This window comes from Dermacentor albipictus, chromosome 10 (assembly GCF_038994185.2).
Source record: "Dermacentor albipictus isolate Rhodes 1998 colony chromosome 10, USDA_Dalb.pri_finalv2, whole genome shotgun sequence".
NCBI lineage: Eukaryota > Metazoa > Arthropoda > Arachnida > Ixodida > Ixodidae > Dermacentor > Dermacentor albipictus.
In genome coordinates, this window is record NC_091830.1 from 54,882,447 (window position 1) to 55,134,516 (window position 252,070).

The 252,070-nt window shown below is 43.8% G+C and overlaps 8 protein-coding genes and 1 long non-coding RNA gene across 16 annotated transcripts; 5 read left to right on the top strand and 4 right to left on the bottom strand.

Moving 5' to 3' along the window:
- Nucleotides 1-10,998: 10,998 nt before the first annotated feature.
- LOC135907669 (clotting factor B-like) lies at nucleotides 10,999-36,189 on the top strand. Its single transcript, XM_065439370.2, has 8 exons — nucleotides 10,999-11,262; nucleotides 12,209-12,236; nucleotides 13,681-13,754; nucleotides 17,400-17,518; nucleotides 18,531-18,669; nucleotides 20,163-20,268; nucleotides 32,032-32,183; nucleotides 35,749-36,189. Exons 1-8 carry the CDS (start codon nucleotides 11,131-11,133, stop codon nucleotides 35,953-35,955), a joined length of 957 nt encoding a protein of 318 aa, XP_065295442.2. The 5' UTR covers nucleotides 10,999-11,130; the 3' UTR covers nucleotides 35,956-36,189.
- Nucleotides 36,190-57,967: 21,778 nt separating this feature from the next.
- LOC135907668 (mast cell protease 4-like) lies at nucleotides 57,968-84,473 on the top strand. The gene is made up of 8 exons (XM_065439369.2): nucleotides 57,968-58,127; nucleotides 61,017-61,044; nucleotides 61,138-61,211; nucleotides 64,482-64,582; nucleotides 71,701-71,839; nucleotides 73,840-73,957; nucleotides 80,413-80,567; nucleotides 84,222-84,473. The coding sequence occupies exons 1-8, from the start codon at nucleotides 58,050-58,052 to the stop codon at nucleotides 84,387-84,389; spliced, it is 861 nt and encodes a 286-aa protein (XP_065295441.2). The 5' UTR covers nucleotides 57,968-58,049; the 3' UTR covers nucleotides 84,390-84,473.
- A 124-nt stretch (nucleotides 84,474-84,597) lies between these two features.
- Nucleotides 84,598-177,592, bottom strand: LOC135907614 (uncharacterized). The gene is made up of 4 exons (XR_011509224.1): nucleotides 177,453-177,592; nucleotides 127,376-127,483; nucleotides 88,121-88,184; nucleotides 84,598-85,180 (listed from the first exon to the last, which is right to left on the bottom strand). It is a non-coding gene; the product is annotated as an uncharacterized lncRNA (long non-coding RNA).
- On the top strand, nucleotides 101,631-131,149 carry LOC135907613 (mast cell protease 4-like). Its single transcript, XM_065439293.2, has 8 exons — nucleotides 101,631-101,787; nucleotides 103,826-103,850; nucleotides 103,943-104,016; nucleotides 114,951-115,054; nucleotides 116,336-116,474; nucleotides 124,916-125,033; nucleotides 128,107-128,261; nucleotides 130,859-131,149. Exons 1-8 carry the CDS (start codon nucleotides 101,710-101,712, stop codon nucleotides 131,069-131,071), a joined length of 906 nt encoding a protein of 301 aa, XP_065295365.2. The 5' UTR covers nucleotides 101,631-101,709; the 3' UTR covers nucleotides 131,072-131,149.
- Nucleotides 133,091-165,063, top strand: LOC135907611 (clotting factor G beta subunit-like). Of its 2 annotated transcripts, XM_065439290.2 has the most exons (8): nucleotides 133,091-133,341; nucleotides 140,368-140,392; nucleotides 140,487-140,560; nucleotides 148,108-148,220; nucleotides 148,887-149,028; nucleotides 154,015-154,132; nucleotides 159,554-159,705; nucleotides 164,827-165,063. In XM_065439290.2, the coding sequence occupies exons 1-8, from the start codon at nucleotides 133,243-133,245 to the stop codon at nucleotides 165,016-165,018; spliced, it is 915 nt and encodes a 304-aa protein (XP_065295362.2). In that variant the 5' UTR covers nucleotides 133,091-133,242; the 3' UTR covers nucleotides 165,019-165,063. The 2 variants fall into 2 exon arrangements, with proteins under 2 accessions (XP_065295362.2, XP_065295363.2); XM_065439291.2 differs by lacking the exon at nucleotides 159,554-159,705.
- On the top strand, nucleotides 169,411-180,865 carry LOC135907612 (chymotrypsin-like elastase family member 2A). 3 transcript variants are annotated; one of them, XR_010566070.2, is made up of 9 exons: nucleotides 169,411-169,672; nucleotides 170,730-170,748; nucleotides 171,774-171,801; nucleotides 171,903-171,976; nucleotides 173,662-173,762; nucleotides 176,172-176,310; nucleotides 177,517-177,634; nucleotides 179,829-179,974; nucleotides 180,586-180,865. XR_010566070.2 is itself a non-coding variant. In XM_065439292.2 (8 exons), exons 1-8 carry the CDS (start codon nucleotides 169,592-169,594, stop codon nucleotides 180,808-180,810), a joined length of 912 nt encoding a protein of 303 aa, XP_065295364.2. In that variant the 5' UTR covers nucleotides 169,411-169,591; the 3' UTR covers nucleotides 180,811-180,865. The 3 variants fall into 3 exon arrangements, 1 of the variants encoding a protein (XP_065295364.2); XR_010566071.2 differs by lacking the exon at nucleotides 169,411-169,672 and adding an exon at nucleotides 169,939-169,953; XM_065439292.2 differs by lacking the exon at nucleotides 170,730-170,748.
- Nucleotides 180,866-185,583: 4,718 nt separating this feature from the next.
- On the bottom strand, nucleotides 185,584-201,539 carry LOC135907610 (chymotrypsin-1-like). 4 transcript variants are annotated; one of them, XM_065439288.2, is made up of 9 exons: nucleotides 201,314-201,539; nucleotides 199,001-199,095; nucleotides 198,106-198,133; nucleotides 197,950-198,023; nucleotides 196,770-196,873; nucleotides 192,974-193,118; nucleotides 191,829-191,946; nucleotides 190,808-190,956; nucleotides 185,584-187,229 (listed from the first exon to the last, which is right to left on the bottom strand). In XM_065439288.2, exons 2-9 carry the CDS (start codon nucleotides 199,076-199,078, stop codon nucleotides 186,987-186,989), a joined length of 939 nt encoding a protein of 312 aa, XP_065295360.1. In that variant the 5' UTR covers nucleotides 199,079-199,095; nucleotides 201,314-201,539; the 3' UTR covers nucleotides 185,584-186,986. The 4 variants fall into 4 exon arrangements, with proteins under 4 accessions (XP_065295360.1, XP_065295359.1, XP_065295358.1 ...); XM_065439287.2 differs by having other exon boundaries at nucleotides 199,001-199,230; XM_065439286.1 differs by lacking the exon at nucleotides 201,314-201,539 and having other exon boundaries at nucleotides 199,001-199,525.
- Nucleotides 201,540-205,218: 3,679 nt separating this feature from the next.
- LOC135907667 (serine proteinase stubble-like) lies at nucleotides 205,219-222,052 on the bottom strand. Of its 2 annotated transcripts, XM_065439367.2 has the most exons (8): nucleotides 221,748-221,923; nucleotides 220,339-220,366; nucleotides 219,241-219,314; nucleotides 218,105-218,220; nucleotides 216,624-216,768; nucleotides 208,041-208,155; nucleotides 207,194-207,342; nucleotides 205,219-205,420 (listed from the first exon to the last, which is right to left on the bottom strand). In XM_065439367.2, the coding sequence occupies exons 1-8, from the start codon at nucleotides 221,793-221,795 to the stop codon at nucleotides 205,235-205,237; spliced, it is 861 nt and encodes a 286-aa protein (XP_065295439.1). In that variant the 5' UTR covers nucleotides 221,796-221,923; the 3' UTR covers nucleotides 205,219-205,234. The 2 variants fall into 2 exon arrangements, with proteins under 2 accessions (XP_065295439.1, XP_065295440.1); XM_065439368.2 differs by lacking the exons at nucleotides 216,624-216,768; nucleotides 218,105-218,220 and having other exon boundaries at nucleotides 221,748-222,052.
- A 7,002-nt stretch (nucleotides 222,053-229,054) lies between these two features.
- Nucleotides 229,055-242,697, bottom strand: LOC135907609 (venom peptide isomerase heavy chain-like). The gene is made up of 8 exons (XM_065439285.2): nucleotides 242,539-242,697; nucleotides 237,498-237,525; nucleotides 235,130-235,209; nucleotides 234,216-234,331; nucleotides 233,009-233,162; nucleotides 231,830-231,932; nucleotides 229,952-230,103; nucleotides 229,055-229,399 (listed from the first exon to the last, which is right to left on the bottom strand). The coding sequence occupies exons 1-8, from the start codon at nucleotides 242,605-242,607 to the stop codon at nucleotides 229,181-229,183; spliced, it is 921 nt and encodes a 306-aa protein (XP_065295357.1). The 5' UTR covers nucleotides 242,608-242,697; the 3' UTR covers nucleotides 229,055-229,180.
- Between the last annotated feature and the right edge of the window lie 9,373 nt (nucleotides 242,698-252,070).

The window sequence follows — 252,070 nt, forward strand, 5'->3', positions numbered from 1 at the left end:
AACATTTAGATGTGGTTCCAGATACACACTACATATTGTGATTGTTTTAAAATCAAGGACGGTGACTGCTACTGCTTCATATTTCGTTTGAAGCCTGATTTCATGAGTAGCAGCACCATTTTTTACTATTATCGCGACACCTCCTGAGAGCCTACTCGCTTGCTCTCTATCACAACGAAATACTTTGTAGTTCTTTAAAATGTTCTTATGTTGTGGTCCTAAGTTAGTCTCTTGTAAACATAAAGCCACAGGAAAAAATGAGTTTAGGATATCTTTTATGTCGCTGTAGTTTTTAATGAGTCCACGACAATTCCAATGTACTAGGAACGCCATGTTTAATTATTTTTTAGGGGTGTGGCTATAAAAAGTTAGGTTCCTCGTCTTTGAGGACCCGTTATTGGAGTTCTTTCTTTTTTCTTTTTTTCAAGGGAGTTGTGCCTCCGCCGTTGCGGGGGTGGATCGGAAGTTGTCTCCATGGCCTCTCCTGAGGCACTGGAGCTCCGCGACACAGCGGGTGTGCGTGTATCAGGCCTCTCCCGTTGGGGAGAAACCTTCGGGCCGCCGACTTGAGGGCCGGCGGGCTCTGTTTGGTAGGTGGCAGGACAGCTTGTGCTGTCTCTGCCTGGGGCGTGGGTGGCTCTGCCGGAGGCTCGGTAACCGTGGCCTCAGCAGGTGCCGAAGGTTGGTGTGGCGCTACGCCCCGTCGCACCACATCAGCGAAGTTGTTTCTTCCATTGAAAGAGAATGTGTTTGTTAGTGTGATGCGCCTTCTTGCTTCTTTGAATGAAATGTTTTCTTTGGTTTTCAACGTGATGATTTCTTTTTCTTTTTTCCAGGACGGGCACGCCCTGGGGTACGCGGCATGTTCTCCTTCACAGTTTACGCAATGCGCTGCGCCGTCACAGTTTTCAGAAGCATGTTCTTTAGAAGCACATTTTGCACAAGTTCTGCGGCCCCGACAACTCTGTGAGCCATGGCCGAACCTCTGACAATTGAAGCATCTGCGGGGGTTGGGAATGTAGTGCCTTACAGGTATTTTTAAGTAGCCGACTTCTATTTGTTCAGGCAGTGTGTTGCTGTTGAACGTGAGGATCAGGTATTTTGTGTTGATTTCTTTTTTGTCCTTCCGGATTTTGATCCGGTGGACGTCTATGACATCTTGGTCGGTGAGCCCTTCAAGCATTTCTTGTTCTGTCAAGTGAACGAAGTCGATTTCTGATATTACACCGCGGACAGTGTTGAGGCATCTGTGGGATGTAATGGAGACAGGGGTGTCCCCAATGGACGCGAGGTTTGACAGTTTTGTGTGTTGCACACTGTCACGAAGTTCAAGCAGCAAATCGCCACTAGACATTTTTGAAAGCTTGTAGCCAGGGCCGAGGGCTTCTGTCAAGGACTTGGATACTATGAATGGGGACAAGATTCTTGCTGGCTTTTCTTGTACTTCGCTATGTATTACATGATACTTTGGGAAGGTAACTTTCCTTTTCTGGAAAAATTCACTTGCTTCGGTCCGCCCTCTTTTATAAGAGGGGCGATCATTTTGGAGGAAAGGAGGAGCCATAGGAAAAAAATGTGTTGTTCAGCCACGGTGCCAGCCACCCACCATGGAGCCCAACGAGGGGACGCGACAGGAACATGCGAAGAAGTCCAGCACACGCCAGCTGTACATCGAGACTATAACCTAATACGACATAACCAAGGTAGGTTAGCCCCACAAGGTTAACCCTTGCCACCTACGAAAAATTGAAGTGAATAGAAGATACAAGGAGACAGGACAGGTGTGAAAGAAGAGGGTAAAGAAAAAGCGTGTGGAGGAAGAAGACAGGAAAAGGTGACTGCCGATTTCCCCCGGGTGGGTCAGTCCGGGGGTGCCGTCTATGTAAAGCAGAGGCCAAAGGGGTGTGTTGCCTCCGCCGGGGGGCCTTAAAGGTCCTAACACCCAGCATCGGCTCAACCCCCAGGATCCCCTTTTCCCCAGACACGGCTAAGCCGCGTACGGCTACACGCGGGAGGGTCCAACCCTCATGTGCTCGGGTCCGTGGTGTCGCAACACACCAAACGCCTGCTTACGCAGACGCCCCTGCGGGGTAAGCGTCCGTTGGAGAATATTGAATTGAATAGAATTTATTGATAGGAAAGACAGAGAGGTTGATCTGAGCTAGTGCGCTCTGGTTAGTATGAATGAATGTGTGTTGTTTAGTGGCGCAAGGGCCAGGTATGGCCAAAGAGCGCCATGACTGATAATGTTGTGTTAAGCGCTGATTTGTGAGTGGCGATGGTGGAATGTAACATGGCTGTAAAGTGGCCTAAAATCAATCAGTGACATGGAAGCGTAAAATAGGATATAGCATAAAATTATGATAGTGATACATGTAGTGGTCTCTGGATATAGTACGCGTGATAAGTGATCAAGAGCTAAAATGCGAGAATATGTAAATAGCACTAATGCCTCCGGGGGCCTTTGAGTACAAAGGCTGAGAGGCAGGTGCTTTCTTTTATTGCACCTACCGCAGCAGAAACCTCTGTTAGAGGCTGTGCTACGGATTTCCTGGGGCTATAATATGGAAACTATCTACATCTTTTAAAAATCTAAACAGGGATTCATGTTTGAAGAAAGGTTCTATGCCTACAATCATTTGAGGATGGAGTGGAATTTGTTGCCGGTGAGGTAATGGAAAATGCTTTTTCCTATTTGCATCTAATTCTCTGCATTGCATCAGGATGTGAAGCACGGTAAGTGGCTCACCACACTTATCACACATGGGTGGATCACCACCTGACAAGAGGTATGCGTGTGTACTGTATGTATGTCCTATTCTAAGTCTGCAAAGTATTACTTCCGTGTGGCGGTTCTTTGATACCGGCGGCCAGTTGCCAAGATATGGCTTGATAACATGGAGTTTATTTTCTGTTTCTTTATCCCACAACCGCTGCCAGAAAGCCCTGAGCGCTTTCCTTATGGAGGGCTTAAGGTCCATTACAGGGACAGTCATGGAAATGTCTGCAGCGTTCGCGTTGATGGATGTGGCTAGCTGGTCAGCCAACACGTTTCCTTCAATCTCGCGGTGCCCCGGCACCCAGCATACCACGATTTGCTGCTTGGAAGCATAGGTGGTTAGTAATGCTGAGTAAAGAGATACAATGATAGGGTTTTTATATTTTTTGACAGTTTTCAAAGCGTTTACAACGCTCAATGAATCTGTGTATATAATTGCCTTTGGGATATTACTTTCTTTAATGTGTTTAACGGCAGCCAATATGGCGTAGGCCTCTGCTGTAAAGATACTTGTGCTCGTGTGCAGAACACCGGTATCCGAAAAGGATGGACCGACTGCTGCGTAAGATACGCCAGAATTACACTTTGATGCGTCTGTAAAGAATTCAGGACATGAGTATTTGTGTTGTAATTCCAGGAAGTACATTCGTATATGCGCGAGAGGAGCGCGTTTTGTAACAGCTATGAAGGATATATCACACTCTATTGGTTGCCACTGCCACGGTGGGGGCCGTATAGCAGGGGACATAGGATGGTATTCAAGCAGGGGAAAACTTGTTTCTTCAGCCATGTCTCTAACACGCATGGAGAAAGGCTGTGCCACTCTGGGCCGGTTGCGGAAAAGTTGGCAACTGGACAAATTGTTTACGGTGTAATACGCGGGATGCTGACTGTTTCCGTTCACTCTAAGAAAATACATGAAGGACGAGTATGTTCTCTGCAGTTGAAGTGACCATTCATCCGATTCAACGTACAGACTTTCCACTGGGCTTGTTCTAAAGGCACCTGTGGACAGGCGAATTCCTAAGTGGTGGACAGGGTCCAGCATCTTTAGAGCAGTTGGAGTAGCCGACTGGTAGACTATGGCTCCGTAGTCTAGTCGTGTGCGTGTGAGGCTTTTATACAAATTCATGAGACATTTTCTATCACTGCCCCAGGTTGTGCGTGAGAGAACCTTTAAGATATTTATTGTTTTCATGCATTTGTTTTTAAGATACTTTATGTGCTGTATAAAAGTTAATTTCGCGTCTAAAATTATGCCTAGAAATTTATGTTCCCTGTTTACAGGCAGACGCTCATCATGCAACACAATTTCAGGATCAGGGTGCAGGCCTCTTTTTCTAGAGAAAACAACACAGGTGCTTTTTTGTGGGTTCAGTCTGAACCCGTTTTCATCAGCCCATTTGGAGACCTTGTTAAGGCCAAGCTGGACCTGTCGCTCACAGATTGCGAGAGAACTTGATTGAAATCCTATCTGCACATCGTCAACATATGTTGAATAAAAGATGTTATGTGGTATGTGTAGACGGAGAGAATTCATTTTTACTATAAAGAGCGTGCAGCTGAGCACCCCGCCCTGCGGCACTCCAGTCTCCTGTACGAATTTCCGTGACAAAACATTGCCCACACGAACACGGAATGTCCGATTTGATAAATAACTTTCGATTACATTGAACATATTTCCGTGGATACCTAAGTGTGAGAGGTCTCTCAATATCCCGAACCGCCACGTAGTATCATAAGCTTTCTCCATATCAAGGAATACAGATAAGAAAAACTGCTTATGGACAAAAGCTTCACGGATACGTGCCTCTATGCGTATAAGATGGTCACTGGTAGATCGACCCTCCCGAAACCCGCACTGGTATGGATCGAGCAAATTGTTTGATTCGAGGAAGTGCAGTAGGCGACAGTTAATCATTTTTTCGAAAACTTTGCAGAGGCAACTCGTTAGTGCTATGGGTCTGTAGCTTGACACAGAGGAAGGATCCTTTCCTTGCTTTAGAATTGGGATTACAATAGCCTCCTTCCAAACAGAGGGGATCTCGCCTGAAAACCATATAATGTTGTAAAGGTAAAGGAGGAGGGTTTTTTGTGTTTCGGAGGGTAGTTGTTTCAACATTTCATATATTATGCGGTCTGAACCTGGGGCGGATGTATTACAACAGTTCAGTGCTGCCTGCAGTTCTGCTATGGAGAATGGTTCGTTGTACGCCACACTTTTAGCACATTTTCTTTGTAACTTTTGCTGTTCTATTCGCGTTTTGTTCTTTAGGAATGTTTCGGTGTAGTGTGAGGAGCTGGATATGTGTTCAAAGTGTGTGCCAAGAAAGTTGGCTTGATCTTCCAGGCTTTCTCCGTGACTATTTACTAAAGGCAGGGAATACGTTTGTTGTCCATTAACCTTTTTCACTCTATTCCATACTTTTGTCTCATCTGTGTACGAGTTGATGCTTGATATAAACTTCGCCCAACTCTCTCGTCTTGCTTGCCGGCGCGTTCTCCTTGCCTGGGATTTTACATGTTTAAAGTTTTCCAGGTTTTCAGCTGTAGGAGAATCGCGAAATATCGCCCACGCTTTGTTCTGGTTCCTCCGTGCTTGCCTGCATGCATCGTTCCACCAGGGAACACGCCGCTTGGAACCCACGCCGCTCGTTTGTGTAATACATTTACAGGCGGCATCCAGTATAAAAGCTGTAAAATATGCAACAGCATCATCTATGGTTATACCAGACATCTCAGTCCACGTCATGTAAGTAAGAGTTCGGTACCGTTCCCAATCGGCTGAGTCAATCTTCCACCGAGGGACCAGCGGGGGAAGTTGATCTTGTTTCGGCGTGGTTAGGATTATTGGGAAGTGGTCACTCCCATACGGGTTGTTAAGCACATTCCATTTAAAATAGGGTAAAAGCGTCGGCGATAAAATGCTAAGATCTATGGCAGAGTATGACTTGTTTGACAGGTTAAAATATGTGGGCTCCTTCGTGTTCAAGAGACATGTTCCAGAGGAAAAAAGCACCTGTTCAATGACGCGACCTCGCGCATCACAACGTGAATCGCCCCACAAAGTACTGTGTGCATTAAAATCACCAAGAATAAAATAGGGGTCCGGGAGCTCATCTATTAATGACTCTAAGTCGCGTCTGTGAAGGTGATGATGTGGTGGTATATACAGAGAACAGATTGTAATGAGTTTATTTAAAAGTATGGCTCGAACGGCCACGGCCTCAAGGGCCGTTTGGAGCTTTAGATGCTGACACGCTACACTTTTGTCAGCAATAATAGATACACCGCCAGATGCTGCGACAGCATCCTCGCGGTCTTTGCGAAACGTAACGTGCTTTCGGAGAAAGTTTGTGTGTGTAGATTTTAAGTGTGTCTCCTGTAAACACAGCACTTTTGGATTGTGTTTATGGATAAGTTCTTGAACATCATCAAGATTCCTAAGTAGACCTCTGACATTCCATTGAATGATTTGTGTATCCATATTTTAAATTTAATTGGTGCTGTGTTTACGGAAACAGAAGGGATGTCTTAGATTACAGAGCCTTTCGAGGCCCTGTAACCGGGGTTTTGCTCTTTTTGAAGCGTTCGAGGGAACCTCGCCGCTCCTTAGGCGCCTGGGGCGCCTTGAGGTTAGGTGTAGTGTCCATTGCCTCTTGTGAGGCGCCGGACACCTGCTCTTGCGAGCGAGAAGTTTCCCGAGAGGGTCCCGCCTTGGAGGGCAAGACCCCTGGGCCCACCAGCCCGGAGGTCGATGGGGCTCCCTGGGAGATTTGGCTGCGCCGGCCATTGCCAGCACTGGGAGGGACCTGGGAGGTTGAGGCAGCCTCTGCTGCGCCCACCTTCGGGGTCGATGGCCCCTTTTCCTCGGTTGGCGGAGCAGCGCTAGCTGCAACCACCGTGGGGGCAGATGGCGCAACTGCCGACTCACTGCGTGTGGGTCGGACAGTCGCCGGAGGCCGTTGTGACGCTGCCCCCTGGCGCGCCACTTCGGCAAAGCTTTTCTTTGGCAGGTATGCAACCCGCCTGCGTGCCTCCTTGAATGATATATTCTCTTTTACTTTTATAGTTACTATTTCTTTTTCCTTCTTCCAGGAGGGGCACGACCGCGAGTACGCGGCGTGATCCCCGTCACAGTTTACACAGTGGAAAGCATTCTCACAAGCTTCAGAGGAGTGTTCGTGCGCACTGCATTTCGCACAAGTTTGGCGGCCTCGGCAGCTCTGCGAACTGTGGCCAAAACGCTGGCACTTGAAACATCGGAGGGGATTTGGCACGTATGGTCTTACACGGAGCTTGATGTACCCGGCCTCGATTGACTCGGGCAAAACACTTGAATTGAAGGTGAGTATTAAGTGTTTGGTCGCTAGTTCTTTACCATCTCGCCTTATCTTAATTCTTTTGACATTTGTAACATTCTGTTCGCTGAAGCCCTCCAAGAGCTCAGCCTCAGTGAGCTCCAGCAAATCATCGTCCGAGACAACGCCGCGGGAGGTATTCATCGTGCGGTGCGGGGTTTCTACTACTTGGGTCTCCCCAAATGATACTAGCTGTGGCAGCTTCTCAAATTGCTTCTGGTCGCGGAGCTCCAAGAGGAGGTCACCGCTAGCCATCCTCGACACCTTATATCCTGGGCCAAAAACTTCGGTAAGAGACTTAGATACAAGGAACGGGGAGATTGTTCGCACTTGCTTAGCTGGTTTTTCTGCGTGGATCACATGATAACGGGGAAAATTGTGGACTTGGCGTCCGAAAAACTGAAAAACTTCTTCGGTGCGCCCTCGTTTGTGAGGGCGATCAGGTAGTTGAGGAAAAGCATGTTCCATAAGTAATGTTGGGTTTTCGGCCGCGATGCCGACCACCCACCATGGAGCCCAACAGGGGGACGTGACAGAAGTTGCTGCTAGAGAAACCCTGCCAACGCCAGCCGTACATCGCTGCTATAACCAAATACAGCATAGCCAAGGCTGGCTAGCTACACAAGGTTAACCCTTGCCGCCGGGAAACTAGGAAGTGAGGAGAAGTGATGAGAAGACAGGAAAGATGAAAAAGGCGAGAGAGAAAGACGAAGATTGGAGAGGAGGACAGGAAAAGGCGACTGCCGATTTCCCCCGGGTGGGTCAGTCCGGGGGTGCCGTCTACGTGAAGCCGAGGCCAAAGGGGTGTGTTGCCGCCGCCGAGGGGCCGTAACGGTCCAAACACCCGGCATTGGCTCAACCCCCAGGATCCCCTTTTCCCCGGACACGGCTAAGCCGCGCACGGCTACACGCGGGAGGGTCCAACCCTCGTGTGCTCGGGTACGTGGTGTCGCAACACACCAAACGCCTGCTTGCGCAGACGCCCCTGCGGGGGCGCTCTGGTTAGTGTCCCCAAAAATACAGCATCCCTACAATCTAAGAAACATCGATCTGTGGTCTAGGCACGTGGACAGAGTCGATCGTTTGTTGGACACGGCACAAAGCAGCCCCTCGAACTAAAGCAAAGATTAAAAGGGAGTGTTTCCGGACATAATTTCAAGAAAAAGATTTTTATATCATGAGGAACGCCAATTTCCAGACCCCTTAAGTACATCCTCATAAGGTCAGCTGATATAAGGTGCGCGACACAAAGCATCTGGAAAAATTGAGCCCACAAGTGCCGCAGAAGTTACTTTTCGACTCGCACTGAACATGTACTCTAGGTTGAAGGTAACTTTTAAGAAAAGAAATGTGTCAACTAATTCATCGAGAAAGTCCCAAGGAGCCTTTGATCATCTAAGCCACACCAGCGCTCGCTAGCATTCCGTGGAAAAATGCCCCATAATCACGTGATAGTGCGCAAGGAGACACGCGATGTCATATGCGCGCCGCTTAGCGTCGATGCGCGTAGCTTTTGAATTGAAGATGCATATTAATACACCAGGTAGAATGCCATGTAGCAGCTTCACAGGTATCGGTATAAGGCAGGCTGAGAATGTGAATGTTCAAGGAAGAAAAAGGAACTTAAGGAGATGTATAGAAGAATGCTAGAAAAAATATAGTATTTCAATGAATAAATCAAACTGGCTAGGAACTATGTCACCGCCGCGTTTCCAAGGGGATGTCAATAAATATACATCGACATTACCATCTGATCGTGCCAGGTGCCATGAGATCTGAGACGCGTGCCGCATAGCGTCTACATGCGCACCTTTGACATTGCAGTTATATTATTACACCAGGAGGCACGTCATGTAGTAGTTGCATAGATAGCGGTAAAGGTAGACTGCTAAGTCTTGAGGAAGAATATTATGGAGATGCATAAATATTACAGTCAAGAGTAATGTGTATGGCATACGTGAATAATTAGAGAAGGTTAAGCGAATGTATTTCATCGTTCTGTTTCCCAAGGAATGCCATTTAATCATTGCCGTTAACATCGTAGCGGGCCATTTGACACGCGATGTGACATGCGCACCACTAGCGTCGATACGCACACGCTATGCATTGCAGTTCCGTTATGGTCCACCAGGTGTCCCGCCACGTAGCATTCACAAGTGGCAGTTACATGCAGCATTTGCATGCTGCGCGTGGCTGAGCCTGGTTAATTCAAGCAGGCTAGGCGGCTATCTGTCACCACCTCGTTTTGAAAGGTATGCTTCTATGCTTATAAATTCATCATCCTCATCATCATCATCGTCGTCGTCATCATCATCATCATCATCATCATCATCGTCATAAACAGGAACGTACCCTGCTACGCGTCAATGGATGGGAGATTTGCGCCGCGCAGTCTGAATACCCGTGTTTACCCTTCATTACAATTTATGGCGCCTCCTCGCACGGTACAAACCGCTGCTGAAGAAGCCAATCGTGGAGCTACACGAACGGCGGCAACCAGGCAGCATTGGGCTCAGCAGACAGCTTTGCGGAGAGCAGAACAAACCATCGCGCAAACTGCGGCTAGCCGTCGACGCCGGCGGGGCAGTTCGCATACTGCTGCTGAAAACGACGTGACGAGACTTTGCCGCGAATACCCGGTAGTGCGTGTACCGCACGGTACTGTGACTCTTTTGGAACCCGCATTGACATTTTAATAACAAGCACTGCTTGCGCCGGTAATTTCTTAATGCGAAACTAACATCTTTCTCAGCAACGTTTCTGAAGCTTCAAAGTATAGATGCAGAGGTATAGTTGTAGTTCCGGTAACTGTTATATATAAAGGAACCATCCTTATGTAAGACAACTCATACAATCATCACGTACGTTCTCACGAAAGGTTTGTGCAGACAATGCCAAATTTAATTCGTCACCAAATACCTCAGTGACACGATCGAACACTGCTTTAGTTGGCTGCCGCTTATACCACCTAAAGCAGCCGTCCAGCTATTCTTCATCACGCCAAGGATGTTTAGCATTTCGGAAGGACTGCGTACGTTCAATTTTGTATGTACTGGTTGCCGTGGTCGTCATTTCCATGGAATGCAGGTTCTCAAAATGTCACACAATATCGCTTAAATTGCATGGCGATGTTGTTACCAGGATGTATAAATATACTTCACGCACTCTTCTCTGCCAGTTTACAGACTTGAGAATACAGAAACGAAGTGATATAGGCGAAACAAAACGAAATTTCATTGTGCTAAACAAGGTCCCTTAAAATTTGCAACATTTAATTTTTTGGCGTAAATAATTGTTAACGAGAACTCAGATGTGTTTTGTGAGAACAAATGCTTAAATACAAAACACGGTTTTAAATAAGTAAGCGTAGCAAAATGTCCAGCTAGATATAGCCAACAAGGAAGTAAAGTGGCTGTTGTGAAAAAAAAATTCTTTCCAATTTCCCTTCATTTGAGTGCGAGAAAAATGTCACCTGTCGTAATATCTCGCCGACTTGAATCAGCTGACGGAGGCCGTATGCAATAGTGGCTACTTCTATATGTGAAATCCTTTCTTATTGTGGTTACTTGATTTTGATTTTCTTGCGTGTTGTAATAAAGCCACGGTAACTAGATTTGGAGAAAAGCGTTCGCAGAAAGAAATCTCGAGTGAGATGAGTTGCTTTATCAAAGCGCACAGGCTAACTACTCTTGTATTGACTACCTTTCTATATCCTGACACCAGTAGTCGTTACGAAAGGCACGTCGCATTTAAATTACCTCTCCCTTGGTATGAACAGCGCTAGTCGTAAATAACTCGCAGAAGTCGTGACACTGGTAGGCATATAAAGATTCTCAAACCACGTGGTGCACGTTTTTCCGTCTTCTCCTAAGCGTGAATGAACACTCTTTAGGCACTGTGCTACGCTGCTCGAACGGCAATCTAACATACACTATGCACTATGGACACCTTGAAAGCAAGAATTCGTTTTAAGGGTGCGCCTACCGTGCCATGGCGTCCCACAAAACATTCATCTTGCAGTCGTGCATGTTGACGGATATGTCGAGCTGTGCAACTTCTTTGAGTGGACGTTTATTGATGCTCCTTAATGCTGCTTTTATTTGCGGTTACCTAATTTACTCGGTAAGTATTCGATGGCATCTAGCACTTTCAGTTCGTTTCCTGTCTTTGGAAAATGAAACAACTTCTATTGGTAATATTTCATTTGTGCTAACTTGCTACCGAATAATTTGCGAATTGACCAATACAGCGCAAGTGTACATAGTTTGTGGATAGCCGGGAAATTATGTGGTTTGTTTAGAGCCTCTATGGTTTGCCAATTTGCCACGCATTATCCTACACGTTGTGGAGGCTCTAAAATCGCCTAGAATAAGTTCTACAACTTTTGACGCAACATGTTGGAAGCAACCATTTGACGTGTATGCTTAGATGTACGGGGGGTCTGTTTGTTTATGTTTTTAGAATGTCTGGAGACGCTGAATACACTTGGAATCGTCCCATGTACTTTGTATGTGGAACTACCGGATAGCTTGACAACTGTATATCTCTAAGCAATACTAAGATAGTTTGTGCCATTTTGAAAATAATTTACAAACTCAGCAATATTTATCACGCAAATTGGTGCTGCCTTGTGAGAATCGCAAAATTAGGTGTCGGCTTGCATGTAGGTGCTGCTGCTTCGAGCATTCGAACATTGAACATGGGACGGCAGAGGTACATACTGCTGTGTATATCAAAAACTTGTCTGGCCGGAAGATTTGCGGATGTAAACATGCTAAGGCTGGTAGCTAACTCAGTTTGTGTAAATTTGTGGTGGAACAAACACGCCGGTAATAAGGACATTAAGACTGTTTGTTCCACTATGAATTCTCGAAGATATATTTTTGCAAGACGTGCAAGCACTGTACATGTTATATGGTGTTATTATTTAAATACATTAAAGAAGCATAACACTTTCAAAGAATTTTCATGTAGCACATCTCTGTTGTAGTTAGGTTGGGTGGCCGTTTTGGAACGCTTTGAATGTTATTGATGAAAAAAAAATGTAATTGTGTTCCTGGGCGTGCAGGTTTCTGCGGATACCATCAATGTCAATGGTGAGTTTGTCTGGACCTGTATATTACGGGCACTAAAATTTTATTACAGATATGCAAAAGAACTAAAGGTGCCTAAAATTGTGCCCCTAATTTCTCCTATAGGGTAACGAGTACCAGCCATCTTCTTATGGGAATAATAAACGAATAAATTATGGGGTTTTACGTGCCAAAGCCCCGTTATGATTATGATGTACGCCTTATTGGGGGACTTCGGATTATTTCTGACCACCTGGGGTTCTTTAACGTGCGCCTAAATCTATGCACACGGTTGCTTATTAGAATACGTGTCGGCGACGAAAAATGAAAGTGCGAGGCCTACCACTAAGCTCAATCGTTATTATCTGTTGCCACATACAGAAACGATGAGTTCCTCGTAAAGTTCTGTTTTATTTGAAATGAAAAAGTGAAAACATTCTCAGGGATCGAATTTGAAGAAATAGTTTCTTTGTTCCAATGTGGGTACTCTCTTCATTTTTGTTTGCGTACCAGATAATATAAATAATAATTCAAATCCTCACGTTGACGTGCCAGCCCCATTGCAAGTACACCTTCAATAAGTTCGACGTTGCCGGTGCGTAGGAGGTGTCTCTGTGTAGCTCCCAAAGCTGCAATCATGAAAGTGCGAACTCGAACTGCAATTCTGGAGTCGTTAATTGTTGTTTTCTTCTGCGCACACAAAACACAGTATCATTATTGCCCTTGCTTCGTAGAATTACGCAAGCATACTATCTGATGTCAGAATTATTTAATATCGAGTCCTATTTCACTGACAGTGATGTTTGCCAAAATATTGTCATGCGCTTAATTCTCTTGCCTTCCACCCGATATATCTGCTACGCATCGCTCAGTATTCTAGGTGAATTATTGTGTGAACCATTGTACTTTCGTCATAATATAAAATTTGTTCACGTAGTCGATGACGCGATGTATTTCAACATCTTTCCTGCGGAAAAAAAAATTATTGCAGCATGCTAATAGGGCCGATAAAACTGTGAAATATGGCTGTCCTTTAATCTAGATGACTTATTCGTACCACGATTGGGCTCGCTAAGAATGATTTTATGCTGTTTCTCGCGTTGTGTTACTCGGATTTCATGACTTGCTCATGGTCCATCTTCTACACAGTCTGTAGAGTGGGCTTGCACAGCGAACACTTTCACTCTACAGAGAAATGACCCGTATAACGAAGGACTAATTCTGTCTCGGTTCTATTGCGAGTTGCGTGGTGTGCGACCTCTACAACGAAGTACTCGATATAACGAATGATTACGGTGGCCTCAAACACTTCCGTAAAGATGCGTTCAAAACATTTGTGTAGACAATTTTCGGTCTAAAATTTTGGAGGGAATCGAAGCCAAATGACGCATTAAAAATAAAAGAAAATTTTCAGTTATCGCTTATTTTTTAATCATTTTTATGGCGTCACATGCTGCATTTGTTTCAGGTTGTGGGCACTTCGACCAGAAAAAAAGGGCGTCGCCAGGGAGGAACGTGAACAGGTTTTCCCAACCATGGATCGTGGGAGTATCTTTCATTTTCGTATGCTACACAACCGAAATGTTTATGGGCACTTACATGCAGATGAGGAGAAATAATGAGCTTAACTTTTTTTTGCTTAGGCGCGCAGGAATATAGACGTCTACATGGCGACAACAATGAAAAAATGAGTAGACGAATCAACCACGGGAAAGCACAAACTGATGCTCAAGTGGAAGCTCAAGTGCGTGTTGCCCGTTAGCTAAACGTTGAACGCATGCCGGAGCAGCTTAACCTGAATGTGGTGTCGCCATTACAACCACCCGAGTCTCGTCGCATGCCCATTGTTCCTTCATGGAAATATTACGAATTTTATGAACGCATCTCGTACGTGCGTTTAACCAGAAAAATGCTTTGTGCTGCTGCCCGGTAGGACCGACACTTTTACACACCGTAGCGACAAGTAAGGGCCGTCTTTTTTGAGAAACACAAAAAAAAACTCGACAAGTAACGGCCGTATTTTTTGAGGAAAACGAAAAAAAAAGAATTCCGGAGAACCAGTAGTTGCCTAGGTGGTCCCTCATTTCTCAATGACTGACTATTATTAAGGCAAGTCGTGTAGATTTCGACATCTCTGATAAATAGGATTGTTAATATTAATAAACTGGCATTTGCCGTAGTACATGTAAACAGAATAAAAATGTGCTCAGTATACGTCTCCATGCTCGTGGTCGCATAAAATTTTGCTTAACAAAACGAGGCTTCGAACGATGCATGCATGAAAACAAGAGTGAGAGGAAATTCCTTTCGATCATGTTTCTTGATTGCATGCCCAAGACTTTTTAAGAAAATATCCAGACGATGAAAAAACCAGCCTGCAGACAATGATACCAAGATAAAGCGAAGGAAGGAGTGAAGGAAGAGAGCTTTTCACACTTATTACACATGTTTGCAAGATTTGGCTTGCTGACCCATTCCAATTGAAATCATAAAATGTTCACGACTTTGGATTCGCCCTTAGCAACAATGTAAATGTACTGCAGGATATTTTTTTAATGTTCACTTAAGCTTCCGTATTTGATAAGAGCATGGCGAAGCTACAGTACCTTGATTTTTTGTTTTGCGGGAAGCATTACGATGGGCTTCACTAGCACATAACAAATACACTAATTGAATAATACAGTGTAGCAAATATTTTAGAAGCACAAACGTTCTGAAATATATTATATACCGTGCACCACGTGTTGAGGTGAAGACAACAGGGAAAGCATAGGGGCAGTTGCTTGTTTGTTTATTTCAGATGTAGAAATTATGAATAAAGGAAACTGGAAGAGCAGAAACAACCGGCCGCAGGTGGGATACGGACGCGGGCTTTTGCAACACATGTGCATTGCTCTAACCGATTGAGTTACGGGGGCGATGTGTTCCCGAGAAATTTCTTGGGTAGCTATGTATGTGTGCTAGAGTCAAGCCTTGGAGCGTTAGCCAGTGCCACTACTGGCGGTCTAAGTGGCGGATGAAGGACATCCTTTCTGCCTCAAGGAATTACGTGGTACGTGTGCATTGGAGAAGGCAAGTGACGCATAAAGCCTCGAGTACTTCCTGACGAATCTTAAACCTTTTGAGAAATATTAAGAAAAAACTAATTTGTTGGCGCTCCAAAATTCACAGTGGACTTATTTATTAAATTTGAAACTGATTACTCGGTTTTTTACAGGGTCAGATTTTGCCGTGTGTAACACCGTCGCAGGACCGTCGAATTAGATCATCATGGTGTTTGTTACATACAGCTACAGCTTAGTGCGCGAATGTTCTTGCACGCTAATCAAATTTGGAATTACGATGTTCATCACCACATATAGGATAGCGACTACATGCCTGTGTCAGACCACTGTAGACCTCTACAGATTAAATTCATCCAGAACAGTTGCTGCAGGAGTCTTCATGAACAATACTTTCATTTACTACATCGTACCCTGAGTCTCAAAAATGTTCCAAAAAAGGAGCATTTAAAAAATAATTGCCAGCGTGCTGCAGGTCAAGATTTCTTCATAGAACAGCTGCAACGCGCTCACAGCCTGAAACGTGCTTAAAGTTACTGACATACGCCTTTGTGTCACACAGAGTAAAGCAATCACTCTGCTGAAACGTCCCGTATGTAATTCTAAAAATTCCGTATACGGTATGCAGAATTCTAATAGGATCTACAGTGGAACGCTTTTATAATGAAGCCTTCGGGACCTCTGAAATCGTTCTTTTTTACAGGCCACCTCGTTTTTAAATATCAGGCACTTTACCGCTTCCGATAGAGCAGAATAAGCATGTCTTGCTAAAAAAACATTTCTTACAATATTGAAATGGGCCTCTCGTTGCTCGAAGGTTGTTCCTGAAGCTCGAGCCTTGAAGACCAGTGTCTTCCGGTGCGCAGGGCCAAGCTATATGCTCAGGCCCATAGCATGCTGGACTGGCGACGACGCCCACCTCGCGCGATTAAACCGGCAGGCCAGTTCTACATGAAACATTCATTGCTCCTCCTCCTACTACTATATTCAGAGAATACACAGTGAAAGAATCGCTAATCCTCTTCGGCACCCTTCCTCCAGCGAAATTCGAGATGTTGTCAACGATATGTCATTGAGGTTCGTGCATGCTTCGCGTCATAGTCCGATAACGATGCAAGTACAGCTGTAGACTGTCGAATGTGGCTATTACCACAACTGTCATTTAATTTGATTCCCATTTCAGGCACCCTATCACTGGTGCCCTGTCAGGCTTCCACTCTTTCCCGTCTTTGTTGGTTTCGGCGACATCGTTAGTGGTCAGTTCCGAGCGACTAACGACATCATCGACCTCCACGCATTCGTAAGCAGTCGCAACCGCTGGTGTGCTGCAGCACGTGGGGTATGAGTTGAGTGATTCTTGGATCTGAGCGGCAGGATTACAATACTCGGTATGATAAGTGTTATAGCGGGTGGCAGAGTGACGGAGACGATCCAAGAGCACGTACCGCACTGTTTTATTTCAGCGACAGCGAACTAGATATATAGGCTGCTTGCCTATGACGTAACATAAAAAGAACGAATCATGTCTGACACGTGTGGCACAGCACTTCATATCAATAAGCACACTTTTTTAGCCCTTCGGTAGGTTTAGCGTTGATCGCACCTCAGTGGTGGCTGCGGAGGGCCAGGGCTGCACCAGTAGCTGAATACATTGTAAAAGAACAAATTTTGTCTCGGAAACGCTTCAACTGCCCTGTTGTACAGGCAAATTGGTTGTAGTAGTCTTCACTGTATAGGCTTTTACAATACATAAGAAAGATGAGCAGTCGGCTGGGACACGCGGGATTCTTCTTTGTGCACGTATTTTCGTCGTGGTGGCGTTTGTTGTAGAAGCGTTCGACTGCTATAAATTTCACATAGATCAGGTGTGATTTACCGAACTGAACGCAAAGCATAAAAACGTTATAAAATGCATGTGGAACATTTCAGCAGACATGAGCATCCATTATAAGTATCAGCTTACCAAATTTAGGTTATTTACTTATACCTGTCGTTGGAATGTGATAGGTCGTGTTTTAAAGACGTTTATGGTAATGTACATATATTACATGTATTACGCATGACTTCCTTTTACGACGAGAACCATTGTACAAATGCAGTGTCTTAATAACTCACATTCGCCCAGGTGTACATACTTGCTCACTTCAATCCGAGGCAAGGTCAAACGGAAGGAAGTTTTGAGTGTGCGGGTAGCATCATATCACCTAGATTTGTACTCACTTCAGCTCATTGCCTCACGAATGGGTAAGCACTCCTTGAGCATCTATATTTAGGAAGTTTTGCTTTAGCGTTTTGCTTAAGAATTCTTTGCTTTGTTCTCATACTTGCACTTTGGGTTGTTGCTTGCCTGTATGTTGTTCACCGCCATACAAGACAGTCAAGATTGGATGCTCCCAAATTAATCCTAATGCGTCAGTTTTGAAGTGCACTAGCGCATCATAGCCTGTGTGGCTCTTTGACGATTGATTTTTTTAGAAATAAACAGTTGCTTTCTTGGAATGCAAGAACAGTTTTACCGTAAATTTTATGCAGTAGTCGTCCACAGCAAGTGGGTACGTTAATGAGAGAACATTTCACACAGCGACATTTTCGCGCCCTCTACACAACCTCGAGTCCGGTTTTAAGCTGTTTCTTGCACGGCTCACTGGCATTTTATCTCACTTTTGTAGAGGCACCTTGCCTTGTCTTCAAAATGTTTGATGGAATTGCGACGACTTGTTGTAACAGCAGGCCGTCGTTTCGTATTTGCGTTTCCTTCTTGGAAATGGTAAACTTTTTAGACCCATTTTAGCTTTTTGTACCCGCCGTGGTTGCTTAGTGGCTATGCTCGCATAGTGGCTAAGCACGAAGTCGCGAGATTGAATCCCGGCCACGGCGGCCACATTTCGATGGCGGCGTAATTTGAAAACACCCGTTCACTTCGATTTAGGTGCACGTTAAAGAACTCCAGGTGGTCCAAATTTACGGAGTCTCCCACTATGGCGTGCCTTATAATCAGAAATTGGTTTTGTCACGTAAAACCCAATAATTTAATTTTTAATTAGCTTTTTGGGATGCATGGTGTGGGACTTGTAGTATCCCGGAGATTGGGGACTCACATACCGTTGTATGAATACCAGACAGATAGTCCAAAGTAGGTACAGGTAGGCAGTCGTTGCAGTAGCACTTAAAAAATTCAAAGGCAAACACATCTTGAGTACTTGTGCTTATGTAAGGATGTGAATAAAGCAACGTATGTCTGATTATTTCATTTCAGGAAATGTACTCCGACCCTAGTGCAAGTATATTACAACTCTACAGTGGTTAAGAGAGGTCCTTATGTAGCAGCCAAAGACGTTTTCTACCATCCGGACAATGACAGCGTTTATTGGGCTAATGACATTGCCTTGCTTAGGGTAAGATATTACCTCTAATGCATACGTTTAACATAATACCATTGTTTCGCCGAAACACGAAGGACTGATTGCGATAGCAAATTATTAGATAGCTATGCAAACAATATATATATATATGTGTGTGTGTGTGTGTGGGCGTGTGTGTGTGTGTGTGTGTGTAGCTACATGAATAGTGGTTCTATCTGCCATGTGAACTTGTAAACAATCCCTTACCAACTAAATGAAAAATTATATAATATGTAAGCGTGAATGAACAAGGGCGTAGAAACAAAAAGACAAACAGAGACGGCGCTGTCTTTTGTTTTGTCTTTCACAGTATTACTACTGTGTTCTTCAACGTCGCCCCCACGTGACAATATACAAGTTGTTCATTGGGAAATTTGCGAATGAATTGGAGTAGTTCCACTGCACTGTTTTATGTCGCCGAATTATGGTCATAATATATACAAGCTGAGTGTACATAGAGAGTGTACTAAGCACTCACGCACATCAGGTCCACCACTGAATCATGTCTACTAAAACATTGTATATTGACTTAGTGAAAGGCTAATAAGTACGCTTCTTCCCGGTTCCAGCCAACGATGTAATTTTAGACCAGCCAAGTACCTGTTTCCTCAAATTGCATATACTTTACCACCTATAAAGAGCGAAAGTTTTTATGAAGCCACTATATTATCTGTTCACGCTTGCTTACAGAGGAGACAGGAGCAGCTGTGTAACTCGTGGGTTTGCCCTTGTGGTTCCAGGTGTTCCAGGTTCCACTTTAAAACTGCATGTTGCACTTTAGCAGACCTTCACTGCATCCTAACAGTCGAATAGCGCCAACCAATACCAAATTATTACAACCAATACGAATGAACTGCTACTCAGATAATTGTGGAGCAAGCTTTATCGAAGTCTTGGAGCTGTTGTGATTTATTGAGATGACTGGCTCGAAGCCTCGCGCATTATCGATGGTCTGATAGCTTCAATTGAGCATGTTTGTTCACTAGCACAAGCGATTTTTTGAACTGTTTGTTGCTAGGGAGAAAGTAGAGTTCAAAACATTGCCTGATAATATTTGGCCATATATGAGAAATTACAACGCATTTTTGATACACACTGTACACTTTGCTCGGGAACACACTCCTGCCAAGAGATAAGTGTATGTGCGCTGACTGATTGGAGTTCTTGTTACTAGTGGTTTATTGGCTCTTATTCCTTGCAGGCATTTCAGTTACTGCATAGCGTTTTGGGTAGAGACCTCTTCCTTTTGCGCCTCTTATAGAACACCATAACAGAGTAAAGAGCTAAAAAATGAGCACGTACTCAGCTTAGACCGCGAGGCGTTGTTCTACCGGCAGCCGGAAGTTTAAGACTGAGCCCTCAATGAAAGTAAGCGGCGTGCAAACACCGGCTGCTGAACTCACAATTTGTCCGCCAAAATAAATGCCGTTTTCTTTATTTCGTATTTACTTTTATTGGTCCTTTAAAATCGTTTTCTTTCCGTACAGCTGGAACAACCTCTTCGCTTTGACCGCTATGTTATGCCTGTCTGTCTGGGTGGAAATGGAGCAGTACACGATGAAGTGGCATTACCCCAATGGGGACGTATGGAAGGTAAGCGATAAAAATTCATTTCGGCTGTTTAATACCATTTACGTTTGAAAACACACACAAAAAGCTTTAGGATAAAGTGTGCCCCCCTTACGCGATATTCGCGCATTTTAGTGTCACATCATTTACCTCCTAGATTCTCTTTGCCTTGTCAGTCCATCCATTCCGTTGCACTGGCGACGGCCTTGGCGCCTGGTCATGAATTATAAGTTGATGTGACGTGGGGCCCTAAAAATAGTCGCTCCAAAGTGCGTAAAATCTATGTGTACTAAGATTATGTCGATGACAAAGGACGTGCACTATGAGCATTCAAATCTATTGCGAAAGAATGATACGATATATAAGTTATGTAAGACTCTAAGAATGGCAAGATCACTACTGCCTCGTTAGAGCCCTCTAAACACAAGTGCCTGGAGCCATGTGCTATGTAAAAAGTTATCAGAGGGGCATCCTCTGGAAAGAGGATGCACTACAAATGTAATGAATTTATAGGATGTAGGATAACTTCATTCAAAAAACGAAGGACTGCTTTAGCGGTAAAGAGTGGTTCTTGGCCAAGAAACATAGCCGGGTGAATATGGGAAAGAATATCGGTATGCAAGAGGAACGTTTCTCTCAGCTTCGGCCTGCCGGTACTTAAGGATGACGTGAAGGACGGTCAGCCTTTCACCACATCTATCACTGGTTTATGATGATGATTATTTGGCTTTTATAGCGGCAAGGCTAGGGAAGGCCAAAGTGCGCCAGACAATGCTTTAATGTAGTGGAGTTTGTGGTCAAAGTCAGAGTGTATATGTGCATGACTATATAGAGGCGTGAAATCATTCACTGTGGAGTGCGTAAAATATTTGTTTAGGTAAAATTATGACAATGATATATAGGGTGTACAGTGACAGCTTGGTCCAAAATAAAATGTATGCTGTGAAGAGATGGTATGCAAAAATGTGTGGTTGTCAGTAGCTATTGCCTCATCGGGGCCTTTCGGGACTAAAGCCCTGGAGGCGTGTACTATACAAAACGCTAATATCGCAACAGCGGCTTCACAAGAGATCCCGCCTTACGAACTTTTGGGGCTGATGACATGCAACAAGCGGACTTCATTGAAAAAATCTAGTATTGCTTTCATGCTGAATAGCGGTTCATTACCCAAAAACATTGTTGGATGAAGAGGGATAGATTGTGTGTACGCTAGAGAAAAGTGTTTATTTCCTTTGACCATTTACTTCCGGCACTCTAGTAGGGCGTCGATGACAGTCAACCTCCCGCTACATTTAGCACGGATGGCAGGTTTAGCATGGATGGGAGGAGCGCACAAGCAGTTGTGCGCTCCGTACGTTTGTCCTATTCTCAACCGCGTTAAAAGGACATCGGTTGCCCGTGATTTTGATGTTGATGGCCAAGCACCTAATTTAGGTTTTATTAGGTCGAGCTTCTTAGAGGTTTCAGCATCCCAAAGGTATTGCCAATAGCTTCTCAGTTTTCTTCGCCGGAAAGGTTTCAGGTGTATATCTGTGACAGCTATAGGAGCGTTGTGAGGTTTCGTTACTCTAGATGTAGCGAGTTCATCGGCAAGCACGTTCCCCTGAATGCTTTTGTGGCCTGGAATACAGCATATTACGATACGTTGTTCAGCAGTATAAACAGTGCACAAAAGTGAGTAGAGTTCTGTTACTACAGAATTTCTCTACTTTTGTGGCGACATTAAAGCCTTGGCTACGCTTAGTGTGTCTGTAAATATAATATCCTTCTTTAATTTTATACGCATAACCTGATTTACAGCCGATAATAATGCATAGGCCTCCGCCGTAAAGATGCTCGTTAGTGGGCGCAGAATGTCTGATTCCGAAAAAGATGGTGCAAGTGCTGCCAAGGACACGCCCGCATGCAACTTTGATCAATCCGTGTAAAATTGCACGCATGAGTATTTCGCTTGCAGTTATACAAAGTGCACTCTAATCTGTTCCTGTGGAGCGCGCTTCGAGACTTGTACAAATGACGTTTCACATGCTACATTTACGCAATGCCACAGCGCTAATGGCCTTGCTGGGGTCTTCAGAGAGTGTTCTAAAAGGGGGGTACCGATTTATTCACTAAGCCTCCTCACACGCAGCGAGAAGTGTTCTCTGAATTTTGGGCGATCATGAAACAGTGTAGCGCACGTCTTGTCATTTGCAGTTGCGTAACAAGGATGCTCAGGATTCGGACGCACTTTGAGCAAATACGTAAAACTAGAGTACGGCCTTTGCAGGTTTAGTGACCACTCATTTGACTCCATGTACAGACTTGGTACAGGGCTTTTCCTGAAAGCACCTGTAGCCAGGCGGATCCCTAAATGATTGACGACATCCAGTATCTTTAACGCACTCGGTGTGGCAGAGTGATCGACTACAGCACCATAATCCAAACGGGATAGTATGAGGGTCTTGTAGAGGTGGATGAGGCACTTCCTACCACTACCCCATATTGTATGCGACAAGACTTCAAGAAGATTCATTGTTTTTAAGCATTTATTCCTAATATAGTTCTTGTCAGAGATGAAGGATAGCTTCGAATCAAGTATGACACTAAAAATTTGTGCTCTGTGTGCAGAGGGATGCGCTGTCCATCGAGTTCAATATCAACATCTGGGACTACACATCTCTTTCTTGTAAAAATGACTCAGGAGCTTTTTTGCGGATTTACCTTGAACCCATTTTCACTTGCGCATTCCGACACCCTGTTCAGGCCAAGCTGAACTTGTCGCTAACAAATTGCGAGATTGCATGATTTAAAACCTATTTGCATGTCATCAACCTATTCCGAATAGAACATGGTACGAGGATTTGATGTATGTAAAGAATTTATTATTACGATGAAAAGAGTGCAGCTTAGTACGCCACTCTATGGGACCCCCGTTTCTCGCAGAAATGGCCTAGAGCAAGCATGTCCAACTCTAACACGGAATACACGCTTTGACAAATAGCTTGTTATAACGACAAGCATGTTTACGCGAATGCCCATGTCCGACAAATCTCGCAATATCCCAGAGCGCACGTTGTGTCGTACGCCTTTTCCATATCGCGAAATATGGACAAGTACTGCTTGTGTATAAAGGCATGACGGATGTGTGGCTCTATGCGTACTAGATGGTCACCTGTAGAGCAACCTTTCCTGAAGCCACACTGATAAGGGTCAAGCATTTTGTTAGATTCGAGGAAATATAACAAACGCCGATTTATCATTTTCTCAAATAACTTGCAAAGACCACTTGTTAGTGCTATTGGACGATTACTTTTTACAGAGGATCGATAGTTACCTTGTTTTAATATCGGGATTAAAATAGCTTCTCTCCATGTGGAGGGCAGGTTACCAAAAGCCCAACTGCTGATAAAAAGTGCGAGAAGTGTTATTTGTGTATCTCTGTGTAAGTTTTGGATCATGTCATATACACGCCTATCCGCGCCGGATGCTGAGCTCTGACATGCGTTTAAAGAATATTTCCGCTCGGTAACGCTGAAGGAATGGTTATAGGCTTCATTCGGTCTGCATTTGTGATCTAATGTCCTACGTTCCGCTATTTCTTTATATCTAAGGAACGGCCTAGAATAGTTAATTGAGCTAGAGACACCCTTGAAGTGCTCCCTAAGTGCATCTGCCGGCTCCTTGAAGGTATTCCCTTGATCATCGACCAAGGGTCATGGCTGGGTCTGCTATCCGTTAAGCCTTCTAAGTGCATTCCAAGCTTTTCTTTTGCCTCTTGTGTGTAGGAATTTATGCTTGAAATAAATTTCTCCCCAGCTCGTTCTCCTTGCCTGTCACCTTGTCAGCCTTCCCTGAGATTTCATGCGTTTAAATTTTACGAAATTTTCTGCAGTTAGCGTTCGACGCACTGTATTCGATACCTTGTTTTGCTTCTTCCGTGCCTGTCTGCAATCTTCAGTGCACCATGCAACTCATCGTTTACATGAATGACCATTTGTTTGAGGGACGCATTTTCTGCTGCGCGGATAATAAAAGCTGTAAAATACTGCACTGCGTCATTTATAGTAATATCATTGATAAAATCTTGTGTTAAATTAGTTGATTCAGTAAACTGGTTTCAATCAGCTGTTTCTAGATTCCATCGAGGCATTTGTGGTGGACGGTCCTCTTGCTCTGCTATAGCTTGAGTAATATATGAAAATGGTCACTCCCTATTGTATTTTTGATTACCTCGCATTTGAAGTAAAGAAATAACGAAGCGGAGCCAATAGCCAGATCAATAGATGAGTACGAGTTATGCGTGAAGTTAAAATATGTAGGTCCTTTCTTATTAAAGAGCCCTGCACCGGAGCTTACAAGAAAATTTTCGATGAGTCGCCCTCGAATGTCGCGCCGGGCGTGTCCCCAGAGACTGTTGCGGGAATTCGAATCACCTACAATTATGTATGGTTCAGGAAGCTGATCCGCTAGGCAATAGAAATCTGTTTTTTGGGCTGTCGATTACATGAAATGTACAACCAGCAGATTGTAACTAACTTCTTGAAAATGATTGCTTGTGCAGCGACTGCCCCAAGATGCGCCCGAAGTTCAAATAAGCGACATACTACACTCTTATCAACTACGATGGCTACACCACCAGATGAAGCATTAGCATCGTCACGATCTTTCCGAAAAATAGTGTATTGTCGGAGACAATTTGTCTCTGTGCGCTTGAAGTGCGGCTCTTGAACACACAGCTCTTTCGGATTGTACCTATGGAGCAGTTATTTGATATCGTCAAGGTTATGAAGAAATCCTCTAATGTTCCGTTGTAGTATCTGTGTTTGCATTATGAGATAAGGTTTAGGTCACGGGGCCTTTTACAGGAGCCGTGACACGACGTTTGTCTTTTCTGGAGTGGTCGACAGACTCGCGCTGCTCCTTAGGTGCTGAATGCGCCGTCATGATCGGTGTTACATCCATCGCTTCCTGCGAGGTGTTGGACACGCACTCTTCGCTTCATCTCAATGGACGATACCCTTGAGGCCACCAGCCCGGAGGTCGACGGCCCCTTGTTGGACGGCAGAGCAGCGCTGGCTGCAGCCGCCAAGGGAGCAGATGACGTCACTGCCGGCTCACTCAGTGTGGGCCGGACCGGCGCCAGGGGCCGTTGTGGCGCTGCCCCCTGACGCGCCACTTTGGCAACACTCACTTTAGGAAGGCAGGGGCAGGACACCCGCCTGCGTGCTTCGTTCAATGAGATGTTTTCTTTTACTTTTAGAGTGACAATTTCTTTTTCTTTTTTCCGTGATTGGCACAACCGTGAGTACGCGGCCGGCTAGCCGTCACAGTTCACACGGTGGAAAGAGTTTTCACACGATTCAGCGAGGTGCTCGTGAGCACTGAATTTTGCACAAGTTTGGCGGCTGCGGCAGTTGCGTGAGCTGTGGCCCAATCAATGACATTTAAAACATCTCAGCCGGTTTGGGACATATGGTCTGACCCGGATCTTCAAATATCCTGTCTCAATACTCTCAGGGAGCCCACTTGAACCAAAGTGAGAATTAGACGTTTTGGCATAATCTCTTTTCCATCGCGCCTTAACAGAATTTTAACATTGATTACGTCTAGATCACTCCAGACTTCTAATAGTTATACGTCTCTAAGCTCCATCAGATCATCATCACAAACTACACCACGGGTGGTGTTCATCGTGTGGTGCGGAGTCACTGCCACATCTCCAAATGACACTAGGTTATGCATTTTCTCGTGCCGCTTTTTGTCGTGGAGTACCAAAAGGAGATCACCGTTAGCCATCTTTGATGCTCTATAGCCTGGTCCAAGTGCCTGAGTTAGAGACTTCGAAACAACGAATATTGATATTGTTCGTGCTTTTTTTCTTGTTTTTCAGAGGAGATGACATGAAATCGCGGAAAGGTTTCGTTTTGGCATAAAAAAATTCAAAGATTTCTTCGGTGCACACCCTCGTCAGGGAGCGATCAGGTAGTGAAGGGAAGGAAATAGTCATAAGTGAGTGTATTTTTCGGCAATAACGCCAGCTACCGGCCATGGAGCCCTACAGGGAGTCGCTGCAGGGCCTGTAGGAAAAGGGCTTACAAACGACAGCTGTACGCTAACACTATAACCAAATATAATATAACCTAGGTTGGCGACTCACACAAGGTTAACCCTTGCTGCCAGGAAGATCGAAAGTAATAAAGAAATAAGTAGGAGATAGGAAAGGTATAAAGTCCAGAGAGAAAGACGAGGATTTGAGAGGAGGATAGGAAAAGGCAGCTACCGACTTCCCCCGGGTGGGTCAGTCCGGGGGTGCCGTCTACGTAAAGCCGAGGCTGAGAGGGTGTGTTGCCGCCACCGAGGGGCCTTAAGGGTCCAAACGCCCGGCATTGGCTCAACCCCCAGGATCCCTTTTCCCTGGACATGGCTAAGCCACGCATAGTTAGACGCGGAAAGGTCCAATGCTCGTGTGCTCGGGCACGTGGTGTCGCCCAGCACCAAACGCCTGCTGACGCAGACGCCCCTGCGGGGCTTTATTATCGCTGTCCTCTCAAGAATCTATTTGTCCGGACAGCGCTCGTGCGTAGGTATAGGATTGCACAAAAGCTAAGCTGCAGCGAACTGGCATACATAGGACGGCATTTCGACCCACAGAGCTGAACGACCCGCACCGGCCGAATGTTTAAAACGGCGCCCGCCATTTAAAACCCAAGCCCATCATGGGCTCCTGGCTACATCATGGGGCCGGGCCCTAACCGGCACCTGCACGAACGGGTGCGGCCGGCGCCCGCTGCACGAACACTGTGCGTATGCCTTGAAAAGGTAACTCTTTATGTAGTATATCAAAGTTCAATAAAATAAAGCTGCAGTGAGAATAAAACAGTGCATATGTTTTTTCTTAAGGCTACAATGCAGCTCACATGAGGAAGCGCAGAGAAGCAAACGTTCGGTTAGAAGTAATTCAAATGTTACTTTAGTTGAAGCGTCAGTTCACACATTTGTACAAACGGCTTCTGATTAAAAATTTTTTCTTCTAGCAATAAATGTTGAATAATATTTTCTGTGAACCGCAAGTAAAAGCAGCTGCCTTCCTGTTTCTTAATTTTACGCTTCACATTTTTCCATCCATCGCTAACTACGCGGTATTGGTCTTCCTCTCAAGCTGCTGTTTAACCTCCAAATTCCTGCCCCATGATTGAGCGCAGGTAGAAGGCTTTATTTGCACACTTTTTTTTTCAAGGGTAGCGTCAAGTTGCAGTAACAATTTCTCAATACCTCTCACATATGAACCTACCCTTAAAAATGCTACTGGGGTTTAACCTGTCAAGACCATGATATGATTATGAGGCATGTCGCAGCGGAGGACTCCGGGTTGATTTAGACCACCTCGCGTTTTTAACGTACACCCAATGCTGGTTCGCCCAACGTTCGCACAACGTTCGCCCAACAAAATTCAACTACCGCCGCTGGGATTTGATCTCGTCCCCTTGGGCTTTGCAGCACTATGCCAAAGCCACTACGCCACCACGGAGGACCAGTTCTTTTTTTTATTCTTCTGCAAAATTCTATTTTAGAATAACAGAACCCTGTGTGTAAGTCACTTAGATAAACGCGCTCTTCCACGTGTTCTAGAAGCTGTGTGTCGAACATGAATTCTAGTCATCTTGTCAGGCTAATAAAAATAACTTCGTCTTGCGCGTATTAACCGTCAAATGTACTCTTACACTTTCTTAGCTAAGGTCCTCAGTAGCGTGTTCCAATTCATCCCAGGCGCTGGTGAACAAGAAAATGTCATTGGCAAACGGTTGGTTGCTGAAATCCTTGCTGTTAGTCTTGACTCTCCGTGTAATAGGTTTGCTACAACACACACACACACACACACACACACACACACACGCACCCAAACACACACATATATATATTAGCTTTAGTATTGCTCTTCAACATGCGTGTTCAATATATCCGTGTCTTAATGAAACCATCGGAAAAGAGGTTTCTTTCACATCATTATTCAGCTTTCATAACCCTACATATTGCTGGGTGACTTCAAGGCTCACAACACCCTTTGGGAAGACCAATACAGTGATTCAAGAAGTAGAGAGAGCGATACAAAATGTCTTACTCCTCCTGCATGGCTATTTAGAATACACATGATCTCTTATGTTGTCCCTAACGCAACGTGAACGTGTCCTACTCAAATAAATTGTAGCAGAGTGTATGTAACCAGACCGGTAATGCTAACCGAAGGAAGGGCACAAAAGGACCTTTTGTTATTGCCGATTTAAGAGCTGCTTTGAAAGTTTATGCAAGCTTTGCTCCAGGAGTGACAGAATTATGTACGACATTATTGAGACCTTGGGCATCAAAGTACAAATTACAGTCCTCGCGCTTTTCAGGAATAGTTGGGCTGCCATATGCTTCGCACCCACATGGTAAGACGCTGTTGTGTTCTCATATTTCATGCATGAAAATACCAATGTGAGGTGCAAGATTTGCCCTATATAGAAATAACAAGGTGCCTATGCTGCACATAAAAATATGATACATCGTAGTCTTCCATAGCTTCTTAAGTCAAACGAATTGTTTCATCACTATCAGTGTGCTTTTAAAAAGGGTTGTCAACAATCGACTATCTCGTACACGTTGAGGTGAATATTTATCACGTGTTGGACAACGAACACTTGTAGTCCTTTGTATTGCTTAATATGGAACTCGTGAATGACCCTAGGCGGGGATACAAAATTCTACGAGATCTATGAGGAATAAGCATCCGTGGAAACATAGTGAAGGTAATACAAAGCTACTTGTCGAAACATCAATTTTGTGCCAGAATGGGTATTGCCTTTTCTGCGCTATTTGTCCAGGAATCTGAGGTACATCAAGGCGGAGTACTTAGCTGTACCATTATTATTACTGAAATGAATAATTTTTGTTCATGTTATGTCTAAAAGATACGTAGATGACGTGCAGACAGGATTCTAATGATGAGACATTGCAGTATTCGAGCGACAACTTAAGCTTGGCCTCAACAAAATGTCAAGAAGGCTTGTTGAGAACGGATTTCAGCTAAATCCCAGGATACGTTCCTGCGTGCTTCTTACAAATATAAGAGGGCTGTTTCCGGAGCCCACTACTGAACTCCATGGACAGTGGTTGGCTGTGAATACGGAGCACATAATTTTAGGTATCACAGACGACTCCAAATTACGATTCGTTCCCCTCAGCTGAGGAATGAATGCCCAAAAACAGTGTTCAATATGAAAAGTCTCTCGCAAACAACATTCGTACTCACAAATAGTGCCTCGTGAACATGCACGAATGCCCTGTGCGATCACGTTTCCACTACGGTGCCATAGTATATCGAGCTACTGCACCAAATGCTCTCAAGATGCTAGACTCTGTTAACCGCCTATTATCCGCGTCACGACAGGTGGCCTCAGGACCAGTCCGATATCAACCCTACATGCAGGATCAAATCAATGGTCACTCCATCTATAAAAGGCCAACTGGAGTTTCAGATACTTCGGGAAAGTAAGTTAGAAGACTGAGCATCCGTGCTGCTCTACCATAAGGGATACGACATTACCCACCCTATTTCACAACCCACCTTCAATGAGAGAGCCTTTTTCACTGCGTGTGGGGAAAGTGAGTGAAGAAATCTGTGTCCCACTGCTCTTACATTGACTACTAGCGTAACTACGGCTTTTACCGCCGTGCATATGGCAGACCGCAGAATGCGATGCGTCGTCTCTTGAAGCGAAAAAGCATACCTCAGAGTTTTGCATGCGTAGGCACTTCCAAGTAAGCGTTTCCTGAATTTCGTACGAATGGATTAAAGTTTTACAGTGGAGTGTGTTACGCATCGCTCGGTCTATCATTATCGAAGCCCGATATTGTGCACGTGAAATAAAAACGCATTTCGACAGATGCCTATGCAGTATTTATGGCTGTAAAGCCCATTACGGCAACTGAAGCTACTAAAAGCTCTCAACTTTACACACTTGTTGAGTATAGAAAAAGCTTTTATGCATCTAGAAAATGTAAAAGAAACTATAGTCCATGATCTGCTTTCGTTCATCTGCAGTACGTGTGCATCTAACCAGCATGTCGCAATTAGAGATGTAAATGGTGCAAACAAACACTGAAAGATTCAGGGAAAAAACAGGTTTTATACGTCTTTTTCAACGATATCAAATTGAAAAAAGATAGATAAAGATACGGCTTTGCCGTAGACTACTTCTGTTGGAGTGCGACTCCTTTGAACATAACTAAAAGTTTGGTCAAAAGAAGGCGATTAGGAGTCAGTGAAGCATCTGTATCGTTCCACGCGGTGCCAAGGAATGCGGTTGAACGAACCCTTTGACCCCCTCGCCTGTCGGCTACAACACCTTCTCCTTTCTTGTGCGGCATGGGAAAGAAGAAAAATCTGAGTTTGAAAACGTGCACATCAAGTTACGAAACAACGTCGCAGGGGATCACGTGCAACAATTTTTGTACGTGCACATGAACCTCAATGCCCAAAAAGTTGCGTTCGCTCCGCAGTGAAGTGTTAACGCGTCAAGAGGATAATAATCAGACCTAGTGCATTAAAAATGTCGGTCCTGACTCTTTGACGCAAAATCAATGCCTAGACATGAAATCGTGCCTCGAGTGGGAAAATGACAGCTCTGCTGGGACTTTTGGTATGCGATAGTGTAACAATTCTATTCAGTGTTACAGAAATAAATTTGTGGTGTTGTTCATAGCTGTGTGCGCAATCGTCTTTTTTATTTTTCGTATTTTCCTGAAGAAAACATGAAAGAAAGCACTTTATAAGGCCCTCAAAATGTCAAAAAATTTGCACCACTAGTCGTAATATGTCGGGTGCGCGGGCATAGAAACATCGTGGGTAATTTGCTTCCTAACAAAACAACGATATATTAAACACCGAATACCATTAGTTCATCCATAGCCACTCCAACGGCAGAGTTCAAGCTTTTCTTATGGCAAAAAAAATATGAATTCTTGGAGATTCATGCGTAACACTGAAACCTTCCATAATCACCATGTGACTACTCCGCAATAATAAATTTGCCATGAATAACAAAAGTGTGACCAATTGATTCGTTCTTATATCGAAGAGAAGGACACACATACTGCACCAATTCCTATTTGTTGACTGGCCGCTAACAGCTCGTCTTTCCTAGAGGTGGCAAGAGGCTGACCATCCTGCACGTTTAGCTGTAGTGATGGGAAGCAGAAGCCTAATAAAAGAGCGCTTAGCTCTAGCTTATTAACACCATATTCCGCTCCACCCAGCAAAGTATGTACGCGAAGAACAATTGTCTGAGACCGAAGCAGTTCTCAGTTTCTTCAGTGCTGTTCTGCTACTGGATATCAGCCTAAGATATTCAAATCACATCTTTTTAAGAGGGCGCCGATGCAGTAGGGGTGTTTCGCAGAGCACCTGTCTCCCGGCTCTTGCCTTCAGGGGAAATAGGGCGGCGGTACCACTACTGTAATTTACACATTTCTCTACCAAATAATTCGGTAACTTATCCTGTGCTACTATAACACAGATATGTTGTCATTCTCTATCATTATTACCTCTACATTTCACGCACTTGAGAGCGTCAAGCTTTAAGATCTGTTTGCAGCCATATTATATCTACTATTAGCAGTAAGGTTTTCCATTGACAACTAATGACAACTTGCAAGGCGCTTTTTGGCCATCCCTTGCCGTTACGCCCATAAACCCCAAACTTCTCCTAGCGGCCTGACCAATAGGCTGGGGAACTGAGAAAAAAATGATCTACAACTTACTTTCAGATGAAGACTCGCCTAAGATGCTGTACTACACTACTGCGAAAATTGCGCACTTCAAGGAATGCAAGAAAAGTTTGGCAATTCCGAACGTCAAAGCAGCCAATTGGAGACGTATGCTACTCTGTACACAATCAGGTGGAAAAATCATTACTGAGGTAAGTAAGCTAAAAAATAAGAAATGTTTCGTCGACCTCTGTGCGGTGTAAAATGCGCTTGGGTATCATTAAGACGTATGAACCATGTGGATACCATATGGTTTGTTGCAATTATAAGAGCCAGACTGTTGGTTCGTACAGTTTTGTTGCTAATGCGGTTAGGGTCTTCGAAAATATGGCGGACTAGCTCAAGCTGAGAGTTGAGAATAATAACTACTTCAAGTTTGAGGTTAAGCTGTTGATGTCCTCAAGATTTTTCATGCGCTTCGTACTGTGCAAACACAAAATATTTACCCCTTACACGGCGAGTCTCATAAAACTGCATACATTGAAGAAATTAAAGTACGCTAGTCCAGAACTACTTATAAACGACTCCAACACGTCATCATAATTCGACGGCAAGTAAAAGCAATACAATATGGTAAACTGGTTTGATTATTGTGGCCTACGAAGAGTAAAATATTAGTCAACTCAATAGTTCGAATTCACAGGTGTGGACATTTAGATAAATAAGTACTATAACATGTGCTTTGCTCATAGCGTTATCAATTTCAATATTGCATTTTTTTATTTACTGTTGCTTGAGTTATAACGCTGCGTCATGCTCCTTTTTGCGGACATTTTTGTTATTCTTTGTTTTAAAGTTTTTTTCATTGTTTCGCTTGAATACGCATTTCTTGCACTGTTTTAGACATACATGACGTGTCACTTACAACGCAAATATACGAAATGGGCAGCATTGTTTGGGAACGTTCGTGTTTTCCTGTAGGAGTAACTTCCTTAACAATACATAAAGGCATTAAAACGGGTGCCGGCACAGCAGCCGATTTATGAGAAAAGTACAGCTCGGGGGCTGTTATCTAAACACGTTTAAGAAGGCGAAATTGTTTGCCGTTGACCAGTGCCAGTCGCACTTTGCTACTCCAAGGGGCGTGGCATCTTTCGAGCGAACATTTGAACCATACATTGCAGTGTGGTGAACGCGGTTCAAATCATGCATCTGGGAGATAACAGAGGTGCGACGTAATGCCAACGCATTTCTCTCGCACGTACCGCTAGATCGGCGCTGAAATTTTATAATGTACTGCGGTCATCTCTCAGAAAGGGAACATGCGAGCACGTGGCGAATAGCCTCATCGAGCCCTTGTTTGTCGGCGCAGCGGCTACATGCCAAAGCAAACTGAAAGAGTCGGTGCGTTCTTCATAGAGTCTGCACTCCTCCTTTTGCGTTTCCCTCTCGCTGTGTTGACACTGTTTACGAGCGGAGAAAAAAAGAGCTTCATATAACGGTCATACTCATGGTTTGCGCCGGGTGCTTACAAAGCCCCGATACAGCCCAATGTGTCCATCATAAATTCTAATGAAATTGACCTACTTTACTGCTGTGCCACAACAAAGATGAGGATAACCATTCCTTACCGCGATTCAGTAGGAAAAAGAAACTTCGCCCTTCTGTCCTTTTCGCATCTTGGCGAGGAACAACACAACGAGTTGTCGACGAGGTTATTTGGCAGGCGCTCGCGAGTTACTTTTCATAAATATGACGACAGCCTCTAAGTGTGGAATGAAAAGAGGAAAAACAAAGGCACGGAGCTCCTGACTATTAAAACGCGTGGGTGCGCAAGTTACAGAGATCCGCGAAAAAATAACTTGACTAAGAAAGCGGAATTTTCTTACATCAACATTTCTTAGCCAGCTCGCGTGCTTTGATGCTATCTGTTTTGCGCTGACACACATTTTGAAATCCTCTGCAAACTTGTCGAAACAGCCATGCTTCTGATATAATAACACTCCGTAATTGACGCGCGGTGCGAAACTATAAATTTTTAGTGGTAAGGAAACGAATTTTCGCAATTGATATTGCTTTTTGAAATTGAATTATTGCTGCAGCTAAACTTCTGTTGCATAATTTCAGAGCTTAATATTTTGGCTCTGCTGCCAAACAGTATGGCCGCTTGCTATCGTGTTTACTAAAAGAGCGACAATTTGTATACAAGGTGCAGCTATGCATGGGGCCCATTAGCTCAAACGCCCTCCTCTGTAAAAGCAAAAAAAGGGGGGGGAAGCTGAGTAGAGTACGAGACAAGGAAGCTGACAAATGTAGTTTTTGTATTTTGTTACTGCTTAAGTGATATCTGCATACTTTTTTTCTTGATGCAGTGAAATTTCCGTATAGTAAGATTATCATTTTTGTGAGTTCAGCTATGGATATAGCACATATTTTTGTGCAGAGCACCATCTCCAAGTCGGTATGTGTCCGCAAGGAAGGAAGTCGCGCAAGCAATGTAGGATAACAAACAGAGAGGAAAGTCAAGGGATTCTGGCTGCAAACCGCGAGATAGCATGCGAGCACCGTCTGTTGTGTGCTAGTTAGGTTTCACGATCAGTCCGTCGTGAGGGAATCACTGCGATGACGTACAGCGAGTTGCGAAGTGAGAGCACTAAGCGCCGTTGTCCCTTTCTTTGGGTGCATACCGGCCTGTGGTATTGACCGTTCGTGTACAGGGCCACTCAGGTGCTGCTTAATCACTGCTTAGTGCTCCCACATACCAACATGGCTGCTTCCTCACTGCCATCTCTTGCTATCACAGTTCACCACTGCCCATCCTGATGCACCTTTTACACTTCCCAGATCTACGCATTGCAGAAAAGAAAATACACGCTGAACCATGCAGTTGATAATCAGACCTTTGCTTTTTTTCTTTTTTCTTCGGTGGGGGAGGGGGCGGTGCTTTCCTGTTTACTGCCTTCACTATTGAACCTATGGGGTCGGCAGAGGCAGGCCAGGTAGTGGAGGAGCAGTTAGTTGGAAAGCCGGCCTGTTTTTTATTTTCGATTGCCTGATGTGACCCGTACGATGTCGTAATAAAACAAGAAAAGACATACCCAGATAGTTGCGATACCTAAACTCTCAAAGGATATAGATAAGGTGATACAATAACATGTCTTCACATTTTTATCGATTCACTTCCCAGCTAAATCAATGCTTGTTAAGTCTCAGAAACGTGACGATACACAATAAAAGTCTTAGCGCAATGAATGGCCAACAAACCACACCGGCTTATGTTTTGACGGTCATTTTGTATGCCTTTCACGCAATAAACATTCTGCATAAAGTTATTCTTCCATTACTATGTTGGAAACTGCTTTCGAATAATGGCAGCGTCCGCTTGTGTCTGTGCCTCTTACGAGGCAACATGTGACCGTGTTGCATGCATTGCTGATATGATGCATCGGTGCTTAGTGACGGACACTCTTTGTAGCATCGTACACGTTAGAATTGGAGCATGAGCATGGGGAACAGCATTAGGATTGAGGAAAGAAGCTACACGGGCGCTGCCTTGTGCTGCGTTCTCACACTGCTTGCAATACTATGACCTGTGGTTACTTTCGACTTGTGTATGCGGCCTAAACAGAACGTCTTTTATGAGATGCCGTTGCTGCGCTTTTATAAAATTTGTACTATGTCTGGTGATGCAAGCAAAAATGAATCGTTTGCTTTGTTTTGATAATAATTTCCGGGAAGTGCAATTACCTTCTCTTATAATGGCCGTTTATCTCACAGGGCTTGTCTGGAGGACCCCTCACTCTCATCTCACAAAATAGACCAGCCACCCAAGTAGGAGTTGGCTCGTACACTTTCTGCAGAAAGGATTTCAGGCCGAGCGCTCACACGCGGGTAGCGCCGTACATACCATGGATAAAGAAAGTGCTCAACCGCTGTGCGTCGTGGGAGCGCCGTAGAAGTTCCAGTGGTAGACCACACGCCTAGAATGATGGGCATACGGAGTCGTATGAACCGGATGAACCGGAAATACGTTGATGTGAAAAGTATTGGCTTGTTGTTATCTTTGTCAATGAAACGATGTTATTGGAAAAATGAGGTGAATGTTTTCCTTCCTAAGTAGATACGTATTGTCTAAAGAATTGTTGGGTCTGGTGGGGCTTTAGCGGAAATTGTAGCGCAGGTCCAAAGATGCACAGTAAACGACCTACGAGAAATCGATTCCCTCGTTCGTTTGTCTCTGTGAGTGTATCTGCTGTACATTTTTTACTGCATTGATGATTGTGTAACTTTGAAGCATTTGGGGAGATTTACGCACAAAAATCAGGGTGTAATAAGGAAGCATGCCGTAGTTGGGCCATCTCAAAATAATTTAGACCACCTCGAGCAATTTAACGCGCTCATAAAAGTAAGTACACGAGAATTTTGCGCATTCCGCGTCCGTCAGAATGCAACCGCCGCAGCCGGGATCAAGGTCGCAGCATAGATCTCCGCAGCACACCGCTGAGCTATAACCACAAGTTCGCGTGATTGGTTCGTCAGTTCGTTCGATGAATGCAGCCCTGTTTTAGTAGTCAGAAAGGCAACTGTGTTTGATGAGATGATTTCATGGCGATATACGCAAGAGTTAGTCAATTTTTTTAACCAACATAGTTTGGCATAATTTATTTTACTCTATATAACGTCTTTGCATTTTGATTCACATATTGAGGAAGGGATTAGCCTTACTTGTGACAGCCACTTATAAAAAAGTCCTAATCAGGGGCATTGTTTTTAGCGTAGATATTGAAGAAAAAGAGGACTTTGGGGCAGTATAATTTACTTTTATTATAAAAGTTCTTCTTACAAGCAGTTACAAGTCAGTGTGCAGCTTCTATTGTTTCTAGTTACACAGCTGCTCCTACGGAAATGTTTTCTTCCCGATAAATGATCAAAATTTTGCATCAGAAAGTCGAGAACGTAGACGTCTTTACAAAGGGATGGCTTCAGAAATATATGCACGCAATACTGACGTACGTATTGAATAACAGCTAGAGATCCAAATCAGGTACACAACCTGAAAAGCCTTCAGGTTCGTATATTGCGCTTTATTGCCGTTCTACGTAACCTAAATGCATGGGTCATTCAGAAGGGTTTCAGGAAACAACGTCTATCAATATACCACTGCAGGTCGATACTGAAGAGATCAATGTATAGTAACATTATAAAAATTATGGTCGCCGTAAATATATGAGGGATTGAAGAGTCTGCAGCTATAACATTACGACTGTTCAAGTGATTTAGAAATTGTCAATGTACTAAATCATTAAATAATTAATATATGTCTTTCTTAAGGAATGTATTTACGAAAATTACCGGTCGGCATTAATGATGTGTGAATCCTGTGACGAAAAATAAATTTCACACTAGTAACTTCTCATCAGTGACGTTAAAAGTGAAGCCCAGCTTCTCGTTTCTTTTTACCACTTTTGGTCACCGTATGTAGAGAGGATGAGTGACGTATATCGGGCATAAAATCACAGAAGCTGTTGCAGCGAGGACATCCTGGAATGCTTTCATGTAATATTTTTATGCCGTGTGCGTATGCAGAAATTTGTCTTGGTTAGTAAGAACGAAAGTGCAGTATACATATTCTGCAGAGCAGGGACATGTTATGGCTATGAAGATAGATGATCTGTGCTAATAATATGTGCATCCGCCCAGTTTTTATAGTATGTGCGCCATAATTTGCATATCTTGGTCTGATTGCAGTAGACAATCAGGATTCAGTAGACATAACAAGATTCGTCCAGTTTAGCGCAGATGGGATGAGGGACATTGTTTATTCAGTGCATGCACTCGGAGGCACCAATCGGGAAGGCAGTTGTAAAGGCGTCGTAATTTACATCATTCTGAAAGAAGCCTGCAGCCGTCGCTCTAAATGACTTCGGAACCTGAAAAAAAAGCTCTACTAGGTTTGTTTTGTGTTCCTGACGTTTGTGCGATGCCTAGCGTTTGTCATTGGCCTTAACGAGCCAAGTATGCGTTTATTTCTTTACATTTATTACCGGCTTAAAAACCAGGATGACTTTTTCAGAGTGAATGGCGTGCACACATGAAGTGTAACAATGAGCGTTTACCAATTGCAACTCAATGTGTCATTGTGCATATCTATTATTTTTGTGTGTGTGTGCCAGGCCTGGGACCATCAACTCAAAAGCAGCCAAACAACTTTTCTTTGGTAATTTTTAGTGCATAGCGCGTAAATAAGTCTGCTTGTTTAACGTACTTCTTTCGCTTTGCTCTTACCATGTCCTCTGCGTTTGGACTGAGGAGAGCGGCCCATCAACGCACTATTTGAACTCTCTCCAATGAAACCGCGGTGGTCTGGGACAAGTGCTGCATCTGGTATACATACTGGCATGTTTGCCGTCAACGAACGACCAGCATTATTTTCAGTTTTTTTAGCCCAGGGTATTGTCACAAATGTTGATGACACATACACGCAGACGGTGGTCAAAGAGTGAAGAAACTGTAGAGAGGAGTTCCCAATTGTAGTAAAAACAAGATGTATATGCAACCCCCAAAATACGCATAATGTTAGTAAAAGATTGCGCATTTGCATGAAATCACGGAATAACAGAAAACGTATATTTTAATGACAAAAATACTTGTCCAAACAGTAATTGGTGGCATATGAAGCGAAATGTTTGCAGAAGTCAGCTCTCAGCGTGTAAAAGTCAAAATATACTTAGTCACGCGGTAAATATAATAAAAATGTGGCTGAAGACAGTAGTAAATTCGCCACAGTCTAAACATTTTTACACATTTACGAATGAATGAAAGGTTTTCGGTTATCCCATAGCAGCCTCCCCCCCCCCCCGTTTAAATGTCAGATGAAATCGTTCGCGGGTACCATTGATGGTGCCCTAATTGTTTGCCGACATTCTCTCGCACGTGAAAACGATGATAGCTCGTACAGACGACACCAAAACTGCATTCAATAAGCATTCAAAGCTGCGCCTTTCAGATTTTCCTCACGGATATTTCTGTGCGTCAAAGGCCATCATAATTATTACACATTTTCAACCACAATTTTTCTCATCGCACTTTTACTTACAGCTCAATTGTCATACTCTATATAATTCTTGAAAGCCATGATGGTAGCGGTGTTGGGCACAAGACAAGCGAAGACAATTAAATGTGTAATTTTTTTATATTCCAAATTATGTTCTAGGTTGCTAGAAAGGGATCGGGTGGACGTGAAGTAAGCACACTCACTGTTACTTATTTAAGGGAACGTAACGTTACCACAGACAGATTTATCTACTAGTGACTGAAATGAATGATTATTTAGGTTTCTAAACTGACAAAACACCGTTAGAATGAGCAGCGAAGATGAGTGTGATTTGTAGCTCTTACGTGCAATAATGCAAATGGCCTCATTTGAGGTACGCCACCACGTACCCGAGCACACGAGGGTTGGACCCTCCCGCGTGTAGCCGTGCGCGGCTTAGCCGTGTCTGGGGAAAGGGGGATCCTGGGGGTTGAGCCGATGCTGGGTGTTTGGACCTTTAAGGCCCCCCGGCGGAGGCAACACACCCCTTTGGCCTCTGCTTCACATAGACGGCACCTCCAGACTGACCCACCTGGAGGACATCGGCAGTCGCCTTTTCCTGTCTCTCCCTCCTCAAATCTTCGTCTTTATCTCTCACTTTTTGACCTTTCCTGTCTCCTTCTCTCTTCTTTTTACTTCCTTTCTCCTGGCGGCAAAGGTTAACCCTGTGTGGCTATCCAACCTTGGGTACACCATATTCGGTTATAGTGACGGCGTACGACTGGCGTCGTGCAGACTTGTATGCAAGCTCTGCCGCGTCCCCTCGTTGGGCTCCGTGGTGGGCGGTCGGCGCTGTTGCCGAACATATACAATTTTTCATGGAAACCTCTTTCCCTTCCCTTGCTGATCGCCCTCAGAAACGAGGGCGCGCCGAAGATGTCTTCAAGTTTTTTGGACGTCAAATCCAGAATTTTCCCCGCTTTCACGTTATTCATGCTGAAAAGCCAAAGTAGCCCGAAATATTTCACCATTCCTTGTTTCAAAATCCCTGACTGATGCTTTTGGTCCAGGATACAAGGTGTCGAGGATGGCAAGCGGCGACCTCCTCTTGGAGCTCCGCGATCTAAAACAATACCAGAAACTACCGCAACTAGTGTCATTTGGCGAGACCCCCATAACAGTAACCCCTCACCGTACAATGAACACCACCCGTGGTGTTGTGTCAGATGAAGATTTACTTGAGCTGACTGAAGCGGAACTCCTGGAGGGCTTCAGCGAACAAAATGTGATCAACGTCAGAAGAATAAAGATGAGGCGTGATGGTAAAGAGATTCAGACGAGGCACCTAATAATTACTTTTGGATCAAGTATCTTGCCCGAGTCAATCGAGGCCGGGTACATCAAACTCCGTGTTAGGCCTTACGTGCCCAATCCACTCCGATGTTTCAAATGTGAGCGCTTCGGCCACAGCTCGCAGAGCTGCCGCGGCCGCCAAACTTGTGCTAAATGCAGTGCCACAGAACACACCACTGAAACTTGTGAGAACGCTCTCCACTGTGTAAACTGTGATGGGGAGCACGCCGCGTACTCGCGGTCGTGCCCATCCTGGAAGAAGGAAAAAGAAATTGTAACCATAAAAGTAAAAGATAATATATCGTTCAAAGAGGCACGAAGGCGGGTAGCATACCTGCCAAAGAAAAGCTTTGCCGAAGTGGCGCGTCAGAGGGCAGCGTCACAACGGCCTCCGGTGGCTGTCCGACCCACAAGCAGTGAGTCGGCAGTCACGCCATCTGCCCCCGCGGCGGTTGCAGCTAGCGCTGCTCCGTCTACCCAGCAGACGGGGCCACCGACCCCGAAGGTGAGCGCAGCCGAGGCTGCCCCACTCTCCCCGGCCCCTTCCAGCGCTGGCAACAGCCGGCGCAGCCAAATTCCTCAGGGAGCCCCATCGACCTCCGCGCTGGTGGGCGCTGGGGTCTTGCCCTCCAAGGCGGGACTCTCTCTGAAAACTTCTCGCTCGCAAGAGCACGTGTCCGGCGCCTCACAAGAGGCAATGGACACAACACCTATCCTCAAGGCGCACCTAGCGCCTAAGGAGCGACGAGGCTCCCTCGAACGCTCCAGGAAGGGCAAAACTCCCGTTACAGGGCCTCGAAAGGCTCTGTAATTTAATCATTGTAATTTCCATAATCACTACTTCTCTTTCTGTACACACAGCACCTACTGACCTCCAATATGGATACACAAATAATTCAATGGAATGTCAGAGGTCTTCTCAGAAACCTTGATGATGTGCAGGAACTTATACAAAAACACAACCCAAAAGTGCTGTGTTTACAGGAAACACATTTAAAAAACAAACACACAAACTTTCTTCGACAGTATCTAACTTTTCGCAAAGATCGCGATGATGCCGTCGCATCATCGGGCGGTGTTGTCATAGTCACTCATAGAAGTATAGCTTGCCAACCTTTACAGCTACAAACGCCCCTTGAAGCAGTGGCGGTTCGAGCTGTCCTACTAAACAAACTCATCACTATTTGCTCGCTTTACATACCCCCGCATTACCAACTAAACAAACATGAATTTCAGTCCTTGATAGATCAATTGCCAGAGCCCTATGTTGTTCTTGGCGATCTCAATGCGCACAGCAGCCTGTGGGGAGACTCTCGTATCGATGCGCGAGGCCGTCTCGTTGAACAGTTCCTTTTTTCGTCCGGTGCGTGCCTACTAAATAAGAAAGAACCCACATATTACTCTCTTGCAAACAGAACCTTTTCGTCAATAGATCTTAGTATAGTTTCCGCGTCTATACTACTCGAACTCGAATGGGAAGTTACCAACAACCTTTACGGAAGCGACCACTTCCCTATACTGCTAAAAACACATAAAGAAAAAGAATGTCTACCACAGGCTCCTAGGTGGAAGATCGATACAGCCGACTGGGAGAAGTTCCGAAACTTAACTAGCATCTCATGGAATGACATGTCTTGTTTAGGAATTGATGCTGCTGTGCAGTATCTCACAGCCTTCATTATAGATATTGCATCTAAATGCATATCAGAAATAAATGGCTTGGCATACAAACGGCGTGTCCCGTGGTGGAACGACGATTGTAGGATCGCTCGTAAAAAACAGAACAAAGCGTGGGGGTTGCTACGAGCGTCTCCCACTGCGGAGAATCTTATTAACTTTAAGAAAATAAAGTCCCAGGGCAGGAGAACCCGCCGACAGGCTAGAAGAGAAAGTTGGGAGAAGTTTTTATCGAGTATAAATTCCTATACAGATGAGGCCAAAGTCTGGAACAAGGTAATTAGGATAAGAGGGCGACAAACATATTCACTACCTCTAGTAAACACACAAGGCGATACACTAAAAGACCAGGCAGACTCACTTGGGGAGCACTTTGAGCGAGTGTCGAGCTCAACGCACTATTCCCAATCCTTTCTTAAACATAAAGAAATAGTAGAGCGTAAGGCAATCATATGAAAGTCTAGGCAGAATGAACCGTTTAATCGGCCTTTCGGTATTGCCGAGTTGAGAGCTGCCTTGAACACATGTAAAAGCACTGCCCCGGGACCAGACAGAGTCATGTATGACATGATCAGACACCTACATACTGACGCACAAGTTACACTTCTTACACTATACAATACTATTTGGGCTTCGGGATACCTCCCATCCACATGGAAAGAAGCGATTGTGGTTCCTGTTCTAAAGCAGGGAAAAGACCCTTCCTTGGCGGCAAGTTACCGTCCGATAGCTCTAACTAATTGTCTGTGTAAGCTTTTTGAAAAAATGATTAATCGCAGGCTTATACATTTCCTTGAGCTCAACAATATACTCGATCCTTATCAGTGTGGATTCCGAGAAGGGCGGTCCACAACCGATCATCTTGTGCGCATGGAAGGAAATATCCGTGATGCCTATATACATAAACAGTTTTTTCTATCGATATTCCTCGATATGGAGAAGGCATATGACACGGCATGGCGTTACGGGATCTTGCGAGACCTGTCGGAAATTGGCATCCGTGGAAATATGCTGAACACAATTGAAAGCTATTTGTCAAACCGTACCTTCCGGGTAAAAGTCGGCAATGAACTCTCACGTCCCTTTACGCAGGAAACTGGTGTTCCCCAGGGAGGCGTGCTCAGCTGCACTCTCTTTATCGTCAAGATGAACACGCTACGTGCTTCACTACCACCTGCCATTTTTTACTCCGTATACGTAGACGATATACAAATAGGCTTCAAATCCTGCAACCTCACAGTATGCGAAAGACAGGTACAGCAGGGCTTGAACAAGGTTTCCAAGTGGGCAGACGAAAACGGATTTAAGGTCAACCCCCATAAAAGTTCTTGTGTTCTCTTCACAAGAAAGAGAGGCCTGCTCCCAGATCCTTGTGTAGAACTGGGCGGACAACAAATTCCTGTCAGCAAAGAACACAAATTCCTTGGTGTTATTCTTGACTCTAGGCTCACTTTCATTCCTCACATAAAACATCTTAAAGAAAAATGTCTAAAAACAATGAACCTACTTAAAATCCTATCCCACACATCATGGGGTAGCGACAGGAAGTGCCTGTTGAATCTTTACAGGAGCCTAGTTCGGTCATGAATAGACTATGGAGCCGCAGTATATCACTCTGCTGCCCCGAGCGCGCTAAAGATGTTAGACCCCGTACACCATCTGGGAATCCGTCTGGCCACTGGCGCATTTAGAACAAGCCCTGTTGAAAGTCTGTATGTTGAGTCCGATGAGTGGTCACTCCATTTTCGGAGAACTTACATCAGCTTCAACTATTTTCTGAAAGTGAGCTCTAATAAGGAACATCCGTGTTTCACAACCGTTAACGACTTGACATGTGAATCACTTTTTCATAACAGACCCTCTGTGAGACTTCCTTTCTCACTGCGTGCAAGGGAACTTAGCAGGGAAATGGATGTCCCAGTTCTCGAACAACGCCTAATGCCTCCAGCTAAGCTAGTACCGCCCTGGGAGTGGCAGCTGATAGAGTGTGACACATCCTTTGTACAGGTCACAAAACATGCGCCAGAGACACATATCAAAATGCACTTCTTGGAGCTCCAGTACAAGTACTCGTGCACAGAGTTTTATACAGACGCTTCTAAGTCGCATGCCGGGGTGTCATACGCAGCCATTGGCCCATCCTTCTCGGAATCCGGTGTACTGCACCCTGAAACAAGCATATTTACGGCTGAGGCCCATGCACTATTGTCGGCTGTGAAACATATCAGAAAATCAAATATTCAAAAAACAATTTTATTTACAGACTCCTTAAGCGTCGTAAAAGCCTTGAAGTCGCACTGTAAACACAGAAACCCCGTAATTACTGAGCTCTATTCCGTCCTCTGTAGAGAATATATGTCTAACCAGCATGTCATTATATGCTGGGTGCCTGGACATACGGGCATCGAGGGTAACGTTCTAGCAGACCAGATGGCCACATCAATTTCATTGCATACAGTCAGTCCTACTGCTTCGGTGCCTGTCACGGACCTGAAGCCTTTTCTAAGAAGGAAACTGAGAAACCACTGGCAACGTAAGTGGGACGCAGAAGTAAATAACAAACTGCACGTGATAAAGCCACAATTAGGTTTCTGGCCTCCTGTAACAAAATCCCGCAGGACAGATGTCCTATTCTGCCGTCTTAGAATAGGACACACTTTTGGAACACATAACTTCTTACTCACGGGAAACGAGCCTCCAACCTGTGGTAGGTGCGGGGAGAGGCTGACCGTCCTCCACGTCCTACTGGAGTGTCGGGAAGCCGAACCTGAAAGAAAAAAACATTTTCTCTTAGCGTACAGGCACCGCATCCCCCTTCATCCTGCTATGTTACTTGGTCCAGAACCACTCTTTGACACCAACGCCGTCTTAGGTTTTTTGAAAGATGTTGTGTTGCATGTTATTAGCCCCATACGCTCGTAGCGCTTCCTCGCTCCAGAGGATGCCGCTGCGATAATTATTTTAAATAACACGTGCCTCTAGGCCCTTGTGGTTCAAGGGCTCTGGCGAGGCTGTAGTGCTGTAAGCAATTTAACGTCTCGCATATTTTAAACAATGCACCATTCTTTTACGATGGATTTTAATCTTCACAGTCTTCGTCATTAATCATCGCCATAATTTTATAGCACGTAGATTTTACGCACTTTACAGCGACTATTTTTTAGGCCACTTTACAGCCAAGTCACATCTTCCATAATACCTCGTTAACACTACCATTCGTCATGGCGCTCTTTGGCCAAACCTGGCCCTTGCGCCATAAAACACTACACATCATCATCATCATTTGAGGTAGGTTTCAGTGCGACTAAACTTGCGGAATGTGTGTTCCCACATAATGCTATACAATGATTTATGTACGTGTGAATGAAAGCCTGGTAAAGACAGACGCGTGCTTTCGCATAAGAAAAAACTCAGTTGCACCATTAGGACAAAGATATGAATGCGACAGTAAAATGCTTCAATATTACACGAAGTGTAAGGGCCGTAACTGCAATGGCAGTAAGTCATAATGATGTTGATTATTGTGATGACTTACTCTCATGGCCGTTGTAGGTGCTGACGCAATGTGATTTCTACCTAGTGCTCTGAATGTCAACGTGATGAAATTCAGAAAAGCGCGGGTAAACGACAAGAATAACTATGACTATAGTGGCTCTCGTAACTATGACTGTCGTAGCTATGACTTTTTGGGGTGCAAAAACTCACCTCCAGCTGCTCGTGGTACTCCTTACCACCCTGCACTAAAATGCTTGACTCAGAGACGAGGTTTTCTCGTACCGGACATCAAGTACAGTGCTGCAACGAAGGTGGAAAAAGTGGGCCTATGGGGCTGCCTATCCCCTGGCCCGAAATGGGTTGGCCCGGAAAAGACAAACAAAACAAAATGAAGAAAGCGACCGCCCAGCGGTATTCGCACCAAACCCGGAGGCATAAGGTATGAGGCACGAGCGTGTTATGCAAATGAGGCAGACAGATCGCACTGTAGGCTCAGTTGATCTGGTCGCAGATTCGGCATCAAACGTATGTACAACTTGTAGCCATACATTTCAGAAAAAAAGGGGGCTGCAGCAAGATTGCAGAATAATGAAGCACACAAAACCTAGTGCTAGTGCGAACACGGACTCAATTCCTATTTTTCTAGCAAGGACTCAGTATCTGTGTCCTCTCAGGAACAGCTGGAGGAGAGGACACATGAAACCGATGAAACGCACTGAACTCTACAGACTTGTGCAAACACGGATTCAATTTCCTTATATGCAGAATTGTCAACTGAAGGACAAGATGCTCAGGAGTAGTTATACATTAAAAAAAGTGTTGTTCCAGGCATTGCCGCTCAGCCGTTGAAAGTGGGTACCAAAAGCGAACGTCAGAATACACACTCAATGTACTATCCAAGTTTTACCTCTGAATACTGCTCAAATAGCAGATGGATCTGAAGGCACCAGGCTCCTGCAATGAAGGGAAACCCGGGCTACGGCCCCCAGAGTAACAGGTACACTCAATTCCTCTGAAGAGTCAGGTCTCTCTGATGACACGGACAGATATCCAACTTTCTTTTTCAGTGGTTCCCCAGTTTCTCTAGCGAAAGTATGTCTGTGAAAGACACGTCCGATTCCAACCATCCAATCGCACCGCACGGGGGCGCTTCTAATAGCCGTGGTTCAATGAAAGGGTGAAGGAAGCCAGTTATCAACGTCAAGCAGGGAGAAATTTCAAAGAGAACTGGCCGGCTGGCTTCCGTCCCACGAGCGGTGGAGGCTTCAGTGGGCCTTGAGCCCGACCAATCCAGCGCCCTCCTGCCATCAGTCTTGTGTAGTTCGGGGCCAAAGTTGAATGACTAGTCGCAGATCCATCGGCGGCCCTGTCAAATGTCAGTGGGGGCATGGCCGAGGGTCAGGTTTTTTTACTCTTCGGACAGCGACTGTAACACTGTGGTCGCGAGCTCTGTGCAGGCTTCGGAGTTGACAGTGCAGGCTACCTTCTCGGTAGCTGCAACTGACAGGGTGGGCCAGGGGATCACTGAAGCTGCTGTGGCGGCCGGTTCTGTTTCATAAAGGACTGGCAGGACTGGCAGCACGGTGGTCATCCCGTCTGATGTGGTTGGCAGCGAGTCAGTAGATTGGTTTTGGTTGACGTTATTTCCTCAAAAGTTGTGCTTTGGAGCATGAAAGCGAAGCCGTACCATAAAATAAAGGAAAGAAACAAGCACTACATAGCAGCTGTGATAGGTATGAGAAAGTCTGAAGAACAGTATTTTCTCATCTACTGTCCCAGATACCTTGTTCATTGGTCCTTAAGAATGTAAAATATGACTGACAGATTTACTGAAATGCTTAATAAATGAATGCGAGCTGATTATGGATTGAAATCTATCTATTCTAATGGACAGTATACATGCGTTTTGAAAAAGTTAAACCACCAAGAATTCCATCTTTAAGCTTCAGCAGGCTAATCCTACACGGAGAAAATTCATATGAATGAGCGCCACAAGTTTCATCGGCTGGAAGTAGGAATACAGAAGACCGGATTATTCTGTGTCATTTTATTTAGTCTAACAAAGTGGAATAAATCTTTATATTTTTTAAAGAAATGCCGTCTCAAGGTGTTGTTATTTATAACAAATATCATCCCCAACATTTCACTATCGCGTTCACCTCTAACGGGCGCCTCCTCTAAAAATATGGTTAGGCCAAATTACCAGTATAAAATGTACAGATCTTGCGTCGAACGAAGCGAAACCCTGAAGGAGTTAAACTAATAGTGTGCGGTAATGACTGCAATGCTAAATTCATAACTTTATCGAAGTAACAGTCGTGTCACCGTCTGCGGGTACAATTGCCTCGCAAGGGGTTCTCAGCTATGTTGTATGAGATGCGCAAATTTCATTGAGTTACATTTCTCGGAATGTATAACGCGTTTGCGTGAAAATATTTGTCCGAGAGGCATCCATTACTGGCGTGGAGAACTAACCTGACACACAGCGGTATTCATGATCACACTCACGGAAATTGGGGTAGTACATTGTCCTTACAATACGTAGCGTGAGCTTGCGCCACTCACGTCTCACAAAGGTAATCCAGCAAAAATGTATTTTTCGGTGCGGTAGCGTTCGGGAAAATTCATGTGGCATTACCGCTTTAGCAATACTTTGTATGTTGCCATGATACGTCGTACGATAGACCGACTACGCATGATCCAGCATTAGAGACTTGCTGAACCTATACCATTTATTATATCGTCATAGTTTGTGACGGGACGAAATGTACCGATTAAATAACGATGAATTGAAGAATACACCCTTTAGAGGGTTTTAAAAGCTTCAAACTAAGCGATGTTAACGCTGCTATGTGATCTGCTAGGTGAAAGTCAAACTATTTTCTTGTTCGGGGCTCTCTACGGGTCTAGTAGCGTCGTCATAAACAGCGGATCTCAATATTACCAACGAAATATCGCTTATTGTATACATCAGCGCTCAATGGCCCTAATTAGACCTATTTTAACATTTATGTATTGCTATTAGCAAAAAGTGCTGGCTGGAAACGTGAATTCATTTTTATTCTTGATGTATGTGGTGTATTAGCTGTGTATTAGCATTTCAACATATGTTTATGTTACACTCAAAGCCCAAGCGGACTCCATCGGAGAGTGGTGACACCCCAAGAATAAGAATGATAACACGACAAATAAAGTAAGCAACGTGAGGTGTAGCAACATATGTACACTGACCTCACACGTAACAACCTACAGGAATAATCCCTAATTGTATAATGACAGCCAATACCGCGTGGAACAGTCTTTCAAACAGTGTCGATAATGTTATTTGGAAGGTCGCTCTATTGCTGCGATGATATGGAAAAAAAAGATTGAACGTGTTTGTGTGGCCAGTGTGCATTCAGATATTATGGCGACCTCCGATGTGGTGTGACAGTTAAGGAGGCAGAAAAATGAAGTCGCTATAAAAAATAGGAGGGTGATAAACTTCGTGAAACAGGGTAAAGCTCCCTACTTTTCCATGATATTATGTTACGCTAGTGATGAAAGCGTTAGATTGAATTATAATGTTATGCGGGAGGTACGGTGATAAATAGGGAATATGAATTGCACTGAAATATTTCACTTATTTTCACAGCCCCAGCGCGTTCTATCTTTAGACCGCACTACTTCTTTGAACGTAAACAACCTCGCGGCGGAAGAAGCGCAATATTAGCTTTATTGATGATGTACTCTGTGTGAAGTGACCAGGTAATATTTTCATTTATATAAAGGCCTAAGTACTTGTATGAATTGAGAGTTTCAACGAGAATTTTACTAAGATAGTAAGTAGGATGGGTATTCGTGTTTCTGTGCACAAGTATTGCAATACACTTACGAATATGTTGATTCACTACACAGGTTTAAACAAATAACTCGCATAGTACAAGTTAGATGAAGAATGTGAGCGTCGCCGTCATTGCATACTGCGCAGCTGAGTCACAGTCAAATTCTTTACCGTCAAGACAGCATCGGTAAACAAGTGAATGTGACACGTTAGCTAAAATAAACAGGTCGTTATTCCAATAACGTCGAACGTATGATAATATGTACTATGCACCTTTTCATATCTCGACATTCTGATTCATGCAGGGGACATTCAATGGACAAACTATCCTAGCATTTTGCATGCGTCTGAGGGAGTTTTTCATGCGTGCATAAGAAAACCACTTCCTAAATAAATACTTATTTAGCATGATAAGTTTTACCTCAAATAGCATATCATTAGATTTATGCACTTTTAGCAAAAATGCACTCTCTCTTGCACGAACTGAAGGCGAACAATTAGTTCGAATTTTCCTTGATGCCGAAATGCATAACATCACTGGGTTGATATAAATCAGGAAAAATGGGGCATAGTACTGCTCTTTCAGGTGCGCCAGAGCCAGGATTAGGTCACTCAAGACATTAAAAGGACACACTATATTGGGGAAAACAGTTGATTGGAAACAAAAATACCCTTTTCTTTATGTTATCAACTAGTAGTGACAGTGAAAAATAGCACCAACACTGTCAGTAGCTTAACTAACTTTTTAATGGGCGGACCTGCGGCCTCAAAAACCAGCTACACTCAAAGCCCAAAGATAGCGGCGAACACAGTCCGCGATTGTCGAAAATTTGATCAGCCGGTCAAGCGCGTCGCCTTTTATACATTAGTCATCAAAGTTTCCAGAGTAACCGCTGGTGCCTGTGTGTCTTACAGAAAGCACTACACAATTCGCGTCACGCATACAATCAGATTACACAAATTTCAGTGAAACAGCCAATGCATAGAACCAACGATAACATTGCAGTAAGTTCCAATTATGCTCGCGCGTCATGAGTTGAGCGACTACGTTAAGTGGTTAGTGGGTGAAATGCAGTCCTCGAGAAAAGGATAAGCAAATGCACGTGTCCATATTGATTCATTGATTGATACATGGGGTCTTATGGCTGAAGGGCCAGACATGGTCATAGAGCACCAGCACCACGTCAATATTGTGATTTCAACTTGAGAAGACGAATTGGACAGATGGACGAAATTTCTCAACCTCACTATTGAATCGAGCTGTTCAATGGTGCATCTAAGATCGTTACCAAACCAGTATGCTGCATATTCTCGGCCCATGCTACCTTTGGTTCATGTTGTTATCATTTCTAATGGCAAAACAAAGTATTCTTTAAAGAACATTTTAATAATGATGTTTCGTTCTGTGTGATCTTACAATTGCGCGGTGACTGAACGGGCCGTTTTTCCACATCATTCACCAAAGGCATCGTTACCTTTCATCGGTGTACTCAAAAGCGAAGTCTTCAACTATAAAAACAACGCTATCCATACGCTTGAATAAAAATTGCTACAGGAACCTGAAGTGATTGCGACAGTAAAGTAATTGTTGTTTCCATTTTGTGAGTCTAAATTACTCTAAAACTGTTTATATGATTTCGTAGTTTGTGAGTTGATATAGTTCCATAGCAAGCATCCCCATCTTCGTGGCAGGCTGTGCTATATATAGGTTCTCTTCTTTTTATCTAAAGTGTACATAGCCCTGTTTCCTCATAAGGTTCCACGCTACCATTCTCGTTCATGAGTTGTAATGATGTTCTGTTTACCATGTAAACTATTTCAATAAATATTTTATGTACTTACACAACATGCACGCTGAGACTGCAGCCGGGGACCAACCGCGAACTTTGTGCTCAGCAGCACAGCGTCATTGCTGCAAAGTGTCGTTTCAATGTGATTTCCCATAGTTTTCAACTTCCCTCAGTTTACGGAAGGTATGTTTGCACTTCTTACCCAGCAACTTGGATAACAGGGTATTGAAACCTTGTATAAGCATTCCTACCGAGGTCCTCCTTCGCGTGAACTTGGATCATTGGGTACAGGCCATTTGGTGTAGGCCTCTCTTCAATTAACCTACTTGACGCTGACTTGTGTCACGGGTGTGTGTCACAGGTTACGTGCATCTTTTAATGCGCTAGCATTATTTAAGTACCTCAAGCACTTTCGACGAGCTTTGTATGTTGGTATCTAACCATTTCCCCACCTAGAAGGGTCATTGTCTAGTTCACATTTGAATCAGCAGTGCATTGGACAGCTGTAATGTGGGAGGAGTGTTCGAAACAAACGGTTTGACAAACTTGGTCACCACGTGCCACCCCTCAGGAAACCCTTTTCACACAGACAGCGGCCGGTCGCAGTATTTGCCGTAATTGGTAGGTGCCGCTGTTCAATTCAACTATTTGAAGTTTACTTGAAGCACTGGGTGTGTGACATTCGGTATGTGCTCGTCCTTGGTGAACATTTTTTAAATGCAAAATAGGGTCAGTGAGCATGTGCCGGTAGGTGTGTGCCGCTCTTCAAAGAACGTGCGTGACGCTAGCTAAGGAAAAGCGCTATGTGCCACGGGGAACGTGCCTCACTACAACGACAAAGAGATTCAATAGCTCTCTTCAATGTTGAGGGTAATCGGACCCGCGTCACAAGAATTGCTCAAAGACACCAGCCCGATACTTCAGCAGGCTGCGCCACAAATGAACTTGAGTAGGCGCTTCATGCATAACTTGTTTCTGACGATGGCAATATATTGTGTCGAGATATTCAGTGCTAAACGCATTGCCGTCGACAGTCATAGCAGGATGGGTTGCGCCGAAGTTTTATTTTCATGAAGAAAAAATCAGTTGAAGTTTATCTGATACTGTAATGAAATGAACCGATGTCATATATATCCAGACGATCTTGTCTGACCATATGTGCTCGCAGATGACAGGAGCAGACGTAACGGTAGTGGCGCGAGATGACGCAGCATGTTCAAAGGGAAACAGTGCCGCAGAAGTTCATGCCTTATATGGTTAGTTTATAACCTGTGACACGATGGTGTGTCGATTTATTGCTTCAGTTATAATCCCGTAAGCGCGGACAGTCATTTTCAGATAGCTTCAACCCATACCTTTTCCAATTTAAGCCAATGGCAAGCAAATAAAATCGATATGAAATTTCCGTGCATGCTTCTGGGAAAATCAGTAGTTCCAATTTGATGATTGTTTCTTCTGCAGGGTGCGGGTAAATCCATTACAAATTCCATAGCTTTATTGGACAGATATTTCGGCATATGAAAAGACACCAACGATGCGCCGTCGAAGTAAAAAAAAATATGTTAGCAGCTGAAAATGCCAAGCCTACAGAAGAGTTTTTAGTCGGGATCCTTTGCGTATCACTGACGTCCGGAAATCAAGAATACGAAGGCAACCTCGAGTTCACCGACGTAATGACTTAGCCATTCACACATACAGCATGTCGTGAGGAGGTCTCATAATAAAAAGGCAGCTGCGCACACTCTTTGGGCGTCGCTGCTCATTTCACGTTGCAGCTGCATGCTTCGCCGGAAATGCGCTACGAGCTCGGTGAGCAACGTTCTTTTGAAGCAGGAACCACCTGCATGCACTCGTCAATATTGAAAAGCGCAGCTTGTGGCACACTCCGTTTGCCTTGTGCGACACGTCGTGGTAACGTCGCGACACAATCAGTAACATTCACCTAAAGCTTGCCTTTGCCACGTCTATCCCCCCTCCCTCTTACACTAAAGCCGCCCTACAAAGGTGCGAAAGGAAAAGTGCGACAGCTTTGAACGTGATGAGACAACGAACCGACAGGACAACTAAAGTAAGAAAATACTCGCATGCTTTGTAGTTTCATTTCTTGCGAACTCCACTTCAAGTTATAAAGCCCAGAAGCGGTATAGTAGTACAAGGCATTCTTTGGTGGTAACTAAAGCTCCAGGCTCAATATTTTGAGAGTACCAAATTTGACCTTACTCTCACTCTTGACTCCCAAATTTGTAGAGAAACAACTCCAATACTGCTTTGCGTTAATAAGTACACTTCCACGACGACCAGATCACAACGAATATTACGAATATCTAATGCCGATGAATGCAACTTGATGGCACGATTATGTTGGAAGCTGCTTATGTTTGTAATGGCACCTGATCTAGTGAAAAATCGTTTTTCCCAACTGTACGTATGACGGCTGCACTTAGAGACACTGCAACGAACTACTGCAGCATCGTGTGCCTGTTTTAATTTTCAAGCGCATTGCCTGCTGGCACCCAATAAAACATGCGCACAAACTGATACTCTCCAGTACGGCGCTGTACCTAATCAACACGACACAAGCTCACGAATGCGGAAGTTGATAAATACCCGAGTATTTATCCTACTGTGATCTTAACCGTTCAACTATAGAGTGCCATGAGATTTATTGCAATCGGCGGTACTTCTTAAAGTTCGTTTTTCCTCGTCCAAAATAAAGGTGGGTGTCTGACATAGGTAGCAATCTGATGAGGATGGCGTATACTTGAATTAACATAGTTAGTCATTATTATTCGCTTTTTCAGTGAAAAGGAAAAGAAAATGTACGAAAAGTGCAGATCTCCACCACCAAAATCCAAATCAGAAAAACAATTTTCTTGCACTGTGGTACTCAAGAACCTGATGACAAAACGCTTAGCGGACACAAGAGACCAACTGTTATTGGCTCACGGGCAAACTTGAGCAGAATGTCTTCTATGAGTCGTGCCTCAAATGTGTAACACTTCCCTCAGAATACTTATATTCGAAATTTAGAAAAGGGGTACAAGTGTTGAAGAATGTCATTTGCGATATGAAAAAAAAAATATCTGTACCAGACTGGCTGCAGCCACTATTCTATACAAGAACCAGACAGAGAGAAATGAGGAAAGGGGAGGAGTTTAATCAGGGAAACATCCAGTTCGCTGCCCTTGTTCCCACCGTCTACAACTTTTTCAAACAGGATAGGCCGCTTTTACGGAGCTGCTGCATTTGAAAGAGTATGGTCAGCAATATTTCCTTTTTTTTCAGCGCCCACAATAAATATTTTCTGTTATTTGAACGTACTTTATTTGATGATGTTCTTACTGTATTTAGCTTTATAAAAAAGAAATTCATTTGGCCTTCGTATAAAAGTGGTGGTCCCACAATTTCGCACAATACAAATGGTTTGCCGTGTTTTCATTGCGGAGGACCAGAAACCAAACTGTGGCCTAATCAACTGAAGCTTATTATTTCCTTCAGCTTCCCACAGGCATTGTCAGCGGCTTCGTAGTTTCTTTCGCCAGGAATGTTTCAAATCCGTTGCAGGGACAGCAACTGTAAGATTGATAGCGTGCGATGTAACTCAGGTGGCCATTTGTTATGCTAGAGCATCGCCTTCGATGCCTTTATGGCCAGGCAACCAGCCTATAATGACATGTTAGTTAGATTTTTACGCTCTACACAGAATGGCATAGGGCTCAATGAGTGCAAGATTTTATGGCTTTCAGATTGATTTTAAAGCTTTTGCAATGCTTTGGGGGTTTACCATTATTTATTTCTGAAGTTTTGATTTTCATATATGCTTCACAGCCATAAATATTGCATAGACCTCTGCCGTAAACCTGTTTCTGGGTGAAGTGCACCGATTTCCGTGAAGGATGGACCGACGGCTGCACAAGGCACCCCGGCGTGTGATTTCGAAGCGTCTGTGTAAAACTCTGTACACGAGTACGTAGACCGAAGTTTCAGAAAATACATTCCAATATGTGTCTCCGGCGCGTGTTTAGTGTAGTGTACAAACTATATGTGCCACACTCTATTCGCTTCCACTGCTAAGGCGGTAACAGTTTCGCTGAAACTCTAGGACAATGTTCAAGCATGGGTACACTTATTTCCTCACTAAGGTTGCTTTCACGCAAAGAGAACGGCTTTCTCGCTGAAGGCCGGTAAGTTAAGAGTGCGGGAGTGGTCACATCGTTTATGGTTGAATAATAAGGATGTGAAATGTTCGCGCGTCCTTCCAGCAAAATACGTAAGACTTTTACATGATGACCTAATATGAAGTGACCACTCATCCGACCCTGCCTAGAGGCTCTTAATCAGGCATGACGTGAAAGCACCGGTCACGAGACTGATGCCCAGATGATGAACGGGGTCTAGGCTTTTCAATGCACTTGGTGATGCGGAATGATAAATTATGGCTTCATAATCAATGAATGATTGGACAAGACTATTATAAAAGTTCTGGAGGCAATTTCGATCACTGCCTCGTGTTGTGCGTGACAGAAGTTTTAAACAGTTCCTTGTCTTAAGGCATTTTATCCTCAAATGCTTCAGATGTGGAGTAAAGGTGAGCTTAGTATCTGAAATGATTCCTAGAAGCTTATGCTCGCTGCTCACAAAGAGCACATCTCCATTGATTTCAATAGTTGGGATTGACGTTATGGCTCCCTTGTTTCTCGAAAGTATGTAAGTGCAGTACTGTAACTTTACTTAAAAACTATTTGCGTCTTCCCATTTTGGACAACATCTTTATTACAAACTGCACTTGTCGTTTTCAGATGGTAATTTTACATGACTTTCATTCATTGCGTGTGGGCATGACTTGGAGATGGCCGCTTTAAGACATTTTATTTGCATTTTGGCCCCGAACATGTACGTTGGCATACCTTCCAAGGGCAAAAAAAAAACTATGCTAGAATAATCATCAGGCCGCTCTAAAATCACAAAGAACGGAATAATCACTTCCTGCCTTAAAGCGGCCATCTCCAAGTCTTGCCCACCTGTAATCAATGAAAGTGTTGCGTCCCAAGTGAAAAGGGTGAAAGAGACTGGGCACACACTGCATGTAATTGTGGAAGCTAGTGGAAGAGTGGCAAGGTGGATAAAGGCAGGGCCACGGCCCAAACTCCAGGAAACAGACCGCCGAAATGTTGCGTGGTATACCACACGAGCACAGATTGGCAGAAGGCCTTAAGAACGTAGTATGGAGTTACGATATTCCGACAGTCTTTTCTGCTCCTCGAAGGTTGACAGCAATCTGTTCCCAGGTGCACCGGAAGAAGGAAGAAGATGGCAGAAGGAAAGAAAGAAAGAAAATATTGCAGTATCAAGCCCACATGCCCATTCGTCCTGGTACCAGGAGAGTTGCCTACAAGTTGTCATTATACTGTGGGGCATTGTACATCGGCCAAACCGGAAGATGCGTTAATGAAATGTTGGTATAAAACTGAAGATTACTTGAGGGAGATTCCCTTGATAACCTCCCCAAACATTACCGCACATGTGGTAAAAACATTAAAAAAGTTGACCCAATGCACGCCGCTATTCGACAAAACAACAATTCTGTTCAGAAACTCGTACGTGAGTTCATGGAAGCCATGCATATGCGCACATGGGGAGATAAGTGCGTCAGTAAGACTTCTGTCCGCTTCTCTGATAGGGAGTTTCCGTTCTGGGCCAATTCAGTCGGGTACACCGGGTGACACGTGATGTTTGAAATGATAGCCAAGTTTCGTTCTGTTTCGGTTTTACTAGTTATTCGTCCATGTATTCGGAATAAAACTTCAGCTGTTAGTTAGCGCTCGTCGTTGTTCTTTTCTGGGCGTGTCCTCGTCTCTCCACGCAAACATTTTCAGCATGGATTTCAGCCCACTAGTTCAACCTTCTGCTCTCCTATGTTTACTATACGCCTGGGAACATTGTTTCTGTAATGGCAACACTGCACCTTACTAGCGTGCTTGTTTTCAAGAGTTGCTTTTGAACAAGTAACGTAGCTGCAACTTCTCCGAATTGGCACCCTTTGAGCTACTGTCACGTTTAACAGATTCAGGAGTGCATTAAGTGAATTGAAGACGTGTCTATGACTGGAGACATATGGCTCAGGATTTTTATGGTAAACGTCAACTAGCGCTTAGTGGATAAATGACTTGAAGAGCAAGAAAAACAAGGGACAGATGAAAGGAAGACCAGGCAGGACGAGCCCTAGTGTTGCTTATTTTGCACTTCAAGTGCGCAATCCAAAAAACTAGCCCAAATTTTACCTCTTATAGCACTCCGTCCCAAAATATATAGTAATAAGCACTATTTTATATGCGGCTCACAGACTTTTAATGTCATATATAATAACATATATAGTACTTGTTTTACTTCCGACAAGTTTAGTCCATGGCTTGCGTGCTTGCAGCCCTCTCTACCTATATGTCGATTACTAATTTTCTACACCGGTTCTGGTGCTAGCCTCATAAATTCGTTGTGAATCTGCTTCACGCGCAGTCAATGGGCGAAAGACTGCAAGAGACACGTCTCGTAAATCATTCCAGCTTGTCATAGATGCTTTCTACAGTCTAAAATTTATTGTTGACTGAGAGTGTATATGTGCCCAGTGAAGATGCATTTTTAAAAAGTTGTTTGGTAGGTAGTGTTTAATGGCACAAAAGCAACTACAGCTATGACGCGCCAGCCACAACATTTTTTTAAAAGTAAGACCACCAAGTGATTAGTTTTGCCGCGCAGACTTACGGACACTTTATTGGAGCGCACACAAGTGCGCCCTAACTACCGAATCCCATGCTACTCCGTCGGATGGTAATAAAAGGCTTTACATAACATTGGGTGTGTCGGATCGCGAAATACGAAGACGTCTTCGAAGAAAGGTCACACTGGGGCGATGAAATCGTGCGACAAATATCATGCTCAAATAAGCTTAACAATAGTAATTTCTCTATGGTCATGTTTTACGATAAAGGTAAGACCGTCTTGGATGCATATTTTTCTTTGTTTGAACTTTTATATATACAAAATGTAGCTGTGCGGCCGCTGGGCCTAGCAGCGTAGAATATAGAGAGCTCGAATCGGAACAACTCAATGCAGATCTGTGCAGAAAAGTGTTCGAGCTTAAAATTACGAGCGAAATTGGCGATTCCATATCTATTGCAATCGAATTCATTTTTGTATGGTGCTAAGAAATAATTAATAAACTGCCAAGGTAGGCTCGAAAATAGGAAGAGCAACAAAACCGAGTGAATAATTGATGTGTGTATTTTCGATATAATCATTTTAAGCGTCCGTATGAATCCTTCCGGCAACGCACGACAGCTGGTCCTAACGGCTTAAACATTTTGTTTATATATGCAAAATTATGATGAGGGTAAGACTAAACGATACCAAACGCGCATTTTATGATCGCTAGACCTTATTTACTCAAGCGCCGTGTACAACTGCTATTAGGCGAAACAGGGCTATTCTAAGCGGTGCCCAACCAGCCAGCCACCAGAACTTAGTGCAACGTCGGCACAACCAACCAAACATAGTTTTTTTAATGGACGCTTATCTAACCATTTTATACCCTAATTGCATCTTTTGTGCCATGCGAAAAGCAAAACATCGTTGAACTTCTATTATACGAGCTTGAGCAGCGATACGATGCAGCTTCTACTCGGCACCATCGTCCGGAAGTTAGTACAAGGTGATATCGTAATGTTCCCGTTCTATGAGCGACTATGGATACCGTACATCGTGATATTCATATTTTTGCGAAACACAATACTTTTAAGGTTAACCACTGTCAATGGGAATAAGACCCAATGAACTACTATTGCATTTGAACATACCTGTAGTTTAAGGATAAGACAAATTAACCGCTCACATTAGTTGTAGTGTTTGGTGAGACTATCAATTGTTTTTCCTTTGCGAGGCTCTCGGTGCTGCTCTTGGATCTCGTTACGGCACTTATATTTGATCAAACGCTGATGCATGGCTTCAGCATGAATCTTGTGAGAACCGTAATCTTTACGCGAAAATCTCCGGCACCAACACGGAAACCCTAAGTTCATTTGGCAATTGAGGTTTTGTGTTGGCGTGGTGATGAGAGTGCGTGTGGAACAACCATTGCACGCGTAAATGCTGGGTTCAACCCTTTAACACACACATTGCCATGAAACCGTCCCTGTGTGAGCTTTAGTAACTCCACTAGTGTTGAGCCGAAATAGACGTGAACAGAATGCTATTCTGCTGCCTATTCAGAAGTGAGCGAAGCGCAGAACTAGGGAGCTCTTTCCCAGCCACCTAGAGCTTCACTGAAGTGGCGATAAAAGAGCCGATCAAAATGTAGTTCCAAAAATGTCTAAGCAATCAGCAGGCAGCAAAATGTCCTTTAGTGGAATTTTGTGAGGAAGTCTCTACGACCGCGCAATAATCATTCCTGTAGAATAGGCAAACTTGGACGTTGACGATTCCGAAGTGCTTTTTTTTATAGGTGAATTTTACTGAAAACAAGGCAAGGAGTATGGCAAAGGAGAAAAAGAACTTTTACATAACAATAAGTAGGGCATAGAACAAAACGAAATGTTTTTTAGATGCCTCAAAATGCCTAAATGAAGTTCCTGAAAAGGTTCTCTAGATTGCCTAGCTGCGGAAAAAAGTCAAACTTTGAGTTCCTCTTTAGCCAGTATTTAGCAAGAAGGTCCCTTTGGTAGGTGGCACATAAAGTTACAGCTGGTTCCTAATGTTCACAATGTCATGTGTCTCTTTGTTTGAAGAGTATAAATAACTTTACTGTTCGTACTCCATCATGCCTGGACCCTTCCTCGACCAGAAATTTACATTTACTTGCCACATCAACAATATTGCTCACTTCAGGCGTCTTGCATATGTTTTTGTAAGAGTTTCTATATTTCAATTGTTATGCATATCTGCATTGTGAAGAAGAAATGAAGGAATAAAAATTTAAGTCATATCTTTCGCATCTTGCCAGTAACAGAGTTCAATGCAAGCCGTTATTCAGATGGTGCGAAAGTTCATTTTATTACACACAACAAGTATGTTAGCGTGCCTGGCTGCATCGAAACGCACAATTATTTTGACCTCATGAATTGTACCAGAGTTACAATATATATGTGCTCCCTAGAGAATTGTGGCTCAGCTAATATAATATTCATGACTGGATAGGCCTAGCTTTTGGTGGTAGTCCTTCAGACGCACAGAAAAATCTGGCAAAAGAAGGGATCCCTCTCTCTCTCTCTTTGGCTAGGCAACTACATTTCAAAACGCAGTAGTAGGGCCATTCTCATAATAAGGATATCTATAAGGGGATAACCCTCGACTGGGGTACTGCCTGTATTTAGATACTCTTATTCAGTGTCATCCGAAGACTAACTTAGCTAGGTTAACCTAATGCAGGAATATTCAGTGTACTCCGCATACCTGTGTTTAAAATGCAACCAGTAATGCATGTAAAACTTCAAGAGAACTAGCTATTAGTCGGACAGATGAAAGCGTATCATTCGATTTACAGGTTGTCGTTTGTATTTGTCGATTTACCTTTAATTTAGGTGAGCCACCTAGCGAGAGAAAACATTTGATTCTTTCGGAATGATTGCTTTAATGCATACTGTGCCCGAGAAAAAAGGAAAACATTATTTTAAACATTCTGTCATGCTGCTCTGTACTTATGATTGCTTTCTAACATGCTTAGCACAAGAGTCGTGAAGTTATCCTAATGCAACAAATGTACGCATTAGGATAGTTTTCCGTAGGTGGTGGCGAAGCAAGGAACGCGCAAAAGTTATGGAAATGTGAGATATATGTTCAAGCACAGAATATTGAGTCACCTGTTTTGACTTGCGACATATTTCAGGCTCAGCCCTTTCCAATTAACAGCAGGGGTGAGTAATTATATTTGATTTTCTACGTAACTAGAGATCGCAATAAAGTAATATTGATATGTATATCTCCTTAAAACCATGTTTCTTGTTTAGAGTGCGGCCTTTCAAAACCTCTCGGCAGAGTAATCAACGGGAGCATTACATGGAGGGCTCAAGTACCATGGCTGGTAAGGAAGAGGAAGGCTGTCTTCCTTGTTGTTTAAAACTCATTTATATTCTGAAAAATCATTGTGCTTTGAAAGCAAGTAAAGAAAGTTCCTCGCACTGGTAAACTTATCGTTGAATCATTAACAACTAAAACATTATTTAGCAATCTATATATTTTTTAGTGAGTGACAGAGAATTACCTTTGGAGATTAACATTTACCTACGCAGAAAGCAGTGAAAAAGAACGGCACCATTATTGTTCGCAGCCCACTTCGTAGTATCGTATTGTGTTCCTAAAGACTTTCCTCTAGCCTAAGTTGCTTTTTGTCTTTAATGCAGGAAATAAGTTCTTACGCTCCCATATCGCACTCAGCACAAATATTTAATGAACAAGGGTCACGATGATATCTTGCGATGTTAACTGTTTAGTTTGATCGCTAAAAGTAGTGGCGATGTATGAAATGACCCGCCATGGTCGCTTAGGGGCTAGGGTGTTGGGCTGCTAAGGACGAGGTCGCAGGATGGAATTCCGGCCACGGCGGCCGCATTTATATGGAGGCGAAGTGCGAAAGCACCAGTGTACTTAGGTTTAGCTGTTCGTTAAAGAACCCCAGGTGGTCTAAATTCCCGGAGTAGCCCCTACCGCATGCCTCATTATCAGATCGGGGTTTTGGCCCGTAAAATAATATAATTTAATTTTAATGTATGAAATGAAGTTTTTATCATCATTATATTGTGGGCATCAATACTAAAAGAGAAATTATTCACACTTTTATTAGGTCCTGACTGTTTAAGTAGACATTCCAATGAAAACCTTAGCATCCACGATCTTGAGGAACATATTGAGCAAGTATCGGATTGTAACTCTTAGTATAAAGATTTTATGCTTATTCAGCTCATTCAACAAGGCTCACAATACCGCGGCTTGTATGAAAATATACTGAAATACTAAGGGGTGAGGATAATGAGACATATTGTGCATTGTCTAGTTGAGTGAAAACGTATGTATTATGTGATAAATTTTGATGGGCAAGCTATTAGCCATTACCCGCAAATAGAGTAGTTTTCCTGAAGACTACCCAATCCGCGGCGTCTCAGCTTTAAATATACAACGCGTTTGGCTCAAAATTCAAGTCGTAGTTTTCATAAAAGTTGAACTGTGCATAGAAATATTATACCAAGTATTCTCAGACAGCGTGCATCAATCACCTGCACATGCCTTAAAGCGAATATTTATGTATTATTCGCAGGAATAAGTTACCGTTGGAGAATGCCACTTTGAATACATTTGTAGAACGCCGTGATAATATTAGGAGCAGAAACCTTATGACATGGGCACCTTAAAACAATGAAATCAATGTTCAGCTGCATGCTTTGAGTGTCAGTATATTCAGAATATTGGCTGGCGCATAAGGTGGTAGCACGTATATCTGTACCCTGTAGTGCGTACAAACCTATCTAATAACATTGATTCACGACGGCCATATCAATGTATGAATGAATAAATGAATGAATGCAATATTTGAATAATTAATTAATTAACCAAGAATTACATTCACCGTATACACTACATTGTTATGGCGAAAATCGGGGCTGTAGAAAAAGCACCTGTGCAGCTTGACTAAGTTCTAGGGACGCGAACTTAAGCAGACAGAGTGAAACTCTTTCTGTGATTAAGTCATAGAAATATGCCAGCAGATAGAGAAACAATGATGAAGTACGATTAAATATGGGCAGTTACAAAAACAATGAAACCGCATGCATATTTCGATTTGTCATTACAGACTTCAGCAGTTCCCTTACAGTTACACAACATGCCAAAGAATCTTTTCTCACTAATGGCTAGAACGTCAACATTTTTCGCTCTAGCTCATGTAGACATGGAGGCAGAATGCAAGAATCCTTCGTGCAGAGTCATTCTATACAGACGAACCTGGTGCAGGGGCGGTAACAGTGCACCTGAAAATAAAACTACGCGAATTGCACGCATATGCGAATGGGACATGAGTGAACTTGTCCTTGATGTGTACAGAAATTTATTCACTTTCCCATCACCACCCCTACGCACATCAACGCTCCGCCAAATGCAGAATTGTGCCCCCCTTGCTCAAATAACCTCTTTCTTTGCACTCGGCTGCATTTGGTGATAATTTTTTCGATATTGTGCGGCCTGGTTCTTCACTTCTCCTAGGTCTCTGCGCGCTCTTCTTTGACTCTGTTACAAACTTCAGTTATATCAAAAGATTCGGCTGCATTTAATGACTGTTTCCATTCTCGACATTTTGTTGCTGATTTCTCCGTTTATGTCCTTTCGTTCCGCTTGTCTATTCGGTCATCAACCCTGTGGCACATTCAGCCACGTTGGGGAACGGGCCAATATTGTTCACATTAACAGCGCCACATGCCCAGTGGTTGGCCCAGTTTGGCCCGTTTGCCCAAAGTGCGTCTATAATCGCCAAGACAGCAGCAGACATCACCCGGAAAAGAGGACAAGGGGGTACAGCAAGATTTGTTAAAATTAGTAAAGGTTATTGTCACTATGGGTTGTAGTCTAAATTGCAAAGCGGGGAGACCACGAAATGCCCAAACACCAGTGGTACGTGAATCGATTCCCGGCTTCGGCGGCGCAATTTTTTAGAGCTGAAATGAAAAAGTAGTTTTTTTTTTGTAATGCGAGGGCGAGTGCCTCAGGGCACAATGGGGTATGGTATGCCAGCGAATAAGGATGATTCAATGAATGAAAAGTAATTTCGTATTTATTTGCGTACGCAGTTAAAAATAAAACACCCACATGACCAATATACAATCGGTGCCTTTCTCTACACCGTATCTAATAGGTGTGATGTTCCTTGTAATAATGAAGAGCAATAATCAGTCACTTAACATCTGTTGTCAATGGCTTTAGTTCTATCGCGCACGCGGAATTAGTGTAGATAAGGTAGGCTATGCAACATTTTATGGTTCGTTCTTGAAATATCTAGCGTAACCAAAGCTTTGTATTTAGTTATTTATCCCTACGAATAAAAAAAGCATTATTGCCACAGTCCAATAACAGTAATTTTACTGCCTATATTCACCGCATGTCAACACAGTTCACAGTTTAAAGAAGCGGCAAATAATTCAAAGATTGCTAAACATTAGGAGATGTACGCAATTTACCAAATGCACGGAAATAACAAGCAGTCGTGCGCTGGTAACTCTCTTTCAAGGGCATAATTCTAGATATCATATTTTGTGCTGTGCATTTAAGTATATTTTAATTCTAAATGAGACATTATTATTTCTTTTAGGTTCACGTCTTCGCTGTGTCAAAAAAGGGACATGGAATTCCATGTGGTGGAAGCATTATCACCCGGGACGTGGTAATGACAGCTGCTCACTGCGTGTATAAGTATGTATAAAGCATTCACCTTTTTTATGCACCATAAAAGAAAGCTTTTCTCCGAGTGAACCTACGTTTTTAGCACATGCGCTGATAATCTTCAAAAGCTATTTGTCGTAAATTGGTGCTTTTCACACACATATATAGACAGGACTGTAGGATTACTTGCGCGGCAGCGAATAATGCATATTAAATGATGCAGCATATTAAACGAATGGAGCCAGTATCGTTCACGTATCTTTCTTCATGACGGAGGTCACTATATCAAACGTGCCCTGTGGTACTGAAACTTTTTATAAAGAGGAGCACATATGATATTGGATTTCACATACATATTGTACCCCTCCGAAAAGAGCGCTCGCCAAATAATTACTGCGAAAATGGGAGAAAAGGTCTCGCTTTTAAAAAATTTGCTTAAAACGTGCCGTGTACACTTTATTTAGTTAATGGCGAAGCACGTTTAACTACACTTTAAACCTATAGACAATATGAACACTCCAGGTAATTATCCCACCGAGGAATAAGAGCCGGAAACTACGATATAAAGTGTTTTCTAGAAACATGGTTGTAAGGCATTGTACATAAACGATAGTGAACTTAGCTGCAGCCAAACGGCAATGCGAAAGCACAGGGTAGGAAATGAGATACAGAGTAATATTTACTCTTACTTAGCTATTTTTGATTATTTAAAAACAATACTTACCTTCATTATTCTTCTTTGGGCGTTTTGCAATAGCTGATGACACTTGCAACAGCACTGCTTGTTGGCCTAGTCAGTGCTTGCCAATTGTGCTATGTATTTATTCGAATACAACATCAGCACCCTCTCCTGTTCCCTCCATAAATTCGAGTCAGTACGTCAAGACCATCTCTGCTCCTTTCCTTGCTGTAAAAAAATGTCACGAGAATTCAATGGAAGGTCATCGCTGGGTCATGCCGTTGCTCGGACGTTGAATAGTCGAGCAATATGGACTGCTCTCGCATTCTCTACTGGTCCCTCTTGTGCGGCACAGCATATTATGGTGTGGTGCCCTTCTGTATGATTGCCAAACATTTTTATAATTTATTGCAGTGCCGGCCCACATAGAAACCGGCGGCAGGCGTCCTGAATAGCCAAGCCAATGGCTGTAGCCTCGTCTATGTATGCCGACGTGGTTTTCAAGGAGGCCGTTATTATGTAGTTCTGACACGTAGATGATACGCTGAAGGTGTGTAACTGGTTCGACCATCATCCGTAGAATACACTGCCGGACCCATGCCGAAACCTTTGTGAAGAGTCTTTGCCCTTGTTCTGCGTCGTCAAAAATGTACTTGGGATGGATGTTCTCGGCAATTGGGTCCAGCGCAATTTGCGATGGAACGTTGAGGACTACCTGTGCTGTTTCCTCCCCGCTATAGTAGGGTCTCACGGAAAAACAGAACCTCGTCAACACTTTTATGACCTGAAATATAGAGTAAATAATTATTTCTGAGCACATACCGTCGCGAATACATGCTCGTCAAAAGTACTGTCTTTCGAATCTCTCTGTATTACCGCATTTGGGAAGACTAAGCGTTGTTTTCAAGGCTCTTATGATTATTGTGTTTGCATTTATTATCTGTTCAATTGTCAAAGTATGATGTTACTACACGCGTGTGGTATATGATTGTTGGAACGAGGCACGTAGGCGCCATCTTTCGACAAAAGAGGAGGAAAAAAGAACTGGGCTCGCTCGGTCGATTTAACGGGCCAGCGCTGCAGCCGCTGCTGTAAATATAACCTGTAAATAGTTGCTCGTCTTACTGACTCGTCCTTCGCGTAACATTGTGGTGGAGGTGGAACGTTCCCCGTCCTCGCCACGGATCTCCGAAGCGGCCGTACTGTCTTTTACTGAGCCATGACTTCCGATGGAACCACCCCGTCGTCACCTACACATGTGGCGACAACCTGAACGTGCGTTACGGTTCCTAGTCTCCGTGATCTTGGCACATTCTTGGTTGGCCGTAAAGTCCACGAGCACATGACCGAGGATGATAAGGTGGGCCATATCCTAAAAGACATCGCGGCGACGCCTTGAATTTTCTCTTCAATAACGACGTTTCTACCGCCGCCGCCATCGTCAGAGAATGCCGCCGCTTCGAGGTAGCCAAAAGCCGCCGCGTCGTCTCAGTTTTCTCGGCTCCCAAACAGCCCTGCGACATCTTCTTGCTCCACTCTTACCGCCCCACGGCCATTTCAAGTGAACGTCACACGTATCGTTCGCCGTGAGATTGAAGCGGCGAGCCTGGCCCCCCTTCATCCACGACCCCCTTACGGTACCTTTGACCAAGTGGCCCGCACTATTACCGTTATTGAAGCAGTTGTGTGGCAAGAAATTGCAAACCTTGGCATCCCTACCACCTGTTCTGTCTCCTTACCTAATTCGGCACCCATTCCCATGTCCACCACCTGTAACGGCCATTATTTCGCTCCCAGACCACTAAATCCAGCTGACGGGCGAACCCCAGACGACAAACCGATCTGCTTCGGCTGCCGCCGCGTTGGTCATGTATCCCGCAACGGCCGCACCGCATGGATGCCGCCGTACTGGAGCTCATTCCCTGCTCCTCGCCCTTACGCCAACGCTTGCCGTCTTTACTCTACTTCTGATGCCCCTGAAAGCCGCTCCTTCGTGCGATCGCCGTCGCCTCAACGCCGTCGCTCCCTGTCACCCCATCCTCGCCGCTTGCACTAGGCCTTGCAGCTAGGCCTTGTAGCTCTTGGTGGTAGTGCTGCTTCACGTTCGCCCTGTCCAAATCCTCTGTTGACGCTCCTCACCAACACGAACATAATTGAAGTCGACACAGATGGTGCTCCGTTGACGGCAATAATTGATACTGGAGCCCAAGTGTCCATAATGAGCGCTAACCTATGTCGTCGCCTCAAAAAATTCTAACGCCTGCCATCACTCGAGCGGTACGCGTCGCTAATGGCACCACTGTTGCCGTCAGCGGTATGTGCACTGCTCGCATAGGAATTGCTGGCCACCAAGTTGCAGTCTTGTTCACCGTGCTGACCAGTTGCCCTCATGACCTAATATTCGGGCACGACTGTCTGACGACGCATTCTGCCCTCATCGACTCTTCCACAGGTACGCTGTGCCTCGAGCTTCCTCTTCTTTCAGACGTTCGTCCCGAACAACCGAACACCCTCTGCACTACATAATTTGTTCGCTCACCTCCGAAAGCTCTAACCTTAGTCGAATTGGCCTCATGGAAAACGAACCCGCCGTGGTTGCTCAGTGGCTATGGTTTTGGGCTGCTGAGCACGAGGTCGCGGGATCGAATCCCGGCCACGGCGGCCGCATTTCGATGGGGGCGAAATGCGAAAACACCCGTGTGCTTAGATTTAGGTGCACGTTAAAGAACCCCAGGTGGTCAAAATTTCCGGAGTCCTCCACTACGGCGTGCCTCATAATCAGAAAGTGGTTTTGGCACGTAAAACTCCAAATATTATTATTATCATGGAAAACTGTGCCTGCGGACGACTATAACGTCACACCTATTCGTGATCTCCCGGTGCGTGACATCTCTGTACCACACTCAGTCGTAACCCTTGCCGCTAATTGGATGACTGTCCTCACTATCAACTTTGGCTTGACGAAGCAAGTGTTACCTGAAGGCATAGCAGTGGCCACGCTGCAGTCAGTGACAGAGGACCACGTCACTGCTTTTGCAGCCGACGCGTCTCCAGATCCTCCTGATTACCCACAGGATGCCTTAAACCACGACGGCGCATTACGTCCCATGGTCGCTCCGGACCTGACACGTGACCAAGCAGCTGCTGTATATCGCATTTTCCTTTCTAACCACGACATATTTGACACTGATAATCAACCACTCCGTCAGGCGCCCCTTGTTAAGCATCGGATAAACCCTGGTGATGCTGTTCCCATTCACCGCCGACCATATCGCGTGTCCGAGGCAGAGTGGCAAGTTATTCTGCAGGAAGTAAACAAGATGCTCGCCAGAGGCATTGGTGAGCTCTTGTTGAGTCCTTGGGCGTTACCGGTCATACTCGTCAAAACGAAAGATGACACGTGGCGTTTCTGCGTTGATTACGACCACCTAAACCGAATTGCTAAAAAGGACGTTTACCTTTTACCACGAACCGACGACGCTCTTGATTGTCTTCACGGTGCCAAATACTTTTCGTCCATCGACCTTCGATCTGATTATTGGCAGATTTCTGTCGATGAGCGAGACCAAGAAAACACATCTTTTGTCACCCTAAATGACCTCTACGAATTGAAGGTTATATCTTTCAGTTTATGCAATGCCCCACCACATTCGAACAGCTGATCAACTCTCTGCTTCAAGGATTCAAACGTTCAACTTGCCTTTGTTACCTTGACGATGTCCTTGTGTTCTCTCCTACATTTGAGACGTACTCTGAGCGCGGCGCAGCTATTCTTGACGTCTTCCGCATGGCTGCGCTCCAATTACACTCATCGAAGTGCCACTTCGGGCATCAATAGATAACAGTGCTAGGCCATCTCTTCGATGCTTCTGGAGTACAACCCGACCCGCAGAAGGTTCGAGCAGTAACGGCTTTTCCTGTACCTCAGTCTGTCAAAGACGTCCGGAGTTTTGTGGGGCTCTCTTCTTATTATCGAAGGTTCATGAAAGATTTTGCAGGAATCGTTGGACCACTCATTGAAGTTCTCAAGACATGCCTTTTACGTGGAGTTCCCCTCAGGCTGGCGCATTTTCACGTATTATCACGATTCTCAGCAATACACTAGTCTTGGCCCATTTTGACCCGTCCGTACCTACAGGGGTCTGAACCGATGCCACTGTCTATTGGATTGGCGCTGTCTTATCGCAACGCCAGCACCAGGACGCAGATTGCGTTTCTCGCTACCCTGTCGAATACCCGACGTCTACGTCTGATGCTGACAACGACTCCTGTGTTCACTCTGTTTCTCCACTGCTCACGTCGCCAATGAGCAGTACCGTGACCCAACCTTGCGTATCATCATTGACCGCCTGGAATCGTCGCTTGCCGACAGTTCCCTTCACTTATTCACATTTCAATATGGCGTACTGTACCACCACAACGTTCAGCCGGATGTCCCTGCATTACTCCTTGTGATCCCTAAACACAATCGCTCGGCTGTTCTCCGCGAACTTTACGACCTCCCCACTGCTGGTCACCTGGGTGTGTCACCTACCTACGACTGGATCCACCAGCGCTTCTTTTGGCCAGGGCTTCCTCACTCCGTTCGAAGATACGTAGCTGCGTGTGAGAAATGCCAGGGACGCAAGACACCGTCGACGATCCTGGCTGGATACCTTCAACCACTCGACATTCCCGCGGAACCATTCTTTCTTGTTGGTTTGGAGTTACTTGGCTTTTTTCCTCTTTCTACCTCTGGGAAAAGGTGGATTGCTTTGACCACGGATTACGCCACGCGCTACACTATCACCCGAGCGCTTCCTACAAGCTGCGCCACAGATGTCGCCAATTTTCTTCTACGCGACGGGGTTTTAGTACATGGAGCTCTGCGACAACTTCTCACAGACCGTGGCCGCACATTCATATCAAAATTATCGCGAACATCCTGCAGTCCTCTGCCACGAGGCACACGCTATTCACGTCATACCATCCACAAACAAATAGCCTCACGGAGCGTATCAATCGCACTATCACAGACATGCTCGCGAAATATGTCTCTTCAGGCCACACTGACTTGGACCTCGCTCTACCGTTTGTCACATTTGTCGCTCTACCATTGTCACATTTGTCACATAGCGGGTTATTCCCCATTTTTCATTCTGTTTAGCGGAGAACCAGCACTGCCCCTCGACACAACCCTCCCTGTTCTCGCGGCATCGACCAGTGAATATGCACTTGGCGCCATCGGCCGCTGTGCCCACACAAGGGAAATTGCCCGTGCACGCCTTCTGAAATCCCAAGAGAGTCAAAGGCGTCTTACGACCGGCGACACCGAGACATGCACTTCCCGCCTGGTTCTTTGGTGCTTCTATGGTCTCCGTCATGTCAGGTCGGCCTGTCAGGAAAACTGCTGTCTCGTTACACAGGCCCATACCGAGTGTATCGTGCCGTGACTCCCGTCAGCTACGAGATCGCCCCTGACGGCCCATGTGCTTACCAGTCCAGTCATATCTTGCGCGTTACACGACTCAAGCAGTATCACCCTCCCAGTGATGACATTTAGACGCTCCGGGACGTCGCTTCTGCCGCCGGGGTTTATGCTACATGCCTGTGGGATTTGATTGTTTGAAAGAGGCACGTGGGCGCCATCACTCGAGAAAAGAGAAGAAAGAATCAACTGGGCGCGCGCGGTGAATCTAACCGGACAGCGCTGCAACCGCTGTTGTAAATATAACCTCTATATACTTGCTCGTCTTACTGACTCGTCCTTCACGTAAGAATTTAGAATGGTGTATGTGATGCGGCTAATTACGAATGCGTTAACCAGGCTGATGGTTACTCACTACGGTAGCTCATTGTGGCGACTTGCCACTCTGCGTATCATTCTGACCGCGTTTTCTGTGACTCCCTTTAGTTTTTGTAGGGTGGTACATGTCTCAGTGTTCTAGTGCATGAAAATCCCCGATATTCTGAGCTTCTCCACCTTCAGAATCGGTGCCTCTTCGAGAGTCAGATTCATTAGCACCGGCTCCCTCTTTTTTGTGCATCTCGTATTCACCTGAATGAGTTTCTCAGGCCCGCATGTCATGTCCACCGTCCTCGCCTGTTCCACGACTGCATCTAAAGCCTTTTGAATAGTTTCTTACTTGTTCCCATAGGACTCCTGGTGAGCCCATAAAGTGATGTTATCGGCATGCGTCGCACAGCTGAGATTAGGGTTTTTATCTCCAGGGCTATCTTTCTCCTACCCCCAATAAATCGCAGTGGAGACGGCATAGCTCCCTGAGGGCTGCTTCTGTCGGACCTCGTGCAGCCTAGTTCGACTGTGCCCTTGAGGAATGAGCACATGTAGCAACAAATTCGTGCTCCACAGTTTACCAGTTCCAGTGCCTCCATTATAGCGTGGTGGAAGATGGTATTGAACATGTGTTACTGATACCATGGTACATGTGAACTTGTTATTTTTTACATATATTACTCATACATGCAGAGCATCTACTGGGGGAAGAGTAGTCGTCTACCACAACACGACATCACGACATGATGATAAGCAGATCGACGTGAAACTGACAATGGTACACCGGAAGTACAAGGGCTTGGACTCTGGATATAATATCGCTTTATTAAAGGTGTGTTTGCCTGCCAAACGTATTCCGTATGTAACAACTTTCATAGCGCAATGAATAGCTACCACCGTACTAGGTTAAAAGTAAGGCAGTTGTACCTAATGAAATATTTCGTATGATGTGCAAGAATTCTACACGTTTCAATTAGGATAACTATGAAAATTACACAGAGACAATTTCTTGTGGATTTCGTAAGAGTAATACGGAATTTCAGTGGTAAACATATCGAATAATTTTATGGGCATAAGGAAAGTTTTAGTAGAGTGTATACAATGAATCATTGTTGCGAAGCCGCGGAAACAATAATGAAAGTGTATTTAGTGTGCTCATTACGAAATTATACATGCTCAAGAGCGATGAAATGCTGCGACTTGCATATGAAGATATATATTAGGCTGCAATATATGGAACAGTGAGGGTGTTGTGCTTATCCCAAACGGCAGGAAGAAAAATTTATGGTGGGCGGGATAGGTATTTATATTGTAACTTCTCTGTAATATTCTCTGTAACTTCTCTGTAACGCAGCTATAGTAACCACATTTGACACTTATAATACGCAGCCCTGTAGCAGGAGTGGCGTGCGAATTTAATATCTAATAAAAGAGGACAAGATTGCACCCAATTAGCACGCAGCATTACACCTATATTATATATATATGGATATGTATGTATGTATGTATATATATATATATATATATATATATATATATATCCATATATATATACAGTAAAAGCTCGTTAATTCGAACCGCAAGGGGAAGCCGCTTCAGTTCGATTTAACGAAAGTTCGAACTGACGAAAGTGAAGGAGGGCAACGGTGCACTGCGATTTGGAAGCAGTATAGGGCATGTCAGAAATTTGGCGTGTCAGAAAGTGATGGCGTGTGCCGCGGGCACACGCCATCTCCAAGTCGAAGCTCTGGGTCCGACTGTGCCACACCACCGATGTCCACCGAAACGAACGTTAGCCGAGGCTTAACACCATCCCAATGAATCGCGACGGCAGATACCTCCTAAGCTGAAAACAGAGGTGCACAACATATGAAGACTGCCGAGACAAAGACGCTGAACATGTGAAGGTGGCGAAGGCCCTGATTCGTTGGTTCTTGATTGCAAGCGCAGCTGCGACGTACTTGATTCGCTGTGTTTTGGAGCTTGCCGTGCCATCTCCGCACAACATTAGCAGCTGTACAAGATTTGCAAAGCCTCCGAGATTCGCCACGGGCAAGAAGTCTCGGAGGTTACGTAGAACGGAGAGGTGGCAGCCGCCGCTGCCTTCTGGCTGACCCCGCGTCGGTTAGATTTTTGTCCGATTTTGCCTTCTCTCGCCGTTCTCTCCGTTTCTGAGGCAATACAGCCTTGTGTGTAGGCAGTAGGCGCGTTTCTCTGGCCGTGTGCCAGGCGAGCGTAGTTCGAATTATCCGTGAGGGAACCTTCTCGCGTTCGAATTAACGGACTTTTTTATACATAGACTTCTATGGAGTTTGGCCGGACCAAATCGTACGGTTCGAATTATCCATAAATTCGAATTATTGAAGTTCGAATTAACGAGCTTTCACTATATATATATATATATATATATATATATATATATATATATATGCTACGTAGTAGAGAATTCCTGAGTTCTATTATAACGTAAGTGTTAATGTGTCATTGCTGATGGCTAGGAACGACCAGAAAAAAGTTAATTCACAACTACCATAAGCCACAGCCTTGACATACTTGTGAATGTTTATTAAGTAGATGCAGATGAATTATAAAGATTTAATATTGAGGCAGACAGAGGGAGTGTGGTACTTCGGCCATGTTATATACTCAGATATTGTGGATAATGGTCTCACAACACTTTCTGATCATGTGGCTCACCCTTTGTAGTCGGTAGTATTAATTATATTATTTGTTAAAACAAAAGAACCACTCACTGCTTGGATTCGGCACTGCTTTTTTTTGTTGTTAAACGTGTGACCATTTTGTGAGATCGTAATATGCTTTCCTTTGCAGCTCTCTCGTCCTTTGAGGCGCTTTGACAGCTTCGTAAGGCCTGTTTGTCTGCCGAAACAAGGTGAACGTACCAAGGCAATAAAAATGCTCATAGCAGGATATGGAGATACCGATATGAGTAAGTTCAAACTGAACTCTCTGATGTGATGTGAATATTGCTGGCTTCTAAGGTCCAACAAAACAATGCAAACAAATGCAGGACTCTTCTTGATGTAGCAATAATGGGCCTTCCCAGGCCTGCTCTTTGTTAGACAAATTCAAATTTTTGAGCATTTCGATTTCGCTTCCTTCTAGGTAACCATAGCAATAACATACTCAGTAAATATTCTGCAAGCGTTGCAATAATTTCAGTATACTAAATTTGGATCTTTTAGGTAATAAAATGTTTACCAGTCTATTATGAACTTTATGAATTTATAAACAAGTGAGGTACATCCATGTAGCAACGTCAAGGAATTGAATTTTTGAACTGCATTCGTGATTGTCTCGCTATGGTGGGCGCAGCTTAATAGGTATCACATGTCACTCAGGAAGACAGGGTAGTATCGAAGGCTGTGGTGACCGCTGCGATGGCTTTGCGTTCATTGCTTTGCCTTGTTAAGGGTAAGATCACGTGATCATATTATTACCATGGTGGTGGTACTTCCATTGGGGCAAAATTCAAAAACAGTCATGTGTCATGAGTGGGGTCCACGGTAAAAATCCCCAGCTGATGTAACTTATAGGGGAACCTCTCACTATGGGGTGCTTCTGCACAAATTATATTTTGGATCGTAAAACCTCATACTTTAATTTTTTATTCAATGTCCTGCTACCACTCCACAAACGTGTCACCAGATAGCAGAAAGAACCGTAACCGCTACTGAAGATTTGGCCGGATATTACACCTCGGAACTTGCAGACAATATTAAAGTTGTTCTTTCTACTCTGCAATGCCTGCAAAACCTCTGGGTTTGCCAGTGGTTGTTTGTGCGACTCACTCTTCAAGATACTTCCCGAGCTTTTGCCAAAGTGCGCAAGTTTACCTAGTGTAATTCATTTTAGCAGACGCTAACTACATTTACTGCAAGCAGTAATTACAGAGAACCTGTACACGCCTAGGCGAAACGCTCATGGTCCGACCACAGAAACCCTCCTGCGGGGGGTATGAGCCGTTGCATTCGTCTTCCGGAGAGCCAACATCAATGTCGGAATGACCCCGCGGCTCGTGCAGTCCAGCTAGTTCGCGAAGCGGAGCTTCGTTACGTTACGTTACGCCGCCGACGTCACGGCCGAGCGAAGTCCCCAGCGGCGACAACGGCCCTAAGATCCCGGCTTTAAAAAAGTGGCCCTGTGTTAAATTAAATCTGTGGCCCCTGTATGTCAGTTGGTATCTACAGTACATAACCGCGTCATAAACAATGTAATTAGCGACTTACAAAGCACAAATGCGTAACATAGCTCAGAAAGGCTTTGGTGTAACCGCTAAATTACCAAATGAACCACTGATTGCTCCCCTCCATGATAGTGATCTTGTGAAGCCACGTGCGCGTGATTTGAAATAATCGCTGTGTTAAACCCAAGCCAAACGCGCGCGAAACCTCATTAATAAATGCGGACGTAACGAATAAATGAGAACGAGCTTAATAAACCGTCGGAAGTAACCCAGCGATAAACACCGGGGCCAGACATTTCAGCTTCGCTGGTGTACCATCTGTACGGGGTGCATAGGTGGTGTTTTCTTTTCTTGCATTTCGAAAGCTTCAAACCGGAAACTTCTTGCCAGCATATTAAGTGACCCAATAAATGAGGCAAATGCTTCAGTGAAACGAGTTCTTCGGCGAGTTGGTGACATAATGCAGGCATAACAGCAGCGCCAAAAAGACACCCCCACAGACACGAAAGAAAGGAACACGGACGGATTGGCAGTGGCAGCGACTGTCCGTATCCTCTCTGTCTGTATTTTTGGCGCAGATGTTATGCCTGCAAGAAGCAAATGCATATCTTTCTATTAGGTATCTGTATTTATTCCTCATACCAAATCTGTAATATTAAATTATTTCGGACAGACTTGAATATTATTTGTTTATTTCAAAATGCTTCGTGAACATTCTCCTTGGGCATGTCGATGGAGTTTACTAAACGTGGTTTTTGGGCACTAGATGAGACATATCAACGGAAAGACCAATTTTTTTGTGCGTGTGTTTGTGTTTGTGCGTGTCTTTCATTCTATATGTCCCATCCTGCACCAGAAAACCATGTATATGAATGATTTTTGCAACGCATCTTTTCTGTTTTAGCTTGTTTTCTGGTAGCTTGAGTTCCAGCGATTTGACTCAAATGATGTCTTGATTTCTTTCCGTAAAATTAAGGAATTTGTTTTGCCTATATTATTTTATTGTGGAGGTAACCTATGTTCTCCTCATAATTGAAGCTTTCATGCTGTACGAAAAACTGCAGGGATGTAGGTACCTTATCTGAAAGCATGTTTAGCGCCAGCAAACCAGGACGGAAGGGAGACGACGCCACAATTTGGGACACGGCAAATCAAGGGACGGAACGTAGAAGGAAGGTAGCGGTAGTGCCTTACCTGCATAGAACGGCACATAAACCTAAGAAAATGGCTAGGCGGGTGGACACAAAAGTGATCTTTTGCGAACCAGAAAAGCTAGAAAAAATATGTCTATTAATGGACCCGTACCGTAAGCCAGCAGCCGGATGCCGTATTAATCATCGAAAAGCGCCAGTGGGATGCGTAGAAGCTGTTGTATTGGAGCTTCCGCTGTCCTGTGGGAAAAAATATATCGGACAGACAGGGAGATGTCTTAATGACCGATTACGGGAATATTGCCAAACTGTGAAAAATAAGCAATACGGTCATCTATCGACCCACTGTCAGGAATGCGACTGTGCGCCAGTGCATGGATCCTACCGGGTTCTTGCGAAGCACAAAGATAAAGACGTGCGAGAGATTATTCAGGCTCAGGCTATCTGGCGGAATAGTGACACGTGTGTTAGTGCCCCTTCAGTCGACTTGTTAGATAAGGAGATGGCTTTTTTGGATGGGTAAGGTTTGGATAAGGTGGCGCCATTGTGCATGGGTTATATAGGTGTATTTCCTGAAAATCAAGTTGTTGAAGTTAGCGCATTGTCGTGTCGTCTCCCTTCCGTGCTTATTTGCTGGCGTTAAATATGCTTTCAGTTTGCCAACACGCCCAACAAATGGCAATGCCGTTTCTGAAGCCTGGAAAGAATCCTGCTGCTCTGGACTCATACAGAGCGGTATCGCTGACCTCCTTTGCAGAGAAGCTTATGGAGAAGCTGGCGTGCACAAGACTCACTTGGTATGTCGGGCAGGGTCGAAAACTACCATCACGTATGACTGGGTTTCGGCAGCCTCTAAGCGCTCAAGACAACGTGCTGGTCCTGCTAAGCCGATGGCCTGTCGACACTTGCTGTTTTCATGGATGTTTCAAAGGCTTACGATTACATGTCTCAAAGAGCCATCATGAGCCAGTTACAAGTTATAGGCGTCACGGGTCATTTCTTGCACTTCTTACATACGTTCCTCAATGATCGTCGCATCAGAGTTCGTCTTGGCGACACTTTGAGCGATGAAATACGTATATTTCGCGGCGTGCCACAGGGGAGTGTTTTATCTCCCTTATTATTTAACATCACCATCAGTAGCCTCCCAAGAGTACTAAACCATCGAACACCAGTAAAGATATTTATATATGCCGATAATATCTGCATATCTCCGGCTACCAGCATCGCCGCCTCAGCACGAATAGCTCAGGAGTAGTAAAAGCCATTCAGGGGTTCTTGGCAACGATTGGGTTATCACTTTCAGCAGAGAAATCGTAATTCGTAGTATTTCCTGGAGTGAAAAGAAAATCTACACGCTTGACGCTGAATTTCAACGGCTACCAGATTCGACAAGTTACCAACGTCCGATTTCTCGGCGTTACCTTACCACAGGCTATTCTGGCGCTGCGGTGATGACCACGTTGTGGCGCCACCGTCACACAGGCTATATGCGCCCAAGCGAGTCACTGGCATATGCTGGGGCCAACACCCGACGTCGATGCTACGGCTACATACAGCGCTGGTTACCAGTCGGATACTGCATCACCTACCTCCGATGCCACCTTCAGACAGCCAATATGAGCGCTTAGAAGCCATCCACCGAAAAAGTATCCGACTTTGCCTTGGAGTCCCGCAGCCAGCGTCAAACAAGAAAGTGGTCTACGAAGCTGAGTCACGCCCTCTACTACTTCAGACTTCCCAGGCTCTCATGACCCAGCTACTACAAATAAGTCTACGCTCGGCAAAGCCCGGTTACGAAGTACAGGTAACATGCCGCGCTCACGTTTTTATGCAGCACTGAACGCGCTTCGCGTATTAGGATTGCGTTACTCGAGACAGAGGGAAAGCATAAAACCACCCTGGACATTCGAGGACATCACGTGCAACTTAAGTGTACCACGATTGCAGTCGAAGATCTGCATTCCATCTGCAGAAGCCAAGTCATTATTCCTGGAACATCTGTACACGACTTACCCGAATCACCTACAAGTATACACAGATGGCTCTGTCAAGGTAGACGAAGACCGTTGGGCAGCTGAAATCTATATTCCCTCTCTAAGAAATACGTAGTGTGGCCGTCTGGACTGTATAGCCTCGTCGACAGTTGTGGAAGGTGTTGCAATAGCGTCTGCTCTGCGCACACTAAGGACTGCCTCCGCAGAATGTGGTTGTCCTTACGGAGCCAAATGCCCTGTTACTACAAGTATACCGTGGTCTGCCATCGCTCAAGTTCCCACGCAAATCACTAGCCATCATGAAAGAACTCAGCAACAAAGGCTTCACAGTGAAGTTTCAGGGGATTCCCTGCCACATTGGTATCTCTGGAAACGAAAAAGCTGATGCGCTTGCATACGCAGCGTTCTATGATCCTCCCAAAGTCAAGGCTCCAAAGAGTAATCAAGTGCAAAAATCTGACATTTGAAATCACTTTACGTCGCTCTGTTTTCCACCGCATCGCCTAACGAAGAGATTGCATCGAGGGGAAACCTCATTTCTATATCAAATAAGGACAGGATCTGCTAATACACTGGCCTGGTTATTTAAGATGGGGCGAATCAATTTTCCGAACTGTAGGGCATGCAATGAGACAGGAGACATCGAGCACTTTTTGCGGTCCTGCCAGAAATTTTAAGATGAAAGGGACGCTTTCCTAAAGAATCTTGAAAAAAGGACCTTCCGCATGCGTACCTGCAACACCTTATATTTACCGAGGGATCAGTTATAGCCCGCAAAGAAACTTCACGTCTGCTTATCGAATTCTTAAAAGAGACTGGTTTGATGGGCATATGGTGAAACCCTTCAGCGGCATTGTGCGAGATGCTCGGGTGGAGCAATTGCTGGCCATGATCGCCAGGCAAAACCCACCTATTGCTACAATTCACCACCACCACGGAGATGTACAAAAGCACAGTTTGCAATAGGGCATCAGAATATTTGGGTGTGGTAGTTCATAGTATTTTCTTTTTCTCTTTGATTGTTTAACCTAGGTAGGACATTAGGCAGTATAATAGCAAGAGCTTGGTGGCGCAACCCACCGCCCCGTTCCAAAGGGTGCAGTCGCGGCACCATTTCACATTTTGTGCGTGGGGCACACTCTGTGGCTGCTTTCCTATGAGACAAAAATGCAGATACTGGGCTGTGGAGGTCGCGTGCTGCGATATCATTGTGTAAACATTACATTCGGCCATAGCCTGAAAAGAGCGTCTTGAGATGGAGCCTGAACAGCATGCTGGCCACGTATGCAGAAAAGTACGTTAACACGCGCCAGAAAAATGACTCCAAAGCGTCTACTCATCATCGAGGACACCCAGGCCGCAGAGAAGCGTCTTCTCTACGCAGCGCAACGTGGTTCAGACTGCGAATGACTGCGAATGTATGTATGCAATGTATATATACTATTATAATAAATGATTGATTTATGTACAGCCCCATCTTTCAATTAAAGTTTAACACTTCTGCCGCAATTCGATGTTCTATGCGAGGCGATGATAATGCTGAACTGTCTGAGAGTTTATCCGCCATGATGCACAACACCTCAAGCAAACACGCCTTCCTGCGTGTTAAGTGGACTATGAAGACAAACATCAGTGGTGCACGCAAGGCAATATTGGCGTTTAACGCCAACTCACCACACTCGTATTGGCCTATACGCTGAAGAAATTACACATTCGCCGCTAACATTCACCACCTAGTATTGTCAATGGGGGCCAGCACCGCAGAAAGCTTCACTTTCATCGATTACTACAGTGCGTGGTATCCGCACATTTTTCCAATGAGCTCATAAATCTCGCCCAAACATTGCGTACCTAATGGCAAACTGGTATTTATATATATGCTATGCATGTTTTTCTTTCGCGACAAAAAGGAGATTGCTATATAAGAGGCCAAAGATTATGTAGTTTAAATATAAGACAACTCTTTGCGGTCATTTTCGGGTTTCAGACTACACTGAACGAGACCATTCCTTTCTAATGCACCATTTTTTTATTTGGTTCTTTTTTTCAGACAATGGGCCGCCGGATCGAATATTCTACTACGGGGCGAATGTCTTATCGGACTCTAGTTGTGCCCGTGCCATTTCTAAGCAGTGGTGGACGATTTCGCCAAGGGTCCGAAAACTGTTCATGTGCAGCAGGAACAGCCGCAAAACGGCGTACCAGGTGTGCCATCAGTCATATGCCTTGTTGCTATATTTTTGATATCGATCGTTGTAAAGCCGCCTAAGTTTTTGTATGCGATATTTCTGCCCATTAACTGTCATAGCCTTTGCGGTCATTTTAATATTATTGCACGCCAAGCGCGTGTGTGCATACGAACTCTGACACACTTCTACAAATTTGAGAATTTGATAGGGAAGAGCAAAGTTGTCTAGTACAAAAAAGGCAAGCCGCACGTTGCGCCCAAGATGCTGTGTCAATACATAGTTAAACAGTATACACTTGACCCCAGAATGTCTCTTTTTTTCCTGGAACAATTGGAGTAACGCAGTGCATCAGCCAACGCAGACTTGGTTGATCAGTGTGATAAGACTCAAGGGGACACCCATCCTTTGCCACAAAGAGTAGGATTTGACGCCTAGCGAAATTCACTTTCTATATGATTGCGCATTGTTGAAGAGTAAAATTATAAATGCGCAAAACCTGAAAGGCGGAAGATGTAAAGCTCTGATATGTGAAAAAAAAGAAAAAAAATGTTGCAAAAAAGAAGCACAGAAACGTGTTCACGATTCTGCCAAGCTGCAGCTCGTGGCAGTAATACTGCGTTCTAAGGTAATATAATTTCAGTCAACTTTTTTTTGTCGGCAAAAACATATCCTCTTTTTGACTCATGCTCTAAAAGCTGCGAAGAAACACCTTGACGAGGCCTATATTTTTATCCGCTAACCTATACTCGCTTGGGAAACTCTTAAGCTTTCGCAACCATGTGCTTTTCTGCGTTCTTCTGATAAATTTCACAGGATGATCACTCTAGTTTTGGAAGATGTTTGCGAGCCTAATACGTACTCTTATAATGAACGTTAATTGCCACACGCTGATGCTATTAATGTCTCGATTTCCTTTTTTTGTGTATGGGTAATGTGGATGAGCCGTCCAAAGGTGGATCTCCTATTTAAAGCCACCGCTGCAAGCGCCACGACAAGGTCTATGTACGATTTCATTTAGAGACAAGCATATGGGTTTCAAATTTTTCATAGCCTCACTGCAGCGCCTACCAGTACGGTGGTCATTGCCGTGTCACGGGACGTACTTCCGATAGTAGCGAGCGAAGGCGCATCCACACGGATCGTACTCCTCCGTCTATGTTATACAATTCAACCGAAGATAGCCGCTGCTACTTAACAGCTTACCTGTTGTTTGCATCCGCATGTTTGAACCACTGTTTGCGCACAAGGCCCACGGGGGACGACAGATAGGCACAGCAGTGGTAAGATACAGTGCGCATGCTCAGATGAAATTGAGGTTGTTTCTTCTTGCCCGCAAAGGAAAAAAGCACCAGGGGGCATTTAATGCTGAATGAAGTAGCTTAGCAGTAACGACTCTTTGAGGAGAAAACCAGCCCCCATAAGCCTACCCTCGCCACTTATGCAGGTGTGTTCTATGAGAAGTCGATGATTGTCACGTTTATTGATGCTTCCGCGAAAATATCGAAATCATTGAGAGCTATGTGCTGGTTCAGTCAAATGGATTTTCAATGAACTGATGCAAAGGAAAAATAGAGAAATAAATACACGCTCACTGATCACCTGACACAAAACTGTGACACGTTTTGCCCCTCTTGTGTATGACGATCGCAAAGTGAAACGTTAATCGCAGTTCGAGGCGTTTATATACTATCGAGAACAACTCTAGCGAGAAGCACTGATTCAATATTTGGCACAAAGGGGCACTCATCACAAAAAATAGCTCAGCGTGTTCAGGGAATAACGACAACTTCGACGCCCCCTATACGCGCCACGCAATTGGTACAGAGTGTGCTTACTACGCATGCTGGTCTCTCAAACCAGGTTGTTGACTCTGATTGTTAATCATGTATAATTATAGAGATGAGGTTAAGCAACTACTTCTGACTAGCTACAACAGGTTATTATAATTTTAGGCGTCCGGATCGTTGCGAAGTTCTGAGATGTTGCCATGATAAATCAACAAAAAGAGCAGCTTGTGTCAAATTCCAAAACATCTTCAATATTTCTTAACTTATTCCATTAATATAAAGGAGAATGGTACATCGCCATAAAAGCGTGTACACTATCAGTTTATTTGACACTGTATCTGTTTATTTGACACTGACATTGATGCTTTAATATAACGCGGCGGTGGCTCAGAGATCTCCAACTAAAGTGAAATTCCTGCGGGAATTCTGCTACTAAGGACGCCTTCATTAAAATCGAGTGAGTGGTTTCTATAAGTGAGTGGTTTCTATAAAATATAGTTGGTGCTTACAACGCTATAGTTAGCATAATACCGTAGAGAACCTAAATTTCGGTGGCTGTTTTCAATTAGCAGACCAATATTCACGGCCTACGTAATAGTCTTGGCCTTTGCACGTTAGCAAGCCTACGTTGAATATAGTGAAGAAAATACACGATCTTTGAGACCCGTTTTAGAGTAACTTGCTTTTGGTCCCACAAAGATGATGTAAATAGTAAAATAAGGAAAATTTAGTCACATTTCTTCGACAGATTTTGAATATGAACTCGCAAAAGAATCTTCACGTTACTAATTGGGAGGACGAAACGAAAACTTGTTTGTCCTAAAAATTGATCTCTGCTTGATGAATATAATCCTGTTATTCCAAACCATTTTCATTACTCACGTAAACAATTGTCAGACGTAAAAACTTCTACAGGAATATAACAAATTGCATGCGCAATGACAAAGAGTGCCTATTTCAATCGGTCATTAGCATGGCACGCCCTGTTATTCAAACGGCAGCAGATATAATTGTAAATGCAGTACATTTTCGTCAGAGTTGGCACTGGTGGGTTCCGCATGTCATGTTCTACAAAGTCAGGCAAAGTACCGCGCCTTCTGCTTAACTAAACGCATGAACATATCCATTTTCGCTGTGACTGAGCAGGCGCGCTTGTTACATCAAATACATATTTATAGGTTCGAAATTAACAGCATGCCAATTAAAAAAGGCAGTGAAGCTTTGCACTGCTTTTTTTGCTTTTCAGAGACACTAACTTGCGCCACCAACGCATGAGGAGCCTACTATTCACGGTGGTCGCTTTATGCAGCGATTGCGACTAAATTGGCAATGGTATTTACGTATTTTTATAATAGCCGAGGCACCCAAAGTATAAATAATGTCGTTGGGGCTAGGTTTAAAGATATTCACGCTCCACCATTATGATGAACCTTTTATTCCTTGTTGCTCACAAATTTCCTCCACCAGGTTCAAAGAAGTGACACTAAATAGAAAATGTGATTCATCATGTGCCTTGAATTCTACCGTCGTGCTCAATGAGAGCTAAGTGCTCCACTGCAACCCACCTCCATACTTCAACTGACGTCCGAAACATTTTCCTTGGCGTGATATCCTGAAACCTCGCGTAATGTACTTGACGATTTCCAGGCAGTCAACATTAATAAAAAAATCCACAGCCGGTTCGCCATAAAAACTCGGAACCACTATTGGAGAGCCAGGGAAAGCTTTAAGTTGTAACATCTTGTTAATGTTGATTTCGGTTCTTTCGTTGTGTGCACTCTGAGTGTTTGCTATTCTGTATTTTCGTGTTCTCAAACTGTTTTGCACTTTTGTATGTTTATATATAAAGTACTCTTCGCTCACAGATGTTTTACTTCTTGTAGGGTGACTCTGGAGACCCTGTGACGGCGCACGTTCGGGGGAAGTCTGTTCAATACGGAATCGTGTCTTTCGGACATAAGAGGAATCGCGGCCCGGCACCTATTCTACATACGCGGGTTTCTGTGTTTATTAAATGGATCAATAAGGCGCTCCAGAAAATGGGCCAATAGAAAAGCTTACACTTAGCCTCGCCATCACGGACGCCTCAAATTTTCTTGAAATTGGCGCATGAATAAAGAAGCGGAGCAGAATAAGTTGCCCTTTTGTGTCAAGAAATAATGAAGTTGCGTGAAAGTGATAGTTTCCGTCTCACTAATTCATTTTGTTTTATCTCATATTCAGTGCACTAAAATGTCCTCCTCAAAGTAGCAGCTTAAGAAACAAATAACGTGCGACAAATTTAACCTTGCTGCGTTGAAAAAATGTTGCAGAATATCAGAATATTTATGTCAATGCTCATGACCACAAGACATTGCATGTCAATCCTATGTTCTAAAGAAAGGTACTGCAGATCTATCAGCTGCAGCATACTGGAATTGAATGAACCAAGTAACACTCACCCACCCTTCGCTACGCGTACTTCAAAACAAGATGTTTATGCTTCAGGATCAACATCTCCATTACAGTTATTGTCATTGCATCGCACTAAGCAAAGCTTTATTTGTATAGCGCTTCGTGATAATGCATGTCGTCTTCGTCCTTGTTGGGGTAGTCAGCTTTTATCGTCAATTGTTTCGCCGTGTATAAGATATTCTTGTCGGGAATGCACTTGTTTTCTCAAGGATCTGTCTCACTCATCGCCGTACGCGGGAGCACCTACTGCTGACATCGTTCCCGGCACTGTGCCGTGTCTACTGCGTTTGCACTGTGCCAGCAGCGCTTTCGGCCATATTCTCTCACATGTTCGCTGCCGAGTCACGTGAAGTCTCAGCAAAGGTGATAGTATGGCCGAGGGTGACCGCTGAAAAGTATGGTGACACAAATAGAAACGTTCATAAAAGTTCATAAAAAGCTCATCAAAAATCGCTTAGATAAGATTTAATGTGCGCGTGATCTGCATTTCTTAATAAATTTTAAGCCTAATCTATCCAATGCAAAAATGACTTCTTCGTCAGTCATCAGGAATAATTTGTCTTTTTTTTAGCCGACTTTCATGCTTGCGATATCCCACACCGTGCCTTAAACAACGCACAAAACAAAAAAATTATCACAAGAACGAAACGTTTGCATAACCGAGGCTAAACCTCTTAGCCTTTATCCTGTGTTGTGACTGAAGACGGCAATCATCCCTTTATGAAAATGTCAAAATAACAAAATTTGCTGAATCTCTAGTCAAAATATTACCAACCCCTTGTAGCCGCATCAGAATGCAGAAAGTATTGAAATTTATTTTAAAAAATTCCAATTGTGCAAAAAGCGGTGAGAGCATGCGTGTGTGGTAAGTACCGATTTTATTTGCCCTAACAGCAAACTGCCGCAAGCTATCACACGCGCGGGAAGCTCATCATGACTACCATTTTGTTTTTAGATTACCACTTTCCAGTGGCGATGGCCACATCGTCGACTAACCTGACATTTCACAACGATTGTCTTACTGCGAATAGTGTGTGCGTTCTCTTACTGCGGCGCCCTTTAAACTTAACATTCTGTACGCAGCGGAAGTAACATACAGGTTCGAGTGGCATGGATCTTCTGCATGGCAATTTAGAGGGTGGCTGCTCGGAGGGCTACCATGCTGGCGGCACGATTGACTAATGCGGCCGTATTGTCATCAAAAGTGATTATCCAAGGATATGACGTGTGGATAAAACACGCTGGTTTTAATAAGGACCAAAGGCCTCGTGTCCTATTCGGCGTCGCGAGAGCCACATTTGCCGGAAAACGTTCGTATACTCAAGTTATCGCTCGCCCCCCCCGCCTTTGTGCAGGATAGCCAACCACAAACGCGCATCTAATTAACCCTCCAGCCTTTCCTGTTTACAGCCCTGTTTCTTTGGGGATACGATTTCTTTCGCAAACATTCGCGTAAGTCGGCAGCCGACGAGTTGGCGTCTGTGGTTAACATGTTTTTAAGCAAGCAGGCCACCGGATTATTAGGGCCATGACAGCGTGCGTAAGAATGCACGAACACTGTAACTTACAGGCGCTACTGCGCACCTCAGGAGTCACGCAAAAAGCATCTACAGTACACCTTCATGCCACTTCTGCCATAGATAAGCGACTCATGAAACGCACTTTATGCTACCGGCAATGATATTGTGAGTAGCCTCGAGGAAGCAGCGAAGGTAGGCTAGCGAAAGTTTCGCAGTAAGTTTTCGTTTTCCAGGAATTTCATATCTGAGCTTTTGAATCTCGCAACAAGCACATTTTCCCCAAACAATTTTTTTGTTTTCTTTATTAGAGGTTTTCACTGTAAAATGAGCACTTGCTTAATTCATTTACCACTTCCCATTTCGTGTTTTACAGCCCTAATCCTGTTGTTTTATTGGACCATGGGAAATAGGCTTCCAGCACTTGCATCTAAACTGCTTTTACCGCCTTACCTACCATGCTGCTACCCAAACTCTCACAGAAAATGGCCAAATATTTTTATGCGAAGCATATTACGAGGGCTCAACCCAGCTCCTCAGGCGCGGCGGTGACCATGAAATCACGTGACACCGTGACGTCACGACAGAGGAGAAGTGGCTTTGGCTCAACTCTTGCAAGACGGGCTGGGTGAGAATCGAACCAGGGTCTCCGGAGTGTGGGACGGAGACGCTACCACTGAGCCACGAGTACAACGCTTCAAAGCGGTACAAAAGCGCCTCTAGTGAATGCGGTGTTGCCTTAGAAACGCGCTGTTTCTAAGGCGTGCGTCTCTTGCTCAGGCGCACATTTCGTTGCCGCGCCGAACGCTGCTTTGCTCGACGCTCACCGCGTCCAATGCGGGGCGCGTAGTCGCTGCCCTGTAGCCCATTGTCTTACACCCCTTGGCGGGTCGACGGGAACGCTGTCGCGTTCCACTCTTGAAGGCGAAGAAGTAATGCATGAGTTGTTTCTTCGTCTAGCCGAACCAAATATAGCCAAGCAACAGCAGTTCACCAGGCTAAACAGTGGTTCAACAACTAAAATAAAGGCTAGTATGCTTCGCATCCTGGGCTTAACCTTACCTAAGCCACAGCCATTTTTTTTAAAACTACACTTGCAGACATGTTTTATCTCCCCACAAAGAATAAATTCCCTTCTGTTGGCGCTGTCCCGTTGACGGCATCTTCCTCTCTACCAGAAATACAACTATTAGCACCGATATATAATAGGCTCGCGTAAGGAATTGCTAGAAAAAGCAAAGGACCGCCGACGAGTCGAACTTGTCCTTGACTTCTTTTACTAGAAAATCATCGACGAACTGAGCTCGTCGCCGGACGGAAGAGGTAGGCCTTAATAAAATGTTGGCCCAAAGGCTCTGCGACCCAGCTTCTAATACCACTAAGATGATGTGGCGGAAGGTATCTGCGCACGAATCGCAGGTGCTGTGCCTAGCTTCCACCACGCACCTATTCCCATTGTGTCCGAGGCTCGCCTAGCAGAGAGGAGTATCCCAATTTCACTCGCGGACCTTGACAGTGTATTCGCGAACTATAAGGTTTTCGTCGTCATTGGAACCAGAGCGCGCGGATTTTCGCCACGTGGTGCACGATGCAAAAAGTGAGCTGCTCAGCCGCAATCAGCATTACTGGTACGACGTTGTGTTCCCTCAAAGATGGAACCTGAGGAACTTCTTCCCCATCATCGAAGCTGGATAGTCTCCACCGGACATATCATTACGTCCAAGCGCACTGTCGAATTGCATAAACAAAGTTGTGAATAGGATGCATCTATTTCTCGTGGAATGGTATCTCATGAACGCTTTACCACATACCGTGACGCACGGAGAGCATTTGGCGGGCACGTCCTTTCATTCACAAGGCCACCAATCTTGTTACCTGCGTCCAAGAGCAAAATAATCTCAAGTGTGTACTGTATAGCGATTTCGCAATGTCAAAGGTGGATGCAATAGCGTTGCCCATAAGGTAATCCTAAGCGCACTGAAAGCCGAGGGAGTTGGCGATCGCGCAAATAAACAGAATGCACCACTATTTTCTGCGAGATATTTATTCATGAAGAGTGAGGATGGCAAAACTTGCGTACGCTGCAACTGACACGCTAAGATGACGCTGATGCCACAGCACGAAACATACGTAAAAGCGCATCCCCATTTATAATCGTGGTTTGATATCGCCTTGAAGCTCAATCAGCCGCTCTTGTCATTGCAGAAAAAGCTGTCGCTCATACATTCAAGGTGTCGCAGATAACGTCATCTGCGGCGGCCGAACATGCCAGCCTCCATGCCGCTGTGTGTTTTTATGACTGGCCAAGTAGTAGAAAGAGGGGTCATGTTATGTGACAGAAAAGCTGCTCTTTATGCGCGAAATATAGCGCGAAACCTAAACTGCTTGGAGTTCGTGAGTACTGCTAACTGCAATAATAAAGCTGTAAAATTCCTGCAGTTCTGGCCCTAATCGAAAAGCATCACTCATATCCGGATAATCTTGTCGGAATGTATTTGCAGACGTGTGCCGCGCGTAGCCTTCGGGGTGGCAGCACTACATGGTTCAAGGTGCCAAGATTTGTGTGAAAGAACAGACTGCAGCTGCAGTGCATGCCTTATACAAGCAAGCAAGTGCATGCCTTATCGCATGGGCAATAGAGTGAGTAGCTCTATTGCTACGATTACATTTGCCTTAGCGGTGACGGTCATGCTAAGGTGGTTTGCGCGGGCATTTTCCAACTCAGAACACCTAGCATCTGAAACTTGACCTAGACGCAATCATAACTAAAAAAATCACTTGACTTCCTTTCGGTTATGCCGCGTTGTGCCACTCCACACCTTTGCTTGCTGCGCTATCTATATTATGACCAAGATATGCCAAGTGCACCAAAAGCACTATTTGTGGTGTACCCTCGAACTCACCACAGCAAGACAATATAATTTATAACCTCTAGCACATTTTTTGTGAACATGTCCTTCTTTCTCTGATAATAGTTCGGTGGAGTGCTTTGTCTGATTACATTGTCTCTTGCACCGACCGCAAACAATCACGCGACAGAACCTCTGTGCTCATTTATGATACATTCATTCGGCTAATACTCCCAAACAGATACATCACGCATACTTTCTTAACACGTCTACATTACAGATTCCTAACTACTTTATTATTTCCTAAACTTTATTTTATTTATCGTACCGGGATGGGGGGGGGGAGCATCTTACGCCGCTGAAGACATGCCGTCAAAACATGCTGCGTTACAGTCTGCAGTTATTTTCGATGTAAATTTACTATCGGTTAATATTACATTTGTTCAAATAATATATCTATTTTTCAGTTATAAATCACATAGGATACCAATTTGTTCATCATCATCATCATCACCACCATCATCATCATCATCATCAGCCTGGTTGCGCCCACTGCAGGGCAAAGGCCTCTCCTAAACTTCTCCAACAACCCCGGTCATGTACTAATTGTGGCCATGTTGTCCCTGCAAACTTCTTAATTTCATCCGCCCACTAATTTGTTCATTACGGGCTTTATGTCCCCTCATTGTGTTATCCATGTGAGACCTTAAGCAGAAATAGTTAAAAAGAAACTAAAATGCAATGATGTCATTTTCATTAGGCGTAATCGTCCTTTATTGACAGTCTTTGACAAAAGCTAGGGTCCGTTTCTTTTTAAGTATTTGTGGCCTATAGACAATTCGCTGAGAAACGTTGCTTGATGCACTACGTGATACATATACTAGGTTAAACCAGCAAACAGCATAGATACTTGTAATAATAATGTTCAAGACAAAGAATATGTATGCGATCCTGTGAGCGTTATATTGTGTTAGATAATGGGCTGCCTGGTTTTAATATAGGCTTTAAATCAAATCAGTTCTATGGAAACGCGAAGGTGGAGGAAAGCTCGCGAAAGTGAACATTCCTTTATAGCTTCGTGCTAGAGTTGGGTGAACGACAATACTTTTTTTTTATTTCACACGTTTCGATACGCTTTATACATTGCCTGCATCAATAGCAGCGGATAATCTATCGTATGTCGACATTATGCGAGATAAATAACTTCAATTCTATCTGGTCAATGTCGGCCCGAGCGGCCTTTTCTCGCCAGTAGATCTGCGTGGCCGACGAACTGTGCCTCTCTTGAAACTGATGGCTCTTGCTTATCACAGGACGAGTTCAACCATGAGCTCGTCCAAGCCTGAAGCGTTAGCTTCACGCTTGGAGCTCGTCCTCGTGCTCCAAGCGTGAACGACGCTCCAAGCGTGAGCGACGCTTGAGCGAGCTCATGAGCTCGTCCAAACGTTAGCAAGCATGAAAGCAGTTCACGCACAGAGCGAAAATTTTACGTGGCAGTATTCTCGCGTATGTTTATATCAGAAACGCAATGACACTTTTTATGTTTACTTGGTCAGCAGCCACGCAGACACAATTACAGCGCCTCGCGTGGTTTGCAGCTGAAAGGCTTTGAAACATCTGAGGCGAATATGTAGACGTGTATTGTTGAGCACTGTACTAATGACTATAGACCAAATACGAGACAAGTGATCGGGTCAAGTAGGTGCTTCTTGAAATAGAATGCATGTTTGCATCAGGTGATCTGATTGGTATGTGTCACTCTTGGGCGCAACAAGCTGCATATAGATGGCGACTAACATCAGCAACCTTACTGACGGAATCGCGACAGTTCTTGACGGAAAGTTGCCGTTGAGCTAATTGACTGGACGTCATATAACAGAAAAAAAGCTGTGACCATCAGAAACGTAAACCCGTATAAACTTTCTAGCTTGCTATATTTGCTATAGTTGTGCACGTTTACTTGAACTCAGTAAGAATAATGTGCATCTAATTGTCTTTTGCACTGACTAATTTGTGAGATGTTGAACCATGATACTACTACGCTTCACATGTACGTAGCTCCCTTTCGGAGTACAGGTTTTCCAGTGCACCATGTGCAGCAAGTTTTGGGCGGAAGTTGCCATCAGTGTAAGCTGGACATTTGGCAAGAGGAAGGCTAAGGATGGGCTTCCAAACAAAAATAAAACGTGAAGAACAAAGTGCGTTTCACAACCTTTTTTATGCGTATCTATAACTTAGTTCCACAAGCTGCATTCATAAATCAATCAGTTACTACAAGAAATTTTAAAGGAACCCCAGCTGGTGCAGTTATTACGGGTCCCCCTGTACAGGGTCTTAGACTAGTTTACACATTCGCTACGTTAAATCAAACGATTTGCATGTCTTTTAAAGAAGCTAAGGGGATTTTCACAAATGCATATTTATGTGATGTAGAGCAAGTTTCTTCTTCCTAGGAGGCAAAGATAAACCCATAAATGTAGGCTGAGACGATTACAAACAAACAACGAGCTTTGGTGCAATCTTTATCTTGATATCTGGCTTATAAGCACTATTAGTTAACCTACAAGGCATGCGACTATTAGGAATAAAGTACACAGAATATTAAGTGGAGCTGCAGTAGTGAATGGCTTTCCTACAATGCCAATAAATCACATATTGCTTGAGGAGAGGCACCATAAGAGAGAAAAAAACAATGGAAGAAAAGATGGCTTGCGACGCTGCTTTAGCTTGCAGTGTTCTCACTTGGTTCTAGGTAAAGTGTTTATAGTTTCAATTCATGGTTCCCTTCTAAGGCACAAAAGACTAACCTTACTAAGTTAGAGAGCTTCTCTTGAACTACGCCGGCCAAAACATGAGAATACAAAATTTGTGGCGTCTTGCTGACATACCAGATATGGATATCGTTCTGGTGTGACATTCCGAAACTAGATTTTCAACATCCTTTTCGCATCGATAATCATTTGTTTACAGAGATAATGAAAAGAGTTCTTTCTAGGGGTAATATTAGTCCTTTAAACTGATTTACCATGTGATTATTCGAGCTTACTTGACCCACAATGATTTCGGACCATGAAATGAAATGTTGAAGGACCGGTTACAAGGGCTTCAACCACATTACTTTCGCCTAGGCGATCCCATGTATGGCATCATGTTAGACATCGTTCACTGGAAGCCTTCGTTTCCGTTGGGGTTGTGCCTCTTATGGTCGAGCGACTACAGCTCACCCGCTTGCTGGCAAAAAATTCGATGTCCGAGCCCTCGAGGTGTGCAATTCCAAACATAGCCAGTAAAATTTTGAAGAGGTTGCAGTAGTCATGGTATCTTATTTGACAAATATTGTATATTTTGCACAGGTTGTTACAGGGAGTGGGTTATTAGATGGACAAAGAAGTACACGTTATATTTGTATATTGCAACAATGAACAAGCAAATCAATGAGCCCCTTTATATAAAGAATACACGTTACCCGGCGACAAGGTATATATGGTTATTATGACGCTGTACATATATCATATCTTACTATGTGAGCACGTTGTCTACAAAGTCAATTTTCGCGACATCCTGTTGCAAAACATTTCATGTCCTTAGATAATTAGGAACAAAGGAAAATTTGAATGCATCATAGCGTGTGACGTATGGCCTAAGGTGCTTGTCGTGACAATTTCCACTGTTATGGAGATTGGGGCGATTTCAGTGCTTGTGTATATCGCTGTTGATAAAGTTGTGATAAAACATGAAAAATAATTTAATTGCAGCCATTCACCGCCTAAAAGCAAACGTAGATATTCCTGCTGCATTTAGGACACCACACACATATTCGTAGGGAGAGGAATTTGAATGAATGAACCGTAGTGGCCTATAGAGGATGCTTTCTTATCTGCAAGGTATACCAAATCATGATTCCAAACCATACTAGCTTACTCGATAATTGGTCGCAATACTGTTCTATAAGTTATTAGCTTGACATAATAAAGGACCTTAACAGAGTTGTTTTGATAGAACGTGAGCGTTCTGAGTTCTTTGGTTCATATATTATCAATGTGGACGTTCCATTTGAGCTTACGTCTAATCGTTCTGAATCAATATTTTCGGCGTTTGTTAGTTTTATATGAAAGTGCAGGAATTTTTAGCTTAATGTAATCAAGGTCATACGGCTCATATACGCCTACTTTGTTTTATTGATGTGAACCATGTCGGACGTATTGCGCCGTGGAGCGATTTTACTTAGTGATGAGCTAATTTGTTTCTACTCATTTGTGCTGCGCATGGAGGTGCACACCATGAAATCGTCGGCAAATAAACGCACATTCCTTTCATTACGAACGAAAGTAGCAATGTCATTATATATAAGGGTATAGGAGAAATAATAGTGACCCATGTACCAATTTCTGCGGCACACCTGGGTACGCAGTGGTGCGTCTGCCTTAGCAGGCGTTTGGTGCGTTGCGAGACCACGAACCTAAGAACATGAGGGTTGGACCTTTCCGCGTGTAGCCATGCGTGGCTTAGCCGTGTCTGGGAAAAGGGGACCCTGCGGGTTAAGCCGCTGCCGGGTATTCGGACTTTTAAGGTACCCCGGCAGAGGCAACACACAACTTTGGCCACCTCGAGACTGACCCCCCTGTAGGAAAACGGCAGTCCCCTTTTCCTCTCTTTCTCTTCAAACCTTAGTCTCTCTAATATTTTGGTATTTCCTGTCTTGTTCGCTCTTCCATATACTTCATTTTTCTTTGGCAACAAGGGTTAGCCTTGTTTGGCTATCCTACCTTTGGTGCACCATATTTCGTTATAGTGACAGTGTATGACTGACGTTGTGCAGAGTTGTACGCAAGCTCTGCCGCGTCTCCACGTGGGACTTCGTGGTGGGCGGTTGGCACTGTTGCCGTGCACATTTTCTTATGGCAGCGCGAACTTCGGTTCCCTATGACCGCCGTCTGAAAGGATGCCGCACCGGAGCAACGCCCAGTTCTCCTTTCGGAGGAATGCTCTATTATTTCCCAAGTACAATGTAGTCTACAGCAAAAACAACATACCAGTAGGAAAGCGCTCTATGTTCCTCATGGCAAAGTGCCTGAAAGACATAAGTGGACCGACATACTAAGTCTCAAAAATGTCCAGCGGGGACCTGCTCCTAGAAAAAGATTAAGCACAATAGTTCTCGGAACTTACCATGATTGGCGACGCGACAGGGACAAGTTCAGCCCACACAACAATAACTGCATGCAGGGGTGTCTTATCTGAGGAGGCCTTTCTTGGCTTGAGCGATGACGAACTGCTGGAAGGTCTCCAGGAACAAAATCTTACCAATGACCATGAAATTCCTACAAAATATTGCATGCTTACCTTTGGAACAACTGAAATGCCTACCTCGCTTGATGGAGGGTAAGTGAAATTAAACGTCCGACCATATATTTGAAACGCCAGTCGGTATTTCAAGTGCCATAGGTTCGGACATATTTCAAGTGCACGCCGAGGCGTAACAACCTGTGCTAAGCAGCTCCGATGATGATGAATCTAACAACTGCACTCCTTCCCCACATTGTATTAATTGAAAAGGAGACCATCCAGCTTACACGCGGTCTTGCCCTTGCTTAAAAATGGAAAAACAAGTAATTGCACAAACTGTGAAAGAAAAAAAATCTCATTCTTGGAATCCAGAAAGCGACTATCGTGCGTTTCGCGAGGAAGTTATGCCCATATCACGCAGGTGGCGGCAGTGTCACAAAGGTGTCAGGATTCCTCCGAGATCGCGGGCAGCAGTGGCGTAGTGACCCCTCCCGCCCCCAGGGCTGAAGCAGCCAGTGATGCTCCATCCTCGTCGAAGGGCCTGGAGACACCAGTCCCACAGGGCCCTAAAATCAACCGAGCCCCGAAGCCGGAGACACGTGTCTCGGCGCCTAACTCTCGGTCCTCCAGCGCTTCACAGAGAGCGATGGAAGTCGACGCAAATACGCCGGTGGCGTTGTCGCCGAAGGGCAAGCGCTCTCTCGGACGCACAAATACGTACAAAGTCCCAATTACCACGTTAAATAAGAAAGCGATAACCTGAAGGTTATCGCTCCTTTGCGTCAGCCTTCTTTAGTTCTGTATCAGCTAACATCGTTATAATTTTAATCCACTTTCAATGCAGTTTGTTTTTCACTTTCAGTTGCAAAGTGACTTTTATAATTCAGCGGAATTGCAGAGGACTCTTACCTAATTTAGATGACACCAAGTGCAGGTTAAGTAACTTCTCTCCTGTGGCATTGCGCGTACTGGAAACTAACCCAGATGAAAAACCTTTAAAAACTGTTAAAAGGTTTTACTGTCACATGGGGCAGCCGTATTCAGGCAAAATGGCTTTCGAGTGGTGTACCCATTGTTTGCAGGGCTGTATCGCAGCTACAGAACTTGCCAGTAGCAGTCACAAGGAAGTCGTTGCTGTCACATTTTTAGCACAAAAAACCATCACCATTTGTTCAATATTTCTTCCAACGTATTTGCATTTTACTGTACGAAATCTAGCGTTGAGTTTAAACCGGCTACATGAACCTGCTTATTAGCGGGTGATTTTAGCACACATAACACGTTATGAGGTAGTAACACAACTAACACTGGGGCACAAACACTTGAAGATTTTATCCTAACAAATGACATATGCCTTTTAAACGCTGGTGCGGCAACCTACTACTCCGCAAGCACAGCAGCTATGAGTTGCCTTGATTTGGTACTTTGTTCACAATCTCTATTCACTGGCGATAGCTAATCCCTATGGAAATGACCATATGCCCACATACATAAAGCTAACATACTACCTATCCTACCTTCCTGAGCACCCTGTTGGAAACTCCGTCAGCAAATTGGCCTCTCGTTAGCGAAACAGCCAGTCTGGATAAAGTGACTTTAGATTACCTATAGACAAAGCGAATGAGAGGATTATCACTTGCATAGTTGCTGCGGCGGAAGAGGCTATTCCCCAATTTACTGGATTCTCAAAGATTAAACCAAAACCCTGGTGGGCGAACTAGTGCACAGAAGCTAAAAAATTTTAAAAAGGGCGTGGTGTATTTTCTGAAGGTACCCAACACACGATAATCTTCTGTCATTCAAAAAAGGGAAAGTGAAAGCAAGGTACATCCGCAGGCAAGCCGACAATACCTAACAGAAAAGAGAATGGAGGACGAGGTTCTCCAGCTTAGGGGGGATTATGCTCCCTAAATGATCCCAATACTCTCAGCTCCTAGCGTGCAAACAAGTCTACAGGAGCAAGCACACATATTAGACCTAGACTTTTACACAGTATCTACCTCAGCAAACTATAGTCCGCAACCTTCCTGAAACAGAAACAGTCCGCAGAACACCAAAAGCTTCCGACAAACGGAAGTTCGGATCGTCAATTTAATGCCTCTTTAATGCTTCATGAAATAAACAGTCATCTCTTCGGGCAAGAAGTTAGCTCCTGGTGCTGACAAAATACATCACACTATGCTCACCCACCTTTCCCGGAAAGCAGTGAAGACCCTGTTGCGTTTCTTCAACGAGATCTGGGAAATGGGTAAAATGCCTGCAGAGTGAAAAAAGCAGTTATTGTACCATTCCCGAACGCGAGAAACTCACCAAATACTCCCAGCAGTTATAGACCTCTAGCACCAACAAGTTGCATGTCAAAATAATATAAACCCTAATATGAAAGGGTAGTACACGTTTTCGAAACATAATTTACTACAAGAAAGGCTGCACAACAGCTGACCATGTTGTTCGTCTTGAACGTACTATACGTGAGGCTTTACTTTACAAACAATGATACCTTGCAGTCTTTTTAGACCTAGAAATAGCATACGACGCCAAATGGAGGTATGGTATTTTGCAATATTCAGGAGGAATATGAATACGCAGCACAATGTTCAACTGTTCAGCCGATTTTCTATCAAACCGGACATTTCAAGTCCACCTGGGTGCAAAATCGCCCAGAGTTTTCGTCCAAGAAAATTGCGTCCCACAGGGTTGCGTATTAAGCAACACGGTTTTCGTGGTGACGATGAACTCCGTAAGTTCACTTACACCGTCCAACATTATGCGCTCTTCATACGTCGACGACCTTGAAATTGCATGACAAGTTGACACAGTGGGCAGATAAAAATGGATTACGGTTTTCTGCACAAAAAACTACGGCAGCCGTGTTTTCCTTAAAAACAGTGTTACACCTGGACACAGCTCTCAAATTAGACGAGAGCCCACTTTCATATCAGGGCCCAAGTTTGTGTTGAATAATTTTTGATTATACGTTAAATGTCATCGCCCACATAACCAGCGTAAGAACTAAGGTAAACTAACAATGCTCAAGGTCCTATCAAGGAAACATTGGGGGCGTTGACCGAACATGCCTGCTGAGTATTTACCGTTCTGTCATGCGCAGCATTCTTGACTACGGTTGCATAATTTACGGGTACGCAAGACAGTCGTACATCAGACGTCTTGATCCCACAAATAGACACGGACTACGCTCAGGAATCGTTGCGTATAGGACATCAGCAGTAGAAAGCCTATATGCCAACAGTAACGAACCCTTTTGGAACACCGAAGATCCTTCCTCAAAGTTTCGTGTGTGCTCCGAATCACAGCTTAACGTTGTCATATATTCCACACTCTTGTCACTTACTCTATGAACAGAGTATACTTTATAAAGAAACCACATAGCTTAAAACCACATATCCTTCGTCTCCATGAAATGTGCCGAAACTAAAATGTTTCGAGCCATGCTCTCAGGGTCGCCAAAAGACCAAGCAGACTGCCCCCGTGGTGTAATTTGGACAGCTTTGTGATTTCGCTCGTACATACGACGCGAAAAAAGGAACACCGCGTTAAATTATAATGCAAGCTTTCTCAGAATTACAATTAAAATACAAAGACTACACTGAGTTTTACACTGACGGGTGCAAGGCAATTGAACATGTCGGAAGTGCAGACGTATTGGAGCATTGGGAACGTTGTCTTAGGTTGCCACAGTTTGCTTCGGCTTTTACAGCCGAAGCATACAACCTGCTTATGGCTTTGCAAAACATAGTAACATGAGATGATTAAAAAGCAGTGGTCTACACAGATTCTTTCAGTTCACCTAATTCCCTCCATAAAAAAGCAGAGTGGCAACCCCTTCTCGGCGGCATCCCGAGAATGCTTGGGGAAAGTGAAAATCGTGGTAAATTAATTCTTCTCTGGTGGGTTAGAAGCGACTTCGGAATCGCGGGAAATGAAAAGGCGGACAATCATGCAGCAATGACCGTCCATGAAAGTCAAACAGAAATAAATCTTCTTATTCAAAGACACTGTCCGGGTAGTCCGTGCTTCGATCACCTCAAAGCGGCAAAAAGAATGGAACTGTCAAATTAACACTACAAATAGTAAAGCCCATACTACAGGAGTGGAAGCCATCGTACCGCCAGGAACGTTTTATGCAAGTTATCCTGTATCGCGTTCGTATTGGACACACACATCTCACGCTTAACTTTTTTATTGAAATATGAAGAACAAGCGCTTTGTAATCAATGCCAATAAACTCTAACCATGAATCATATTTTGATTATATGCCCGCTGTCGGAGAATAAAGACAGAAATATTTTTTTGACCCTAGGTTAAAACGCACTTGTCTCTGGAGACGATATTTTTAGGCTCCTAGAAGAGACAATTTCTTAAATAAACTGTAAAGTAATAATGTTTGTTGCATGAAGCAGTTCCATAAAACAATACATTCTCACCTTGTGCATGGCGAATCATAGCCGCAGTTGCTTTTGTGCCAGAATACCGTACATACCTAACTAACTGGATAAGCTCCTCGATCAGTCTGGAATGTACGACTGGTATAGGTGACTTGGAGAAATCAATAAATATAGCATCACTTTGGAATCTAGAATGATTTACTAAGCCGAAATTCTTTATTTCTATTTATTTAGTAACTGTTAGTGGATTTCTAAAGCCGTGTTGTATTGAATAGTATTTTTTTTAAATACGCCGCGAGGGCTATGCGTTTGATGTGCTCCTTTAATTGAAACAATAACTTGTTAGTGTTAAGAACCGTTATTTTTCAAGTATGTTTTTTTTTGCGACTGATTGGGGGTTGATTCCGCACATTTTAAATGGGCAGGAATTGTAGCTGGTCTTAGAACAAGCGCGCAAAAAATAACTAATTGTTGTGCATATCATTTCATAAGCGCATTCAGTATCTTATCAGGACCCTGCACCTTTTTGTTATTGAATTGTATAAGTCAGTTCAATACATCTCGCTAGCATAACAATTTCTCTAATAAACATATCAGCCTGAGCGAAAGACTTATACCTATAGGTGCTGAACTTGGCGGCATAAGGTGAAATTAATTGTGGAACGTATTACCTTTCAAGACGTTCATTTGTGACTACTGAGAAGCTTTGGGATTTTTAAATTTACTGGGGGCTAAGGGTGAAATTAGTTGTGCAATTCCCTTTCAGGGCGCGCATTTGTGACTACTGAGAGGCTTTGGAAATTTTAAATTTACTAACTCTCTTCTGGTTTTGAGAAGTATCTGTAAAGCTTTCGTGGTTGTTTCCTCATAAAGCACTTCAATTATTAAATACTCTTCACCAATTTGTTTATTTCTTCATATATACCTTCTCTGTATTGTTCTTGCTCTATTTCCCATTTTGCGTTTGAGCTGAAATATACAGCGTGTTATCCAATGGGTCCCACGCCTGGTCCTCTTAAATTTGGTGGCATATTAGAAAAAAAGTTACATGCAAGTGAATTTTATTATCACGAACAATTTGCTTTGTAGGCGTACAATTATGAAAAATATAAGACCTACCTATTAAGGACCAGAATGTTACTGTCCCAGACAAGAAGGGATACGCTGTATTACAGTAATATATTCATACCAATAAAAATTTTAGAATACTGAGAGCTTGTATGGATTTAGCATGGGAAAAGCTAATCAATAAAAACTTCTACCTGCTTCAGTAAGCTTGGTACTCTGTGTACGTACATGCGCTGCTAGGCTGCACGTAATGGTTTGAAAAACGCTCCTTTACATCACCTCCAATGAAAAAGCATCAAAATAACGTGAATAAGGCAGGACGTTATATTATAGTTAATGCCAATGTAAGCTTCCGGCTGCCTCACAGTTTCAATTTTGGATGGGCTATAAGGTGTTGCTTTTTATGCAAAATAATGCACGACACTACGGAGTAAAATATTTTTTGTTATTTTTGAGTAAAATGATGTACCCGCCATGCTTGCTTAGTGGCTGTGTAGTTGGGCTGATAAGCAGGAGGTCACGGAAATGTGTCCCGGCCATGGCGGTGGCATTTCCATTGGGGCGAATTGCGAAAACACCCGTTTACTTAGGTTTAGGTGCACGTTAAAGCAATCCAGGTCCTCGAAATGATTCTGGAGTCCCCCACTGTGGTTTATCTCATAATTAGACGGTGATTTCGGCACGTAAAATTCAATATTTTATTTTAAATAATCTATGGGCCTATGCACAACTTTCATTTTTGTCCCTTAATGTATTCCTTACTTTTTATTCGAGGAATCCATATGTTGCATCTCGTATTCTGAAGATTTGGATTCCTCATTCAATTAACATATTTTTAGGTAAACGTGGCTTTGCTCCACCAGAGGGACGCCTGGCCTACATAGAAGCTTGCGTTTCGCAGCCTCACGTAGCATCACCATTTGCATGCCTGCAACTAAATATTTCCTGAGCTATCCAATTCTGTTTTATTGTATAGATATAGTGTCGGTCACGTTAGCGCCTAAAAACAGTAAGATTCAGTCTATACATACCTACTATATTGACTCAATATTGCTTCTGCAGAAGCATTCCTGTTATAATAAAATAGATTTTTTTATTATTTAGCTGCATGCGCTCTCAGTCAAACCACTCCTTGAATGCTTTTCTGGGACAGAGGCATATTCGTCATCAGCATCTATTCCACGTCGTCTTAATAAAAGTTTGAGCAATGACATTTGGTTTCGTGAATAGTTGTCATCACTAGGCTGAAAACTAATGACATCGCAAATGGCGCCAGCGTGCTTTATACCCTAGTTTTATTTGACTTCCTATTCAGCAAACTTCAGCACTGCGTCGATTAAAAGAGCTACAGAGGAACTTCGCTAGGGCATGTCAAAACTACGATGTCAACTTGCCTTACTCGCCATTTTCCGCTCAACACATTTGTAAGCAACATAGCCCAATGGTATATAGATTTCTCGTGCTCATTGACAGCAGCGCTGTAGACGTGAGAAATAGTGCTTTTGTTAATACCCAAGCGCACGTGGGAGTTGTTTGATTCGTTCGATTCCTGCGTGCAAGTAGGTCACATTGCGCGCTGACATATGGGAGCCGTCTCGCTACCAACGATATATGAACATCGCGTTTTGTAGGCTAGGACCGCACAAGATGAAGTTACATAGAAGAAGCTGATTGCTGGGTCCGGCAACAGCAAACATGTGTGTTCATAATAAAAGGGCAATACAAACTTGAGCATTACCCTTTTGCCAAGGGAGCGGCCGTATTACATCAACGGCACTTAGAATAAACGTAATGGCTCGCTATCCAAAAGCGCGAGTCGGAATTACCTTGCTGCTTTTCTCTCTTGCTTCGATATGGACAGAAGCTCAGGTGAGAAGTTTAAAAATATATATATTGCTCCTTTTGAATTAGCTCGTGTTAAATGCTTCGTTATGCTGCTTTTAAATTTTTGCTGAGTATATGAAGAAGCGTGACAAGGTTATCCCAGGCATCTGTTAATCTGCGCTGTGATATGCCTCTGGAAAAATTCACTTAGAAACATACGTTGTGAGCTCCGTTATACATACTACTGATACTAAGGTACTTCACGATGCTGCTTGCACTCGCTCTATTAATTTTTTTTCCCTCATTACTGAATGTTGGTCAACTGGTTGATGTGGGCCGAAAAGCGGTACTTTCTACTTACTTTTTATGCAAGTGAAACCGACGTCCTAAATAGTTCAGTGATCTTCATATAAATGATGCATTTTCCGTGAAGAATATTATAAAGCAATGTAATTAGATAGTCCCATTTTACTTACGTCATTGTGGTACATTATGTATGGTGCAGCGCTGCTTCGCCTGAGGAAATGAATTTCACCCTTGACCATGGCGAATGCATGTCGATAGACGTAAAAGCAAAAACAAATTTTCATTTGTTGTCTTTCATTTCTGTAATTTTTTTTACCCGAAGGGACCAGAATCGGGCATGCATACGGGGGGCATAACAATAAGAAACTTCTAAAGGAGGTAATATGCATGAAAAACGACACACAAATAAAATACACAAATGTTTTCCGTATTGGGGAAATACAGTCCATCTACTAGTAACAAGAAGCAGTGACTATAATATGCAATGATACAAGGTCGAGCTGCAACACTATCAGAATTACAGAATAAATGCATGAAAGTAATCAAAGCAAGTAAAGACGCGCAAGCAACATTGTTTCCTTTTTTATAAAAGATAAGCTGGGACGGCATGTTTGCTTATTAGGGAAGGCTAGTAGAGCCGATTGGAAAGATCATTCCTTAATGATGCTGATAGATTAAGGAAGGGTGCTCCACTCATTTGTTGATAAACTGATGGAAAGCGTAACTATTTTGTCTGAGGGAGGCGTGGGTATACCTTGTGTTCGTGGTCAATAGGAGCGGAAACGGGGGCTGCTGGATGAACTAATTTGCGTAAAAAAAGGCACTGTGACGGAAATAAATGCAGTGAAAATGGGATAATCGCAAACATTTTCTGCATATTACGAGAGGTCAAATGCCAAGTGCTTTTTTTAATAGTTGACGCACTGCCATGCTAGACGCACTGTCACACTGACAATGCTGGTGAATTGTCAGTACGGTTACTCCATTGGTTAACCTATCCAGAGTTTCTTGTTGGAAAGCTTTCTTGTTGGAATTGAATTTTAAGTTTGTGTAGTGACTGCTTGTACATCAATCACTCAGTCAATCACTCAGCTATTATGAGCAAATTGAAACTTTATACAAGTTCACTTTAGTGAAGCACAGCGCCACCGAAAGAACACTGACGCATTGCCTCTGCTAATCCGAAGTGGTAAACACTGCCTGGAATAATTCTGCCTTTGGAATTCCATGTTTCGCGTGAGGATAACAGTAAAAATGTATCAATTAGGTTCCTACAAGTTCATAATCAGGCTGTTCTGAACATTGATAGATTAGATATCATTGCTTACTTCTGTTCAACTCATGAAATTCGACATATATAACGCTCAACCCTCTTCCTTCCAACTGGTGCATGATGTAAAATAATCAATATAAGCTTTATGTCGAATTTACCGCAATGAAACTCCTGCAAATGTTTCTGCATACGAAAAGTGACCGAACAACGAAAACTTCAGGTGTTACATACGATCTGCAGTAGGCTGTTGGACAACTATTACAATGTTATACTACGCTTGAATTATACTCTTTTGATTTCAGCGGTTTTTGTTTGAAAACTATATAGAAAATAAACAACATCCACTGTGGGTGTTACTATGAAATTGAAATTTTCTTTGATCATAAATATCGCAATGCCGAGAGTCAGTCTATTCTTTTGGTAAGGAGAACAACAAACGAGCAAATGCAGGACAGAAGGTTTCTACTAACTTCATATCTTTTACTTACTTTGAATTCGTCACAGGCAAGGACATTCCGGAACTACAAGTGTGAGTAGTTTTTGATCTGCAATGTCAAATTTACTGCAAAAAAGCAACAAGACTATTACAATATGAGCCCAAACTCACTGTAAATATTTCAGACTGCGGCCTGTCAGAGCCAGTTCCAAAAATTATCAACGGGACCTTCGTGTCAAGGCCTCAAGTCCCATGGCTGGTGAGATATGCTCGTTTGAAGATACGATTTAGTTAAGCTACCTGCTCTCTCCCTGCCTGAATGGTTTATGCCGAATATACAAAAAAGTACTTTCCATATATATTTCTACAACATTTATCGAGTCTTTTGATAAAATGATTACGGTTTTTCCTTAATACTTCTACAATCTTTTTCCCGTAAACTTGAATTTGAAAAAGGAAATATGCGAACGTGAACCAGGAAGGTATGCGAACTTAGAAAGACCAAGTTTCATTAGCATGTCATGAGGAAACTTACTTTTATATCTCGTGGACAGCCAGATATTGCTTTCTCTGCTACATACGGCTACTTTCACTCCCCTCATGCATTCATTGGGTGACTGAGTGATTGTATAAACATGAGTGATTATGTTATCCTTGGTACCGAGTGGGTATGGTTATACTTCGAAACTACGGGGCCTTCTGAAATAGTGAATTTCTTAACACAAAATATTTTTACCTTCGGCTCTGGCTCATAACCTGAGGACAACCTTGTGAATGCGCTCTATTTTTTTCCTGGTAGCAATTACTTGGGCATACCTGTGAAATTCGAAAGAGCTGAAATTTCCTCAGGCCTAGTTTTCAATAATAAAAGTATCGGGCGCACAAGCTTTGGGTATTGACAACAGAGCCAGATCCCATAGCCTAGTGAGTGGGAAAATCGCATCCTATAGGAAGTTATGCGCTTTCACGATGTCCTCGAGTCAGCGTTTATCTGGATGCACTCGTTTTCACGTTCCATATACATATAGTACAACTGTGGCATGTCTTAGCATGGCCAGTCAAGAGTGCGCGTCTGGCATGGGGGCAGGCGCGCGCTCCAAACAGGTCGAAGTCGAATGTTCTCCAACGCTGACGTGGATCGGACAATGCTTTGCTTGTTTGGTTTGAGCGATCGAAGCAAGGCATTGAAGGAGCGGGCGTCTATTGCTGTTCCAAAAATCATCTCGTTTCCGTTGTTACATAAACGGCTTGCTTTGGCAGACCTCCTAATAAGCTGACACAGCCACAACACCGTCTGGTTGGCACCTGGTACCCTTATCGCAGATATTTATTCAAAGCAAAGCTTATATTGGCTCACAAGTGGCGTTGTGCTGGAAACAAAAGAAGTTGCTCCAAGGACAGACCAGCTGCGGGAAAAGGCAGTTTGATGAGTTCATACCGGGGCCTGCGCCAGGGCGTGAGCCATCAGCAAGGATTCCAACTCCATAGGCGCTCGCTCACGCCACGCGTGCAACCAATCAGAGCCGTTTCGCTTCCGCCAAAGAATGAAAGGGCAGGAAATGGTGTCCCGCGCGCTGCGCCGGCTTCGTTTCCATTGAATTCAGTCTAGAAAAGCGGATGGGACAGCCACGCTTTCTGCGTTCTCCGAGAAACAGGCAGCCTTCGACGAGCAGCGGCGAGAAGTTGCCCGTGTAAGGGCTCACCGTCGGTAGGCCGATCGAGCGTTTAGAGCCGCCCGAGCACAGACAATCCGGCAGCAACGAGAAGATACAGAGCTGAGGGAGTGGGAGGCCGAAGCAATCCTGCACCATTAACCTTCTGGGTTACTTAACCGCGAGGAAGGTCAGGTGTACGCAGGACTAGCTTCGCTTACCCGCATTTTTCGATAGAGGAAGGGTTGCTCATTTTTTTTCACATTTGGGATGCAAGAATATGTATTAGTGCAGGAAATGTCTGAAATAAAAAAAGGAAATGAAAATGAAAATCTGAAAAATAAGGAAATGTCTTAAAAAAAAGAATTTTACATGTCGCGTCTGTTATTTCTTTATTAAGCAAAACAGTCATAATGTTAAGCGTACTAGGTGTGGCAGACCTGAGTAAACAATCCTACATTGCTAAACACTATTTTCTTGTTGACAAAGAAGCTTCGAAGTGAATCCATTCATGTGTGACTCGATATGCCGTCATAAAAGCAACAACGAACTCCTAATGATTTGTTGGTGTATTTTTTTTTCCTTTTGATGCTCTGCAAGTTTGCTCTAGTAAGTATAGTAGTAGTATATGGCTTAATATAACGGTATGCAGTAATGGTTAATTTTCCAGTCGTTCTCAAAAATGCCGAATGGTGCCTGACGTCATACTTAACAGCACTACTGATCTGTTGTGCAATGCAAGGTGCGTGTGTGGCGATGTAACATTTCTTACCGAAGAAACAGCGTGAAGACTGGCAAACCGCTTAAGTTCACATATATTTTGCTCTCAGCATATCTGTTTGTATGTGGTATTTTTCATCATAGAATATTGCATATGTTTCGATTGCCGCGAGAGACAATCCGTTAGCACTCAATTCTGTCTTCAAAAGAGGTAACTGTGAAGTGCTTCAGAGTGGAAATTATACCTGCAATTATCTTGTGTCCTCATTTTCACATTTTTATAATTATCAATAGTTATATTGTCCTCTTGAATCAATCATGCTTAGTTTTACTTTTTCTTGTTTACTTCCACGTGATAAAGAACTATTCATTTGCATATACTTGCCGCCAATATTTAAAGGTATCGTTAAGGCAGTTGTTTACAATATTTGACGTGTATTTGTTAACCCTTCTGATTCGCGGGATAGCTTACGCCCACTACATGCAGTTATAGATGCTTTGGAAAAAGCGCCCCTTCAGGTAAAGTTCCTTATGACACCATAGTTTGATGCTTCAACCTGAACTGAAAATATATGGTACTAGTAAATAGCTTGGCGTTGCATAAGGAATGTCACTATTATCACGCATTAACATTTGTATATGAAAGGCTATCCTTACGCCCAAAGCGTGCATCTTTAAGAAAATGTATGTGTTAGTATGCTTCATAACGCCTTAGGTGCAACTTACCAGTTTAAGGGGACAAAGGTATTTTATTTCGCCGATTTGCCAAGAAACATTGTTTCGCTTGCTAGGCATTTGGCGTGGAACCAGAAACACCAGAAACAGAACAGTGCCTCGTCCTATCACAATTCTAGAGGGCAAGCTGTTATGGGTCATTCCAATAGCCGTTTCGATTGCAAATGGGGTCCGCCGCCGCCTGCACCCCAGCTGTCCCATGTTCATCGCAGCTATCGCCGGGAATGAGAAAAAAAAAATACCCATTCTCCGCTGAGATTGAACGTCGGTTCGCGGCGTGGCTGTTTGCTGCTCTACCACAGAGCCACGCCAGCTTTTTTTTTTCATACATAGTAGCAGGCTCTTCAGCAAGGCAAGAAAAACAACACGCTACAGAACATCGGGGTGACTGAAAGCACACATAAAAGTTAGGTAAGCGCGTGCACGTTTCCAGTAAAGGCATCTAGTCCAGCTCTGTTTGTTATGCAGCGCACACACTACAAACGTAGGAAACAGATTCCTGAGAAAGGGCCGTGTGTTTCGCCATGGTTCAGCGTGCCTGTCGCACATTCTACTGCGCCGAAGGCTATGTAGGCTGAGTACCATGAACATATCACATAGTGGGCCACAGGGATGTTTGAAAAGTAGGAAACGAATGGTGTATGGTGTTACATCTAAATCGTCATTAGGTGTTTTTAAGAGAGTGTCCCAGAAGAACACGGCATCCCTGCAATCTGGAAAACTGTGATCAATCGTTTCAGCATCTGGACACATGCACCAGTTAATCGACCACGCCCGAAACAGCCCCCTTTTTCTAACGAGGTTTTCAAAGCAAGGGTTACGCGAAGCTAACTTGCAAAAAAGTTTTGATACCTGGAGAAATGATAATTCAATGAATACGCTTAAATACATATAGGTGATGACATTCCAAATAAGATGCATAATAATGGGGAAAAGGAAACGATTTCCTTTGAGTGCAGCAGAAATTTCATTGCGGGTGGGAGTGAAGGTATATTCCATAATAATGTACGCCTTAAAAAAGTGAAGGCCTGCATCAACCTCCTTCAAGAAGCCCCATGGAGCCCTTGGTGTATCTCTGACAGATGACGACACAACTATTTCTAGAAGACAATTGATTAATCGAAGTTGGAAAATCTCTCTTAGAAATAGACTGTTTACATCACGAAAGGAGAGTAACCGGGAGTCAATTTGCCTAACAAAAATGTGAACTGGGCCATGATGTGAGATGCGTGCCGAGTAGCGTCTGTATGAGCGCCCTTTGTATCGAAGTTGCATATTATTACACCAGGAGGCACCTCATGTAGAAGTTCCAAAGGTACACTGTGAAAGAAACGTACACCCTTTGGGGTGTATATTTGCCACACAACAATAATCGCCATCTGTCTTGCTTGCATTTTCTGTCTTGGAAACGCTGCACTCGCCGCATTCATATCGAGAATGCTCTGTCATGCTGATAACACGCTTGCCATTCGGGACTAGGAAGTACCGTGCTAGCAGCTTGAAAGAAAGGAAATGCGGACACGACTAATGACGATTATGGTTGCGTGGCAAGATACGACCAAAAAGGTGCACTACTGTTCAAGAGTTAGCGGTATAATGTAGACAGGGAGGCCTTGATGAAGAAAAAGAAAGATATAGAGATGTATAAGTATTAGTGTAGTGAAAAACTTGTGCGGCATACTTGATTACCTAAAGCTGGCTAGGTGACTATTTTGCACCGTCTCATTTGGCAGGGAATGTCAATCACCATCGTCATCTGGTCATCGAATCATCTCGAATCGAATCTCGAATCATCTCGAATTATCATCACCACCATCAGCATCCTATCGAACTTTTTGACACGCAATGTGACATGCATGACATGCAAGACGCGTAGCGTCAATGCCTACAAACTTCGCATTGAAGTTCCGTTATATTCCACCAGTTGTCCCGATAGCAGTTACATATAGAAGTTGCATGCGGTGCGTAGCGGGACCTGGTGGACTCAAACTGACCAGGTGGATATTTGTCAAGGCAGAAAGCTGGGCTAGCTGGTGTGACATCATTATTCAAAAGACTAGGCATTTGGCGTGGCTTAGCATGAGTACGCTCCTATATGAAAGAACTCAATTGTACTGATGCTCGACCCATGGATACGTGAACGGAAAGCGTACAAAACGGGCAGTGTGCAGAAGTTTTCAGCAGGGGTAGTATTGTTTTAGACCTTCAAAGGAGTTCGGGCTAGATATTACCGTGCCGATAGTGCCGATAGTGCCGAAGGTAGTGCTTTAGAAATCATGATGTGCACACCCTATAAATAGTTGTTATATCCATCCACATCGATACTGATCCTTAATGATGTCCTTAACACTTTCTAAAGAAGAAGAAGAAGAAACTTTAGTAAAGAATAGTCCGGCAGTTCTTGATGTGGTGGCCTCAGGTGACGGCTCGAAGTTCTTGGACTCGAGCGGCATCTTCGGCTTGCCGGACGGCCCAGAGCTGGTCTGCCAGCTCTGAACTTCTGATAGCCGCCTCCCAGCGGCGGCGACACCTACGGAGAAGGTCCCCGGCGGCTCCCGCATCCGGGGCGGCGTCGGGAAGAACGGAGCTCGAGCATTCTACTCTGGCAACAGCCGCGATTATGTACGCGTCGCCAACGGAGCTGCTTTGATTACCGTTGTTGCCGGTACACTCCCAGAGCATGTGTCGCAGCGTTGCTCTGCGTCGCATGTTTTACACGCGTCTGTTGGGTACAAACGCGGATAGCAGTGGTGTAAGATAGCGGGGCTAGGGTAGGTGTGTGTCTGGAGCAAGCGTAACGTCACGGCCTCGTTCCTGTTCAGTTTATCGTGTGGTGGCGGGAATCTGCGTCTTTCGAGTCTGTAGTGTTGGGTGAGGTCTCTGAACGTGGTTAGGCGATCGCCCCACGCCCAGTGTGTTTCTTGTTGCTGTGTTTCTGTTGTAGTGTCCCGATCCGGCAGATCCGATGCCCCGCTCTCGGGGGCGGAGGCGGCCACATAATCAGCGGCGGCTCGGCGTGTGAGACCTCGAGCCGTGGCGTGGGCCCCCTCGTTTCCCGCTAGCGGAACATCGGTGTGTGCCGGGGTCCAGAGGAGGAAGACCGTAGAATTTTGGGGTTGCGAGGGCGATGACGAGTCGCCGTCGTCAGAAATTTGGAGTATGCGGGCCGCTTCCCGCGAGACACGACCGCGCGCGAGGCCGCGGATTGCCGCCTGCGAGTCGCTGATCACGATCGCAGCGTTCGGCACCGCGACGAGCGCTAGGGCTATCGCGGCTTCTTCGGCCGCTTCCGTGTGTCCCGTGGTCACCGTGGCGCTCGCGAGGCACCTACCCGAGCGGTCTACAACCGCTATCGCGTGCGCGCTTCTCCCTCCTCCATATCGCGCCGCGTCTACGTACACCGCCTCGTTGCTGTTACCAAACTTCTTCTCAAGGTCGCTTGCTCGTTTGTTGCGTCTCCCGGTGTGGTGCGTCGGGTGCATGTTCTTGGGAAGCGGCGGGATGATCAGGCGGTCGCGAACAGAGGCGGGAACCGCCATCTTTTCTCCATGCTGAGTGTGGTACGCGATGCTGAGCGACTCGAGGATGCATCGACCTGCCTTTGACCTCGATAATCGTTCGTATTGCGCAATGTCGTGCGCCTCGATTAACTCGTTGAGAGAGTTGTGAACTCCGAGCTCTAGAAACTTGTCGGTGCTCGCGTTGAGTGGAACGCCGACCGCCCTCTTGAAAGCCTTTCGGATCATGCATTCGACTTTGTTTTTTTCGGACCCGATCCACCTCACGTAGGGGGCAACATACGTTATGCGGCTTATCGCGTACGCCTGCACGAGACGGATCGCGCACTCTTCACGCATACCATTGCGTCTGTTCGTGATGCGACGCAAGAGTCGGATGGTGTCATCTACCGAACGACGAAGTATTCGCACCGTCTCTCCGTTATGGCCATTTGCCTGCAGGTGTAACCCTAGGATTCTAATTTTCTCTACGTGCGGTACGGGAGTACCATCTGCCAATGTAATGCGTATTTTCGAATATTCGCGTTCCTGTTCGCGCAGGGTTTTACGACCTCTCCTTGTGGGTTTGTAGAGTAAGAGTTCGGACTTGGTAGCCGAGCACTCGAGGCCCGTTCCACGCAAGTAATTCTGAACCGCATCTACTCCTGCCTGTAGCGTTCGCTCGACGTGACCGTCACATCCCCCTCCGGGAACCCAGAGGGTGATGTCATCCGCGTAGAGACTGTGATGTAATCCTTCTATTTCTGTTAATTTCTCGGGTAGACCAAGTAGAACTAAATTAAAGAGTAATGGTGATATGAGGGATCCTTGCGGCGTGCCGCACGGACCCGTCTGAAATTCCGGTGATTCCTCGTCACCGACGACGACGCATGCGCGCCTGCCCGTGAGGAAATCTCTAACGTAATTATACATTCTTTGGCCTAGTCCTAATGTTCTAATTGTTTTTAAGATGGCTTCGTGCTTAACACTGTCAAAGGCCTTTTTAATATCTAAGCCTAGAATTGCCTTAGTGGAGCTGGTAGTGTCGTCTACGATCTGGTGTTTAAGTTGAAGCAATACGTCCTGTGCGGAGAGGTTGCGGCGGAATCCTAGCATGGTGTGCGGGAACGCGTCATGATCTTCGAGAAAGTCGGTCACGCGGGTGAGAACTGCGTGTTCCATGACTTTGCCGACGCAAGACGTAAGGGAAATCGGTCTTAGATTATCGAGCGTAACTTGCTTGCCAGGTTTAGGAATCATGATAACGCGGGCCCGTTTCCACGCTTCGGGAATCGAACCCTCTCGCCAGCACTCATTGACGTAGGCCGCGAGTCGGGAGATTGACTCGTCGTCTAGGTTTCGGAGAGTCTTGTTGGTAACCCGGTCCGGGCCGGGCGCCGATCGAGTTTTGAGTTCGACCAGGACTAACCGAATTTCCGATTCGCTAAATTCCGCGTCCAGTTTCTTGTTTGTGACGCCGTCGTACTCAGCGTACTGGATGCTTTCGGCTTTCTTAAAGTAACGGTCACGTATGGCGTCAAGGAAGTTATCGCCTTTATAATCTCTTAGGAGTCTACGAGTCTTGTGGCCTTGAGCGGCCCGAGTCTCCTCCGGATCTAATAGGTGTCTAAAAAGGCGCCAAGCGCTCGCCCCGGTCATCTGCCTCTCGAGGCCGTTGCACGTGTCTTCCCATTGTGCCCTGCATACCTGAAGTGCGTGTTCTTCGATGCCTCTGTCTAACTGCGCTATGCGTTTGCGCAACGCCTTATTATGTCTTTGGCATTTCCATCTCTTTAGGAGGGCTCGCTTTGCTTCCCACATGTGTAGGAGCCTGCTGTCAATTATTTCGAGCTTCGCCTCGGGCGGAACGTCGGTCGTTGCTGCACCTACGTCCCTTCTGAGCGTCTCGGTCCACTCGTCTATGTCCGTAATCGGCTTATCGCCTCGCCCCGCTTCTTTTCGTTTCTTGCGGAACGTGTCCCACTTCACGAGCATGAGCTTACGACCTTTGCCCTCAGGCTAAGTACCACGACCGCTCGGGCCCGTGCCTATCGTTATCTCGATCAGCGCATGGTCGCTCCCCAAATCTTCCTGCGTGTTTTGCCAGTGCGCTGTTGTTACATTTGAAACAAACGCAAGGTCTGGTAACGTATCGGCACTCACGCTGTTCCCTCTGCGTGTAGGGTCGGCGGGATTCGCGATCAGTGCAAGCATTTGGTCTTGCGAGTCTTCCCAAAGGTGTTTGCCCTTGGGTGTTTCTCGGGTGTAGCCCCAGGCTCCGTGGGGCGCGTTAAAGTCGCCCGCAACAAGTAGAGGCTCGCCGCCGGAAGCCGCGCGCGCGGCCCGCAGTAGGTCCCCGAATCTGTGCTGCAGCGTGGGTTTACTATACACGCTAAGGACGAATAGTCCTCGGCCGCTCTTAGGGATTAATTCTACGAACACGTGAGGGATATTTACGCAGGCAAGTTCTCGCTGCGCCACAGTGACATTACGCCGAACGAGCACGGCGGCGACCGGCAACGGGCGTGGCGGGGGAGACGGCCGGCGCGGCACCATCGCCCCCGGCCCAGCGCCGCCCGCCACGCGGGGTGTAGCCCGTTTCCTTCTTTGCCTGTTCTCCGTCGCGGTCGCGTCTATGGCTTTGTAGCCAGCTAGTTTAACCGGATGGTTTGTCTCCTGTAAAAGGATCACGTCTGGTTTCGTCTCGCGGCTGCGTATGAATTGCTGGAGATTCCCCCGCTTCTTCCTGTAGCCCCGGCAGTTCCACTGCCAGATTGTGTATTGTTGTTTCCCAGTGCTAGTGTGCTTCGTTGCGTGTGTAGCCATGGTGATGCCTGTATTTAATTTAACCCGTCACTATCGAGGCGACTTGGTTGCTGCTGCGGTTGCAGCTGCGGTTGCGTCTCTACGTCTGTGAGCGTGTTTTGCTGCTGCTGATTGTGTTGTTGCTGTCTAGCGTATGGCTTGCTCATTGTTCTGATTGGTCTGCCTGCAGCTGGCGACAGCCTCGTTTCTATGTCGTCTATGCGCACCAAGTGCGCGGCGAACATTTGTGTTATTTGGTCAGAGAGCTTAGCTAGCGCGGTATTGAACATTTCGTTCATAAGAGCCGTCTGTGTTGTAAAACGTTCCTCGAGGCTCTTCTCAATATTGTCCACACGCTTCTGTAGTTTCTCATAACGGCCGCATCCCTGTTTGCTGTCGGGTCTTGCGGGATCTAGTGCGATCCTTTTCGCGGTAACTGGACGATCATCGCGTTCATCCGCCGTCTCCCTCGAGCTGCCCTCGTTGTCCGTGTCCATCCCGGCCGGCTCAGGCCGTGATGGAGTCGGTGATCGAGGCGCTGAGGTCGGCGGCATCGTCGTTTGACGTTGCGATGGTTGCTGCGGTTGTGGAGCCTCGCCTTTCAATTTGATATTCTCCTCTCTAAGGAGCGCATTTTCGCGTTTAAGCTCTGCAATTATCAATTCTAATGGCTCTAGACGTTGTTTTAGGACTCGCTCTATCGCTCGCTCGAGCTCGTTCCCACCGCCGCCGCCAACAGCGGGCCCGCCAGAGCGGCCCGCCGAAGCGCCTCCGCCGCCGGGAGAAGCGGCGACAGCCGCCCAGCTCACCTGTTGCCCAGTGCTCCTGTGAACTTGCTGCTGCCATGGCTGCTGCTGCTGACTTTGTTGGTTGATGTGGCCCACAGCTGCGGTGCCCAGACCGCCGCCACCGCGCGTCATCGACGTACTTCCCGGCCTCTGTGCTCGGTTGCGAGAGCGGGATCGAGATCGGGATTTTCCCGCACGGCCCTTCCCGCCGCGGCTAGTCGAGCGTCCTCTTCGGTTGTCGGTGACTGAATGGCGGTCTATCTTTGGAAAACTTTCTAAAAATAATTTTATTGATGTTGAGAGCCCACGTTGGCGGTCTCACCTCGATGTTATTTATCGCTCACCTAAGGTATAATATTATATACAAAAGAAGAAAATGGGCGATACCGTCGGCCCAACCTAGGACGCCCTCATGAATACTGAGCGCAAAGAGGAAACCTTACAAGCTTAAATCTGGTTACCTCTTATTAAAACAAAGCAGCACGTTTTCACATATTGTATATTCAGGGATAAAGCAGAATAATAAAATCAATGATGTTTGATACGTTACAAACACATTGTTTCCGCCATTAGTTGGTAAAATGTATAGACAATAAATAATTTTTGAATAAAACTTCCTCGAAAACGTGTAACTACAGAGCAGTAACTGTCTCTCACTAAGGTAAAGCTGTTCTTTAAAATACGGGATTCAAAATATATGGAAGCGATGTTGCTAGACATGAAGTTAGCCTGGTGATAAAATATTGAAGCAACCTAGGTGCAGCCAAATAAATATATTAGGCCTAGAATGAGTAGCTGACATTTCCCAGAAATCAGTTGTCGCTCATGTGTTTCCTACTGCCACATTAGTTTGTTCATTAGCACTGAATGAAAACTGTGTGATGATTTTAGCAATGCTCTGAGGTACTTACAGAGCTCAATAACATTTTTTAAACTTTAGCTCGTCCTCGTCGCTCTGCAAAAGGAAAATACTGACACAGGTGTTCTTTTTTATAGGTTCACATCAAGCTGATATGTAGGAACGGAAAAGTAATAAATTGTGGCGGAAGCCTCATTACTCGGGACGTAGTACTGACTGCTGCGAACTGCCTAAAAGACGGGTAATGCATATGAGATAAGTACTGCATGAATCACAGATAAATACTACAAGGTGGCATTTCTAAACAGGCATTCTAAGTGTAACTGTTGCATAGTATCAGAAAATATAATAGTACCTAATGCGGTCGAACACGTGGCTGAATTTTGTTTCGCATAAATGCTTTGTGGCTTGTCTCTTGTATATTTATGTCGAGAACTCTTAGACCGGCGCAACTGATATATGTTGTGGCCTGTGATCAATTCGCAGTGCAAATATGGAAGCTAACACATATCACTACAGCTTCACTCCAGTTGTGTGCTCCTTTACAATTTGATACAACTCGAACAGACCAAATTTTTGCGCGCTTCGTATCATAATTGATGCTTGTTGTCTTTGTATTTGCGGCTTTAGAAGGTTGCATCCAGTGTTCTCGTGTTGAACAGTACAATGCCTGCTTTGTGAAAGCCCACAAAATGAAATGAAGTTTCACTCCAATAGCATTTGCTGAGGCATACGTACAATGAAAAATAATAGCGAATCCTAGCTTTTGTGCTAGATAAAAGCCAATACCTTAGAAAGACCTGTTATGATTATCATCTTGGATGAAGGCAAGAATATCTCAATTTGTATGCACTGTACAGTGTTACAGACCATTATATGCCCCGGAGAAGTTTATAACAAAATGCTTGAGAATACAAAGTGACAGAATAGTAAGGTGGTGCTACCACAGTGAACCAGCTGCACGTTCACTATATTCATTTCACTTTTTCTGAGTGTCTCCTTTATGTGTGTGGGTAAGATGCGTTCAAGATTACACCTTTTAGTCTCCAACTTCGTTACATACAAGTTGCTGGACGCACATTGCATATCCTTAGAAGAAATGATAACGTTGCTGTGTTGACGCCACGTGAAAGGAAAAGCGGCAGGAAAAGGACTGAGCAGCAAGCATGGGGACGCGGTTGTGGTGCCAGCATTATCTTATTAGGACCATACGTTTTTTTCATATTTAACCTCACATCTAGAGACACCACTTTCTTAGTCGAACTAGCATGCTGGGCTTCATGTTTGCGCAAGGTAACTTTGGCTTCATGCATAAGAGCATAACTAGTTCATCCTTCAAAGGCCCTAATACCATTTATCGATTTGTCTTCTGAAACAGCAACATCTGGCCCTCTACAAGGTGTAGGAATGTAGCAGATATTTTTTGTGTTAGTTTCAATAGGCGTGCAATACTTGGCATCCAATGAAGTGTTTTCTGCAAATTCCACAAACTTATTTTTTTTTCAAATGTACGTTCTTTCAGGAACTCATTATACCGCAAGGTATTGGCATACTATAACAGCACCGCGCCATTCAGCGGTCGTTCTCTTGAGGTTACTCATGCGAAAATTCATGAAAAGTATCGACATCCTTCTAACGGATACGACATTGCTTTGCTAAAGGTGAGTCAAAACTTTAACACAATATGAGACGCTCCATGCATTTATAATTTTACATGTTCTTCCGAAACAATCATTTATAAAATGTTATTCAGGACGGCTGTGTTGGAACGAAGCTTGCATTATGAAAACAAAGTGCCTGGGACATGTCTTCGTTTTCGGTTCCTCAGAAGACTGTTCAACATTATACAGCTTTGGCGTATACAGTCCCCCAAAATCGTGGCATAACCATTCACACAATGACTGTCATTGGCAATGCGATTCTCAATAAAGCAAAGTAGTTTTCTGTAGTTGTCTATCAGATAGTTCCGTTGCTTCTGCTGCATATGACATACCCTGTGCCGGTGTCGTCCCATTTTCAAGACAAGCTTGTATAGGCTTACAAGTGACGTTGTCGTGGTCGCGCAAAAAAAAAGAAACAGTTGCTTCCAGACCACAGCAGTTGCGCGTAACCAGTCAAACCCATTTCGCATCCGCCTGTCTGGGAACGGGCAGGAAAGGTTTCGAGCGCGCTGCGCCGGCTTCATTTTCCTTCGCTCATTCCAGGAAAACGGATGGGAAGGCCACGCGATGTATGTTCTCCTGAAAAAGCGCTAGCGCTGAACGAGTGGCGGGGAGTGAGTCAGTGAGTGTCAACTTTATTATTAGAAGGGGTAAAGGATAAGGGAAGCTAAGCTGCGTAGGCTGCCAGGCTGTACCAGGCGATGGCGTCTTCAGCTCGTGCCAGGACCCGTGTTTGGATGTCTCGGTCGGTGCTGGAGAGAAGGGCCTCGCATTGTTTGTCGGTGGGGGATTGCGAGACTAGGTCGGCGGGCGGGGGGTCTTCCTGGCAGGTCCAGAGGATGTTGTTCAACGAGGCAACGTCGCCGCACAGGCAGCAGCGTGGATCAATGACACAAGGATGGACGTGTGAAAACACTAGGGGGTACAGAAATGTGCGGGACAGGTGATCTCGGACCGCTTGGGAAGACTGCCATGTGGGGTTGGGTAGGCGTGCCGTTCGAGGCGAAAGTGCTGGGTAATGTCGTGGTAGATGACCTGGGGCTCCGGCTCAGGGGCGTCCGACGCAGAGGGGCCAACCGCTCGGTCGACGAATCCTCGAGCATGTTGGTGAGCCGACTCGTTGCCGGGGTGGCCCGAGTGGCCGGGGACCCAGACCAGTTCAATGTGACACGGTTCGTTCTCCAGTATGAGTGGGCGAAGGCGCTGTAAGGTGGTAGGTGAGACGAGACGTCGGGCGAAATTGGAGATGGCGTGCTTGGAGTTGGAGAGTATGACGCTGGCTTCGGTCGAGGTGGCAGCTAAAGCGATGGCAGCCTCCTCAGCCTCGACGACGTAAGTCGTTCGAACGGTGGCGTCCGTGATTGTCGGCCCCGAGGGCGCCAAGGAGGGCGAGAGGGAAACGACCGCGAAAGCGTCCAAGGCGAGGCGTAGCGGGCAGCATCCACGAAGGCGATGGCCAGATGGTCGGCGTACTTTGCGTGAAGCATGGCCGCAACGGCTGGGCGACGGGCGCCGTGGTGTCCCGCGAGCATATTCTTGGGTAGAGGCTTGATGGAAAAGGCTGCCCGAAGAGCATGCGGTAGTTGAGACTAAGTCTGGCGGGTGAGAAGAGGTGTCATGTCCGATGGAAGAGAGGGCGTAGCGACCGGTCGGCGCACGATGAAGGCACTGTACCTGAGCGGTGCGGTGAGCTTAGATCAGTCCGTCCAGCGTGTTGTGGACTCCCACGCTGAGGAGACGCGCGGGGAGAACTCGCCCGTAAATATGCTATCCGTCGGTGCGCCGATCAAACTGATAGAGCGACCCGAGCCAAGACAATTCAACACCAATGAGAAGAAGATCCCGAGTCGAGGGAGCGGGAGGCCGAAGCAATCTGACACAATTACCTGTGGGTTACTTAACCGTGACGAAGGCCAGGTACACGCAGGGCAAGTTTAGCTTACGCCCATTTTCCAGTAGGGGAAGGGTTCGTCATTTTTTTATGTGGAACTGGCTTGCCAAGGTCACCCTTAAACATGATGGCATGGCGAGGACTGTATGACGGCAAAGTGAAGACAATGGGGTAGCGATGAAAGAATGACGTTATCGAACGGTAAAAGCAGTGTGATAACGACGGCATTAGGACACTTAGATGACGCTTCTGCAGGGATCACGATAGCAAAACGGTAACGAAGAAGACAATGGCATGACGATGATGTTATACCGACTGCACGAAGATGATGGCATAAAGCGAGTGGAATGACGAAGTCAGAATGACAATAATGTAACGACCTCAATGACAGGACCACAATATGACATCGAATGCTTAACGACGACCTCTTGACGGTGATGACATGGCAACGGTGAAAGGATGATAGGATAATGACGATGGTGTAACGATGACTATATACCACACACTGTACGACAACGATCGTGTAATGATAACGGCATGGCGAAAGTCCAATGACGAAGCTGAAGTGATGAAAATAAACGATTTTGGCGGCATCACGACTGTGGTATGGCCTGTCATGCAACAAAGATGATGATAAAATTTAGTAATTGATAACGGCGGAAAAACGATATCGTGACGACGAAGGGACGACAGCAATGATATCACAACTCTGCGATGCCAATGGGGTTACGACGACAGGCATGACAATAGCTGAATGACAAAGCTGGAATGATTGCGATGGAACGGCCTGAACCAAGCGTTATTTACTTTTTATAGTAACCTGTATTCAACAAAAATAAAGAGTTCGTAGTTTGCACTTTGTTTGCCTGCGTCCTTGTTTCTTTGAACGAGACACTTTTTGCCAATGTAAAATTCATTAAAAGGTAATCATGAACAGTATGACAACTAATGCACGACTGTGTGACAAGTAAAGCGTAACATTGACGACATCATGAGAGTCGCATGTCAAAGCAAAGGGTAATGACGATGAAACAACCACATGTGCAGTGTCCACAGATGGCAGATAACTCAGGCCATTTGGTGGGCGTAAGTGGCCCAGTGACACACACACACGCACACGCACACACACACACACACACACACACACACACACACACACACACACACACACACACACACACACACACACACACAGACAGACAGAGATAAAAGCAATCATGATAACATGTGTAAAACGTCTGAAGATGGAAGAAAATGATAATTCCATCAAATCTCGCTATGGTCAAAGGTGTTGAAGTTAAAAACCACTAACGAAAATTTCAGGTTTAAGAATGTAAAGGATATTAATGGACAGAAAATCACTTTTGTTTCGAAGTAATTACCTACACTAGCAAGGTATTTTGAAGACAAGCTCTTCACAGCTTGTTTCGCATGGTCTTGGCATATCTGGGATCTAGGTACCTAGTAACCTCATATAAGTTGGATGGCTCCGTGACTTATAGATACCGTGTGAACAGGACGATAGTGCAAAATGATAGTGCTTCGAGCCAACAACAGGCGACAATAGTCATCAGCAAAGAATATATAAAAGAAAAAAAATGCGAACAATTATCCGTAAGCGGGTTACCTGTTGTGCGGCCGTCAAGTACCACTTAATGCAAGTGCCGCGTAATCAATGACAAGGCGCGATGCGTCCGCATTCGAAAGTATACCCAGAGTCAAACAATATGAATACCGCGGTGTATGTATAAATGAAGGAAAGACCAAGTGAAGCATTCGCAAACATAACCTAATATGCAGCAATAATATGACATAAATGGCTATGGGACTACAATAAATACAAGGTGGTGCGACAAGTTTGGAATACCTTAATGGGGCCAGCGCAAATGTTCGCACATGCATTTATGTGCTTTAAACCAGAAGTCTGGGGCGGCATGGAGATTAGCCAGAAGTAAGTGGCCCGACTGGTTTGAGGGCCTAGAATAAGACCAGAAAAGAAGCAATGCAAGTGCACATAGGTTGGTCTTCTTATAATGAAAGATAAGCGCCGAGCAAAGTTAGTTTTAAAGAAAGACTAAGGATCACTGAAGAGAAAGGACGGCTGGCTAAACTGAACAAATATATGTACATGAAAAGCGGGGATAGAAGACATTTGGCAACAATATACAAGGTAACATTTAAAATGTAAATAGACAACAAGGAATCGTAACAGAGAAAGTGGAAAAAAAAACATATCCTGTAAGAGCAGTGAAATTATTGCGAGCCTCTAGGAAGAAATGATGGCTGCACAGCGCACGGGAACACTACACGGGGCAAAAAGGACAGTACGAGGCGTTAGAAACAGAACAGTGCCTCGTCCTATCACAATTCTAGAGGGCAAGCTGTTATGGGTCATTCCAATATCCGTTTCGATTGCAAATGGGGTCCGCCGCCGCCTGCACCCCAGCTGTCCCATGTTCATCGCAGCTATCGCCGGGAATGAGAAAAAAAAAATACCCATTCTCCGCTGAGATTGAACGTCGGTTCGCGGCGTGGCTGTTTGCTGCTCTACCACAGAGCCACGCCAGCTTTTTTTTTTCATACATAGTAGCAGGCTCTTCAGCAAGGCAAGAAAAACAACACGCTACAGAACATCGGGGTGACTGAAAGCACACATAAAAGTTAGGTAAGCGCGTGCACGTTTCCAGTAAAGGCATCTAGTCCAGCTCTGTTTGTTATGCAGCGCACACACTACAAACGTAGGAAACAGATTCCTGAGAAAGGGCCGTGTGTTTCGCCATGGTTCAGCGTGCCTGTCGCACATTCTACTGCGCCGAAGGCTATGTAGGCTGAGTACCATGAACATATCACATAGTGGGCCACAGGGATGTTTGAAAAGTAGGAAACGAATGGTGTATGGTGTTACATCTAAATCGTCATTAGGTGTTTTTAAGAGAGTGTCCCAGAAGAACACGGCATCCCTGCAATCTGGAAAACTGTGATCAATCGTTTCAGCATCTGGACACATGCACCAGTTAATCGACCACGCCCGAAACAGCCCCCTTTTTCTAACGAGGTTTTCAAAGCAAGGGTTACGCGAAGCTAACTTGCAAAAAAGTTTTGATACCTGGAGAAATGATAATTCAATGAATACGCTTAAATACATATAGGTGATGACATTCCAAATAAGATGCATAATAATGGGGACAAGGAAACGATTTCCTTTGAGTGCAGCAGAAATTTCATTGCGGGTGGGAGTGAAGGTATATTCCATAATAATGTACGCCTTAAAAAAGTGAAGGCCTGCATCAACCTCCTTCAAGAAGCCCCATGGAGCCCTTGGTGTATCTCTGACAGATGACGACACAACTATTTCTAGAAGACAATTGATTAATCGAAGTTGGAAAATCTCTCTTAGAAATAGACTGTTTACATCACGAAAGGAGAGTAACCGGGAGTCAATTTGCCTAACAAAAATGTGAACTGGGCCATGATGTGAGATGCGTGCCGAGTAGCGTCTGTATGAGCGCCCTTTGTATCGAAGTTGCATATTATTACACCAGGAGGCACCTCATGTAGAAGTTCCAAAGGTACACTGTGAAAGAAACGTGCACCCTTTGGGGTGTATATTTGCCACACAACAATAATCGCCATCTGTCTTGCTTGCATTTTCTGTCTTGGAAACGCTGCACTCGCCGCATTCATATCGAGAATGCTCTGTCATGCTGATAACACGCTTGCCATTCGGGACTAGGAAGTACCGTGCTAGCAGCTTGAAAGAAAGGAAATGCGGACACGACTAATGACGATTATGGTTGCGTGGCAAGATACGACCAAAAAGGTGCACTACTGTTCAAGAGTTAGCGGTTTAATGTAGACAGGGAGGCCTTGATGAAGAAAAAGAAAGATATAGAGATGTATAAGTATTAGTGTAGTGAAAAACTTGTGCGGCATACTTGATTACCTAAAGCTGGCTAGGTGACTATTTTGCACCGTCTCATTTGGCAGGGAATGTCAATCACCATCGTCATCTGGTCATCGAATCATCTCGAATCGAATCTCGAATCATCTCGAATTATCATCACCACCATCAGCATCCTATCGAACTTTTTGACACGCAATGTGACATGCATGACATGCAAGACGCGTAGCGTCAATGCCTACAAACTTCGCATTGAAGTTCCGTTATATTCCACCAGTTGTCCCGATAGCAGTTACATATAGAAGTTGCATGCGGTGCGTAGCGGGACCTGGTGGACTCAAACTGACCAGGTGGATATTTGTCAAGGCAGAAAGCTGGGCTAGCTGGTGTGACATCATTATTCAAAAGACTAGCGCAAATAACAGGGACACAGACGGAGGAAGCGACAGGATTAGCGCTCATCCTATCACTTCCTCCGTCTGTGTCCCTGTTATTTGCGCTAGCGTTTTGATTAATGGATATTTGTCACCACCTCGTTTCGAAGGGGACGCCAGTAAACCATAATTATCGTCGCCATCAACGCCAACGTACCGTATCACGGGTAAAGAGACGTGATACGTAAGCCACGTAGTCTAGACACCTGTGTTTACACTTCGGTGCACGTTATGGCGCATCCTCGCAAGGTGCAAATGCCTGCAGAAGAAGCGAATCGTAGAGCATAGCGCGTGGCTCCAACCAGGCAACATTAGGCTGAACAGACCTATGTGCAGAGATCAGGAAAAGCCGCCGCTCGCCGTCTATGCCAGGCGTACAGCTCAGACCAATCTCGTGAAAACAATGCGAAGAGACTTCGCCGCGAACACCCTGTAGTGCATGGCGCCGAAAATGGAGCCACCCTATGGAGCCCATCCTCGAGCTAACGCTGTGAATGTACAGCGTGTACCGCGCCAGTCGGTGGCCTTTTTTCCGTGTGTTGTCCATTTGGTTGCGCTTTGCAGCAATCAGGAGGTAGATACAGTAAATTGGATGTGAAAGGGGAAACAAAAAAGCATTACGGAGACTTAGAAAACGCATGAAGTAATCAGAAGGGAAAATGAAAGCAAATGGACCGGCCTGGCTATTCAAGGCCCAAGGTGACTGCCTTCGAACAAAGACATATCGGAGGAACTAAGCGCCACAGGAGGAGACTTGTACGCACTGAGAAAAAGCGCGGAAACAACACCGTATGTTATAAAGAAATGCCCAGGTGTTCGTCCAGTGAATTTTGTAGAGTGCGCGTCTTTCAGAAGCATTGGGTTTCAAAGAAGATTGAAGGCATAACTGATCAAGAGTCTAGATTACTAAGTAACAGTGCAATCAAAGGAGAGAAGGGATTGACAGAACTGGAGTCATTGCTAGCGCAGGTAACGGTGCAATATAATAATAAAGGTTCTAAATGAAGATGTTAGGATCCAGATCAGATAGGTAAAAAGCTTGGTGTTGATAGGCGTTGTAAATGTTAATTAAATAAACAACATAGGGTAATATTTGTCTCCACCTGGTCTCAAAGGGGGTGCGAAATAATATCAATATTATCATCGGGACCGAGCAGACCTGGGCAGCGAGAGTCGGTTCGCCCGAGTCTTGGACGAGCGCAGGCGCAAACGAAGAGCATAGGGTCCCTAGATTCTTTCTCTCTCCTCCGCAATGTAGGCACAGTTCATTGAGTTACCACAGGAAAGCGGTTTGCCTTGCGTGGCCTGCGTTGACGCAGTCCTAGCACGGTGTGGTAGATCATATGTAGTGTGTGAAGTGTTAGTACCGGCAACAAGCAGCCGTGTAGTAAGGCAACAGTCGACGCCTAAGACAGGAACCGCAAGCACGCCGAGTGAGCAGATGGTCGGTGAGCCAGTGAGATTACCGACAAGCGGGAAGCTTGTCTCGCCAAATCACGTGTCACGTGTCAGCAGTGCAAGAAGCATGACTGAGGCTTACGAGGACCACCTTGTCTTAATGGTTTCATTGTATCATGAACACATGATCATTTCCACATCGATTCGTTTCAAGCATTATGTGCGTCGAACTTGTCTTCTTCGGCATCCGCATTTGGTTGATCCTGTCTTTTTCTGCAGTAGTGTATGAAAAGGAAGTATATCGCGAAAGCAGAATGTTGCATACATTTTAGGGACGACTAATTGGACGTTTACTAAATATACGCAGTGTATGTTACTATGCGTTCTATAGTAAATTTGAGCAAAGGTTCGGTTGCTACAGTAAACATAGAATGCTGCGCTCAATCTGTCTCCAACTATGAGGGCACTGTAACAATAGTTTAATTTTATTTCGTTCACCATGAGAAAATTACAGATAAATTGAAGCCAGAGTAACTGATTCACCATGTATCACTTTTCCCGCATTTCGTGGTTTAGCTTACATCGTCCTGAGGATTGTGCCTGCGCGCACATGGAGGTATCTGGGCACACACATATTCATGAAGGTTTAGCAAGATCAATACTACTGGTGCCTCTTTTGCAGTTTAAGATGCTACACTTCGTAGCAATTTGTTGAGATTGAAGGAAGCGGTAAGAAATTTAGGTTGTGTACCCGAATAACCAATGTTTCCTTCCAAATCGTGATTTCCATAACACTTTTGTAAATGTTTGGGCGCAGCTTTCCAAACCCGTACCAAAATTTGATAGGTGCGTGAGGCCTGTATGCCTCCCGAAACCTAGACAGAAAACCAGGCCAGGAAGGATGCTTCTTGCTGGATTCGGCGTCGCCATTTTTCGTGAGTATAGACGAACTGCATTAAGAAAAATTTTGTAGTACAATTGCTTTACGTTTTTTTTTAACCACACGCAGTTGTGATATGCCGGAAATCTGATAAACTGCAGCACTTTTTTTTTCATTGTGGAACTTGTTCTCGGAAAAATGTAGCCCGAAGAACTGTTTTGTATCACTTAGTAAAATTTTTTTTAAGAACACGGTATTCGTTCAATAGACACATTAAAGAAGTTGTTCCGATACACTTGTGCAATCATAGTTCCTAAACTGAGAGCTTCCAAAAATACTCCAGTAAGGTTCTCAGTATTCGCTACTCAGTGTTCGAGAGCACCTAAAATCTATTACCGGATAAAATGCAGAGAGAGAGAGAGAGAGAGGAAATGATAAAAAAATGATGAAAAATGAGAAATGATAGTAGGGAGGTTAACAAGGACTGAGCCACGTTGACTACTCTACACTGGGGAAAGGGAAAAGGGCACGGAAAGATTAAAATAAGAAGAGAAGGTATACTGAAGATATCGTTCGGTCACTCAGTCCGGATCACAGACGCTGTCTCAATCCAATTGCTTTCAAATATCGCAGCAGCGCTTTTGTAGCCTTTTGTAGCTGTGATATGCGAGGCCATCGTCCCAAGATCTTGTTCAAGGTGAACGGTGTTCTATCTAGCTGATTGATAGCTGTACAGATGTCATGTTTTTCGTTTACAAAAGATGGACAGTAGCACAGTAGATGTCCTATAGTTTCCTCGACACCGCAGGCATTGCAGTCGGCGCTATCAGCCATTCCAATAAAAAACGTATATGCATTGGTTTTGCATCGATTTTGGGTGAATTCAGGTGTGTGCTACTTCTCTAATGTCATACGGTGTGCTAGCTTGCTTAGGTGTTGGGCTGCAACGGTCCGCGATAAAGGTACAGAAACAAGGGTTGCTCCTTCGTGTGCTTTCCTAGCAGCAATAAAATGTCGAAGTACACAGTCACCTAGTAGGGAAAATATAGCGGAGAGTGCAGTTTTATTGTGAATCTCAGGGTAACTGTCATGAATGCTAGGTGCCCGACAGATGACTCCAATTTAGTTTAGGTTCCTCACGACGAACACTGGAAACCAACGAATATAAAATAGTTAAGTATAGTACGGTCACTTATAGTGTATTATCAGCCGTCCTTTACAAAAGTAGACATAATATTTTAATAGGAACTTTTTTTTTTTTTAAAATTATGGGGTTTTACGTGCCAAAACCACTTTCTGATTATGAGGCACGCCGTAGTGGAGGACTCCGGAAATTTCGACCACCTGGGGGTCTTTAACGTGCACCTAAAGCTAAGTACACGGGTGTTTTCGCATTTCGCCCCCATCGAAATGCGGCCGCCGTGGCCGGGATTCGATCCCGCGACCTCGTGCTCAGCAGCCTAACACCATAGCCACTGAGCAACCGCGGCGGGTGAATAGGAACTCCAAACGACAAAAATCCTACATATTTCAGGTACAGTTTTTTCAGCATACATCATCACCTTGCACTGAAACTTAAAATTTGCGGTGGAGATTAGGCCAAAGCCCGTATTATTTTACCTAGTGCTAAGGAGAAGCAGAATAAAAGCACTCAGGCTGTCTATTGCACCGCTGAAATGTTATGCAACAAAATAATGTAGTGCTTATTAATGATGTTTGGGAAACCACCAGCCCAAACCTTAAACGGAGCCACCACATGAAGAACAGAGGAAATTGGAACTGCTAATTATTACGCATTTCTGCTTATACTAATATGCTGTTATGCAACTTCTGCACTATATTATTCCTCTATTAACCGGCCTCGACAGCTAGAGAGACGAAACCAGTACAAAGTTGTAAAACGTAACCTTCATGTTTTTGGCTGTTCTTCTCGCGGTATTTTTGTCGCTTGTAATTACTGTTCATTGACAGGGCGAACATATTCCCCAGCCGAATGAGTGTCAGAATGCTTTGCATCTTGTGTAGGAGTGAAGATTACGCAAAGCATAGCGTTTCAGAAAAGGAAATGTCTTTATTTGGCGAACAACCTGACATTAAATTCTGGAGTTTTATGTGCCGAAACCATGATGTGAGTATGGGGCACGCCATAATTCGGCCAGATGCAGGTAGCACAGATGTAATTCTCCTTTTCGATGATGTAGAACTTCCTTTAAACACAAAAAAATGATTACTGGATTGAGCATATGGAGATAAGGGAGCGCTATATACGGGCGAGTTATTGAAGCAGGGTGCTACATGTGCAGCCTTCTATCATACTCCATTGACACAAATTTTCACTTACCGGAAGATCATGCTCGTTTTGGAATCGCAGAGCATGCGAAAGGTATTGCTTCCTACCTTTTGGCTTCTTGTCTCCCTGCGTGCCCAGTTTTGTACTTTTCCCCGATGGCTAGTCACTGCTGATGTCATTTGCGTTGGGTTGTTTCCTCGGTCTGAACCAGTTTGCTATGGTTAGTAAAGGCAACGGAACGGACATTGAGGCGAACTGTATACGTGCCCGAGGGAATGCTCCTGATTATTTCAACGCAATATAGAATATTTTGCATTACCAGAGTCATAGGCAAAAGCATATGTATCTGGTAATACAGAGGCACATGCACTGACCCTGAACAAATATTTTCTAGAACTTACCGTGAACAAATAGGAAGTAACAAGGAAAAAAATAAAAGAGGAGCTAAAGAAGTTTAGTACGTTGATCCATTCTCTAGAATCACCATATTTCTTGCGAGCCTTCTTCGAAATGCCTACGGGAATTTTTCTAGTTAGCTTGTTTTGCCACATTGATACACGACACACTCATAAAGTCAAGTACATAAATGAAATACATGAGTTTGTACTTCATGTCTGGCATTTGCACCGTATCAACGATTTCCGTCTGAGAATCGCATGAACTCTGCCTAAGACATATATTTTGAGGTAATTCATGTAGCGCCATCTCAAATGAAAAAAAAAACAATATACATCATTTATTCTTCTGCGGAACAAGTAAACGGCCGCATGTTATTTTAGTTTACTGAAGCATTGTTCTATGTTTATTACAATTATGAATTCGGTTTCTTTTCATGAAGATGGCAAGAAGGCTGATCGAGTCCTCTATTACCTGACAAGGGCGTTATCAGACGATGAGTGTCGTGCGGCACTGACTAAGCAATGGAGCCATTGCGTTGATGTGAAGAAGGAGCTGCTCATGTGCTCCAAACACCACACTCAAAGGATGTATAAGGTACGTAAGTTCACTTTGTGATGATTCTAGAAAGTGCTCAATTTTCAGTAATACATTCCACATTTTGCACCCGCAAGGGTTATTGAATTGTATACTAGCAAACACACAGCGATATACCCAAGTGCAAATGTGGCAGCATGAAACGCCTCATCTAATATTTCACTACCCATCAACTGCAAATGAGGTACAAGTTTGAGCGCTTCTTTTCCTCAACGTGTACTTGCAGTGGGTGCTCGAAAGGGTTTGCAAACCGAATTTCGTCCCAAATACGACGTTTGACTTGTGTGCTATGTTTTATCTGTAGATTCATAAACTGTGCGTAAAATGAAACCATTTATTAACTCACGAAACTTTATCCACAAACCGGGATGTAGGTAGGTCTAAGCTGAACTATAGCCTGCCGTAAAGAAAAATTTCTTTTCTCCAAGCCGAAATACCACCTTGCCCATTCTAGAACAGGAGAGCGTTGATGACGTAGGCGAAAGAGCGACAAAAGTCATACCTGCAAGTTCTTTCGTTGGGTCCTCCACGTCGTTTTATTTTAAGAATATTATATTTACCAGCTCAAATCTAACACACAGTAGAATATCCGATCATCTCGATCTCCCTATTTTATATGCGAGTCATGAAGAATGCTGCTAACTAATCCTGCATTACTTTTCCACTTCGCCAGCCAATTTCATCCCATGCCTACATATTTCGCAAATGTTATCAAGCCACTATTCTTTCTGCACTCCCATTTTTACCATCCGTTCAAGCACATTTGCTTGTGGCTTATATATTCAGCGCAATAAACTATTTACTGAACGACTTTTTTTTCTTATCCGAAGTAGAAATACAGCTACACCTTTTGATTGGATAATCATTATCGTTTTCATATGGTATTGTTAGAATTACTCGGTTGAAATTCATCGCATATTGATTAGTCTTGAGTCCTCTTCCAAAATATTTCTAATACTTTAACCTGGAACCTTTTACATAAGAGCTTTTAGAATACACTGACTGTATACATTTTTTGAAAGCTCGTCTACACTTATCAAATGAGAATACCTGCTGAATGCATTACATAACTATATTTCGTCAGTGGATTTTCTCCAACTTGCCCGGGCTGCACAGGACCACATGGCCGTTCTAAACGTAGCTGAGTACGTTTATTACGTCCACAGTGTTCCGATACCTCAAGAGTTTCCTCTAATGTTATAGATACTTCACTTACCAGTTTTCTCAACATTACCGCAGCGTTTTGTCTCTTATTTTCGAAAAGCATCAATTTGCACTGGCGCTTGGAGCCGTTAATTTATGTTCAATGTATGACACATACGGGTTTCCGTGTGTATTCGCAACAACCTAGTATAACATAATTTTAAGCCTTCACCAATACCTGAAAAGCAAGTGATATTAGTCGATACAACGATCCACCACATTTTGTGATCATGGCCCTAGCACAGCACATTTCCGGTACCGTCAGACTTTTCCTAATATAGAACCACATAGTTGGCAACTGGACGTTAGAACGTCTGAGTGAGCGCAGCCTCGTGTTAAATACGCTAGCAACATTTACGTTAAAGATCTCGACATTGGAAAGCTATGTCCCAAGATGCCACATTTCGTTGTACTTGTTTCGTAAATTATTATGGCATATTCACTGTGATTAAATGGGTATTTCTGGCACAGCATAGATAACTTTTGTGTCTAACCCGGAAACTTTGCATGGTCATCACGCATTTACCCAGATTTCGTGATTATTATTTTTTTTTACTTCTGTAACATTTCATGATCGGTCTTCTTGAGTATAGTGGACCGAACTTTCTGCTAGGCGGGAGAGCAACCAACAGACAGTTCTTCGTTCGGGTGCATACCCACTTGCCCATTTTGTATGCTCGGCAGGACAGTAGACAGCACATATCTTCAGGCCCAAGCTACTAGGAAACTTGGATCAGTGGGCAGGACTCTCTAATAGGAATAGATTAAACAGAAACACAGGTAAACAAAGTGTTAGTGAAGTAGGCTAAGAATGGGAGTCACACGAAAAGAAAGGGCGCATACACGTGCATTTCTGTTAAATAAATAACATATCAAGCTATAAAAATGTTATTACAAACAATCTGGAATTTCACCTAGGTAAACTGTGTCAGTAGAAGAAATTAACAGTATATAACACGTGATAATGAAGGTAAAACTAACAACATGCTAAAACGTATAATATTCAACATAGGTATCGTAGTATAAGCAAGAATGGCGTATGCAGAAAAATCACAAATGGGAGCAAAATATTTTATGTCATGTGATACATTTTCTACCAATTAAAGAATTAAGGTACTTTGTGGATGATCGTAATAAAAGAATGCAACTTTATGCAAAAAAGCAAGAATACTTATAATTTCTAACTTTCTACATGAAATGAGAGTGATCAAACGTTACAGAAATCCTATGTCTGATAAATGGTATTGAGGTATAGTAGCATAGTAAAGTATGGTATAGTATAGTATAGTTAAGTGCAACTGTATTTTAGACATGCTTATAAATTTCGCAACACTGACAGAAGTTAATATGTTTCTAAAATGTTCTTGTTTAACCTCATGCAATTTTCAATGCAGGAAGATACCGGCAGCCCGGTTACGGCGTACACTCGTAAAGGGAGAAAGACCAAATCATTTCAGTATGGGATTGTGTCCTTCTTCGACAAGACCAACCGTGGACCAGCGCCCACTATACAAACCAGAGTTTCGATGTACATCACCTGGATCAGCTATTCCCTCAATACGATGGGAAGATGGGACCGTATTGTTGAATCCAGCTCGTATGACTGATGTCATGGATTCCAATATGGGGCACATACTTGTGAGAAACACATAATAAGAAATATTAAAATCACATTTGCCATTGTCGCTATGCTCTTTTCGTGTTCTTTAGTTTTCATATTCACTAAATTGTCATCAAGGCTGTTTATGGTTTTGCTACATTTCGGATAGCTTGTATCTACAGAAAAAATTTCAAAGAAAGCTTGAGAGAAAGCAAAAATGCTATAAATCAAAAGCTCTGGAGAAGGATTACTCAATTGGCAACATGCTCTATTTAAAATAAATTCAAATAATTATGTCATGACGATTTACGTACCAAACCCCTTTCCTATTATCAGGCAACGCGTAGTGGTGGACTCCGGAAATTTCGTTTACCTGGGGTTCTTTAACGTGTACCTAAGCCTAAGCACACATGTGTTTCCGCATTTCGCCCCGTCGAAATGCGGCCGCCGGGGCCGGGATTCGCTCCTGTGACCTCCTACTTACCAGCCCGACACCATAGCCATTGAGCAGCCACGGTGGTTGTATATATAATAAATGATCATCGATTAAGGAGATAGACGAAGCCATTGGAAAATTATGTGACCACAAGCTATACTAATCAGTTGATATGAGTTGCTGACTTCAGACCGAAAATAATTTTTTATTGTAGGTGGAATGCATAAAATACGTAACGATCGGTATTGTACCCATGTACCGTTGACACGAACTAGTGGAACTTCAATTCGGGAAGGACTGTCCAGAAAAATATCTCGTGCAGGTAAGTAATAATTAGTGCTATGCTCCAACGGCACCCTGTGGTCTATGAGTGACACTGTAAGAGAGGGACAGTTTGGCCCCAATTCAATCACCTGGCCATAGTTAACTGCCGAAAGAATAGCCCAAATGCATTTAAGCATCTTAACTTCATGAGGAAACTGTCGCTAAGCCTATTCAACCAACCATTGTGATCTTGTACTCACTCGAGTGTCTCGTACTATCTAGGCAATACATCGGCGTCTGCCGCTTAGTCTCTAGCACGACCATGTCTGAAGGGAAGATGGTAAGTATAGTAAATTTCAGTTGTAAAGCTAAATGCAGAGTAATGTTTACGAACTGATCGCAGATGTTGGTAGAATGTCTGACTATCTCATGTGCTTCAACAATCTGAGAAAAAAAAATGACTGCCGAACTTAGTTGCTTTAGCAAGAATGTCGGGTGATCAATGCGAGCTTCTCGACGTTGGGTGCTTGAAGAGATTGAAAGACATTCTGTGACCTGTACAGTGGCACAGAAAATATACAACCCAAAGTCGACTTGGCACCTATGTCGAAAACCTTGAGCGTAAACACGCATTTTGCTCAATCATGCTTTCGCGAAAATGTATATGTTTTTGTTTGCAACTATGATTGAGATTTTTCCTAAAAGAAGTGCACCACGGTCATGAGAGATGAAGGTCAAATTCGGTCATTTGTAATCTTTAAAAAGTAGAGTCTAGTGTAAAAATCTGTAATGATGTTTCCAAAGCATTTAAGTATCCCTGCAGTGTAACTTAAGCAGTTAAAGAGATTAAAGGATGTGCCTAATTAAGCAATAACACAACAATATTACTTCTGGTAGCAAGAAGGAAAACTTACGCTAACTAGTGGGGCTCACATCTAAAGCAAAAAACTTGTGTTGATCTACAAACTGCGGCCGCCTGAGAGGAAGTAAAAAAAAGTACGCCTGTGGCTTACCGTGACGTCTAAAAGGCCGACATCTATCAAGTGCACGATAAATTTTGGGATTCAAAGAACTTTTCATTTTATTCGGCGTATGTGCCCATCCCATGCACCGACACGCAAAGGCTACTCAGAAGAAAAGCTCATAAAATGCTTAAGGCGCTCATCCACAAAGGCCTCCTCTTTATGTTCTGGAAAGGGTTCGCATCAAACTGATTTTCCGTATATTGAGGAAAGAATATGCAAACATACTTTTGTATCTAAAAGAGTGACGTACAGGCGAAACGCTTGGAAAGGCACTACTAAAATTTATAAAGACATACCAGATTTCGAGATGCGCTCTAGGGAATGGTATGGTAGCTGCCGAACCAAATTTAGTAAAACAAAAAGATCACGTAAAGGCATCACAAGAAGACATAACCATTAGATAATGACACGAAAGTGAAAACTTCTTCCCGAATTGTTTATCTTTGCTTCCCCATGTTTGAAAATCCGAACGTTACAATGGGATCTTTAAAAGTGTGGCTCTATCTGACGTCCATCAGCTCACTTCTTGTGTCTTCGTCGATCAGTGCTAAGGTAAGTGTGCCTAAAAGCTTACGATTGTTTAATGAAATATGGAAATTAGTCCATGAAGCATAATGGGTCCTTGTGAAATGCCTTCAGAGGCAAGAATGTGCCCTTGATTTTCCCCAAATTTTGTGCTGCTTTGCTGTCGTCTCTCACGATAGTGTTTTCATTTTGTTAGATGCACATATCCAACGCTGTCACATGAAACGGTCTTGCTGTGAACATAATGTTCAGTTCACTACATGCTGTTTTTAGGAGTACAAGCTACATTTTATGTTTCCAGTTGCTGATAAAGTACTTCACTTTTTTGCGCTATGAACGATTTAGAACAGGCTGTGGCAGTACAATCCCACCTTAGCTGAACTGAGTGTATTTCGCAGTGGATTATAGGTAGTGAAAAAATAATAATTTATGTATACTTTACCTTTTGTGCGAACTATTCCCATACATTAGGCTTTAACTTCATAATTATGTGATTCCGCTAATTTTTCTTGTTGCATTCGAATTTATAACAAATGTTAATTAATAATTAGCTTTTGCTCAAGTCCAAATATTCCCTGTGGTGCGGTAGCAATTTGTGCATCGAAAAGAAGGATTCTGATGCACAGCTGCGTATAATCTCATATATGTATTAAATGCAGAATATCTATGCCATATACTGCTGCAAGCATGTTCTGCGCATTTTTTTGTACAAAAGCAGAGTGGTTTAACATAGCAACGTTGAGTGCTCTTCGCTGCACATAAGAGCGACGGAGTCATATGGGGCGTGTTAAAGCAGAACTCCTTGTACACCTTTGATCACATGCCTTACTTTACAGTCCCTGGCCTAACTCCTAGCAATAATTTTTTTACTACTGTGCGAAATAATAAAATACAAATTTCTCATCACGTAAAGTGCGAATTCGATAAACATCCGCATGTATAAAAAACTTTATTCAATTGAGAACAGTGGCGTTTTATGAATTTTCCATCGCCTGTTGTATCCTATTGAAGCAGTAATCATTTATCTCAACGAAGAGAAATGCAATTTATAGGGTGCATATTGCTACCTTCAATTATACTAACAGAATGAACACAGAAAAATATCTTGCACTTCAGACCGCACAGATGTACTATATGTCAGCAGTTTTGTAGGTGACGACGACCACGAAATATTTTGTCTTTTATTAGTATGAATACATTTATTTTCATTATTAGAAAACGATACACCACATTTTAAATTTACCAGTATTGCTTGGTAGAGGTCAGGTATGGAAACAGAAATGCTACAGTTCTTGGAGTGGCACAGTGTCCACAAAATGTAAAAGCCTGACTTAGCTGAAAAGCACAGAAAAGGGACCATAGGTAATGTTCTTTGCACCGAATGACACTGCTTGGGATCGGATCCTGACTGGCCCTTTTCGCGGCGATTCATTTGGCGCTGCTATGCCTAATCCCGTGGTGACGTGTCAGCTGCTTGCCTCAACTGCTTCCGTTGCCTCCACGTTTAGAATGGATGTGTATGACGCCGATGCGGCTTAGCAAACCACTGTTTCGGGAGATATCGAAGACTCCTACTGCTCGGACGATAAGACCCTTTGGCTACAGCTTTCGAGAACATAGAAAAGCGCTTTCGGAGCTGAGTAAACGTTTGTCGAAACGGCGCCTGCAGAGTATATGATGCTTGTTCTGGAAGCGGAGCTAAATATTTGTTCCAAATTTTCATCTCATGAACTGAATCAAGATTAGTGTGTTTTGCGGTTTCCTTAGTTGGCGAATGTTTTGATGTAGCGGCTTGTCAGGTTTCGGAGTTAGTAAGATTCCCATGGTGCGGTCACTCATTCTTTTGATGCCTAATAGTTTGCGGGTGTGCTAAGTTCGAATGCATTGGTTCTTGCTGCGCACAAGGCTTGAAACGCAGCTGTTTTCGACACTCTAATGCCTTGTAGCAAAGATGCATTATAGCGACTAACTGGGTAACTCTTGTAGATCTTCTTAGGGGGAAAACATTCAGCTTCAAATTTTTGTGCACTAACAGTATAGGGCTGCGCTAACTGCACTAACAGTATAGGCGTTTGGTGCGTTGCGACACCGCGTATCCGAGCACACGAGGGTTGGACCATCCCGCGTCTAACCGTGCGCGGCTTAGCCGTGCCCGAGGAAAAGCGGATTCTAGGGGTTGAGGCAGTGCGTATATAGTGCGCATACATTCCAGTAAGGGCTAATTGACGTATTCTCTGCATTTTGGCCTAGAGGTGGCACATGTTTACGTGCCAGTTGGGGTAGATGGGCGTAGATACTGCATGGGAAACTTACTCTGAGAGGAGGCAGTGCTACTCCCTATGCCATTGTTTAACGAGCGGTACTTACTCTTGCCGATGTTCGTGGGCTGCCCTTTCTTTGAAGGTTAGCTATACAACGCTGGCGGATGAGCAAATTTCTGTAACCTCGAGAAAATTAGTACATATCCAAGTGCCGGTAACACGTACAGACAGTTGCAGCAAGCGGTCCGGGAAGTTGGTACCACAGACTCATTCCATTCCTTATATGCCAGTCAATATTTTTGCAGCCTAGTGCACAGGTCTGATAGCCGCACCATTCAATCCATCATCATTGTTAAACAGTGCGTTAGTGAAAACTTACTTGCATCAAGCAGCTGATCACAATGAAGCAAGGTGGAATCGCTAAAGACTTCGTGCTCGTACGCTGTCGTTGAGGTCGAGTGCTGCGCACCACCTAAAGCGCCATCTGCTTTCTCTAGAAGTCACTCAGCGAAAAGAGTCAATATGGTGTGGCCCACTACGCACTTTACGCAAAGTAGGTGATATGCACTATTTTGAGCATGTGTTTCACGTGTAGCGTAAAAATGACTAGGATGTCTTCTTAGAACGTACAATGCCGAACAATTTATTTGCAGGATCGCACCATGCCAGGGAAATGGCGACAATTTTGCACAATGCTCTACAAAGCCAAGCATGCTTCACACGACATAAATGTCTATTGAATTTGAGGCTGCTAAATTTTATCGTCTCCATCAACATTTTTACATTACCACTGATGGTGATACAAAAAACTAATTCTGAATTTTACGTGTCTGAACAACAACATGATTATGAGGTAAAGCATGGTTGGTCGCTCCGAAATAACTTTGCCGGCTTTGCATTCTTTCACGTGCAGCCATTATAACGTACACAGGACGTTTTTTTCATTCTGTCAGCATCGTAAATTCGCCACCGAGTACGTGATTCGATTATGTTCTTGCAGCGCAACGCCAAAGTCAACGCCAGGATGAGAAAGTTAGTCACAGCACAATGGAAGCACGCCTACCCACACTGCATGAAAGTTTATTTGCCTATGCAAACAATTGACAGAAATTTGCATAGCCCAAACAAGCCTAAACCAACCTCATTTCTTTTATTAAATGCCTAATTGCAACCTAATGAGCCAAAATTGCCCACAACGCAGCTTAAAATTAAAGGATGCAAACTTGCATTTGAATTGCATGGAAACATTCGAAGAAAAAGTAGACTTGTAAAAGGACTTTAGCACATAGCTTTAAGAAATGGACTATATTTCTCACAGCATCTGTTAGCACAAGATTTAATAAAACTTTATGTAGTTATTTCTGCTTAATTTATAGCTTTAATACGAATGCCGCATCGCTTAGTGACCTCGATTTTGATTTTTAACCTAGATCTTTGCTTTTTATTGTCCGTAGAAGTGTGACGTAATCTGAAACAATACATTGTTCCTCTCCTTCCGAAAGCTTTCTGTTGTGGCTGTTATTGGTTCATAGAACACAAAACATAGAAATTCATGGTATTGTGATTGTTAACACTGCTGGTACCTTAATTTTCTCACGTAACCTACGGCAGTATTGGTGCAAACAAAAAGAATACCCTGTAAAAATTAAGTAGTTTACTCCTACTTTTGTTCTTTCGCGAACAAAGAAATGTTTACGCTCACTGACAAATAGATCATAATTGCATGTTTTGTCGCATGTGATAGAGCATTTATTATTTGCTTGAGATAACAACACTAATAAAATTCTTGTTGAAAACATCAAAGAACGCTGATAGCCGCAAGTAAACACTCCGATATATGTGCGTACGGAAGACAAGTGTAATATTTATGAGAATAACCGGTTTATTTACGGACTCTTCTCACGCTGCCTGATTGAGTGGCTACCATAAATGCCCAGTGAAAAAAAAAAATGCAGGACTAAAGCTGTAAAGCAGTCTACTGCTAGAGAGTAGATAGATTTGGGATGAATATGTAGAATGTCCATTCTTTTTGATTGTGTCGCACTACAAGGAGTCCTACGCATATCAGATTTGATACACCTAAGTAGGGTTTGCAAAATGTTAGTTTTTGGCTACCGCTCGGTATTCCAAATACTAAATACTTCACGTAACTACTTTCTAACATGGCGACAAGCGTTTGCAAGAATACTGTGCTGCGCAATGGTGTGGGACACAATTTCACAGAAGAATGTTTCTGCCAATAGCTAAGTAGAACGAATACTTTGAATACAAGGTAGCCAGCACACCAAACTTATCTTGATTGTAATCGTTAGTTGAAGTGAGAGAGGGTGCGCTTGTTCAAGATGCGTGAATGCATACAATAGATAAACGATAGGAATGGTGTCTGCCTCATCGATTAGTATTTCCGAGCCGTTCTCTTATATCACTGTGTGAAACCCCATCTTGGATTGATAGATATTTTAATTACAATTTATTTGATTGCTTTTAAAGATCAGCTCATATGGCATTCCTGGTTATTGTGTGCTTTTTGTTCTATAGGGCTGTTGGGATTTTTCTTCTTTCTTCCTTCTCCTCTTTCACTCCGCTTCCCCTTTTTTCAGTGCAGCTTAGCCTACCATGCTCAGCCTGGTTAACCTCCTTGCCTTTCCATTATGACTTCTCTCTCTCTCTCTCTCTAAACAGCCGTATAAGCATAGAAAGTGTATGCGGTATAATTTCGTGTAATGCAAGTAGTATAAACGAAAACTAGCCACCCTTTCTGTAATTGTCCATCAAGACAAAAGTTTTGAGAGTTGCAACGTAAGAAAAATATAGGATAGAAAGTCCCATCTGTGTAATTTGCGTATAGTACGCAGAATTATTTGTAATCACTACTTATGAAGCTTTTCATGAACCCTTGAAGCCAACACTGCCGTATTTATGAGCGATAAGCAACTGCAAAGAATACTATGCACATTATGACGATCTCCCCAGTAAACGTGTTGTTACTACCAACCTTGTGTTTGGTAAACCGAAGAAATGTTGCTGTAGTAAACTTTCCTCGCATATTATGCGCGCTGGTACTGCCATGTGCGTTCCAACGCGTCCTCCTTAGAAGCATTATCGCCGTTGTTCTAGATGCAGTTCTCTCGTTGCTTGCCTTATCGGCGTGTTCCTTCTTCGCGCAAGCTCTCGCGTGCGCTCTAACTGTGCTTCAGTAAAGGGGAATCGACACGTGCCGAGCGCCTCCACGCCCTCGGCACGAGGGATTCATAATGGCGTTCTGACACAAAAGCATTAAGGGCCCCGTGTCGCAAAAGAAATTTGATGTCGGCGTCGGACGTCGCTTAGCGTAATAGCATAATGAACCTGAACCAAGCAGGCCCTCCGCACGGCGCAGGGGCGTTACTTACCTAATTGAATTCCTCAAAGCAAAATACGTCATAAAAATGGTAAAGTACGACCTAAATAGAACACGCAGGCATGGTAGCGTCGCACTTTATTTGAATATGCCGGAAAACGTAATTCTGCTTCGCGGAGATTCAAGCACAAACCCCTTTTCCGAGAGGCGCGACAGCTCGGTTCCTTGCGACAGCGCCATTACGCTCGGCTCCGCGCATCCGCAGGAAGGCTGCGCTTTTTACAAAGCGGGACAATCAGTCACGGATCTTTGAAATCTATCGCGTTCCACTCTTAAAGGCGAAGCTTAACCTTCCTCCAATTTTAAGCGCCTTGTCCATGCATGAAATGGTTTAAAAGCACACTAAAGGGAAAAATGATTTCTTCTGCATCAGTAAATTGCCGTTCTACAACACCAAAAACACCACTCTTACAACGATAAGACGTTTGCTAAGACAGAAAAAGCGCAAGAACGAAATACGGGTGGCGACGCCTACTTGAGTTCCCGCACGTGGGGGCTGTGACGTCATGGATTTTGATGGCATCTTCTAAGGTCTACTAATTATATATAGCGGTACAGATTGACTACATTGTGTTCTAAATGAACCAAATATTAAACATGGCAAGTTTGGGGAACCTTTATTCAACCAACGCGGCCCAAATGCGAAAACATACTTTGGAATCCCTGACGTTACGCTGACGTACCGGCACTTGTGTTTTGGCGCGAAATTCAAATACTGATACTTGGACCTTCATTTTCTCATCTAATAATCAAAGTATTTTGCTGAAATGACTCCCAGCAGGTATCTCAAACAATGCTTTATTATACTAAACTGATTTATTGTTTCGCTTTAGTGTCCCTTTAAATATCGGGCTTCGGTGCTCGACGTCGCGTGTTCGAATCATGTTTTCTGACAGTTTTAATAGAGTTTAAATATTCGTTCATAGAAATTACTTCCTTTAAAATGATGAGCTTACAAAGTCACGAAGCGATTTGAAGCCAAATGAACGAAGTGTAGGCAAATGTGTATTTTAAGTAGCACTGTAAGGCAAGCTGGCTGAAGAACTATTGCGTCGAAGGTTCAGGCGCCGACAAGTAGGTGGCGGGCGCGCATACAGAAGTTTGTGCATTCACAGAAATTCCTTCACTAAAGCATAAGTGGCTGTGAGGGTTTCCGGGGATACGAAATGAAAGGATGAGCGGAACGGAACAGATAAACACCGGTCATGAAGCCAAGAAATGCTACGCATTAAAATATCTGCAATAAAAGAAAGCATAATCTGTTGTTCTATGTAACCTCTAAAATGCCTGCTCTCGTGTTATTTCTAGGTGTTGGAAAGCGCTGTTATCACTCATGTTTTGACAAACTGACTAATAATTTGCTTTTGATTATCTTTGTGCACTCTTTCGCAGGGAGACCGCCGAATCAACAGTAAACGTGCGTAAAGGCTAAACATCTAGATTTCAGAAGAAACTGCTGATGCCGGATGTCCCCAAGGTCGAACCAAATTTATAAATATTTTTTTTTGCAGAATGTGGTATATCCGAGCCTGTCGGAAAGATTATCAATGGCAGTGTGATATCGAAACCTCAAGTTCCTTGGCTGGTAAATAAGTATTTCGCTCATGCGTCTTTTGTTGAAGCTTGTTTATAGTGTATACCTTCTGGAACTTGTTATGGTGTATTCATGCCAACAAATAAAAGGGCATTTTTATGTCGTTTTCCAAAAGGTAAACCAGCAATTAGATCTCTTTAAATGTTTGCAACGTGGTCCAGATGAATCTTCTGAAGAAAATTAACAGACTAGTCCGTATTCCTCTAGTTATTGTTTTTTTCAAAGCAAATTCCATACATACACATGAACTACACAGGGGCAAACAACAGCAGACAAAACAAATAAAAATTGCTCACAGTGGTGACCTAACTTATCTGAGTCCGAGAAATGTCAGATTTAGATCATAGTCATGGAAAATATTTAGGTAGGCAGCTCTCAAGGAGTGATTCCTAGAGCTTCGTAGATTTGTAGGGTTAGTCATTAGACACTACTTTAGTTTTAAATGCCAAATTTATATATTTGATTTAAAGAAGCTTCTTTCAGCCTTCCGAGTCACGTCGACTTTCCTAACATATTTCGTATTTAACAGCTGATGGCTGAATTATTATTCTCCAGATTGGAGCATTGGAAAATCAAGACCCTGTATGCATATTTCGACCCCACAGGTCGGAAGATGCGTATATAGACTACAACCGAAAGCCTTGTGCCGCCAATGACATAAAACAACTTTATCCAATTATTGTCGTAAAACATACGTCTGCTTACTATAGCTATTACCTACGTAGTACCTCCTACATGAACGTCTATTGCGAGGGAGCTGGTAAACCACGACACTTTATTCAGCCGAGCCACACTCTGGAGCGCACGACACAGGCCATGATGATGAATATATACGTATGAAGTAGATGAAAGGCAAATATAATGCTCACAGTACTGCGCCCATACACGGAAGCGGCTAGCCGGGTCGGTGGTTATGCCGGTAAATGGCGTATGAAAAGCTATAAGTGCGATAAGTGCACAATCTCTGTAGAACGGCAGCGGCCGCGCGTGACCACGGAAGTGATTCCAAGGAAACAACAGCTCTGGTTCATTTATCTTTTGAGCCTTTGGGCATTTTCACGATTTGATACTGAGAGTTCCTTTCATTGGCAAGTTATAAGCTTTATTAATTAATGTTCTCAATTCAGAAGCCCCGAGATTCCAAAGGTGCGTTCAGAGTTAAGCTTTACTTTCGCCAAGTGATCGTTATCGAGTAGTTAGGCTTTCTTTTTTTATGAGTAAGTTGAAACGTGGAGGTCAATTTTGTTAAACGCCTTTAGTAACGTGCGTGTGTATTAACGTTATTGAGAAGTGTTTCCGAATTTTTCTTCTCAGCATAAGCTCACTGATTTTCAATAAGTGCATCATTCCCACTGAGAAGTATTAGTACGATTCCATTAGTGCGTGTTTTGTGAGGATGGAAGGAACCAGAAAGCGACTGAGTCGCATGTGGGAGTTGATGGCGCCAGTTTTCCGAGCTTTGTATTAAGCGTGTGGGTAAATGGTTAATAGCAAACGCGTTTTTTAAATAACGCAACTTTAATATTGTTGTTAGCTTAAGGAGTGTCCTGTATGGACAAATGGAACAAACGTCAGTAAGCATTAGGATACGTCAGTGGGAGACGAAAGTATGCGTTGTGAGCAGTGACGAGAAAAGTGGCGCGATTTTTAGTACGTATCGACAGAGTTAACGCGGCTTTTCAGTGCTACTAGTGGATGTTATGAGTAGGCCACTTTGAAAGAGTATGAACAGGCTGTTCATAAAGTGAGGCTGCCTAAGGTGTTTTGAAGCATTGGCTATATGGCGCCAGTTGTTCCCGTAAACCGACGTATTGCCTTCCTTCCTTTGAATAACAAGGTATTTAGTTTTATCATCGGCTGGAAGTCATCTTCGTAGCTTCAAAACTGTGTTTGTGTATGGTTATAATTATTGCTTTCGTAAATTGCTTAGTTTTCTCAGAATTCTTTTGCATTCATGACATGAAGCTCGTCCCCAGTGCACTACAAGCGTCAACAGCCACTGAAATGAGGTCACCGGCCATTCCAAAATTCCTGGCCGAGTAGGAGCTGTTAGACACGGACTATTAGCATCGGCCAAGTTATGGAAGCATAACCACTCACCATCGCCTTTAAATTGCACCTGTGCGCATTGACCATGCTACCGCACCCGCCAGACAGGCTGGCTATCTCGCCCTCGTGTGTCGCGCGTGGTGCTGCTGTCTCTCCCCTCCCCTTTGCGACACTTCCTGAAAATCTACCTGGAGGCTAGCACGGTTCGCAGTAGTTGACCTTAGTCCCTATCAAAGCTGTTCTACAGCAAGGGAAGGTCGTTCAAGGACGACCAGGCGAGAAGACAAGGCCGGACGAATGCGGCCATGGGAGGACACAGCCGAGAAAGTGTCCCCATAGGCCGAACATCAGGCCACTTGCGCGGGCCCTGCACTCTAAAAAAAATGCACGCACATCTAAGCGTGCGTTTTCAGTTTCTTACACGCTTAACCTATGCGTGATATTTCTTCACGCTTACCGATCACGCCTACTAGGAGTGATCAGCCACCCCGCTTCACGCTTAGAATGCGTGATAGGGAGCCTTGTTCGAACGCTTATTATTGCGTGACCGCTACCCAGTTAGAGAAGGCGTCCGAGGGGAAGGGGGATAGGGTGAGGGGAATTTCCAGCCCCCCTCTCCTCTTCTGTGCATGTGCGAAAAGCAACGAACAAGCACCGGCTCTTGTCGGTTTGGCTCGCTCCTCCAAATAAGCGAGCTTTGCTCATCAAGCTCTTCGCAGTCCTGCTGATTAACATCACCTTCGCCGGTGCAGACTGTGACTGACCAAACGCTATGGCAGTGGCAGCAGGCAGGCTGAGTAGCCGCTGAATATGCTGCAGAGAGATTTCGAAAGACACTCCCACCCATGACATGGAAAATAATCCACTAAGAAGGGCGATTAAGCTATGGCAGAATTCAACGACACTAAGGAGCGTAAAACGTTACCAAGACCCTCATTATCTGCTTGCACATGAGGACTTGTGCCCTCTCAGTGAACTCTGCGGCGCCACGCTTTCCAAGATATGCAGCCATGTGCAGGAGAGGGATGTCAGGACAGGATTTCTCCGATTAAAATCTTCATTTTATTGCAATCTTCTTTCGTATGTTGTCCTAAAATGCCTTGTCAAATTAGTTTTCGCTATGAAATGGGAATATTCTAAGCAGCGAGACAACTATGACACATATTTCTTCCTGAGGTAAACTTTTTTTTAAAGTGTTCATTCCCAGAAAATGTTGATGTTTAAAAACAAGACTTGGAGTATTTTGACATCGCTGAGAATGCCTATGTCGTTATATAAGCTAGATTTAAATGCGCAACGCATTGAAAAAGAATTTTTCAAGGCTGCCGGATATGCTATATATTTCTTATACTAAAGGCATACGCACATCACTAGTGCATTATCTAAGGATGTGTCATCACTGATCTCTGCGCTTTCCTGCTCACAACCGCAGACGATGAGCCTCGTTTTCCCGCAGACAATAGAACGTGCAAAAAGGTGATTTAGCGATATCTGAAAAAAATTAAAGGTCTTTGTAAACAGAGTTGAATGCTTTAGAGGTGAAAACAGGTTTTTTTTAGGCTCAAAATGGTAACTAAATATAGCTTCCGTTTTCACTCCTTTAACACTGATTGCAGGTTCTTCTGACATTGCTGTCTCTGAGCGGGCTTGAAATGCTGCAGTTTAAAAGTTTTTAGAAGTAGGCGATATGAAAAAGGGGGTGAACTCACCGCAGCATTCAGAGCATGCTTTGGAAACCAGAATCGCAAGCTCGCATCTCAAGTGACGTGGGACGAATGAGAACATTTTCTTGTTTTTGATGTGATTACGAGGAAGGTTTTTTCAATTTTAGTTCACTTTCATCAAGCCTTCTTCCAAACTTTAGTTCGCTTTCAAATGCGACTTGAAAAACAAAGCAACGTTGCGCAAAACTTTAGTGGATAGCATAGATAGATGGATAGCAACAGCATAGATAGATCGATTCGCCTTATGATCGCCATCACAAGGAGGCGATCATAAGGCGAATTTGAGCCGTCGCCGTAGGCACTGACGTCGCGGCACTGTGGCGTGCGAAGTTCAAGGGCGAGAACATCCTGGCGCCGCATGCTGTAGGTGCGAGAAAAAGTGTGTCAGGGTAAAACCGAGAAGAATGGTGCTTTTACCTCGCGCGCGCAAGGAAGCTAGGTGGAGAGGAGGCATGCCATGTTTCATCGCCTACAAGGAGGGGGGGGGGGAGAGATGTGCGTGTTCTAGCAGAATGAGAAGCAATGGGAAACTAGTCTGAGTTTACTATTTCTACCCCTGCCGCAGCTGCGAATGGCCCCACTGAGCGCGGCCTCGCGTGACCCATTTTGGGGGTAATCGACGCTAGGTGCACAGGTTGGCTAAACATGAGACAGCTGAAAGCGTCGTGTACTTTCTGTTTTTGCGCGGCTACTTAGCGCTCTAGCGAAAGGGAGCACGGAGGGAAATTCGCAAGCTACTGCTTCCGCTCCATCAAGTCAGCGTTCTGACTGTCGGCAGTAATCGAGTGGGAGGTCTTCATGTTTGCCTGCGCGCGCGTAAACCGCGATTGGTAATTTGGGTAATTAGCAAGTGAATGCTTAAAGTAGTTAATACGACCAATAAAACTACTGACCTGACTTCGTATTGCTGTTTAATAATTTGATATAGTAATGAATGACAGCTTTCGGGCAAAAATCTGGCTTTCTTGTATCCTATGTGCTCAGTATAGTTGCACTAGATAAACATAAACACATCGATAGCGCGCACAGAAATATTATATCGGCAGTGGCTGAAAATAAAATTATCTTCAGGTGGAAAAGGACGCCCTAGTAAAGAACGTCTTGTTATTAATTATTACCGTCTTCATAGTTTTTCATACACTTGTTCCGTAATATGCTTTATTACAGCGTACATTTATTTCCGAGAAACTGCGAGCTGTGTTCAGCATTTCACGTGAGCCGCTTCTTTACCGAGAGGGTACAACCCACGTATTCAGATACAACTTACCTTGAAGCTCATAGTTGACTTGAATGTTATGAATGTGCCCGCGATGCACATAACGTTTCCTTCAACGCATTCACGACAGACGCCATTCATATCAAATCAAGCATGTGCTCCAAGAGGAGATGTATTTCTGAATACGCCGGTAAATGTCGCCGTAAACATCTGATTTCAAGTCCGGTTGGAAAGTGCTCACTCCGCGTGCGTAGTGCAATTTATTATCCCTAATCGAACTTAGTTCACTGTGCCTGTGGCAGTATACGTTCGTAAACGTTTCCTGCTTAGCGGCCGGCTCATTTATATGTCATTTTTATTCGAAAACCAACGAAAGCTGTTTCTTACCTGATTAGCTTAAGCTCCTTATTATTGTAGTAATAGCAATTGCGTGGGGTGTCCTCGAAGTAAGTTTCCGAAGGAGCTGCAATTCTGAAGAACACTGTTACGCGGGATCCTGCGACCCTGGCGTGTAGCTTGGATACCCCTCTCGCAGTCCCCACCCCGGCTACCAGTGTGTGACGCCGAGTCTTGGCTTGGCATCCTGTAGAGATGGAGCTCCCACTCGACTCTCCCACCAGGCTCGAATTACGTAGCGGTATTCGTTTTTTGTGCTCCAAAAAGCACTGCGCCAGAAGGAATTCATTTCCAACTATGTGAAGTCTACAGTGAAATGTTTATGAACGTACAACACGTGCGCAAGTGGTGCAGATAATTCAGAACAATGCAGAGGCCAGCATTGTTGCTTCCACTTGCGAAAGTGGAAGCAACAACGCTGAAAGTTCCAAGTTTGACGGTTCGGGAGCTCTGCGAGATGATCCCTGACCTGAGCAAGACCTGCATTGACAAAACTTTCAAAGGCCATTTAAGGTATGGCGAATTATGTGCAATGTTGGTTCCGAGAATGCTTACGGAAGACCACAAACGGCAACGCATTGAAGTGTACCGCGAATTCTTGGACTCTACTGTCACTGGGCACGAGACCTGGGCCCACTACATGACACGAGAAAAGAAACAACAATCCCGTCAGTGGAAACATCCAGAGTCGCCGAAGCCGTGGACGTTCAAAGAAACTCTGTCTGCCGGCAAAGGGATGACGAGTGTCTTTCGGTACAGGAAGGGGCTGTTGTTGTGCGAATTCATGGATGTCGGTACAACAATCAATGCGGACCCCGACTGCGAGACGTTACAGGATGTTCGCCGCTCTACTCGAAACAAGAGGGCTTGCTCACGAAGGGAGTGCTTTTCCGTCGGGACAACGCTCGTCCGCATATTGCCCGTGTAAGAAACGGTCTCGTCCACAAATTTGGATGAGATTCCTTCACACATATGCCTTACAGCCCACACATAGCCCCAAATGACTACCACTTCTTCCCTGAATTGAAGAAACACCTGGAGGGGGGGATGCACTTAGGAACCGGAGAGGAGCAAAAATGAGAACATTTAAGCTACCTTCATGGCCCGCTGGGACAGTTCTACGATTCAGGCATAAAGACGATGTTACACCGCATGCAAAAATGCATTAATCTAAAGGGCGACTATGTAGAAAAATAGGGTTTGTCTAAGCTTCAGATAGATGTAATTGTCGATGCCAATAAGCATGTTTACATTGTGAAAAATCACTGGCAACCTTATTTTACGAACAGCCCTCATATATGGACACTCCAGGCGCATTTACACTGTGGTCGTCAGCATCGCCGTGATGTTGCTTATAAAGTCCAAATGCTATAACACCATCGCGTCGCGCCGTATGCTGTATGTGCGAGTGAAAGAGTGTTAGGGTGAGTTGGCGATGGTGGCTCCATCTCGATAGCACAAGGGAGGAAAGCAGGGGGGTAGCACACCGTCTTCCATCTCGTGTAACCTTCCGGTGAGGGCGTTCTACTCCCGCGGCAGCTACGTATGGCGTGGCCACGCGGGCCGTATCTAGGGAGGGATCTGCGATGGGAACAGAGTACGCCTATTACTTATAGCTTCGTTTACACTGTTTTCGCTGCTTAGTTCCCGTTGAAGCGAGAGGAATCACGGAGCTCAGTTCGCTCGCTGCTGCGCGTGCATTTTTTCACTCGAGAATATTTACAGCGAGTGTGCGTGGTCATTCAGTGAGATGTATGCATGCCTGCTATGGTACACGTTACACCGTGCTTGTTAATTTAGTCGGCGAATGTTTGCAAGGTTGTAAGGCCGATAAAACTACTATTCCCACTTCGTCTAGCTGTCTAATAAATTGTTGTCTCAATCGAATATTCGCCTTTCGGCCGTTCCTGCAGCATTTATTAAATCCTATTCTCATTCATTCTTATAATTATTAACCCCGTTTTGAGACATTAACCGTGTTGTGTGTTCCTTATTCTTACTCACAGTATTGCGCTGTTTGTCACAAAACGCCGTGGTACCCAGAAGCCCGCGTAACTGCTATACTGAAGAGCTTATTACCGTTTCGCGTTACCCTTTAATAGGGTGCGACAAAAAATACTGCTATTTTTATTAAAGGTACTTCGTTTTTGCAGGTTACCATCGTTGTCTACAGAAAAGATAATTGGGAAGAAATTTGTGGTGGTAGTATTATAACACGAAATGTCATTCTCACAGCCGCTCATTGTATTCCAGACCCAGATATTTTGTAAGTATTTGTACAGGTAATTCATGGAATATTTCTTAACATTTGTTTATTGCTGGTTTCAATTTTCGATACTTACAGCTGGAACTATCAGTGTACTTTATTCACTTTACGAAAAGCACATCTGCCCTAGCTTGCAGAATTTCTGCAATGCGAACGGCCATAATATTCTATGGGAACAACCTAATACCGACAGAATGCACTGTATGCATATTGTGGCGCTTTGCTGTAAATACTCGAAATATTGGCTGTAGTATCCGCAAAATACATACCAAAGCTTTATGTTGAGCGAATATTGTGGCGCTCTGTGTGACCTTCATGCTGGTGTCAGTCTGTTTGCCTATTGGGTTCGCATGGAAGATAACCTGGTCATGGTGACACTGACGCTCAAATGTCGACTGACCCTGTACATATATTCCGGTTTTTCATTGCTATTGGTCCAGATGTCGCGAAAATGAAACATTGGTCCTGTCACGGATAAACACTGGAACTCCCAGGCAGTGTATTTATTGCAACTCATTTTATGTAGCCGTTACATTGTCGCAAAGAGTGTGCCTTTGGGTTTGTTTCCAGAGCCATTATAAAGAAATTCGGCTGTTGCGGGAACACAAAAATAATGCTTGAAAAGCTCACATATTCAACGCTTCACCTTTTGTCTTTTCCTCCAAGCGAACTCAATGTAGCCGGAATTCGTGTGCACTACAACACCACAAGACTTCTGCGAGGCCCATTTATTCGGGTGAAGTATGGTGTTATTCACAAACAACACCACTTCAATGGAAGATGGCAATATGACATTGGACTAATAAAAGTAAGTGTTATAATTTGCTATTTTTCTTGCACTTGGTAAGAACAGGGAACTTCCTTTTTTCGAAGTAATTCCTTTTTCGACGTGGTTCAGTCTAAACAATCCAACGCATTTTTTCCCGCCGAAGCTGTCATTTGATTAACATTAGTATTTGTCTAAGTGGCTTATACATATAAACTCTTTCTGAGACAACACCGAATTTCGAAAATTTGCCTGTTACAGATTGCACAACAGTAATTTTACCTTGAAAAGGCGGAGACTGTGTACACAATAAACAGAAATGTCTAATTTTTATTTATTTTTTCACAATATTTAATAATTTGGCTTTCCTCCAAATACGAGTAAATTTCCGAAGCATCAGTACGGCGCCAGTCTTCAGATATCCACCGTCAAACTTAAAACAAACAAGCAGTGTGGTCCCGCTTATTTATCTATAGAAATATCCCCCAGTGAATGGGCTTACAGACCATGCAATACAACATGCGAAAGAGTGCATTTGGATGTATGGTAGTTTTTCCGGTCGATGGAAATGCTCTTTAGAAGAAGCTCTAAAACACCACAATCACTCCTACATGAATGGCTTGCGATGCATTTCACAGGTCAATAGGAGAAACACCTGTTTTGTAGGCAAATCATCAGTTAGGGCCCTCCGTAAATTTCGATATCCTCAAGGAGAGGAAACAATGATCTTTGGAGGAGAGGTGCAGTAAACGATCAAAATTAATTTTGTCAAGAGAGGGCACTCAGACATCCTAGATATTCAAGACATCGCCCTCGTTTTGTTAGATAAAGAATAAGAGATTCCAGTGCCAAATTTTATGGTTCTCATTCTGTCACAAAAACAACCACCCTGAAAGCAATATTGAATATTGAATATTGAAGAATACGTCGGTCAACACGGAGTAATCGAATGTGCTTCAATGGGAAACATTTTGAAGTTTTAACCTAGACGGGGTTAGTGAAAGAAACGTCGAAGGGCGAAGTGGCATGAACCTTCAGATAGAAGAATATGTATCGTAATAACCCTGAGGACGGGAGAAAAGGACAATGAAGCTGCAAGAAAGGGAGACATGATGAACGCTACATTCACAGAAAAGCTTTAACTACATTGTTTCCTTTTAATTAAGAATGGAGCAGACATTGATAGCATGAGAAACTAAAATTCTAGGCCATTTTGTCGCAAAGATTAGGAATGAAAGTCTGAAAGCTTCTGACATCCTCAGAATTTTTCTCTGGTAGATACCGCTGAAGAATTCACCGGCTACAATTAGTAATATTTGATGTGTGCCATTAAAAAGTGAATCGAATAGGTTTTGTTAACTAGTTGAATGTGCATTTTATTTTTCCTTCTAGTAATATCCTCTTTTCCTCCTTTTCATCCAATTTCATTGCCAATAATGTATCATTTACTTAATTCAATCAGTAAGTACAAGTAATTTCACCTATATTGTCCTTGGTGTCTTTGTTGGTGTCTCATGATACGGGCCTGTTCTTCGAGTCATTTAAAGCGCCCACTAGAATTGCGCTGCCTGCGACAGACAATTTATTTTTATTTTTCTGTACTACGAACAACAACCGGTAAATATTGCAGAAAATCACGCTCCCTAACCATTCAACTGGCATTTCAACAACATTTTTGCCAAAAAAAAAAACAAGTGCGAAAACAAGTCAAATCGAATTGTTAGTCTGTGTCTCTAAATTTACCTTCATGTAGTTGCTTGCACAACAATAGTTTCCATAGAAAGGCTTACTCTGAGCATCACCAGATGCTTTGTTGACTAAACTTGCTGGCTTTATAGTTTTCTTTATATTGCGCGTGTTGGTCGTATATTTGCAGCAGCAAAAATACTTCATTTGATTTAAGAAGTTCCAATTTTGCATCTCTGTAAGAGTGACGTTATCAAAGTTGTTTTACAACTATATAGCCAGTAGGCGGTATATGATAACACTTAACCAAATTGCTGAGCTCACACTTAAGGGTTGAGACTGACATTTCGGGCTGATCGCCAGGCCTACTACCTTCCACGGCCTTTATGGATTCCTGTCAAACATTACTTGCTGATTATTGTGTACGTGCAGCAGGTAATGTCAATGGCATCTTTCACAGCATGTTCCTAGTGAAATTTAAAAAAAAAATCACTTTTGGGCAGCTCACGCACACACTTCTATTAGAATAGCGGTTTGCGAGCTTCCAGTAAATCTAATAATGCTGCCTCTATCTAGCGGTGAAGAAAATGCTCTTCGGTGGCATACAAATGAAGAAAACCTGCGCAGGCCAAGAATTCAACTTTTTCTCAGACACTTAAAAGTTAGTTCAGGGGGTGATAATGCCCTTGATCAAAACGTGCATCTTAAAACACCAAATCCGTCAGTTGATAGCAAAAGTGTGCCTTGATTGTCTTTCTTGAGGTATCAACTCCACCGTGGAACATTTTTTTCTGTATGTTAAGCAAACTAACGTTTCTTCGGCATCAATGAGTAAGTAATGTTTCGTATTCATTGCCATTACTGGCGACAAGAAACGGCGTGCGCCTAAGGGGTTAGGATCCTCTACTTTGCAAAGTCTACAAAATGGAGCACACAAAATGTTCTAAATAAAAATCTCTCCATACTACTAATTATGATGCCAGAAAACGTTGCTGGAGTTTGCCTAGCTGCAATGAGAAGTAATCCTACAATTTCCCTCTAGGCTGTAGGTACCGAAAAGGCAACGGCTGTCTGTGGCACACAAGCATTTCGAAGTTCAAATGTTCCCATTGCGATGTGTTCCAGTGTTTGAGCTGTAGAAGCAACCTTTCTCGCAACCTCTACATTGTTAGTATACTTGTAAAAGACGGTACACTGCTGCCTTTTACAATTACCTAACAAACACCAGTCTTGAACAATAAATTAAACCGGCAGCTCAATAGTGCTGTTGACCTACCGTTTCTGGCAAATTTTCGGGAGAAGAGTTTTTATATTTTATTTCCTGTATTCTTGGTAATAAAAAGAAGTAAATCAATAAAGATATTCTAAGCCTAATCTTAAGTATTCTGCCAGTTGTAAGATTAATACTGTAGATTACTGGTGACACAAATAACATGTTCTCAAGCGTGGAACGCTCCATTGCTTTTTTATTCTTTTATCGCGCATGCATCGTCCTCGACTCCACGTTTCGCATAGCAATATATATCTTTATATATATATATATGTGTATATATATATATATATATACATATATATACATATATATATATATATATATATATATATATATATATATATATATATATATATATATATATATATATATATATATATATATATATATATATATATATATACCGACGTTAGCTTTACCACCAATGCTCGATGGGAGATATGGACATCTGTGAACGAGCTGTTATTGGCTGGGACTGTAGTTATTCGTCAAAATAAAACACCTTGGAAAAACCCGAGTTGCAGCGGCAGCTGCCAAGTATCCAGAACCGCTCAAACTTGTCGGCTGTGCCAGGCAACAGAATCGCATGCCTCAGTTGCCTGTCAGCTGATCTATCGGGCTTGTGAGTGAGGGAGCAGTCCTTATCAGAACTTATTACATTTATCTCATAATACGAGTAGGTAAGAAATTACAAGGGGAAAGGTACGATATATTAAAGAACCTTTACTGAATTTCACCATGTGTAGGGAAATAGAACATATACTTCCCACGTGCTTCCAGCCGGCAAAATCTAGAAAACGTATTTTCAATATTAGAAAGCTTCCTAAATTTCGTCCTAATTTGGTCGCCTGCCGATGTGCGCGATAGCCTGTTCCTCTTTCAGAATATATTTGCTCCTTTAGCTCTATGTGAGCACCCAAATGTTTACTTTGGGGTGATAAGTCATAAGGAAAATCAGCTGTTGTGGTTGCACATGCAAAAGGTGCTGTTATCAGTTGGTGTTCGATGTTCTGGCAAAACTTATGCACAAATATTTTGTTTATAATATCCTTTGTGCCGATTTCTCTATCGTGCTTAGGTCCGTTTTGTGGGGAAAATGGTTAAATGTATTTGTTTACTGAGACGCTCAAAGGTAATTGGGTCAATTCAGTTCGGCTTTTTGAAAGAGCCATGTTATGTGAGTGGGATTGATGCAAACGTCTAAGCACCTCATTTTGAAAATGAGAAAAAAAAGGAAATGATAACACTGGAATCGACGTTCTTGTTAGGCTAGAAATATCACAATAACTACGTCTGTTCCTGGCATGGTCCTCCAAACAACAACCATCAGCAGCCCCTTTGCGCTTAAATCACCTTTAAGTTCGTCAGATCACATTCATCAGAATGCTCCACGTGGGCAGTGATGTTATGCCATATTGCCTCAACTGCACACTTAGCTCTGCCAAAACTTTCACCACGCTATCGCTTCATCAGGGAGCCACACCATCCTGGCCGGCGCACATCGACGGCCTCAATAAGAGCTACCTCTATAAGCAGGCTGGGTGCCACGGAAAAGCCACTGACACTCGATCGGCCGTTCGCGTGGTTCACGGATTCCCAGATTGCATCTGAGGCGGCTGCTCTCCTGTGAGACTTTAGTGTGATGCATTTTGCGTTCAATATTTCTGGAGAAATAAACTCGCGTATGTTGCCATTGTGCGTTGGGTTACGTCACTTCGCAATCCCACCGCCTCTCAACTGGTTTCAGAAAAATTCATGCAGGTAACTACTGTATTTTGCTGTACAACATTTCGATGTAAATGTCTCTGGAGCTCACGAAGAACAAAATTGCTGAGCAAGGACCAGGTGATATAGCCATCCTCACAACTAGATTACCCGTTCCCCCGCTTCTCGTGCGTTCTATTTTTTGTTATAATTTTGTTTCTCTCTCTCTTGCCACACAACATATTTGTATATACAAATGCAGTTCAAGTTCCTACACAAGGTATTTAAGTTCGGTGGTGCGCCTCGAGAAATTAATTAAATCGTTGTGCCCTAAGTATTTTTACCTTCCATTTTTCTCCGTACAGCTTGAGAAACCACTGCCAAAATATGATAGGTTTGTTCGCCCAGTATGCCTACCAAGGCAAGGCCAGAAGACCAAGGCGGGAACAATGCTGTTCGCTGGAACTGGTCGTATTGGCTACAGTGAGTACCTGTTTGCATATAACGCAGAATACAAAAATAAATTTTGCTTCACATTGTCTCGCATGCTAGTAATACTTTGTCTTTAACATCAAAGTGGTATAGGTCATGGCTACACATCTTTCATCTTCCTAAAGCTCGGCACTTTTATGTGGCACCGTGATCAGATAAACAAAGAAACACCGAATTTTTTCTCGCTCTAGAGAGGTGTCCGACATGTATAGGCGTTTGACAGGCCTGAGGCTATTAGACGACTTGAAATCTTTTCCCGTCACTTTTCATTTCCTGCGCTCAAGAGAAAACTTGTATGGAAGGATTTGTAACTTGAGATTATATTGCGCTTAAATAGTTAGCTGACGTTGTACCATTAGAAATGCATACCACTTAAGATAGGAACGTTAACAATCACTGCAATATATCAGCACCACTCAGTTAGTATAACTAGAAAACTCGGATAGCTAGCATTTGGTTGAGAATAAAAAAATCATAATTTGGTAGAATATGCAATACAATACGACTAGTCTGCGTCAAAGTAGAGGAATTCAATGCTTTTAAAGGCAAGAGACACTCTAAGAGGGGTAGATTTTGTGATACGAGCAGGATATATGAACCCATATTTAAAAAAAAAACACTGGCTCAATTCTAGCTGAAATCTTCTTAAAGCGAAGCGTTCATGGTTTAGTTGACTCATGAACCATGCGTAAGTGTATGTGAAATGAGGCTTTCGAAGTATAAATATTTTTATTGGAAACAGCAGTTTAAACGAAAAATGTTTTTGTTTTCAGTGAACTGAAGACAGGCTGTATATCATTAGACATAGTTACATGCAGTGCGTCATACTTATATTGTTCATTTAAATTTTTAGTTGTGTATATAGTGTCCTGTGGCACTCGTGGTGTTTTTGATACATGGGTTGCAACTGGTACAACTGTGGATCAAAACGCGCCAAGCGTGTTAACGCACTGGGTCGCCCGCGAGAAAATGAACTCTGTACGCCACTTTACCGCGCATGCGTCCATGGCCGAATGGTTTCAGGATCAGAATTCTGTGCCAGAGGTCCTGTGATCAAATCTTGCCGTAGGACAATCTTATAATGAGTTTTTTATGCGAAGCATATTACTAGAGCTCAACCCAGCTCTTCAGGCGCGGCGGTGTCGCCTTCAATACCACGTGACACCGTGACGTCACGACAGAGGAGAAACGGGGCTCCAAATCACGCCGTCGCTTGCGGCGTCGCGGCGGTATAAAAGCAGCTGCGCTTGCCTCTGCTAGACAATCACGAGGTGAGATGCCTGCTGGAGACAGAGCTGCTCGTTGGAATGAGAAGCGAAGGTTGCGGCGTGCTACAGAGACTGTTTCTAGGTGGCTTTGCTACGGCGCAGTGACTACGCGCCCCGCATCGCACGCGGTGAGCGTCGAGCAACGCAGCGTTCGGCGCGACAACGAAATGTGCGCCTGAGCAAGCGCCGCACGCCTGAGCCGACGCCGACGACACCGGCTTTTCTGCGACACGAGCTCCTTAACGCTGTCGCGTTAAAATAAAGGCTAGTATGCTTCGCATCCTGGGCTTAACCTTAGCTAACCCACAGCCAGTTTTTTAGTTATGTAACACCACACTTTGTTGGAAACACCGAGGTTACAAGGTAACGAAGACGTTTGAAACCACAAGAACGAAGTTTAGGCAATTCCATGTAGTATCCATACCGGTTGAATGCGGCTGCTTGCAGCTCCCGTAGACGCTAGTGCCACAGCTCCCATCTCTATTTATGGTATGAACATTCAGGCTTGAAATGGTAAAGTACTTCTTCGCCGCACTGTTCTTAGAACGCACCATCCCGTTGAGGATGTTTGGCGTCAGGGGCTAGATGCGCACGAAACACTGCCAAGACCTCTTCAAGATTGCTTCGCCTTAAATATGAGCGAAAGCGAGACGAATGTGTGCGAAGATTCCAGGTGGAGACTTTCGGCATGTACTTTCACATACAAGAAGCTGGTCATGCAGAGATCAGCTCAAAAGTTCCTTCGAATGAACTGCAGCAGCTCCCAACCAGATGCCCAAACGAGGCACGCTGCTTGACCACGCATGAAGGAACACGAGTTTCGCTACATAGGGGCGTCAAGTATCTTGCTAATCACTTCTCCCAAGGGCTGATCCTTGTAATAATTAGGCAAAAGTAAAATGTGTAACTATGCCGTTCAGAACGTCAGCTTTTAAAGTAATGGATTATGGCGTTTGAAGACGAGGTCCGACAGTAAGACGGAAGCATCTCCCACAAATTTGCATGTGAAATCCTATTTCTAAGCTAATTTCGCTTTGTTAACCTAAGTTTTGATCACTCCCCCATAGGGAATGAATTCAGAGGAGAACACAAACAGGATGGAACCTCGCCGTTGGTCCCATCGTGGTGTGGTGATGGGGTGATCGTGATGAGTTCCACAATATTCTGGTCGCTGCGGCCGCATCCCGATTGGGCTAAATAAAGAACTCTCTTTTACCGTGTCGTGGGTGTATGTCAGAACTCCTAGTGGTCTAAATGAACTTGGAGTAGCCCAGTACAGCGTGGCGCAGTCGTAGTCATAGTCTTCGCACACAAAACCCCCGATTTACTTGAATAATTAAGACCACCTCCTGTAAGTCGGCCAGTGAACATGTTGCGATAGCCCGGCAACTGCAACGTTCTCTATCGAGTCCTGTAAAACAGTAAATCACATGTTGCGCTCACTTCATTTGCCTTACCAAGGTATGAGACGCCTCCTTCCAGAATTTCGAGGGTCCTGCGGAAACACCGCCTACGTCATTCAATGCGATTTAGGAGAACTCGTATAAGGTGAAATTCCATCGGCCGATAACAGTGCAAGCATTCGCCGTAAAGTGAAAACCGAAAGCGGTAGTAGCCGAGCGTTGCAAGCCACTTCATACTCGCATGTTCTTCGGCCATGCCAATGATAACTGTGAGGCCCTAACGATTACGAGTTCAGCATGCCTTAATGGGAATTGCATTTGGACATACCTTAGACACCGCTTTCATAGCTTGTGCTGGGCTACGCTGTAAGTTGAAAAGCATTAGCTTCAACCACATAAAGCAATAATTAAAAGGTTATTCCTCTCCTTGCTCGGTCCAACATAGCTGACAAAAGATATTATGTATATACGTAAATACGGGCCAAATAAAGTAGCCTTTGTTAGTTTCCATTACTCGGTGTCTCCAACTTTGATGGAGCCCTTTTCTGATAGCTTTATATAATTATAGCGAGCACTCGAGCGAATCTACTTAGTTGCCAATACTGATCGGCACTCTAAACTTTCGCAAGTATTCTTTCGCCGCATGAATTTCTTTACTGGAGGGATTGGGTTCATCTTGTTTAATGGAGGCGTAAATGTGATCAATATTGCTAAAACTGCCGTAATCCAAAATATCCTTTTCTCGCGCGTAAACTATCATATAGATGTGGCTCGAATTTGTGACTGGTGCCTCGAACTCGAGCCGAAAATTTTCCATTTATCATAGTGTCACGTAGTAACGACGGTGAAGAAGGCCGCTGTTATGTTGGCGGTGGTCACGCCACCTCTGACAAGAAGTTGTTCATGTGGCCATGCCGAACGAAGCGTTTGTTTTGCGCAGAGAATTTATATACCAAAGAAAAGAGGGAAAGGGCAGGGGAGAAAACAAACGAGAAAAGGGTTCCACAATTGCGCTCATTACTAGGAGCGCGTGCAATATAACAGCAGCAAAACTGAATGACGAAACGAACGTTTTTGTCGATATTACCGTTTTCCTTCACTACGTAGCTCTTTTTCGAGTGTTTCAGTTCCCGGCCAACCTCCAACATGTAGAATAGTAACCGACTGTGGTTAGTTCAGTTTTTCAAAAATGATGTTCTTCATTGCTGTTCCTTCCACATTTTTTTTTTCCTGATTTTCGTCTGACTTGACGAAACTCGTCGATTGGTCAATCTATTTTGATGCCACCCGCAGTGTACGTCATTATATAATGTTGTTAAACGACGTGCTAGGAGACGATGACATTTATAACATCGAGCAGTCAGTGACATGGACGTACAAGCGAGCACCACCGTGAAAGAATGTGCTTGAAGTGCGCAGCATAATTTTATTAGACTGGCAGGATGACGACAAAAGTCTATTCTCTACGTCAAAGCAACCGCAGGAAAACATTTTCACTGCAGCGCACGGAAACATACTGTGAACATGTTCCGTCGGCCCTGCGGCACTTTAAGCGGCAACAGCAGCCGTGTAGGGCACTGTCTCCGGCAAGGCTAAAAATAATGAAACAGTCTCATTAGAGCAGCGCCAATATATCATGTGCAACTCTATAGAAACAGGCCTTTTCGACAGACGTGAAATGCCCAGTATAAAGATCGCCACTCCATCGCTCAAAACAAGCGTGCTATCTACTGTAACACCTTCAAATAATATTTTTTTTATGCAGCAATGGAAAATTAGGTGGGAACCTTATTGACTAAGTCTACAGCGTGTTTTAGGTAGTAGTCGGACCCGTAGCCATATGATGTGACAGCTTTTACTATTGTCCCAATCCATCTCATAGCCGATGGTCGTCATCGTATACTTGAGCAAAGCAGATTTTAGGAAGGGTACCAAGCAGCTTGCGGCCTGGAATAGAATAGAAGCGCCTACGCCGGGTGCCGAAAATACTGAATCATAATTATCTCATGAATTAGTTTGCGATAAATCATGCAGTGTGAGAAGAAGAAGTAAACATTTATTTGTGGCGATGCTTTGTGTGTCTTGTCACTGTTTGAGAGACTACACGAAGCGTCCTATGCGCTCGAAATAAAGCACGCTCTTGTAACAGACTTAGTGCTGCACACAAAAGAAGCAGTAAACCAGATATTGTATTGCATTTCTATTGTAGCCACATTACATCCAATAGATACCTTGTTTACATCAATCCTATGCAAACGCAGCTTGGGTATGCGGTTCACGCTGGCTCATGTGCGGTCATCAACTCATAATGAAACTGCTGGTCCCAGCGTAGTGATCGCGGCATACGCAAAACTACCTTGCAACGAATCCAGCACAGACAAAGAAAAAAGTACCGCGGACTGCGCCAACAAAACAAGTTTCATAACGATTCACCACGACTTACGCGCCGACTCGTTACAGCTAATCCTAACTAGCCGAGGTTAAAATAGACTCGGCTCCCGTAATAACGTAACTGCGCAAACTAAGTGTGGTACGTTCACCCGCATCCTCCGTCATAGAAAAAATATATATACATCGTCCTGTAAGTATGCTAGCAGGGTGGAGAAGCTAAATTTTCAAACACCTGTTTGATAATTTTAGCGTCCGGTGTTATTTGTACTGAAAAGTGTTATACCTAACCAAGTGGCGCAAAATAAAAGCAAAATAAAAAAAAGTTATCTTGTGTTTTCTCCTGTTCTCAGAAAAGCCGCCATCGCAAGTTATTCTGACATATACGGCAAGAGTATTGACAGACAGGGATTGCCGAAGTGCAATGGCAAAAGAATGGCGAGAAAAGCACCCGAAAAATATTCGCGTGATATGTGCCAGCAATCCTTGCAGCTTGGCATATGATGTAAGTATACGCTCAGGACAATAAATTGTTGCTATTTATTTAGCATCGTCCGTCCGCATAACTCGCAATAGCGCATAGTGAGATACAGCTGGAGAGTTTTTGTATTGTTTCCTGGTCTAATCTTTCTTACTTTTAAAGAGCTTCGTTCGGCGCAGCACGGGAGGAAGCATACGAGAAAAAACACTGCCTTCCAGTGGTGGTTCCTTCAATTCACCTTGGGAGAAAAAATAGTAAATTTGTGTAGTGTATTGGCACCGCTACAATATACCCTCAATTGAACATACGCAAGTAACCTGAACGTGAAATTTGAGGAGTGCTTACTGTTATTTCTGTTGCAGCTAGTTTTATTAGGTTTACCAGCATACATTCTTCTGCAGTAACGTACATTCTTTGGAGATTGGTACATAATCAAAACACGTTGGCCACTCTAAAAGCCATGCGAAGTAAGCAGTCTCCTGTCTTTCCTTTGCTTTGTAGACGTCGAATATGCGCTTGACATTACTTATTTATCTATACTCCTAATTTCCTAAATGCCATGCTGAATAATAAATGTCTAACATGAATATGACTCTAAAAAGCGATAATGACCATTTGTACACGTCCACATGCATCTGGATATATAAACGAAGAATAGTAAGCAGGTAGTTCAAACAAAGCAGGAATGGTACGAGGGAATAAGATGCTTTTACATTTCCGGTGGCGTAGTTTGATAGTTGCAGTGCGCATAAATCCCTAATCATGCCCTCGGACAAGGACAACTACATGCCACATAGGCGGAAAAAAGGAAAACTCTATTACTTAGACAAGTTTTAACATAGTGTCATCGTATAGGCCGTAAGCGATAATAATTAGACAATATAATGAGAAAAAATACTCCAGTGGGTGAATAAGTGTCGTAATAATCAAGACTGTACTAAGCATACGAGTATACAAGATGACAGCTTCATAGTCGGGCCTTTTCATATTGGTTTTAGGTTGGCAGCTAGTTCGAAGAGAACATGCTGAAAACAAGCTTCATTACCAAATCATTTAGTATAGTGATGTGCGGGTGCCATATACATATGCATATATATATAGTTATGGTTTAGAAAATTACGCTGGCCCGGTAGTAAACTGCAGAAAGAGAGTACGATGTACGTTGAATAAGCACAGTATATTTGACTGACGTTCCGGCTGGTGGACCGGCCTTTGTCAAAGTCAAGGCAATTGCAAGGAACTTACTTTGTCTTGACAAAGTCAAACGTCGAGACATACAGGATTTTGATAAAGGCTGGTCCACCAGCCGAAACATCAGTCTAATATACTGTGCTCTGTGCTTATTCAACGTACGTCGTAGTCTCTTCCTCTCTCTCTCTCTCTATATATATATATATATATATATATATATGTTTATATATATATATATATATATATATATATATATATATATATATATATATATATATATATATATATATATATATATATATATATATATATATATATATATATATATATATACATATATACATATATATATATATATTTTATGTGTGTGTGTGTGCGTGTGTGCGCTGCAGTGACGATGAGGAATACTATAGCAAAACCGTGAATCCCGAAACAAACACTTTTATTGGGTGAACCTGCACCTACCAAACACACACAGATAGAAACAGCGACAACCGTCACCGTGAGGTCCAATTCATGCAGGCGCGGCTTGCGCGTAGCGATAGCATATGAGGTGTGAGCAAGTGAAATACAGACCCTGGTGCAAGGGCGTATAGGAACCACGTATATATATATATATATATATATATATATTAGATGCCATGTCATTCATTTTTTATTCATACTTAAAACCGAAAGCTTTCGTAGGGAAATACAGTGAAGGCAATAAAAATTGGAACAAAATGTCATAAAGAATACCAGAGCACGCGCACCAGCAAAATGACTACACGATGACTAATAATACAATAACACAGCCGACAATAATTTTTTATTATATTTTAAGTAGCCATTAACTCTCTAGATTCTATGCGCAGGAGGGCATTCCAATGAAGACCTCGAATTTGATCGGCCATATTTGCGATGACAAGATGCAAAGAGCAAATTCACTTGTCACAGCCTTAAAATAATGTGTGCGGGATAAACATCATTACAAACGGTAAAATTTAATTTACAAAGTTTCACATTCAGGTCGTTTTACATGGGTTCATCCTAAGGACTGCATTCATGTTATCGTTACATATTGTGAAGAGTACTGGAACGAGACATATAGATCTTCGTTAGTTTATTGGATAGTTTATTGGAGCACGAGTAATAGCATGTGACCTCAGCCCTTTCTAGTAACGGAAAAAATTGGTAGTTTGATGCATATAAGATTGGCCGACCAAACCCTTAAGTAAGAACGACTACCACACCCATTCCTCTATTGAGAGGACACCTTGACTGAACGTTACGAATTGCCAGAAACCTGTGCAATCGTATTTCAAGACGTGACTTCAACCAGAGGTATTTTGCTTTGTTACACAGGCGGCGTCCCATAACTAGAGGTTATACAGAAAACGCACGCCTCGAATCTTCCGGAGTGTATACATGTTAATGGCGGACAAGATTACGTTGCGCATAGTTTTTATGCTGCTCAAGAATTACAAATAAAGGAACAAGGACGCAGACGGACGAAGCCTGAAGTACAACCTATATGTAGTTTGACTACCAGTATACTACCAATATACAAACTACAAATACACGGAGCAAAGACACATGGTTACTCCTCCTCCCTTTTATTGTATGGGTGTTACTGCTCCACTTGGGCGCCCGAAGCGCACCGCCAGAGACAGGTCAACAGAAGTAAAGGGCACTGCCGCTAGGGAGAGTGGCAGTTGGTTCGCTGGAGACTTTATTGAATAGAAGTAGACACAATAAACTTGAAGACAATTTGTATTTTCAAGTTTTTTTAGAAACAAATACACACAGAAACACGAGGTGGAGGTGGAACGAATAGGGCGACCCTATATTGACAGACACGATGGTGCATAGCACCGCAAGATGAGTCCAGAATGCTTGATCGGGGTATCGGGATCAGGTGTGCTGTCCTTTGGTGCCCCATCCCAAACATTTACTGCTATATCGGCACCGTGTGGTTTTCCCGGTGGTCTGCCGGCTATTGAAGCATGGGGCCTCGTGTACGCCCTCTCACGTGTATACTTCAGTTTAAGGAGTTTACCCTTCCACCTAAAAACAACACGCAAGCAAAAACACAATGGAGAGCGTCACAAGTGCAAAGCAATGGAACCCTGCGCAAAGCCACAGAACCCGACGCTACGGGCAGAATAAAATACTGGTTAAAAGGCAGTACCTTCAATCTAACGCATCAGGGTGATCGATTTATGGTGCGCCGCCCCATCCACCGCTAGTAACGGCCACGCCCTTTCGAAAAACCGATAGCGTAGCAGTGTAGCAATTGCGGGCCATACGTGAACGAAAGCTATAAATGCGACACTTTAGGCTCGCGTACACTTCTCAAGTGAACACCGGCTCTGAAAGCAATTCCTACAATGGTCAGTTGGCCACGATCTTAGAAACGGTTTGCTGCAACGGTTGCAAAAATAGCGGTGCATGCAGTTAGGGTGTTTTAGCTTGTACGGTATTCGGATACACGCAGCCGGACAGGGATTTAGGGCGGAGGTGTAAACGTGAGCGGCCTGCATTGTGCAGCAAGCTGGAGGCGCACAGGTTAACCAAACACAGCTAAAATTGCAGTAGACAAGTATGTTTTATTTTGCTCCTCGTGTATATTTTTGGCCGCAACAAGATTACGCCTCTGTCGATAAATTTGCAACCGTGGCTAAATAGAATACACTTAGTTACTGCAGTATTACCTGTTTTTGTCTGCGCTCTGTGCCACTAGCTTGCTGCACCATGCAGGTCGCTCACTTTTACGCCCCACTTCTCCGCGCCAACACTCAGTCCGCCTGCGTTTATTAGTATACAGGACAAACTGAAGCTCTCTAATAATGGATACGGCGTTCACACGTTCTGTGCCGACGAGCCGCCCGACGAGCCGCCCGACCCACACATATCAAGACCTCACGGTGGTCAGGGGTATCTCACCTTTCGCCGTCAGAACGACAACAAGAGATGCACGTGGCGAAGCACCGATGTTCACTCTTCTCGAGATCAATTTGTGAACTAATGGGCGCTAATCGCGTCGTGATGCGACCCCCGCGTTTGCTGAGGGCCAGCCGGCTCCCATGTACATCGGATTACCAGTAATCGCTTCGTCCTGCTTGACCACACGCAAAAGCGGGTTGTCACCATGATAGGCACCTGCTGCTGACAACAAATTATCATATTGTGTATCGCTCGTCGAGCGAAGACGATCAACCGCGTACTGTTAGGCATCTCTGTACCCTTTCTTTAGAGCCCTTCCCTTCCACAGGAACAAAAGGGAGGAAAATGCCGGTTTTGAGAATCCCGCGTTGAATTGAATAACTTGTGCTTTTCCTGAAGGAGGTTTACATACTGAGTGGTTAAGGGGAGGGGAAGGAGTGACATGCTATGTGACAAGGTGGTAGCCAGAACCGCAATGTTCAATTGGTATTGTATAATTAAATAGGTGTATAAGTTTAGGTGAGTAGCTTAAGCCAGCTTTTTTTTTGTCTAATCTATAAAACAGTTTCTCCCGAGTATTTGCCCCTTTTAAAAACTGTTGTCGATCTCAAGAAGAAATCAGAAAACAGTGTTCCATAGCGGTTTAGGGAACCGACTTTAAGTATGTCTGGTTCTATTTCATACGCTTTATCTCCAACCCTATGCCTTCTTGAAAACGTTGATGGCATACGTAGAAAATGTGCGATTCCAGCTTTCTTTTGTGGAGGGATGTATGTAGCCATATTTCACGTGCTACTTGGCACACGTCCACGCACCACTTGCCTAAGTTTGCAAGCAAAATCAGTTTCTCCAACAATGCCCTAATTTGAATTTGATTTGGTGTTTAAAATATATCTCAATTCTAATCTTTCGAAGCATTTGTATAAACATTTTCTAGCTATGCTGAGTGCATCTGTCACAAACATCTAGTCTCGAAACAGACATGTTAATTTTGCTGCTTCTAAAACCGGTGACTATGGTTGCATGCAGGGTGATTCCGGAGGCCCTCTTACTGCTTACATGAAGAACGGAAGGTCAACTCAGTTTGGCATTGCGGCATACGTTCGAAAGAATTCAAATTATGGACTTGCACCTGCAGTGTTCACAAGAGTAGCTCATTATATAAAATGGATTAAAAGGTCATTAAATAAAATCAAACGATGGAGAAGGATAAGTCCATAGGTCTGCATTGCCTACGCAGAAATAAAGGAGACGTGAAATCATGTATGCTTTTTGTCGATAATGTTTTGGCTGTGGTCTAACTGTCTGCTGCCTTTACGTTTTTGACAATAACATCTTTTGTAAATAAAGGCCGAAATTACTTTTCTTCAATGCTTCCAAATAAATAACTGTATCGCTTTACCAGCTATACAAATCAGTCATCCTAACAAGATTTTCATTTTCAGGGACCTCGACATATTCTACACCAGCTAGGTATATACACCGCGTATCCCGGTTAACTTGGGCTAATATAAACAAAGAAATAATAAGAGCGCTAGAGTAATCATACGGACGGCATAGTAGCAGCAGTCGTGTGGTCTTACAACCAGTATTTCTTCTTCACAGTTATTAGGTATTCCTTTTAATTAGTGTACCTTTAAATATTGCTTCAATCGCAAAGATGCAAGTACAAAGTTGTAGGGCACCTTAAATAATCTCTCAATCAAGCATTTATTTCGTGCTGCAGTGTGCCTGCTTGTTTGTTTTTGAACAAAAAAACAACAGCCTGCTAAATACACGAAATAGAGTATAGATGTGCGCTCGCGTGTCCCTACTCAAGCGCTTCCAAGCAACCTTTGAAGGATACATGGCTTCATTCGTTTATGGCAGCATCGAGCAAGTCTTCGTCATGTAGGATGGCTCGAGAGGTTTCGCGACTTAACATTTCATGGTGCGATGAGCGTCAGCATTTGCGCACGCAACACTGTTGTGCTCGATCACGAGGCACTCTGAATGGCTTTAACCTTCGCGTTTCATGAAACTAAACTACAAAAGAAATTTAACCAGTGTTAAAAAGAACAGTGTGCGAAAGAGCATGACAATAGAAGAAAAAAAGCAGCCCTAGGAAGAACGGAAAAGAGCTACTCAGGAGTTTGAAAATATTTCAACAAATAGGAACCAAAAGCACGTAAGCCGTCTCAGCCGCACACAAAGAATCATCCAAAGGTGCAAGTGATTAAGCCATTTACCTGTTCAGTATCTTGAATTCCGGAAGAGGCAAAACAAAGCAGATTTTTACCTATTTCTGTCTTTGTGGCAAACTTTTTTTATATAGAGATAGGTTGACATCATGAAGGTGCGTGACACGGTCACGATTTACACAACTTTTGAGTGGTTACTTTCCTCTGCCAATATAGCGCACGCTCGAACGTGTGACCATCTGAAGCAATACAGTACTTGCTTCATTTAAACATTTGCGCTGTGGCAGCTTTGACCAACGACGTTGAAATCTCGCGGAAAACTGTGCTCATTTTTACCTTTATGGCGTGTGGTCTGGTAGTTTTGCTGCTATAAATGCGATGTTTCACGTAGCCCCACAAGAATAAGTCGAATGGTGTCATGTCCGGCGACCTCGAAGGTCTGGGTACAGGTATGTGCCTGCCAATGCACTGTCCAAGAAAAAGCTTGTCGAGCCACGCTGGAGACTGACTACTACTTCGCGTAGGAGCACCATCATGTGGAACCCAGCTGTTACGTAGGTGCCCAAGTGGAAAGTTGCAACAGACGTTGTTCACAGGGCCCTCGAGAAGGTCGTTGACGTAGTGTTGCGTCGTTATTTAGTTTTGTCAAGAAATATGGGTGTGATTATGTTGCCATCAAAAACACTTCACCCTTCATTAAATGTCCCCTCGTATTGGTGTCGGGTTTGCGCCAGCCAGTGCAGGTTCCTATCACTCCAGTAGTGCGCGTTGTGAAACTAACTTGTGCGTTAGAGAAATTAGCCTCATCCGTCCAAGGCACACGAGCGAGAAATTCGGGTTCTTATTCACCTTTTGTGAAAATCCAATTGGCAAACCAAGTCTGTGCTTAAAATATCGGTTTTCAATTTTTTTATGATGTAGATGATACGGGTGGATATGAACATTTTGAAAATCCTCCGTACTGAGGCCCTTGAGGTTCCGGCCTCCAAACTGGCATCGCGCACACTACCATGCGGTCAAGTGGGAGCTTGGGTGCTAGACCACGGGCAGTCATTTACATTAGTTAAGAGAGCCCCTCCTATCTGGACTAATATGAGACAATGAAAAGACTCGTGCCTCAGCCTCAACAGTTCGTACAGGCTGCTCACGCGCTATTCGTAACGCTGCAGAATGCAGAACGGTGACGTCAAGAAAGCTCTCGTTGAAAAGGGCTCGTGATGACGTACCGCCGGTGCCTGCGACGCTTCCGCATGTGTCACCGGACCGGAGCATATTCTCAAATATATGAGGAAGCGCTCTACCAAACCAGCGTATGTTCGCGTTATTGCAAAATATTGCCTAGAACATGCGGGTGACCAGGAAGTAGAAAGATGAAAAATATTGCCGATAGAAGACGAAAGGGATGATTGCTTAGCGAAGAGTTGAAATTAAAATGAAATTGCACGCGTCAGGTATTTTTTTTTAACTACGTCTGAAAATAAAATATTTTTCTTCTATCTGCCCTCTTCTTTAATTAAAGAATGCACAATATAGATTTCTGTCAAAATACGTATAATTGCTTCCTGCTTATTCTCTTTCCTTCTTTCATTTTTATGTATAGTTTATTCCATTTGCACTCTGCGAATGTTTTTATATCTACGAGCATAGCAGCAACAACTTCCTGCTGTAACCACCTCTGTTGCAATATTTCTCTTCTATGCAGAAAAGAGTTCAGAGCCGGAGTAGCCAATGCCTTGAACTGATACGTTATACATATTTTGGTAAATGAGGCAAGACTTGGTTCCTTCAGTGTGTGGCTAGCTCTAACACATTGCGGTGTTCAAAGTCGCCAAACGACTAGTTTATAATAGGAACCAATATTACATGCTAGGAATTCTCAATCTAGCAGCTTAAGCTCACGTTTTTTAAACATCGTTTAGTGAATCGAGACCAGAAAAAATGCAATAAAGTGATTTCAAGTTACATTAGTCTGTTTCAGAAATGCTTATCGCAAAAGGTACTTCAATGCGTTCAGCCGAACCGGAGTTATTTGCAATCAAACATCCCCTACGCGGTGTTTCCGCTGCTTCTTGAATGACTTCAATGAAGCGGGGCGAGACCAAGACAATCCGTCTACTGAACGCCACCATAACGTGCAGTTAAACTTTGATTTTTTGTGTTCGCGCAGATGCCGCCACTTCCGATTTCGGCGCCTACGACTCGCCCAACGCTGCGGTCCTCAGCGAGCCGCAGTGCGCTGAGCCAGCAAACTCATCGCGTCACCTCGCGGCGGCCGTGGTCCCTACGCTTAGTAGCCTACCGTAGCTACATGCAATTGTAGTGCTCATGTGCAGCGTTTGCTTGTGTATGACAGGGCTTGAGTGCGTGCGTGCGCTAATATGCTCCAATGTGGCCCCGCTGCGCGGTGCGGACCGGCTCTGTACTGCACCACGTCGACCAATTTCTAGTAGCCACTTCCATCTTGCGCACTTTGAAGCGCTATCAATAGCTCCGTACGAAGCGAAGTCAGCCAAGACGACTAACCAGGGGCGGCCGAGAGTGAGCCCACGCTGGAATGCGTGCGCGTAGTCTGACCTTAAGTTCTGCGTGGTTCCAGGCTAGTTGAGTGTCCAAAACAAGTAGAAATTCGCAAAGCCCGATGTTTGCCAGAATGATACGCACTGTGGCCAAAGTTTACTTCCAAAGATTGAGCGGACGATAATTGGCTTATTTAGAACGTACGTAACTCTTATCGAAATGTGACAGATTTCCGCTTACTTTAGCCTGTTCATTAAACTGCATCTATTATTCTACACAGTTGTGCTAGGAAGAGGTGCACTGATCGCAACACCCGTCTTGATTGACGCCAGCTACTGGTCAGTAGCCGCCTCTTAAGGGAATCCGCTATAGTACGAAATACGGCATACAGAAAAGAGTTAGTAGCAAGGTTTTCTTCAAAAGTGATAGATTGAGTAAAATGTGACTTGAAGCTCCCCTCGAGAGCTACACGCGCCGCGTCCGACTGCAAAACTTGGCTGAGGTGCTCACACTAGCGTATGTTTTCCGCGGGCTATGTTATTTCACCGAGCCTGAGGGTTGCTTCAGGAAAGCCTTAATATTCTTTGCGACATAACTTGCGCACATCTTCTTTTTTTGTTGGTGCTGTAATTTTCGCTCCTCGATACAGGTGCCGAAATCGTGCGGGAGAATGCACGGCCAAGGCTGCGGTTCAGCTGAAGTTTCAGTCATTTCCAGGAAGGTGAAGCAGGATCCTTCTTAATATGTTGCATAGACATCCGTTAAATACGCCGGCACGTCTGTTGACACTGTACATCTTCGGTGGGGGCGTCTTGAATCTTGAAGTTTCAATTGCGCTCCGTATGACAGATCAAAAAGGAGCAGTATTTAACGAGAACCTGAAACGTTCAACGCCACAAAATACAAGCCAAAACATAGCTCCACTCGAGCGAACAGTGTCACTAGGTTCAATATATTATCTAGGCGACTTCACCGCGCCAAGTGTTAGTCGATGAAAGTACCACCTGTGCGCGGGAAAGTTACTTTTCGTGGCGGCTGTACAGACTACATGCCTTCTTGTCATACCACATCACCGAAGAGGTCTTTCTCCTAGACAGATGACCGTAAGGATGCACGCAAAATTTTTCTTCTTTGTTTATGTGACCAGCGCTATCCTTCACTACTCTCGTCCCACTCAGGTAAGCAAACACTTTTTACATGAGCCACCACGCGTTCTCTTCTAAAAGCACCCAACCACTAAGGAGTATCACTTATACGGTGCAATATATAGATGCAATATGTAGTTGAGCTTTAACTACTGCCAATGTTATTGCAAAAGCAGCTAGTAACCCGAAACTGGCTTTTCTATGTCACTCCATCCTGTTAGAAACGTTGACGAGAATGGCAATGACTGTTGTCGTTCATGTGTCATCGGCCCGCAGGGTGATCATGTCCATTCGGCATATACCACTCCGCAACGGTGAGATTGACCATATACTGCTCAATATCACCCTTGCCAGAGGGCACGAAAAGAGCGCACTCACGACCGACACTCTAATAACGGCATTTACGTGACTTCAAGACCCAATTTGCTTGTCTGCATAACAAGACCGTTTTGTCCGCAAGTTATCATCGGTCAGCGGCCCTCCACTCGGAGTTATTGAATGAGAAATCATGACGTAATACCTGTATTGAAAAAATATTTGTTTCTCGGCTATACGCAAGCAAATATATGTCCAGAGTAGCGAATGATTACACTAGGTTCTTTATATTGTCCTGCACTGTTCTTATAGTGTGCAAACACCGGATTTTGGAAAGAAAATTTATTACTCTCGAGAATCTGCACTAGGGAGGCGGGAGTGATTATTTTTTTCTGTGGTAAATATTCGTACCGGGCGATTCGTGCCCAGTCCGGAGCACCACGTAGACTCTGAGAAATATGACTTAAGATATTTATTCTCGGTGATAAAGGAGTTCATTAAATTTTTTACAAGTGTATTCATCTAAAGAAGTTAGGTATTTATGCAGTATTTGCGTAATGTACTCCAAAAATAATGTAAGTGTTTGAATTACCCAAAAGTGTTCGTTGCTTTGCATCGATTATTTATTTCTTATTCTTTTGCTATTTTCTACATCGACCAATCTCGAGCATTTTATTGGGCTGCAGTTCCTTCATAGTTTTCTTTCTTCACTACCTCTGCGGAAGATGTCAGAATCTGCAATCTTACAGAATGTTACAAATATTTTTTTTTGCAGACGTTACGGCAATTAACAGGTATTTGTCGGTTGTTGCATCGTTCTTACGACTTACTCTAACAACTCAAGCGACATGACATGGCATGATAAATGAATTTTTTCATTCTGACCTTGTAGCAACATAAGGTCAAAAATAATGCTTGTTGGTATTCTTAAAGAAAATAACTATTATTGCAGACGGTTTCATATGGTACAATGTCAAGCCATATTTTCTTATTGGTGATGTGAAGTGCTAGCTAAACATATACTTGTTGGTGCCGAACTGAGCGCAAAGAAACATCCTCAATGTCATAATGTGAATATGTAATCTTAACATAAACCGTGATAACCGGGCGTGATTTGCTTGGCCCGAAGTGCTTACAGCAGAATGACTCAGAAATTTTCAGTGAAATTGAAGATTTCTTCTTATTTGAATTTAACACAAATAAATAAAATCCCGCTGCTGAAGAGCCATATCTTTGATGTAGTGTTCGTTCCCTGAATTTGTTCTATGTATCACAAAGCGATCGAATTGTTTTAGGACGTTCATTGCAATGTAGGCAGTGTTTATGGCAAGAATGAAAGAAGCGGGATAATTAAAGGTGTAGCCACATGGTGCTCGTATAATGTGTAAAAACTTCAGATGGTTATCCTTCATGTGAATCGGTTTTCTTAGCAACCTTCTGCGAATAAGGCTATGGTCAACCGAATGGTGCCTTACATACAGTGCAATGACAAATTGATTTAAGGTGAGTATTGCCAGAGCTGTAACTTGAAAATGGGCACCACATATACAATTGCTTGATAAATTATTTGGGCTTTAAAATATGAATATCTGTAAGGTTGTGTAGTTGACTACAACTTAGAAATAACAGCAGTCGGAGGGAAGTGTGAAGTTGGAGGCAGTAGATTTCGTTCCTCTTGAATCTGTACGCAATCACGTTCTAAATAAATAATAATACAATAACTTAAATGGACCAGAGCTTCGGCTCCGAACCTCATCGATGTACATTTTTAAGGCTCCCTTCTGGTTGGTACTTGTGTAAATTTGCTGTTGTTTCGCAGGCGAAGGAATTTCCAGTGAATACAAATGGTGAGTACATCAGCAGTTGCTTCACTGTGCCTAAATTTTAACCTTCAAATGGAAATATTTGCTTGAAAGTGTATACCGGAAATATTTTTTTCTTATTGCAGAATGCGGAGTGTCCGAACCATTAGGAAGAGTGGTAAATGGGAGGTATATAACACATTCCCATGTTCCCTGGGTGGTAAGAAGTGGTTTTTAATACTTCGTTCATTGTATTCACGAATGTACAACAGCTCAATGTTCGTTGGCGTTATGAAAATATTTCTTTTTATTTTCTGTAAAGCCAAATATCGCATGACGAGCAAGCAAAGGCTTCCTAAAGGAAGTCTACAGGGGCTATAGAATCTTGCCAACGATAGCACTGTTTAATTATGGCTTTATTCCTTCTCAGTCGCATGCGCTGTAGGCATGACGAGAATGTCGTAGATTCCTACAGTATTTGCGTTCGTCTTGGATGGTTCAATAGGATTGAAAATCACATACCTGAAACTCCAATTCAAAAGTTTGTTGTTTCTGCCACTGCAGTTTGATTTTCTTATGATTGAGACTAGGTTATTGCTAGTTAAATACGTTTAAGTACATCTCAGAATATCACTGTCTCGCCCGCTGTTTCCGTATCCTACAAAAATAAACGTGATACACTGTCACACAGAAATATATAAGTATGACTATAATTTGTGTAAGACACGTAACTAGCTACTGAAAATGAGGAACAGTAAGTTGAGAATTTCGAACTTCATGAACGACGAACACTCAAATGTTTTTTTTTTTTTATTTTATAGCGTGGGTTGCAGGACACCTATTAATTTGGCAACGCTTCGCGAACGCGTCTGAATGAATACATTTTGCATGGAAAGCACAATGAAATATTTATGAGCTGCTCGCTGGCCAATAGCTGCTTAAGGAATACCTTTATACTTTTCAGGAGTACCGGGCATGATATTGTGCAAGGCATCTGAGTGTTATTGTTGGAGCTAAAGGAGCAGAAAGTAGCAAATTTCCGTCCACTATGGCTTATCACTACGAATTGGAAATCGTTACTGTAGTTCCTTTGTTTGAGCTACACAGCGCCGGCAGATAAGCAACCACATTCGTGTGTACAAACGGAAACTATGATTTCAAGCCTGGGGCATGCTTGAAACTAAACGATGTGACAAGAAATGCAGAACTTGCTGGAAGACATGTGAAGATATTTTTCTGCATGTAATGTCATCTTCAGGTTGCCATTTGCATGACAATACATATTTGAGCTCGGATATGAATAGGTTCACGTGCGAAGACAAGTTCAAAAAAGAGCGTTTTTTCAAGCACGGAGGTGTTCCTTTGGCATATTCCTTGGAAGAAGTGTGTGAAATTTACCCACTCGTAATAGCTATAGAAGTCACGTGTTCTGCCCACAACCAACGCTGGCAACCTAAGTTGCGAATTTTTAAGAGCTTCCCTAGAAACTGCGTTGTGATTTCCCATGCATGATATGTTCGTTAACGCCCTACATTGCAGTACCATAATAAAAAAATTCACCGCTGCGTGAGTGCAACATTCTGCTTGAAGCAGAGTTATGGCATCATTTTCTCGCTCTTTAAGTGAATATGCTGCGGTCAGTCAATTAAATACTTTTATGTAATTGGGAGTCGATGCTACGATGAAGACCATCTGACCATTTCGAAACAAATGTTGGCAATGCCTTCGCGTGCATCTATGCCCCACAACTAACAAGAGACCAATTATGTATTCTGAAATAATTCACAGTTCTAATTATCACACGATCGTGTTGTTCTCACTTCATTTTTGTGTATTTGTGATGGCTGGCACATGACACTTGGAAATATTAACCAATTCTGAAACGGACTTCTTTATTCATTAAAGGTCTTCCTTAGTAGGGTATACCATGGATATCTGCGATACTGTACTGGAAGCATAATAACAAAGGACGTCATTGTAACAGCGGCTCACTGTGTTGAGTCAAGGTAATGCGCTTTCACTTTCCTGTAAGTAAATATCAATGGAAGTAATGTCCAAATGCCTTTTATGGGAATAATTTGACAGCGGAAGAAGGAATGGGATTATGTATAACTATTCGTGATGCTTCATGTAATATGTTTTTGTATTCTGTTGATGCACAAAATTGTTACTGGTCATTGTCAGATACGGAGAAAGGTGGTGACAAAGACGTACCAAAAGAGGCTCACCTATTCGTTGTGGTCGTTTTTTATCTACTGCCTCGGCTGTATCACCTCCCTTAACATATTGTGTAAACACATTCTTACTTTTTACTTTTTCCAACCCACAGGTAGTTTCAAGTGCTCTGATATTCTATACCTATAGAGACACTAGAGGGAAACGCAAAGTGAATTTAAACTGAAAACGCAGTCTTTCAAAGCACCATTTATGTTAATTCTGTGCTAAGTTGTCCATTACTGCAAATGAAAATGAAAGCAGAATTACATTTTTTTTAACTTCGAGCCACAAGCCCAGCACTGGTACGCTACCTGCGACATCATATGTTTCTGTTTTTATTTAATGTGGGCTGCCATCGCACAGTACAGGTTTCTAAACTTGGTATGTTCGCACTTTGGCATTTGTTGAATACAATGTAGACCATGAGCATTACAACGCAAAGCTATTCAAAACTTTTCTATTCCTAATCTGCAATCAGCTCTTCACAATTGGCGAAACATTTTTGGGCCACCCTCACTTCGCCTCTCTGTCCCATAAGGTCACGAAAACCCCACTGGATATGATGCGTGCCCAGTGATTATGCCTGATTACACCGAAAGGAAAAAAAAATAATCATTTCTCATTCGACGCTTTTTTCGCCATTAGCATTCTCCATTTGAGCAAACGTTTTCGGGGCCGCGTCCACTTCGCCTGTTTGTCACGTGACATCAAAAAACGGCACTAACTCATCGCGACAAAGAGACGTCCACACGTTAAACACACATTAATACGGCGAACGAAATCTTTCGTTTTTCTCAACAGCTGGAGGTGGCACCGTTTTTAAAGGACTAAAATGTCGCTGACCGCCGACCGCTCTGGCACTAGATTCTCGGAGCTGCCGGGCAGCATCCATTTATTTTCCTATATAAGTTGTCTTCCGTGGCATTACAATATTATCAAGCGATTTCGAGCGATGAGACATTACTTGTTCAACGGTTGATTCTCTGCTGTGGATATGTTATGGCCGCATGTTTAACGTTCCATTGCACGCCGCCGCGATTTTCGACCAGCAACCGCAAGCTAAACAAAAGAGAAAGGACCAGTCGCAGACACCACCAGCGCAACCGAGGGGGGTGCCAGTCGCAGACCAGCACCACCTCTTCATCGCGTTATCTACTTTCACTGTGCTGGCTCGACCTCATCGAAACTCTCTCCACTTGAACGTGCTTCTCACCGCTTGTGAGCCAATGCGATAAGAAAATATGCTCAATATTGGAATGCTGTTCGCTTTTAAAGCAAACAAAGGTGACCTCCTATAAACGAGGAGCGAGTTCGATTGGGCTTTTGAAACAACGCTAAGAGTTACCGCCCGATGCTTGGTTCAGTGGTTACGTAAAGTTCACGTCAGAGAATTGGAATGAAAATATTGCAATAGTTTTACGGTACAGGGCCCCTTGTTTATTCAGAAAAAATATTTTCTAGAGCTAGACAGGCGCGATGAAAACATACGACGTGAAAGAGCTGGTGCGGAAACGTCTAAAACCCCTTGATATTCTAAAAGTAGCGACAACCGCGGGCAGCGCCTCGCAATTTTTGGCAAAAGAGCATTGCTTCTTCGCGTAAGCTCTACGGCCTGCGTTATATTAGGTGGATGTGCAATAGAAGGCAGCCAATCCGGGAGTTCGGCGTCTGTTTTAAGCCGTCCGCTGCTTTCCGTATCCCTCTGCGTGAAGAAATAGAGAACCTGGCAACGGTGAAAAGGGTGATCATTATATCGAGATCATCTCATGCTGAATGGAACTTCAAGACGCAAACGTGTGTGCCAGTCAAAAACGCAAAACAATGCGCGAGATGCGTTTTCTCTAGCAGCTGGTTCTAGATGAATGCAGGGGGCTCGCACAAGTTATCTTCCAATCACGCAGCGCGGCTGTGAGATGAAAACCTGTCGCTACTTTCCGAACATCCAGGGGTTTTAGGAACGTCAATGCCGTGAGGCCACCTATTTCTCGTTCTCCCTTCTTTCTTGTGGCTTATCGAACCTCTTAGCGGAGAATGTATTGCATTTTTCATAGAGCAGAACTGTAGTTTAGCAACAAAGTTGAAGTTACTTTTCTGTTTAATATCCACTTAGCATGATATTACAAGTAAAGACGACAGTATGGGTGAAGAGAAATGTTTGTATGAAGGCGTTTACTACGTTGTTTCTTTTTGTCTCACAGAGGCGACACAATTCTAAAGATGCACGTTTTCTACAATACCTCGGTTCCTAAAGGAGGTACATGCGTGACTGTGGAACGAGGGATTATTCACCAAAAGTATGTAAGACCTGAACGAGGATACGACATTGCCCTAATAAAGGTAGACCTGATGTATACTAACCCTTCATATCAAAAGTCAGCCACACATTACGCATTATGCAAGACTAAGCGATAGATGGAGAGCCTACCGCGTAGTGCTAGGCGATCTAACCACTATGATGCAAAAAACAATCGCAAATTTACAAATGCAAATTTGTTAGAACACTGTAACTATCACGTTTTAATAAAGCCAGGCTTGCCAAAGTAAAAAGAATAGTCTGAATGTTTTATAAATTCCATAATATGTGTATAAGTAAACTACTGATTGGGCTTTATTAAGTATTTAATGGTAAGCACTGAGCGGCAACTGTGTCTGGACGCTCTAACTATTCTTAATTACATGTGTTCGTTACTTTATTTGCGGGGACACATTAGCTAGTATAGTGCTAAGACGAATGTTTTGCTGAATGCCGACGTATGCAAAAGACGGCACAACTTTTGGAATGTCCGAGAAACTTGCCAATTAATTACTAGATACAAGTATGTCAATGTATGTACGTACCGAAAACAGTGTTCACCATGATTAACATTCACAAACGAAAACGAGCTATAACACTCTTATCCCACGTCACGCTCTTGAATGGATCACTGAAAGTCACCATGCTGTGGTGCATTCCATAGATGCTGCTACACCCATGACGGCATAAAAGAGGTTCGTTTAAGAGCGGCAGGCATATACGAATTACACTTACTCAGTGAGTGAATTGGTTCCGACGCTTGCTTTTGAACTTTGTTTCCTCAGTACAGCAGCCCTATGTGCTACCCATTCGACCCCGAACTACACAGTACCCAGGCTGGGCACGAAACTTGTTTGATTCAGACATACACAGACAGAAACATGCATAAAAACTTGTTCAGATCAATATTTATCCGCAAGAAAGTGCATAAGCTACCCTAAAAATGGTAACGTAATATTAGACGCACTCAGAGAGTTAGTTAGAGGTAATATCAGAAGTTTTGTGCTTGAATAATGACAGAAATGAAACATTGCTGCTACGACTATTTCTAGTATGTATCTATTAAAATGCATTAGCATAGTCGAATGCTTAACGAAAACCGCCTTCATGAGACGTTTCAAAACCTTAAACTAGGCTATGTTTCGCCAAAACAAATGCACCAGTAATATGTATTAAACATACATACCCATGACGTATTACCCTATTCAAGCAACAAACTGACATACGCTGTCCTTTTTTCTTCTCGCAAGCTTGTCAAACCACTTCCGGGTTTCAGCAGATTTGTGAGACCTGTTTGTCTCCCTCGTGCAAGCTCGAAGACCCCACCTCGTTCGTTGCTTGTGGTTGGATTTGGCGCTATCGATTTCAGTAAGTGTACGCTTTCTATAGAGTTCGCCTTAAGAAACGCGATACTTCCACTCTCTTCAATATTTTCTTGTCTAGTCAAGATCAGCTGTCATAAGCAATAAAGAGAATATGAGGCTGAACCTTAACTTGACAACGTGAAACATCTGAAAGTCATCAGTGCCTCTTTATCTGTCAGTGCAAGTGATAAAGCATTTTAGACAATCACCCGATGGCCGCGGTAATTTATAGCAGGTAATGCCTGAAAACAACCTCCGTTATAGCTAAACACTGAATCAGCTCACGAATAAATGAATGGCAGGTCTTTCTTCTTGTGCATAAATTCCAATACAGTAAATTTATAGTGGCCTCTAGTCGAAATCTGTAATGAACTGGGCCAATTATTGCCCCAATATCTATCCAACATCCACATTCTGTCGTGGATTGTTTGCTACGTATATCACAAACCTTTCAATGCCGTTTTATATCGTAAATAAATCATTTTACTTTGTGGGCTGCAGTCTCTTACGGTAGTTAAGTTCGATATTCGTGCTTGTGAAAGAGAAGCATGCGCAAAAGCGAGGCCATCAACACATGTAGTTCTTCCCAGAGGATATGTATTTATTCTTTGAACGGTGGTCTGCTTTTGATAAACTTATGAATAGGCGTTGAGAGGCGTGGCAGCTGAAGTCTCTGGAGGTGCCACAAAGCGAAAGACCATCTAACACACCAATGACTAAAAGCAACCTTTGCAGCTTTTCTACAGTAATCCCGTTGCTTAAACACTGCTTACCCTCAACATTGTCGGTATTTGCGGGTTGAAGAACATGATTTGACTGCTCCTTGTGCGTGCCTACACGACAATACGAAACGCAGAGTGGCGGCTGTACTCTTTCCTCTGTGACGTGGCGGATACCTAATAAGAACAACTGGATTGTGGTTGCTGGGGTCACTAAATTTGCTGCACGGCCAGAGAGGAAAAAAAAAAAGCTTTGCTAGAGTATCATTCTGTCAGTACGCATTAACTATATATAATGACATGAATTATGCGGTAACACGGTTTCCACTATTACATTGTTATACACCGACTTAGCCGAAAAGTAGTTTTGATTACACACACAGATAACAGCGTCCAGTCACTTTATAAAAGAGTACAGAATGCTTTTGTATTAGGAGTGTCCAAAACATAAGTTCAGCGCAGAACTCCTCAGTTAGAAAAATGAAGTAAATAGCTATGTTTTTGATCTCCTAATGAAGTTAAGCAGCAGCGGATGCCGCGATCTTTCATTGCAGTCAGTAGAGTAACAGCACACGTGCCCGTCAACTTGGTGGCACGAAAGCAAGTGCCTTTCGACAGTACAAAAACGGGCCGAAAAAAAACAAACTACATGGGCCAAATTCACCAAGCCTTTCAATCCAAAGTGATATTTGCAGTTGGTCGGCTGCCTTTGATGACGATATGTTCCACATAAAAATCGCTTAGAATTTGTTTTTGCCAGCAATTCTAGCGTACGAGCTGTTTATGAATACTGGCCCAATTTATTAGAAAATTGATACGCCTGAGGGCACACAATTCGTGCATAGAGAATATTTAGAAACCGTTTGTTTTTTCGAAGGGAATTTCCGAAGGGAACAGTGCCCGTGAGTGGCGCATGTCTAATGCCAGCTCTAAAAAAAATTTAAGAAATAATAAAGCGCACCTGACAGACAAAAGTTACAGCTCAATCTATGTTATTATTTCACTGACTATATGCGGACAACCATACAGTATATGGTCACCACACGCATACGCCTAGTTCTAATCTGTTCTTGCCTGTGTTGAGCCATGACGGGATGATAACTTATTTTCCACGACGCGAACGTGCGCAAAAGATATCAACAAAAATCACATGCGTATATACGAAAATTTTCATATTTAGGCGTGCGTTGGACAACGCAAAGTTCCTCAGTTCGTGCAGTAGTATTGGGCCCGCGCAGTTTTAGCCACATTTATGTGCGCGTCAAACGGAAAACATGTACGTGTTTCATCACGAGGCCATTAATATAACTTACAACTGATAAAGTTCACAAGTCACACAACCATCTGGTGCACTTTTCACTGAGCACAGTGAACTTTGTCTCTCCCCACGGCAAACATTGCAGGGACCTGTATATTGTAGCGTAATGACATCATACGACAAATGGTCTTCATCTGTATATTTTACCTCCTGCTTTTTAGATCATACCCAATCGAAGCACCTGCAGTACTACGCAACAACGGCTCTATCAGATGAAAAGTGTGATGTTGCGCTGAAGCATGGAGGAATGCATGCGACTAGTGCCCGCGTAATCTGTGGAACAAGTAGACACCAGAGAGCATGGAAGGTACATAAATTTCTACATTGAATTTTTATTAGCCTTTGTATTGCGTTGAGAGAGACGAATAATTATGGAAATTACGCTGTTGCAATTCTCAATACAGGCTATATCAGAGAGTAACAGCCACAAGCAAACAACATTTGTTGCCATCCTAAAGTAAAAAAAAATATTTACTACTCGCTTCATAAAACGCCTAGGAAATTTCATGGAGATTATAACGTTCCACAACATTTACCGCTCTCGCGGGTAGTGAAAGATATTTTTCGTAAATGAGCCAAATACTACAGATACGCCGATATTTTGTGGCATCGAAGGAATGGCAAATGTGCACTTAACAGAGTTACCACGGATAAATAATACCGTGTTGAGACTTAAGGCATCTCCCTAAATTTTGTGGTGATTGGATAGTACCTGAGGAGCGTGCACATGCGAGTAAGTTGGCGAAATAACCTAGCGACGAATTCATTTATTTTTTGCAAATCATTGCCATATCTTCCACAGACTTTTTCGATTCCCTTTCTTAGGAACGTAAACTGGAAATACTTTAGACTTGATACAGACAGATTTATTCAATGAAAGTGGATGCTACGAGCTACAACTGCGTCTTGCTCGCGCAGGGTGATTCCGGAGGACCGCTAACGGCTATATCGAAGAGCGGGAAGTCAACTCTGTATGGAATGGTGTCCTTTGGGTCTGGAAAAAGCAATGCACGTGGCCCGACGGTCCATACGCGCGTTTCCGTATTTGTTCCCTGGATACGGGAGTCGCTGAAGAATATACGGAGCTGGAAACCCGTCGTTGCCCAGCTCGCTGCAGAAGCAGACCACTCTTGCACGTGGTAAGGTCTTCGCGATCCAAGACGTCTCGTTTATTAAAACGTTGCTCACCGACTTCGCACAGGTTGTCGTTGCCTGTTGACTGCTTTCGTCTGCACTAAATATGTCGTTACGCTCGCACATTTTGTTGTTTTATTTGTTTGCGGCATTTTTACATCTACAAGTGAAATATTACAATGAAAACTCGTGCTCGTTAGGAGTCACATTTCTCAAGTGTAGGTTTATTTCGCAGAAAACGAGTCATTTCAGTATAACTTAGAAAGCCGTATGGGCATTATTTGAATTGTTTTATTAAGAAAAGCTAGCGTAGTGCCTCCTCACAATGGATGAGGCAGATTTACGCTCCGCATTTTCGATAATGATGCTATGGCTGCTGTAATTCAGCCCGTGATGATAATTTTACAACCTGTTGATGGCGCTCAGCCACTTTTCGAAGCTTTCATCGGAATTGCTGCAATATAGTAAGTACATCTTTAATATATTTTGAGCGTAAAAAATTCTTTCACATCATGTAAATGAGTTTATGCGCTCAAAAAGTCAACACGAACTTGGCTTTCTAAAGTAGGTGTAGCATTACGCAACGTTCTAGAAGCATCGACCAAATAGAGTAAGGCGAGAAAAATCACGCTCATTGAAAGCCACTTGAAAAAAAAGCACCTGCAACAAACAAAACGACAGAACAAGGAGAAAACACGTAGAAAAATCTACACCGGAAAAATGCGGCAGATACGACGTGTTGAAATCTATACGCAGCGAAGGTTTCTGTGAGTGCACAAAGAGTCTAAACATGAGTTTGTGTTTATAGAATGTCTGCATAAAATGACACGGAAGGCTTTATTAAAATGTGGTAGAGAGGCTAATGCAATGTCACCACTGCTGCCGCGAAAACGTGAAGCCAAGCTTTCCGGTTCTTTTTTTGCCTGCCCCACGGCCGGCCCCCCCGCTGCTACGGATGCGCAGAGGCAAGCGCTCACAGGTTGCGGTGCATGGACCTCAGCTGCCCGCGCAGCGCGCCTAGTCCGCTGAGATTGGTTGCTCTTTTGGACAAGAGAAGAGCCAGGCGCGGCCTGGCGAGGTTTGCTTTTAAAAAACGTTTGGAAACAATCAGTTAATTAAGGGTTGGGATCAAGGTATGAGCTGAAAACAAAACTACTTCTCGAAAAGATCCACTGAGAGTTTCGTGGTACATGATGCACGAAAGCTTGTCAGCTGTTCAGCCCCATTTATCTCGCGAATCAAGACGAATGTACCTTCTTTTTCAGCGACAATATCCTTAAACCGCACAAGCATTGGTACTCTTCCCAGCGAATGTCGAGAAAATTAGACGGTGTAACAGCTTCGTTTAGCCTACTGCTGTGTTTTCTCACTTATACATTACTTATACTGAGGCACTTATATCTCACTTATACTCAGGTACCTTGGTGTTTCCACAGTGTAGTAGTTCATGCCAGGTAAAGGAATGCCATAAATCCTCCAACTTCTGCATTCAATGAACCAGCTTCTGAGTTGCGAATTACACATAGAAACGGCCTCTAACTTCTCTACTCTCATCTTTCATCCAAGAATTTTATGCTTGTTACACGGAGAAGAAAGGATAACACTGTTAACATGGTGTGCATTTGCCCCCAAATTGTTTTATAGAGGATGAGTTCAAGAAATTACAACAATTTTTTTCGCAAGTGACGAGTGACACACACATGTGTGGAGTTCATGCACGCAGCTTGTTTCTCTTGCGCCAACAATCTTCCCGCAAAATACACCAAAATTTTACTAAAGAAAGAAGCATAGCGCGGGTACCAAGCCTGTTGTCTGGACCCTCAGACAATGTAGCGCAGAAACAAGTATTGAGGTTGCTTGGTAAAGGGAATTTTTGCAAGTCCGTTTTTAGTGTCTTCCAGTGAGATGAAATATTGGTAGTCGTGGCCTGTATGCTGTAGAGCTAGAGCACCAGCACAATTGGGTGTCACGGCAAAAATACTTAACGTAAAGAATGTAGCGACACTTAAAAACCTAGGTCGCTAAAATGATAGGACTCACCAAAACTCAGTCAGAAAATTCATTTTTTTAACTTTCTTCTCACTTACGAATTAAGACCCATAAAATTCTATACATCCGGCCTCACACGAACTCACACATGTGAAAGCTGTACTAAGCTTTGCTTACGCACAACCCCTAGTACCCAGTTCAGCTCGCTCATATTCACAGTCACAACTCAGTCTGTGTCTGAATCAGTTGATTATTCAATGGGTTTGCCAACCTACATTTCCAAAGGAAGTTGATGTGAAGTAGGGTTCTAAGCGCATAACAGGAAAAGCAAAACATGACTCTTGGAGCCGTCAAACATACAGGGATCACGATCACCGAAAAAATTGAAATGTGCCAATTTTTTCTGCTGTTTACATCTTGAGGCAGTAACACAGCGCTGTCAAGTTTAGCAACGTTACTGTATTGTCGCGTTGCCGCGAGGACTGAGAAAGAGAGGGGCACAATGCGAGACACGAAAGTACTGTTTATTAGGTGAGCCTGTGGTTAGCAATACAAATAACACTCAGCACAATGATAGCTCTAGTAAGGCTGTACACTGTCTACAAATCCTGCACGTCCAAAAGCAAGCGTACCAACTCCCCGACACAAGGGATCAACATATGTGAAAAACAACTGGCGAAGTTTCGGTAATTTATCGCCCAGCTACAAGCGAGAAACACCTCGAGCTCACCTGTGTCGCTCCCCTAAGAGGCGAAAATTACCTCTTTACTACACATATAGTAACGAGCACGACATATTCCGCGAATGCACATCAAGAAAAATAACCATGTGGCGCCTAATCAGTGTGATTGTGCTTGTCTTGTAAAAAAACATGGACTAAGACTGCGAAATTACACAGCTGAGAAACAGATGGCATGAAGGCACACAATGCACCGCTATAAGCGATGTGACAGCTCAGTGTACAATATATGCTGTCTGGAACGAGCTAACTACACACAAGCGCATGGCGTCTTTCATAACATGGTGGCAGACGCCCCAAGCATCTTTTTCAGACAACCATCGTCGGATAGCTGTCTGAATTGGCGCGAGAAAAATTCTTCCGACACCTCCGACAGTTCGCGGGCAGCCCGGAACTACCGGTCTTTAAAAACAAGAAGAAAAAAAAAACGCGCTTCTGACAACTGTCGCTTCGCGCGTAGCTTTCGAAGCTGTCCGAGCAATATCGAATGTGTCACATCACTCCCATGCAGACCGCGGTTGTCAGGGACTCGTCATCGAAGGGCCTCGGTATTCATGTCACGCGCATAATCTGATTATACAAGGCTAAGGGGCAAATTAGGCAACATATAGAAGCAGCGATAACATTGGGCAAACCTCGGATAAAGATTGGCGCGTTTGCGCTGAGCGATGACATTTAACATTTCTAACTATTATTACAGCACAAGACTTCACCTGGACGAAAAAAGAGTCTAGGACGCAGACAGCCCTGATCTCCAGTTAAATCCTTAACACCGACAAAGCACTTATGTGCCTTTTCACAAGAAAAACGCACTGCTGTCGTTAAGCATTCAGTTGGAAATCAGCACTGTTTGTGTCCTCGACTCTTCTTACGTCCACCTGAAGCCTCGTGCTGCAATATTGAATAACTATGACCCACCGACCAGTCAAAACTTTAACATTGCTAAGTTACGTTACCATTCGTTAGCCGATGGAATGCGGTCACCCGAAAATAAGAAAAAGCACGCGTCGCAATGCACTCTTAACCAAGGATTGCAGCTATTCTAGCACTATCACGCTTAAGAAGCGCCACCCAGAACTTGAATGGTAGCTGACTTTAGTAGTTTCACAATGTAAGTCTGCATTTTCGGTGCTGTTGCAGTAAAGGTTATTCATAGCTGAAAACGTGTAGACCCACCTTTGCTACCATCGGACCTGCGAACCAATTGATTCCTTGAGTAAGATAGCTCATGTGATTTCGAATGCTTGGGGACATAAGCTTTAACAACGTACAAGTACACAATTTTATTTTAATCTCTAAGACGCGTTTATGTTAGTCATAATGCGCGGAAGTCGTTGCTGTTCTCGGATAACTATCCTTTGCTAGAGTCTCGCACCATTTTCCGCAAAGGAAGGAAAAGAACTGCTGCCATCGATTTCGGCAAGCTATCTGCTAAAATGCACTGTACCATACAAATCTTGAAAAATAATTATTTTGTTCCAAATAAACTAGGAACAAACACCGCTGTTTCTTTAGCTGAAACAATGAAACATACTTTATTGGTGGAATCTTTACACGTTAACAATACTTCAATTCAAATATAACGTGGTTTAAACGTGATCATGAGATGATGTCATCATAATTAGGCACTGTGCTATTGGATAAAGGAATAATGAAATATTTTACTTCAAACCCGTGAGTCTCTCTAACCACCTTACAAAATGCGCACTTCATTGAATCGAGCGTCTGCTCCCTACTTCAAGCCCGTGAGTCTCTCTGACAACCTTACAAAATGCGCACTTCATTGAAGCTAGCGTCAGCTCCCCTAACTATGTGTCGAAACGGCCAGCACGACATAAGGCCTATAAATTTACCATGCTATGTCTTTGACAGCTCATTCCAGCGACCTTTTTCTTGCATCAAGAGAACTTTACGAGCCGTAACAAAGCAAGTCGTGCTGTACCTCGTTCTTTCGGCTGCATCCGTGATCGCTCGAGGCCTGTGATATATATGTATGTCGTTACAAAGGCTTGATCGACAAATGGTCGTGGTGAATAAACGCATTCACCATACGCTTCGCAAGTTCTCAGACGCTTTTTTTATTTCCTAGAAACATGCCGCACTATACATCCTCCGCCACATGCTGTGTGAAAGTTCCTGTACGCAATATGTTTGGACGTGCAAGAGACAAGTACATAGCTTTCCTGAATTACATTCTAGCAATTATGCAATATCAGTATTTGGAGTGTACTTTTTAGCCTTTTTCTTGCACGGAAATAATAAAGAACTAATACAATCCCGAAAATATAATAAACACAATAATACGTATTTTGCTGATGAGCAAGCGCTCAGATCTCTCATAAAAGATGTATACTTATTGTGAAAGTTCAAGCAGTACCATATCGCATAAACGTAGCTTTGGTAGGGTAGTTAATTTTTTTTTCGAAGCGCAATTGACGCATAAAAAATGTCAACGTGGTTTTATTACTTAGAATTTGCACATGAAAAGCTCACACTAGCATGTTCACGCGACCGTACTTCATTAAGAGCCGGTGATTGTAATCGGCATATTGGGATATTGATCATTTCTGTGAAATAATTTTTATTCACCATTTAATTCAAGCAGATTAATCTAAAATAATATTTTTGGAGGCCATATTTACACAGATAGTGTATTTCGGTTGGGCAGCAATTAACAGGCAAAAGCACTTAAAATCACCAACCCAGACTCCTTGCATTTTATGAACTGACAAATCTTTTTATTTTACGTTAAGAAAAGTGCCCACCTTGCAAAAGAAACGGGCACGATTCTCAAGTTGAAAAGTATTCGTTGTTGGTGTGTCTGAAACAAAATTCTAAACACTGCACCATTTTTCCGAAAGCAAAACGAGATGCTTAAGGAAATGCTACCTCTATTCTTTCGGTGAAACTCAAAGGCACAGTCTCCTACATTCAGACGCCGTATAATCTAAACGAACGAGGAGGACAATAGCAGGCAGTGTGAGGGTGACATAACATTTACGTATTTGTCCTTCGAAATTTCCAAAAGCTTTCACGGATATGTAATAAGCATTGAATTTGCCTGTCAAAATTTGTTGTATCTTAGGCCGCAGCTACATGCAACGTAGGATACCAAAAATGTACGTCAGAATAATCTGAACATCTATCCATGGTGGACAAAATGCACTGGTCATACGATTACCTGGCGACTGCCTGAAACAAATAGACTTAAGGAGGGACGGCATCGTGCTGTGCCTATATCATCAAGCCAACGGAGAAAGCCGGAAACAAATCTTTACACTGCGTTTAATGAAAACAACTGGCAGGGTAAATGTTTGACATGAAAAAAAATTATGTCATCTTAGCATATCGAAAGCCTAAACAAGAAGCATGCCTATTTCGACACGTGAGGCAAGACATCTCTGAAACGTCACTGTTACATGAAAAAACGTGCTGCAATATCTTCAAAGTTGAACAATTATACCGCTGCCGTCTCCAGTTGGTTGCACAAGGGCTCATCATTCCCTGGCCCTTCGGTGACGACCATCGGCCATTCGTCCACTCGCTTTAGTGACTTCCGGATCCACCGAACGAACGTGGCCACCCTTGTATGCATAGCCGGCACTGGAAGGTCCATGTTTTCGCCTCCAATAGAATGGATACCGTATTGCGTTGATTTTCCATTTCGCAAGACTGCTGTTACTGGGCTTCCAGAGTCACCCTGCAGTAATAGGTTGCAAAACAGAAGGTTAGTCTCTAAAATTACTGACATGTGCTACCTTATGCCAGGACACAGCAGAAAATGAAAGCTGCGAACAGGAAAATATTTAACGCCCAAACTTTCCAGAGAGTTGACCATGGCTCTCCAGCACTAATACTAAATTTTGTAGCAGTGCACTCATCCCTAGCACAAGAAAAGATTGGAACCACCTTCCCGGCGCCCTCGCAGCCATCCTGGATACCGACACTTTCAAAACCATCATTCATGAAAAGCCACCTTAAATATGTCTTTGTACATGGCATAATTCTTTTGTTATGTTCACCCACTCCTTTCTGTAATGCCTTCGGGCCTTGAAAGTATCGTAAATAAATACATACATAAATAAATAGCGCTTTAAGTATAGCCAGCATTTTACTGCATGACAATAGATCACTGTTGCCCGCGAGACAGAGTGCAAGCTACACCTGGTAGACATTGGCATAAGCACGCGCAGTCTGGATGTCATCATACGTCGTCTGCTAGTCGCTAGGACTTTACATGTGTACGCACCGAGTGCATATATTCTAAAGGAAGCTTGATGTGCTGTCGAGTGCAGTCGTAAGTGGGGTATGTATCTTTTGACGATGTAAAGAAGCCTTTGGCCTTTCTCTGAAATAAGGGGAGGCACTGCCTGTGTCCAGTGCGTGATGCGTTATTATCGTGCACGCTGTTCGCCAAAATTTTTTCGATGTTATTGCCACCTAGTACTTCAAACACATCTCAAGCAGCATTTCGAATCACTTTAAGTAAATCGGTTGGGGGCAGCAAGTGTCGACGGCTGCGACTGAGCGATTTATTGTCGCGATGGGCTGATTATTTTTTAATTTTTGTTTTACCAGGGAGCGTAAGTGAAGTGGCCTAAAGATGAATCATCAATACAAAAAGAGCAACAAAAATCAAAAGAATTTACATATCGCCTTATAACACACGTTCTAAGGGGTGCAAGTGTATACTCAAACTTGGAGTGTGACAAAAAAAATCATTCAGGAGTTTTACGTGCCAAAACAACGGCATGATTATGAGGCACACCGTAGTCGGGGCCGTAGGCGCAATTTTTCCGCCTACGTTTCTTTCCCGTACACCCAAAGCACGGCACAAGGGTGTTTCCATCGAAATGCTGCTGCCGAGGGCGGGATTTGTTCCTTCAAATTCTTGCTTAGCCGCGTAGTGCCGTAGCCACTAAGCAACTTCTGCGGGTGCTTGGAGTGTACGCTACCAGCCTTAGCTCTACTAGGACGCCCCTTCCAAACGCGGTTCTGATGTCTTACGGAAGCGTAATTTTGCCTCGTTCTGAAATTGAGAGACTTTGAATTACTCATACAAAAGAAAAGCAAGAATGCAAGAATACATGACGATCGTGTGTAACATTTCATTCGTTAGACTTCGTGACAAGTAGCTGAAGGCGGCTTTCATCAGTCGCTCCTTATGGCAGGGTTGTTCGATTAACGCAATGTAGCATCCATCGTTTCGGTAAATGAAACAAACGATATAACTGTGTCTTCATAAGAATACTTTTTGGTAACACTGTCGTGCGCGTAGCCATAGAAAGAGCGAATTGTTCTTTCACGGTGTTGTTTCAGATGCTGTAACAAAGACAACCATCTCTGAGGAGACATGGCCATCATTAACAGGGTGCCAATCTCAGAGACGTAGCCTTCCACTTTATGACTATAATTGGAGAATAAAAAAAATGTAAGAAAAGGCAGATACGCAAACGTGTAAGGGTGAAGTAGAGCATACTTTAACTTTATAATTTAGCTTATATAACAGGAATATAGACTTCGCTGTAACCACCACAAGATCATTACCCAGTGTCAGTCTCTCCTTAAATTGCACTTTGAGCTTCTTTTACTTATAACAGGGACGTTCAGCGCGTTTCGCGAAAGAAAAGTGTGGTATTAGAGGGAAATACATCCGTATATCGCTTTTGAATAGCAAACAAGAGCGCTATTACGTAAAACTATTCAAAACTTCTCTATTCCAATTCTGTAATCAGCCCACCACGATTGATTAAAAACGTTTTTGGACCACCCCCACTTCACTTGTGTGTCACGCGACGTCACGAAACCGCGATAGCTCCCCATCTGATTATGACATGTACACACTGATTATGCACAATTTGACCGAACAAAACAGCAATAATTATTTTTGATTCGACTACTTTTTGCCATTATCCCTCTGCCATTGGTCAAAAGTTTTTTGATTGCACCCACTTCACCTGCCTGTCATGCGACGTCCCAAAACCGCAAAAATTTATCGCGTCAACGTGAAGTGTACGCGTTAAAGATGCATTAGTATGCTGAACAAAACCGAATTTTCTTCAGAAGAGCCGCAGGCTACCCCGTTCCGAAAGGAATGGAAGATGGCTGCCGCCGATCACTCATGCACTGGCTACTGGCACCTGTCGGTGAGCATGGGTTAATTTGCATGTAGGAAGACCTTTTGCGTGGCCGTGCAACGTATTCGAGAACTTTCGGCACGTTTACGACCTCGTTCTGCGAACTCTTCTTTGCTGAGGATTCGTTTTAGCGTCATTTTTAAGCTTCCGTTGCATGCCACCGCGATTGTCGACGAGCTACCGCAAGCTAAGTAAGAGAAAGCGGACGAATCGCAGACTCCGGCACCACCTTCTTCATCCGGTTGCCGATATTCAGTGCAGTGGCTCGGTCCTATCGAATCCCTCGCCACTTGAGCATGGTCCTCGCCTGTTGTGAGCGAATTAGATAACACAAGCTGCTGAGTGCAAAAAATGTGATTCGTTTTTCAAGCAAACAAAAGTGACCTCCTATGAACGAGGGAAACATTTCATTGGCTTTTTCAGACAACCCTGCGGGTGACCACTTGATGCTTGCGTCGGCGGTTACGCAAATTTGACGTTAGGATATTGCAATAGTTTTACGTTATACGGCCCCATTAGGGCTAAATCACTGAGTGACCCAGCCCCGTGAATGTTTCAGTACGTAACGCCAACTGTTTATCCGCACAAACAAGGGGACGGGGCCGCCACATACAACCATAGTCGTGCTGAGAATACAAGTGGAACACAACCAACCAGTTTGGCTATTCCATTTCATGCCCTCAAATTCTTGCAGTGTCTTCTTTTAAAAGTTCATGCAGGTCAGTTTTGGTTTTGTCGGCCTTTTTCGTCCTGTGTGTACACTGGTAGTGAGGGTAAGGGATGGACAGGACAAACTGGAGTGCCAGAGCATGACCAGCGGTAAGACATACAATTAATACATGATGACGCAGCTTTGTTAGCGCCACTGTACGATAATGGGAATCTGGCTTTCAGGAAGCGTTTTATGCAAAACATTACTCTCAAGATTATATTGCCTAATTTTAACGGATCCATTCCACATCACAACATAGCGAAATACTTCAAATGTACTGATGCTTGAGGTAAGCAGCAATAGTGTCCCCTGCTTTTGCGAGAGGCTATCGCTTTAAAATTACCGTCAACGGTGACAGCGAGTTGTTACCACTACTGGCATTTGGTTACATCAGAAATCCGAAATTGCGTTTCCAAAGTGTGAACATACATTCCATGTCATCCCGAAGTGGCTACGGCTGCAAATGACCAGGTCGCTGTTCAGAGTGTCTCGGCCTTGTTTATGTAGTCCTTTGTCACAATCCACATCCGAGAAAACTTGGGCAGTGTAGAACTGAAGCTGATCTGTTAATGTGTTTTCTGAAATATCACACAATGAAAAAAAAAACTAGATGCAGTTTCGGATGTGTATTCAACTGTCGTGCACACATTCGCATTACAAGATCTCGCGTAATTTGCGAAGGCCCTTTTACATAACATTTGCTTTCGCATGTCTTCCTCACGCATCTAGTGTAATTTATATTTTTATATAATTTGTTTCAATCAGACGGAAGTGCATGTTTTCCCTTTCTAGTCAACTGAAATAAGCTATTTGGTGATCAGCCGCCGGTCCTTTTGATTCATTAGTTTAAGGACACTCTAATGGAGAAGCTTAAGGAGAGGTATTAATAGCGCATGATCGATAATCCTGATATTATTAAAAAAATGCGAAAGAACATGGCATATAGAATAGTTCACGAACTACTTAGATTACATTCCTGAAAAAGTGCTACAGGTTAAAGTGAAAAGCTCTTCCTACCTTTGAGAAACCCCTAATCATACGTTATTCTGGGAAGCATCAATAAAATAGAGTACGAATATAGGTAGCGTTTATAAGGGCATTCAGTTTTTTAACTGACTGGGGCGAATTAATCTAGCAGAAACAACGTAGTCTGTCTTTACACCTGCATTTTGGTAAGACAATGATATGGTTATCTTGTTGTTTATGAGTAAACTCAAAATAAGGTGAATTCTATATCGGCGTGGAACTGCCACTTCCAATACAAATGTTCAAAGTGATTTTGCTGCCATGGCACTTGATCTGCCGGTCGATATTGGAGAATACGGAAACATGGTATTCAATCTGAGGTTTCGTCACACCGATGAATGTCACAAAAATGTTACGGCTCTAAAAAAATGAATGAATAGGAGCGCTTGTCGACGCGTCTAAAGCATGCAATGCAGCCACGTACTTATACTTGTGGTGCCATATCCTGGCAAGAGCATGGGACCTGCCTTTGTAGGGGCTCCTCTCTTAGGCAGGCAAACAGACCTGACGAATCGGTCGAACCTTGGTAAAGCACTTGAAAGCTGTGGGCAGTGGAATATTTAGTTATACTGTGCTTGCTGTTTGAAAACTTGTCCTTATAAGCTCTACGGTAGCAGAGCTCACGTGAGCATTTTTTTATATACAAGAGTTCCAATTATCGCAGCAGTAATAAATTTGCAGTCTTCTTTTTTAAAGGCTACTATAAGGATATTACGTTGTTTTTGGTGATTCAATGGAAAGGAGGATATTTTTGAACTAAGTAAACCTTGAGAAAGTCATCATAAGCGCCACTAGGATGGGCGCTCAATCCCTAAGCGATATTGCACAACAAGCTTAAATGTGCAAATGACAAAAAAGTTGATAATCTTCGCTTGATTCGTCTATAAATGAAGTTTCCAAATTTTTATTCTACATAGTCAAAAACAACACATTTCTACCTAACGTACATTGACAAGTACTCTTGAACTTGCTGCTGAGTGATATAACGTCTCACTATCTTCCTCTCAACAACAATAAAATAATGCATACTCTAGTCGCAAATATACCAAACAAGTTTGCCATGTCAGACATTCATCTACAATTGATAACACACCCGAGAGTTCAGAATAAAAAAATGAAGAAGACCTAATATTTATTCACAAAGTAAAAAACGACAATGTAGGTCTGCTGCCGGATAGAGTTTGAACAGGACGAATTTGTCAGCAATGCCATTTGTAAACAACACCCGCCTTGTGTCATGCGTACATTAAACTGTTCTCGTTGTCACAACTCACTTCCATATACATTGGTAAATTAGCTGTAAAAAGAATTGGTCTTCTGTGAACATGAACATTGCCCATGATGCAGCCATCTTGTTATATAATGTAGCTCTTTCTCAGGTGAGTTCATACAGCCACTATGCAAGAATAAATTTGCTGCATTAGACGCGTATGGTTATATCATTCCTCTAGTCGGCAGCCAGCAACACCATATATCATCCGACGCCACGTATATTTTACAATATTGTCATGGAATATGGAAATGACTTGAAATAGCTATATATAGAAATATAGAGAAAAATTTCATTACCTTCAATAGAGCGATGTCATAGCCTTGGAATACATCGATGTACTTTTTGTGTATAAGTCCTTCTTTCACATCAATACAGGGGCCTGAATAGAAGTCACTGCAGTTGTAGTAAACAACCAACTGTCGCACCGATCGCCCCTCCTCGCTTTAAAAAAAAAGAAAAAGAAATTTTGTAATAAAGAAATATTGGATCTGCTTAAGGCCACGTTCCACAAAAAGAATTCAAAAATTAACATATCCAAAATGTACCGCATCTATAAACGTCGCGCACAATTCTGCATAATGTGCCTCCAAATGAATAACACAGAATATATAGAGCACAGATAATCATAGGTAATGATCTATTTTCTTGCATTTTGCTATTCTCATGTATTGAGGCCATATTTTCGAGTCCGTTGCTCGGACATGAAAAATTTCCTTGGCTAAGAAAGTTACACCGCATTTACGCAAGGGTCAGCAACACTATAGTAGCCTCGACCCCGTGGCTACATAGTTTCATATGGGTCAAATTAGTTGTAATATTACAAAAGATGAACTCAAGTGTTTTGCCCTCTACAGCTCTTAGTGGCCCGCTCGTAAACAACTACGTACACTAAAACTCAGTATGTAGTTCGTCTAGTGAATGATGTACGGCTTCTGAGTAATTCTGACCACCCGGTATTCTTTCGCGTCAACAGAGAGAAGTGTACACGAACGCTCTTAGACTTCAACTTCGTTGAACTCATAAAGTCCGTCTGGTGTTGCAAAGGCTGTCTTGTCCTTGTCCGCTTCGTGCATGGGGATTTTCCAGTATCCGGATCGGAGGTCTAGGCTAGAGAAATATTCTGCACCCTGGAGGGAGTCAATGGCATCGTCAATTCTTGGCATCGGATATACGTCTTTGCGCGTGATCTTCTTAAGGGCTCGATAATCGACGCAGAATCGTACAGAGCCGTCTTTCTTGCGAACCAGCACGACAAGAGATGATCAAGAACTGGAGGATGGCCGAATGATGTCTCTTTTGAGCATGTCATCAACGTTATCCGCAATGATTTTCCGTTCTGCGGAAGACACGCGATACGGGCGGCGGCGTGCAACAGAACTGCCTTCGGTTTCAATGCGCTGTACTGCGACGGAGGTGCGCCCCAGAAGCTTGGAGTGGACGTCAAATAAGGCTCTGTGTTTGTGCAGGAGTGCCAGACGGTCTTCTTTCTGCGCAGCGGTCAAATCGGGATTTATCGCGGCCGTTAAAGCAGCGGCAGCAGTGTGATAATCCGTTGTGGTAGACAAAGGTGGTGATTCGGTGTGAAGCGGTACCTGCGAAAGAGGTTCGGTGTCAGTAAAGCATGTCAAAGTAGAGCCCAGGGAGAGCACAACTGGCGAAGAAGTAGGGTTATGAACAGCGACTAACGCTCTACCGTCCTGAAACCGTACTAGGCTAGGAGTAAGGCTAAGTCCACCAGAAATGCAGTAACCGCTCGGTGCAAGGAATACATCACCATTAACAATAGTTTCGGAAGTCAGCGTCAGAACATGCTTATTGCCCGCGGGAACGAAACAGTCGGTAGACGTGACAAAACGCAGGCTATGAGCATTGACAGCAGACGAAGATTCAGTGTCCGTCATATGAATAGTTCGCTGACGACAAGAGATGAAAGCTGAGGCGGAGGACAGGAAGTCCCATCCCAAAATCATCGCGTAAGTGCACGAAGAGAGCACGACGAACTGAATGTGGTGGAGGATGCCATCAATGAAAACGCGCGCAGTACAAACACTGGAGGGCGGAACAAGAACTGCATTAGCACAACGAAGGGGAGGGCCATTATACGGTGTCCTCACTTTTCGCAATCGAGAACACAAGTCAGCACTAATAACGGAAAGCGATGCACCTGTGTGAACCAAGGCTTCGATTTGGACACCTTCAACACACACCAAAAGTACATTCGACGGGCGCTCCGGAGGAGTTTCACGTTGTACAAAAGATGTAGCTTTCCCTCCTGAAGCTGCACCATTTAGTTTTCCGGGCGGTGATCGGAGGACGAAGGAGCCGGTCGTAGAGGGGAAGAAGAGCGCCGCATCCGTGATGGAGAGCGACGACGCGGGAAACGCAATGAACCAGCAAGGTTGAAGTCCTGTGGAGATGGGGAACGTCGTGGATAATAATCGTAGTCGGAACGCCGATGTCGTGGTGCAGGGCCAGAAAACTGATCCCTTTGAAAGCCGTCATAGCCACGTCTTTCATCTTGCGGACGGCGTCGGCAAAACCTGGAAATGTGGCCACGGATGCCGCAGTAGTAACAAACCGGTCGAGGTGGGCTCTATGCGCTATAAGACGGAACAGGCGATGGTCTTGCAGTGATAGGATTCAGGGACATGTGCGGTGCAGGTGCCTGTTGTGGTGGCTGCTGGGAGGGCGGCGCTATAGAGGCAACCTGAGCGTACGTTGGCGTATGGATTGGGTGCGGGCTCGTGATTTGCGGGCAGGTCACGGCAGCTATCTCTTCCCTCACGATATGGCGTAGGCCGCCACCAGGGGGCGTCAGATGGACCTCAGGAGGGTTTGACGAAGCTTGGGCGTGCAGTTCCTCATGAATGATGGAGCGAATAAAAGCACGTAGCTCGCTGTCGTCGGACGCCTTGAAATCAGATGTGTCAGGGTGTAAGCGGAGCATATGAAGGTCATCGAGACGCTGACACGTACTGATGATGTCGGCGACGGTAGTGGGTTTCAGCACTACAAGAGCATTGAATGCCGCAGTCCCAATACCCTTGAGCAGGTGGCGTACACGGTCACGCTCTGCCATCGAGGCGTTCACGCGGCGGCAGAGGGCGAGGCCGTCCGCTATGGACGAAGTGTAGGACTCACCTGAGTGCCGTACACGCTCGGCAAGCTTCTTCATAGCGAAATCGGAGCGGACAGACGAGTTCGCGAAAATCTGGCGTAGATGGTGTTTAAAGATGCTCCAGCTGACCAAATCGAGCTCATGATTGGAAAACCAAGTTTTCGCAACTTCGGTTAGGTAGAAGGTGACGTGAGCAGGTTTTGCTGATTCGTTCCAGTGGTTAAAGTCACTCACGCGCTCGGATAGCTCCAACCAGTCTTCAACGTCGTCGCCTGGAAGCCCAGCAAATACCGGTGGATCCTTCTGAGGGGTGGTGACTGTCCAAGAAGGGGTTCCCGCAGGAGTAGGCAAGGTGGTTGTCGTGGTACTGGTCGGCTGGTCTTGCGACATGGTTAAGTGCAGTTGGTAGAGGCGGTGACCCGAGCGGAGCTCCAGGGATGTAGCGTAGGTGAGGCTGGAGAGAGACCGGGAGCGAGAGGGCGAAGGAACCGGACAGCACACTCCACCACTTGTGAGACGAGGTTTAGGCAGCCAGTCTCTTCTTTATTCTCTCGAGTGAGAGCCCCACCACCAGGCCCCAAAGCGGTGATGATGAGTATGTACAGGTGAGAATATGAAGCGTATGAATAATGCTCACAGTATGAATATGGCTTCTAAATGCAAGGTTTGGTTACGTTTTCTTTATTTTTCTATTTGGTTTCCATAATTTCTGACGTAGAACATGACAGTTTACACTCTGTAAATATGGCTTTATAAATACATTTCTTGAAAGAAAAAAGTGAAAACGCATAAACGTATATCGGGAGATAATTGTGCAATGGTAAACAAGACATCTCTCATCTAAAGAGTGTACATATGCTACTGATGTAATGGTACTATTAAAAATCCACAATATAGGGCGCATAAACCAGCCAATTGTCCTAACTTAAACCAGGGCTCAATCTATTCAGATTGCATAAACTTTGTCAACTTACTCGCTTAAGACACAGTGAGCAGCGGTTAAAATGATGTTCCTAGTTATGATACTACCACCACAGCTTCGCACGTGGAAGTTGTCCAGTATCCGCAAGACAATAACCTAGGACGAAATGAAAATTCATCATTGAAACGTTTGCGCCAGTAGCAGAATTTTAGGCTGTCAACCATGCGAACTAGAATTGGCTTTCAAAATGCAGTCCTCTACGTTGTTTTCTTTTCGTTGCTTCTGAGACTATTTTATCCAGGGACGTCTCAAACAAGCGGCGCTACGTATATGTCAAAAATGACTGGTGGGTTGGTTGTGCGGAGTGTGCTGGACGCCCTGTTTTTAACTTTATAAATGCGTGCTTGCTAAACAACTGTTTTTCAACCATGCAGGAGCTTTCATAAGGCAGGACACCCAAGCAATCTTCTATTCAATATAAAATCATCGACCTTCTGCAAAACTGCTGCCGATTTTTCGAATCAAGTAAATTGATCTGCAATGAGTGAACAGTCCCAGTATCGGAACTCCTGGCATTGAACTCTATTCATTGTTTCCCGATAATTCGCGCTCATCTCTTACCTCTTACATAAATAGTGTTCTTATTGTTCTGCTCAGTAAAAAGCTGCTTTTATCTCAGAGAGGTCACTGACACTAGCACGAAATTGGCCACCATACAGGACATCAACTCAGCAGGGAATTTCAGGGTGTGACGACAAAGAAGCGTAAGCGAGCCGGCAATGCTGCTACCTACATGGGCACTAGTCTTTCGCACGCACAGTGTCCAAAATATAAGCCATGACGAGGACGAATCGGCATCAGGGAACGCTCACTTTCGAGCAAGTGCGTACGCTCCGTGCTGCAAGCGTTTATCGTCATGCCTGCGTAGTGAGCTCCGGTACTCGCACTCATTAAGTCATTACTATCATGATGTGTCTTTCAGCGCGTGGCAATAGTCGTGTTCATCATAGATGCAAACGCTTACTGCCGTTTTATACAGCCCATAACTCTCAGCTCGTTCCTTTGTGCGCTTTGCTTCATGTATTCTATGACGCATTACGCTTTGTCGGGTAAAGATCATTTGGCAGTCAACCTGATCTAGTCGATTTTTGTGTCTACATCATCTCGCATGAACAAAACGGGAGCGTCTGGCATTTTGAGGAGTGTAGTCACGAAACAGAGTTTTTTTTTACCACCCATGGCACATGTATCTTCGATGTCACCGTTCCGTTGATAATTCTCGCTTCCGGCTCCGACAAACCGCATGCTGCAGAAGCAAGAAAAGTGCCTCGTTTTCTTTCTTTAGTTATTGGATTTTAGGGCGCCGAACTACGCTTCACTGTACTCACATTTTTCATTGAGGTCATATTGTCCTTTCTGAAAATAAAAAAAGGAGAATGAATACAAGTGTTCTCGAGCTTTTAGGTAGTAAAGTCCCTGATTGCAACCTAATCGGGGCATATGGTGGCCTAATATACAATTATTCTGCCGCCTTCTCTCTACCGAAATCACGAATCAGCCATTCCTAAAGCAGTATTATTAGTGTGAAACACAGAAGGATTATATGAGAATAGAATAAGATTGTTGACCGCTGCACTGAGCAGGAGTAATCTGTGCACATAGTATGTTTCCTCTTATTTCACGTCAAATATTTACCCCTAGTAACAAGAAGAGATATAGTAGCCCCGTTAAAGGGCTTTCGGAATATTTACGGAAACGCTTCTTCAACTGCAAAGATTTCATTTAGTCCCTTCTATGTAGGAGTAGTCCCAAATTTATAGAGAACATCGTTCGAAAAAAAGTCTGGGATTACTACCCTTATTTAAACAAACTCTGTCATGAACACAACTTTTTTTTCTTCAAAATCAAGTAACTCACTGCTGTTTCTTGACGATGGAGCTCCGGCATAAAATGATCACATTTAGCGTGAAATTTCAATATTGAAAGGGAAGTCACTGAAATAAAAATGCTAATCCCAAAGTTTTCTTACAAACCTACTGCAATTACATAATTTTTAGGAATGTCTTGTGGAGATACGTGTAATAAACCTGTCAGTTCTAAATTACAGGAGACGTGTTTTGTTTCTTCTTTTGGCTCTTTTGCTCTCATATACAATACAAATACATATTATCAGCTACTTTTGGTAATTTCATACGAACTTCCCACTCAAATATTCGTAAATTTAGCAGTTCCTTATAGTTTTAGGATCGAAAATGTTGATGGGAAAGAAAGGTTCGTGCTTACTTGAAAACTGCCGGTAATCCAGCTGAGGCAGAGACCCAATAATGTGCTAACAACAACTGATTTTGAAGCACTTATCATTCCTTAGCGTTGGCGTTCTATAAAATGAACATTCCGTGGCAAACTTCAGCGCTCAGTACTTCGACAATTTTCCAATAAAGACGAAAAAAAGAACAAGCACTAGAGGTGCACACAGGTACCCATCCTGGCCATGCACTTTTGCTGAGGTGGCCCTAGATAGGGAAAAAAATTCCATCATCACATCTTCTGCGAAAGTATTAAGTTGTTACTGCAGTCGCAGAACTATCTCGTGAGGATTTGGCATGCGCAAACGTCCGTCACTTGAAAACATTCTGGCAACATTGCAGACGAATAGACTGTAAATAAAGAACGACAGTTTTTGATTATTATTTACTTGCATATCTAGTGCTATTCACTCTTCGGCGAAGGGGACAAAATGTGGCCGCTTCGCGTTTGTGCTCGTAAATACCAGAGTACCTACTTCGCTGCGCCCCGATTGTCTCTTTCCAAAGAATAGGTCGTTGTGAAATTTTTGTTGTATTTGGTGCAATTTCAACTGTATAACAAAAAACGTAGGCGGTGCTCTATTTCTGAGTAAAAAAATAGGAGACCGTACACACTGCTACGAACAAAAGAAAGACAAATGGTCAGTCTCCTGGAGGGCACAAGAGACATTCGTTGATTTACATGATTACGAAGAAAAATTGTAAATGCACTTGCTATTATCTAAGGAAGTTTTCTTGGAATATGCGCACAAATTCAAAATCACACAATAGTCAACAATGGGATACCCAAACACCTTTAGAGAATTAAAGAAATATAGAAAATATATCGGCCACATTTTATAGCGCTCAGCTTTATTCATGGTCTGACGTTTACTGGCCTTTGGTCGCTAGTAGAATACTTATCACGCGCAGTGCGTTTAGAAATATTGTTTACAGATTGTAGAGAGCTGCAGTAATCATCTGTGGTCAGCGCGGAGCGTTTAAAGGCCAACTGCAACAAAATTTTGGACCGTTTAAAATCCACCATTTCAGGTAATCTAGACATACAGTAGTCACTTTGTGGAGTTTTGTCCTTGAAACGCACTTTGGTGCTTCTTAAACGCTCTCAAAGAATCGACGTTTTTGATATTGAAACTGAAAGAAAAAGCTCCCATTGGCGCTCGCCGCAAATGACTTGGTATTATGACTGGAGAACCAGAGTCCTGGTCGCCTCTTACCGATGTCTGTATACCGCTCCCGTTTTCAGCTAATAGATCGCGCATGTCTTCTAGCTACATACCTAGTATATTGTGCTAGTAGCTCCGTGCGCTATGCCCACGCCATTGCGAGCCCGCGATGTTCCTTTTAATGCGAAGTATTTTGCGAGCGAAGCCGGTTTTTCTGTATCTGCTTGTCGACGGCGAGCAGGGTCTCGGTGCATTCTAGGTCTGCTCGGAGAAGAGCGCATTGGGGTGACCAAGCTAGAGGCGCTGATATAATTTGGCGTAACGCGGATGCAAATAATGCGAGGCGCAGATACGCTACGTGGGCGAAAATTGGACGCTCTACTATCTAACGTGGCTGGCGCGGGAATAGAACGTGTCCTACCTCATGCCGGAGTAGATGGAGCAAAGTGCATTGCTAGCTAGCTTGTCTGATCACTAGGTTGGCTAGCCAGCTTGGCCAGCTGCTGGCCTATACGCAGTTCGGTTCACTGAAGCGAGCATGTTACATTTGTGCCTTCGACAAACAACAAAGCAGTCACTCGCTGTGGCACTTGTTTGATTGCGCTGCGGCAAGAACTGAGGCCGGGCTGCTTCCGGTCACGCTTAACCCACAGGGTTAACGTCTCGCAATTTTCTCTTCGGGGGAATGACGTATCACACTTCACCGGCACGCCGCCTGGCGCGCTGGAAACGCCGGTCTCGTCGACCGATGAAACAGCTACTTGCATCTGTAGTAAAGGATGGTCGGACTCGAGGGGTCAACCCTCAAGCCCGACTCAGTCTACCTGTGGACTCAGTCCGAAGTGCTCGTAATGTCACGGCCAGACAGGCCTGACTCCAGCCGTGGTATTGTTTCGCTCTGGTGGCACGGCTTTGCTCCATGGCTTTCTGCCGCATCTGCATCATGGCCGCCACGTTGCGTTTTCCTTTGGCTATAAATACAGCACGTGGTTTCTAGAGACAGTGTTTATGGGGTGGTCTCAGAAAGGATTCCGCGTTAGTCTTCTTCGACACGTGAAATGTCTCAAACATGATGCGCTACCGCAAAAGTTCGCCCGAGAAAATCGCCCCTGAATACAACTTACCTGCTGCCGAGCAGGACGCCGCGTGCCAAGCAATCCCGAAACAACGCGGTCGACCACCAATTCGTGTGCCTTTCGCTGCTCGGATCGTTCAGCGGACCGTGAAGCGATTTACTAAAAACCCGTTCAGTTTCACATCTGCGATTTATGAATGACTGTTGTTTATGCCGGTTTTGCGCAGTGCTGGGGTGCGTGCACTGAACAGCTTCTGTGGAGACACGCTTTAACTTTCGTGTTCTGCCGATTTCTATGACAGGAGGATCAACCATTTCTTTTTGTATACTGTCCTCCATTGTATAACAAACGGAGACAGCCTGCAGTTGGCCAAAAAAAGAAAAGGAACACGACCTTGGCGCTTTCAAGGTGCTTGACAAGCAGATGAAAGCAATCAATCCTTGCGTGCTTTCAGCGGTGGGCGTAAGGAATAACTCACCTACCACCTAAGGCACTAACGCGTGCAGCCCTCGTGTGATGCCAATTTATGTCATGCTACTTCTCCTTATTATTTCAATATACATGTTATGAGGAGTCAATACACTCGTTCTTTTTGAAGAGCTGCGATCTGAGTGAATTCGTACTAGCCACGGCGCATTTACAAGCGCGTCAACAATGCTCTATCGAATATCTGCCACGGCTGCTTCTCCACCGCTGGTGATACGGAGTTTGTTCGGCTGGCGTCGAAATCAATATGAGAATATTTTTTTCTTGGAATTCTTGAAATAAACCCATTCATATAGGCAATCGGAGGAAGAACGCATCGTATATGTCATACTCTAGCGATGGTCAAGAACACAGTACAAAATCTGTGCATGATGAAACGAACTTTCTATGGGCGAACCTGTGCCGTAAAGAGCAGGCGACACTCGAAGAACAGTGATAACGACGAGCACAGTCGGCGATCGTCGAAAATCTGAAATGCGGGTCTAGCACGTCGGCTTTTATTCACGACGCTTCCAAATTTCCCACGCAATCACTTGTGCGTGCGTATGTTCCTGAAAGTACTACACAATTTGCATCGCGCCCACAATCATAATATACAAGCTTAGGCGAGAATATACGCCGCAGGTAGCATAACAATACGGTTCGCGTAAGTTCCAAATCATGCAGGCGCGTCTTGCACTGAGTGATATCTTCAAGATAGTGGGCGGAGTGCAGTGTCCGGGAAAAGGATAAATAGGTACACCTGCCAGTATCCTCCATCCTGGGGTACAGATACCGCGTAAGTGTACAATTTTTTCCATCTCCGCCTGCAAGAAGGCATCGGTAGAAACAGGCTTTGACGCAGACACGCATTCCCTCAGCTTGGAGGATGCCCAGGACTAGTAATGCTCTTTCGGGTGATATTTCATGAAAGCACAAAGGTGAACGCTCTATCCAGACGCATGATAAAAAAAAAATTCAGGCCCAACCCAACTTATGATAGCCTGCCGACACTATTGTAACTAACATCCAAGCAATATTGCAACACCCCGTATTGCAACCATCGAAATGCATAACCTGCGAGCCACGTACTGGAAGCGAGTTGACTGCGCCTTCTAGGGACGAGTGCGTAAAGTCTTCCTCCTTTTGGGTGTGCAGAAGCGGGGTTCCTCTCATGCGTTTCCCCCTAAATACACTGCGCCAACGAGCGGCGGGCTGGCATAATCAAGAGAAAGAGCGTAATGAAACTAAATGGACGGATCTTGACACAAAGTGACGTAAGGGGGCTAAAATTGCTTACCGAAACGGAAGACAGTGCAGAGAGAGAAGAGTTTATTGAATGAACGCAGGAGTTTTGCCTGAGGTAATATCCTCTTGGCAGCTACACTGTTCAGAGCCAAGGGGAAGTGCAGCAAAATAAAGGTACGCGGCGTGATAATGAGCATAGGCAGTAGGGGACGATCATGGAAGTATGCAGGTTCGTGTCTGAAGGGCCCGTTCAAATTCCAATAAACCGTTAACTTCCCAAGCACACACGTTGCCGACAGAAGTGAGTTGTAAATTTTTGAATCAGTGTCTCCTCTTCTATGAGCCGGTCCTTTCATTTTTGGCTTGGTGTTTTGAATTAGCGCACATTAGGCACAAGCCCTTACCGAAATAAACGATTGGCAAGTTTGGTTTATTGAGCTTAACCTGCTCCTTGGTGCTGCTAAAGCCATCGCGTCTAAACATAACATTCAGTACGACATTATATATATATATATATATATATATATATATATATATATATATATATATGAACTTAGAAAGAAGGTCAGTGTCAGCACGTTTTCGACTCGCCAAATTTGTAGCATGCCCAAGACAGGGCAAACAACGTTACGTCTTCGCATGTAACGCATCAGTAATCGACTAGGCTGCAGTTCTGCATTTAAACGGCTAGATTGATCGTTTGAGCATTTCATCTATGCAACAGGCTCATGAAATGTGGATTTTAAGTCATTAAATGTCCAGAAATGGCGCGCACGCCTTTAATATAAGTTTCAAATCTAACTAAAGGCACCCTGTTACACTTGAAAGCACAGTGCGAAGCTAGAGAGCTCAAAAAAGCAAGACAAGAAGGACCACCTCCCGAAATATCACCATGTATTTTTATTGAAACCAACTGAGTAAATGTATTTATCAAATAGGTGACAATAGTAAAATTACACCATCCTTCTTAAAGATTAGCAGCAGGGCAATCAATTTTCATTCTGAAAGGTATGACAAGTGGCCGCGCCACACACAAATAACCTGTCTTGCGATCGTAGTAAGTTTCTGCTATTTTACCTGCCGCCTAATCCCTGTCCATTTCATATTCTGTAGTTTCGCGCTGTACGTTAAGGTGACAATGATCAAGATGTCCAACATACAGTTGTTTTGAAGCTTGTTATGTCCACGTCAAAATAACGCATTTGCCGACACGCCGCTGTTGTAGAGTCTTGCCCTCAGACGCGCGCTTTTGGAGAAAATTCCTCAATATTCGTGAACGATCAATATATTTGCGATAATATCTGCGCACCTTAATGCAGGCCAAACATAGAAGCTTGGGCCTTTAGTGAAAGTAATATACCCCTGTTTGATATTTTTTGTAGTATGCAGACTCATTCGCCATAACTTAGGACGAAGAAAAACTGCGCGAATGGAGGCGATGTCATAGCTACTACTTTATTCGGCTGATGGTAAATTTTACTTGTCTCACCTAAATTCATCATCATCATCATCAGCCTGGTTACGCCCACGGCAGGGCAAAGGCCTCTCCCATACTTCTCGAACAACCCCGGTTATGTACTAATTGTGGCCATGCCGTGCCTGCAAACTTCTTAATCTCATCCACCCACCTAACTTTCTGCCGCCCCCTGCTACGCTTCCCTTCCCTTGCGATCCAGTCCGTAACCCTTAATGACCATCGGTTATCTTCCCTCCTCATTACATGTCCTGCCCAAGCCCATTTATTTTTCTTGATTTCAACTAAGATGTCATTAACTCGCGTTTTTTCCCTCACCCAATCTGCTCTTTTCTTATCCCTTAACGTTACACCTATCATTCTTTCCATAGCTCGTTGCGTCGTGCTCAATTTGAGTGGAACCCTTTTCGTAAGCCTCCAGGTTTCTGCCCCGTAGGTGAGTACTAGTAAGACACAGCTATTATATACTTTTCTCTTGAGGGATAATGGCAACCTGCTGTTCATGATCTGAGAATGCCTGCCAAGTGCACCCCAGCCCATTCCTATCCGTCTGATTATTTCCGTCTCATGATCCGGATCCGCCACCCTACCTGCCCTACCTGCCCTACCTGCCTTACCTGCCCCCCACTTAAATTACGGACTTTGTGCTATTAGGAAACTTTGCTGGCTTTTTTATGTATACGACTATCTGGTAAGCTCGCTTTCATTTTTCTTATGCAGCTCGTTTCTTTTGACGCAGCAAATGCTTGAGAAATCGCACATAAAGTATCTGGGTTTAGTTTTTATTTGCTGTGGCCGTCTCGTTCATAGCGTTTCTTTACACTCAATATCCAGGGTACAAAGGTGGCTACCCTCGTGTAACCACTCGCGTCATTTGGCCTGGCGCAGCCGTAGCCAAAGGAAACAATCCCGACTTGAAAAAATTTCCCACGTTTGTTCCATGTAGTCACTGGTGCACCAGAGTCGCCCTTGGGGAAAAGAAACAAGAAAGGCGAAGTGTTTACTACAAGGACAAATATAAAAATTTTATGACGTTTAAGAACTTTTGAAGCAGACGATATATGTTCGTGGAGTAAGCAGCGATCTCACCATACAGTTGCATGTGCCACGGCATTTTTCGCTATGGAGGCTCTAAGCATTCGAAACCAACTCGTTTCTCAGCCTTGCAAATGTTCGAATCATTAAGTGTGACAGCAGTATTGGTTTCGGTGGTGTAATAACAATGCGGTGTGTTAACAACAACTTCAATGGCACAACCCTTGAACCAGGCGTTAATTCATCGGCCGCCATTCGTATGTACGCTTAAAATTCACCTCAACATTGGCAGCGGACCTGTTGCTAAAACATTTTACGCCAGTTTGTCAGCGAAAGTGCGAGGGCTGTTACCATACGATTACAAGGATACGCACATCAGACATCGATGATGATGATCATGGGGGTTTTACGTGCCAAAACCACTTTCTGATTATGAGGCACGCCGTATTCCTAAATCGTGCACCTAAATCTAAGTACATGGGTGTTTTCGCATTTCGCCCCCATCGAAATGCGGCCGCCGTGGCCGGGATTCAATCCCGCGACCTCGTGTTCAGCAACCTAACAACATAGCCACTGATCAACCACGGCGGGTGTCAGACATCGATGCTGTATGCAGTTGCATTTAGCTATTCGTATCTGTAGCTCTGCATATAAATGTAAATGTTCCGATACCAAACGCCATATCCCGATGCCGAACGCCATATCCACTGGCACTCTGCATCATGTCCTGCCGACAACAGTAGCTTTGTTGATATGAAGTACACCATGTACATATTAAATGACGGAAGACAACACTATTGTTACGAAATTTCTCTTTGAAAACAATTCTTGCTATGCCGGTTTTGAAAACCTTCTTTTTCTAATGGTATGCCAATTTTTTCGGCATTTATTACTCTCACTCCGACATGAGGCAGTCTTTTGAAAACTTATTTCGGCGACCCCTATGGCAAAACTTCTTTTAGAGATGATTATTTGTACTTACGATGCCCCTTTTTGGCCTCGTGCTGATCCCTGGTGCACGACAATTTTGGTTTGTCGCGAGACGTCCCCTCATTGAGATTATTGGATTAACCATGTTACAAATTCAGAGCGACTAATCAGTTCTGACTCTTTTTAATGTTGAACTTTATGCATTATATCATTTTCAGTTTCTACGCCTTCGAACCTAGTTCAGCTTCACTTCGTCCGGAAGGTCCGTGACATCCCTAAATGTGAACACCTTCGTGTATCACTGTTTATGCTTGATCATCGTCAGCTCTCTGTGCAGTTTTCTATTTCAAGCCCGCGCATCACAGTATGTTTCGGTTACTGAGAAATTGTAGTGCTTTTGTAGCTAATTCGACAGCAGAACTTGACCAATTGGTTTAATTAGCGCAGGTTATATACTTAGGTCATAATATTTTTTAACGCGATTGCTAAAAACAGCATGAGGCGTGCGTTCAGGTATGTTGTACGCCAGGTAGAAGTAGAACATTTGGAACAAATCAAATTTTATGTCTCAACCACTATCGTCGCTGCAGCTGCATCGTAACACCTTAGTAACCCTCTTATTACGGAATCTGTATAACGATCTGAAGCAATACAGGCTCCTCATGTCATAAGACGGCTTACTATTTTGGAGGCAACCGCACAAGAACTTCCGCTACTGGTCCAATGCACAAGTTTCAGACACATGAGAAGTTAAGTGCCACAGATTTTATACTCACAGTGCAGGCATCTTTAGACCTTGCTGTCGCACAAATGACGATGGTTTCATTAAGTGTCAGTTGGGCTTCATGATGTAACAGGGGCTTGCACTGTTTATATGGCAGTTCCTTCTTAAGAATATATCGGAGTGTGTCAGAGTCCGGGCCACCTGCAACATGAACAGTCCATTTTAAGGTCACTTCTTACCAGAATAATACTTCCCTCAATGAACATTTATACTGCCACACATTTTTTGTGGTCAATTATTTATTCGTTTATGCTATTATGATGCTAACGCTATACAATACATTAGAATGCGCGTACAACAATTGCCCTTACAACAAAATAACGTATACAACTAAGGATACTGTATATCTCCGAGAAATAATTTTCTTGCATGTGTACTGTATATGTCTCCACAGCGACAATCAGTACGCTAAATTTGCCTTTGCAATGCATGAATTTAGGCGTCCCAGAGCGCTAATTTGGTGCTTTACAACAACAAGAATCTAGTGGCGCTACCGCATCATCGCTACCACTCAGCTTCCGCCCACGTTAGAACTAGTTACGTGCTTGACTAGGTGTGCTAATCACAGTGAGTATGTTGGTCCTGTTGCGGAGCTCCGGAAATCGCCAAACTGAACCAATATGCCACTAGTGGCAGCAGAGCAGCACGTGAGACGACGGAGGAATACTCAGTCCACGAATACTCCAAACTATTGTCGCTCAGAATTCATTACCTGCGGATTAGTGCAACGCGAGCACGTTGATGTGTTTTACCACAATTTACATCCAACAGTAATGGCTTGTTGAAGTTGCAGGTGATGCAGGGATAAAGAATACAAAATATAAACAAAACATGCTTGCCTTCCTTGGTGAACCCCCAGCCAGCGATAAGTAGAGGCCTTCCAGTAGTGCTTATCGGCTTTTTAGGGAGACATACTGGTGAGACAAACTTGTCAAAGTTTAATGGCTTTTCAAGCTGTGAAAAAAAATCGAGCTCATTTGAACAACAACAATAAATTCTACGTGATGCATACAGTCTACTTCCAAGGATGAGATGGATCATAAACGCAGGAAGCTGGTTACAAGTTCAGGAAACAAACAACACAGACACGCTGCTCGGTGCTGCAGCAGCAGCGAGCGTGCCTAGCTGTTGCTGCTGCGTCTCGCTCCAGGGCGAACTAAGTGCCGAAAGCACAGCGCATGCGAAGCTACCAGCACTCAGTGAATTATGTACACAACACGCATCGTTTTGAAGTTATGGGCGCCCACGCGGCGTACCCAGCAGCCGCCAGCAGTGGCAGGCTAACTCCCAGTTTGACCTTGGTTGAGCTTGAAGGTCAGATTCACGGAAGCAGACGTTTTCTGGGCTTAAAGCAGGTATAGCATAGTGATCGCTCTTAACGTGAAACGATGCCGCAACGCGACATTTGCATGGAGCATCAGCAGATTACTTGTGGGTAATTTTTTAGTGGCTAAACCCTCTTAAATCAAACACCAGATAACACACTTTGCCTCCTTATCTGATTTATCTGACGGGAAACGAGTACAGCGTTTCGGCGCAATGCAGATACATTTTCCCGAATCTAATCCGCGTTGCTGGCGAGAAACAGCTAAGTCAGATTCTTACTTCGCTCTATGCAGGAACACCTTTTATCTTGTGCAGCACCCAGTTCTTGTGAAGTAAAGGATAAACGTATACTGTATTTAGCGGGTGTTGGTACCGGCTGGAGCATTTAAAGTTTTGGTGGATACTCCTATGCGCGCCACCTACTTTACCTACACAGACATGCTGACAGTTACCGTTTCAGTTAAGGAAATAAATTCCAAGAATTTCTTCTACGAAACTTGCACCTTTGCCTACGCAAACGAAACGGACACATCTCAGAGAGTTAAGCCAGGTAGAATACTTCTGATGTAAGTGCTCGCGAGCTGTGTGACCTTATAATTATTCTCTCAGACATCCTCACCGGAAAGAGAAATGTCCCGTTTGCTACCCTGCACTAGGGAAGACGTAAAGGGAGACAGAGAGATAAAGAAGAAAAGCACTCGCAGAGTGAGCTAATGAAAGAACAACAAAAAATACATACGCATGCATACGCATAAAAGTACACGACATTGCCAAATTCGTTCAACTAGAACGCTTTGCCGGAATGGCATCACTAGCTACTTTGTCGCATTCTGGTGTGAAGGCTGCATGAGGCGGGAGGGGAAGGCTGTCTGATCAAAAAGTGACGGGTCCCCAACGCGCACAAACGCGTAGCGAAGGACTGCCTCTTGGAGCCCAGTGGATCGGGTTAGGTAGCTGCGAAGCACACTCAGACGCCCACAGGTAGGTTAGTTTTTTGCACAACCTTGCCGGCTAGCAGAAGGGTCGCCATACGTGACACTTTCCCACAAAAATGTCTTCTTTCGAGTTACGAAGTTACATTTCAGCCAGGAAACAAGAAAGGAAGTGGCCATCTCAGAGCAGTGATCGCAACCAGCTCAATGGCCATTTATTGGCGTCGTCATTGGCTGTGGGAGTCGAAAGAAATCCCAGCCTTTACTATAAGAAAGCGAAATTTTTCCTTTCGAATACGTTAGGAATGGGCCCCAGCTTTTACTGGGGCCCATTGACTTTGAGTTTTGACTTGGAGCTCGTGTAGATATTGGTCTACGACAGATTACCGGAAGGGTGATTGCATCGGAACAAGCCTTCAATGAACATCCTTTTCAACCGCGATATAAACTTTTTTAAAACAGGGTTGAAGTGCCTCAGACAGGCTGGCCAACGTTTCGATAGGTGGACCTATCTTCGTCAAAGGCGGCCTCGTCATCCTCGGCGTGTTAGTTTTAAAGGGTTAGTGCAGTGACGTCACGTGCGGGTGTTGTCGCTGGCGGCTGGTTTTAAAGAGAGAGATTACAAGAGGGAACAGGCGTTGTCGTCCGACGTCTGTGAGCCTCATTCTCAAGACGAAGGGACAAGAGCGTGAGAGTGGGCACGCGGGGAGGAAAGAAAAGAAATAGAAGCAGAAAAAAGAGGGGGAAAAAAAGGAAAAAAAAGCAGGGGGGAGCCATGGCCGTACCAAGACACAACAAAGGGGGGGGGTGAAAGAAAAAGAAAGAGAAAAATGAAATCTTTTAAGAAATACGGGGGCTTGGGAGCGTGCTGGGGATGTGAAAGGTTAGGAGGTATTCAGGGGAGTCGTTGGCGGCATGTTTTTGAGGCATTAGAACGGCCGGTCAAGCAATAGGTCGAGTAATTTTGAAATAGTTAAGGTGGCGGCGAGGAGTCTGCGGTGCAATGTGTGGGGGTGACTGAAAGGCAGCGGCATGGTCTTTCAAGGGGCACTGCCCCACGCGCTTAACGTAGGTGTCGTTACGGCGGCATCCAGAAGGCGATACTCCGGGTTGAGGCGCCGAAAAAGTCATATTGACTTCGGAATGTGTTGTCGAGGGGATTTCAAAAAAAAGGCTAAAAAAGGGGGGCAGGAGGAAGGGGGGGGCGAAATCGGTATAGCAAACAGGAGGGTGACGCGTGCAGAAGCGGGCGCGGGCAAGTGTACATGGAAGAAGGGGATCGTACACTTGGTGTAGACGTAAAATCCTGAAAGAGTACATTAAATTGAGTAGTAGGCAGGAAATTTTTTTCCCTTTCTCCCCCTCTCCCTTTCCCTTCCCTTTTTCCTCCGAAATGAAAGAGTAGGTGAGGTTAAGAACTAAAGTTGGCTGGTGGCCTAATGTGTTTTGTGTATTGGTTGATGATATGAGAGTTTCAGATTTAAGTTACAGCTTTTAAAGATTCTAAGTTGCCGCGTGCCAAATTAATTCCTGTCGGGTGTAGGCAATTAAACTTTAATTGCCTTAAGTTTAATTGCCTACACCCGACAGGAATTAATTTGGCACGCGGCAACTTAGAATCTTTAAAAGCTGTAACTTAAATCTGAAACTCTCATATCATCAACCAATACACAAAACACATTAGGCCACCAGCCAACTTTAGTTCTTAACCTCACCTACTCTTTCATTTCGGAGGAAAAAGGGAAGGGAAAGGGAGAGGGGGAGAAAGGGAAAAAAATTTCCTGCCTACTACTCAATTTAATGTACTCTTTCAGGATTTTACGTCTACACCAAGTGTACGATCCCCTTCTTCCATGTACACTTGCCCGCGCCCGCTTCTGCACGCGTCACCCTCCTGTTTGCTATACCGATTTCGCCCCCCCCTTCCCCCTGCCCCCCTTTTTTAGCCTTTTTTTTGAAATCCCCTCGACAACACATTCCGAAGTCAATATGCCTTTTTCGGCGCCTCAACCCGGAGTATCGCCTTCTGGATGCCGCCGTAACGACACCTACGTTAAGCGCGTGGGGCAGTGCCCCTTGAAAGACCATGCCGCTGCCTTTCAGTCACCCCCACACATTGCACCGCAGACTCCTCGCCGCCACCTTAACTATTTCAAAATTACTCGACCTATTGCTTGACCGGCCGTTCTAATGCCTCAAAAACATGCCGCCAACGACTCCCCTGAATACCTCCTAACCTTTCACATCCCCAACACGCTCCCAAGCCCCCGTATTTCTTAAAAGATTTCATTTTTCTCTTTCTTTTTCTTTCACCTCCCCCCCTTTGTTGTGTCTTGGTACGGCCATGGCTCCCCCCTGCTTTTTTTTTTCCTTTTTTCCCCCTCTTTTTTCTGCTTCTATTTCTTTTCTTTCCTCCCCGCGTGCCCACTCTCACGCTCTTGTCCCTTCGTCTTGAGAATGAGGCTCACAGAGGTCGGACGACAACGCCTGTTCCCTCTTGTAATCTCTCTCTTTAAAACCAGCCGCCAGCGACAACACCCGCACGTGACGTCACTGCACTAACCCTTTAAAACTAACACGCCGAGGATGACGAGGCTGCCTTTGACGAAGATAGGTCCACCTATCGAAACGTTGGCCAGCCTGTCTGAGGCACTTCAACCCTGTTTTAAAAAAGTTTATACCACAGTGTGCCATTCCATCTGCCAGCCCCTTTCTTGTTTTCAACCGCGAGTATGTGCTTGGAGCAGAGTGAAATAGCGATATAGCCACCGAAGTAGATATAACTGGAAGAAATTAAAATTGGAGGCTTATCAAAGTTAAGCCCAGTGGATGCTTCGCATCCACTGGGCTTAACCTTAGCGTATCCGTAGCGTTTGGAGGCATCTTGACCGCATACACGCACGGCGCAAAGACGCTGGTGCGGTTGCGGGCACAGAGACTGACGCGACGGCGGGCGCGCGCCGCTTCATCCCTGGCGTGACGTCACATATCACATGATGCAGCGATGGTGGCGCCGTACCGCGTCGCGCGCGACGGCGCGAACCGAAGCGTGGTGGCCACCGCCGGGAGGCGACCGACGGCGCGATATGAGGCCCCATCTGCATCCGCTGTGACGTCATCACGTGACGTCACATCATGTGATCTCACTTCAGGGTCAATGGTGGCCACCGCCGGGAGGCGACCGACGGCGCGATATGAGGCCCCATCTGCAGCCGGTGTGACGTCATCACGTGACGTCATGTCAGGTGGCCTACTTGAAGGTCACTTGAAGGTCATTGGTGGCCATCGCCGGGAGGCGACCGACGGCGCGATATGAGGCCCCATCTGCAGCCTGTGTCACGTCATCACGTGACGCATTGTCACGTGACCCCACTTCAGGGTCAATGGTGGCCACCGCCGGGCATCGCGCGAAGGCCCGCAACCTACGCTAATATGCTTCGCATAAAAAAACAGTTCCAAGGACCCTAAGTTGTCCCTACGTGGATGAATGCGAAAGCAGTGCGACTACCGCGTGATGCCTATGCTCTTTCAGTAATTGAGTAATTAGCTTTTGGGACATCTAATTCTTTGGTTCTACTCCCACGAAGGGTCGTGGGTTTGAGTGCCTTAATTCATTCTACCCTAATTAGCTGCGCTTTAATTGCGTTCGGCTTAATTACCACTTAAGTCGCGCGTTTACCCCCACCAGAGGTCGTGGGTTCGAGTGCCCTAATGTACTGTTCCATAATTCACATCAAAGGTTGTGGGCTTGACACGGCGCCAGAGGTTGAGGGTTCGGAGCCTTTATGGACCATCATTTGGCTTCGCTCACATCAAAGACGCCGGATTTTCTGCGTCTTCGTCCATATAATATTCTTAATAATGACAGTTCTTACGAAAAACATTACAGATGATTCGATAAAAGAAGAATCAGACAAACTATACGGGAGCTACATCCATCGTGCTCTCTGGGAAAGACTACATCAGGATGAAAAACGTTACAGTGAGGTTTTAATCGTGAACGCAGGCGACGCGCAACCATGTGGGTACTATAGTGGACGTGAAGCTATGGGCGCTCGGCGCACCAAGACTGTCCACACCACAGATCCCTTTGAAGAGAGGCCTCGCGCGGCTCTGCCATATGCAGCATTCGCAGGAGTAGACCCACTCCCCGACGACGCACTTCCACCCTGCTTTTCTCTCTAGATTGAGCCACCATCGTCAGCTCATCTTCGCACACTTTCCCTCGCACAAATAGGACAGGGGGCACGAGAGCGATGTTATCACGAGACGAACCCGGAACGTCCACACTACACCCAGCACCCGTAGCAACTGCCAGTGGTGGTCAACCCGGCGCGCCTCCCTCTACCCTCCTCCTCCGCGACGCTTCGCCTTTTTTCTCTTTGGCCGTAATTTTCCTGTATATGCTCCCGCAGGGAGCAGAATTGCACATAACTTTTCCAGCACCGCAGGCACAGCTCTCCACCGAGCGCTATCACGCGGTACAAAGGGACGTTAAATGTTCAAAGGCGCAGCTGTGAAGCCAACTTTACGGGTGCGATGCCGACGCGTCGTTTCAGTGAGTTCCATCGACATTGCGATTAGCGGACCGTCATGCGTGCGTTGCATTAATCGGCTCCGGGTTACATGTACAGTACTCGCTGATATTAAGTCAGCAATTTGGTGAAGTGATACGAAACAGATCATATTGACACTTGCGTTCCAGCATGATGTGGTGTAGCGCACCAAACTACCCAAACCACACGGATGGTGGTAAACCTTTTTATGCCGTGTGGTATCAATGGACAGACGTGGGCCGGCGACTGGTATGGCTTCTGAGTATGGGCCGATATCAGCCGGCTGCGAAATGGACCAGGATGTGCGAGTAGTAGAAGGCATGAGGGGTTGTTCATTCATACACTTTTTGGCGCATATGTGCAGCGGAAGAAAAAGAAACAAAGGACAAGGTATGAATGATAGGTTTGTGTCACGCTGCACATATACGCCAATACTGTAAACTTACAAATACGTCCAATTCACTGTGTTGCTTGTACGATTGTTCTGACTATGTCTATCTAGACAGTGTGTTCAAAACAGAGTAAATTCTAGGAGATGCAATTTACCCGTTGCTCCCTGATTTTTCCCTTATCTGTTATTTATATTATATTTTGTCGGCTTTTTACCTTCCATGTAACGTTGGTTGATGTGCTAGTATTCATTTTGTTGTAATAGACGAAAACCACCCGCGCTCCCGCTTATGAGACAGCTGTGATTATTTCACCATTTATCGTCCGAAATATCTTGTTTGTCAGATCATGATTGCGACAAAGGTATAAAATTAAACGACGTACGAAGGAAGATGACACGGGACAACCAGGTAGGCGCACTAACAACTGAGTGTTTTATTTCTTGACACAGACATGAATAGCTGCTACCAAGAATCAAAACATGCTCAGTGCTCAGTTATTTGTTAGACTGGCCTTAGACGACATGAGGAATGTACGTTTGATGAGTGCTGTGTTATAGTAAATTGACCTGAGTAGTATGAAGAGATCAAGAAAGATGTGTCCTCATATTACGGTCAACAATGTGTGAATAAGTACTTTGGAAATTTGCCATGCTGATGTGAATAGTGCAATAAAAATAGCCTTTTGTTACTCTAGATAGCTTCTGCCTTTCCAGTTTCTTTGAATTCTGCCCACCAAAGATCCAAGCAGCAGCGATCTTGCCTTTCTGCCAGCAGCCATTAGTCATCCATTCGCTTGTACATATTAAATTTATACTAGAAAATCCAGCATTCAGAATTCATTTCCACTTGCAGATTTGCTGCTACGAAGCAGCTGCTTAGTCTGTGGTATTGATACATGCATATTGCGTGTTTCTTGTGGACGATGCACGCGGGCACCCCGACAAAGATGACGAACGCTCCCTGGCTCTCGAGCTGTCCGCTGAAGTGGCCAGCGCTGCACTATCCTTTGAAAGTACAATTTGTAAATAGTCTCCAGCTGTTACTATTTCGTTCGCCTAACAGTATGAATGAATCGTAAAAATAAGCTTTCAATAAAATGGGCACGTGTCAACATTTGAAATGCTTTTAAATCTACGTGTCTGCACCGCACATATAGAAAACGTGCAGCCGCTGTGAATGACGTTTAGTGATAAATGATGTTCTGTTAACGGTCACTGACATTACTGCTGGCACGATAGTTCACTTGGCGATGATCATTATTCAGATGATTTGAGCAGCCAAAATACTGCGTGTTTAATAAAGGGAGATTCAAACATCCACCAAATCGTAGCAATTGCTACGATTGGGTGGATTTCTCATTTTCCCTTTATTAATTACTTCTCTCAACCTTGTGTGTTTCCGCAGAACTATTACGCCAACTATCGCGTGTTTGCACATGAAGGTTTCAGGTATTGGAGCCATGGGCGTACTCGGGATATTCGAGCCACTGAGGTAGTCAGGGTCGTGCTATCACCTATGTACACGTTCATGCGTCTCTTTGTATATGCACGCGTATATTAGCACGCATAAACTAAAAATGTCGCTGGGCTAATGGAATACCGTGTGGCATTTGCCTCCTGCGCGCGTGAGGAGTGGCTTCACGGCACAGCTGTAACATAATGCCGGTCCTATGCTCAGGTCTGCTCCCTGCGGGAGCGTACAAAGGGACGTTACTTCCCCGCTTCGCCCAGCGCCACCTAGATTTTTCGTCTAGGTGGCGTTGCTTTACCGCGTGCTCTACGCATCCCTTCATATTTTCACGGCGGTGCGATTCCCTTCTCTACCATTAGGTGCATTTCTCCTCCGGCGCTCGCTTCATTCGCTGCTTCAAACTAATTATCGCCGATTACACTCGCGGGCCACTTACACCTGCGCGTAAAAACGCTGAAGAATCCTGCAGATGCAAGATCCTGTGATACAAGATGCGATGAAAAGAATTCATCCAGGTTGCCTCCATATTTACGGGAACGTCGAATGGGGAACAGACATACAACTGGTGCTGCGGCCTGTTCAAACGTAGTTACAGGTTCAGTATTGTGAATAAAAGCTATTGTGAAGCCAAGACAAGTCAAGACTAATAGTCCTGCCCACTGTGTATCAAAGCGTTGCCCATGCTGCCTGCGGTGTGTACAAAGCGCAATGATTTCGTATAGGGGTCACCTATTTTGCATACGTACCTGCAAAATCGCAACGTCATTGGCGTAAACTCTCAGTACAAATTCTGGGTGGCGAGCGAAACGTTTTGCTTGTATTTTGGGCCCCTTTTTTCTTTCCGTGCTGTTATAGTATACCATGACACTGGAGGCGGCTGTCTCGTCGTTCCTTCACAAACAAAAACAAAAAACAAAAAACATGAGAAACTATGCATTATAGCCACTGCAAGAAATACATGAAATCTGCTTCCTGTATACATTATTCCACCATGCAACAAATTGCCTTTACTGATATCTTCAAAACCATATATATAAAACGCCCTCGAGTCAAATTAATTATTTCTTCTTGGCAGCCAAAATGGGCAATCATACAGTTGAAGAAGTTTTACAAAGCATTACAATTTATAATATGGAATTCATGTAAGCCTTACTACTCTGTACAGCATAATTACAGAAATAAATGCAATATCCCATAAGAGATGTGGCAGTTAGTTGTTATGTAACAGCAAAGATTTATTTTAGTGATGCGTTAGATTGTAAACAGTTTTATTTTTATAGCATGTACCACGTAATAAATACCTTACTGCTGCAGCGTGTGATGAAGGAGGCTGTTAGCTCACCAGTATCGTTTTCTGCTTGCATTTCAGGGAACTGAATTAACGAACATAAGGGTTAGTGGAGGAGCTGTTACAAATTATGAAAACAAATTTGAGGAATGTTGAATAGCTAAACCGGACAAGATAGAATAAACTCTATAGCATACAGACTGAGTTCATAATACTATTTTAGCCTTACATCACCACTTTCCCAACTAAGTGTGCGTCGTACACGCCGTGGTGGCTTTTTGTCTATGGTGTTGGGCTGCTAAGCACTAGGTCGTGGAATCGAAACCCAGCCACGGCGGCCGCAGCTTGATGGGGGCGAAATGCGAAAACACCTGTGTGCTTAGATTTACATGCACCTCAAGAAACCTCGCTGGTCAAAATTTCAGGTGTCTCCAACCACGACGTGCGTCATAATCGGATTGAGGTTTTGGCAAGTAAAATCCCATGACGCAATTAATTTTTTACTTCGCTCCCGCACTTTCATGTCTCACACCCCAGGATTATTTGTATAAAGGTCATACTTTCCCAAATCCTATACACACTCATCTAATTACAATTGTTTGATGCAGAATGCATGTCCCAAAAAAACAATTATTCAAGTATTTCTACCGTGTGTATTTTGTTTCTGCGCATTCGTTATAGGCAAAATTATTCCCTAGTAATTTTAACTTTTCAAAGACGGCTTGCACTTATGCACCTCTTAGTGACGTCAGTGTTATGCATCATGCTAAATATTGGCTACCGTAATGCACAATTAAATCTTGTTTTCTTCAATCCTTTTGAAAAATAGCATACAGTCGACCAGATATACTGCGGAAGTTACATTTGCTAAGATAATATATTAAGCCTTAAAATGTGCCACATAGATGTAGTGTTTAAATAGTGCAAAAAAGTACGAACGGTTCAGTTAGGCAGTGGGCAGCTGAAACCACAAAGCTGGGAGATACAATGCTGCCGCTGCAGGCCAGGATGTTGTGAACATGGCTTCCTCGACGAAAGGACACTCGAAGAAACACCTAAGTACCCCGGAAAACTGTAAGCGATGCAAACAAGACTGGATTTCTCAGGAAAAGTTAGACTTGAAGTCAATAACGCCGATCGAACGAGAAATGTTGCTGGGGCCAAAATTTTATACAGGGGGACCTGTCTGACGAGACCCCTTGTCAATACGTGGCTCCGACGACATTCCGTCTGCTACCATTTTCAATTTTGGGAAGCAGTTCATTATGCAATCTGTCGAATGCCGAACATTCATACGTTTAGCCAGAAGGCAACATAAAACGCGCCTGCACAACTACATCAATAGGACTATTTGTATTACAACACGCGTACTAGAATAACGTACCTACTTTAAGGCCTATTCGTTACGACCATTTTGCAAGCAAGTATTATTGAAAATGATAGTTCATTTATGTGCAAATATTCGAATCGGAATACAAATTGCAATACTTGGGAAGCATGTCATAAACGTGATAAATAGGGATAAGGTACTTCAGAAGTGCTGGCCTGCCTTTCCCCACATTGTCCAACCTTTCTGAGGCACCTTATCCCTGTTTATAACCTTGATACCACGCGTCATATCCCATTTGTCAGCCTCTATTTTTGATTTTATACTTGTGAAACGACATTTCAACTATACGAGCATTTAATACATGACTGGAGAACCCTACATTTCCAGGTATTTATTACCTTGCGCAATGAGAGGTAAAATTTTATAGTATTGCCCTTCGTACTGCAGTAGAATGGTCGCAGCGAAATCTCATTTTAAGTATTCTTGTATCAGATACTTCGTATTATGCATCAGTGTAACAGAAAATCCACATTCGCTATACTGATGCAAAAGGCCTTTTTTTTTTTCACTGAGCAGCTGTATGAACATTGAGCTGCTGATTAAAAAAACATTTAGCAGTATACACTGAAGGGTGCATTCAGAGAACAATGCTTCTGAAATATGTCTCTTCTCTTCTGAGGTAAAACAAACAACTCTTAGTGTTCGCGGCTTTAATATCGGAATAAATTTGGTGAATGTAGCTTACAATCCACGGCATTCTTGTCCTTGAAACTGTTTGTCCGTTGACAATTCTTGAAAGTGGGAGCGCTCTACCGCACCCTGCAAAAGCCATTCGTGTGAACGTAGTAACATTCTCTTGCTGCTCAAAAAACTTCCTAAATGATGCTCGTGAGGCATGTAACGCTCACAATATAGTACTATTGTTTCCGACTGTGTGATACCTCTGTGAAACATCCGTATACAGTAATTCGCCTTCTTTCTGCTGGTGAGAAAAACAGATATGCTTGGTCACGTCTGAAACATTCCTTACAAGCCGGCGTAACAATGTAGTCGTTTTACGTGAGTTCAGAAAAAAACCGTACAGAGGAAACCCTTAATGAATGCTTCCTCGGTACTTCCTCGGCATCATTCTGTTCTGCAGGTAACTGAATTGTACCTTTCCTCCCACCCATCTTCCTGGCTCTGGAGGAGCACTTCACTAGAGCGTTTGAGCGTGTAGTGCTCGCCTGCGATCAGGCACTGTCGCGTGTTGCAGGCGGGCGGCTTGACGCGAAGAAGGCATGAAGAGAGGAGTAACGTATTGAAAAACAGCTGTTCAGAGGCCAGCGTCCGGCTGTTCAGAGAGTACGTGACCTATGGTGCTCGCCTGTTGCTGTATGTAATCAGTAGTAAGCAAAATTTAAACGCACACATTCCGCGCACGCGAAATACAACGTCAAGGTAAAAAAACATATTGCGTTAAGTTCAATTGTGCTAGGGTATAAGGTGCGTGAGGGAAAGATATGGCGGCAACAACGAATTCAACAAATTCCATCACTACTCAGTATTAAAGATGTCAGAACTTTTAACTCAAGTTCGGCAAATGATTCAGTGAAAAAAAGCTTTGAGAAACTGGGCGGCAGTTTACACGCTCACTGGTAATTACATGACATGTACACGTCCATGCTGCTTGGTACTTACTGTTGTTCGTAACATGCTTTGTTTGTGCGCTAAACATTCATTCCTGTCTACGCGCATTGTTTTCTCTGCTTCTACCCATACTGGGACCCCTCGGGAAACTTCATTGCATGGCATTTGCATGAGCTTCAGCACTCTTTAGGGTAAGCGATTGAATTGCGCTCACGTGGGGTGTTGATGCGTTCACAGGATATCTGGAAAAGCACAAAAAATTGAAACACAAGAAATAGCTGCACAAGCTCAACTATATAACCTTCTTGAAATTAAATTTTGTAATGTGAGGGAAACCGTGCTAAAAACAAGGTCACATCATAAATATAGAAAAACCCATAAATAACAGTGTTGGAAACTGCGTGAGCGTGGCTTTCATCTCACTTCAATAAAATAGGCAAACTGCACATTCATCGAGTGTCGACAGATCGATGTGTAGCTATTATTGAAAGCTTCTCTTGCTAGATTTCGAATGCTCCTTATGGCTTTATTTCTACTCAGCGCTGTGTTGGTTAATTCTGATAGATTGTCGTAATTTCGAACTGAACCAATTTTCCAGAAAAACATTAGCCTCAATGCATCCGTAGGTTATTTGGTTTATCAACGTTTTAGGTGATATATACCTTTAGATGTGTGTGTGTGTTCGTAAGTTATGACAAAGTGTTTAAGAGGTTATACAAGAAACACACTGGGTCTATGTAATACTCGTTGGGGGGCTAGTTAGTTCATGTTTCCAGAAGAGGGTTATAGCGCCGAAAAAACAACACACAGCAAGCGAGACGGGAGCAAGCGAGTCCCGTCTCGCTTGCTGTGTGTTGTGTTTTTTCGGCGCAATAACCCTCTTCTGGAAACACTGGTCCTAACAGGAAGAAAAAGGACAATAAGTGTAACTGGATTGTTTGTTTCCACGATCTTATTTATATCGAAATAGTAGTATCCCAAGGCGAAAATCAATAAAGGAGACTGATCAGAAGACAATTTAGATTTATCTTGTTTACAGTAATATGCTTATTCTGCAGGTTCATAAGGCTGTAATATGAAGCGATATTTTATGTACTACAAAAATTAATACTTAGATAAACTTCTGTAGGGAAAAGTCTAGCAGTAGGACCAGATCCTGTTTTTCAAAAAACGTTATGTATCTCATGTAACAAAATAGAAAAAAGTGTGGGTTTTTCTGATTCACATGTATGAAGGTTGATGTTACTAGACATACGCACAGAGTCTGGTGTGGTAATGAGTTTCTACTACATATTTGCGCATACAGTGCATCAGTTGACTTTTTTTCTCCCTGAACATCTCATTTCCTGCTTCATATTTACCCTCGCTCTACTGGAATATCAAAAATTCCATTGATATTTAGCACCGAATCATTGCAATCATTTGCAAATGATGCATTTGCTGCATACGTCTCTTATATTGTCCAAAACTCATATTCCGTTGATTACTTCAAGTAGAATTAAATTTAAGGATGTGTAAAATTGACATCTTGCAAGTAACACTATCCAAGCCACTCTCACTTCCTCCATATGTACCTCTCCTAGCATCTCCAGTGTTGGCTCACACAAATCCAGTCTCACTCACCTGAAGGCAAAGATTCGCAATAAAAATGGCAACACATATGCGCCGCATGGCTTTTGTGCAACGTCAGTAGTTGTTTGTCCAAGAGTGGGGAGGTGCGGTGCTCCTGTGCTAGTTTTACGCAACAACACTTCATATTCGAACGACACGGCTACGGCTGACATCCCAAATTGAGGGAGGTATACAGCAGTTTATTGTTCCTTATTGCTTGTTTGCTTGTTTCATAGTCATTATTACTTTACCGTAAAGCTTTTGAATTGCGAGAAAGGGAACTATATAAGCATTCTTCTTTCACGATAAACATTAGTTAGTGAACTCTAAACTGTCCTGAAATAATTTCGTGTGCCTGCAGCCCACATGAAGAGCCATTTTCCTAACGTCTCACGCTTTACAGCTGTCTAGTCACGTTGCCGCTCCTTAAACGAAATGTATCGTGATCACTTTCAAAAGAGCCTTGTCGCAGCAGGGTTGTTCAAAAGCATCTTCGCTCTGGACAGCCAGCATAAATAACAAGTAGTGCCTGAATGGAAATGCCAAAAGTGCTGTCGCCCTCAAAAATGAATTATGCACTTTCTAGCAGAAAGAAGATATTGACATGCCTTTCAGAAATGAAACGAAAAGATAACTCACGGATTCGTAGAACGAAATAGTGAAAGGTGACTGGTGCACGTCAATTTCCATGACAGTTTCGTCGCAGAACTTTAGTCGGTATAAACTTGAATCAATGCGTGGCGTCTTGGGCACACAGGTGTCTTCGCTAGCGCGCATTGCCTAACATTGCGTAGACGTTTGAGCAGTTTCGCCCGAAGTGAAAGATATGGAAACCTATAGCTAGATGTAGCGCCGCGTTGGTCTTCAAATATTACGCGGACGAGAAACCTTTGTCCTACGCAGCACACCGGGCCACTGCTACTCCACTGCAGAAAGAATCATTTTTGCAGCTATGGAAGGTTAACCCGCTAATACGCGCTTTGCCGCTGTCTGTGTTGCAGGTACCGGAAATCATTGGTGCACCAGATTAGATAAAAGAACAAGAACGTCAGCTTTGGTAGCTTGAAGCGAACTGTCAGTTTTCATAGGAACTATTTACGGACGACGAATTGGTGCACAGAGAGCTGCCTAGTAATAGAAGGAAAGCTAGTGGTTGTGTGCACCGTGTTCATGCCAGCTGTCGGTCTCAGGACGCTGCCCTTGCTCTACTTCAGAGCCAACTGAGAGAAGCTGAGGGGGCGTACAATTTGCTTCTTCGTTTCTGCAGTCAAATTCGCAGCACTTCTCTCGAGAGTGTTGGGAGAACTAAGCTATCCCGCAGGAGCAGCACGTGCGTGGTCAGCACTGCGTCGGCACAGCCGTGGCCCTTACTGCACGAATGCGGCTTGAGTGTACATATAACTGCTATCGAAATAAACCACACCACGCTTCATTGTCCTTGATATATGTGTTTCCCCTCAAGGCACCATAGTTTGGAAAATAAATCAGTGTTTAGATCGCCTACACTAACAACGTTCTCAACCGGCACGATCAAATAATATTCTGGCTACAACATCGAGTTTCCAGCAGTTAGTATGAGCGACGCTGTGGCTATCAGTATTTCTGTTAGTAATAAAATGAAATTATTGTGTCAGAATATAACAACTAATCAGTTGTATGTACGCCCGGCATTTCGGTTGAGGCATTTTCTGAGTACTGGGTACTTTTAAGGGAACAAGGTCGACCCTGTACCTGCGATGTGTTTTAGACATTATTTATGTACCTTTCACTCTATAATCGTAGAGGTTTCAACAATTTTTATAATATGACATTGATTAGAAGCTTTTCCTCTTTTTACCGTAGAAGATTTATCACTTAATATGGGCGTACCATTCTTTAATAATATTTTCCTGTAGATACCTAATTATCATTCAGTACTGGGCAATGAATTTAATTTTGAAGAAAATTATTTCATTACACAACAATAATTCTGCTACTGTACATTCTGCGCATACTGTACTTATAAATTGGCTGAATATTATGTTCTGTGCATCTGTGGTTGCTGAGATAAAGGAAGAAATGCACGAAAATTAAGTTTTGAGACAATTGCGTTTAAAGCGGGAAATGGGCTTCATTACAAAAGTACTACGAAAGAACACCAAATCGGAGAGCGGTTCCAATAGGCACCAATCAGATAACCGTCACCACAATCACTTTTTCTTTTTGTGGTTAGACGTCCTGCCTTCCGAGCCTCTTTCGTCGCCTGGTGTGCAGTCCCGTCAGCGAAGTACTGTCGGCGCAGGTCAATGTCGCGTAGCCCCTGCACTGTGTAACGCCCTGGTGAAATTTCAAATGAGTTCAGCACATTGACTCGGGCGATACTGCCATTATTAGACCTAAGCGCAGCATCAAGCGTGAATAATTTCTGTGTTTGATGGCCAAGGAAAGCCTTTTTTGGAGCACATTTCCACATGACCTTGTCGAAATACGCGTTGGGGTTTTGCGTTTTCCTGTAGAGGCATTTAGGAAATAGCTCGGGCTGATAGCTAGCTGCTTATAAATGGGCTTCACAGCCTCAAGAACTGCTGGATACTGGAAGGTGTTCATTATGAACATATGGTTCACCATTCAACTGGGCTTTGTGGTATTTACATCAGGTGTAGGCCTCTTTCGGGCAAAGGCCGTGGCATAGTTTGGTATCCGTTGATGCTGTGTGAAAATGCGTGGCCCAGACAGCGTTTCGCATGTCCTCTAATCTTGCTGCATTTATTCTAATGACCAAACTATAGTACTTCTGGAGCTTGTCAAGGATGGCATTTCTCACACGTACCCAGCCATTGCAGGATGGCATTGCTCACACGTCTCCAGCCAGATATGCATTCTTGTTTTTTGCTGCGGCTAGAGCTTCACTTGGCTGAAGAAAGAATTTGTTGGCAGGTAAACTGCTTTATTACCGCTAACTTTGTAACAAACATTTGGCTCCGCTGATTCGGAGCCATTTCTGCTGCAAACAGATTCATTCGGAAGAAGGTATAGGTTTCGGAATATGGTAGTTTTTGGCAAAAAAAGCCACATTCAGAAAAATAAACAACTGATACGTATTCAGAAGAGGCCGCAGATATTAATTTGCGCCCACAAAAAAATTTTCTTCAACATTTTTGCTTACTCTGCTTCCTTACACATACGCGTTTGGGCCTAACGTGGTGAGCTGCAGATGCTAGTACTGTCGGTCACGAAAGACCCACAAACGAGAATATTCAATTCTCGCACACCACTTTAGGCCAAGTGCACTTAATCGCGAATACAGTCGCTAGCTGTCGGCGCCATCCATCCTTGGTTCGGAATTTGACGATGGAAACAACAAAGCAACGGTGAGTGAATACTGGCGGCAACCATGCAGGAATATCACACTTGGCTTTATAGTAGTTGTTGTTGATTCGTACTTTTCCTCAGTTGCTGCTGTCCCAGGCAAGACAGCAGCTTCCATAACGCCCGACAAATTCTCGTGTATATATATAGACAGCGTTTATATCGTCTGTGAATTATGTTTCACTTAAATCTCTAATGTTCGCTGCTAAAGCAGCGAGCAGTGCACCTCAACTACAGTTTTATCATGTAAACAGCCATGTTTGGAATATATACTATGTGCAACAGGCGTATCCTACACGTAATATGTCAACACGTAACAATGACGGCTCTGGTTCCCAGTGCCTAAAAGTACCCGCCGCATTCCATTCCTGATGGGGAACACAGTGGGTATTTTACATATTTGTTCATCTTAGACAGCCGCAATGTATGTTTCATTGCTACAAAATAGTTTCATTTGGCGCCGAATCCATGAGCACCGCAACTACTTTTGTATGACTCGGGAACGATTACGCCCCCGACAAATTCATGTGCTTATAATCTCCTACTGCGAATTTAGCTTACTTTGCAGGTGACCTCGATGTGCTTTTCTTTAGTGTGCCACACCATACCACGTGAGTGCAGTTTAATGCACGAAAACACACGGCTTTCAGCCGTAAGCTGCATTGCCTTCAGAAACACTCCCTTCAACTTCTCAGCCAGCCGCGTGCTCAAAATATATTTTAGTCCAATACACTATAGCCGACAGCAAAAAAATACGTGGAAGGGAAAATACAACGTTGAATTATTGGCTACTAGCTGTAATCTTAAGTGGTGCAAGGCCTCTTCAAATAAATGAGTGGTATAAATATGCTGCTCCACTTCTAACGATAATTCCTTCTTATCCCTTCTTCGTCTGTGTCAGAAGTCAGTCCTTGGCAAGGAAAATGACTCGCCAGAATTTCACGGCGCAAATCAACGTCTGAGGAAGCAGCTGTGGCAATAGCAGAGGCTGCACACCTGTTTATATATGCTCTTGCAAGCTGGCAACCAGAGTTATGAAATTACGAAGCGCTGGACTGAAGCATGTCCTACCCAAGAACTGTTGACTGCTGGACAGGACGTTTACGGAGACACTGCTGAAGTTCGTGCATGATGCAGTGTTTTTAGGTACACTTTTGTTTAAACATTTATACCCTTCTGCAAACCTACCCCAAAATGAAAAGAAAGGTAGGCATGTTTCCTTGGGCCACCATAAAACTTATGTCTGGCGCGTGACCTTTTATATGATGGCATTAAAAGGTAGCACACAACAGAGAACTAATTTTCCGCATGCTTACTTAGGTAAAAAGTTTGATTTTCGTTTTTCCGACAAACAGTAGTTTTACAGCCGTGTCTCGGCCTTTTATAAGGCGGAGGGGTTGGTTAGGTATCTCCATTTTTTTGTGGGTGTTTAACGTCACGAAACTACAGAGTGTGTTACTTGAGGAGTTGTGTTAGATGTTCATGAATCGCATATGCTCTAATAATTCTAATAATGAGGCAAATATAGATTGGCCAGTTCACCTTGTTAGACGTCGAATATGGTTGATGCGTGTTGTTTGCTGTAAGGCGCAATATCTTACACTTCTGACTCTTTAGGAGCATTTGATAACCTTATCAGTTTATTAATAACATAGGTTCTAAAAAGCGAACATATTAGCTGCCAGCTTGTTGTAGGGGCATCTTGCGGCGCGTCCTTAATTTCCAATATCAAAGAATGAAACCGTAATAATAATAATACTTGGGGTTTTACGTGCCAAAACCACTTTCTGATTATGAGGCACGCCGTAGTGGAGGACTCTGGAAATTTTGACCACCTGGGGTTCTTTAACGTGCACCTAAATCTAAGCACACGGGTGTTTTCGCATTTCGCCCCCATCGAAATGTGGCCGCCGTGGCCGGGATTCGATCCCGCGACCTCGTGCTTAGCAGCCCAACACCATTGCCACTGAGCAACCACGACGGGTCAAGAATAATGAAACCGTGATGCTGGGTGTGCGTTTCCAGTCGTGTTTTCATTCTTGCTGTTGACAAAAAGTGGACTGGCAAACGTTGGGAACAAGGCAACCAAAACCTAATAAATCTCATTGATAAAGCCATAAAGAGTGACCGGATGGCAGATTGTTCTGTGCTACACAGTCTGTGTATTCAATACTGCGTCAATTTAGGTGGGCCAGACGATGAGGAAAACTACAAGCAATGATCACTGTGTTCACCATTGATGTGTGCATTCTGAAGGCCGCCCTGCAGCATAATTGATTGCAATGGAAGCGCGGAGGCACTCTTCCAGCACAAGTTGCATTAGTGACTTGGCCAAGATGTCGTCCAGTAGCGAGCGCCTGTAACTGGTTGCCTGGTCAATCCGTAGCTCCCTGTTCTTCAACGTCCTTCACCTCAGCCTTACACCTGTACTCGTCGAAGTACATTTCAGCGTAGCTCCTTGCCCCAATGGTTCACTGGCCTTCGTTGATGCACATTGGCAATAATTCAGGAGAGTACTAGAGCCTCTATAAAAGCCGAGGGACCGGTTAGTCCTTAACTCAGTTGAGTGGATGAAAAGTGTCAAGTGGAGAATACGGAAGTTAGCAGCTTTTCCCGAGTAGCCTTTGTTGCTAGGCTGAGCCACAAAAGGTGGTAAATGTCCACCGGATAAGCTGACGCAGATCACTTGGGCCAGTTCTCTGGGTATTTTGGTGTTCGATCCGAGGCCCAGTTGAAGGAAAGTGATAGTATTACCAGCCCTAAGTCTCCGGAAAGAAACTTCCTTTAGCCGATAACGATTACAAGGAACAGAGCACACACATGTAGGAAATATGGGCATGTGTCCAGGGGAAGCAGTTAATTTCGGGCTAAACTCATAAAGCGGTTGGCATTTTCTGACACATTGTGGTGGGTTATTTTCATTTCGCAATCCTCAAAATAGGTGCTTAGTTTCACCTCGTGACCTGACCTACTAACCTGAAGCAACTGTAAGAATGAAAATTCTAAATATTTTTGCAAAACTCAGCTTTAGGAAGGCCTGGTGCAGACATTGCTGTACTGTTACATGCATTGGACAGAAGCTTGTGCAATGCAGAAATGCATATTTTTCACCTTAAAATTTAGGGCACTGCAATTATTTACGGGGTAACTCAGATTTGTGTTAGAAGGACACGCACCCTGATTGAATTTTAGGGTTTCATTTTTTTGGTGCACATAGGCTCCAATTTCTACTGTGCAGCGCTCGCTAAAGCATTACATAAAATTATATCAAGCGTTCAAGTTATTAATTTTCACACTTCATCCTGCGGATTGCTATCTATGTAAGTTAGCCAAATCTTTTATACAGATATGCGTGCAAGGCACTACACGCAGTTATGAGTGCAATGCCTTGCACGCATAACTCAATTGCTTGTGAAGGGTTGCTTATGGGCTGAGAATATTGCTCTGTTTATTCGTTACACCTTGGAGTATAGTAACAGATGTAGACAAGTGTACTCGTTGGCATACCTAACTACGATGGAGGAGAAGTGATGGAAAAGTAACCTTAATGTAACCAAAACAGATAAGAAGCAAATACTAGATATCGCATTGTTTATTTGCTGAAAGGAGCCTGAGTAAGTGTCTTAAGAAAGAAGAACAGCGAAGTGGGCATCAGAGAAAGCTTCAGCACCCTTTGTATAAAACACTGTACACGAATGTTTCGCAAATTTGTGCTCGGGTATTTTGCCAAAGAAACTGCGCACCAAGGTGTATTGCTGAAATTCATGTTACGCCAATAGGTGTTTCCATGCACATGTAACAATTAGGCAATGTAACACGCCTAAACGAATGACAAATGAATCAACCAGCCATTTCCATATTTACCAATGTTTTGCTTTGGCCTCCTCCACAGTGCATATTCATTGCGGAGGACGGAATAATGCGTAGCCAAATTACGATAGTGCGAAAGAAGACTTCAACTCTGCCAACAGCTTCGAGCCAGCAATTTATTACTTAGGAAACCACAGTAATATGATTAGAGATATAATCTTTCCTTGATATTATGACCCTTCACAAAAGCCCGCAGATACGTCACTGTAGTCGAGGCAGCTGCTCTTTTAATAGAAACCGCCGTCGCGAGCTGACACATGTGACATTACGTGCCACCTGTGGAAGTACTCCACCACATTCTTTATCCACTCGTAATAATAGTCTACGCGCACGTGAGCACTGGGTATGTCCCTTGAAGCGTCGCAGCTTCGCGGGAAAGATATCACGCCGACTTGATAGATGCGGTTGCCTTCCCTCTTCATGGTCACCGGTCCACCGCCGTCACCCTGCAAACATATATAATTGTTAAAATAAAATTTGCTTTGGGCTAGTTGGTTTATTCTCCAGGAATGAGTCTCTGAAAAGCGTTGCTTGAAAGAATACTGGGTTGTATACAAGAAAATGTGAAGCCCGAAGATAAGGAAATGCGTCGCTAACTCGCACTTAAGTCTGCTGTGGCAAGCATTGAGCTCTGTCCTCGTTAATACTTTCAGAAACTTTCACAATTTATTAAAACAAATATTCTTACAATGGCAAAAGTCTTTAATCAACAGGCCAATTTTCAGGTATGATTATTCCGAACATCATAACACCCGAACAACAAATCACATTATCCAAATATATTTTATTGTTCTTCCAGTGCCTGCCCTCGTACAAACCGAGTTGAAGTGCTTAAAGAGTCAATGCTTATTGCACATGAACCGACGATGTGAATGAATGTTGTTTTTACGATATCTTATCAATATGCTAATCTCTAGAATGATATAACGAAGCAAAAGCAACATTTTTACGCCATCCTTCATCACAGATATGAATTATTCAACGTTTTATATACTTACTCTGCATGGCCCTTTCTTCACCCCAGAAGTGCAAATCATAGTCCTATTGTCTAAAACGTTGCGCTTTTTGATAATATCGAGCTTCTTCCGGCACGTTGTGAATGGCACAATCTTCACAGTGGCATAGCGTAGCGCTAGAGACTCTGTAATCCCTGCGTCAGAGAACCATGATTGTAACAGATGATGAAGAAAAGCGGAAAATCGGTTGGAAAAGTGGAAAATCAGTTGGACTGTGGTTAAGCTGCTTCACTTATAGGAAACCCGAATCGTCTCTCTATGTCACAGCATGCCATTGCCTCAGATTGGCGAATTTACATATAGGTACGAAAATACCTGTCTAAATAAACATGCGAAGAGATATACAGGTGTAGATCACAACACAGGGGTCTACAGCCGATACCATTAACAGTACCATTTCGCAACATTTGGCTCTTGCCTCTGAGGAGTATTACCATCACCCCCGAGTAAACTGCCACTAGGAGAAACAAGAATGTTTCCTAGGCGAACTGCAGCAACATTGCTTCAATTTACAGCACGCGAGGACAATTTGATGAAATCTGGTCTAATCCTCGTGAAGAAGAGGCCACATAAAACCATAGCATATTAGACATAGGTACGCAGTTTTTTTACCACTAGAATTAAAGTTAACGCTTTTGTCTATATGAGTTGCGAGGGGTGCTCCTTAGGCAAATAGATTTATACTGGATGTAACCGCGCTCTGAAGAATGTCGCTTTATAGGGGGTGCCCTGTGACGTGACACGAATGACCTTATGCCGAACCATAAGTTACTGATTTAACCATGTCTCTGTGCGCTGATGTATCAATGCTGAGTAATTGCCTCGCTCACGTGTCCACAAGCAGACGTGCAAGTAACAAGCAAAAGCAACAAATGTGTATAGGCAAAAAAATTACGTAAAGCAACGGCGCACATGGCACTATTTTTGCACCCGACAAGACCTGGACGGAGCTAGATTTTAATCTTCTGCTCAGCGCTGAGGCAGGCGGAGAGAGCTTGGCAGTAGAGATGTCGATCCGAGCAGCAGGGGGTCCCGTTTCGCGAAGACATCAGGAGTTATTAGCTCCACAAGTGTGCCGTTTTTCGCAGCAGTTACACGTTTTCTTGGCTATGGCGTCGTTGCGTTCAACTGGTGCGAATGTAGATGCAGTTTGAAGAGAGTCGGATAGTAAGCGAAAGAATACTCGGGCCATTCGACCATGGCCGAACATGTTCGTCTCCATTAGGGAGTTACAGCGCCGAAGATTGATGGCAGTGCAGTAAGCCCAACGACGCTAGAGAGCGCCGTGCTCGACAAATGCAGGGAAACATCATGCGCTACCACTACTGAGCTCATTTGCATACGCCAGTCCTCAAACCCCGTGAGGAGAACAAACGAGCCCACTCCGAAAAGGTAATGAGCATGATTGCGAAATTACACCGTAGGACCCGCACTAGCTGTAACATAAGTTAAGAAGGTAAGCTGTCTGATGCGTCAATAAGAGTTAGTTGTTCATTTCCTGACGTCATTTTAGTACCCTAGCGGCCATGCGCTTTCTGCCTCAGGTAAAAAACGTTTCACGTACCCGCACGTCGCTGGGCCCCTGATAAATCCCACACGATCGTTTTAGTCGTTGACGTGTGCCAATTTATTTTGTTATAGCACTGTATGCACATGCAATTTAATAGGAAATTGTTTTCTTTATTTAATACTAGCTCCGTCGTTTACTTGCGCCATATTATTGTCATTTGCCCTAGTTTCTAATTTGCAGGTTTCCAGAACATGCCCAGAGAACCTCAATAACTTGCATATCGCTGCAAATTGGAAGGATGCTGAGCTTGAAAATGTTCGAGAGTATTCCCTAGCCAATTTTTTACTTACAGCCCCATCCCAGCGCAGTTGCATTCTTTCGCATGAGAACTTCTTTCTTGTCCATGAGACAAATTGGACGGGAATGCTTACTCTTCGGAACAGGTTTAAAAAGCTGCAAAATAAAATATCAAACAAAATGGGCGGATTTTAAAATTGAACATTGAATAAATAAACAATGAATATTACCCTATGCATAAAATCGCCTATGGCAACAGTCTTTTGAACACGCGTTGCAACTTCCCGCTATTCACGTGGCGCAACCAGCCACTAGGGACGCATATTGCCTACTCCAAGAATGTATTCCGAGGAAACGCGTGAAACAACTTGTTTGTTAAAACACAGGCGCGATGGTGAGAGCGATTTGATTGATACGTGAATAAAGATAGACGATCAAAAGGCTTGGCTTGCTACTACAGGTCTATTACAACTATATAACAAGGGAACTCCGGACTATAAATAAGGAACACACGCGCGTCCACACGTACACAAACGGGGAAAAACAACTTTGAGCACCATAAAGGAAAGCTAGGTAAAAAGTAGTGCCTTATGACGCTGCACATAAATGAAATAAAACCCATCTTTGTAGCGCAGGCAAAGGGCCACAGATGAGCAATAAAAAAAAGCTTGTATCTTACATTTTTCTTTGTGCTTCTTTTTGACTTTTTATCGCCAAATGAAGTTTAGCCCAGTGAACTTCATGGAGCAACTTTTTAGCATCATACCAGATTTTTCTAAGTCACATGCAACTATGCCAAACAACTGCTACCATAGGACAGTAACTGCTTCCCTTATCGCCCACATCGGCACGCAACTGGGAAGTAATGAAAATGAAAAACCGAAATTGGTAAAAAAGTAAAACGCACGACAGTCTAAAATAACTTATTAAAAGCCGCGTAACCAAGTTGCTTCACTTTTTAGGCAATAAGCTTTATTAGTTGTAAAGAAGCTTAAGATAACTCCCTGTAATATACCGCGAATTATCTTTTTTCTTTAGCGAGAACGCAGCCCCCGTAAAGAAAATATTACTAGCACTCGCAGCCCTGGGCAAGACTTATGAAGGGGAGTGCAAAAAAAGATATTACTGATTGCGTAAATCATTCGCAATCGCTATACTCTGGGACGAACCGATTCATCAAAACAAAAGAAAGCCGAATGTTGTGAGTCGGTCCACACGAATGGAACACTTACCCTGAGCAAAGCGATGTTGTGTTTTCTGGTAAGTGGATCAAAGCCTGGATGAATAATTATATCCCGTGCTCGGCGGAAGCCACCTTTTCTCCTCTCTGTTTCGTTGTGGTACACTTCAACGATGCTAGCCAATGAGCCCTTTCCTTTGTCGAGGCTGAAGTGGTAGAGAACGTACCATTAACAAGTAGTAAGAATATTCGGGAACACCGTGGAGCTTGGTCTAAATAACTGCTTGAAACAAATAGTGATTGAAGCGAGGGCGAGCATCAGGACAATGAACGTGTCTCTTTTTGGTAAATTTTTGAAATAATAACAAATGAAAGCAGTGCGACTAGTTGTACATTGCTAATTAATAAATAGGACGATGCGACGAAGACATACTTGACCAATAATAGTTGCAACACTCACTGCCTCTGCTTGACGCCTGCAGTGCTTGACCAATTCAGCTACGGGGATGTGTGTGCAATTTCAGACTTGCTTCGGCATATATTTAGACGCAGTTACGACGCCGCCTCATAAAATGTTAGCCAGTGTCATCGGCAGCCAAAGTAGCATATATTTCACTTCATAGCGGGCATCGTGCATAACGTGGACCTTTTCACACAGAAAAATTTGATGGAGGAAACGTTATAGGAGAACGCAGCTGTAACAATATACATATGTATTACCGGAAAACGAAAACATTTTGATGCAGAAAGCATCTGTGAACATTTGTGCAGCACTTGGGTGTGCGTACACGCGTACCTTCCACTTCTGCACCAATGAAGGAAATACTTACCGCGTCCTTTGCTTTGTTCTCGTTATGGCGTCCAACGCCGCCCTCTACAGACAGCATTATCTAGAGGGTAATGAACCTTACTATGAATCCCAACCAACTGGCCCAACTTGCCGTTTTGATTGTATAAGCTGGCTAGACTCGAGACAGCTTTCTGAAGCCAAGACTATTGCACCAGGCAGGGTGCATAGTTGGTGCAATAAAGTTTAAAGGCATTGTTCAGTATTTGAAGTCGACATGCATGGGCAGCCCTTTGCAGACTTGGTCTGCGCCTGCAAGTAAATGAGTTACACTTGCGACACTGAATATAGGAAATAAATTCTGGCTGTTCAAAAGCAGCGCAATATGTCCTTCTCACTCTGCTACCTGATAAGTCCATTTACGATTACTAGCTAATCACTTTTGTACTAAGTATTTGGCGTAAGTACTCACGCCCGTAGAACACAGCGGGCTGCCGTCAACACGAATCGGCGTGTTATCAGCGTTCCACCACAGGGATGAGCTGCCGACTTCTTCTTGTCCTCAACAAAATACACCTGCAGGTTTACCTGCAGACATCATCAGTAAAATCGAACTGAAATAATCGGGAACATCCAGCGCCAACAAAATGCCTGCCACTGTCTACTGTTAAGCATATTGAGTACTGCTCAAGAAAAAAATTATCTACAAAATCAAGTACAGCAGGCGCATAAATTTTTCGCGATGAGTGTCGAAATCCGGTATTCGCGAGGTTAAGTCAGACTGAAAAAAAGGGTCAGGCTTGCAGACACGGACACAAGACAAGAGATCTGCACACCACGAACGATTACCTTACACAAGAAAGAGATCTATTGCCTCAACAGTTATCTCTCACGTACACCGGCAGGTGTACCCGATTGACACGTGGCGTTACCATTCCAGAGCATACACAGACGAGTTTTGTGTGTTCTTTTTTTTGCCTCAGTGCTTCCTTCAGTTGGTAGTTGGCATTCATGTCGTCCATTTCTCTTGTGCACGTGTCTGCACGCCTTACCCTTTTTTGCATTATGAATCCTTGCGAACAAACTCAGCTTTCTGTCGTTACAAGTCACGCTATGCAATATTGTTCATAGCTTACGAATTAGTCTTTTTTATTGTCCGATACTTGAAACTTGCTTGAGTAAGCTGTGGGTAAAATAAAATCTTGAGTTCAGCAGAAACAAATATCGTACAATGCTGACCGGTGACCATTCACATATCAAGAGCACGAGAAGAAATGGACAACGACTTTAAAATGTACACTTCAAATCTTAAAGTTGTTTCTGCTACATCACAAATAGAGATACTGCGGTCTATAATGTCGTATAAAGATGAAGCAAAGCACTCACGACCCATGGCTGTGTCTCCCTTACGACGTTCTTTCCACCAACTATTCTAGCGGTAGGGGCTATTTCAGGCTTGCCACAATCTGAAATGCATAGCACGATGACAAGTGCTCATATTCTGAACATTCAGTTATTACTTACAATTCTGCAATAGAGTGAGCAGGGCTTTTATGATTGTTTAACAATTGGCTTCCCGGGCAACGAAGCATGAGTTCAGGATTGCCAGTCAGCCTCTAGAGTATGTGAAGGAGTACGTTTATCTTGGTCAATTACTTACAGGGGACGCTGATCATGGGAAGGAAATTTACAGATGAATACAAATGGGTTGGGGCGCATATGGCACACATTGTGAGAACCTGACTGGAAGCTAACCAATATCATTGAAAAGAAAGATGTACAGTCAGTGAATTATACCGGCTTTAACATACGGTGCAGAAGTTTGGAGACTTACCAAAAAGCTCGAAAACAAGTTAAAGACCACCCAAAGAGCGATGGAATGAAGAATGTTAAGCGTAACATTAGGATATAGGAAGAGAGAGGTGTGTAGGAAAGAGCAAACGCGGCTAGCCGATGCACTACTAGACATTAAGAGAAAAAATGTAGCTGAGCGGGTTACAGAATGGGCTCAAAGAGAAGGGAAGAACAGACAAGGACAGCAGAAGATAGCTGGGGTGACGACATTAAGAAATTTGTAGGCGCTAGTTGGAATGGACTGGTGCAGGACATGAGCAATTGGAGATCGCAAGGAGGGACCTTCGTCCTGCAGTGGACATAAAATAGGCTCATGATGAAGAAGACGATGACAGGAACAGCAACAGACGATGGCACGCAGTTTTCAATTTAAACTTTTCCAATGAAGTATTTTAGCAAGAATGCTCCTAGTTTTCATTGCTTTGTACCAAGAATATTTTTCCGCTAAGAGGTGGAATTCTCGAACAAAATGCTTGAAAAACCTGAAAGCATGCGGTTGAGCAAAATGAATTATTCGTCGGGGAAAAAGAATGGGTATGCAAGTACACACAAATAGAGTACTGGAGTGCCTGCCGTAAAGTACTGATCTCCGGGCGAGTTGCATCAGTCTGGGACAGACGCGAAGATGGCAGGTATTACACTCGCTTTGTAGGCTTCATTGCAAGTGCTTTATGCAGCATGTACTTCGGATAATAAAGAACCCGGCATGTTGCTTTAGAGGTCTATAATGAGAAGGAAAGAGCAAAAAAATTGAGCAGACTGCAGAGTTTCCTCGGGCTATGAGCTCATTTACTGCGGCAGCAGCAGGTTGCCGGCTGCCCAAGGTCCCCAACGCCGAATATAGCATTGCCTCAGAAATGATGGCACAGACGCAACAAATATCTAAGTATCTGTCCAGAGCAATGTATCCCACAAATTACTCAGGGTAAGTTTTGTGCGACAGCGCAGTGCCTGATCAGCACGGCCCAATGAAAACTGCACGTTGCAGTAGCGCCGTGACATCGTACGCTTGAGGCGGGGCTGATTAGTTTTGGTGTAAGTGCACCACTGTTTATTTGGCTATCCTCTACACCTTTTGTCGAAGTTTGTTATCAAAATACATTGTGTCACATCTTCTGTCGACATGTATTTGGTCTTCAGAGATAAATACGAGGTGACTACTTACAGTATGAGTGATCGTGAAGATGAGCACACCCTCCCCTGCCCCCCCCCCTCCTTTGTGTTCGGAAAAAATTCCACAATATTGACACTTCCCATATGGTATTCTCGTAAATATTCCCATGAACATAGCCTTCAAACTGAGTACAGTGAAAAACAGGGAGGACATTTCTACATATGAATTATTTGTTTAATTAATAATTGGTTAATAATAGGTCACTCCCTTGTGAAGGTGTTGGCAGCGTGTTAAAAACAGCTGGTTACATATATTCAAAGGTGAAAGAAATATGAGCAAAATCGCCACTTAAAAAAATGTCGGATCATCCTAGCAAGCCAGAAGAACACTAGGCTGACGCATTTGTTTATTAGTTCAAGTGTTGCCCTTGTTAGTAACTCTTCATAAGAAGCAGTACACAAAGCAATTAACACGTGGCGGAAAAAGGGTTTCGTCGTAATGACCCAGTCTGTTGGCACATCATCGCGCGGGTGAGGTTAGGCTTCTTATTCAGTGGTTTACTGCCCTTCATTGGTCATAATAAAGTATAATCCGAAAAGCGATTCGTTCTGCAGCAAGGTATGGTGTTGTCAGTAATGCACTGGCTGTGTAAATGAATCTGACGGGATTGGTCGATTATGTGCTGGACACTACGAAGCCAAATTTTATTCAATATCTGAAGTAGACAAAATTATAATCATAATATAGGACACTGTACAATAAAAATATAAAATAACAACAGCTCACCTCCCCCATTAATCTTGTAGCCAATGGCCTAAAAGAAAAAGTATTGTGGTTGTGATTGAGACATATAAATGAAAATGAACAAATACTTTTCTCTGGCGTTACCTTCATTAGAACCAACTTAATACTTTAAGATGTTCTGGTTATTGCGTGAGCAATGATTACATATAAAATGCAGATATATGAAGGTGCCCTTATATTTTTTAGCTTGATACGTGCACATCAAAATTACATAAACGCGCAGAATCTCAGCATGATATACAAACCTCCATTTCTTCAGTTGTTGAAAAGAAATTGCGCAGTTTCTCCCGGATGGCTATACGATTTAAGGATAGTACTTTTATCGGTCGTATAAATTTGGATACATTTGCTTCCTAACTGAATTAACAAGCACGGTGTCAGCACGCTCGAGCACACGTGGATCCTTCACACTACACGAGCGCGGACACTCTCTGTCGAAACGCTGGTACGAGTAAGACAGGCAGCAGCGAGTGAAGTGACCTTCGTGCTGTCTATCGCTTCAACGCAAGAGCGGCGAGGACACAGCGCCCACTAAGGTATGCACCTTCTTCAGATTCCTTTCAAGATACGGCGCGCCCAAGCAAGCGCGGCCGTGCAAAGTATGCGCATGTTGGCGTAGTCTAAGCCGCTCCCCTCCCTTGTGCGCAGCCTCCCCACTTTCCTCCATATATGGCGCGCGAGACTGAGCAGCGGTCCTCTGTTCCCCTTGTACACCGGTCGCAATATGCGCAGTTGCTTCCAAAACACAACGCCACCCACCCCCCACCCCCCTCCCTCCCTCTCTCTCCATCCTCCCTGGCCTTTCGCGCGACGGAAGATGGCGCATTTGCTCTCCACTTTCTTTTTTCACGTGCGCCAGATGGCATCGCGATCGTTGGCTTCCCTCGTGTGCATTCACTCGGACATGCAGCATACCACGCGCGGCAGTGGTGTCATCGCCATTGGGATTTACACGGACCATACCGAAGACGGCGACGGCAAAAATGCTCCTGGAGTGTCCATATATAATTGCTATCGCAATAAAAAGCGGGAAGTACTGCTACTGCGAGAACGCTAGCTATTCAGATTCCATTTGGAACGCTAAATGTATGTTTAGGTACATGTTCTGGTGCCGAACATGCGCTCATGCATATCTAGGTTTAACCCATGAGCCGGTATGTGCCCACTGTGGCTTTTAGGTTGTAAACACTAGTATACAATAGGCCTACTATAGTATACCACTAAACGTCTAAACAGAGAGGAGGATTCAGTGAGAAAACATTCCCGGGGAACGCCCCTCCAAAATGTTTTCTGAAACTGTTTGCTTAAATTCCTTTGGAAAATTGTTGCAGCGAGACCAACGACACTTCCAGGGGATATATGAGCTTGTCATGAATGGTGGATTACTATCGGTGGAAATGCGGGAAGTAATTGATGCCTGAGAAAAATTATGATAGTTTGGTTATCTACGCTACGGACTCTAGCGGCGCATTCCAAAGGGAGTTAGCTCAGATTTGCAACATTAGATGCGACGATTAAGCATGTTGCGAGAAGGCGATATTTTGCGCTAACTGGGCACGGGAAGCAGGCAACAGTTAAATGATTGGTCGCCGCGCCACTAAAACTTATGACATTTCTGATATCTGTGATTTCTGACGATTATCCGCAGAGCAAAAGCGCACGTCGTTTGTTATTCGCCGATTGCACCAACATAAAGAACCCCTTCAGTTCTTAGAGAAACATGCACAATTAATCGGCATTCACGACTGAAGAGTATGTTTTTTAAAATAGTGCTGCAGCCTATAGGAGGCTTCTTTGGAAAGACAATACATACCAACAATCTGCCTGTAACCAGTCCGTCCTTATTGCAGGTTGAAGTTTTGCGCACTTACAGGAAAGCCGCCTTACACTTCACTGCGTGACGTTGGTTTCTAGGAACAAAAGTGGCTCCGCGCAAAGCACCTAAGTGGAAAGGGGCTACGCGAGCTGCTGCGGCAAATTTCCGAGAAACGGAAACCACATTTTCCCGCCTGACAACTACGCCAGCTGATTAAGCTTCACATTTACAACTTTGGAAACAGGACCAATGATATAAGTAAGACGCAGATCGAGACGTGGTCCAGTGCCTGTCCTCTGGTCATGTTGTTTCGAACATACGGACTTGGCCGGGAAAGCCTTCTGGGGCACAGCAAAGATAGAGCCTTGCGCTGCGTTCCCTTTTTCAAGAACATTGCTCACTGAAATTTAGATTGCGATTATGCAAGGCCACGCATGTTATTTGTGTTTCTTAGTATTGTTTGACACTATATATCAAGATGAAGCCCACAGCGGGAACTTATTTGAAGAAGACGAACCACCACTTTGAACTGTTAAGCTATTGCTAGGCAATTGCACTGATGAACTCAGGCGCATTATTTCGCTGTAGCTGCCTTGAATTCCTCCTGTATAAATTTTAACTTTTCTGCGTGCACATGCCCTTCTACTACATGGTATTAGATGCCTGTATTGGCAAAGCGCGACAGCAATGAACAGCATTGTGCTCCTCTAAGGTAGCCCACTTCGAACAAGGTTACTAAATAAAAGGAGTCATGATATGATGGCTGAACTAAGTTCAAGTGTAGCTTTTTAGAGACGACCAAGATGAAGCTCTGCTTCTCCAATGCTAGTTACTCTGCGACACTGACTGTTCTGTTGGTCTGACAGACCTTGTAGTTGCACGGTTTACCTCTGTTTCTATTATAGCGACGTTGATATATTTTAGGCTCTCATGTTCCACGAAAAGGCTGTAATCCGATAGCAGTATCATTTCCTGTCATTCGATGATCACCTTTTGACACCTGCACGGCAGGTAAGTTAACATGAAATTAGGGCCTAAAGCTGCTGTCTATTTGTTTACCACCTGTTGTACTAATGTTACGACTGCTTCGTGTTAGTTACTGTCAAACGCAATACATACACACTACAGCAATAACTAGGTAACGTATGATGAGGTTAACACTATAGTACTCCCGCCACGTTGAGGGCATCATACATCGCTGTAACGCGTATCTGTGTACTTTTTTTAGTTAGAATAGCTTCTTTTTTTTCAAAGTACTATAATTCCGCCTTTTAGTATAGTAGCACTCACTCCATGGTGAGGGTATCATACATCGCTAAAAGGCGTATATGTGTTCTTTTAGTTATAATGACTTTATATTATTGCATAGAGCTAACAGAATAATTCGGCCTTTTAATACTGATTCAGGGATAGACGGACTCAATTTGAGCGAGAAATGGCAATGTATTTGTCGTAAATTTAAAAAAAAATTGATTTCGCTTTGGAATTGCTCAAATTGAGAGGCATGCTCCAACTTTAAAATTTAAGCGTGAAAGTGGCAATATGTCTCCTTAGCAGAAATTCCTAGATTATCGGGGCTTTCAAGATACCAATCCCAGAAACCTCACAAAGAGGTCTCTGCCGTTAGAGTTTAGATAATTTACGACTTTCCCACATTTTTGGGAACCCGTGGGCGGAAATTTTAAGGTATTTCGTGGCACACTCAAGGACCGACATCTCGCAAGTGGTGGAAGTATTACAGATCTTGCTAAGAAAACATGCCTTCCCTGAGGCTTAGCTGAAATGTTGCAAGAGCAAGTTGTCTTTAAAAAAATACAAATCATGAATCTTTTCTAGTTATTTAACTATACATTCCGATTGCTCATACAGATTATTTACGCCTGTTCTAGAAACACGATTAAAAACCATAATATTGATATTTCTAAAGGTAAATTAAAAAAGATCTGTTGGAAAATAATACAGGCGGTGTATTCGCGCACACAATTGTCTAGACCAGCCAAAACTATGAAAAAAATTACAGCCACTTTCACACAGAACAGGGTGGTGGGCAGCCTTTCGCAATTCAGCCTACCCGTGACACTCAAGCGAAATGGCCGCTGTTCCTTTCTGAGTCGCCGTGCTACACTGGTAATCTTTTCAGGCTACTCCCCTGAGAAGAAACTGTCATTAATCAGCGAATAACGCTTGTGCTGACACACCTTGCACAAGTAACAGGGTTGCGCCTCTTATCTTTCCCTCCTCTCCTCCCCACCGGCGCTCATATTCTCTGGATATCCCCAGGAATGGGTCCATGTTTAAAATTTGGATGAGTACTGACTGCATTCTAATTCTGTAGAATAATATGACAATCAAAAGTTATACAGAGTGTAATCACATTCCTCGGTGTCAGTTTTGATCTCATAGCGAAGCAGCTGCATGCCTTAAATGCAATAATAATGTTTAAGTACTTGGGAAAATAGATACACTTAGTTCCTATGTTGAGTTGAGTTGAGTTATGTGTAATGACACATAAGCAGCTTAGGCTATCATGCGCCAAACACTACGTAGAGACTTAGTTCATATGCCTCGTCGTCTTTTCGCGTTATGACAGCCCTCTCAAGCAGGACATACCTTGAATAGCAGCTTGGGCTTGTTGGTTTTCCATCCTGCTGTTAACACCGCGAAATGTAGACGTCTCGTCTACATTTTGCATTTTCTACATTTTGTCAACGAATGTCTCGTCTTTCGTCTACATTTTGCGCTGCTAACAACAGGAAGGGCATACCTTACAGCAGATTCGTAGCATGGGTGCGATATCCGCATATTTATTGCCTATTCTCACCTACATTCAAAAAATATGGCTGGCAGTGCTGCTTGAAGGTAGCGATTTCCTTAATGCCAGTAAAATGTCAATTTCCTTATTGTGGCTAATTCCTGGCTCACAAGCTTCGGGGGTCATTTAGTGATCTCTCTATACTACAGTTTTCAGATTTGAACATTTTTTGGAGAGCACGCATTTGGTGAAATTCTTGCAAAGTCATTCCAATTCTCCTGCACTGCTCCTCCTTGGCCACTGTCACATGCACTCGGAGAAGAAATTATTGAGGGGTCGTGCTACAAGTGGGTATCATGCTCTTCAATGTCATTTCGACGAAAAAGTGCGTGAAATATTCTATCCTTGTAAACAGGCACTGCGATATGAAAGCTGAATGCTTTGGTTGGCCTTACCTGGTACACTGTGCTCGCAAAACATAGTAGGCCTATATACGAGGCCGGTTTCCGAGGAAACGCTACCATCACAGCAACAGCAACAGCTCTGTGTGGCTGATGCTAGCGAATTCGCCGTTATCATTGGAAGCTCCAACAGTTTCGCATTTCATAGATGGAGGAGGAGCCACATCTGCAGAAAACTAATTTTCTTTAACGTACGCAACCTCCTTTCATCAATGTGTGTGGGTGAGTGAAGACTGATTGCTTTAGAAGTACCGTAACTGCTATGCACGTGTCCCAACACCGTCCTTTTTTTTGCCGGGCATAGCGCTAAGGGGCGAAATAATCGTCGAAATAATAAAAACCAGTTCGAAAGTATTGTTGCGAACTAAGCAATAGCTTCCGTTCTCTCCCTCAGCGGTTCTAGTCCCAGTGATGCGTGTATCAAGCAGCTGCGGGGTCATCACAACTTCCATTTAGTCAATGCTATTATTAGTGATGTGTGACAAATCCATTCATGTGTTGTGGCCGTCGGCGGAAAAGAAGACGAGCTTTTTTATTGACAGCTGCTAACTGTGCGACTTCTGAATGCTTGCAGGCTGCCTGCCTTCGCTCGTTTATAGGTATATCGCAAAGCCTTTGACACTTGCTGTATATCCTAGCCGAGCACAACTGCCTCCAGCGTCTATGAGCGTCTGATGCATAATAAAAACTAAATTTTCAGGCTGTGCAAATAGCGTGACACTCTATGTCTAATAAAAGTCTTTTTAACTGCAACTGCTCCCTGGAACAAAAAAAGAGTAGTCAACCATTAGACGAAGGACAAATTCATCTATACCTCGCAAATGGATTCGCGTAAAGTGCAATGGGGAATGATTACTGGGGGTCTCAACTTTAGTGTATTTAGCACAGTGTTTATAGTCCACACATAAAGTTTATTTAAACATTTGTGTTCATTCTTTATTCATTTCAATTCATTCAATGTAAGAATGCATATATGAAGAGGTGTTTGCAGCAGAGTCCCAACACCGATAGATCAATTTGAGCGACGAGCATAGAAAGAGAAGAGATCTGAGTGGAAAAGATTCAGTATTGTGTTGTTTAAGACTAAGTGCCTCTTAAAAAATTTGTTTATTGCTCTCAAAGAGTCAAATAATATTTATTCAGTGCTATATTGAGAAGAAAAAGCTGCGACGCTAGAGCTCCCTTAAGCTCTGATAACGGTATACACTTGGCAGATTAAGTTATACTGTTTAGGAATCATAAACTGCGTAGTATGTTATGATGAATGCGGTATTGGCGTAGGATTTGAACAAAATTTACCTTACGGTACCATTCGCCTAAAAATTGGACTATCTTCGGATTTCAGCCACATCAATATCAAAAGCTATATTCTGTCATTAATGCACATCACGCTAGCACTCGAACAAACCTGTCGAAATGATCCTTTAGTGGTGCTGATAGTTGCAGTGAGCACGCGGGTGTTTAGTGAAAACACGCGCACAAATCTGCGAGCCTATAGACACAGTTGCAATTACACCTAACCGGTGGGCCGTGGATAAGCGGGTAGCTCGTTACTCACAAATATATTTACTTATGTGGAACTTCATGTTGGGGGGGGGGGGCGGGGTGCTTCTAGCAGCGACATACAGCCACAGCCGCGATGCTGAACTTCGAGGCATCGCTGAAAATATTCAACTGAAGAAAAACATAACAGCAGTAACGCATGCTGGCTGGCTAGTTGGTTCGGGTTCACGACAAATATGCACGGCATGATTAGGCAGAGGCCAAAAAGACGACTGATCCGGGGATGCGTGTGTTTAAGTGCCCTGCTAATTTTCATTTTGAATACGTACACTACTGCTTGGAATATAATTTGGCCTCTTCCTAGGGATAAATCAGCCGAAAGTGGAATATATATCTGTTCTGCCAGAACTACTTTATTAGGCATTTTCTATAAAGGAGCCAAATGCAATAAAGAAAATGAAAATGAAGTAGTCTTAACGAATAAGACACATTTATCTATGCCGGGATGCCCTTAAATGGGTTCTTTTAAGAAAAAGACTTAGCTCAGCAAATTATCTTTCTTTGTGCAGCCTCTTTCTTTGTGCAGCCAGGAAGATGCCGAGGCCACAGGCAGTTTCTCCAGTGACCGTGAAAAGGTCCCCTGGGGCACAAGTCTGGTTTGGCAGCCCCACCTTTCTCCTGCAGCTTTTCTGTCTACTTAGCTAACCAGGTGGGTCAATGATGGCAAAGGGAAAAAAGAATCAACAGCATGAAACACAGAACTTGCTCAAGCTCAATGCATTTTTGGTGTGAAGTTTTTCCCTTCTCATTTATCAAAAAACGGGTAATGGTCTTCATACAGACACCTCTTTCCCACAGAGAATTAGCAGTAAAAAAAGCAGCTTATGAAGGTTTGAATATTAGCTAGGATGATGTGGCATAGATAGGATAATGATTATGAATGTTTCTAATGAAGGTAGTGGTAGTAGAGTGAATAATCAGAGTTTATATATACATTAAAAGACATTTCGTTCCAATGCCAGAATTTTAAATCATCCCAAATAATTCTTGTGTTTGATAGTCTATGCACATTGAGTGACAGTGCTCCTTGATGCTTGCTTCTTGCTGACATCATTCTTATGCTGCATAATTCACCTGTTATAAGTTCCCTTTTTCTCCCGTTCAAGCAACTTTACATTCATCATAAGAAACCTCGTAGATGAGTTCCAGAAACTTGCTGATAAGATTAGGGGGCGGCGTGTACTCCAGGCTTAGATATGCATTCAAGAGCCTCATATCTTGCAAATGTTAGAAATACTCCTGCTCAGCAAGTTCTTGGTGTCATAAAAGGTTATTTGCAAATACGAATTTGCCTAAATTTAGAAAACAGTCAATCTAAAACATGTCAAGCGATATCGCTGACGATACACACACATTCTAACTGAACTAAATACAAATAAATATAGCACCAAATGCAGAATCATTGGCATGATGCCATTCTTTCAGTGGAATAAAATCTGTCCTGCGTTGTAAATCTGGAATCCTTTATAATCCAGACTACTAAATACTTATGAGGGTTGTGACGTAAAATATGCATGTATTTATTCCTCGTTTTTTTACTTTAAGACCCGATAATGCTTAAACAGCAGTGAAAGAACTGAGATCACAGTACCTAATACTTTATATTGCTCCAGAAATCCGTTTCTCTGCCGATCGCAGCATTCGACGCTAACAAGAAGGCACATAGCACTTAGGTTGGTGCTATTCACTTTGATTGTTTGGGAACGAAACCCATAATGTACATGTTATGGCCCTACGTGTCATTACGTTTGAACAACAAAAAGTTAGGGGGTTTGCATTTTGCAAAACTGCATGGAGGTTTTTACTGTGTGCAATTAAAATTTGGAACCTTCCCAGCTCATACTAAATGCATTCTCCAAAGCTTTAAGTTATACAGGTGCACTACTTTACACAGAACACACTCTTTTCCCTCGTCACGGCTCACACTCTTAGGCAGAGTTACACCCTTTGAAGTGCCCCTTCTTCCGCACAACGATAATTGTCATCTGCCTTTATGCATTTCCTTTCTTTAACGCTGTGAGCCCTGTGCTTTCCAGTAATGAACGGCATGCGCGTTATCAGCATGATAGCATTCCCGACAGCAAAGTAGCGGGCGTGGCGTTTTCAAGAAAGGAAACGCATCAAGGCAGATAACGATTATTGTTGTGTGGCAGAAGGGACACTCCAAAGGGTGTAACTTTGCCTAAGAGTGCAGGTGGTGATTCAGATTCTTCAAAGGTGTTTCATTGTATGGGATGGCACATTGCGCTTCACTTATTTGCAGAATATTGCATTCCAATTGTGTCATATGAGATAAATCCATTAGAGAGCTTTAGCTTGCCCTAAATTTATTACAGCTGTGTACTGGTAAACTGGCCGCAGCTTGCAGTGCTTGTGGAAAAACAATTGTAACTGCCATATTATATGTAACTGCTAGTGCACAGGCATCGGCAGCAGCAATGGTTAGGTTACACTTGTTTCTTCTATTCTAGGGTATGCATCCTCCACCAGAAATAGTTTTTTTTCGTTTTCCTCTTCTACCATATTGGAATGTGAAATAGGGTGCAATTTGTAGAGTATACTCTTGCACAAACTTCATGAGAATTTATTCTTGTCTGTGCCACAGATCATTGTTGCTACCACTGTAAAAGCAGGGTCCCTGTTTACAGCACCCGTAGGGAACAATCTGTGAATCTTGCCAAGGTTGACGACTGGGCGTGTTGGTATAGCATATTGGAGGTTGGAATGCGCAACAGTTTGACGATACACACAGAAGAGACACACACCACAGAGCGCTCTGTGGTGTGTGTCTCTTCTGTGTGTATCGTCAAACTGTTGCGCATTCCAACCTCCAAATCTGTGAATCTTTAACGAACAGTAAGGATAATGAATAACCGAATAATTTTTAGTAATTTTCAACAAATTTAGCACTCTTTGCTTTCCACTACGGTGTTTTTCAACCTCTAATGTTGGCACAAGGTTTGACTGCAGGATGTCATTTTGTGTGAAAGAGTGCACTTGTGCGCATGACACCTCATCGTAAAGATTCTGCTGCACTGAATGTCATTAGCTTTCGTATGCATTGGTCACTATCTCACAAACCGATTGCTTCTTTGTTAGTTGGAATGTAGCATTTATGTAAAGCACATTTGATGTTCTAACAAAAAGCATTGTGCCCTCTTATCCCCTAATTCTCCTCACTTGATGCCTAGTCTTGTAATAGCATGGTTGACACCATGAGAGTCAGTGTGGTGAATAATTGTGTCTGGTGGGGTAGGGGGTGTACGTTAACTTAAGCAACTTTTCCAGACGACTTGAATCAATATTGTGGAATGCTGGTTTTTTTTTTCAATCACTGTTACCAAGTTTCACTTTGGTTGTGGCAACAAGTATAATGTAGTTCGCTAGCATTCCTGCCAACACATATAATGTGCAGGCATCTGTGTTGAAAAAAAGACGAGCTAATGGTTTGCCAAGAGCTAAGGTCCATTTAGACCATTAAATTTTGAACTTACACCGGTGGAAATAACTGGTGAATGAAAGCACACCCAGAACTGGCCATAATATTTTCTTCTATATAACACTGCTGAGACTTTGAACTGCATTTGAACTGGCTTGTTTAAAACATGACCCATTTCCTTGTTCAAGTAAGACAAAGGTTCCACAGGAAGACAGAAATTTGAAGCTGTCAACAGCAGCATGAATATAAACAGCGCTCGACGTTTTGCAATCTTGCGCCTGGTTATATTATCCATCCCATTTTTTTTCCACAGGCTGTTCTTTACTGTTTTATGGTCATACCCAGTTTAATTTTAATGTCCCTATTTTTTAATATTTGGTTAATATATCTTCTCTTCATCGGCTTTCAACCAAATATATATTCATAATGCGCCTTCATTTACCACTTGCAGTGATCTTAACCAGATGCATCTTGATACAAAATTTATTTTCCTTAATTCTTCGTTTTCCTTTTCCAAAAGTGCAAACTGTTTATCTTGATACCTATTTTGTCTTCTGGGAAGATTAGGTCTACTGGATTAATGACTGCTTACATGGGTACATCGTTTTCTGTTTTGGTCACCCCTACTCTTGGCAAGTACTGACAGCATCGCTCATACCCGCTCCATCACAATCACCACTGCTAAGCACACCCTTCCTTCCTTTATTTTAACACTTTGGCTTCTCTTGACCTATTATATGCACCAGTTACTTCTCCCCCAAGGAGGCTAGGGGCCAGTGAGATATGCAAAATCCAAAACAACACAGCCAAGGAAAACATTTGCTACCCTAATGACAAGCACCTATGTCGAAATGTTGGCTACAGCAACATCCCTTGTTCCAACAATGTTGATCTACTTACATGTTTTTCTAACACCGAAGTTACTGCTTTGTCGTGTTCTGTGATTATACTTTTTTGCCGCTTTCTTTAGGATGGACATTCACGAATACTATTTGTTTCTCCTAACAGCAGCAAGTTTATCCTTGCAAGCGTTTGGAGTCAAGAACAATTTTCACCAGGAAGAAGTGCGAGACGAGTGATTGAAGAAAATAAAGTTGCTTCTGTAATCTAAGAACTTGAGGACTGAAATGTTGCACCTTTTTATATATATGCTATGCAGTGCATTCATATCACAAAGTGCAAAGTCTTTTATTTCTGCAGCCATGTCAGTGTGTTGGCAAGACAACTTTCTCAATGGTCACCTGCTGCTTTGACTATGAGCTGCCTTCATGACATTTACATTAAAGGAGATGTACTATCGTGCACAAAAGTACCCTGGAAGTGCGAGTGATGACCAAATTGCATTTCTGCTCAAGACCGCTGAAAACAGTGGGTCACGAATGCACATTCTGAACGCAGATGGTGGCACGGCGGATCCCAGCAAATAGCACTACAATAAAATTCGGTCGACTCTCGCACGTCCTGGGCAATTTTGTCCCCGATGGCACATTCTTCGAATAATGGATATGCTCTGCAAGATGAAATACGGGAAGCACCTGTACTTTAACGGATATAGTACAGATTTAGCATACGGAGTCTTTCGTTTTCTGAATACGGCAAGCACCTGTATTTTAACGGTTATAGTACAGATTCAGCATACAGTGTGTTCCGTTTTCTGAATACGAGAAGCACCGTACTTTAACGGTCATAGTACAGATTCAGAATACAGAGTCTTCCGTTTTATAGATACAGAAGCACTCGTATCTTGTATTACGGTCTCTCTTTTACAGTTGTCCGTTCTACGGAAATGACCGTTCATAATTTACGTTCCGTTTCTGAATACGAGAAGCACCGTACTTTAACGGTCATAGTACAGATTCAGAATACAGAGTCTTCCGTTTTCTAGATACAGAAGCACTCGTATCTTGTATTACAGTCTCTCTTTTACAGTTGTCCGTTCTACGGAAATGACCGTTCTTAATTTACGGAAGAGTGTTCGGTCACAAATTACCAGCAAATTTTCTGTAAAGTAAGGAAAAATTTTTTTACAGTGCACAGTAGAGTCTATGTTGACCCACTCGGTTAGTTCAAGAAAGGGTGATGCGAAAACCAGTAAATAATTTCTTGTAGTTCACCTTCACCTAGCCTCCTGGGCTCAGCTTGATAATGAGACTATCTGCAGAATTTCTGTGAAAAAATACATACCCGTTGCTGCTATGCAAGTTCCCTTATTTCAAAATAGCACACTGATTTGGTCGACTCACGCAACACAAGAATTCTAGTGTGGTCTTTGCAATATCAATGTCCTTGGTTCCTTTCCTCATTACTGAGTTTGACACTACAAATCTATTGCTTGAGCAAGGCAAGGAAGTGCAGTATAATACGTAAGTAAGCAGAAAATGCCAATTCGTGTGCAACCTGAAAATCATCCAAGCCAGATTAGGTGACCCTTGTTTTGCAGCTTTTCATAGCGTTTTAACTGATGATCTTGAAAGGTTTGTTAGAAATGTTTTCTATAAGGGAATGAAAGCTGCTCTGAAGGCGGCGTAATTGGGCTGTTAGAAAGTACTCGGTTGAGAATATAGTGCGGCAATCATCAACATTCATCGCGGCATTATTCGAGGAATGGCTTCTACGAAAATTCAATCCTATGGCACGGAAAGGGTGGCGAGTGAGCGTATAAGGAGTGTTGTGTCATCGAATGGATGATGAACTCGCTCAAAGTGACGCTGAGCTTTCTCGCCCGCACCCAGCCTTCTAAGGAATAGGTATGCTTCAGTAAGACTGGGATAGTTTGGGCGTCGTGAGATGAGCCAATCACGAGTAGGAAGGAACGCGACGATACGTTTCAGTTTGGGCATCAAACTAGGCCACACATTCTTGTTTCGCAAAGCGTACATACGCCTGTGTACAGATGACTAACTACGCCAACAACACTGGGGTCTCGTCGGAGGTGGCGCTGCTAGCAGCAATGGTCGCCTTAGATATGTGGAGGGACTGTGACTTTCTGCATGCACATTTAGCTTTAGGGCGCCAAGAGATGCGTTCACCAATATTTGCTCGAAGGTAGCGTTGTTTTGGTATCTACCGTTGCTCTGTGTTGATGGCTGGCCGAGGTACAGTTGGCTTGTGGTTGGACGAGCTGGATGTCTAGCATGGTATGCAATCGCAGTCGATGTTTCAGGCAAAAGTAAGAGGCCACGTCACTCACGTATTGTGAAGTCAGATTCAGAGCTCTTCTAAAGTTGCCTGAATGCCTAGATCGATTTACAAGGGGCCACTTATTTACAAAGCCGTACCAACATATATGAAACTTAGCGAACAAAATTCAATTTTAATGCTTGGTAAAGCAGCTGAGCAGTGGGAAATAGATTAATACGATGCAGTGATATAACACTGCCTTTCCGGACTAATGCACTTCGTTGCGAGGAACACTTGCTATTACTCCCTGGCAGACTATTCATATGGCACTTCGATGACAATTTCCACACAGAACGAAGCCCATGATGCTAAATCCGAGTGGCCGTAGCAAGCGAAACTAAATGCCTGGTATTAGCCAAAGATGCCTCAAACTTGAAAACGTACTGAAATGTTGTGATCTATTGCACGCGTATTTAGTGTAGAGAGCCTCACATTATCAATTTATTTCGCTGACTTGCTCATGCATTTTGTCGAACACAGTCATTGCTGAGAATTATTAAAAATGCTGTAGCTTTTTTGTATGTGATCATGCATTCGTGGTGAGATGCTCGGCCTGGATCTCCTGTGCTAAAATTGAGTCGCTCAGGAGGTGAACCGCAAGCAAAAGCACTTCTGCGCAAGGACGGTGAGCTAACCGCGTAAGCGCACTGTGTAAATTGGCTTACCGCTCAACAAACACAATGGGAACTTTTTTTTCTAATAAACGGCGGTGACACCATCATTATACGACAATAACAAATGCTGAAACAATACAACGCATGTGATTTTACACAGTACTGCACTCTTATACTGCCTGTGGCGCGGCAATCTGTAATTTTGCGGCTCATTATCTAGCTTGTTTTACGTTCCTGCAGCACGGGCGTCCAACTATGATAAGAACCGTTACTACCACGTTCAGAATTTCTTGAAATGCTAAGTGCACGGTTACTAGAATCAAAGTTGAAACAATATTGAGTTTGATGCAATTGTCTTGCATGGAACCCTGATGAAGGTATCATGTACTAAGAGCATAGGATCGGCTTACTTTGAAAGCTTTTCTGTATTCATACTTGGTGTAAAGCAGGGTTGAATCTACGTCAAGAGCTTCAAAAGCTACTGACCTGTGATAGAAAATAAAGCCATCTTGACAATCAGGAATTCTGTCTAAGAAAAGATGAAAATAAAAATAAATTCTGCTTTTCATAAATGAGAACGAATTGATGGATGCAAATTCAACATAACGACCCGTTGGAGGTTAAACGATGAAATAAAAAAAAAGAAACTTCAGTCCACACACAATTTGCACTGCCTCTGAATACCGAAGACGAGTTTGTTGATGCAGGGCAAACGGCCATCAAGGGAAAG

What these genes read in the sequence shown, in the direction of transcription:
- LOC135907668 (XM_065439369.2), top strand. Translation starts at nt 58,050, where the DNA reads ATGAAATCGTGCGACAAATATCATGCTCAAATAAGCTTAACAATAGTA. An exon ending in CTTTCCAATTAACAGCAGGG is followed by an intron (nt 61,045 to 61,137) that starts GTGAGTAATTAT and finishes TTTCTTGTTTAG; the next exon opens with AGTGCGGCCTTTCAAAACCT. An exon ending in GGGCTCAAGTACCATGGCTG is followed by an intron (nt 61,212 to 64,481) that starts GTAAGGAAGAGG and finishes TATTTCTTTTAG; the next exon opens with GTTCACGTCTTCGCTGTGTC.
- LOC135907609 (XM_065439285.2), bottom strand. Translation starts at nt 242,607, where the DNA reads ATGGTAGCGTTTCCTCGGAAACCGGCCTCGTATATAGGCCTACTATGT. An exon ending in CTACAAGATTAATGGGGGAG is followed by an intron (nt 235,210 to 237,497) that starts GTGAGCTGTTGT and finishes TATGCATTTCAG; the next exon opens with ATTGTGGCAAGCCTGAAATA. An exon ending in TGAAGAAAGGGCCATGCAGA is followed by an intron (nt 229,400 to 229,951) that starts GTAAGTATATAA and finishes ATATGTTTGCAG; the next exon opens with GGTGACGGCGGTGGACCGGT.
- LOC135907612 (XM_065439292.2), top strand. Translation starts at nt 169,592, where the DNA reads ATGACCGTAAGGATGCACGCAAAATTTTTCTTCTTTGTTTATGTGACC. An exon ending in ATTTGGCGCTATCGATTTCA is followed by an intron (nt 177,635 to 179,828) that starts GTAAGTGTACGC and finishes CCTGCTTTTTAG; the next exon opens with ATCATACCCAATCGAAGCAC. An exon ending in GACACCAGAGAGCATGGAAG is followed by an intron (nt 179,975 to 180,585) that starts GTACATAAATTT and finishes TTGCTCGCGCAG; the next exon opens with GGTGATTCCGGAGGACCGCT.
- LOC135907613 (XM_065439293.2), top strand. Translation starts at nt 101,710, where the DNA reads ATGGCTCGCTATCCAAAAGCGCGAGTCGGAATTACCTTGCTGCTTTTC. An exon ending in GGCCTCAAGTCCCATGGCTG is followed by an intron (nt 104,017 to 114,950) that starts GTGAGATATGCT and finishes TCTTTTTTATAG; the next exon opens with GTTCACATCAAGCTGATATG. An exon ending in GCGAACTGCCTAAAAGACGG is followed by an intron (nt 115,055 to 116,335) that starts GTAATGCATATG and finishes ACGTTCTTTCAG; the next exon opens with GAACTCATTATACCGCAAGG.
- LOC135907611 (XM_065439290.2), top strand. Translation starts at nt 133,243, where the DNA reads ATGTTTGAAAATCCGAACGTTACAATGGGATCTTTAAAAGTGTGGCTC. An exon ending in CTTCGTCGATCAGTGCTAAG is followed by an intron (nt 133,342 to 140,367) that starts GTAAGTGTGCCT and finishes ACTCTTTCGCAG; the next exon opens with GGAGACCGCCGAATCAACAG. An exon ending in AACTGGTCGTATTGGCTACA is followed by an intron (nt 154,133 to 159,553) that starts GTGAGTACCTGT and finishes TCCTGTTCTCAG; the next exon opens with AAAAGCCGCCATCGCAAGTT.
- LOC135907667 (XM_065439367.2), bottom strand. Translation starts at nt 221,795, where the DNA reads ATGCGGCGCATATGTGTTGCCATTTTTATTGCGAATCTTTGCCTTCAG. An exon ending in TTGCGAATCTTTGCCTTCAG is followed by an intron (nt 220,367 to 221,747) that starts GTGAGTGAGACT and finishes GTGCTTTTCCAG; the next exon opens with ATATCCTGTGAACGCATCAA. An exon ending in GCCCACTGCCTAACTGAACC is followed by an intron (nt 216,769 to 218,104) that starts GTTCGTACTTTT and finishes TTGTTTGTGAAG; the next exon opens with GAACGACGAGACAGCCGCCT.
- LOC135907669 (XM_065439370.2), top strand. Translation starts at nt 11,131, where the DNA reads ATGGCGTCCCACAAAACATTCATCTTGCAGTCGTGCATGTTGACGGAT. An exon ending in GCTCATTGCCTCACGAATGG is followed by an intron (nt 17,519 to 18,530) that starts GTAAGCACTCCT and finishes ATTTCATTTCAG; the next exon opens with GAAATGTACTCCGACCCTAG. An exon ending in GTGGAAAAATCATTACTGAG is followed by an intron (nt 32,184 to 35,748) that starts GTAAGTAAGCTA and finishes TTTATCTCACAG; the next exon opens with GGCTTGTCTGGAGGACCCCT.
- LOC135907610 (XM_065439288.2), bottom strand. Translation starts at nt 199,078, where the DNA reads ATGATAAGTGCTTCAAAATCAGTTGTTGTTAGCACATTATTGGGTCTC. An exon ending in AGATACATGTGCCATGGGTG is followed by an intron (nt 196,874 to 197,949) that starts GTAAAAAAAAAC and finishes ATTTCGTCCTAG; the next exon opens with GTTATTGTCTTGCGGATACT. An exon ending in ATGACATCGCTCTATTGAAG is followed by an intron (nt 191,947 to 192,973) that starts GTAATGAAATTT and finishes CACTGCCCACAG; the next exon opens with CTTTCAAGTGCTTTACCAAG.